Source organism: Aristolochia californica, unplaced genomic scaffold, assembly GCF_029961685.1.
Source record: "Aristolochia californica isolate CCGP_79_NKW_82.1479 unplaced genomic scaffold, dmAriCali1.0.hap1 SCAF_12, whole genome shotgun sequence".
Classification (NCBI taxonomy): domain Eukaryota; kingdom Viridiplantae; phylum Streptophyta; class Magnoliopsida; order Piperales; family Aristolochiaceae; genus Aristolochia; species Aristolochia californica.
In genome coordinates, this window is record NW_027181793.1 from 23,895,844 (window position 1) to 24,111,398 (window position 215,555).

Genomic DNA, 215,555 nt, shown 5'->3' on the forward strand with positions numbered 1-215,555 from the left:
CTAATATTTTATCAGGAAGCGATTTATACACTCAAAGTTAATAGCCTACTTGATTCAATCTCGTAATGGAGACGCTGCTGCTTAAGAAACTTTCCATCAAGATTTTCTTGGCATGCACCCGGTTGTAAAAAGTCTTAGCGAATCCACCACTGACCCACAAAATGATTCAGCTGGAACGTGATTAAAATCTTAAAGACAGAATTAGGTGACCAGATTTGCAGTGAAAATCGCCCTTCATCTACCACATATAATAGAAAAATCTTCTTCTTCTGATTCATCCGGTAAACTACGGCGACCAAAGTTACATACAGAGATACACAGTCGTTTACCGATTACGATCACACACCAAGCAACAGTGATCGGAAAAATGCCTCTCACAGAAAAAGTCTTAGGCGAGGAAACAAACCCAGAAACGGACTGAAGAAGAAGAAAAATCTCGTGAAACAGAGAAGCAGAGGTTGAGAATAGAGAATGGGTTGCATGGAAAAAACACGTCTCTGGGTTTTCTGTGACGTCGAGGCAGGAAAGTGGCCTTTCGATGAACGGAGAATTTAGAAAGAGAGGCAAGGGGATATAAGAACTAAGACGGATGAAGGTGGAGTGATTACTGAACTGGACGTGAGTGATGGATTACGTAATGTGTGCACCACACATCGGAGGAGGATGTGGATAGTATTCGCTTCTGAACAGAAAGTCTTGGAAGAGAGATGGCCGGTGTTGGAGGTTAATTCATGATGAAAAGGGGTCGTATCTCTCTTGATGACCCCCTTTTTTTCTTTGACCAAACAAGACGGACCTTTCGCTCTCCTCTCTCGCCTGCACAAGAGAACGGAGAGAAATCTGAACGAGCTAAGAATAGAAGAGAAAGCGGAAGCGTCAAGAAAGTGGGCGTTTGAAAATTATTTTGCGCCATGCGCAGTGCCCTTTTATTCTCGGATCTTCCTTCACCCTTTTTGTCCATTTCTTTACATAATTACAATTAGAAAAGAAAAAAGAAAAAAAAAGCTGTGATGTACAGCCTGAATCATACACAGTTACACAACAACATGCTCCCACCGTTGGATCGGATTCATCAACGGTCCTCGAGTATGAATTCGTCGGCAATCCGCATCAACGGCTCCAAGCACTTCGGCGCGAACTTCCTCGCGAACAGAAATGGGTCCCACCTCTTATCCACTCCGTCCCCCCAGACTAGATCTTCACCGTACCTGGGCCGAGCGGACCTTAATTCGCTCATCAATTCTGGGCCCACTTCTTCGGGGGAGTACATCCTCGGATGCCCTCCCACACTCCCAGCCCAGTCCACGTGCGTGAGTGTCGCTGGTACGCACCCCTGCGGGTCACGCATTCTGAGCAGCGTGCAGAAATAGTGCTCCTCCGGGAAGCAGGCCACGCCGTCCCTGCACGGCCGCCTGAACCTCGACCACAGCGCGGTGTCGTTCACCACCAGCCGGGCGTGCCGCCGGGCCATCGCGAAGAACTGGGACCCCACCCGGAAGCTCTCGAACGGCACCGCCGGCAGCATCGACCCCTCCCCCCGGGCGTTGTACCGCGCCTCGATCCCCGGTTCTCCCGCCAGTATCTCTATGAAGCTTTTCGCCGAACCGTCGGTGAGCGTGCGGTAGACGAAGGGGAAGGAGCGTAAAGGGATGCAGGAAGGGGAGAGGAGGACGAACATGGCGTTGGCAGGGTCGTCCAGGAGGGCATGGGCGAGTAGGCGGCGGGCGGCGGCAATCAGCGAATGGTGGCCCCGACGCGTGGGTTTGGACGAGGGTATCACCCGACTGGCGAAGACGCCATCGAACGGAGCGGGGTAGGGACGAGATGGGTCGGTGTGAATGTAGATGTTGAACAAACTGGTGTGGTTCCCCCTCGCGAAGAAGCGCTCCCAGAGTGGAGCGAAAGGGAGGGGCACCGTGGTGAGGAACATGAAAGCGACCTTCGTCGGCAAAATCGGGTCAGGATTCGAACGGGTGGCTCGACGGAGAAGTGCCCCATCCCCATTCAATCGAGGACGACGAATCGCCACTCTGGCCCTAGTCTCAACCGCTTTGACAGAAAAGGGGAGAATCGATGCGGAACCACCGTTCTTGATCTTGGGAAAGATGGGCTGCAGCTGCAGAGGGAATTTGATGCTTTTCGTGTTCACAGACACCCAAATCGAAAGAGGTAAGAAAACGAGCAAGAGGCAGCAGAGGAAAAAAGGTGGCGGGGAGAGCATACTGAAGCCCAAGAGAGTTGAGTTCTCCAGCAGAGGCAGAACGAAAGGTGTCCGAAGAGGCAGAAGAAAGGGGCTGTCACTTATATTTGGTGGGAGAAAGAAAAACGATTAGCCCCCTTCTTCATTCAGATTTTGCTCTTTGCGGAAAAGAGAGCTCTGGTTGAATCCTTGTGCGTGAATTACTCCCCCTCATCGTTACTTTCCCTTTATGTTCAATCAAACTGATCTAAAAAGCCAACTCTCTCCCACACCTCTCCACTGTAAATTCTGATCCTGCCATGGCCACTTTCTGTGACTACAATTGAGATAGTCGCGTAAAGATTGTGGTTCATATCTTAAAATAATCGTCATTTATTACGGACAAAGAAACAAGGGGGCCTTTTTCAGTTATACTTCTCTCATAAAAGTCAACACTTATCTAAAGCGGGGACGACGACGATCACCTGCTTTGCTTTCTCCAAGCGCTTTACTATCTTCGTATTTGTGAAGAATATGATTTCCGGGAAATAAGCCATTGAAATGGAGATCGATAACGTATTTATCAATTTAAAACTCCTGCGTATGAAATACTGTTTATCGCCACCCCGCCACAAAAGAAGCTTTTAAACATTAAAATGGGCATCGATGTTGCGTTCATCACCAGATGTTGAACTATTATAATATGAATATGATATTTAAGTAATCAGAGTCTTGAGATTGGGGGTGGCGCTTTGGGAAACCCGATCAAAGCAGGCATCTTGGTATCATAATTCATACTCTGTATTCATCTGTCTTAATTTTTATTTCTCGAGATTGGGGGTGACAACTTGAGATGCTTACGGTGTCAATAGGAGGTGAAGCCTCGTTTAGTAAGTTGGCTAGATTTGTGGGAAGATCAAATAAGGGATTGTCCCATCAAACTTTTCCTTTGACGCCATATGACAGCCTTCTATGTCAAATAGTGTTTTATATAAATATATGTTGTTTTTTTAGAAAAATGAAAAATATTAGAAAACTAATTTAATCATTAGAATCATAAATTATTTTGTAGCATATTAAAAACAATATAAATTGATATATTATAACAAAATTGTTAGAAGATGGGCTCAAGCCCACACGACCAATGAAAACCCACATATTTTGAGTGTTGGAAGATTGGCTCAAGCTCACATGACTAAGGGAGACCCACATATCTAAGAATGTTGGAAGATGGACCCAATCCCATAAGAGACCCACAAGAGAGTTTCAATTTTAGTTATGTTTATCTTTTATTTATATTGGGTTATTTAATTATGCTAGGATTTATTTTTAAATGTTAGAGTTTGGGTATAATCGAGACAAAGGTAGTTTAATTGTAGTTCAATTTTATTACCTTCCTGTATTATAAATTGAGGTTCATGTACTCTGATTACAATAAGTCAATGAAGTATATATCTTTTCCATAAATTCAACAAAAAACTATATAATTTATAATTATAATATTTATAATTATATACATTTAAAAAAATAATATCATATACATTTCTAAATAAGTAATTTTTTTTTATATTATTAAAAAACCTCATACAGGGTCTTCTTCCCCATTGAGAAGATGATAGCTGAGAAAGATTCATTCCTCCCTAACCTCTTCTCTCTCGTTGTTTACCCTTGTAGAGGAGTTCAACTGTTGACTAGAGGCTCTCCCTAGTTGTCTATTGTGGGGGACACTCTGTTATTTGCTTGAGTTAGGAATTGTCCCATGCTTGACCAAACAACAAACCCCCCCTGACTCTTCTTAGTTGTCTATTTCGAGAAGCCCCAATATTGTATCCTTCTCTTCCAGCTTGGGTAAGGAGTAAAAAGCATATGAGCTTCTTTGACTTTGTATAAATTCGTAATCACTTATAATAGCTAATTAGTTAAGTCTTCCATAACAATAAGATTCATGAAGTAAAAAGTAGATAAACTTCTTTGACTTTATATAAAATTAAGTTTTCCATAAGAATAAGACTCATCCGAATCACCCTTCTGTTTAGGTGATTCTTGTTGTAAATCTGTATGTATAATGCAAAATCATGGTTCAGTTCAACAAATATCAGTTTCTTAAATGGTTTCAGAGCTCTGCATTTTCTATTCCTTGTTTTGGAACTTTTCAAGTTCTCTATTATCTGCATCATCTCTCACTGCTTCTCTTCTCCTATCTTCCTTTGGAAAAAAAAAGTTGATATTGTGTTCATTGTTTTTTTTTGTTTCCATCGACTACACCGATGTGTAGTTTGTGGTGACATATCAGAGTCTTCGACGACACTAATACTGCTTCCTTGGCTTTGCAAAGGGTTGCCAAGACCATCAATGCCAGCCTAGCAGAGATCACCACCGACAACAACCTCAGTAGAAAGTTTCGACAATTGATTGTTTTCGAAGACTTAATTGTGGACTCTAGTAACAACAACATGCTGAAAACGATTGTTAAATACAATTTCCCTCCTAACGGAAGGGACTTCCTGCAGCAGCAATCAACTGGGAGGTTCAGTAATGGAAGGATTCCTTCAGCACTGGGAATCAAGGACCTCGTCCCGATTTACCTTGACCCTTATCTCATTCTCGAAGATTTTCTTACTTGTGTGACATTTGTTTCTGTTGGTTTTGACATTGGACGATGAATTGAAGTTTTTGAGAGAGTACCAAACAAAGTCAAAGTTGAAGGCGATTGTAGGAGAAGAGAGAGCGTCCAACATAATCTGCAATAGTATTTATCTAATGATTATAGGATTAGACGACTTGGAAAATACTTAACGGCTCTAACTACCAGAACCCACTTTATCAATTCAAATTGCGATGCCACCCATTTTCATTTCACCTCAAGATGGCTGGCCAGACAGCGTATGAATGAGAGGGAGGAGGCATCATTCTACATATGGTTGAGTATCAAACGCTAAGTATTGTTGAGAGTTGAGTACTTATTACCATATTGATCTCATCATTCCCACTAGCGAAGCCTCATTCTATGATTCAATACCGTATATCGAAGAGTTCCTTGATCTCTTTCCTCTTTCCCAAACAATCCCTATGAATACTACAAATGAAACTCAAAGTGCTCCAGTACACTCAATAGTACTCAACACCAACGAATTTCATCTTGTTACCATCAAGCTTTCTGCACAAACTCCTCTCAAACTCACCCTACCAACTATATGTCATAGAAGCTTTGGTTGAAACTCTTTTCATTGGGTATGATCTATTTGGGGTACATTGATGGCGCCAAGCCCTGTCCACCAAAGTCCCTCAATACAAACCTCTCTCCAAATCTAGCTTACAATGTATGGATTTGACAAGATCAATTGATCCTTAATGCGCTCATCGGTTCTCTAACTCCTAAAATTATCCCATTCAATACTTGAGCCACCACCTCTCCTGAAACATAGACTATTCTTGTCATTACATATGCCAAACCATCTCGTGGACGCTTCAAACAAGTCAAGAATCTTCTAAAAAATCCCACCAAAGGTACTATGAATATCATTGATTTTTTTTTCAATATACCATATTAGGAACACCAATGGATGAGGAAGATCTTATAGCGAAGATCATGGGTGGACTAGGAGATAATAACAAAGAGTTTGTTCATGTTGTTCAAACTCGAGACACATCCATCACCTTTGATGAGCTTCATGAGAAATTTCTATCTTAAGAAGCATCCACTCCGACAAACATAAAGGCTGACTCTCAGAACATGTTTATATGGTACAACCTCTGGGCTTTGTTGATTATGATCATCCAACTTATGTCTGCAAACTTCATAAAACTATTTATAGTCTCAAACAGGCTCTACAAGGTTGGTATCATAAACTGCGTCAATTTTTGGTGGATCAAGTTTCAAGAATTCTCACTCTCATACTTCCCTATTTATTCTCAACACTGGCAAACATGTTTTGTTTCTACTTGTGTATGTCGATGATATTATTCTTACTGGTAATAGTGATGACCTTATTTTACAATTTGTTGATTGCCTCGCTCAACATTTCTCTTTGAAAGATTTTGGCTTTTTTTCTTACTTCCTTGGAGTTGAGGTTGCAATGCATCGAAGATACTTCCAAGACATGCTCATATGGAAGATGTTAAACCTATTCTCACCCTATTTCCAACGACTCTTCATAACTCACCATGACCTCAAACACTCCTCTTTCTGATCTTTCTCAGTTTCGTGCAGTAGTTGGCAGTCTGTAATATCTCTCTCTCACTCGGCTTGATATTTCTTTTGCTGACAATAATATGTCCCACTTTATGCATCAACTGACTGACGAGCATTGGGTACCTTTTAAATGAATTTTACGGTATTTATGTAGCACATTGGATAAAGGGCTTCTTCTACATCTTGAGTCTGCTATATTTCTTCATGAGTTATTGGATGCCGATTGGGCCAACCATAAATATGATTACTCTTCCACTAGTGCCTACTTTACCTATCTTGGGCGTAATCTCATTTCCTGGAGTTCAAAGAAGCAACACACTATTGCTCGTTCTTCTACTAAGGCTGAGTATTGATTAATTGTTGTTACTGCTGTTGAACTTCGATGGATGTGATATTTGATTGCTAAACTTGGTGTGACTATAAAGTTTTCTCATGTTGTCTATTGTAATAATATTAGTGTCATTCAGTTAAACTCCAATCCACTGTTTCACTCTAGAATGAAACATGTAGCAATTGATTAGCACTTTATCCATGATCAAGTTCAATCTAGTCTACTTCGTGTGACTCATTTTTCATATTTAAGGAAATATTCATATTGGAAGAATCAAAGGTCATATTCATATATTGTTGCATGCGAATATCCGGATTTAAGTCGAAGTCTTTGCTTAAATTTTTGAGTTGCTGTTATTCTTTAACTATATCAGGAAAGTATCTCATGATCTACCCTTCGAAATTTTATGTTTGTTAACTAACAATATCTTGAAATAATCTTTAGAAGATCAGCTTGTTTTCAAAAACTTTCCTTGATCTATTTGTCAAAGATTGCCTTGCCTAAAGATTTCAATAAAAAAAGGCAAACAAAGGTGTCTTCTTTGATTGCTAAGTTGACGCCAATTGTAGGAGGAAGCTACCTTATTTAGAAGATTTTTCTAGCCACGAATTTTGTGAGATTTTGTTAGTGTTTTGAAAGATCGCAAAGAATTTGATAAAAATTTAGCCAAGAAAAGATTGAAATATTTGTTTTGCCTTGAGTTACTTGGTTTGCAATATTTTAGCTAGTGAAGTTGTTGATACTAGCCTTCTTTTACTTGATCATACAAGAGGTCACACTTGAGCTTGCAAAATATTTGTTGACTTCAAGCTAGGATCGTTGACATTATCTCCCTACTTGAGGGGGAGAATAGAAGAAAATGTATGAAGGATGAACACATTGGAGATTGTTTGATTTAGTGATTATCAAGCAACATTTGGTTAAACTTATTATTGGCAGTCTATTATTCGATTTGACTCACTCATAGTCAAAACTACTATCTGCTATCGGCTACCGGCTTGACTTCGACTTCATTATTACCCTGGATTATTACCGTGGATTATCTTCAGTTTATTACCTGGTGCATAGCTTCCTTATTCAAGGATGAACTTGTTGTAGATTATCTTATGTGTCCTTATTACTCTTAAAGATTGGGCCCATGCCCATTTCAACTGTTGTTATTATGTCTCTTTGATTGAGACATTATTATTGAATGACTTCTTAGTTGTTAATTGTTGTCAGTATTGGTTATTTTGATGAAAATGAAAACATATAGTGGCCTCAGAATATTATCTTTCGAGTGATTACTCGTTGCACTCCTTAATTGACATTTTTACTCCTACAATTTGAGAGTCACTACCCGGTGGAGGGACACTATGATGCAAGAGTTTATTACTACACTTCTGAGCAATGCCTAAGATCCACTACCTACAGAGGATAAGAGTGTGTCCAACATCTAGCATTGTCAAGTCTATCATTCACCCAAGAGGTATTTTTTTAGCTACCCTGAGAAAGTGGGTAGACTTTGTGCCCCACATTAGGGCTACTTTTCCGCTAGTGACATTGAGCGGAAAGTATTTTTGACTATGACCATTTAACTGGAGTATGGAGCGATGTCTTACGGCTAAGAGTAATTTTACTCTCTTTTATATTATGCCAGTTGGGTCTCTTGGTAAATGTTGAATTTATAGAAAAGAGAAAAACTTCATTGACTTATGTAATCAGAGTACATGAACCCCTATTTATAATAGAGGAAAGTAGTAAAGTCTAATTACAATTAAACTACCCTTGTCCTAATTACACCCAAACTCTAACACTTAAAGATAAGTCCTAGCATAATTAAATAACTCAATATAAATAGAAGACTAACATAATTAAAACACCTTTAAACTGAGACTCTCATGTGATACCACATTTTGTGAGATTTTTGTAAGACTCCACCATATTAATTCTAGCTCTAGGAGACTGCTTACTATGATAATCATGTAAGAAACTTTCATATCTTCTCTTCAACTGTAAATAACAAAAAGGCCACCACTTTGAGGGGGTGTGTTGGAAGATATGATAGACAACTATTTTATACGGAAAGATTCTATGCACCATTTATAGCTCGTTGGGCGTTCATGATGTTCTCTCACCCCCAGCTTGAGGGAGAGTATTGGAAGATGGGCCCTAGCCCTCACAACCAAGGAAGCCCCACATATCCAAGTGTGTGAAAGATGGGCTCAAACCCACATAACAAGGACCACAGACCCACACAGTGGTAACATGATGGTAAATAAAGAGTTATCTCATAAAGATGACACCGATATAATTAATTTATGATTTATGTCTCTTATTCACTCTTACTAGGGTGAAAATTATTCTTGTAATATTAGTACTTTTGATATCTATAAATACAACTTAAGGAGGAGGGTTTGGATAAGTCTATTACCCTAATCTTCCTCTTTTTTCTTCTCCTCTTAAAACCATCTCTGCGTAACTCTTCTTCTTCTTCTCACCCTTAATCCTCTACTATTGTGATTATACATCATAAAATCCTAAAGTTTCAACACCAACTATCATGTCAGAGCTCTTATGATGGTGAGAGTGCAACGGGCACATTGAAGTTGTTTTTTATAGATCGGAGGATGGGAGGGTTGGTTGGGGGTAAAGGGAATGAGAAGAGCCACTACTATCTTTTTATTTCTCCTCCCTGTAGAGGGTGGGAGGGAAGCTCAAGAAAGGGATATTTTATTTGAAGTTGTAATGGGAGAAGCCCACTCGTCCCTTTTGAGCATGAGCAACCACGTAAAACGAGTGTCTTCGCCTCTTCGGTACTCAGAGAAGGTACAGACTGGCCTGAGAAGTGAGAAGAAATAAGTGCAGCGACGTTTCGACGCTAAAGAAACATTAAACATCCATGTCATTGAGGGGTATAATTAGCCAGAGACACTTGGTCGCGTCAGGACTGATGCCAGGGCACCACCTGGTGGCTTTTAGTCCTCAAACAGTCCTCCTGCTGATACCATATGGGTGTTAAACACTTGTTTCTGTGCACTTCACTCGCCTCTTCCTCTGCTCACCGCCCCTACTGGTGCAAATTCATCATGACCTTCACAAACTTGGCCACACAGAAACCAATCTGGAATCTGCACGCTTGCCTTCTCTGCCACTTTGAACCTTTACCGTTCTTTCCCTTTTTTACTCCTTCCGGGGCCTGACCCCATTCCGCAATTTGGCTGTTTGGAGACTGAGCTACTTGCTTTCGGTTTCGGTCTTCGATGAAATGACTGGAGGCTCACAGCTCTCCTTACCGACTCCAATAAATATATATATTATCCCTCGCTTTAGTCTCTATCCATCTGATAACTACGCAGAAACTGTTAAAAAAAATGGGGTTGGATGGGAAGAGGATGGGACACTGACAAATGAGAGGGTTATTTAAAAGGGAAGAGCAGCCCTACAGAGATTGTAAGGGCCTTATATATGAAGTCCCCTCCCCGTCGGATCTGAAAGAGAAATGGAGAGAGAAGAAGAAAGCGAAATCTATGGTTGGGGAGAGAAAGAGGAAATGCCTAGGGAGGAGGCAACCATGTGGATGTGTGGGGGACACATTAACTCGACGAGAACTCTTTTTTAAAAATTATTGAGTGCACCAAAAGACACAGAAAAGGGTGGCGAGAGAGTCAGAGAGAAAGAGAGGGAGGAACGCGGCCTAAACTCAACCCGACCCCCCTTTTCCTTCCCTTCGTTCACTTCCCTCTCTGAAATATCACTGTTACTGGAATGAGAAATTAAGAACCCATTTCCATTTTTAGCGAAGGAAGGAGGAGAGCTTGCAAGCGAGGTGAAGAAGATGCCTCGGCCGGGGCCCAGACCGTACGAGTGCGTGCGGCGAGCATGGCATAGCGACAGGCATCAACCCATGAGAGGGTCTCTTATCCAGGAGATCTTCAGGTGGGTGCGTCCTTTTAGTTGTGTGTCTAGCTATTTCTTTCTGTCCGTTTTTTCTCATGCCCTCCGCCTGTTTGTTTAGAGTCGTGAACGAGATTCACAGTCCCACCACTAAGAAGAACAAAGAATGGCAAGAGAAGCTGCCAATTGTTGTGCTCAAAGCCGAAGAAATCATGTATTCTAAGGCGAACTCGGAGGTGGGTGCCTTTCCCTTTCCAGCTTTATATGTTTACGTTTTGGGATTACATCAGTTTCCATGTCTTTCCTTCTCTTGGTTTTGGTTTTCTTTTTCCCCTCACAGCATTTGGATCTTGTCTCTCCTTTGGCATATCTGTCTTTTCGCCTTCACCAGGCTGAGTACATGGACCTGAAAACGCTCTGGAACCGAATCAATGATGCCATTAACACGATTATTCGGAGAGACGAGAGCACGGAGACCGGGGATCTCTTACAACCATGTATTGAAGGTGCCCCCTTCATCTTCTTACCCTTGACAAGTTGCAGTCTTTCACCCATTTTTTTCTTTGCTTGTGCTCCCTGTCATGAGAATACAACTCTTGCTTTTTGCTGGGCTTTATCTGCTGCTAAGAGTGTTTGTCTATGCAAAAAGAAACGGGGCAAACCCCTGAAGGTGCAGTGATTTGGGGAAGAACCTGGTTTTCTGGTGGAACTTGGAAGAAGAGGGATACATTGGGCTTAAAATCTGTGTGGGCTGACGAGGCCCAAATAGACTTGAATCTGCGTTTTGTTTGACTTTTGGGTGTCTGGAAAAGGTGAGGTAGGCTCTAGTATTAAAGGACCCATCTCTGCGGATTATTTTATTATGACAAATTTAATGCTCAATTCTCACGTGCTTCATGCATGGTCAAGAATGTGAAGATTACCTGTCCTGGGCCTGCCTTTCTGATTATTCTAATAGTTGTTCCTTCCGGCATTTGTATTTCTCACTTCGATTTGTAAACATGGAGGAATCTACCTAGCTTCTAGCTTCTAGCTTCTATTAACTGGAACCAATAGGTTGATGGTTGATTGATACCTATTAGCCCTTTCCAGATGCCACTAAATTCCCGGACCACACATCATCCTGAAAATATTATTTACTGGAAAAGGTGGCTAAGAAGAGGAGTCTGTTGTCTTTTGTTTGGCTGTAATATGCTTAGCCTATGGACACACTCAGTGTCAAAGATGGTGGCTTCCTTCAATCATCCATGGCAAGTTGCAACTACAAGAAGGATGACAGCAGAACCTTGTTTGTTTGATATGATAATTTAAAATTCATTTAAAATAGTAGCAATTGTATTTTATCTTTTCTGTAATTTATTGCTAGGGCCTGCTGGTCTCATTTGAGATGGAAGTATTTCTGTCAAGAAGCTTCTCTTTTGAAAAATATTTGGTCAGTCGTTCTTGAAATTCATCTTTTTGTCTGTCCTTGTCGTTCAGCTGCACTCAATCTAGGTTGCATTCCCAGAAGAGCTTCCCGGAGTCAACGACATGATACTCCAAGGTACCTGACGCCACAGGATTCTGGCGAAACCACCAGCATTCAAAAGGCTCCTGAGCACACAACATATGGTGTACCCCATCCTTTACTCCCTATTCAGCCCACTAATCCAACTCCCAAGACATCAGCTCAATTCGCGCCATATTACTCAACCCTTATGACTCCTACTGTAAACTCAACATGTCCAGCTTCAGAACCCTGCCCTCTTGAGAAGATAGTTTCACCTAATGTTCCTTTTCGTGAATTACTTCCTCTATCTGAGAAGTTTGCTCATTGTAATTCAGGTCCCATGGAGATTTATATGGGAACAACACTTGGTCAGATATATCCTTTGTACTATGGATCCCATCAGATTGTTTCTGAGCGGAAAACCCGAATCCTGCACAAGGTTATTGATCACAATTATGCTCAGGATGCTTCAAACACCTCTCCAAATTTTGTTGGCACATGTGGAGACAGGGGGGGCAATCATTTTGACCTCTCACTTTGTTTGGGGCCTATGGCAGTTTCAAGTTCATCCCTGGAGCACCAATGGACTCGTGAAGTTGGAAACACAGGTTCCAGACTTCTTGATCGGTCCTGGTTATGCGATTTATCTCTGAGTACAACGAGGAGTAGGCAAATTGACCCTTCATTTGGATCTCACCGAAGTGAGAACCTGCTGTCTTTGTCCATGGATCATCACCTGTTAAAGTCAAACTCAAGCAGATGGGTTTCTGAGGGAGAAGATCTTAATCCTGAGGTGGCCGTCAGGAAGCAAAAAGCACCAATTTATAGTACAGGTGAGGACTTGCGATTCCAGTGGCAGGCGAAGCCTTCATCCAGCCAGTTTTTTTACAGGAAGTAAGGAGAAAAACCATAGTTTAACACCTTGCGATTATGTAAGCTTTGTTCTAATCTTGAGAACTGAGTCTTTGGGGGAGAAGTCTTGTACTTCAAAGCTGGTTTGGACTTCTTGTACTACTTGTTCTTAGTGCAAAATGTAAATAGTTGATGGGTTTTGAGTTTGAATGAGATCCTTTTTCTTGCCATGAGTTGTTTATATTTTCTTCAGTTGGTTTTGCTCTGTGACAGTCTGATGTGGTTTCTTAACTTTCATTTTGGGTTTGGTTTAGGCAAGATCCTCTCCAAGCCCCAAAATTTTATAGCTGTTGCACCAAGATGCTGATCTGATTGTTCTTTTCTGCTTCTCAGTATTGACGGGTGTTCTAATTGTTCTTGTATACCTGTGAAAAGGATTTAGTACTGCTGTCCATGTAAGATCCATGACAGCGGTAAGGATGGACCTGGTGTTCTTGCCCATCAGTTAAACATTTAACCTTATTACGTTAGCTCTGTGAAACATGTGGGATTATATCAATGAACTTGCATTTGTCGGTAGCGGAGCTTTTCTTCCTGCAACTGAAAGTTACTTTTTAAGGCTGGCTCTCTCAGGTACTCCAGAATGCTTCTCTGGGTTACGAAGACGGTTATGCTTTTGTTAGCGTTGCTTTGAATCTTTGTGAATTTGGTTGATGCACATCAATGCAGGCTTTGATTGAGAAAAATTTGACTGAAAGAAGTAGAGAAGGGCGTGGGCATTCTCAAAAGGAATAGAACCCAACCAAAGATCATTCTGGCAAAGCTCACGAACCAGCAAAGATTGCACTTGTTAAGCATATGGATTGTACAAAAAACATGGACTATGAAAAGTCCACAGCTAGAATAAAAAATTAGAACACTGTTTTCTGCCATCATGAGTAAGTTTTGATCTCGAAGGAGTTCTTCACATATTATGAGTGAGTTTTGTTATTGAAGGAGTTGCTCTGCATGTAGAATATAAGAATAAAAAATAATATTATCGTAATTATTATTGATTATGTCTATACTATTTATAGAGTTATAACAACGATAATAGATAATTAGAAGTTTATAATTTGAATCGGTTTCCAATTCCATATTTATCTCTATCTCTATCATGCGCTCACAAGATCTACATGTTCTCGGAAGTGGTTTAGAGAGAACAGTAGCATTGGAGGCGGATGGAATCGCATCATCCTAACGAAGAACAACGGCAACGGAAGTAGGTGGATGGGATCGCATCATCTTAACGAAGAACAACGGCAACGGAGGTGGCTGGGTAAGACGGAAACAAAGTTAGTTTTTTTTTTTAAATAATAAAAAATATTATTTGTCGCACGTGCGAGCTCGCACACTGTGCGGGACGGGGCGTCGACAAGGGATGAGGCCGAGCTGGACGTTTCACCGGGAGGTGGGGCGGCGGAGCCTACAACAATGGACAGCTTTTGACCTGCTTTAAGTAATCATAGAGGGGAACAGTAGGGGGCCCCGTTGGGTTTGATAGCAGTGCAGGAATCGAATTCTTCTTTAGATACTTTGGCTACATCGCGAGTATCAGTCTTGAAGTTGAAAAGTGCAGAAAAATGAAAGTGAGTTACAGCCTTTTTCGATTAAAGAGAACTCCATAGTCCACAGTAATCTTCGATAACAACAAGAAACAGTAGCAGAGAGGGAAAGAGGGAGTGTCACCGACTCTGAAATTCTGTGAGCTAACCCAAGAGTAGAATTAAGCAGCTCCGTTCAAACTCGTGCGAGACGCCATGGCCGTCCTGGTTGTGTTTCTCGGGTCGACCTTGTTCGACTCTGCAACTCCCAGATGTGATGCGTATCAACTATCAGGTAGTGGGTGAGGGAATCTTCTGCACGGGAAACGAAGTTGCTGTTTCGTGTCGAAGGTGGGGCGGGAGGTTGACGAGAAGGCTGACCTACCCGCCACCGCCGACAGAGACCGCGCGGGCAGGTGCCCGTTTGATTTTCAGTGGCATTCGAGAGAAGAACAGGCTCAGTCCTCACAAGAACTGTTTGGCCGAAGCCTTCAAATTGCTGGCAAGGAACCGGAGATCTAACCCTCTCAACTGAAACACTCGACCCGAAACTTTTCAAAGAAATCCATGAAAATAATATTTTTTTACAGAATCACGCAATAATCCCGGTAAATGATGTTGATGATGAAATTATTCATTTTACCTGATAGTTTTTCCCCTGGATCTCCTGAGGAAACTGAAGTGACCATTTCTTTTAATTTAAAGCTAAGATTGAAATGGTCACTTAGATATTGAAACGATCACTTTTCGTTTCATTCTCTAATGCACTTCACTATTCCAGTATTCCTTATAAATCCGACGATAGAGGATAGAGACTGGAGTTGTCTGGCTTTGAAAATTCTTCAGTAAATCAATTAATCACCAACTTTAAGCCTTCACTATTATAAAAGAAAGTTTTGAAGTACACAAATTTGTAAATGGGTGATGGTACAACGTTGCAAGTTGCCCTTTTATCTCAAGTGATTCGAGATGCAAAACTTACAAAGTAGACACAAGCCTTCGTTCAATCATGACACAAATGCCAGGAGTAGGACGGTTGCACAGCTAGTCAGAACCATGAAGTAAGGCATGAAACCTCCTCTTTCTCTTACACCCTGTGATAAAACTCCGGCAACAGATGAAGGCTTAGTTAAAATGACATCCAAGAGTTAAGAAATAACTGGGTAAAAAATCAAGAGGAATATTTAAGAAGAAGTACTAGAAGTAGTGGAGTAAATGACAAATGTAAAAGTTGCTCTATAATTGAAAAATGAAGCTCCCATGTTCAGATATCTCCTATGATTACTCTTTATGTATCAGAAATCATGATAAGCATTCTCCTTCATAGAAGGCATCTGGTTCCTAAAAATAGGCTCTGACACCTTAGAATGACAACAATTATAATGGCTACCCAAACAACAGCAATAGCAAAACGCATAGAAAAGTATAGGCAAACAAAAATGGTGACAGCAAAAGAAATTCTTACCTTCAAAGACAATAGAGTTGATGATGCAGAAGATGAATGCCTGAGACCAGTAAAACCAATGTCATATGCGATGCTCCCATCGGCCTTGAACAATCCAAAGTTCCTCTCTGAGGTTGGACCTGGCTTCTGATTCTCATTAAACAAAGCAAACACATATGCTTTCACAGCCGTTTTTGGTCTCCTGGGGGTTCCTTTCTTTTTGGCCAGCCGTTTTTTTAGATTATAATTGTAAGTTCTAGCATTCTGTGTAGTGGCCCCTACTTCATCTTCATCCCCCTTAGAAGCCCAACCTGTTTCTGAGACTCGAACCTCCATCTTCGCAAAACCAGCCACTTCCAAAGCAGCATAGGCTGCATCTATAGAGGCATCGAACATGTTATCATAATGTAGGTTGGTCTTTGCATCATGAATGCCTGGATTAGATTGGAAGAGTGCATAATTAAGATCAATATGCTCAGCGTCACTCTTGTAAGCCAGAAATGGGTATGCATTGATATAGAAGGGAGACCCTATTTGTGAGAAGAACTGCAGAATAGGCTTCATATACAGCATCAAATCCTCCTTGAAAGTACCTGCAGATGGAGGAAAAGAACTAGCAAATACAGCCTGCGAATGTGGACTGTTGATTTCTATGTCATCATTCAACTTGAGTTCCTCAAGGGCACTGTAAACATTTTTCAACGCACCCAACAGAGCTTCCTGCAGTTCCAGATCTTGACCACCCAAGACCTCATTTCCTACAGCTATTGCTCGAATGTGGGTTTTAGGCATAAAAGCCTGAACATTTTCCTTAATCCACTCCATGGCACGATTTTCATTCACGCTCATATCTTTCAGAAGTCCGTTTGGTATTCCAACTGTCAATTCAAGTCCAGACCCTTTGAATGCCTCAAGAACACTGTGATCAGCATCATATATTCGAACATTCTTTATCTTTGCCGCTTTAAGGAGGGTTACTACACTTTCTGGGTCAGGAATATTATCAGCAATTCGGCCATAGTTTATCCCATAAGTTCCAGTAAATGCCTGAACTGTCATAACATCTGCACATAAAAATAGAAGCCAGTAATATAGCAACTGCATGTTACATGTATAAACCCAAAGGACAAGAACTCTTGTACAAGGAACTCTGTGAAGATAAAAAGCTATAAGACTGAAGTTAAGGGAAATACTATGCAACAACCCAGTACATTACCATCAAGATCCTAATTGTAATGTTTTGGGACTTCCATTTAAGATAACATGACTAGGAGATTTTTTGGTTGAATCACTTCTTCAAGTTATTTATTTGCAAATATTTTGTTTGAAAGACTTCTAGCTATACATCTCTCAATGTTCTCATCATCTAAAATCAGCATATAATACTTTGGCTCACTGAAAAACTATACAACCACAAGGATGTTAACAGTTGGAAAAATGAGAATGAGAAAAACCACAAAACATATTCAGTTACAGATCAATGACAACAAACTAGAAATTTTATGGTTTAGAAAAGCAGCAGCTTGGATTAGCACTACAACCATTATAGTCAAACCAAGCACATGTTAGAAAATTTCAACAATATATGCTGGGCATAGCCCATAAGCTTGACAGGTCATGAGGTCAAGAAAATTTATGACTCCCCCATGCAGATGCTTGCATGGAAACCATGTCATAACACAACCTTTTCAGACATCTGCAAAAGAATATCTTACATGGAAAATGGAGAGACAAATGTAGCTAACTTAGTTGTTTTAGATATCTGAGATGTAATTTATTAGGAAATTTCAGTTTTTTTTCTTCTGTCTCCTTGCTTTCTCCTTCCTTTCTTTCAATGATATTCTCCTTATTTGTGGGAATTATGTCTGCAGTATCTTCTCTTTTTTCAATAAATTTTCCTCTTTCTTGAAACAGAAAAAAAAAAAGGTAAATAGAGTGGGTTTGATATGGCCCTTGTACTCTATCTCACTTGGTTCTTCACTTGTTTTCAACTTGAACTGTCCAATTACTTCAAGGATTTACACCATGGCAATCAACTTCTACAAATTTCTATCTACTCGAAAAAAGACATGCAACCAAGAAGCATCTGATGGGTACCATCCACAAATTCCTGATTCATTTCAGAAGTCCAGAAACCAGAAGTATAAAGTTCATTCTACAGTACGAAAGTTTAAGATGAAGTTGATAATCAAGCTATTAAAAAAATTCACTCCCTGGTTATGGCGTAATATTGGATAATAAGATTAACAAATGAAACTTCGTTTATTGAATGATGGCTCATGCAGCATATAACTTATATAATTGATTAAAATGGAGTTATATCAAAGCGCAGTGACCCACAAAAAAAGTGAATCGATCTATTGGAGTTGAGCAATCTAACAGGACCAGATATGCTCCAGAGATAATAGAACTTCCAACTTCGCTATTGAAAATTTGACAAGGAAAAACTTCATGACAAATACTCACCACGGAAACAGCTAGTGCTGATTAGCATCATGTTTTTAAAAGCGAAATATCCGGAGTATAGAATTACCTACATCTAATCACTCGTATGCTACAAAGAAGCAGGTTTCTACCTAACTCGATCACAGAAAACCACAAAAAAGCTCCTAACAATAACGATGGTAGGCAATGGTCAGAGGTTAATTTTATGACTGAATCATCGATTACAAACGAAATTGACGCTTATGCAGTTCTTTCTTTCTTCGGCGGGAACAAAGATCGAAGAAGCAGACAAAAGAGCAGAAAATTTTAAGGACGAAAAATGAAGGTAAAATTAACCACACAAGTTGTAGACTACGATCAGTCCAACAGGAATTGCGTCATCTATTGACAGCCAGAACTAGTCACCAAATGTCTGACATCATACCAGGAAAACAAACACAAAGAAATTCTCCGATCAAACACCGGATTCCCAAGCAACAATCACCATGTCAAAACAGAAACAGACACTAAATGCAACAAACAAGAGCAGACACGACGCAATGGAAAGGATGGGTACAAGAGTAGGACATACCACTGAACAAGAAGACATTGAAAAGCAAAAAGGCGAGGAAGAGATGCGGCATTTCCATCGATGAGTCACGGCGTCTAAAGCAGCGGAGAAGCTTGGAAATGAAAAGGGAGGATTCCATTTGTAGTAACGGGGATCCGGCGGCGCCGTGGAGCAACAGATTGTAGAAACCTTCCTCCCCTGGCATGCCATAGACAGATTCCAAACACCCAAAGAGAGAAAGAAGGGAGGGAGGGCGAGAGTTTTCGCAGCAGATGGATATGGAATCTATTCCCTCAGTCGTGGGAAAGTAAGGTGTTTAAACTTTTTTCTTGTCCATTTCCAGGAAGATCAGAGCCCTCCTCCTCCTCTGTACTCTATACCTTCCGTGCGATCACCGGCGGTGGCAAGATCTCTTCGCCGACGACGCAGCCACAATCGCCACCGCCACGGCCAACCGAGTGGCTGTGGGCCCAGAGTTGCTTTAGGGTTGTGCGGGGTTTATAGATGAGGTTTTTCAGTTGGGATGACTACAGCCGACTCTTACGTGTACACCGTATAAATCTGAATAATAATAATAATAATAAATGATATATTTTCATCAAATTGAAGAAATACCTTAAATTGATTAATATACTTTAAAATTGGTATTTACGTAATTTAAAAAATGAATTTTCTTGATCGTTTCACCGTATCTAAAACCCAATGACCACTGAAAATAGCTGCAGTTCAGAGTTGCTATTCGATCGAATGGGAAGAAAATCAAATCCTTTTTCCGGGTTTTCTGAGGTCCTCATGACTGTTCCGCAGAGTTTCCTGGTTGTTAACTTATCTGGATTATCTTATTTCTCAGTACTTAATTTATTGAGATTAAGATCCACTTGACGATTGTTAATGCTTTGCAAAGCTAATACTTTTGAGATTAAACTAGAGATTCATCTGTTTGGGCTGGCTTTAACTAATCAGGATAAGAGAAGAATCCTTTGCTTCCGTCTGGAGTCGAAGGGGAAGTGCTGGCAAAGGCTCCACACGGCTTTTAGATCGATAAGAAACAAGAAGACGGCTACGTTAAGCAAACCCTGGTGTATTATTCAATTAACTCAAAGTCATAAGAAATGGATGCAAGAAGAAGGAACAAGTCTGATGGAGGAATCATAATTCGCCATTTTTTTTTTTTGGGTCTGGTTGGTAAGTCATTTTTCTGATTCTCCAGTCCCTCTACCAACCACCATTTTTTGCTTTGTGATATAGATTCGAGCTGGATACGAATCTGCAGTTGCTTAACCTGTATGAGGCACTGTAGAGACTGAAGTGGAACTGCTGGAAAAAAGAAGAAGGTGAGGTTAGAAAGCCGACGAATGCAAAGACTCATCCTTTACTGCTTTCTGGTATTCTTTCGAGAGAAAAAGAAAAAGGGTCACGGGGTTTTGTAAAGAGACGCAGACGGTAGCGACGACGAAAATGAGAAAAAGATAAAAAGGGGTGTGGATGTGGAAGACATTGATAATCCTTGACAAGAAAGTATGTCCGATATGGTGAAGATAAACTGTGAAACAGACTGGTACAAAAGAAAAAGCAACTAGCACGCAGCTTTGGAAAAGATGAGCTTTGGATCATTTAACTGGTTCATCTTTAACCGATTTCTCTGTTTCGTATAGATGATAAAAAAAAACGGAGTCCAATTTCTTTCACATCTAAATGTAAGTCCCAAATATATATCCATCAATCAGTCATAAAAATTTATGTAATGTATTTTAAATAATTATAATAATTATTTACCATAAACTTTACACATCAAGGTGGTAATCATTTATCGTTCCAATTGTTGCTTTAGTATCAAACAACATCATTTATGTCTCATATCATTCTCACCGTCATAGCATGAGACGAATTAAGTAATTCATTCAAAAGAGAATATTGTGACCCACATCTGAGAGGGAATTGCAGAGAGGAGCAAGGATGCGATTGAAGTGAAGATGGAGGAAGAATATAAAGAGGGTCATCAAGCATTTCATGAGTGAAAATTTTTAAGGCCCTTGAAATGGGTTATGGGGAGATAGCAGCGAAACGTGAGGAACAAATCAGGATTCTGATGACAACTGAGAAAGGGGCAGTGGCGGACAATTCACAGTAGGAGTTTATGAATTAAGCTAGGCGGCGGAAATGACAAATTACGCCTCCATCCAGACAGATTTTCCATTCTTGCTGACATGGCAAGTCCTAGTTCTCATGATCTTTGTTATGGCTCTTATCTCTCACACTGCTTCACTCTCTCTTCCCAAGAGAGGAAGAGGGGAAAATGGCAGTGGCGCGATTTTCTCCAGCCCACAACTCCTCCGCTGCTTCTTCGGCGTTTCTTTGTTCCTTTACCTCTTCCTCGTCCGTAACAGCATTTTTGCCCCCTCTCACAGCCCACAGAAAGAGACCCAGGTCACCAATTGGCCTAATTTGCAAGGCTGCTGCACATGGCCCGACCAGACGGAGCCTCGCCGTCTCCTTCACAACTTTAACGCTCTCTGCAACTGGGGTGACCTTATTGAGGGAGCCCGATGCCAATGCGGCTATTTTAGAAGCTGATGATGATGAAGAACTTATGGAGAGGGTGAAGAAAGATAGAAAAAAGAGGCTACAGAGGCAAGAAGTCATCAACTCTTCCAAGAAGGAAACAGGTCTCTCTCCTCAACTATGGACTCCAAATGGAATCCGAAAATTTCACAGAAATCTACTGTGATTGGATGGTAGTATCTTCCCTCAGTGATTACTGGACTTCCCCAGTTGTGATCTCGACCCACTTTGGTGGTCATTTCTGATTAAAAACCGTTGGTTGGGTTAGTGGGGATTAACCGGTTAGTAGCTCAGATGGGTTCTGTGAAAAAAATTAAATTAAATTAAATAATTATTTTTTTATTTAAAAAAAAGAACTTTCTGAGCTCTGTTTCACCTCTTTTTTAGGTTGCTTAAACACGTCTATGGTTCTTTGGTAGGAAGTTCAATCTTTTTAAAGACTATTCTATCAGGGGGTAACATGTTGGAGTTTTTCATGGGAAAAATGAGCAAATTTATCTTACTGTTGTGTCTTATTGATATTGGAGTCTCCGTCGAACAAGGATAGCCCATGGTGATGGAGATTAAAAAACCCAGAAAGGCAATGAATCTCCTTCAATGCCTTTCAAATATTAGGCCTATTGAAGCAGAAGATATTTCCACTATATGCAAAAGAAGAACTTTCCCTTTAAGCAGAAGAAACTTTCCAAGTTCCCATAAGCAAGAGAAGAAGATAATGCCCCAGAGTATAAATACTCGTATGCCTATGCAGATACCGCTTAGTATGGAGCTGGATTAGAATGCTGGTGGACAACTGATGAAATTTTCCTTCTTACATTTACCAATTTGTGTACTTAACTGACAAAGTATTCCAAAAATGTTCGGTTTCCTTCCTTAGACATCCTTACTGATTTTCAGATACCAGCTGAAAGTTTATTGGCAGATTAAGGTGAAACACATAGGACTGACCTAAGCTCCACAAGAGTTGGTACTTAGCTGCCTTGACTGTTCCAAAGAACACGACAATTCGTCGGAAACATTTGAGACTTCTGAAGCATTGTGTGATTAGATTTTTACCTATAGTAGCTTAATAGTAAATGAGACATGCTCAAATCATGAGACACTTTGTAGATTGGACTTTAGTTTCAATGGCCACATGGAAGGGTCTTAGGTTACCCAGAATGACTGTTTTGTTATCATGTTCTTGAGCTGTATTCAAGTTTTTCTACTGTGCTTTCATCAAATGAACTACATGTATTAGGGGTAGACTAAAGAGGAACTGTTGCATCTACTCTTTTCAGCTGTTTGTTGACAAAACCTTTCTATGGTTTCTCAGCATATCTACAGGACCTCGTTTACAAACTGAGTAAGGTGGGCCAAGCCATTGACAGCAATGATCTTTCCACAGCAAGTTCTGTTCTTGGTTCCAACACTGATGCAGATTGGATTCAAAATGTCAACTCAGCATTCACAAAGGTTGTAGCAAAACTTTTCTTTTCTTGTTTTGTTTCTTTTTCTTTTTATGAATGATGTTGGGAATACCCTGTGAATGCTGGAAAATGACCTCTTAACTTGGTTAATCATTTCAATATGGAGCTACATTCAAGATTCACTAATGTAGCTACTGCTTTCTTGTGATGATTCAGTTGAGCTTCAGTCCTGAGGAGAAGTCTGAAGTGGATACATTCAATACCTCTTTAGCTTCATTAATCTCTGCGGGTACAAATGCATCTTTTTAATAATTCACTGACATTTTATATGCACCTCTTATTATCTCCCTCGGTTACTGACATACTGATGTTTGCAGTTCAAAAGAAGGATCTTCAGTCTTCCAAAATTGCATTTGTGGTATCAGCCACTGCATTGGAGAAGTGGACTGCTTTGAGTGGTCTGGTGAGTCTGCTCAAAGGCCTCTGATGATCTCTCTGGAGAAGACACGCATGGTGTTGATGTTGCCTTCATGGTAATGCAATGCAGGTTTGTTAGATAGCAACCTGCAGAATACTGATTGATTCTTTAATTTGCTTTGACCTAATATTGCCTGTTTTAGGTGACAAATTTGTGATGTTACTGCATTTATGTCATCAACACTTTTTTCAGAACAATGTTTGTATTTCCACAAAATCAGTAAGAAAATATCACTTGGTTCATAGGTTTCAGAAAGTCTCACCACACTTTTATGCTAAATTGTTGCAGCGCACCGCACCATAGAAGAGGCTGACACCGGAGTCAGATATGAAGCGTCGAATGTGCTCGAGATAACGATAGAAATGCCCCCAAGTATCTTATCATTGAGTTAGGTCTCTAAGTATATGAGCTCAGATAAAGGTATAAAATGCCCTTCTGAAAAATAATGCAGTCTAGTATATTAATTGATTCCAATCATATACTCATCCATGTCGCTAAGATAAATTACCTTTAGTACTCCAGTTTCCTCGTCGTCGCGATGAATCCCCACTGCAGACTCCTTAACCATCTGAACACTCGATGGAACTCAAAAGCAGTAAAATTAATTTTACATGATTAAAAGTAGGTCTCAAGATGTTGGGAAAATCAATAAAGACATTACAAAGTACACAGACAGCGTTCAGCAGTGTTGGCCATCATACGGTTACAGAGATCTACAAACTAAAACCTAGGTATGTTGATTACATATCTGCATGGACTCACATGTACCGGAAGTCCTATCAACAACAGTAAACATCCATTACCATCTAATAGTTACAGTCATCCAAAAGAACCCAGGACCAATAAAGGTTCTACTACAACAATGGACCACATCCAGCAGCTCACTTGAGAGGGTGCTGGGGGTGGTTCTGTATCAACACACCTGGGTCAATGAACTTCCTGTTCCTGAGATTTTGCTTCGCAGTTCTCACCATCTTGGCCCCCATTTACAATCACTTTATTCTCATTACTCGTCATATCCCCCACTTGCAGTGCTTGTTTCTCCTTCGACATGGGACCCTCTCCATTCTCTTTCTCTTTATTCCCATCAAGCTCCTGCTTCTTTTCCCCATCAACAACTTTTTCTGTTTGTTCCTCTTCCTTTTTCTGTGGTTCCTTCTCCGCTTCAATTTTTACCGGCTGTTTGACATCTTGTCCACCTTCACTTTCTTCAGGAATAGTTTCCTTGGTTTCCTCATCACCTTTCTTGAAGACTTCTCCATCATCATGCTTAACAGCTACATTCCTATCTGAATATTCTGAAGCAGCCTCAGTTTTATTATTGTCTGCCATCGAGGCTTCCATTTCATGGCCTTTATCCTTGGTGTCTTCAGAATTGGTTGTGTTTGTCACCTTGCCATCTATTTCAGTAAGCCCCTTCTCACCATCTTTATTATCTTCACTAGCTCCTTGTCCAGGTCCGTTACTTTCCTTTTCTTCCCCCAGCAAGTTTCCTTTCTCAACATCTTTATTATCTTCAACAGCAGCTTGTTCAGGTCTTTCATTTTCTTTTCCAGAAATCTCACTGTCTTTCATTTCAATTTCTTTCACACCTTGCTCCGTTTCCTCGATAGGAGAATCTTTGGCTTCCGTACTATCTTTCTGGGTCATCTCAGCATCCTGCACATGGTCTTCTTTCCCGTCTTGGTCATCCTTCTTCCTACCTGTTGATTTCCTACTTCGCTTCCTCTTGGTTCGACTTTCTTTGGGTGGTGTTGCTTTTACCTTTTCACTGATCCTTGCTGATCTCCTAGGAGTTTCACCCGTGCCCCAATCAAACTCAGAAATAAGAGGCCCACCGGGATGGGATTTGAGATACTGCTCCAATTGCCTTCTATTATTCATCTCTTCCCCATTGGGTGCAGTAAAGACAATTTCATTCTTCTTTGGTGTTCCTCCTTTCTTAGGCATAAACTGCAGGAAATATGATGACATAGCAATTATAATATTGGCTTAACAGCTTAATACCAACTTGACAAAACGGGAGACATGCTGGTAGCTCAGAAAAAAATTTCAGTAAATAAAATACATAAAAAACAAAAGAAGCTATGAGTTTAGACACGAAATCGAAAAATAAAGCAGAAGTAAAGAAGTAACTCAATTGCTCAAATGTAAGTCTTACTCAAAGAAGTAAAGATCATCACAAGGAAACATTAAACATGGAGTCAACTAGCACCTAATGCTGAGATAAGACATTATGTATAAACTACAGTTTGCCAAACTGTAATCTGAACAGAGGCCTAGCTTCAGGACCACAAAAAGGCCTATTCTGCTACCTGTTAGCAACTCACATATACAGCAGTTCCAATTGACACTATAATGGTTTATGGTGGTCTATCCAATTAGACAATGTTTATCCTCCGCACTAGCCACTTTAACCTTTTTGTTTCTAAATGTGCTATAAATTAGGATACTGAGGATTCATCTCCTCATAAATGGTCACCCAGAAAACATCAAGATGATGGATATAACAAACTCTGCCAAGCATATAATTTCTGTGAACCTTACTAAGGGGGCCTTTGCAGCTTTAATTTTTTTTTTTTTGCTTTCCTGTTAAAAGGTTCATAAAATTTCTGGAATAGAAACAGAATAACTAAGTAGAGCAATCCAATCTGAGGTTGCTTTTTCCTAAAAAACACTTTCAGAAATGATTTGCCTATCAAAACATATCACTTGAATGCCGAGAAATGAGAAATTTTAATTGGGAAAGGAAAGAAAAAACAGAGCAAGTGCTCAGACAGCAAAGAAAAGAAAACTACGAGGAAGTGAAAACCAGCCAGGTTATACTCTACACCCTCTTTAATGAAGGAGTCCGGAAAACTATTGATTGCACAAGGGATACGGGTACATGTGATTCGATATGAGTAAAGGTGACCCTAGTCCTGCAGAACGGATAATTAGGATGCCAGCCAAACCAGAAATCCAACATGGTTCCAACATTAAATTTTTGCCCTTCCTGACTGACTATTTGCATCTGTATTTTGCCAGCTCACTACAAAGCTAACCAAAGTGTAGCATTGTGTCTCAGATGTATTGCACAACTATAAAAGCACCAACCTCATTGATTACATTTAATGCTGCTCAAATAACCAGTCTCCTTGACGAGGTTCCTTCACGGAATGTTGGCAAATCTCTGGAAGCAGCGATCCATCCCACCTCAAATGTCTTTACAGTAATATATTTTACAAACATCACTGGCTACAGTTGCCAAGAACACATCACAGGCTGTTGGGGTCATCAGTCTTAAGATATCCCTAGCTCTGCATAGGAATAGCATGATTTACATTTTCCAGTAAATATCTAACAGGTTGATTTGCATGACAGCAATGTCTCTACTTGACATACAGATCCTGATTCATATTTGAATTAGGGATGGCATTAGAGCAGGATTTCCAAAACCCATGCCCTCTCTTTCGGAAAAAGCCCCAACCCATGCCCGCTCTAGTCAATGATAAGGATCAAGATAAAAGCCACCACAGAACAAAGAATGAATCCCCATCCGACCATACTCTAGAAAATGAAACAACCTATGTCAGACATTGTGCTTTGAAAGTATAGATATTTTTGGCCCCATGACTATTTTGGTAAGCCCCATATAAATCATTCAAAAGAATAACTATTTGAAAAGCAAACCTAAATAGACATAATTTATTTTATGCAGGCAGTTTTTTTCCCCCAAATCTTGTCCTGCTCTCAGCAAGGTGAGGCAAGGAAGTATTCCCATTTACTCTTGCCCTTCTTTTGTCCCTAATTTTTCACCCGAATATGCCTCCCAAATATTGTACCCCTGTTGCAACTTCAATTAAGCTTCCAACACATGTCTGGTATGATCTTGCTTGTAATGCAGAGCATCTCATTTCAAATGTCCTCATATTCTTTTTATGTCCACAGCTGGCTACATAAAAACCCGTGAATCAGCTTCCTAACTTGGTCATATTCCAAAAGTGACAACAATAATTGCCCCATAAAGTCATGCCTAGAATCCACAGAACCACTAGATACATTTTTGAAAATTCAGTGAAGCTCAACGGAATGCAAATTTCACCAAGTCAGGTAATTACTCCAAGTTACAGACAATAGGAAGACCATTCTGCAGCATTCAAGTATGCATTCCATGGGTAGATCTTCAATTTACAGCTGAATTAGATTTACATAACTATCCCTATATAACAGCCATTTATGCCTGGAAAGCTTAAAATGATCCTAAATGGAGATTAGTATTGCTCCAGAATGCATGGTCATAGTTCCAGCATAATCCTCTTGATTAGTACAAATTAAGCACTTCCCTCTCCCTTCATTCCCCTGCATCTTTAAAAAAAAAAAAAAAAAAATGTTCTAATGCATGTTCTTCTATTCATTTCTATTTTGAAAGTATTATGTATGGAAGGGACAACAAGTTCGAGCCTCGAACACTAGACTCTAGATGTGAGCAATAAAAGCACTGAATCATATTGAGAAATTACCAGTTCGTAGTAGCATCATGACTGGCCATTAGTAGACCAATCCAAATTTACTAATGACTAGTGATTAATGACTCAAATCTACAAGAAATTCTTTTCTTTTTGAGAATCTCGAGAAATTTATTAAGAAAAGAGAAAGCTCCAAAGGGCTAGTAAAAGGCTAAAATGAAAGAAAAAAATCAAGAAGATGAAGATGAACAAAAATGAAAGAAAGAAATCAAGAAGATGAAGATGAACAGATGAAGAAAAAAACAAGATAAGAATTTGAAATATAAGAATCCACAAAGAATCTGAAAAATGAAAATTAAAGTATAATTTAAGAAGGTACAAAAGCCATAAAGTCTTTCTAGACATTGTGGAAGAGCTCCATGTTGAGCAAATCAACGAAGTAACTGGACTGCAGATTTGCCCTTCACCGACAGTGGCTTGGAAAAAGAACTACTAGACTGCCCACAGTGATAACTCATATTATTGTTTCATGCCCTTGCTTTGGCTATGAATAGTAGGGACTGATCTTTGATTGGTTTTTCTGAATAGTTCAATTTTTTATTTACGAGGTCTCCTCTGAAGGATGGTATAACTTAGCATACTCTGATGGTTTCACAGCCAACTAGTAGATGGAGGTATTACAAAGGACAGTAAAGGTTTGCAAATGTGGAAGAATAAGGAAAACAACCTAGCCAAAGAAAACAAGATTGCAACTACAAAAGAAAAAAAAAAACAAAAGCCTTAGTAAAGAGATGCTTAGGTTGTTAGAAAAGAGATAACATGGGGTAGATCAAAGGATAAACTAACTCTCACAAATCTTCAAATCAAAAGGGAAAAGCAATTAGAACGCTTTGGTTTGTTTTAGATGCAAATATAAAACATTTGGGAACCAACAAAACTTTTTTTTAATGTTAAACTTCATATCCCATGAGACTCGAACCCAACCCCTCCCCCCCCCCTCCACACGGTGCCAATAATCATTGAACCAAAAAGCCCTTCCCACAAGATCCCCAAAACCCTGAAACACTTAAATATAAGAAACCTTCTTCAAGGATGGGATAAACAGTCAAAGGTTTGTTCAAGAAATCAAAACATACAATTGATGCATTGATGCAGTTCCCCGTGTTCTAGGAGGTCTATATATTACAAAAGATCGCAAGTCCAATCTTATTTTGGACTTGCCTAACTCAAGTTAGACATCAATACCTAAAACAAAAAAGTAAACGTTACTGAAACTTACTTTATTCTTAGCGCCACATTATTTGACACTAAATAAGTAAGCTAACTAACTTTCATTTGATTTGGAATTCTACTGACCAAGTTGTACCATTCTCTTTGAAACTTGTCGAAACTAAGAAACTCCCATGCGCTTTCGGGTATTTATTACTTCCAAAAACCTTTCTAATTTCCAACGCATGTGCTTCTTAATGGCATAGGAAGCTAAAGCTTGAAACGAAATAGAGTTGAATTTAAAAGCAAATCTGTCAAGTTAAAAGAAACTGATTCCTTGCTATTCATTTGCCTCTAAAACATTTGCTAATGAACATTAAAAATATTCCTTAAAGTGTGTTTGTGCCGATCTGAAAGTGTAGGAAAAAAAATGTTATAAGAAAAATTTCCAACATTTGTGCCATTTTTTGGGAAGAAAAATTTTCCTCTTGACTTTTCTTGATTCCTCCTCTTACCTTTAAGAAATACTAAGAAGGATCGGAAAATAAGTCTCCTATTGCTCCAATAGGAAACTATAGGCAAAAAAAAAACAAGAAGCATTAAAGTGATTCTTAATCACTTACCTCTTCTTTTAACCTTATTTTTTATTATTTATAAAAAAATAATTTACTTCAAGTGAAAATACAAACACCATAACTAATTCCAGATGTCTTCTATGGCAGCACAAACGCAAGAAAACTGGTCAAAGGGATTTTTTTCCAATAGGAAATTTTTCTCCAGAGAAAATTAGTCAAAGAGAAAATGATTTTCCCATCGTTTGGTTTTCCAATGGCAGCACAAATAGTCTCTCAAGAGTTTTTGAACTTTTTTTTTCAACAGTAACACTCTTGGAATAGGTATTTGAACTTTATTTAACCCAAAACAAGCTCATCAATCTCTCTGAATCCCTAATTAATTAATTATCCAGCTTCACCTTATTTGATCTTCTGAAACACTTTACACACTCTAAATTCATCATACAACTTCCATGTAATTCTTTCAAAACTTTTGAAGGTCTTGGTTGTTGCGACTCTGAGATGCAGCAAAGATTTAGGAATTTTCTTCAACACCCTTACCCAAGAAAACCCAAGAAAAATTTCATGGAAGCCCCTAACTGGATCAACTGTATACTTATTCCACAGGAATCTAGTTGGATATTGAAGTCATTTCAGGCTTCAACTCTAGCAAATGTGCATCTCTCCCATCATATCATAAGGACTCAACCACATCTTTCAACACAAGAAAAACAAAAGAGAACTATTGGAGGTCTTAATTTCTCAAATAAACTTCTCAATTTCCAAGACGGAGAGGCTCTCAAGTACACCATGGGGAAGTCAACTTCTTCACTCATATAGGTCAAGATCACAACAAATTTAGAAAAAGAGCTCAATGGGAGTAGAATAAAGCCACAGTGGGCCATACTCTGTTAACTGTTGTAGAACTATGCACTAATAAAATACATCAATGATCAGAATAAAGCCATGGTCAAACACAAACAGCTCAACAGGAGTAGCACCAGTGACTCAAGTGTCCAAAAAAAATTCTATCTTAAAAGCACAGGAAGCCTAAAAAATGAATCCAAATTCTGGCCTTCTCCTCCATCTACTTCATAGCAAAGAGGGAGCCTCTCCGCAGGAAATTTCACCAGGTGATGCACTTCCCTTGTAACCGAGGCCTGAGCTGTCCCCACCACTACCTTGAGGGCTAAGGCTCCTCCCCCTCCCATATCATAATTCTTTCATTCTTTCAATGTAAAGAAAGCACACCAACATATAACAAAAAAAATTTCAGGCCCTCGCACGTTATTACCATCATAAAGATAAATGATGATTAGCCCATATCAAAGGATTGGATGAGACTAAGACAAGTGCCGTCCCAGTAATATTTCAGCCCTTTAGTATCAGAAAGGTCCAAGGGTCATACTTGTAGGAAGTTGTTACCTTCAAGTCAAATACGATACACATTTATATCCAAAAGAAACGGCCTCCAGATCATGAAAAATCACTAAAAAAATGATTGCCACAGTGATAACAAGAAAGGGAAAGAACAATCACTCTTCTCAAATTGAAAAGGAGAAAAATTAATTCCACACCATCTCAAATCATGCCCTTCTCATGAAAAAGACGCCTTTAAAATCATACATCTGGCCGTGAATTCTCCACCAAAAAATCTGGCTGCAAAACCCTAAAAGTCCCTTTTCCATGCATGCCACCTGTATACCACAACCGGAGAGGAGAAGAGCTACCACCAGCTTTACATATCAAACAAGAAAGACTTCTTGGGGAAAGTCACAAGCAAAAAAATTGCACATTGTACTGTTACTACGATAAGAAAATAAGGAAATAAAACAGGGCATATATTATACATTCGCTATAAGAAAAAAAATAAGGGAACAAAACAGGGTATGCGTGCAAACAAGGAGAAAGATACAGGACGCTTGCTTCTGAACGATTAAATTAGAGAAATTCAACTTCACTACTAGCGCTTATTTCAGATGAAATTAATATTCAATGGCGAGCGGGTGAAGTAAAACAAGACACGGATTTAGAACAAACAGAAAAAAAGGGGAGTACTATTGAAAATTTTATGCAATAGAAAAAAAAAAAAAAAACCCTAGCAATCACGATTGCAGCACTAATCAATTTCACGAAGCCTAGCAACCCACCCATCACAAAGGAAGCTATTTCCTCAACCAAGCAACAACGTCACAAAGATATACAGTGCAGAAAGTCAGTTTATTTGAAGATACATTTAAAGAGGCAAAGCCAGAAAAACTAAAAAAAATGCACAGATAACGCAGTTAAAAATTAAAAAAAAAATTCACAAAGTGAAACAGAAGTAGAGATTTCAGAATTATACAAGCAGACTAGAGCAAAAGCATTAATTCCCACAAATACAGCCGTAGCACAACTAATTATACATAATTCGAACAAAATTAAACAGCGGAGAGAAAGCAAAAAGACCTTTTTCTTCCAGCCAGCAGGGGCAGGAAGCTCCACAGAGACGATTTCAGAATCGCTCGCCATTTTACTCTGTCAAACCAAAAATACCCAACCCCAGCAAAACAAAGAACCAAGCACCTCCGTGCACTCTTTGAGCTCTAAAGAACACAATTCCGGAACAGCAAAAGCAGAAGCTCCAACTGCGTCAATCCGGCGAAGCGTGTGCGTACCCCAGGTCGGAAGGTGAGAGAAAGCGTTGAGAAAGCAGGGAGTCGTCGGTGGTGACCGGTGAAGGAGCGTGAGTGTGAGTATGAGAGAAGCGCCAGAGGGACATGACCCGAGAGCGGGGAGAGCGCGACGGTTTGGATCACGTTCCTCAAGTCGGCGCCTTAACTGAATTGGGATTTCCGTTTCATGTCCGCTGAGCCGGGACACGGCTATTACCCCGATTCATGTCATCTGTCATCATTTTTATCAAATAAAACTTAATAATCACTGCCACTTTAACAAATAAAGCAAGACAAAATCGGAGCCGGAAAGGGATATTCCCTTCGCCACTTCGCTCCTGCAAAACCAATCCACCGCCGTATCTAATAAACCCGTCCCGACTCTTTTTTTATATTTTAATATTATTATACTATCCGCTTACATTAAGTGGGACCCGTTTCTACATCCGGGTCCACGTGGTGCTCGCCTCTGTTCAGCAAGGATAACGGTCCATCTCGGCGGTTATTAGAATCTCCCAGACTTCTCAAATAATATCATTTTTATAAATTACAAATATATTTAAAATATGATTTTTTTTAATTTTATAAACTTAGATGACATTTTAATGTAGTAAAAATGGGTAAATTGCTAAATAAAAGAATTAACGTCTGCAAACATTTTGTTTAGGTATTCATTAACTTAGACAAAGCCGAAGAATGTAAACTTTACAAGATTGTCACCTGACCGCTAATCACAACTGTTAGTATCTGAGGATGCCTCCTCCATCATCTGAGGAGAAAGACTCGGACGATGCGGATGAAGCAGGCTGTGTCAAATGGAACTCTATCTGTAACTTATGATGGGGAAAGCTGACGCTTGATGCTTTTCCCTTCTTCACCTCCTCCTCCAATTCCCTTACCGGAATGGCTGCTAGGAATCTCTTAATATATTCTTTACAACAGTCTTTACCCCTACAAATTAACCCTTCTTCATCTTCCTGCCTCCCATCACCATTCACGCCAGCCTTTGCCATCTCTCCTCCTGAACTATACATTCTTGTTGCATCATCGAATCTTACTATGTAAGCCAGCTGACACCCTTCAAATAGCCTCTCTCCTAGTGTGTCGATAATGTAAAACGCATCGGGATCTACTTTCAACAGAAAGAAGTGGTCATTCCAACTAACAATATAAACATGCTCCTCCCCGCTGTTTGTGTTAGCACTAATCTCATCCCATATTGAATCAAATGACATTGCACCTTCCAAGAAGTCGAAGCTATCTGGGTTAAAGAATCCGATGAAAGACTTCTCTGCTGCAATAGATATCGGCCTTATGCCTTCCTCTAGCACTGTTTCCAAGTCAAAGTGTTTGTCAGGAAAGCGTTCGAGAAAGGCTTTGTTCTCACAAAGTTTTTGCCACTCAAACGACCCTTCTTTTAGGAGAGCATCAAACTGCAATCTTGTGGGTAGCGAACCAAGGTTGTTATGCACCCAATCAGAGATAACAGCCACGAGAACTGCACAAGCGCTCTCACCAGAAGCACTTTCACTTCGTTGATCGATTGAAGCAAAAGAGACAAGGGATCTGATCTTGGTCAGCCCGTCTCTGCTGGCTATTTCTTTCTCTTCCCAAGAATCCACCTTGAAATCTTCATCTTTGAAATTGGGGTTTAGTGGTACTACACTGTTCACAGTTTCATCTCTCGTCTGCAAGGAAAAAACATAGAGTCAGGCTACCAGTAGAAAAGCAATAATGGAATATGATATGATGTAAAAAAATTTATTTAGCATCTTTTTGGTAAACAAGCAATGGCCAGCTAGAATGGAATATGATATGACGTAAAAAACTTTAGTTAGCATCTTTTTAGTAAACAAGCAATGGCCATGAAGTTCAGATCACCGTATGTAGATTATGTTACAAGAATGGAGCATACAATGCATAGTCCTTGCAATAGATATTAAGCATCATCTACAGTTTTTCACCTAAAGGGCGATGAGTACATTACCTTGCATAAAGACAAGGACTTGTTGGAGGAAGATTCAAGCTGTCGGCGTACAGAGTCTATGTCGTCTCCACCTTCTTCATCATTCCCTTTCTTAAGTAGAGGCTCATCCTTTCTCCTCCCTGCCCTGAAACTCAACTTCCTCTTCCTCCATGACAACAATCCACCCACCAGATTTGACTCCGAGACAGAGTTTGTGCCCTTGCCACTATCCATATTACCATGACCATAATAAACAGATGAGTTGTCTCCAGGAATATCGAGAACAAGGTTAACAGCAGAAGTGATGGAACCATAGCCCAGTTCATCAGGCCTGGCTCCCCCAGATTCTTCATCAGGCCAGTCCTCACTATCACAATTGCATGAGTCATCTGTTTCCCCAGAAAACCTTGGAGAGATCTTCTCATCAATTGGGTTTTCCGTTTCCTCCGTTGGGATCTTGTTCTTCTTCTTCACACGCCTAGATGATGATACATAGCTAGTCATCCTCTTCAAAAAGCCATCTTCTTGAACAGTTGCAGATGCTTCCTCGGAAGTTCTCATCTCAACAAAGCCCATAGAGATCTGCACATGGACGCAGAAGACTTCCAATTAACTACAGTTTTTATTGTAAGAAAGTGACCAGCCCAAGCCCTAACAGAAATTCTAGGTAATTCAATAGGTAATGCCAACAGGCAATCAAGTGATTAAAGAGAACCATAAAGACTGGCCCACATTTTTAACCAGGCATTTGATGTCTGAATCACCTCCCATAATATATTATCGAGGTTTCTTTCATCAAATAGGGTTTGCAACAAGCATTCAACACGGAAGTTGTAGTTTTGAGTTATCTTCTCGTCCCATCTATCTTTTCTTCCTTAAGTATGACATGGCCTTCATTACATATAGACCATCCTACAGGGATGGATCACTGAATGATACCTGTCTCCCCCAAAGAAGAATGACCAACTCAATATGACACAAGATTCCAATCCACAACGCAGAAGAAAACTTTGGATTATCCAAACAACAAAGGAATAATCTCATGTCTTCTCACTAGCTGTGTCCTTTTTCTTCATAAATTCTCTTTGAAACCTCTAAATATCACCAAACACCTGGATACTACAGTGCTAGATTGATTTTAGATATGTAGAAAAAGAGTAGAAATTCTATTACCTCCGAAGTCTCTGGGGTAACTTCTATTGAAGCCTAAACCCAGAGAGAGGATAATTAGACAGGACCAATCCAAGTCTACCGTGAATCAGAGGATAAAATTGTTCAAATTGGATTCAGAAGAGAGCTCTTTTTAACAGCCAGAGCGCCAATGAGCGACAAGAAGACCAGAACTCTGCAAAGGTTGATAAGATTTCGCATCCGACATGAAACAAGAAACCAAATGCTCCAAAAATATTTCCTTGTTTACGAGTTTCCTATGCGGTAATTTCCATTACTATTCCAACTTTATGTAAATATTTTCAGGGTCATTTACTTTCGTAATTCCCACATCTCTTTCCCTTCGCGTTAAACAAAATGAACAGAATCCAGCTAGAAAACGGTGATGACAGAAGCTGGAGACTTACGTGAAGCAAAGCATCGTTGGCAACGCCAGAAAGCTTTAGAGGAACAGGAAGCTTCCTTTCGAGCTGCGATAAGCTTTCCTTTTCCTTCTGCAATTCCCAAGCTACATCCGCAAGGTTCAGAGATACCGATCCGATCACCGACAGCCTGTTTCCTTCTTCGTCCGCTTCACCCTGAAACGCAATGTTTCCTTAATTACAACGGAAGTACTCGAATCAAAAAAAAAAAAAGCAGAAAAAAGGACGGAAAACATTATACAAGCTAATCTGGCGTGTATTGCAATTTTGCAACGGCTAATTCCTGGAAGAGGCCCAACGGTCAAATCAGGCCCGATAATTTCTAGGTCTTTCTAAATATGTTTTACGCCGTGCCCGTTTTGCACTGCGTAAACGGCAATGTATAAGGTGGTTGAAAAGGTCAAACAATTGGCTGAGTCAGCAACCCCATGCCACCTCGAACACGGGTGTAGGTGGGCCCCTTGACGGTCAACGGTCAGCTTCTGTGAGACTTAGACGAACCTTGACGGTTCAGATCTACCCATAAACACGAAAAAAAATATACCAACCCGAATTGTGTACCGATCATTTGGGTTCATCTCAGTTTCAAGCAGTGTTTTTTCTTTTTTTCAATATTTTGAGTCTTCGTCTTCTTTATTTTCTTTTTGATTCAGAATTTCAAAGAGGAATGCAGAAACTGAATCCATTTATCTCGATTTAAATTTTAATTGACAGAAAAAATTTACGCAAAAGGAAACAATATGATACAGAAGGATCTCAACAAGGAAGGCAGAAGAGAAAGATCGATTTCGTGACACAGAGAGATGGAGGAAGCTGAAACTCACATAAAGAAGCGAAATGGAGACGTCCCAGGCAATGAACGATTGATGCTTGTGCAGAACCTGAAACCTGCAAACATTTTCAAATTCATCCCCAAATTCCACCACCTCACCATCCACCCCTCTCGTTTCCGAAACGTTCCGCTTTCCCTTCCTGTCGTCCTTCCTCCTGAGATTAACCAGACCCCCTGTTTTCGCAGGGCCCTTCCACCTCATCTCCACCAACGCCACCTTCCCTCCCCCTCCGCCCCCTCCGAGCCCTTCCACTCTTAGCACCTTCACCTTCACCTGGAACCTCCTCGTCTCCGACGCCGGCGCCGGCCACGGCGACCATTTCATCATATTTCCGAAACCGCGAAAACTCCTCTCCCCTTTCCTCTCTTGCTTCTTGTGTGGAAACAGGAAACTGGAAACTGGAAACGGGTCTTTCTACCGTCAAAATGTCTACGTTTTAAAGGGGGGGGAGCAACGTTCACAAGTTGATCGAGACAAGTTTGGGGAAAATTACAAAAACGGGACAGAGGGAGGAAACCGCGGCTGGGCGAAAGCGTCTACGCCGTGTCGGGGAGAGTCTGGATTTATCGGAAGCCACGTAAGCGCTGTTTTCCGGAGACAAGGAGGTCGTGCGGCCGTCTGGCGAAGAAGTCTCGCTGGATTATGATAGGCGATAGATCCCACGTGCCATCTAAGAAGCGTGTGGGGAAGCCATGCCATGTGATTTCGGCTTCTGCGACCGTGGAAGCCGAAAAACAAACATTTTTTTACTTTTTTCTTTTTTATGCAGTGGCCACTGATAAGCCAATTATTGCTGTAAATATATTTTTTAAGAAAAATAAATAATAAAGGCTTTTTAATTTTTGATTATTAATAGGGGATGATAATTGCTTAGATACGGCGCCGCATTTGTGGAGAGAAAACGTCCAGGGCCCGCGCCGTTAGAGAACGTGACGTGTCATCGAAGATCTGCAGAGTGGATCAGCGGGAGGAGTGGAGGGGAGACGTTGGATGCGTACTAAATTTGGACAAAACAGCGTCGAATGCGCGAGACAGCTGGCTGAGGTACGCTTTTCGGCGATGGTCTCGTGCGGGGAGCGAGGTTTGCCGGGAAACAAATAAAAACTACGAAAGTACCCTCGTAGCGCGTATGAGATTCTTTTGATCGAGTCAAGATTGTTTTTTGTCGCCCTGAGCCACGTTCATCGCTTTCCTTGTGGGACCGGTCTCTTGTGCTGCTCACTAGGCAGTTTGATTGTTCCAGATTCGTTCTAAAGACATGGTCAGTATCAGTATTGTCTAAAGAATTGGAACCATGACCGAACGGATCAAATTAGGTCTATTGGTTCTAACGGTTGAAGCAATTGACTTTGACTCAATCAAATATATAGATGGGTTAGTTTTGTATCCAATTAATCGATTACCCGATTATATATAAAATTAATTTAATAATTTTTATTTAAGTGAATTTATATTTTTTTACATGAAACATCATTCTAATTTTTTTTATTTTAAGTATTATTTTAAGAATATCATTCTATATATTTGACTGACATTGTTCTTACGTGATATGATAATGTAATTTTTATCCTTTTCTGATTTTATAATTTTTAAAGATATTTTTTATTATTATTTCTAAATATACCTATAATATTAGATATTGATATACCATAAATAATTGTACAATGTTCAGGGAAAAAAATATTAAGTAAAGAATGGCATGTCTCAATTCATCAAGCGTCCGGTAAAGTCTACCATGACTCACGTAAGACTGGGTCAACCTAACGATATGTAGTTATGTACAATTATACTCGATCAAGTTATGATTGGTAAGCCTTCGTAAAATTGGGGAGTAGTTAAACCTTGATTGCACATGATTTTTCATTTTTATCTATTTTATAAGAGTGTTTTACTTGTATTTATAATAATATCCTTACTTCTATTTTATTATTTATAAAATAATAAATAAATATAATATAAGATAAAAAAAGAAAATACAAATAAATAATGTTTTAAGTTATTTAATTTTAAAATAATGGTTAAATAAAAAATTGCATCCACCTAAGTAAGTAACATGTAATGTCCTATTTTTTGACTGTCTTAACGCCTGACATGAAACAAGATTTTTGGTATCAAAAGGTTTAAACCCTAAACCCTGAATTCCATATTTTTACCCAAACCTTATTCAATTATGACTTGAGACTTGCTCGAGTCTAGTACAAATATTGCTTAAATAGCTCCAAAATAGCGATGAGCAAGTCAAATCAATTTTAGGGGGGTTAGTTCCCCAAATAGATTTTTCAAGTTCAAGTTTATGTCCAACATGAAGATCATGTCAGTCATGTACATGAAGATCATCTTCGCACTTGGTGTTAGTGTTGACGACCTCATATGCACTGGAAAACAATTTCCAGTGTTAATGGCCTAACATGAGAAAAATATAAAAAACAAGAGAATCTCTAAACCTTTACAGTACACTTAATTACAACATAATACTTAAACACCAAATTAGGTAAAACAACCATTATTACTACACGAATAAGTTATTTAATGTATAATTAAATATATTAATATATTATTAATTAAATTAGATATTTTATTGTGCATTAATATGGTAATTACATGAGCCAATGAAATATGTACATGATTAATTACAAATAATAAATAAATAACAAAAACGAAAGTAATACATTGAGTTATTAATTTATTAATAACATATGATATACTTTAACTTAAAAATGAATAATTTAAGAGAAAAAATTGATCTAATCATAACTTTAACACACTATATATTTGTACATAATATATTTTATGTATTATTAATTAATAATATATTATCACAAAATTTAAAACATTGGTTTAATTAACTATAGCAATCGGATAATTATGCCAAAATAATTTATCAAATATTTATTTTAACTATATTTAAATTATGACTATTAAATCACTATTTTAATATAGTAATTGTAAAATATATATATTAAATAAATAAAAATAATTATCTTATGAATAAAAATAATTATTTTATAGATAAAAATAATTATTTTATAAATAAAAATTATAAATTAATGATTTTTATGAAGATAATTTAATTTTTCCTAACTTAGGAAAAATTAAACCATCGTCGTCTTCCTCAACGGCGAGCCAGCAGGCAACGGCGACGGCAATGGGGATGGGCTAGTAGGCAACAGCGACGGTGGTGGCGATCCGACGATACGCTGAGAGGTAGAAGAGAGGGAGGCCGAGAAGCTCTGCAACAAATGCTCGACCTCCCGTGCTCTGCGACGGAGGTCGAGAGGGAGAGGAGAGAGAGGATGGTTGTTAAACCGAAGCTGATGGCTGAAATCAAAGCCGAATGGGGAAATTGATGACGAATCGAAGTAGAAATTAAAAAAATCGAAGCCCAAATGTCAAAATTGAGCAGGAGGTTCAGAGGGAGAGCGAGTCCGAGATGGAGAGAAGGACACCGAAAGGACGTTCGCAGCGAGATGGACGTCGTAGAGAGGGAGACCTGAGAGGGACGGTGGAGACGAGAGAGGGCTGCGGGAATGAAATGACAGAGAGGGTGTGCGGGAGAAAGAGCCCTGAGAGACAACCCCGTGCGTGAGTCATGTAGATAATTCTCAAAATCGGGCGGAAAACACTTTCCGCCGTTTACTCTTGGGACATGAACTCCCGAGTTATGGATGTTCATGTACATGACATGAATTTTGGTATTCCATAACGACCTTAGGACATGAACTACGTAATGTGTATGAAGATCATGTCCTGAGTCATGTGCACTAACCATCCCTTAGTGCATCTAGATCTCATCTAATTGGGTCAATCCAGTCAGGGATAGCTCAGCCGACCCAACTCAAACCCGACATTTTTGGGCCAAATATTTTAATGGCCCATTACCTGAAAATAAGGAGGCCAAAAGAAAATCAAGTAGGCAAACCATTAATGAGCTTTTCATCGGGCTTTTTATCTTTACCCATAGGCCCTTCGTCTCCCCTTCCGTATCTGTTTCCCAGTTTCTTCATCAGCTTTTGCAGTTCCTGTGTTTCTTTCCAAGCTTTGCTCAGTGACAATGGTTCATCTTCCTGTTGAGGGAGGAAATTGACAGAACGAAACCCTCCTTTTGTTTCTTCTGGAGAGATAAAGAGGCTGACGAGAACCACGTACGTTTCTTTCTGGACTAGTCTGATCCTTTCAGAAGCTTACGGGCGACGTCCTTCTTGTTTCCTTCAGAAGCTTGTCTCCTTCCACCCTTCGTAGATCATTTTCTAGCTATTCCTTTACACATCATGAATAGGAATTTCAGAATCAAGCATCATCTCAAGGCACCTGACTCATGGTCTTTCAGATCGAGAAGTTCTACCTGCACACTTTTACTTCCAAACAGCTACATGGCATCGTGAGTTGTCTTGTCCTACAAATATTCAATCTGGAATCAAACACAAATCTCAAACTATTCTGAAGGAATCAATTACTCTCCTATATTATTCTACAATCTGAAGAGAAATCGATTTCATGAAGCAGATTTGATCGATGATTTTCACGTCATGCTCAATCGGTCAGAGAACAAGCATGGCAAATTGGCAACTTATCAGATTCGAAAAACGAATCAAAAGCACGAGCACAGTTAGGGTTTACTACCCTTTGCCCTGTAAAGAAGAAAAACTACTGTAGTGTCCACAAGTAAATCGCCATGTAAGGTACAGGACAGAAAGCTGGAACCGAAAGCGATATAAGAGCCCTTGATCTTTTAATTCGGTTCTGTACTGAATTCGGAAGTAAATACGTTTCGGCCTGGCAAGAAGATGGCCAGATCTAATTTATTGTCTTCGTAGTTTGATTTTGATTTCTGGTTCTGGGTTTTGCATCCGTCGAGGTAAGAAGTGTCCGTTGGATGTACAAAAATGGCATAATTGTGTCTTTTTCTCTCTCTTATCGCCACCGAACATTTAAAGAGGCTCATCTTTATTCATCACGAACCAGACCCGTAAAAGAGATTTGCTCTTGGAACAAACACTTCGGAATCCAAACCAGTTTGGTCGATGCTGTGTTTGAATTTCCGGAGTTCCTCAAATTTTCACAAAAACAAGAAGCCTTATCACTTAAATTTGACGTAGTTTGATCTTAGACCAACATGATACTAAAAAACTTCCATTTTTACTTTTTTTCTAGCTGTGTCCTCATTCGACATAAACACAGCCTAGAACAAAGGAAAAAGCAAAATGGACGTCTATCTTAATTTGGAATTATGGAGTTGTTCTTCTCAAAAAGAGTAGGAGATCAAGCCCCTTTGTTTCTCCCATACACTGAATTCTTGTCACCTTTCAATGTCCTCCATGCATATGTCAGGCTCAGAGAGGACACTGCCCCTCAAACGAGTCCCAAAAGTGAAAAAGAAAATATTCTCCACCACCTAAAAACCAAAGAGAACGAAGGGCTCAAAATGAAATGACTAGCGTCGAACACCGGCAATCATTCCCTGAAAGACGAGAGAATGTGATGTGATCACAATGCGCCAAAGCTTTGTGGCCATGGAACTTGGGAGACACGGTGAGTCCCACCGCCGGGAAGATATTAAAAGCCAGGACATTTAATGATACGTTCACGGCTACCTGTATTTTTTAGTCGATCGGTCGTCCTCTTCTTCCTGAGCATGTAAATCAGAAAAATAAAACTCTTCTTTAATGGTGGGGGGCGCTAGACTTAAAGCCAAACGAGCGTATTGATCATCCCGCGGTCACTGAGTGCGAGGCTTCCCTGCTCTTTTCTGCCATTTTTTTAGTGGCCTGGAGACACGAGACCCGAAGAGAGATTAAAGGGGGTGCAGAAGATAAATGCACTAAATTGGAGGAAAAAATGAAAAGAAAGTTCACAGAGAGAATTCTCTCGGATCGAAAAAGCTACTCACCACATGAGTTAAATCGAGAAATCGTCTTGCTATTGTTTCCGTTTAACTTGCGCCTTGTACGGGGGCTTATCTCTACTTTATCCGAGATTGGAATGGGAAGGATATATACGGATATCCAAATTTTCTCCTTTACTTTCTGGATTGGCTTCTTCCCCGGTTCTTCCCCTTTTTCCCCCTCTATTCACGAAAGACCCAAGAAGAAGTTGATTCAGAACCATCAAATGGAAGTTAAAAGTTCTGTAAAATGGAAATGGGATCTTTCTTGTTCAACATAAGCTTTATAATAATAGCTTCAGCAATGGTCAAAGATCAAAGAAAGAAGACAGAACAGATCTACCTATCCAGGCAACTTTCTTCCATGGTATACTCTCTTAAAGAAGACTTTATAAACTGAAGCTGAGCACTTGGGACTGAATCTCAAGCCTAAACAAGCCTTCGAGATCATGCTTGAGATTATTACCTAATCAAACATGTAAACATATAACAGGAAAATGATTTTGGATTCATCATGCTGCAGTTATCTAAGCTTTTGTGTAGGTTTTACCTTATAGCAGTTCCAAACAGGGGCTGTATGTTCACACGAGAACTGGTTGATCCTTGTTACCATCTCAGCATGCTGAGAAGCATAAAAAAAAAAAAAAAATCTCAAAGGGGTTGGACCCAGTGCTACTCCCTTTGAGACAAGTTTTTGCTAGTTTAGAGCAGTACTAGCACATGGCATTGTTTCCTTCAGATAAAAAGGTGACAACAAAGCATGCCTTGTATAGTGAAGGCTAAACATAACAATTGAGACCCTAGGTAGAAAAACAGATGTCAACAAATCAACAGTTCTGTATCTCAATAATTCTCCTCCCATGTAATTTTCTTTTAGTTATTCATTGCCCTTAAAAAGGTAGCAAATCTAAAGTATAAATTTACTGTCATAAATATAGCATATCACTAAGATCACAAGAGATGGAGAGAATTCATAGGAAACATGGTTCATGAACAATATCCATGAACCCAAATATAAATAGTCAATGAAGGCAGGTCAGGTGTCAAGTTCTTAAGTAATTCAACAAAGCATGGCTTCATAGTCTACACACCCCATCGTTTGAGATAGGTCATCCCAAGGAAATAGTCTCATAGTTCAATACAAAGATCAACTACCAACACAAAGGACTTCTGATACCATGTAAGATTTGATTCAAATATTTGTAATCACGACGAATTGATAGTGAGAATTTACATTGAATTTATACATAAAATTTACATCGGTAATTGGGTTTTTCTGCCTTTTGGCTAAGTGGTCTTTTGTCTCTGATTCTGGTAATGGAAGCCTAGTCTTCGGATTTCTGTTATGGCGGGATATCCTTCACAAGAAATAGTCTCATATGTAAGACAGCTAGCCAATGCGACCCGAAAAGGTTAACCGATTAAGTGGGACCAAGGACCCACATTTACATCATAGTTCAATACAAAGATCAACAACCAACATAAAGGGATTTCATTCTTTTTTACTACTACTACTATTGTAACTTCAAAACTTAGTCCTTCCTTGTGGGTGCCCAAATGCTTTCTGCAGGTATTCTTACACATAACATGCATAAAGAGGGCTTGGGTCCTCCGGGAAACCAACCCTTCAGGAATAAAAAAGGATCAGGAAAGAACTGAACCAATCTTCTTGCATGTGCTCAGAAGGATTGGCGCCAATGAATAAAGAACAGTGTCAAGGACAAACATGATTTTCTGGAGATATCTTGGGGGGCTTACCAGCACTCGTTCCGATTTTTTTAATTCTCACGGGGGAGAGAACTTTTATACATATTTATTACGGGAAGTGGACAAGGGATGGAACTTGATGAAGCAGCTTTTATCCCTTCTATCCCGTCGGCCAAAGAGGACAAACAAGAGATCCGATACTGTTTTGCTCTTCTTCTTGTTTTTTTCCTGCTTCCAGTCAAACGCTTCTTCTTATCTCAACTCATGCAGTTTTTCTCTAAGCCTTGTGTACGTTTGAACTCTTTCCACTTTTTGATTTGTCTTGGCAAGAACGAATTGAATTAAAGCCATTTTATTCATCAGCTAGGCTTAAAGAAGAGACCATTTCTAATTATCATGCTTTGGAGAAGTGACTGTAACACATAAGATAATAGCATAAATTACATTTTAGGTAATTACATTCACCTAGGAGATCAAAGCATGACAAGTACATATACTGAAACTATATATCCTTTTTATTTGATATTAGATATTGGAAATGAATATGCCTACTGTGCGTCCTGACACACGAAGCTATGCAATTCACATGAAGTCAGATTTTAATTAGCACAAACAGGTTCATTTAAAGCAACTCCAGTGCTCATCAGAAACAAAAAAAAAAGGGTCTAAAACAGTTGCAGCTTGTAAGAGTCTAGTGTACCATTAAAAAGAAGAAAAGAAGAACTCAAAAAGGTCTTCCTTGCAACGAGTGAAAGCTTCTCCTTCATCGAAGGCCTTTGTTGAGAGTGAACGGATGGCAAAGTGGCTTTGATCCCATCGGGGTCCTACACATCAACATTTGTTTGTCCTAGAATGAAAATGATGGGGATCCAAGACTAACTTAGGGCAGGGTTTATAGGATAGATGAATGTCAAACAACTTATAACCAATAGATCGTTGCATTATTTCGAGAAAGGCCTTTCTTATTTGCGAACATTTTCAAAAGTTGTAGGAGACCATGGCCTCCTAGTGCATAATACATGAGCTAAGCTCATGCTTGGCCCTCAAACTAAAAAAATGAAAAGATTTTAAATTAATTGAGCGATGGGAAAATAGAGGAACCGTGTCAAAGTCGGAAGCATTGCACCAGTTGTACATAACTTGAAAATTAGTCATATTAATAAAAGAAAAACCAATTCCCTTTTCACCAACAAATTCCTAAATGAATAATAACTTAATTAAGGCCCCTGTTAGTGCAACTAGCTAGTGCCTTACTAGGAAATTACATGGAAAATTTTAAATTTTTCCAAGGAAAATTAAATAGACTTATTAGTGTCTTTTCTAGGGACATAAATATAAATTAATAATTAATCTCGTACATTACCATACCTATTTGTTAAATTTTCAGTAAAATAAATTTCAAATACAAAATTTAATATTTTTATCTAAAAAAAAATTGGTCTTGTTAAACTCAAACTGAATCATTGAAAAAAAATAGAGTCTAAGAAAACTATTTACAAATAAAAATAGGGAAAGACACATACAAAAAAATAAGAAAAATGACTCTCTCAAAGACCAGTTTGACTTAGTAGGCATTAACCCAAAACAATTTTGTTCCATACTCTTCTAAAATAAAAAAAATAAAAATTATCCTACTCATATAAACTAATAACTCAAAACATCATTTCTGCCCATGTAATCCAATCATACTCATATCAAACATTTATTGGAAGCCAATAAGAGAATAGTGTTATTGTAAATTTAGGGTTGGGTTAGGATAGTAAGTTGTTTTTATGTCAATGTTGGTTCATTTAAGGGTTCACTAAGTCATTATGGGTGTTTCTCCTTATCGTAGTTCATTAAGTGGTGAGGAATGACGCTTCTTCCTCACTTTTCATGAGTTCAGTCATCTCTTTCCAAGATACATTTCAGCTTTGTATACCTAACCTAATGAATCTACTCATGCATGTAAATGGCCATAAAAGAAGATATCCAAAAATTTACCCATTTTACCTAAAAAAAATTTTGATTTACCTCCCAAGATGTTTTAATTTCAATGAAATCTAATAAGATCAAGTTACTGACCCTTAGTTCCTTCATGTCAAACATGCAAATTTCTAAAAGGATCAGTGAACAACTTCCTAAACACCAGCCTGATCCTCAAACCAAAATAGCAATTCAGACTTCCATTAAAATCTATTAACAACCCTTTCACTTATCCTATGAAAGCCTCACTGATAGATAACAGAAGAATTATTAGACATCTCCTAACCAAATAAAAAGTTAAATTCATATTGGGGATGACAATAGCAAAAGATAATCAAATTCCTTGCTCACCTTCCGACTTTTTTTTTTTTTGGGCATTCCTTATGGTAGCAGTTCAAAAGAGAGTGAAAGGAAACCGCAACATGCTTTATTGTTTCATCTTAACAAGTTGTTCTCCTAATAGTAGCTGCTTCCCCCTCTTCCCCAGCAAACTATAGTACCGTTTCTTCGAGTAGCACAATTCCGATTTGCCTCTAATGCTAAACTAGTAAACTCAAAGGGCTCGCCTGAAGTTAAATTCAGCTGCTTAGAACTATTATTACCTTTAAAAATTAAAGACCAAAAAGCATCAACACTGCAAACATGAGAATCATCAACAACAAGAGTGGACATAGAGTTAGCATAGTCCACTTGCATCTATGTCGTAATGTGGCCACTTCCCCAGCAAGCAACCCAATTGTTATTCACCAAAATTTTGCAAGAAAACTGCTTCCCACTCGTGATAGACTTTAGCACCATGGGGTCAACCTGTCGCAACCCCAACCCCCAACATACACACACACACCTAAGAATCCCCGAAGTGTTCTCCACCGCTCAAACCTGATCATCTCCGACACCAAAGCTCGTCAAAGGCATAGAGCCATCATAGATCTGCCTTCATAAAAAATTGGAGTCCCAACAAATGAGGAAAACCCCACCGAACACCAACCCACATAACGAATTCCATTCTCTAGCAATGGACTCAAAGGAGATGTTAGGTGCAAGGGGAGAGACCACCCCTCCGAGGACACATGAGACAGACTGTGATGCTTTCCCAACGAGGATGCCACTAGTGCTAGAGACGATAACGAGGGTGGAACAGGAGATGAGAAGAGAGCTTCGAGGGTAAAGAGCATGTCCAAGAGAGGAAGACAACATCACTATAGGAGAAATTAGGTCAACCAAAGTCGGCCCAATGTTTTTCCAAGTGGTAGTTTTCTAGCATCTCGTGGCCGAAAATCCTTACCTAGAAAATCATTCAATTTTCTGGAAGATATGCATTTCCTAGAAAAGTGGGGCACTAATGAATCCAGGTAACACATTTCTACCATAAAAAGCTTTTCTTGCTTTTCTTGGAAAGGCATTGATAAATCCAGGAAACGCATTTCTACCTGGAAAGACTTTTCTTGTTTTTCCTGAAAAGGGAACTAATAGGGCGTCAAGGTTTTGTTAAACAGTTCCAAGACTTCAAATAAAAAAATAAAAGAGAGAGTTTGATCCAAATGACTTCTTCCCCAAGTAAGAATATTGTTTAATTTTCATGAATATTACTCTTAAACCCCAAAGTACATTGTTTAGAGAAATAAGCTTATCATGCCATTGTATACTTAATAATCCATTTTAACTTCCTTAAATAAGCTCTAATTTTCTCCATTCATATAAATGTAACAAAATTTTATCCTTTAGTTAGTAACTTTCCAAATCTGGATCCCTTATTTGACAAAAGAGGGGGAGGGGGGTGTTGTGGGGTTTCAACAAATGAACTTAAAGCTGCTTAAGTGAGGTCACTCTCAAAGGAAACCACTTCACAATTTGGTCATCAATGGAACCTGTAAGCATCACATGGCTGACAAATGAGGTAATTTCGACAGGAAATAGACATTAACCTAGAGATGTGGGAACCTAATGCTCTTGATAAATGTTTATCATACCTACAGCTTGGGAACACATGCTTTTGAATTCTATTGTGGAGACATAATTATCTCGCCTCTTTTTTTGTGCTATAAATTTTCAAAAGTTAAGGTGATCATAGATTTTTTTTTCACAAGAGGGGGAGGGTAGTGAGGAGTGATCATGAAATTCAAGGATGGGGAACCTGCAACTAATTCTAATTTTTAAGGGCTAATAGTTGTTTTCCATCTAAAAATACTTTATATTTTTGCCCTAATAGGCAAAATCAAACTCGATTTTTAGATCACTATTCATGCCCTTGTGAATCAAACCTTTTGATCTTAAAAAAAACACTTGAATTATTAGTTTTGGATAGCATTAGTAGAAAATATTTATAGTGCTAAGAACTCTTTCTTAGAAACTAACATGAGACTAATTATTTTAGCACTCAGTGCAAAAGGTACATAAGCATCCTCTTTGTACTTAACTATTAGCTAGGTTCTTGTAAGGGTGCCTAAATTAGGATTTTAAGGATCACAATGCTTGTCATCATGGAGCAAGGGGCTAAATGGGGTAAAATTGTAGTCTTTTTGGTCCACTTAAGAGTCAAGAAGATGCTCAAACAATGGCCCACATATTAATAGTTCATAAGGGTGTGAACATGTGGTCCATACATTGGTCAAGTTGACACTAGTGTTGGCTGGAATGCAAATAGACATTCACCATAATCATCACATGAGGCACAGATGGAGGTGCATCAAATTAAAGGACAAACCTTTAGAGATGCACTTGCAAGTATTGTTCCCTTCTCTTTTCAATGGGTTGCCTTTTGGGGGTCAAGAGAATATCATTCTAAATAAAGAGGATGAAGCATAGAGTTTACGTATTCCAAATAGTAACTAATCCTCAGAGACTGTTTGCGTCGTCATTGGAAAAGAAAATTATGAGAAAGACATTTTTATTTCCAGTTAAAAAGATTTTCTTGCATGTGAAACCTAATATCCTCTTGGTAAATCTTGTGGGACGAGAAGTTTTAGGTTGAAAACTTTCGGACAAGAAAGAAGTTTTGATCTGCTTTCACTTTTTTTCCAATGGTTTTTTTACAAGCAGGCACAGACAACCCTAATACAATTAAAAACAGATTAGCTTTCCCGATCAATTTGGTTTCCCCGTGTTCTTCAGAGAATTTGTTTGTGAATTGAGAATAAAATTAAGAAATAAGATTGGATAAAAAAAAAACCATTAATTCTGCGGCTAACTCGAACAGAACTGCCATGGCTGCTCCTCATAAGGGCTGAGAGCAGCCTCCGTACGTTGGCAAAAAACCATAATATAATTTTTCCTCGCCTGGTCGGATTTTGGATTTCCCGCTTTGGATCCCATCACTTTGTTTTTCCTCTTTTTCTGCTTTTCTCCAAACTTCCCCTTCTTACTCTCTCTCTCTCTCTCTCTCTCTCTCTCTCTCTCTTTACATTTATCCTTCTTTTACACTCGGTAGAAAGATAGCTTATAGAGGACGGGAGGCCATCAACAGGCGCTATCAAGCTCTAACCTTTTCTTCCTCTCTTATTTTCCTTTCCTTCGTCTCTCTTTCTTGCTAGGAGAAAACCTTCTGTTGATCAATTGAGTTTATAAGCCAGTGCCATGTCGGGTTCCGTTGATGTAGCTTCGGAGCAAGTCTGTTACATTCCCTGCAACTTCTGCAGCATCGTCCTGGCGGTATACCAACTTATTGAGCTCCCCGTTACATGAATTCTTGCGTTTTGATTCTTTCCGTCCACCCAAATCTTAATTTCTGGGTTTAGAATGGTGAAACACCAGTTTTCTCTTTCTTACCATGAGATAGCTAGCTCGACCTGGGTCTGTCTTCCTTAGACTTTTCTTCCATGTTTTTTCCTCTGTCGAGGTTTTGTTTTGTTTTTGGTCGCTTATTACTTTCAGAAAGATCCTGGTTCATCACCAGAAAAGGAGGGCTCCCTGCTAATTACGTTTTCTGTCGACGTTAAGAATCCAAGTCAAGAGAAATTGAAGGCGGTGGTTCCGTCAGCTCTGCTGTTCTCTACTAGTCATGAGTCTTCCTTTTCCGGCGAAGGAGAAGATTTCATCTAAAAATGCCTTGTGGTGCAGGCCGAAGAGAGAAGAGAGCTGAGATCTTTTTTTGTTTTTTTCCCCATCTTAGATCTCAGAAGAAGGAATCCTTTTACCGTGCATGATCGCATGAATATCGGGATTTTGATATTTTTTGCTGTAAATATTAGGAGTATCTAATGTCCCGTACATCAAAACCATTCTGCATTCGAGAATGGAGGAAAAATGCTTGATGTTTGCAAAGTATTTCTTTAGCATCATCTTCTCGCTTCCAAGTTTCAACTTGTAAAAGCTAGTTTCAGGGAAAAGGTATCTAGTCTTAAGTAAGGAAGAAACAGATTTGCACAAACAGCAAGAAATTATTTCTAAATAATTATTGTATTTTGTCTGTCGAGTGTCAAAAATTCAGCAAACTTTGGCTGAAATTTTGCAAACTCCATGGCGGAACAAAAATGGTGTTTCTATGTTTGTTTGTTTCCGCATGGAAGTAGTTCTTTCACTCTTTGCTGTGTTCTCGTTGAAGCGAGTTTCTGCAGAACAACGACGATCGTGCTAACATTAAAGAAAAGAAAAACAAAGCCCTTTTCTGCTCCCTCTTTTATTGCGCTTCTCTCTGATATGATTTCTGGTTTGCTTTTGCAGGTGAGCGTTCCATGCAGCAGCTTATTCGACATTGTGACCGTCCGATGCGGCCACTGCACTAACCTGTGGTCCGTTAACATGGCAGCCGCATTGCAGTCACTTTCGTGGCAAGAGATTCAGGTGAGCTAGGGTTTTCTGGGTTTTTATTTTTTACGAAAGAGACGAATCTCTCATGTATCCACCGATCTACCATTAGCTTTCAGAAATCTAGGCTCGCCGCTGTTTACTGCTTTTGAGGAGTGAGTAGAAAAGCGAAACTTCCGGCCGGAAAAAGATGGGGAGTTTTTCGAAGGCCGCGAAGCTCTAATAGCCGCCACGACGAAACCTATTTTTTACTGTTTAAGAGGGGAATTTTCATCCAGAGCTATGTAAAGGTTCAGGCCGTGTCCTCTGCCCTGCCCAAGATAGCGTTTTCTAGGGTTGATCGCCCCTTTTTTTATTTCTTTTTTGATTTGATTGACGAGCTCGGAAGCCTTGTTCATGCGTTCCTCTCTTATCAGTCATTGTCTTCTGCTGCGGGAACACGTCCCAGAAAGAGACTGAAGGAGAGAGATCTGCAAATAATGAAACCAATCACCGTTACTTTTTCTTCAAACACAAGAAAATATATGGCTGAAATCACTGAGAATATTGGTAAAGGTCTTGTTCTAGTTTCAATGGAACAACACCCAGACTTGACAGTGGAATCAAAAGCGGATGTGATTTCCTTTTACTTTCTTCGGAGCCATTACTGGGTTGGGATTTACAACTTCATTTGAGGTCCCTTGCATGTATCGGATGTGATTTCCTTTACTTTCTTCGGAGCCATTACTGGGTTGGGATTTACAACTTCATTCGAGGTCCCTTGCATGTATCCTGCTCAATTCCCAGTCTGAACACCTCCAAATTCCATTTCGAGTTCTTCAGCTGGACTTTCAGTTCTCAAACCTCTAGATGTCTGCTTGACGGCCATCTTGGTGCTTCCTGTTCTTCCATGGCTTTCTTCAATGAAGTACAACTTCTTGCAGCCCCTTCTGTTTCTCTGCTTTCATGTCATAGCCTATGTTAAGGTCTCAGCGCCTAATATACTCAGTAATTCTCTTTGCATTTGATGTTCATATTATCTAACGTAGAGACGTTTGTTCAAGACTTACCTCTTCACTTTGGTGCATCTGCAAGGCCCCAAACTTCACATCTCCAGACTACAGGATAGAGTTGGCTTCTTCTTCCAGATGCAACAGGGCCATGAGACCTCCGTTGGTTACTAACGAGGAAAGAACTCCTGTTAACAGGCGTAAGCTTTTCTTTTTCTTCTCCTCTTACTGCCAATTTCATGCTAACAGCTTTAGCTCTCAAAAACATTTTTTTAGTTTTTGTTTTCTTTTTAAGAATCTGACTTCATGTTCTTTTTTTTTTTTCTTTTTCTGTAATTTACTCGTACAGCCCCAGAGAAGAGGCAGCGAGTTCCATCTGCATACAACCAGTTTATAAAGTAATGAATCCAATTACCTTCAGCCTTTTTCTTATCGTAACCAAATTATCAAAACAGTCCTGCAGGAATTCTAACATGACCGAGTGCTGCAGAGAGGAGATTCAGAGGATCAAGGCCAACAACCCCGAGATAAGTCATAGAGAAGCATTCAGCACTGCTGCAAAGAATGTGAGTGGTTCAATCTTTACATCACCATGTTAGTTACAGCCTCTCTCACTTTTCCTGTAAACTTGTAAAGAATTTCTCACCAACTCCTTATGACTTTGCCCTTTGCAGTGGGCTCACTTCCCTCATATTCATTTTGGCCTAATGCTCGAGAGCAATAATAACAAACAGAAGCTCGATGAGGTGTGGTCTTCATTGGCTCATTTGATAAACTGTTCATCGATCCTTTAATTTGGTTCTTCTTGATTTCTTCAATTTTGCTTCCAAGGCGTCATCTTCTATCTCTTCTCTTTTACAAGTAACACATACTGCATTTACTTGATGAACTGATATCTTACTGGGTACAGAAGCAATCAACAACTCTGCTGAAACATTAATATTTTTCCTGCTGAAAGTGATGTTACATGCTTTAAAACCATTACGTGTAAACTCAAAACTTGGCGTATGCGTATGGGTACTCGCACTCGCCCAGGACTTTCTCAAGGTTCAAGTCTGATTAAACTGAAACACTGCCTTACACTAAAGTAAGACAAGATACTCATACGCAAAGATATCAAAACTTTTGATTACTTAATCTCTCTCTCCTCTCTCTCTCTCTCCAGCTGCTTTACTCAGAGAAGGATCCCAACTTCGATACTTAGATTACTTTCTTTTTAAGATGACTTTCTGATATCAGTGTTGCTTATTATATTCAGCAACAGGCCAACTGACGAAGGCAACATTTTTTTTTATTAAAATCATCTTTGTCTTTTTGGTTCAAGAAGCAAGCAACCATGAACAGATTGGCATTTTCTTTACAGGGAGCCAAGAAGCGTCTGATGACAAAGGCAGCAATATGCAAAAAATGACATATGAAACTCTCAGCATTTCGATCGGCATGTCTAAGTTGCTGAAAGAAATCAGAGCCTTGGTGTTTTCTGCAGAATGAGTTGAAGAATGAAACGTTTGTGTCTTTTAATTTATTTGTTATTAAAATGCAGTCTCTTAATGTTCTTTCATTTATACTGTATGCTCACTTGTGCTGAACTTTCCATTCTAGCTAAGAAAACTCTTGAATGGATTCATCGTTCTCTTTTCTCTCGCTCCTTCTTGTCCCGTTATCAGGGATTTGTGTGCTGTAAATGTATTCTTCTTCAACTGCTACTTTATATAAAAGTAAGTTTACCTGTGTAAGATGTAAGCTTATTCCTAACATATTTCATGTACAAGTTTCACACACCAGCACAAATCGAACTAGCCATATTTTATACTATCTCAGGAGACAAGGACGTATTTATTGTTATTAGGTGCATTTCCCAGTTCATGTAACTACATGTGTAGATGCAAATGCCAGTCCTTTTGTGCACTTATAGCAGTGGTGTAACAAAAAATACCATTATTGGAAATTTCACTAGATCACTAAAGCTCAACTTTTTGAATAGGTTTTCTATAATTTTTTGCTTCATATGGATCGGTTTTAGTGAATTTCATGTTCTAACAAAATCTGAAATTCACTTTAGAGTCCTAGAAGAAATTAGTGAACGAAAACATTTCGAATATGAACTATAGATAGGCGATAATTTCCTGGAAAGACTCTCATTCAAGATGCCTGCCACACCCCTTGCACCAAAAGTCATGATTCTAGGACTTGCAAAGCCCCTCTGAAGCAGGTTCAGGGACATCCCAATAGGTAACGGAGTCTGCTATAAGTTCATCTTTGTCAAAGCTTCTAAAGGATATTGGATATTGATTTCATGACGAAGTACTTGATAAAAAATGCTTCTCAGCTTCATTTATGCTGGAAACACTATCATGGTGCATAAGTTTAACATCCAAATATATCTGTTCATTCAAGCCAGGAATCGCTAGCACTGTCCTTCCTTTGACAAACTTACTATTTGGTAGCCATACACGAATTGATCAGTTTTAAATGTACAAAATATAGCACAATCAACTTTAGTCGATCAAAATGAATCGGACGAGTGCAAGTTGAAAATGGCGATAAGGGAGTGGCTATTGAAAGAAATCCTTGACCCAACTCTAGTAGTAAAAGGAATAATTAGGAGACATGTTTTAACTCATATGAACAAAGAATAATCCATTGCTATCAATAAATAGAAACTCACCAGGTCATCAAATGACCAACCAAAGAGAGAAGAACAAATATGAAAACACTATTGAGTGTTCCAAAGTAATTTTTATAACTTAAGCAGATAGAACAGTATGTAAGTTATGTGAATTGGATCATCTCTGCCTTCTCTAGAGAAAAAAAATAAAACACCACCAATATATGATATTCCCTGAAATATGTTTCTTCTTAAATCTTAATGGAATTTGACTCACCTTTTCAAGTAAATTCTCCAGTTACTATCATTTTCCTATTTCATACCAATGGGACATAACTTAAAATTTTCATTGTTTAAAGCAGTATCATATGAGAGGAAATTAATGGAAGTTTGCTACAGATAGGAAATGTGCACATTATGTAATAACTTTTGTACTTCCCCTGTAATACCTTCACCTTGCTTCCATTTAATCAAATGTTATTTGGACTCTTCTTCCTTTTCAGTATGAGGAAGAAGTTCAAAATTCCCCATTTTTAACTTCATCACACTAGAGAGAGAAACACAATGAGAGAGCAACAAATCCAGGCTGTGTTAGTAACTCAGTTTCCAGTTTTTGAGAGCTGATAAAAAAAAAGAAATTAATAAAGAAAGTTATATTTCTTTCTTCAAGATTCAACTCCCGAAAAGAGCAAAAGTAAAGCAAAGGGGGAAATTCGTTCTGTTCGTACTCTTTTCTTTTTCTTTTTTCAGATTTTCAGAAAGGCAAAATCTGTTCTCAAAAGAGATAGCACTCATGTATCTGAATTTTTTTTCTTCTCCACATCGGCCAGCACAAAGAGAAGATGACGATCAGATCTGAAGGAATCTTTAAAAGTTTGAGAAAGAAGATGTTCATTCCCCTATTGAGAAGGATTATCTAAGCCCCATTGTGTGAGATGTGTAATCCATTCGAGGTTTTTCTAAAGACGGCGAGCAATTTTTTAACTTGGTCTATGTGGAATAAACACAAATGATACAAAATTTTGTAACCTGATCTCTCTCAATCTTTTAAAAGTCTTCATGGGTGTTCTTCTGATGCTTTTCTGCAACTTTTTGCCGATTTAATTTCTAGGTGATACATGGTAAAGAACCCTTCTTCTCTTTGGCTGTACCCAGGACTGTTACACAGATTGACAGACGATTTTAACGGCTATAAACAATGGGTCGTCGTGGAGATACTCCACGAGTTGTTTGACCTTTCTGAGTGAGCTCTGTAAAGAGGGCGAGAAAGAGGAAAAGAAAGGAAAACTGAGGGTACTGTTGGATTGTAAAGGCATGCTCAGGCTGGCTTGCTGCCTGGATGACAGAGTGAATCTGAAACGTCATTTCATGCAGTTGGCATTCATTTCGTTTTACGTCGTTTCATGGGTCACCTCATTTCTGAAAGTCTGTTTAAGTCAGATCTCCAGCCAGTCACTTTTTGGACCTTCTCTCTCCGGGTCCATGGCTTTTCTGCACGAGACAACCTATCCTACAGAAAAAATCAGATTTAGAACCTCCCCCTCCTCCCAGTCCCCTCCCCATGCTCTGCTCTGGGTTTCTCTCTCTCCCTCACCCCCAGTCGGAGTTGCCATTCTTCAGTACTCCCCCTTGAGCCGGCGTAGCAGCAGAGGTGCTGCAGGTTCGTGCAACAGTACTAAAGAAGAGAGAAAATAAAGTTGCAGAAGAGATGCTGCAGGTCTCTTTTGCTTTAGTTCACGGCAGAAGAAGAAGAAATAGAGAGTGATGAATGCTTTTTACAGCTTTTTTTTCTTCTTCAAGTTTTCGCCTATCAATGATCATCAAGATGACCCTATAGAGAAGAGAATTACAAATATATTCTGGTTTACGTGGAATACACATTCAGAGGAAACGTAAGATAAAGCAATATTCCTGATTCCTCTCGCTTTCCCATGTAAAAATCGAGAATGGGTGTCTTCATCCCCTTCATTCGTTTAAGCATCTCAAAAAGATAATTGCTGGTGCTGGAATCCTTTTCTCTTTCACTTTCTGTCCTACTCTTTTTGTTTTTCCTTTGTATTTAGGTTGGCTTAAATGCATAGTTCAAATAGATGAATTGGACCAAAATCTAAGTTGTTCTGGCTGGATTTTCCAATTTAACGGTTGTTCTTTCATTGACAATTGTTGCTTATTGCTCATGCTAGATGTTGCACTGAATCGCATTAGAGTATGAACCGAATCACCCTTTTACAATTGATTAAGGGTAGTATTTATATAATTTAAAAAATAAAAAATAAATTTTACATAAAAAGATAATTACAACATAGGATAAATCCAATAAAATCTTAGCCGATGACGCTGAAGAGATTATACTTATCCCTTATCAGACCCACTACCTCACCATTTGTTGCCCTCTACTCTTCTATGGCCTCCCTTATCAATCCACTACCACACCATTTGTTGCCCTCTACTCTTCTATGGCCTCCACTTTGGTTCTCATTTTCAAATGTATATTTGACCTAATTGTAGGGAGAACTCTCCCCTTTTGTTGTGCAGTAAGGGCCCCTCTCCTGCCAACTAAAAAGATGGCGGGAAGAGTGTAGCTCTACCACCACCCCACTATGCTTCAAAACAATATCATCATTAAAGGGATCCGTCTCCCGTTATTCTAAGAGAAGAGGAGAAAGGATGAAGTTTCTCCCATGTGAAAATTTTGAAGACATGGATACCAGATTTTCTTGGAGAAAGAGACAAGGAAATTTCAGCACATTCGTAATTACACATTAAAATCTGTTTCTTAGTACCAATTCTCCAAGTCCTTTCAACAATATTCTCTGCATTTTAAGTTTTAAGCAAAAATTTAACGCACGACTTCACTATTACTAAGAGAGTCTCTGAAAAACAGGGTCTCATCTGATATGCAGATATATCTCGAAGAAATTACTGCAAATGAAGGAATAATACAAAGGGCACGAGTTTCACCATCAGTAGCTTTCACAATATGAGGGTGATGGTTTGGGCACGTCAAAGAGGAGAAAAAGGTGATCCAGAATGAGACGGAAGCAGAAATGCTGAGGAACACCCCCCCCCCAGGCACAAATCAAGCTAGATTAAACGGTAAAAAGGAAAACAGCACTTTCTTCCAAATACGTTGCATGACCTCATTAAACATTAATTTACATTCAAAATATACATAGGAATCCTGATTAAACATGCAGTTGAAAACACTAACCAATGGACTCTCAAATATATGTAAATTCTAAACAATCTCTTCATTTCAATCAGACAACAAATAAATTGATATGGTACCCAATAATAATATGCCAAAAGCAAAAGAGCCAACATAAACTTATCCGTGATAACAAGTATATGTGGGGTGTCTCATCCGGAGCTGAGGACCAAGAAAAATCAATGACGATAGTCACCAACAATAGTCAGAGGAGCAATAAACATTTTTTCTGCTGCAGACACTTTTGATCAATCAACTATGGACAAGAAGACGCTTTTAAGAATATAAGCACATATGCCAAAAATAAGAAAACTTTACAACTGACCTTTTGTGGTACACAAAGGTCTTGAAGCAATGGCGAGCTTGCACACAAACCACCCCCCACCAACAAAACCATTTGAATTTTGCTACCATGTATAATTTTCAAAAGAATTACCCAATTTTCCAGTCATCAGCATACCGTTTATTTGCTACCAAGTATAATTTTCAAAAGAATTAAACATAATTTTCCAGTCATCAGGATCACCTTAAGTGATGAATGTAACTCACTTTTTGTGTCAGAAGCCTTGCTTGCATTGATGACGACAATAATCTGTAAACGTGTCATATTAATCATCATGGAACTGAAGCAACAGGCTTACACGCTTATCCACATGAATCTGAAGAAGGCACACCTAATGTCCAGCAATGCTCATCAGTTTCCACAGCAATGTAGTGTCCACAGAACGGAACCAAATGATTCATTGAGGTGTTTGACCTTCTGCTTCTGGTATGAAAACAAGGAACTGAATCCTTCACGTCAGGCATGACCCAAATATTCATTCCTGGGAATGCCAGGTTTGAGACCAGCGTTGCTGGGAATTGAAGCATGTTACTGATGGAGATCACCTTAAGAGAACTTGGCATAAGGTTGTGCACTGCTAAAAGAATAATTGTGAGAAGTAAAAGTCTCCAATGATGGAGCAGTCTCGTAGACCATACTTTCTTAAGTCTGATCCTGCTTAGTTCTCAAGTATTGGGTTCGGCCAGAGTTTCGTTTGTTAGAGCAGCAAATGCAGCACCAGCAGCACTGATGATGTCACAAGCAATGACACATCTTGTCAAACAAGTAAAATATCAAATGAAATACAACTGAAAATAGTGCACAAGCTATCATAAATCCATGGACAACATACAAGAAAAGTGCTTCTCAAATTCAAGTAATAAGAGATAGAACAAGGCATACACAGTCAGAATGGAGGCACTCATTATTCAGATAGCCAAAGGGCATGAGAATGTTAATAACAGACAGCATCTTTCCCAACTAACCTGAAAGATATCTTGTCCTTGTTATTCTCTGAACCAAAACTAAATTTTGGGACTGACGTATCAAGAACACTAGAACTGAGATTGGAAGCCAAAGAGAAATTGAGGCCCTTTTTTGTGCTTGAAGAGGTGAAACTAAAGGATGGAATGGCACTTGCTTCTTTTGTTTGTGATGGTTTGCTGGCTGAGAAAGCTGGTACTATAGTAGGCGTTGGTGGTTCACAAACGGCTGCCCCACCAGAAGCCAGAGAAACAGGAAAAGTGAAACCAAATGCACTGTCAGAAGACACAGTTTGCATTCCATCTCGTTTCACAATAGAAATGGACTTCAAAGTTGGTCTTTTGCTGAAGGAAAGAGGCCTCTGCATTTGATGTGCATCACTCTGATTCTGACAAAATGACAACTGGTTCTTATCATCTAATCGATCATTTGTCAGCCTCTCAACATCCTACACAACAAAATGGCAAGATGCAATAATACATTAAACACGTGCAATATAATAAAAAAAAAAAGAAACTAGTGCACTTCATGGGGGCGATGCAAGAATCTTGATTTAGTGTTGTTCAGCTCCACAACTTAAGTTCATAAACTACAGCACAGACATTCCTCGAAAGTTCATAATCATGAAACCAACAAAGCTTTATAAAACAAACTGGTGGCCACTGAAAAGCTGACTTAGTAATCATCTCATTTGAAACATTAACTATTTTAATACTTATCAAGAACTTCAACTTGTCCTGGTAACTAATTCACTTCAAATCACACTTTTTAAATTGCCTTTTTTCATTTTTTATTTTAATTTTTAAAAGACTTTGCTTGTATTCCCTGTTGTTTCAGTTCTAAAAGAAACAAACACACTCATGTGAGTGAACAGTGTCTTGTCAAGATCACTACACTTTACGCTACTCAGTTCTCTTTTTATACCAGTAAAGAATCCCTGGCTTTTAACAAGTTTATTTTACCTTTCTCAAACTGCAATAACAGAAAATGCTGAATAGACATAGCATACCTCATGTGAACTGGTCTGCAAGCCATGCACCTCCTTAAAAGCTCCCGAGGGTTCCATGTCAAAACTGGTATTAAAGGATTCAGAACTAACTGCAGAGGTACCAACTTTAGAAGTAGAAATATCTGTAACCCCTAAACCAGAAGCTCGTTCTGAGTTCTGTCCTTCTGGGTTAAAAAAAAGGGGCCCTTTCTCTTGATATCCACCCTCATTAGGCTGATGTATTGGTATATCAGGTAAAGAATTAGTAGTGGCTTTCCTCCTCGCAAGCACCGAGTTGAGCTCTGCCAATTTTTCCTTAGGTGAGGGAACAGCTCTATCAAGGTGTTCCAGTATCTTCTGAGCCATCTTACTTGACTGCGGGTGAACACTTGCAGATTTAGTCGCTGCAGAGGGCTTCATAAAGCGACTTCTTTCTAGGGTACTGCATGGTTCATTCTCAAGGACATCTGATGAAGGGGAAAACGTATTGAGATTAGATCGAAGTGAGGTAGCAGACCTAATTGCATGAGAGAAACTGTCTCTTTTGGGTGTATAAGTATCAGTAGACAGTTGATTTGTCCGACGTACAGGTCCCACAGTAGCAAAGCCATCATCAACACGATAATTTCTCTTCTTTGTTACCTATTTGTAAAGGAGAGTTAAGAACATAAGCACAGTAAATGATGTTCAAGATACTAAATCATTAAATGGCACCTGACACATCTGAAAATACATCAATGGCAACTTTTACGACAAGCAGATACAAGAGCAGAACTTCAGAGATCAACTTTGTAGCCAACATATAGACCAACTCAACAAAGACACCTGATGATTAAATTGAACTACCTGAGTTGCATTGAATCCTTTGCTTACAATTTCATACGGGTGGTGAGTGGTTTGTGACAGCCATTGAAAGATGTGGCCAACCTAGAGTTAAATGTTCAAGAATTTAAGGTTTGTGGCACAACGCCTTTTAATTCTTGGATTTGGCTCGGTATTTTCTTTCTCAATCAGTTTATAACTAAAATCAGAAAGAGTACTCCATCTGCAGTCGGATCTCATGCCCAAGCCGTCACACATTTCCTAACTGTGACATAATAGTCTGAGATCTTCAAAGAGTACTTGATAATAGCATTATGCAAGACTGGCAAATGTGTCCCAAGAAAAACTGAACTTCAATTTCATTTTTAAGAGTAATCCTTGAGAAGGTAATTACTTTACCTGGTGACTACCAAAGATGGGAGTTTGTTGTTGCCTCAAGTGAATTGATGATAGGTTCAAAGGTTTCTCACCAACGCCCTGGAACTGCTCACATGGAAAAAAAAAAAAAGCAACTTTAAAAGTAACCAGGAAGGAGGAAAAACGTAGTTAAAAATAAAACAAAGCAAAACTGGAATGAAATTAACAGCAACAACAACAACAATAAATATTGGGCAAACCTGGGAAGGTCTTGAATAAGGAGTCCGTGGCAAATTATGTAGGCCAATCCTGCCTCGTTGAGCTTGAGGTGTGAGGTAGCCCGGAACATCTTGAATCACAGCACCTGGCCAGCAAACAGGTGACTCCAATGAAGGTGGTGGCAAAGGCAACCTTGACACAGAGTCGCCAGTTGGAGACTTTGATTCCTTGAACATAACATTCTGTGATGCAGAAGCAGGTTCAGACTTTCGGTTACCCATGAAGGCTTTTGCAATCTCCACGGGTGAAGAACCAGTATCATCATGTTCCTGTAAAAATGTATACGAGAATTAATAAAATCAACACAAACCACAAAAGTACATAGAGGTGTATGTTTCCTCACAGCTGATTGGAGAAGAGAACTTGAGGCCTTCTCAGCCCTATAATTCAATGGCTGTGCCAGCTTTTCTGGCAATGGCATTCTAAATTCTGCTTGATGAAGTGAATCTTTGGAACCATCTGCCACTAAAAATCCCACATCTAGATCTTTTCTTGTGTGTTCATGATCAGTGGAAAGATCAACTGTTCTTGAACGTAGAAGTTCTGTCAACTGAATGAATTCATCTCTGCACATCAGACAGGGAAACCATTTTCAACCACAAACAAGTGCAAACCTCAATTGGATCAAAAGAAGAAAAAAAAGAGACCAAATTGAATCAAAGCAAAAATGATTTTCTTATAGTTGCAAATAATGGAGCAAAATGGCAGAGGATTCATGTAGCTAACAACACATAGTGGGTACAAGGCTCTGATGATGATTACTACTCTATTTGAAAATATAGTTGAAATTTTGGATTACCCAGGTCCCAGACAAGAAAATAGACATATAAATGCCGCAAATGTAGAAAAGATTCTAATACTTAGCTCACCTAGAAAACATCTTTTGCTGCAAAAATTGCTCTATTTCAGATATGCTACCAACTACATTTTTTTTGTCAAGGTCAGTCCTGCTGGGACTGTCATTTGCTACATCGACTTGAGTCAAATTTCCTTTCTCCACTGATACCGATACGTTATTCTGCAAAATAGTCACACCAATATTATAAAGCTAAAATACAAAAAGAACAGAAGATATCGTTCAAACAAAACATAACCATCATTAATTAGCAAACTTCCACAAGATGTCATGGTTTATAAGAAAAAACTTGAACACAACTACCCACAGATCTGAGCGTAAATTTAATATAGAGGAAAAGAAGGGGGGAAATGAGAAAGAAGACAAGCAAAAGAATTACATCAGGGATGTATCTGCCATCTTCACGACTCGGCTCGTGTCCTGGATCTGTTTAACAAGAGATAGCACAGAAGTTGGTTAAGTTGAAAATAAAGAAAAGAATGAACTTTTTTTTTCTAGAATGATAAACCAAGGAGATCTTTTTTTCTTGAATAAAAAACAATTAGATCCTTTTTTATTGCATCTGGACTCCTTAGGACTGTACACCTGATGCCCTTGGAGAGACTTAAATCCAAAACCATGTAGAACCCCCACAATGTGACCAATGAGCCAAATGTCAAATCCACTAAAACAAGGAGATCATAGAAACACTGGTGACCAAGAAATAGGAAATGAGATATATTGAAGTGGTAAAACCATGATAATTTTCACCTTATGATATATTAGTTGCCATTACACTCCGTCAACTACTTCTCTTTTATGTATCTTCTGAATTGATCTTTGTCACTTTTGCTAAATAAGAATCTAACAAGGAAGAAAAAAAATAAAGAAGCTACCAGACCTTAAGCTTGTCAGCCCTATGACAGTGGAAGTTGGAAACTTCAAGGCTAGATCAATTTTTAAATTACAAGAATTACTAAATGTGAAACTCATAGTGAAAAATATGAATCTTTTTATAAATATTGAGGTATGAAAGTTTCTTCTTTTTGTTAATAGAAAGGTACTAAAAAATATTTTTTTAATAGTGAGGAATAAAGCTTCTCAGAAGTTGGATCAACTTGACAACCTCACAGACTTTTCCAACCCACTTCTATCTTCCAATCTTTTTAGGAACCATAAGGCTAGAAGCAGATATGATTGATACAGTATTTCCAGAATTTAAATTTGTTTCATTTTTTTTTAAATTGATCATAACCATATACCTAAGATACCCATCTCATGAGACTTAAACACAAGATCTCACATTAAGAAACCTCCCAATGGCAACCATTGTTCACACTTGATCCACATTCCAAGGCCCCAAAAGGATCGAGGAAAACTAAAATTAACAATACAAAATTACATCTCAGTCTGCACTCGGCAATCATATAAGTGTTATCTAATCTGTGCATGATTTAATATACAGGTATCAAACAAATAGGAGCTACACCAAACAATTACTGTTCCCTGTATTGGTGAACACGGCCTTGACTTATAAGCTTCTTTCCTTTTTTGCCAAAGGTTTCCCAAAATATGTCATAAAGTAAAAGGTAGTCTTGTGAAACCATCTTTGTCCCATTGTACCATGAAGATTTCATCAACGCCAGTACCAACCCGTCAAGCTACACTGTATGTGCCGCTATTGTTATCTTTCAGTCTAAGTACCAAACCAATGATGCTCGATAAGTAAACCTATAACTATTCTACCTGATTTAAGTAATGCCAGTGTAATGCAGTCCCACATTTAACCCTCATATCACTGTCCAGTAGGCGAGGTTTCATTACTATGACATACGAAGCGTTTGTCAAGAAAAGCTTTGCAAGTCATAAAAATCAAAACCTATTCGAAAGAACCCTAATGTACCGACCCACCTGTAAACAGCCATGACAAACCAAACTCTAAAACCCTAATTTCCAATATATGCCTTCAAAGGTTTTTCAAAGGAATAAACAATTAAAGAAATGAAAAAGGAAAGAACTTAATGCTATCGGTACCGTCGATGGGAAGGGAATCTTCCGGCTTGGAGAAAAGAGTCGGGAAAAAACGGGTGGCGAGGCGGGATGCCGGATCAACGAACTTGGAGAGCCAGCCATCCTTCCTACGAGCCGCCGGGCGGTCGTATGGAGTCGACGGAGCCCTTCGGTGCGATCGCAACTGCAACTTCCCGCCAACGCCGCGGCCTTGGTAGGACGCTCCGGCTTCCTCTCCTCCACCCACACTCGTCATTCTCTCTTCTCAGAAACTCCAGCAGGTTTGCTTCTTTACCTATTTCTCCCTCCCTTCTTCCTCTGCCAGAGAGCGCGTAGTAGAGTCCCAACTCCTGAAAGAGGAAGTGAAGCGGAAGGTAGCAAAGTAAGAGTGGCGGCTTTCACGACTCTGACAGACCGAGTTCCAGCGAGTCGGTGGGTTGTCGCCTTCCCGAGACGAAATTAGAGCTAATTTAGGCGCCATCAATTTGCGAGTTTGAGTAAACTGTCCGTGCTCGTATCACCTTCAACGCGTGCCGCACAGGAAATCATTTTATATTTACCCTTCGACCTTTATCAGGAAAATGGACTAAATTGGGCCCTGCCATTAGTAATGGTATTTTGGTAATTTAATCATAATTGAGATGAACCTAATGCTGTAATTTTTAAATTCATCCACATTTTTATATAACGAGCACTTTATAGGGATTAAATCATCTTCTCATAGGCCTTACCATAATTGAGGATATTTTGGTAATTCACTTATTACAAAAAAAAAGCATATTACAGTAATTTTTTATTCATGGCATTTTTATATTGTTAGACTTTATAATATAATTATATAAATAACCAACACTATTTTGTATCTTGTAGTTGAGTTCATCCTAATTTAGCCACTAGTGAAACCTAGTTGACCTGAGGTTAATTGATGGTCAAACATCGACACTTGGACTCACTCACCCTCTTATGCATCCCCCCACTTAGGGGTGGCTTCGAGCCAAGTCCAGTTGAGCCCAAACCTGCCTATGTTCGAGGCGAACTTCAAGCCGAACCTCGTCTCGAGTCTAAAATTGTTATCGAGCTCAAACCCAAAAAATTTAACCGAAGCTTCAACATACATTTAAATTTAAAAAAAATAAAAAATTATATATATATATATATATTAAAAAAAATTGTATATAAAATTATACATACATTTTACATAAAATTGGAAATGACCTCTATATAAAATTGGGCATAACCTATATATATAATACATATATACGATTAGGCTTGACCTCTATTTAAAATTGAGCATAATTTATGTATATAATACCTATATAAAATTCAGCATGACCTTTACTTAAAATTGGGCATAATTTATATACATAATACCTGCATAAACACTCCATAAAATTGCCTATACATTCCATAAACACTCCATAAAATAGTCTAAACACTCCATACATTGCATAACATTATGAATAATCTCCATACAATAATCAAACACAACAAATTAAATTAAATATCACTATCAATTTACAATCACCCAAATAAAAATCGTAAATCCTTTAAATAAAATCTTATTACTATTAGAGACTTACTAGAAAATTACAAGAAATATTTTAAATTTTGTTAGGAAAGTTAAATGGACCTCTTATTGGCTCTTCTAAGAAAATAAATAAAAATTAATAATTAATCTAATATATTATTATACTTATTGATGAATTTTTAATTAAATAAAATGTCAAACACAAAATTGCTATTAAAATTGCCTCATGCTAAAAGTATTATACCATCAACTGTCAAATACTTATTCAAAAATTTTCTATATGGTTTTCTAGCCCATCTTGGCAAAAAAATCTTACTTAGAAATTTATATGATTTTTTAACAAGAATTTATAATTAAATAAATATTTTCAAAAAACACGAGGCACTAAGGGTTCCTATATTTCTACTAAAAATGTTTTTTGTTTGGGTGTTAAGTGTAGACGAGTTCAAGTGGCTGGAAAACAGATTCCAGTGTTGGTGACCCCAAATGAAAAATATTATATAAAGAAGAGAATGAGTAACCTTTTATAATATACTTAAATATAACATATACCTAAACATATAATTAACAAAAATAAACGTGGTTACTATACTTATAAGTGATTTAACGTGTAGTATTAGAATATATTAATATCCTAATTAATGAAAATCTATATTATATTACTTAATGATTATAGTTTATTATAAATTAAAACAATAAATACGTATGACTAGAATAAATTATACAAAATTAATAAAAAATTAAAAAACAACACAAGAGAATATAATAAATAAACCTAATGGTTTAATTAATTATAGAAATTGGATAATTAAACCAATTAATTATTACAGTTTATTATAAATTAATATACTAATTACGTGTGACTAGAATAAATAAAAAGTTAAAAATAACATAAGTGAATATAATAAATAAATAAATTATTTTGTAATAACATAAGATATAGTTTAACATTAAAACTCACTATTTTAATAAAAATAAATAATACATAATAAATAAATAAATTAATTAATTTATCAATAACATAATATATATTTTACATATTATTAATTAATAATATTTTAACAAAAAATGAAAAACTAATGGTTTAATTAATTGGATAATTAAACAAATTATGACGATGGTTTAATTTTTCCTAAAGGAGAGTGAGGCCGAGAGAGAAGAAAAGTCTGGAGGCCAAGAGGCTCTGCGACAGAGGCTCAACCTACCATGTTTTACGATGGAGGTCGAGAGGGAGAGGAGAGGGAGGAAGGCTGACGGAGGTGGGGGAAGAGGGAGGAGAAAAAGAAAACACTTTGCTGAAGGATCGCGGAGGGAGCAAAGATCGTTAGGATACGAAGACCGAGGAGAGGGGAAGAAGCAACGTGTGTGGAAAGCTGATGATTCGCAAAATAGGTAGGAAACAACTTTCCCCTATTTTTTATAGTATCTAAAACGTATTTCTATTAAAATATCTTTTCAATTTCTTAAAGAGCCATTAGGAAGGGACAACAAGTTTTTTTTGTTTTTTCCTTGTTTATGATCTTGTACGTGTGAAATTCACACGTGCGGAATACTTCGGGGGGGGGGGGGGGGGGGGGGTATTCTCTCCATTTTTCCCCAGAGACGACGGTGAGCAAAAGTGCGGCGCCGAAAACAGAGGAGGCAAAGAAATAAGAGGAAGATGAAGAAATTGAAGGGGATGTAGCGGTTGACGGCGTCCCCCCGCTCTCACTCACGATCCCGCGACTCGCCCCATTAAAGAGCCGGCTCACGAGCTTTCCAGCGTAACCTTGATTCGATCGCTCACGATGTTCTAAGCCACCCCTACCCCCACCTATGGATCTCCATACGTGTTAAATTAACTAAAGGGTAGGCTTGTCTTTTCTCCATGAGTGTGAACGGTGGAAATGTCGTAAAAAACACTCTCGACGGAACGCCACACACAAAAGATGACGGGCTCGTTACTCACAGACGTCTCTCACTAAATAAACCCAGAGACACCCGATTATCGGTTCTTTCAGCTAGTCAACGGTTCTCATAGACGCCTCTCACCATAAGCTTGGGTTTCGGGGGACAGTTTCGCAGTGTAATGCTGCGCCGCCGGGTTTAGCCTCGAGACACTTCTTTGTAGGAAATATCGGCGCTGAAAGACCGGCCATTTCTAGTCGGATTCCGACGGCAAGTAGTCGGGTAATCTCTCGTCTGTTTGTTGTAGGGTTTCCTGTTATTACAAAGTGCGCCAGTCTTCGTGGTTACTAGCGAGTAATGTTTTCTATGTACTTCACAGCGAGAAGGTAATTTTACATCTCCTACTCATGGCACTGGAGCAGAAACATCAAGCGACGATCATTGACGGGAAAGCTGTAGCTAATACCATTCGCCGCGAAATCGCTGCTGAAGTTGCTCAGCTTTCTCAAAAATATGGCAAAGTACGGCGATCTTACTTTTTCTCAGACTGATTTCATTTTCGTTGATGAACTTGTTTATTTTAGGTGGTCTATTCGCTTCTGTTTATGTTATGGTGGAGTCGCATGCATAGATCTACCTAACCAAACTACTATCCTACGTTCTCAGTGTTTCATTGAATCCGTAAACTCAGAGTGAAGTACTTACATTTAATCAATTGCATTAAGATAACTGAAATGGTTGTTTTCTTGGTATACTTTAATAGCAAAGAGATGGCTGTTTTTCCTCCAAAACATATATCTAGAAGCTGCTCAGTACTGAGAAATGAAACCGATTTTGTGGAGTTATCTTTTCATGTATCCATCTATATATAAACTCTTTAAAATTTATTGTTTACAAGATTTCAATTCACTGATTGAAAATCAAAATCGGTGGACAGGCCATTTTCGTTAAGAAAAAAAAAAAAAAGAAACTCTAGAATCCACCGAGCTCTTACTTTCATAAAATGACCAGGGCCGGTGCCCTCAGAGAAACATACGGTTTAAAGTCAGAAATTGTTAAGTTGCTGCCTATTAACCCAGAATCCATTAAAACTGTCCGACTCTTGTCTTACTGGATTATACTGTTTAATTATAGCCTTTTCAAGTTTGATAATTAACTTGGTAAAACAAAGCAATTCCTTATTTCCAAATAAAAACTTTGATCCATAAACTCCATATAAGCACATTGGAGTTTTAAACTCTGCATCTGCAACTTGAGACAATTTTTTTCAAGAAACGAGTGAAATTTGAATTAAACAGGGAAAAGAGATAGCCCATCACTACGGCCAAAATACAACTAAAAATTGAAAAAATAAATACAGGAAAAGAAGCAAAAGAAATTTCAATTCTGGATTATAAGCAACTAAATCAGAGAGGCTGATGCCATTGCAAGCAAGCTTATCAGCTTCAGCATTTCTGGGAACATGCTGCCAAGTAATTTGAAGAGAAGAAGCAATGTCGTGAATTTCCTCCAGGATGGAAAGGAGATGCCAAGGAGGATCCAACTAATGACACTTTTAGAGTCTCCTTCAATCACCAAAGGGGTCTGGAAACGAGTTTTTGCAATTCTAACACCATTAAGGAGGGCTTGAGCTTCAGCAGTGAAGAGATCTTGATGCCCAAGAGGGCCAGCGTATGAAAAAAGCTTAGCACCAGTGTGGTCTCTAAAGGTACCACCAAACCCTGCTGGGCCAGGTTACCAAATGAGCTATTGCCAAAGTTAATTTTGATGACAAGAGGACTATGCGGGACCCATTCTTGATTCACTCGGACTTTACTGACTGATATGCCAGCGATCTCTGCCCAATTTTCTATAATGAGAACCATGGAACTCGGCAAATTATTTTCTTGTGGCTGCCCAGTAAAGCACATGGTCAGAATTTTCTCTTTGACACTTTCAGGGCCTTTAATTCGATGGTTGAAAATTCTGAGATGAAATGATCTTTCCTGACCTTTGAAGTCTCGCATGATCTGTTCTGAACTAATTATCTGTTCAGTGAGGATTTCATATCGTCGACTCTAAGTGAGATATTCTTTGTTGACATTAATTAGCTGAGATATTATGATTATACAAAAACTTTGAAATAGGGAAAAGAGATCCTTATTTCCTCATCTCTATGCAAATTGTCATGATTGGATAGTCGATTTCATTTCATGTGTTCAACTGATTAAAACTTTATACTGAAATGTTTTTTAAAAGTGCAATGCTTTTGAACATTTCAAAATATGGTGGCACGAGTTGGTGGCAAATTTCTGGGATCACCAAATATGGCCTGCAAGCTCGTGGCCGTATGCAAATGTCATTAAGGATTTCTCCTTGTGCAATTATCTGATGTAGCACCATATTTTATTTTTGTCACCTCACCTAGAGGCAATGAACAATTTATTGTGTACAGTTAGGCTCCTCTAACTTTATTGGTCCCTTATTCAAATTCACTTACATTTCTTATCTTGATTCTATTGCAGGTGCCTGGACTGGCTGTTGTGATTGTGGGGTGTCGGAAGGATTCTCAAAGTTATGTGAACATGAAGAGAAAGGCATGTGCTGAAGTGGGCATTTGGTCCTTTGACGTGGATTTACCGGAGGAAATATCCGAGGAAGAGGTGTTAAAAAAGGTTCATGAGTTAAATGACAACCCTGATGTCCATGGTTAGAGCCCTTTTCACATGTAACTCTTATAACCTCGAGGTTAAAGTTTAAGTGGTTAGAGTGATCATAGAATTTTAAGTTTGCTCTGAAAATTGTCATTAAAAAAAAAGAAAAGTTTTTAAATCTATTATTTTTATGAGGTCTGCTTCTCCAGTCGCTTTTTCATATATCCTATGTGCTTCAAAAGTCTGAGATCTGCTCTATTTACAGGTATCCTGGTTCAGCTTCCCTTACCAAAACATATTAATGAAGAGAAAGTATTAACTGAAATCAGCATAGAGAAAGATGTTGATGGATTCCATCCTCTCAATATTGGAAAATGTGCAATGAAAGGAAGAGATCCTTTATTTTTACCTTGTACTCCGAAGGTATTTGAGTGTGCTAATACCTGGCTTTGGTTATTTTGAGCATCTAGGGTGCCTGCTGTTTTAGCACTCCGATAATGTGGTCCGTTAACCTTGTCTCACTTGTTTCATAATACATAACAACTGTTGTTTATCAAAAAGAGAGAAAAAAGGAAACATCGGTAGTATCTTTACTAAATTATCAGTCTATTCTTCTCATTATTTGTAGTTTCTCTAGAAATTTTACTTGTGCCACTCAAACATAAGCTCCATAATGCACTCAAAAAAATGACAATTTCTGCATGCTTTGCATATAATCAGCTATATTTATTTTGTACAGGGATGTCTTGAACTTCTCACTAGGAGTGGAATAAGTATAAGGGGGAAAAGAGCAGTTGTAGTTGGACGGAGTAATATAGTTGGATTGCCTGTCGCGCTTCTGCTTCTAAAAGCTGATGCAACTGTAACTATTGTTCACTCACGTTCTAATGACTCAGAAAGCATCATTCGTCAGGCAGACATTGTTATTGCTGCTGCAGGACAACCATTGATGGTATGCATCTGTTCCATTTTATATAATAACTGAAACACTCTCCATTTTATAAAATTACTACTAGACTTAATACAAAATGTGATATTTGGATGTACTACTCCTGGAATCATTATAGTTTCAGGGCTGTGCTTGATTTGAGAAACCACACTAATTTGTTCTCACAGTGGTTTTCTCATTTAGAACTCAATAAATTTCTTTTCTTGCTTATCATTCTTTCTCTTCAGCCAGCTGTAGAAGTAAACTTTTCCTGGCAATCTTGTGTTCAGATTTTTTCTGCCAAGTATGTTTCCGGAGAAGGATTAGCTGGAATTCCAGTGGAAAACTAGGTTAATTTATCTTGTTGTTTATCTTTGCATTTTATGCAATCAATACTGCAATTTGTTTTGCTGGGCCAAGTTTGGCCTTCTCTTCATTTGTTTTCTAATATGAAAACATTTTTTTGGTCCTTCCTGACTAGATATAAGTGTAATCTCTTTGCAGCTTCGTTCAAGTATAATCTGGAATATGATGGAGTCTAAATTATGATATTATAGGATTCATCCTTACATATTGATAACCATTTCCAATCTAGTAAAACATGGTTACAAGCTCTGAAAAGATAGAAGCAACAAGTGTGCACTAGTGCTATCACAATTTTGTGACATTGAGAATATATGCTTATAAAATTCGTGGATGTTCTCTGTCTTTGACATCTTTCATACCTAGTAGGAATAGTTCGTGGATGTTCTCAGTCTTTGACATCTTTCATACCTAGTAGGAATAGTTCTTGCTTTTAGTGTAAGCAGCGGCACTAGATAAAAGTCTCTGGATCTTTTAGAAACCCAACTGACCCACCCAGCAAGTATCTGCTGTTTGTGCCCCTAGGACTTGGTCGTTAATCCGTGTTCTCAAAGCTTCTTCCATTTGTCTTTCTTTTTACAGATTAAGGGAGACTGGATTAAACCCGGTGCTGCTGTTATTGACGTGGGGACAAATGCTGTTGATGACCCAACAAGAAAATCAGGGTATAGACTTGTTGGAGATGTCGATTTTGAAGGAGCGAGTAAGGTGGCTGGATGGCTGACTCCTGTTCCTGGTGGTGTGGGTCCAATGACTGTCGCAATGCTGCTTAGTAACACCTTAGACGGCGCAAAGCGTAAGATTGGCCAGTAAATCCTTGTATTGTAGTCCATATCTGGACACATCAAAAGCTTGACTAATTCGCCATTTCCTCCTATTTTATCTTAGGTATATTGAAGGTCTCACCTCACTAAAGTGGGGTAGGTTATGGTGTAAACCCTTAACATTGTATATTTTATATCGCAGAGAATGTGGTCTCGGTGAGAGTGGAGTAAATAAAATGAGAAGGTGCTTACTCTGGAGGAGAAAAGCCACTACCAAGCACCAGACTCAAATAATTACAAGATAAAAAAAACCCACTTGACCTAATAATTCATATTAATTTACTAAGGCAAGTTGACATTATAATGACTTAAGGGAGATTATAACGACAACAAACCCATTTTTTATTTTTTATTTTCCAATATGGGTGATGTTTCATTTGGATCAAGGAGAAGGCTGCATGTGAGACCAGCTCATCCCTTGCTATCCCTCAAGAGTGACATTATTCACCCTCTTTGAAGATGGTGGAGAGATTTCGATTCCAGAAGGTACACAAATCAAGATGGGTATTTTGTTCTGGGGATTTGAGAGGCATTTTGAGTCGAAACACAAGAGTTGGGAGAGGCTGGAAATTAAGGGACACACCATGTGAATATATGATCATAGAGATCACTGGCCTGAGATTTAGATTTTATCTTTGATTCCCAATCTCTATTTCTTGTGTTTGATGGTAAGTTGAAGAAGTTGTTAAAAAGGGATTCATTGGGTAACATCTCTTCGGCTTAATGCTGGAAGTCAAGGTTAGGTTAGTTCTGGTTGATTGATAATCAACTTGCAAGTTTACAGTGGCTTTAGTTAAAAAATTGCAACTGGGCGTCTGCTATTTATTACCCTTTATCGAGAAGGACAAATAGTCCATGCTGAGACAGGTGAAAAACAGTAGTGGTTTCACATGAAAACGAAGAAGTCAATGAAATCGTTTGGAGCTTCCCATACTTCTCCTCTACCATGGGTTCATCAAATTTCATTCAGAAACCTATTACAAAGGTTCAAAATCACTAAGAACCCGTTGAAAGAAATAGTTAAAAGCTGTTCCTAGAGTTTCTGAAAGCCAAAGAAAAACTTAAGAACAGATGTGAATAATTAAACAGCTCTGAGAGATACTGTAGCAGTGTCTGAGGTGGGAGTGATCTCATGCTGCATTCACTCATCCCCTTCCAGCAATTCTGCAGCCTCTGCCATACGAGAGTCAACGGCGTCCTTACTGGACGGCAGTAAATAAATGGCTTAATATAGTAGTAATGAGAGTGATACACAAGAGAAAAACAAAGGAACCTTGATGATTAATTGTCAATACTATGACAAACAAGAGAGTCACTCTCCCTAGACCAACTACCCTTTTTTAAGGCCAAAAACCGATAAGTACTAAATTGCAGGGATTAAACAAAGAGGCCTCTTTCTCTTTCTATGATTGAAGAAGTTTCCAAATATTATAAAAAAAAAATTCCATGGGCAGATGTTTACTACTCTACCAGTGTTCACATGGGAAATTTGTTCTGATTCAGTCAACCTAGCTTATCTATTATCATATGGGTAATTTTCAAGATATTCCTCTTTATCAGGGGAATTACAGTTTCTTAAGTGGATCAAGTCTAAGTTTTGGTTATAATTAACAGAAGTTTTTTGTCGCCGGCTGTTAACCCAACCTGATGCAACTTCGTCTAAACACTGAGAAACTAAAATTTATTAATAGTTCTGAGATTTTCCAAGTCGCGTCTCAGCTTGAGATAATACGAAGCACACGGGTTTCACTGAATGGAAAAGCGTATCTGGGCTAGAACTTGGAAAAGCGTTTTAGGTAAAATGAATCAGAACGAGTACTAGATTGACTGGTTAATGAAAAAACAGAAAAAAAAAAAAAGTATAATTCCTGTGCTTAGCCATTAAGAAACGGGCAGTACGGGACCCACATTTTCAAAAGAGAGACCAGGAAACCAGCGACTGGTGCAGTTGGTAGGGAAGCTGGGCGTCTTCGTGCACTGTCTACAAAGTTGGCAATAAATGCAATTGCGTCTGCCACAGGATTGAATTAATCCATCTCGGGTTTAAACCTGAGGAAAAATCCAAACAAGCGAGAGAAACTGAGAAAAAGATCCGTTTCTTGCCAAACGCATAATGACAAGGCTGCTCGAAGGAGACTGCTGAAACTTCTTCAGATTTCTCGGCAGAGTTGGAGGAGAAGATGTAGTCTGTCTGGTGGCTGCTTTTGTCTGCATTGCAGGATACCCTTATATGAACTTTTAAGTCTTTCCTGGGCGGGTTGAGTCAAAGAGGTTAGTCTCAAGTGCGTTTTCCTTTGTTTGAAGCGTGACATTTTCATTACTTCTTGCTTCAAGTTGACGTTCCTTGTGGATAAATAATCCTGTGTCGATATGGGGTTTCTCTGAACCTTGTTGATGTTTTGGTTGATTGTATAACGTCTTTAAATTCATCGACGAATTTGGAGCAACGAGATTAGATTAAGAGAGAGCCCGCTACCTCGTGCTTTATTTTGAAATTTAGTTTTCTGTGATTTTGTGTTATTAATTGAGTAGATAAAGAAAACCCATCAATTCGGTTTGATGAGTTTGGCATTAAGACTATTGATGAAGAAACCAGTTAGACTTGACAAATGAATCTCAGCACTTTTTTCTTTTTTTTGGAGATGACTGTTACTGGTTTTTCTTGTGGATATTCTTCTCTGGGGTGCTTATGAATTTGATAAGTTTACACTATGTTTGCTTTTGTTGAAACCAGTTAGACTTGACAAATGAATCTCAGCACTTTTTTCTTTTTTTTGGAGATGACTGTTACTGGTTTTTCTTGTGGATATTCTTCTCTGGGGTGCTTATGAATTTGATAAGTTTACACTATGTTTGCTTTTGTTTTCGTTTCTCCAACTGTTCACAAAAAAATGATTTTGAGGATCTTACAGTAATATCAGATTACTGACATTAGTTGTAGCGCCGGAAGTAAATATTTGAAATTTCTAATTTCAAGCTACTGTGTCTTTTGTTTTTGGATTTTGTAATATTTGATTTTTAGTGACAAAAACATCAAAGTCACCCCTGAATTTTTCATGACTATTTTCTCACAGCAAGATAGATTAAAGAACAATTTAACTAACTGGTGAACGCATATACCTAATTATGCTTTAAGTGTATGATCTTCTGACAAAAAATGGTTGGGGTGAAGGAGCTCTTGTAGTAATGCTCTTTTTCACCCATTTTGTGTCCCATTGCTGTCTGCAGAAAATCTCTTTCTATAACTTTTCTATCTTCCAAAACTGCTAAGGTCATTACTCACAGGGCTCTAACCAGTTTTTCTTTTTCCTTAATTTTTGTGTTATTTAGCTGGCCTCTAAAGGCACACATCAGGTTCTTGTCGACAATGGGGGTTCAGGTTTTCTTACCTTTGGCATGTGCTTTAAATCTATTTCTTCTTCTTACTCTCTGCAAAACTTGCACGGCCAGCACTCAATCCATAGGAAGGATATCTCCATTCTTTGAGGGGGCTCAGATGAATTGGATCGACAACCAGGGCTTGTTTCTGTTAGCCAACAACAAGAATTTTGCTTTTGGTTTTACTACAACTCGTGCGGATGTCACGTTATTTATGCTAGTTGTGGTTCATACAGGTAGTTCAAGAATTGTTTGGACAGCCAATAGAGACTCTCCAATTGAAAATTCTGACAAGTTCGTGTTTGACAATGATGGGAACGTGTACTTGAGATCAGGCAGTGAGATTGTTTGGTCAACCAATACTTCTGGGAAAGGAGTGACAGCAATGGAACTGCAAGATTCAGGCAACTTGGTTTTGCTAAACAATGATTCCTTACCACTGTGGCAGAGCTTTGGCAACCCCACTGATACTCTTTTATCTGGTCAAAACTTCACTGCTGGAATGAAACTTGTGAGCAGCCCTAATGCTAATGGTTTGAGTTATCATCTTCAAATCACTTCTGGGGATTTTGTTTTCTATGCAAATTTTAAACCACCACAGCCCTATTGGTCCATGCAGAAAGATGGTAGGAGAATCACAAACAAGATTGGCGGTGAAATATACTCCACTGCATTAGATTCCAACACATTGAGAGCCTATGATAAGAGTCTGAATTTACTTTGGCAGTTCATTTTCTCAGACACATCAGACCCCAATGTCACTTGGGCTGCTGTTTTGGGTTCTGATGGAGTGTTCTCATTCTTCAATCTCCAAAATGGAAGGCCAGTTGGACCAGAATCAACAAGAATACCTCAAGATTCATGCCACACACCTGAGCCTTGTGATCCTTACTACATCTGCCATAGTGACAACAGATGCCAGTGTCCAGCTGTTCTTAGCTCTTTTAATTGCAAACCAAATATTGGTTCTCAGTGTAGCACAAAAGATGAGGTTGAGCTCGTAAGCGTTGGAGATGGGCTTGAGTACTTTGCCACTGGTTTTGTTCCACCTGTGGCTAAATCTAACCTATCGAGCTGCAAAAGTTTGTGCATGAATAACTGCTCATGCCATTCTTTGTTCTTTGAAGAGAAGTCAGGAAATTGCTTCTTGTTTAGTGAAATAGGAAGCTTGCAGCAATCTGAGAATGGCTCAACTGCCTATAAAGCATTTATTAAGGTATTGAGCAAAGGAAGTGGCTCAAGTCCGGATGAGGGAGGAACTGACAAGAAACATTTTCCTGTTGCTGTGATTATATCCATTGTTACGGTATTTGTAATCGCTGGTTTAATTTATTGTGGGGTTGTGTGTTACCGGAAGAGGTCAGCCCCAAAACCGGCCAAAAGTTCCTCTGAGGAAGAAGATAACTTCTTGGTGGAATTATCTGGAATGCCCATCCGTTTTAGGTATAAGGACCTTCAAACAGCTACTAATAACTTCACCGTGAAACTCGGCCATGGTGGTTTTGGCTCAGTGTATCATGGGGTACTTCCAGATGGGATGGAAATAGCCGTGAAGAAACTGGAAAGCATTGGTCAAGGCAAAAAAGAGTTTCGAGCAGAAGTTAGCATAATTGGAAGCATCCACCATGTCCATCTTGTGAGGCTTCGTGGCTTTTGTGCTGAAGGGACGCACCGGCTTCTTGCATATGAATACATGGCAAAAGGTTCTCTTGATAGGTGGATATTCCAGAAAAGTGGCAATGATCTATTAGACTGGGATAAAAGATTCAATATAGCTTTAGCAACAGCTAAAGGGTTGGCTTATCTCCATGAGGACTGCAGTGTGAAAATTGTCCACTGTGACATAAAGCCTGAGAATGTGCTATTGGATGAGAATTTTGTCGCAAGGGTATCGGATTTTGGGCTAGCAAAATTGATGACCCGTGAACAAAGCCATGTGTTCACAACACTTAGGGGCACAAGGGGTTACCTTGCACCTGAGTGGATCACAAATTATGCCATATCAGAGAAGAGTGATGTGTATAGTTTTGGCATGGTCTTGCTTGAAATAATTGGTGGAAGAAAGAATTATGACCCCTCAGAAATTTCAGAGAAGGCCCATTTTCCTACTTATGCTTTTAAGAAGGTGGAAGAACGGAAAATGAAGGACATTGTTGATTCAAAGTTGAAATTTGTTGACAAAGATGAGAGAATATCTACGGCAATTAAGGTGGCCTTGTGGTGTATTCAAGAAGATATGCATTTACGACCTTCAATGACTAAAGTGGTTCAAATGCTTGAGGGCCTCTGTGAAGTACCTCTACCACCGACTTCTTCTCAAATTGGGTTTCGACTGTATTCTGGTTTTCTCAAATCTGTTAGTGAAGAGGGCACTTCTTCCGGACCATCAGATCACAATAGCGATGCACATCTTTCAGCTGTAAGGCTATCAGGGCCAAGGTAACTTGGAGCTGCCTGTCCATATCAGTTGATTGTAGAGACTTCCTTTTTACATGACCTTTTCTTCTCTTATATTCTGTTTATACGAGTGTAGTTGTGAAAGTCGCTAGTAGTTTTTTGATAAATTCTAAGATACGAGCTTCCCGTGTAGATATGTTGTTTAATAGAAGCCCACCTGTTCAATACATTAAAAGCCGTCGAAACAAACAAAAGTAAAGATGCCCCAAAGTCATATATTATTTCTATTGCCACATCCTGTAGCATTTATCATGTTTGTACTATAATTATGGTTAGGCATATTTTTTACCAATCAACATGTCCATTTGATCTTGTTTACTTGTCTCAGAGGTAACCTGATTCACAGCAGCTCAAGAAAATCTGATCTTTGGAATAATTCCAACATTTTGATGTTTCAAAAAATGGATATGTTAAATATGCCACTAACTAGATTATTTCCCTTGATCATGGTGTTCACATGGGAAACGTCCAGCTCTGATAACAAAAGTCATTGCAGTACAGTCGCAAATAGGCTATCATTCACATGCACAGGTTGATTCTATGCAGTGGCATTTAATCATTTTGTACTATGTGTTTAGCTCCACTTGCAAAGGAGCCTTGCTCCAAACCTTCAGACCACAAACCATCCAATCTAAGCATACTTTCCCCCAGAAAAAAGACAAATTCTTAACAGCATAATTGTCAAGTTGAATCATTTGATATCATTTTCTCATCAGTACAAAGTGAATAACCTGGGAGAGAAGTACCTAACAATGAATCTTGCTATGAAATATTGAGACAATCTGGCACTCTAGACATGCCCCTCCTGAATTCAAGAGAACTTGAATGCTGGGAAGGATTAATTTGGAGTGTCTCAGACAAAGTGGTGTGTGTCTATTTTGCATGGGCTACTGGAAATAACTTATTTCTTGCATCTGAATTAGAACAGAAAGGTCCATAGGAAATTTTCTATATGAGAGAAAACAGAACACGAGTCAGTTTACAAGCTTTAAATAATCCAGAACCAACCAAGAACTGATCCTCCAACCAAGCCAATTCCCAAAAACAATGCCATCAAAATTCCAGCAGTTTCAGCCTCTTCAATGGATACAATTTTTGTAGCAAGGATCATAACTGAACTTGTCAGATACCCATTCGTTAGCCCAAGACCACTAGTGAGTAATATTATAGGAATTTCCATTCTGAAGAAGGGGGGACCGTGTAGACTTGCTGCAAAGAGAGGATAGAATAAAACTCGTGCCACACAGAACCACGTCACCTTTTTCGTGTTCTTTGGTATCGATGATGTAGTTAGGCACTTTCCCACCAAGTCAGACACATTGTAAGTTGTTATAAGCAAAATTGGATACCAGTCCCTAAGAAGCTTTGAATTGACATTCTCGGTTATGAAGCCTGGAAATATGGAGAGAGTCACTGTATAGATAACCACTAGTCCAAATGCTAACCATTGGATTCTTTTCCATACATCCCAAACTTTTGGCTGTAATTTGAGCTCGGCAGCATTGGTTTCTGTGTTTGTTGAGGTTGTTGACTGACAATGAGTTTCCTTTCTGTGGTACTTGATCACTGGTAACCTATCCAGAATGTTATAAAAGACAATGCATCCCTGCACTATTATGATGCTGACTATGAAGTAGACATGTGCACTTGTTCGTAGGCCTTGTGGAGTTTGAGGAACTGAACCTTTTGTTATTATTCTCAGAAACGCAAGCAGGACACCTGCACCCAGAAGGTGAACTGAAATTTTTCAATGCATTATCCAAGGTAACTTATAAATATGAAACCCATTAGACAATATTTTTTGAACAAGACTAGTACTGTATTTTACTATTAGTACTATTAGTCTTCTGCTAATCTAGTGGGGAAATATTTTACTATTAGTATATGACGACAAATTGTTTATGAATATGAGTTTGGCTGAAGTACAGCTGCTTATCTAGTCACTATCAACAGTCCTCTGCTCGTGTGAAAGTATTTTCCCACTAAATTTACCAACAAAACTAGAAGACAAGAACATTCATATCTGAAGTCCTTCTTCACTTAATCTCAGTCTTGATCCCCAAATGATTGGCCAGCTAATTTTGAAACCAGATCATGCAACATTTGTTCTGGTTTTATCAAGGTATTTTAAGGTGAAGACTGAAGCTCAGCTCCCTGTAAACAGATGGTCCTACACACATCTCACAGTTTCTAAAAACCAACATAAACTGAAGTAGATAACCAAATTTTGGATCGCTGGCTTTTTCGGTTAACTAGTCATGCTACCAAATAAGTATTCTTGTGCCTCAAAATTTTCCATGGTGGGCCCTAATCCATATATTTACAAAAAAAGAAAATTTTTCTAATGATTTTAGTTCAGGAAGAAAGAGAGAGAGATAAATGGGCTCATATGGATAGAATACCTGAACTTGCAGTCCCTGCAAATGTTGCTTGCATGTATCTTTTAGGCAGCTCCCCAACTGAACCGATCAAGGTTCCTCCAATCAATCCATCAGCCAAGCCACAAATTGTAACAACCATAATTGTAACCGTATAAGCTTTATTCCATCTTCTATCACCACTTTGGCATGCCCAATCCATAATAGGGATTGTCAGCAAAGCAACAACAAATAGAGAAAAACCCAGATTCATTCGCAGTTTTACCCCAGGTTTTCTGCTGCACTTACTCAAGCTGACCAGAACAACCAGAACTGGGAGTGAAGAACCCATATAGGCCACAGAGAAAACCTTGTTCACATGCTTCCCTGGATAAAGATTTCCAAAATAATCAACAGCAGTTATAAGAGCATTCCATGGAAGCAAATTACCTGCACCAAGAATGAAGTGGATAAGATATGCTAGGTTATAACTATCTTTTGGCTCCAAGGTCTTCTCACTAGGCTTCCCTGCTTCCATTTCAAATGGGTGAAACTGCCTCGTATTGGTCTTTCAGTGCTAAATATGCTGCATTAAAAAGGTCATTGAGAGCTTCTGGTCTGAGGGAATTTATATAGTAGTACAAGGAGTGTGGATCACGGTGAAGAACAGCTGGGGGAACTGTGGTTTTTATTCTGATACTGCTCTACAACACACGTTTTGGCTTCAATAATGCAGATACCTGACTGGGATATAGCTAGAGAATCAGTTCACTAGGAGTTCCAGTTATTCTAGTGCGAATGAGCGTCTCAGAAAATTCCACATAAGAAGAAAAGAGGTAGTTCTTTCTGATAATACAGGTCATGGTTTAGTGAAGCTCCTGATGCATTTGGCATTGTTTCATTTCCTCCTTTCCCTTTTAACAAGAGGTGATCGTCAATTTCCAAAGCAACCCTAGAGAATGCACCCGACAGTTTTGTTTCTAAGAACAACTAGTAGACAAATTACTTCGAAATTTGTATTTCCTTTCAAATCTTGTTCAAACACTCCAACGTAAAACAGACAAGTAAAGGTAGAAGCATGCGAAACCACGAAATTGCATATTGCACAGTCAGAAATATTTATTCAATTGAAAGCCTTAAAAGGTTGAGAGTTTTTAGCTTGTTTCTGGATCGCACTTTGGATACTTTCCAATGTGCCGTTTCGAATTAGAATGCAGTTAAACTTCAGTGTTCTCCTAAGGAAACGGAGGGGTGAGACTGGATGTACCCATTATCAGTCTCCGTGCCGTCTTTTCATGTCCTCAGTGTGGAACTGATTCTCGTTCTTGCGGCTAGAGAATCTTCAATCAACTCATGGTGCTACGGATGGAAGAGATTAAGACTCTATTAGGGGTGCGAACCTACCGCTTTGTACTCTTCTTGTTTGGTACTTTTTCGCTCGATTTGGGACCGCGCATTCCATGGTCGGCCGTCATATATACCTGCCAAAGCTGTATCCTTCCATAAAGACAAAGTATGAAAATCGATTCAATAGTCTTTGCAGAGTAAAATAATGAATGTGGGGATAAATCTTATCTGAAAAGATCAACCAAAGGTACTGTATCTTGGTGCTTGTGATCTCCGGTTAATGCGACTGCAATCGTCCTGGCCTCGCTTTTGGAAGTTGGACAACGAAATCTTTTACGTTTCGGAGCATTTGAAAATCTCCCGCCGTTGTAGTTGCCAGATCTTTTGTCGGATATATGTTCATTTTACCGTTTAAAAGTTTTAAACGAAGCAATACAAGAATTTTTTTTTTTTAAATTTAAGCTTATTAGATTTTGTATTTTCAGTTGTAACTTGTAATCAAGTTTATCCAATACGAAAAATCATTCGGTGCCAACGGCTATTTTAATCCGTAAAACGGATATCCCAACTATCATGCTGAGATAACCATTTCGCACCAAATAGTAAAAATATTTTTTTATATTTTTATTTTATTTTCTTCTTTTCTACTTGTATCTTTTATTTACACAAACAAGTTATACAAATTTGCCTTGTTTTATAAGATTTTGGGTGATTGTGATATCAACCCTTTTGCCCAAATGCTCAAACGGTAAATGAATAAAAGAAGGTTAGTGTAAGTTACAAGTGAAAGTGAATTACATAAGTAATTTATTTTCACTCGTTGTAGTCATAACCTGAGTGAAAGTGAATTCACTCTATGCGATGAGTGAATTCACTTTCAGTCGTTCATTTCACTCATGGAAAGAAAAAAGGAAGGTTGCTCTACCCTCACGAGACACTCCTCTTATTGCATAGATTTACAAAAACTATTTCAAGGATGATGTTGAGAAGCTCATCATCCCCAACTTTGGCTTGCATAAACGGAGCCATCCAGAACCCAATTCTTCCCAACACATCCCGCAACAATGTCTTCAACCCAATTCTTTCTTCTCTTAATTAATCCATTTTTCCACAAAAATACTGTTATAACGAAGACACTAATCCGAACATATAATCACGAGAATATCAAACCACGAAGCATATAATCAAGGAGAGAAAACGAATATGAGCAGAAAATGAGTAAAACAACCCAAACAGTACCAAAAGCAACGATCTTACATGGTTCAGCGACAGCCTACTCCACGGGAGGAAATGAGAATCCACTAATCGGAAAGGGGTGAAGTTTTGCGGCTTCTAGCATACAAAATTAAAACGGATTTCTCCCTCGACGAACCCCTCTTTCTCTGCGCAAAGAATCCCCCGAAAAACCCTCGTCGTCCTGACCTCTTCTCCTAAAAAAATTCCCAAATAGAGCTCCCGATTTTAACTTCTTAATCGGGTCCCGACAAGGATCCGAACCGGGTAATCGGATTCAAGACACCTGATTAACAAATCTCCACCTTGGTTTGAATTCGATTAATCCTCTCTGAAAGACTGAACCTGTCTATCGCCTTCTCCACCTTGCCCCATAGGGCATCCTCCTTAGGTACTACGAACACCAAACGAAAGTCCAAACCGTGCTTGAACATGAGTGTAGAACCTGAGAGTCTAAATTGAGCAGCATCACTACTCGTGACAACTTCACGGTAGTTAGAGGGCTCTGAAAACTGAATGGTCTCTCACAACAACGACTCCCTATTGCCTCTACTAGTAACACCTGGAAAACCTCACTGCAATCTCTACCTGCAACCACTGTTGCCTCTGTCTACAGCCAATGCTGCATCTGCCTACAGCCACTGGAAGACTTCCCTGCTGCAATGACTCCCTCTGGAATCAACGACTCTTAGCCCTTTGGCAATGGCGAGTCCATGACTCCAACCTCTGGCAACGACGAGTCTCCACAACTCCAGCCTCTAGCAACGGCAAGTCTCCACTACTCCAGCCTTTGGCAATGGTGAGTCTCCACGATTCCAGCCTCTGGCAACGACGAGTCTCCACGATTCCAGCCTCTGGCAACGACGAGTCTCCACGATGTTCCCAACAGACCGGTCTCTGCCACAGGTAATACATAAGCGACCATGTCGGCGTAGCCATATTTATCACCCTCAAACTCCACTTGCTCACTGATATGCCCTAACCGAATATTCCACAGACGAGTCGTGTCAGTATTTGAATTTGAAGATAAGGAACCTATTGCAGTACCTATGACTGTATTGCCCGGAAGCACATAAAGGTTACCAACCTTTTTCTCTTTCATCACAACCAGTGTACCCATACAGGCCTCCAAAAAAAACTCCACCTTCAGTTGTATATTTGCAGCCAAGGGAAACAAGAGAACCTAGAGAAAAAACAAAACTGGTACATGCTGAACTTCTTACAAAATTCTCACTATACCGCCATACATCTTGATCTGAACCGTTCCAATCCCAAATAGTTTTACAGAACGAAAATCCCTATCAAAATTGTACCACCATCTATCGACTGATACGTCGCAGAAAAAATCCTTGATATGACACATGTGGTAGGAGCGGCCCGAATCAAGTATCTACTCATCCTGTGAGTGTGCAACACTCAACTGTGAGAACATATTCTGAACCATCAGAATAATCTTCAGCAACCTCTCCCTTTTCTTTTCTTTTCTCCTTCTCTTTGAGTTTTGGACAATCTTTTGCAAAATGACCTGGTTGATAACAATAAAAGCACTTGCCCCATTTCCCCTTTGACTTCGGCCTCGAACGGCCACTGCCTCCAAAATCCTTCTCCTTCGTTCGCCCTCGAACAAGCAAACCATCTACTTGCTCCTCGCTCCCACTGGTAGACACCTTCTTCCTCAACTCGTTAGAGTATAACGATATCTTTACATCCTCCATAGAGATGGTATCGTGCCCATAGAGCATAGTCGTAACGAAGTGCTCATAGGATGGGGGTAAAAAGCACAACACAATCAGTACTTGATCCTTATCTTCAATGGTAACATCTATATTTCTCAAATCCATAATAATCTTATTGAACTCATTAAGATGTTCTTTGATAGATGTACCTTCCTTCATCCGAAGAGTATAAAGGCGTTGCTTCAAATATAGCTTGTTTGTGAGAGATTTAATCATATAAATACTCTCCATCTTCAGCCACAAACTAGTTGTTGTCATGTCATTTGTAACTTCCCGCAAAACCTCATCGGCCAAACACAACTGAATGGAACTGAGAGTTTTGATGTCAAGATCCTCTTTGGCTTCTTCCGACATCGTAGCTAGAAACTTATCATTTCCATTCAATACTCGTGGAATCCTTGTTGTACTAACAAGGCACGCATCTTCATGCGCCACAAACTGAAACTCATCTGCCAATCAAATTTCTCTAATGTATACTTCGTAGTCATAATTACCAAAATACCCTCGGTCACAAAAATGCTCAGATGTTTAAATCTTCTCTCTGACCTCTCTGATAAACAGAATTTCTTTTCTCTTGTCACTTCCAGAGTCCAACACCGAACAGTGCCCAAAAAACAAAAATTCTTCCTCCTTGGCACTGTCAAACACCACCAACCAGTGCCAAAAAAAAAATAAAAAATTCTTCCTCCTGGACACTGACAGACACCATGAATAGTGCCCAAAAAAAATAATTTCTCTTCTCCTTTCGGTACTTCTAAAAAAAAACACCAAATGGAAGCTCGGGACAGAGAGCTCTCTTCCCGTCAGCGGAAATAGAGAGGAACAAACGGATATCTGGCGCCGTCGTCGGAAAACCTCGCTTTGATACCACTTGTAATAACGAAGACACTAATCCGAGCATATAATCACGACAATATCAAACCATGAAGCATATAATCAAGGAGATAAAACGAATATGAGCAGAAAATGAGTAAAACAACCCAAACAACACAGAAAGCAACGATCTTACGTGGTTCGGCGACAGCCTACTCCATGGGAGGAAACGAGAATCCACTAATCGAAAAGGGGTGAAGCTTTGTGGCTTCTAGCATACATAATTGAAACCGATTTCTCCCTTGACGAACCCCTCTTTCTCTGCGCAGAGAATCCCCCAAAAAACCCTCGTCGTCCCAACCTCTTCTCCTAAAAAAATCCCCAAATCAGAGCTCCCGATTTTAACTTCTTAATCGGGTCCCGACACGGATCTGAACCGGGTAATCGGGTCAGGTCGGTTAATCGGATTCAATACACCCAATTAACAAATACCCACCTCACCAACACTATATCATCCCATTACTTGAACTCTACAATCCCACCTCAAGGAGCGTCACAGGCCGATTCTCCGATTAGATTCCGTTAGCTCGAACATGTATCAGAGGCTCCACAACCACCAATGCTAGTGAAAAAGGGCCAAAAAGAAGGCGACGCCAAAGCTCTGATGTTGATATCATTGAAGGAAAAGAAGTTACGGTGATAGGGTTGTTCGACCTATAGAACGAGGCAAATAAGTGTTCTTCCTCGAAACTACTTGTGTCACCTATGTACATGGACGCCGGGTTGGGGTTCATAAAGAAAAATGTAAATTGAGAAAAAAAAGACTTTCAAGCAAAGAAGAAACACAAAAAAAACAAAAACAAAAAGAATTTTGCAAAGGAGCAGAGAAGGGTTCTTCCCCAAAACCACTTGTGTCAGCTATGTACGTGGTCCTTGTGTTGGGGTTCATAAAGAAAAGTGTAGATTGAGAAAATCCATTTAATAGCAAACTTAATGAATAATTAATAAAATAATTAATTTATTTCTTAATTATTTATTAATTTATCGCAAGTTAAAATCTAACATAGTGCAATTAATAAAAATAGTTAAGTACAACTTGTCAAACGCCTAACCAATATAACCCAAAAGACCTGTCTGTTAAGTGTAGAAAGTCAAGTACCTAACCCATCAATAGTGGACGGAACCACCGCCAACTCTGACACCCACCGTTCCCGTTCCCGTTCCCTACCGTTTTCGTCGGGATTCAAACACGGAACGTGGTGCCCAACTTTGATACTATGTCAAACGCCTAGCCAATACAACCAAAAAAACCAGTTTGTTAAGAGCGAAAAAGCTAAATACCTGACCCATTAGTGGTGGAAGGAACCACGTAACTCTGACACAACTATCTTAAGAGATAATAGACTAACTTTATATAATAAAATATTTTTTTTTATAAATTCATGATGGTTAATATTATATTTAATTACCAGTTTATGAGTGAGAATTTAGATATTACAAAATTATAATTTGATTAACTATTTTAATATTATAAAAGTTAGTATTTGTTTAATTATGTTGTATATATTTAATTAATTAACTAATATATATATATTTTTTAAGTATTTCATAATTTATCACAAGTTAAAATCTATCTTTTAGTTTAACAATAAAAAAGTTAAGTAAAAGTTATAAACTATCAGAATATTTTATTAATAAAAATTCACAAATACTTTATACAGCACTTTCTGTTGCGCACAGGTTCGCTTGGTTCGGAAGTCCCTGTATCATGTAGTTACCGTCTACCAGAATTCAACAAAGGGAGATTGACGGCGAGAGTCGGACACTCTCTCGTTTCTGCAGCCTCTACCTGAAGATGTCGACGACGACCCTTGCACCATGCCCTCTCCGTTACTCTTAACCTTTTTTCCTCTTCGAGAGTATTTAAATTTCCGGCCAACTGGGGAACAAGGAGAACCTCTGACCACATGCTCAGGGGAAGAGAACCCTCGAAGTCATTCCCGCAAAAAGTGCCAACACTTGCCGCGCTAAAGTTTTCCGTAAGTTGAAAATTGCTTTTTCGCATGATAAAAATTGGTACTGCTAAAGGTTCAAGAATGTGATGGCGCGAAAATCGACATTTCCTGGTCTTTCCTTGGTAAATTTCGCAATTTTTACTATCTCTGAAAGGTTGAGTTGCTCGACCACCTTGTTACCATTCATTTTAATGATTTCTTTGTCTAATTTTTTTTGTCAATCCTTTGAATAACAGACGATAACAGCTTGCATACGAGAAGAGAGCTCATTTGTTTGTTGACCACTCCATTTTTGCTCCCTTTACGTTTGGCCGCTAATGGAATATAGTACTTCCTGCCACCGTGTTGCCTATTTGTTAAGCTGAAGTTATGACGATTTTCCTTGAACTCAAGTGCCATCTGTGCCTCAATGGATGTTTTGATGGCAATTTTGTGTTGCTTAAGTTGGCAATCTTGTGTTCCTTCAACTTATATGTTCTGATTCAAGTAGGTTCCTGATTCTTGGTGGTTTTGCTGTAAACATTTGCACAGCAATGTCTTTGATTATGCTACATTTATGTTATATTCATATAGTTATTCTCGGTGACAAGGAATTCTTGTATTATATGTTTTCCTGGTTGATACTGTAAGGGTAGATAGTGAAAACGAGGTTAAGAAAGTAGTTTCCAAGACCAAGGGTCCTGGAATGCTCCGCCCGGCTTTTCATGATACTGGGACATTTGAGAAGGAAGAGAATTCAGGTATTCTTTCTGCCTAATCAGTAAGAGAGTTTATTTCTACACTCAGATGCTATATGTAGTTTTTGGTCTATTGTTTTGAAGTTGCAAACTCTCTCAGTTAAATTACTCATGGAAGTTTTGAATATGAAGGATTGCTTCTACCAAGCTAATCCAATTTGACAAATCAAACTTTGTCTCACAACGATTTTCAAGGAAAAAATAACTATGTATCTTAAATTGAAAAACAATATATTATGTAAAGCTCTTAAAGTATCTTGACACAATGAAGATACTCGGTATGTTGAAGCGATTTTCTTTTCAAATTGGTGAACAAATGTCATACTTTATTGTTTCCCTACTATTTATCAAGTGCTTCTCCCCTTTTAGTTTTACTTGTCTGTTTGCTCGAGAAAAATGGTTGGGTTGAGCAATATCAACCACACAAATTCGCTCACTAATATCTTGCATAACTGCTAAATTTCTCTATAATTGCTCAAGTTTCATCATGTTTATGTCATTCAATAATTTAGGGAAATCATATTTTATTACTTACTCAGTTATCCTCTTGGATTTATTTGAACTTGTGTAATTGCTAGTATGCAGGTGGTATGAACGGTTCAATCATCCTTGAGCTTGATAGACCTGAAAATTCAGGACTCCTATCTGTAAAGGCAAGTGCATACTACATCTGCTTCATATGTCCTTCTTTAAGTACAAACTAGAAAACTTCCACTGAAATTCAAAGATAACAACTTAAATACATAGAAGGAAAAGGAGCAGTTGTTAGAAGTACTGCCATCTATAAAAATAAAAGTGTTTCACTTCTTCTCCATTTATTTCCTTTCTTTTGAGCCTCTGCTTGGGCCAAATCATCAATTTTTATAAGTGCCAAGGGTCGAAACATAAGGAATCAAAGTACCACTTTTATTTCTTGTAATATTATGCTTTGAATCTTCTTGTATCTGACTGTTGGTTGAAGCTGGAGTTTCAACAGTTATTGACAAGCACATTCATATAATTCTTTGTTTTTTTTTTCAAGAAAAAAAGACAAAGGAGATTTTGAACTTTCCTTTAAAATGTTTGGTAGATAATGGGATAGAAATGGTGAATGATGTCTAAGTTTAAAGGCACTCGATATTTTGTATGCTTTGTTTTATGCTAAATTGGAATATAATTGAAATCATTCTCTGCGTTTAATCCTTGTAAAAATTGTACTGATTAGGTTAAATCAACAATCAATGATTAAACTAGCTTTCATTTTGTAGCACCCAAGAACTTGGTTGTATTTTCGGGAGCACATACTATTGGTGGTAAAGGATTTGAAAATCCCACTGTTTTTGACAATTCATATTTCAAAGTCCTTTTGGAGAAACCATGGATGTTTTCAGGTATGTGATAAAACTAACTTTTGATTTTGTTCGGACAAACGAAGCTCTATCTAACATAATTTTTTTTTCCACACTACTATCAGTGGAAGCATTTACTTTCATTTATGTGTTTTTGTAGAAAGAATTGTAAAGATAGCTCTAAAGAACACATTCCAAGTTTCCTTGGGTCCAATTGTCTCTTATCTGTCAAGAAACTATCTTTAAAAGAATTGGGTGGCCCTTTATTTTGTTCCTTTCTAATTTTTCTTCTTTTATATGATCTGAAATTTTGTAACTAATTTCAGGTGGCATGTCAAGCATGGTGGGGCGTCCATCAGACCACGCTTTTGCCCAGGATGAGGAATGCATAAGGTCCTACTATTGCTTATTTTAGTACTAGATGCATTACTCTCTAGACTTTCCAGGTCATAACTATATTCTAGTATAGAGTTTCAGTTGTGTTTTTCTTGTCCTGTTTTATAGACCATGACAGTTTAGATATTATTTTACTTCCAATTGGTCATAAACCTTTTGGCATGAGCTCTCTACGTAAGACAGATTTTTTCTTTGCTGTAGGTGGATTACAGCTTGGGCTGGTGACCCGATGCAATTCTTTGAAGATTTTAAAAGAGCTTATATCAAACTTGTATATTCTGTAGCAAAGTGGAAAAATGCATAGTTTTGTTTTTCTTTATATCTTCTTGTATTGATTTAATGTATTCAACAGCAGCTATATAATCATGATTCTTACAACAATATTCTACTTCCGGCACAGGAGCTTGGTTCTTCCAAACTGATGATATCGGAAATCTACTACAGTTTTGTTTTGAGTTCTAATAACCTGGCTGATTCCTTGGTTCGAAGCTGCCAACATCTTGTTGTGAGAAGTACCGCCCCTGTTGACTAAGTTTCTGGTTGGGTGGTTTTGCTCTGCTGTTGTGCTTTTATGACTTGTATGTGTTATTGAATCTGAATTAATTGCGTTCTCCTTGCTCCTGTATTTTCCTTCAGAGGCTCATATTATGAAATCTCTTTCTCATTTTGAACAAAAAATACAATCTACAGCAGTTTAGACCAGCAAAATTTCTCATCAAATTCAAGAGGAAACGCCTGAGATCACAAAGTGATTGACTGACTCACTTTGCCAGGGGATGTAATGATATGTAAAGTCACACCCGAGAGGCTGAGATTTTAACTGGAATGAAGACACCCACCCGGCCACCCCTGCACTTGTGAGCCTTCTCCAGCTTTTTGTTTCTTGTTGGACAGGGATGACTTCTCTCCAATCGCCGGTACGCCCTTTGAATAATCTGATATATACTGTTGTCCTGTTCCATCCCTGCCATTTTCATGGTTCAATTGGCGGGTCCTTTTCCTGTTAACAGAAACAGGGACTATACAATGACTTGCAGTGGTTGGTCGGTGGCACATTCTTTTCCTCATCCGAAATCCCCTTATGAAAATGCCTCCTCCATCCTCTTTCCCCCTCTCTTGCTTTCGTCTCTTCTGCTCCAACCTTTCATTTAAGGATTTGACCAAAAAAACAAGCCTTTCAATGGAAAACTAGATCAAACCCACTCCAGGCAGAGCTGCAACCTGGATAGTTCTGTTCCTTTTTTCAAAAATTTCCATTTCTTAAATTATTTTACTTTGCCTCTTGCACCTGCACCAATTTCAATCCCAACCGTCTTTTGTGGGGTAACTCCCCTGGGGCCCACAAAATGCAGGTGATAAATCATGACGATGAGGAAACACGCCACATGTTCTGTAATACGTGTAACGGTGTAAGTCCTAAGGTGATGATTTAACCACACGAGTTACTTAAAGGGGGCCCGTCCAACACGTGCGATGACACAGAATGTTGCCTGCGTTGGCGGAGCAGCCCAGCATACGGTAGTCAGGGCCAACCCCTCTTGCCAGGAAATGTAGGTCTGGTTGCCCCTCTGCAAACCGGCACCTGACCACAATTTGACTCACCTTGTGGGCCCTTCCCTTGTGGTCCATGTCTGGTCAATACTCTTATTTATTTTCATATTAAATTATAAAAAAAAAAGTAATGGGTGAAATGGGATTATCATTTTTCGGAAATTATGATATGATTAGTGTGTTAGTTTAATGAATTTAAAGCTATAAATAAGGTTATTAATCAATCTGGCCTTCAACTTTTGAAGCACTTAAACTAATCACTAGCTTATGGAATTAATTATTAATCTTTGACTCCAAATAAATACCAATAAATAAGTGGTTAATTGATAATTTTCCAAAGCTTATTAGGCATTACTTAACTTATAAATATCCATATGTGTTTTAATAATAATTAAAATAAAGTTGAGAGTGGATTTTAAGTTAATTAATGAGATTAAAAGTTTATCCTTCTACGATTAAATAAAAGCAAAAGTTAAAATCACCAAGGCACATTTAATTGGAAAAATTAAGTACTATATTTAATAGTAATCATCACTTAATTTGTATTTTTATTTTTTAATATTTTTTAATTTTGATTTCCATAGTTGATGATAAGGCAAAATGTACACGCTAAGCCAAACGCCACCAAATCCGTCAATTGCTTTGCTTCCCCACTGGTGGCCCACCCCCTCATGAACGACATAACACCGACAACCGAGCCTTATCACAAGCCTTGTCGCCGCCTCATTATTGCCTCCCGGCTCGCTCAATCTCAAGTTCCCCCTTGGGGTATTTTGGTCATGTTATTATATTTTAGAAATTAAATATTATCACTAAATTAGTCCGATGTAATAAATCTGCCACCTCAGCATCTGGTTCCCGTATTTCTTTTTCCGTCTTATCCAGTTGTCTAATTTAATATTAGAGAATGGAAAAAAAAATCTACAGTTTACGCTTTGAGTGGGCCAGGTGCTGTGGAGGATGTCGGACTATAAGCACCCTCATAAATTTATTTCCAATCATACCCTTTTATGCTATGTGGGCCCTGTGATGAACGTCGAAACCCATATTAGTAGCAACTAATTATTGCAACCGTTGGTTAAAGCAGGGCTAGGCCTTAGGCATCCTTTTGATTTTGGGTGGCTTAAAAAAATTCGAAAATGGTCTTTGTAAAGTTACTGTCAAGATCAGCTTCCAAATTTGGTATCTTTTTACGACTCTGCCATCTTTGGTCGATTCGGGGTGGGTTTTAAGAAATAGTAATAACCCGGTCCGGCCTTCTCCATTTCGGAGGGTGTTTCAAATTTATCTTTACTTTTATACGGTTTTCGTAAATAAAATAAAATAAAATAAATATATGTGGTAAAACCCTAAGGGACATAAGATGAAAAAACCCATTCGATCCCAACTTGTGGCAGGGTGGAGGACGGATATTAGCCCATTGATGAGGGTAATGGAGTAATTTCATTAAATATTTGAGTTTTTTTAATTTATATGAGGATTTTTTTTTTTTCCATTTTTTAATGACGGGAGCGGGGTAAGCGGGGAGGGAAGAGAAACCGTATGTATTGAGGATGATTATACGCATTTATTAGCCGTCTAACCGTATTTCTCGTTCTCTTCCTCTGATTCGAAGTCGTTCCCTGCAGAAAAGGAGGTTCGTGGGATTTTCTGTTCCGGAGAAGAGAAAAGGAAAAGGGGTGAGAGAAAAAGGGGCCAGATTCCCCGCTTTCTAACACTCTTACGGATTCAGTACGATCATGGCGTCCGAGATCCGGCTCTGTAATGCTCCGCAGTAACGAAATGTTGAGCTTTTCATGTACAAATCCGGAGCTGCTTTCGTGTCCTGTTGATGATCGACTCGTTTGAACCAAGGTGCTTCGTTTTTTGTGGAAGTGGATCTTCTCTCCCGTGATTCCATTAGTTTTTATCTATTCTAAATCCGTTTTTTTTCTTAAAATCGGGTGGTCGTGAGATCGGTTGGTAGTGTCTTGTTCTATTGTTTTTTTTTTTTTTTTTTTTTTTAATTGAAGTTTGGAAATAGGGGGACGTTATGTATATGGCGGTAGTTTCTTATTGCAAATGCATTAATTTGTAATATGGTTGCTTTCGAGGATCAGCATTGTAAAATAACCATGGAATCGTTCCTTTCTTTGCGACCTAGAAAGAGATTGTTTACTTCGTTGATATGTATCGCGGTTATGCTGTTCTTTATGCTGTTGTTTCTTAGGATGGGGTTTTGAAATTTAGTGAAGGGAATGGCGGAAGGTGTTCAAAGGTACAGTCCGCATCGTATTGGTTCTTTGCTGAATCTCTCTAATGTTTTCACATTTAGGCAGATCGGGGGGATATTAGTTCTATTCATTTGGTTTAGTTTTTGGATTCTCGATCTTACTGCGCTGGTGTATTTTGGAACTCATGCGGAACTTTGCCACCTTTGGAACATCTGACTGCGGTATCTCGCATTTGTTTCGTTTGCGTATGCCGTGGGACCATCTAACATTGTGCATGGAAGAATGTTCATTTGCGAGCATCAATCGGAACTTTGGTGTCATATTGTGCTTCTTGAAATTGTGGTGTCCGCCCTGCATTCTCTGCGTGATGCCGCTTGTCTGCCTCGGCATTTGCTTTCTACATTTTACATGAAAAATTCGTATTTTTTTAAAAAATAAAAATAAATGTTTAGTATGGCCATTTTTATCTTTTATGCCTTTCAACTTCCTTTCTTTTTTATTTTTCATTTTATTTCCTATTAAGAATTTTATGTAGTTTTTGTGGATCTCCAACTGTGTTCTAGATTCTTAAACGCCCTTTCAAGTATTTATTCAATTATGCATTCCAATAGTTTTTGGACATGCAAATAGTAGCATGATTCTGCAGAGATCCTTGTGATATTGAATATTTTGGAATTGTTGGCTATATCCTTGTTCAGTTGTCTTATAGATGGGATAGTTGTTTTGCATGCTTTTATTTTCCCTCTTGTTTAAATTAAGATCTGTCTGGGTATGTATTTACAATATCCGCTGTTGTGTAGAGTTTGATCAAGCACAAGGAAAAATATTCCTACTTTTAGCAGTCCACTTTCTTGGAGTGCAATGGATGCTAATAATGTCATAGTGAACAATGGGAGTGTGTCTGGTCACACCAATGGTGTTCTTGAGGGTACAATTATGGATAAAGAGGATGGTCTTGTCAATGGTATGAAGAGCATCCATGTGGAGGAAAGATCAGAAGATACTCCACCGGAAGAAAGGAGTGAATCAGTTGAGTCTTCCACAGCAGAGATTGAAGGGAAAAGTTCCAACATTTCTGAGGTTCACCTTTTGTAGCGTCTCTTTTTTCCATATGTTAGCTTTGATCGTATGATTTTTCAGTGGTCTCAATTGTTTTTTGTCTCCTGAAACCTCTAGGAGCCTGGCATAAAAGATTCTCAGCAGGCAAGTCACAACAGAAAACAGAAGGATCAGGAGAAGAGCGAAAACCTTTCCTCCAGGAAAGAGAAGCCTTCAAGCACAAGAAATGCTGCAGGTACCTGGGTGAAAAAAAACAAAAGTGGTAAACAAGGGGAGGATAGTCTTGTCTCTGATGGTCCTGCCACGTCAACTTCCCGATCAAAGCAGGGCTTTGCTTCTGCAACCAACAGGCGCTCATTTAATGGCCGGCTGCAAGCTGAGAGGAAAGAATCTGCAGACTCAGGCAGCTCCACCACTCATCCTTCCGAGGTAAAAGTAGTTTTTGAACATAGAGAGCTTAGTAACTTAGTTAGGTCACGGTTATCTTTGCCTTTTCTTCTTGGCTCTTTGACTTCTAGTTGTGGTCATGTGGTATTTGTACTTCCTCACATTTTTAGCGATTACTGTTTTATGTTCTCTTTGAGCAGCATCGGAAATCTGTTTCTGCCACCTTTGATGGCTCACATTCAGAAGGCTCAAAGTAAGTTTTTCTCTATCACGACTCATCCATAAATAAGAAAATGGTATATATTCCTCTCTGAGGAATTTGAATATTGTTGCAGTGAGCAGGTGAAAGACTTCAAGCCTCTGAAAATGGGAGCACCTGATAAAGCCAAAGACCATTCTGCTTCTTTGTATCCCTTGCACTATAAGCTTCTTTGTGTTATTCTCTTAATCTTATCCTCTTTATTTTATATATATGTCAATCTGTCATTCATCACTTAAAAGTTATCCTTAAGTGCTTCTCAGAAGCCCTACTGAAGGAAGTTCCAAAGCCCTGAGAATTGGAAATACTCCATCCTACAGCTTCAATTTTAGATGTTATGAACGAGCTGAGAAAAGAAAAGAGGTTTGTTTCATCTATTCTTCTCTGGCAAACATCTGCCTCAAATGTCTTGACAGTTCAGGTAGAATGGGGTGGTTATAACTGAAGTCCAGGTGTGAAGGGTCGTTTTTGGATTGAGCTGCAGTTCTGGGCTGCAATTGCTACTAATCCACTTAACCCTTCAGGTCCAATGTGTTCTGTTTAGAGAACGCAACCTGGAAACCTGATTAGGTTGGAGGTTGATGTGTTTAGTCTGCTATTTCCACACTCTGAATTTACAGAAATATCCTATCTCACCACAAGCAATCAACTGAAAATGATTTCTGTTATGTTCTGTATCAGTTCTACTCTAAGCTTGAGGAAAAAATTCATGCAAAGGAATTAGAGAAAAGTGACTTGCAGGCCAAATCTAAGGTAGTACTCTCATATTGCATGTGCATGCGTTGCTAGATGGGGTCTAGCCATTTTATTTTTATTTTGCTCCATTCTTGTATAGGAAACTCAAGAAGCAGAGATTAAGCTTCTCAGAAAGAGCTTAACCTTTAAAGCAACACCTATGCCCAGTTTCTATCAGGAACCTGCTCCTCCCAAGGTGGAATTGAAGAAGGTAAGCTTGACCTTTTGTGCGTAAAATGTTTTCTCTGAATTTTATATACCCTTATAGCTTATTGAGCTCCTTTTTATGTTTTATGAAGCACTTTCTTGTTATGACTTATGACTCATTTTTACTTCCGTTCTAATTGTCAATGCATTCTTTATAGATTACGGCTGTTTAGTCTATTCCTTTTTTTTTAATATGTACTTCTATTTGTTTATACTCTGTGATTCGAGAAAGTTACATGCATACCAAACTCCATAGGAAGGGGCTCAAATGAGTGTCAAAAATTAATTTGATCTGGTTCATTAAACAGACTTAAAGTCTTACAATTTACCTGATTTTTTAAACTGTTCATAGAGCATGGTAGATAGATGGGTGTGACTTCCACTGGATAGAATAACACCTATGAAAAAGCAGTGATGTGCAAAGCCTTATTCTTGAAGACGATGAGAAGTTTATTAAGCAGAATAATAGGCATCCTGATGAGAAAAAAAAGCAAAATAGAAAAAAAAAAACAGCTTCCAAAGAAATGTAGAAGAAAAGCAAGCATGGGCAACAAAGGGATTCCTGTAGTATGTTAGGTTTTTTTTTTTTGCCCCTTTCAAATGGGAGCTCTAAATTTCTATAAATTTCAGTGAGTTCATTGTTTGTATGACTTGTTGTCAGTAAGGACTAACATTTAATTTTTCTTTGTCAAATAATGATCCCTTTGTAAAGTTGCCTTAATGATATATAGAAAAACTTACATGGGATATAAAAGGATGGTTTCACCCTTACTGTACGATTTTCATTTAAAAGTAACATGTGTACCATTTATGCATTTTACTTTTTACGTTGTTAAGCAATACCTGCTACTTTTAAATAAATAGATATTTTTTTTATTTTAATCTATTTTTATTGCTTGAATAAAAAGGAACCCCTAGTCTTGGATCATTCGCCCTAACCGAATCATGCATTCCATAGGAAGTAGTCTGTACAATATCTCTTGTGCTCAAATTCGTTGAAACATGAAAGCCTCATTTAAGTGAAATGCAAAGTTCAAAAATACATCAGAATGGAGCGAAAGGATTTATGCAGACAGTTACTAATTTGTTTGACTTTAAGTATTATAAGAAAAATGTTTGTTTCTATGTTTATGAATTTATTCTTTGATTCTGCAAAATAAACAAATTCACAAGCCTCAACAACAATTTGAACCAGTTTTCCTAATTATAAGCAATTAAGCACTTTCATTTGTAAATGGTGAAAATCGAGCTTATTGACAATCAAATTGTCGAAGTTGAGTATCATTCACTCTCTTTCCAAATGGATGCCAACTCTTTGATATGACTCTTTTCTATTGTATGTACCACCAGGATCTTAGGTTTATCGTCACTTTGGTTCTAAATAACAATCCAAAACAATGATGTGGTATTTATTTGAGTTTTCTTGTTGACCTTACCGGGATTATTTTGCAATTATTGTTCTTTGATGATGCATGCAGGTACCTCCAACAAGAGCAAAATCTCCAAAATTTGGTCGACAGAAGAACCCACCTGTAACTGCACCTGAAGCTACTGAGACAATCAGCAACAAAACCTCTCGACCAGGTAGGTTGAGCCTTGATGAAAAGGCTTCTCAAAATGGAACTGCCAAAATAACACCACCCTCTCACGTGAAGAAGCTGCAAAGAAAATCACTGCCTAGACTGCCCTCACAAAAGAATTCTTTATCAAGTTCAATGGAACAACCACCAGGTGAGCCGAATGAACAGAAAGATCAAAAGTTAGATGCTGAAGCTGCTACTCTGGAAGCTGAAAAAACCGATGATGATTCCAATCCAATCGGATCTCTGGAAATTGAAGAGCAGGAAAGCCCTGTGAAAGCTGATGCACCGATAGAAAGTGTCTAGTGAGCCTACATGGTGCTGTAAGAAGTTGTGGTGTGTGCCTTTACTGAAATAGAGATGGAAGCTGTTTTTCCTACAATATTAAAGAAAAAAGGTCTCATCAATGAGACTTCGTAGAATACCATCTGATGGACCGACCCAGGGAGTGAGAGAATTTTGTATTATGTTTGTGATGCTTGTGTCATAGTTTGCTGCAAGGTTGGGAGAGCTCTATGTGTTTCTACCTTTTAATTTTTATTTTTTTACCGTTAGAACTAACGCCCATGTTTGCAGTACTGTATTTTTTTTCCAATATTAATATTTCTTTTCTTTTTTGTAATCTGAGATGTCGCTCTGTATCTTTGAGATGATTATGGAGTAGGACGGGCAAGTGAGGCGAACCTTCAAGGGATCGATGGAAAAAGGTTTCTGAAAATTTTCTAATTCAGCACCGGCTTATTTATTGCAATTGTAGCTATTATTGCAGAGATCTAGAAGCCCGCTGAAAATGAAATTCAACAAGTAGCGAGTTTCAGACTGGTAAAAATGGACTGCTCATGGAGATCGATTTCCCTTTGGTTGCCATTAATGTTATCCAAGTTTGCAAATTATTTGACTAGCAAGAATGCAAGTGATGTATAGATGCAATTTTATGTAGATACAACTAAAATGTAATTTTTGTGCTTTCTTTTTCATGTATTGTATAAATTTTCTACTTGATAAAATGTTGGGCAGAAGGGTTTTTTCTTTACTCGGGGCATTTTTTGCTCTTGGAAACCTGCAGAGCTTATATGTGGGGGAGATGCACAGGCAGCTCAGTTCTAACGGGTTAATAAGCCCTTAATGCAAAGCAGATATTAGACGTTCATTTCAGTTTTTAGCAATAAATGACGAAAATAGAGTAGGTAAAAGTTTTATTCATATCATAATTTTCCAGACATTGAGGAATAAATAAAGATATATATAATACCAATATCTGCCTCAAAATATTCCTCTAGGATCCCTTTGCAAATTCTTTGACCAGAAAGGCTGAAACCATTTGATGCTTCACAACGAACTAAAACTGTTTACAGGCAAAAGCTGAGAGACTTCTCATTTCACGCCAAGAACAGGAAAACAAAAGCACGCTCGAGTTTATTCTAGCCTGCTCAACCCAGAGTAGTAGATTAATAAAAAAAAATTATACAGTCAGAAAATTCCCCCCCTCACCACTACTCCCTGCTTCCATCCAACCTGTTCTATTTACAGAAGGGTTACATCAACTTTTTACATATTTTTTATACGTCAAAGAACTCTCTCAAGTTGCAGCAGCTAGAGGATGGTGATGAGCAACTGCTCCTCTAAACAATGGTGCCGATTGTGTCGTCCCTTGTTCCTCTTCTTCTTCCTCCTCTGCATCCCACAGGAACCGAGCATACGAGGCCATCACATAGCTGCAAAGTACACATACATAAATAAGCAAATTATATAAGATACAAGGATGAATGTCTGCAAATACTTACCATTTTACAGAAAAAACCAAAATGGAAAACATAAAATCCATCTATTCAAGTCGGGTAATATATGAGAAGATGTAAAACCCAATATCATTTTGAAGGAAAAAAAACGAAATTTTTAGCCCACAAAACGATCACCAGTTATGCCATTAAGATCCATTACCAAAGAAAAAAGTAAATCTAAACTATCTAAATGAAAAAACAGAGAGAAATTATAACCAGCATACAGAGGAATATAGAGATCATTCTGTTGCTAATAGCTTGCCATCTCAACTAAATGGAAAGTTGATTCGTTAAACAAGGAGAAATTTACATTGAAGAAAAATAATCCCATAAAATTCAACGGTTCTTACCAATTATCAGGTTCGGCTTGGACAGCTTGATCAAAGTAACTCTCAGCTCGTTGAGCATCTCTCTGTGTCGTCCATATGAGATTGCCGTAAAGAGAAAGAACATCTCCATCACCAGGATTTGCCAAGATCGCCCTTGCACAATATTCTTCCGACTTAGCAAGATCCCCTCGAACCTATCATCACAAAGCTCACCAAATTTTACTCACTTCTTATCATCAAATTAGCAGAAACCACCAGTTTCACAAGTAATCTGCTGCAAAGGAGCGAACTAAAGAAAAGAAACAATAAGAGTAAAAGAATTCGTCAAGGAATTCATTTTTCTTCTTACCTCTTTCAGATATTTAGCATAATTGGTGAGAAAAAGCGCGTTCCCAGGATTTGCTTCGATCATCCTCTGATAATATGCATCCGTACATTCATGTCTATTATTTGAATCAGAAAAACCCCATCCACCTTCACCCTCTCCACCTCCATTTCCACTTCCACTCCCTCCACAGATCCACCCGTTACCCCCGTCGGAGCCACCACCCTCAAGCAGCGGTGACAACTCACCCTTCACCTCCACAGAACACTCCTCGTCGCTTTCCATCAACTCGTCCAAACCGAAACTAGAGAACAACCGCGCGAGCGAAGAAGGCGCGGAACCCAGAGCCTTCCCCTCCTCACATTCTTCAACATGCACCGACGGGAGACTTTTCTGTGTACGCAGGGCCCGTTTCACCCTCGGCATATGCGGAGGTAACGCAAGGTCATGAAGATCAGTGTCAGAAAGGGTCCTACTCATCTTAACAGACGAAATTCGAGACGAATCGTACCCAGGAGAAGAAGTGCTAAACGGAGAAGGCATTGAGATCGATCGAGCCTTCGTTACCGGCGGCGGAGCACTATCGGACTCCTGCAAGACATCCCGACAGACCGGAATCCACGAATTCAGGATCGGCGTTGACGAGCTTCGGAGAAGCATCTCGAAAGAACACTGAAAACCCTAATCCAGAAAAAATGGTCTCAGGCTATCAGCAATTTCCCAGCCAAGACGGCCTCCTCCAAATCTCACTCAAAACCCTAAAAAGGTGATTCGAAGAATCGGACGGAGATCGCATCAGTTGCCCAGAGATGGAGCGAAAAATAGTTCTTCTCTGTATCAGAAAAATCCCGCGGCTTTTATACTCCACCAGAGCGGCTTGGAGCCGCCGGTTCAGATTTTCTACCGTCACGTGCTAAACTGCTCGTGCTGAGGTACGATTGAACGTGGGTCACGCGGCTGACGTTTTATTCGTGCGTCGAGACCGTACTTTACTCGGATGGGGCCAAGAGGTCACGTGAGCTGGGGCCTTCGCTGCAGGCTGATTTGTCATGGTGTGATTCTGGACGGATGGAATTCGCTCAGTCGATTCCTCGAAAACCACCTCTTGGACGGAGCTTGGATTTTTCTGCTGCTTGGGGGGCTGGTTTCCGGAAACCTCTCTGGTAATGCCTTTTGAGATTTGGCGGCTACCGAGATTTTTTAACTTTCTGTAATGACCGGAAAAATAATCAAAAATAGTTCCTTTTCCAACTTCTATTCCATTGACGACTTTCATACATTTTATATTACAATATTGAGTATTTTAAATTAAAATTTTGTCCCATACCAATATAAAATTTCCATCTTATTAAATTAAATTATTTTGACCACTAATTTAAATAAAATATTTTAAATTAATATTATTAAAATCGAACAGAGCTTCAAACCGCAAGATGAATCAAAGTGGGATGTTGCTACTACATTTTTTATATTTTTCTTTTATTAATTATTAATTTATCAAATTACAATTTATTTTTTAAAAAAATTCTTTATAAAGTATAAAACTGGACATGATTCGACTGGTTCAATTAAAAAATTCTTATTTCGATTTAACATTATTAAACCATTTGATCCGATTTATGTCGGCAACACCTTACTGGGTAAATAAAAAACCATTTCAAGTTCCAGACTTTTTAGGATATTTTTTATACATGCTTACCAATTGTGTCCTCGGCAAATCACAATGCCCGAAACCTCCCATTCAGGGAACAAGCTCTCTGTGGTTTTAATGTATCGCTCACCTGAATAGGGGGTCTCTTCCCAGATCTGTAAACATGGTGATGGCCAAAACACAATTGCAGATGCTATTTATACGGTCATAGATCATACTTACAGTAATGTTTGTGAGGGGTCTTAATCTTTAAACACTCTGCATCACATAACTCCTTTCACCATGGCTCATCGCCTCCGAGCTCGTTCGAAGCAGGCGGTACAGATGGTCACCGGCAGAGGGGCTGAATAAGACCATTCCCATCTACAGACAAATACTTCAACATCAGAAAGGTGAAAATGAAAGATATGAGAAGACGGTTGAAATTGCTTGCTATTCCTCTCACCGTTCATATATAATATAGAATCAGCACCACTAGCGCTAGATTTTAAAGAAACATTATCTCTAGGATCTCTACTGCCTCACGTTCACATCAGACACCCACAGAATGCAATTAGATAACTACTTGATCTTCTTAAAATCAATACGTATTGGCAATAGGCTGAACCATGATTCAGAGGAAAGCAAATGAGACTTTTTCATAAGAAATTTCTCTTAAAAAACAACTGTAGAACTACTACAACATGGAGTGGTTCCATTCTTGGAGTTGATTGATTAATAGGTAAGTGTAGCATGTGAGGATGAAGATTTTGGGCCACATTTCTGTGATACAATAACAAACATGCCTCGGTAAACTTTACCTTAACTTTAAAGTCATCATTATCTTGGTAGAGAGTGAGGCAAACTTTGCATACCACCTTCACATGAAGCTGGCCCCACAGGCCGCCTTCTATGACTGCTCTCCTCCGTCCATTCATTCACCTGTGATGGGTCTTACAAACCCCAATTGAGGATTGGACTATATAGTCTTGATGCAAAGATGACAGTAGTGGCCGTGAACCCATCATGAAAGTACAAAGTATCTGGTCATTTCAGGTGAAAAAAACAAAGTTGTTGCAGTTGTGGCACTTTCAAACAAACAGTGCCCATTTGCTTCTCTTCTCATTCAAGGCTGCATCAAAGGAAACAAGTTGGTTGTCTTGGCTTTGCTTCTCATTCAAGGCAGCATCAAAGGAAACAAGTTGGCTGTCTTGGCTGTGGGTGGCTTCTACTTGTCAACCATAGTGAACAGACAAACAATTGAGAGCAAACCTACTTTAAAAAAAAAAAAAAAAAATTATCTATACTAGCTAGCTGCAAATCTAATATGTAGTACGTGAAATACAATAACACTTTATTTCAACCTAGTAACGCCTAGTCAACCACCCCATAGTTAGATTACCGAACAGAACAACACCGAAGCATACCAGCAGTAATATTACATTCCTTATTTGTTAGGAATGGAGTTTCAGAACCACTCTTTCTTTTGTTACAATTGGTTTCTTTATTGATGGATGTGGCTGAACTTGTGGTATCTGATCAGGACTGAATGGAAAAGGGATATCAATTTCCTGAAGTCGGTATCCTAAAGAAAACATGAAAAAGTTGCCGGTACAAGATAATATGTAGCTGCCAGCAATTGAGAGACGACTTTGTTGATAGTAGAAAGAGAAAATTCCACTATTTTTATACAGTATAGTTAAGTCAAAATGCCAGGCAATTGGAGAAATAAGTATTTGTTACCTTTTCTCTGCTCTGGTTTTCGACTTTTTCTGTATAAAGAAAGAGAGCACATGAAGTACCGGTTTGGCCCAAAATACGCAATATAGTTACCACCAGTCCTTTTCCATAGAGAAGACCGCAAAGTTAAAAGCACCATTGCTCCCTTCACAAGAAAGAAAAAGCCAAAAACCTATATAATGAGTGACATCAACTTGTCAACTCAAATCAAAGCAGAAAAGGAATATAAGGACCAACTTGCTACTAGGAGAGCCCAGGCGTGCCTTATAGTATGTCAAAGAAGGTAGAGAGCTTTGGCGAGTAAACAGTTTCCCGATTGCATCCATTTCTTCTTTTGAAGTTATTGAGCAAGTAAGAAATGCACCCGTGGTATCTGCTTGAGAGGCTTGAAGGAGAAATTCCTTTTTCCTATGAAATCAGATTTCGGCCATGGAACGCCTGCAAAGGATGCAGACAGACATCAACTGTTTTTTTTTAAGAGAGATTAACATATGCAACCCAGGAATGAATCTACTTCCTTCATCTCCTCCACGGTACAGAAAATCCTTTTGTTGAAAGGGCCCCGCACTTCATTGTCGCACTTCTGGACTATATGTCCTAATGCCGGGTTTGTCACAATCGACATCAATTTTTCTGAAGAATAATGCTGTCAAATGAAGAAGTTACGCGTCATCAGAAGAATATTGAAAACTGACAGCAGGTGAAAGAAAACCAGTTTTATATCTACAAAGTTACTGCTTTGAGTTTCTCGTGCTGCCACGGCCTAAGGATTTCTACATCAGAAGACAACCCCGAGACCTAATGGACATTGTCTCGTTTACAGCCCAGGCAAAATATCATCCACTTACATCGCCATTGATAATGACTCAGAGATAATCCATCCGGAGTTATTAATAGTTCAAAAATTAAATTAATCAAAAGGAAGATCGATCAAATATAATAATCAACCTTACGAGGAAAATCAAACAAATCCACATATGTCAATGGAAGAGATTCAGAGCAGGTCCATCTCACTCTGATCAAAATATGCTAATGTTTGTAATGATTTCAGCAGAGATGCCAATGAGTAATTGAGCTCTCCAGTACCAATCAACGAGAAACAGGCACTTGTAAAAGGACTGTCCTGTTGCGGGCGTATGAAGCAATTGGAAGTTACAAAGCCCAAATCAGAAAAGCTCATGAATGGATTAAAATTTATAAAATGTGGCATTTTTTAACATATATGAGACATCTTATTCTTTGATTCTACCTTGCAAATAGTGAAGGAATTGTAATGCTGTGACGCTCTTGAGCTGAAAACTCGGCCTTCAACTGGGATGGAGCAGTAACCTATTAGTGTTTTAGCAATTCCACTACGTCAAAAGCCCAAAACAGAGTAGCCAGCAAACGGGTGAAGTAGGCTTCACGTCTCTGAATTGGTACTCTAGTTCAGACCCACCTGGTTGAGCCTGCTTGACGGTGTGGAACCGAGTCACAAGGGCAGGTACGGTTTTAAAACACTTGCATGGAGATAACCTTCTTGCGCACATTTAACAAAATTTGTTGGGTCTTGTAAATCTTTCTTTCCTATTTTGGAGCTCCATTCTTAGTCATCTTAAGCCTTAAATTCTGACACAAACCAAGTCTAAAATTGAGTACTTCGGTCGTGTGTATTTACTGCCTACTATGGCTCATATTTACATAGAGATGCTCCCGGTCACCTTCGGAACCAAGATTTCTTCTTTGGTTTGATGCTGTCGCTTCCATCCCATGCACTGGCCCAGAAAAACAGAGACATCCAGAAAAGAACTGCAAAGAATATTTGTACTCCATCTCGAACCTTGCAAAAGTTCGTTTCAATATCTGATTTAAAGAAATATAAAAAAGAATGAGTAAGCCAATAATAAAAACAAAAGATACTAACTAGAGCAAATGGTTTTCCAATTGAGACACAAGGATCTGTATCTGCGTATTGATTGCCATAGGCAGTTTGACCGACTCAGATGAATCTTAGGACTATCTTACCTATTGATCAAGAGCTTGTGATAGAATGTATAGCAAAGATGGTGACAATTTTATAGTACAATTGCTCGGTTAAGTGAGGGATGCCATTACATTGACCAGCACCAAGCATTAGTTGCCCTTCCCATACGATAATAATCAGAACAACTGATTATTATTTCCTCATGTTATCCAATTCTCTTATTCTTCCTTTAGAATAAGGAGAATCCTGACCCCTTCTATTACCCCTTCTAAACTAAGAAAAAACATAATTATACCAACCTTGAAAGGAATAAATGCCCGTCTTTTCCACTTGACAGAAAATGGGAAAAGGGTGCAATACACCATTCACCCATAAATTAAACAAATGGTATCTAGGTGAATGCATAATCCTACCTAAATCCTCTAACTTTCTAGGAATTTGGGTTTTGCAGACAATTAAAATTAGAGGGATAATCAGGTAAGTTAAATAGCCATAGGAACCCATTAAATACTAACAACAGCAGTAAGCTACTGCCACTTTCCACTTCAGCTTTGCCTCCCCAGCCTTTTATTTTCAGCATCCATGACCCTCTCAAAAAAATGATAAAAAAGAAAGCCAGAACAATGACATCAGAGCCCACAACATGTAAAACTGCCACAAAAGAAAACAAGTCAAACCACTTTATGTAGAAAAATAGACCAGACACCCAACGCACCATGCTTGGTAAAGTGGTGATAAATGGTTTTAGTATATGACTCAAATCTGTTTTGACAAGATAATTTCTTGCCCAAGTGGACAGTTAAGGTTGCCCCTCTTTCATTATTTTCTTGTCCACCTTAACATGATTTGTTTTATTTACCTTAATATATTTGTCTTAACACATCAAGCAAAACCAACAAGCAGATCAACCACAAACAATTATATGGTCCTGGGCGATCTCATTTACTTCTAATTCTAGCATCACTTGGACAAGCATGAAGAACACTGATATTCATGGGAGTTTTTTCCTTTTCCTTTTTCTTTTTCTGAAAAGTATCCATGAGAGTTCAACACAAACTGGTGCTTTCTTCCTGAAATTCACTGCCTCCATTATCAGGGCCAACCAATGCACATTGACAAATCAACCACTAGCCCACAATAATCTAATCACCACATAGTTAAAAAATAACAACCACCAACTGATGATAGGCTCAATTGATTTTTATAATCATGCCGCACATGCATTTCCCGCAATTAAGGGAATTAATGGACCAACTCAAATGAACTGAATAGGGTCCTCAATTCCATCCCATTTAGTTGTTAACCAAAATCCAGGCTCTAGAAATTGATTAGTATGTGATTTTAAGGTCTCAGTCAACCTGACATTTATATTATATTCTTCCATCTTCAGCACTTATATCACAATGTAGGAACCACTAGACTTGCGAAGAAAATTTCGTCATCAGGTTTCAAGCATATTAACATCTCTCCATTTAAGGCCTGAACTGGCTAGAATTCAGATGCATAGTGGTGTCTACAGTAACCTCATTAGATTGGGTCTGAAAAGGTTACATGTAAGCTCCAATCTGACACTGAAACATGTACAGCCCGGCACAACAAGATCATTCCAGATAAAACAGAAGTTCCCTATCTACTTTAGATACCATGCACACTAGTCAATTGATCCGTTAGATATTAAGACTAATGATTCTCCGTTACCATGAAGAATAACAGAGGGAAAATACCAGTAAAACTGAAAAAAGTGCATGATGTACCACAAGGAAAGACCAAGAACCCTAACCTTTCAAAAAAGGTGTACTGGTGATAAGCTTGGTTTATACTGGTAACTATCTAAACTCTACATGAACACCATGTTCTCGCCAACTGTGTAGCACATCCATGAATGGACAACAGAACTTCCACTAGATATCTCTTTTTTGTTTAAAGTAAAACTCTAGCACATGATGTCCTCCAGGTGCAATATGGCTGTTCATTTCATGTGTCTTCTAATCAAGGTTGCAGAAAACTATCCAAATTTTACCCCTTGTATTCCCTAGGAAGGCAATTACCAGATTAGAACTATCTAGTCATACAGTACGGCAAAAACACACAATCTTAATTTGAATGGGGTTAAAAACAAACAAGAAGAATTATAAGAAACATCAAATATTTGGATGCCTATCCTACCTTGGACTACATTCTTTCCTACGAAGCTTTGATGTGTGGAGTCTCTCTTCATTGTTAGCTCACCATTTATCTTAGAAATTTCCTTCTTTTATTTGTGGAAGCTCCTCATTAGCTATGAATGTCTGAATTATTTGACATATGATTGCTTGCTTCATTAGCCAAAACCAGATACTAAACTTACTACAATAACAGCAAAAAGTTGTTACTTTAGCACAAAAAATCCCAATTCCTTCAATTGTATGCCTACAATTAATGTTACCAAGTAACTGCAGTGGCTTCTTAATACAAACAACTAGACTTCTTTTTTTTTTTTTCTTTATTTGCTAATTCGCTAACAAAAACAAGACTATTTCTTCCAGCTTCTTAATACAAACAACTAGACTTTTTATTTTTATTTTTTTGCTAATCTACTAACATCTAAATAACTATTTCTTCCAATCTACCCCCAAAGTCTAACTTTCCAAAAAAGTAGTATTTTCTCCTTACACTTGATTTCAAAATTACTTCCGGATAGAACAGAGCTCATAAACTCTCCTTGTCTTTCTAATGGATGGCAATAATTATATTACCCCTAAATGCAAATGAAAATAAAATAATAATGATTTTGTGTTGATGGCATTGCTTGTGCTTTCTGCATATTCAAAGTTCTTAAAAATACTTTTTGCTGTCTGTTGCTAATAAATTTTCTTCAAATAAAAAAAAAAAAAAAAAGGAAGAAGTGAACGGGTAATGGTCAATCACTCTTGCTTGCACTTGGATTTTTTTTCTTTTTTTAAGCTTGACAACTTTCAGGTTCAATTGATGCTTAGCAACTCCAAAGCTTCAACCACTGAGTAAATTAAATATATTTTAACACACGCCACTGAGATCTTGTCCTTCTGTTAACTGATGAACTTCAACTTATTACCAATCTGAAACAGGATATTTGCGTAACAAAATTGTGTAGCCTGCCGTAAGAGTAATTTATTCATCAACTGAAAATTTTTCAACAGGTTTAGTGGCTTCCATAAGTTTGGTACGAATTAGGCAGTTCTAAGAAGCCTCAAACTTTCAGAAATAAAAAGTTACCAGCTCCTTAATTAGGGCTTTTCCACAATTACATGCAACTACAGTACGACTTGTACGTCCCTACACAGTTTGCTAATTTGATGAATCAGATGCTTATCTGCTGCAAGAATAGCGTTCGAAATTACAAATGTGAAAAACAATCAAGGATTGTTTTCGGTCCACGTGTGGATATAATATAAAGCACAACATTTGTTTTTGTTTTTGTTTTTTTTTTCTAACATTACCAAGATAATTTATAAAAGAGAAGAAAAAGAATATTGCGACACTCATTGATTATAACCATCACAGAAAACGATCATTCGAAAAACAGCAACACTAGAAATGAAAGAGCAGTAGCATAAACTTTACCAACATCCAAAGCTACCGGAAATCGTACCTGTGGTAGGAACTGAGTCGTCCCCAGACGCATCTTCCGGGTCCGGAGACGGAAGGCCAGGGCTCGCCCCCTGAGCGCGACCGGACCATGTGAAAGAGCGATGTCTGGAATGAAACACAAGAAGAGATGGATGACGACAACGAAGACAGGCAGAAGAGGATCGAGAAGACGAAGAGACGAACTGAGAGGCGAGAAATGTGGGTAAGGGAGGGGAAAGACATGATCGAGAAAGAAATGGCGCGTTAGCCTTGCAGCATTTTTTGCCTCGTTGAAGGTGCTGAACGTGGAACTTTTAGCGAGGATCTTCTAAAAGCAATCTCGGGTTATCGTAGCCGTTCGTACTGATTTCATCTCGACTGATTTTATTTCAATCTGGACCGTCGATGCTTCAGAAGTACATATACGGCCACGTCGAGCTCGGATCTGCCGGTCCGGTTACATGAGTCGGTTGAGTTGGTAGATGCAGGCACGGGAGAAAGGGCGAAGTGTGCGAGAACGTGTTTGGAAGTTGATGGCAGACCCTTAGGTGATGTTTGACATGTATTTATGCGTTGGTACGTCAAACGGTCAGATTGATAGCTGTATTTTCATAGATTATTAAGTTGGTATGTCTCGTTTGGAACTCGTGCACATTTGAAGTCACTTTTATTCAATGGCATCATGCTGAGAATCAGATCACGTCCTTTTCTTGTCCACAAATTTTTATCCTGGTAACTTATAATTGGTTTTCTTTCCCTAGTTTGAAAACGAAACCCGAAATTTTTACTAAATTACCTATTTTTAAATAAATATAACTAATTTCAAAAATTAATGTAAAAATACCAACTCTGAGACATCAACTCACCAGGAAGGGAATAATGCCCCATCACTTACCACAGTCATCAAATCGCCATGTCATTAACCACGTGTATGACATGTCATAATAACATATCATAATGACATATCATTACCATGCTTCTTTGCATACATTTTTTTCTCCTTTTTTTCTTTTGTTATTGATTTAATTTCTTTTGTAATTTAAATTTTATTTTAAAAATATTAATTTCTTGTTTTAAAAATCTTACAAATTTCATTACCTTGTATTTAATATAATATAAAATATAATTTTTTATTAATTATTTTAAAAATACTACTTTTTAAATTATTTAAAAATAATAATGTAATTAATACTTTACATTATCTACCAACAAATATTTTTTAGTTTAAAACAATATTTAGTTTAAAAATATTTTTTATTACCTTTTTTAACGATAAAAATATAAAATTGTATATTAATTAATTAAAAAATCTTATTCTTACCTATTTAACATTTTTATTATTGACTTAAGATATTTTAAATTTAAAATATTTTTTAAAAATATTATTTTTTTAAAATCTTATTTATCGGTACATATTTAATTACCTTCTATTTATTGTAATAAAATATCAAAATTTTACATTAATTATTTTAAAATATTTTTCTTATGTAAGTAACACCTTTCATATCTATTTAAGATATTTTCAATTTCAAAAATATATTAGAAAAAATAATTTTAGTTCTCAAAAATTATATTATCTGTACAAGTTTTATTACCTTCTATTTATAATAATAAATAAAATAGGAATATATGAATTAATTAAAAATATTCTTCTAATTTGTTTAATACATTTCATAATCAATTTAAGACATTTTAGAATTAATTTTTTTTTAAAATCTTATTTGTTGGAGCATATTTAATAACATTCAATTTATTGAAATAATGTATAAACTTTTTATATTAATTATTAAAAAATCATCTTCAAATCTGTTTAACAAATGAAATTATCAATTCAAGATAATTTCAATTTGTAAATTATTTTTTAAATTATTTTAGTTTTTAAATATCATATTTATCGGTATATTTTTTATTACCTTATATTTATTATAATAAAATATAATTTTTGTATATTAACTAATTAAAAAATCACATTCTAATCTATTTAACACCTTTCATTATTGATTAAAATATTTTAAATTTTAAAAAATATTTAAAATTTTTATTTTAATTTTTAAAAAATATTTAAAATTTTTATTTTAATTTTTAAAAAACTTTTTAATCAGTACATGTTTTATTACCTTCTAATTATTTAATAAAATAAAATTTGTATATTAATTAATTAAAAATTGAATTTTATATTAAAATAAAAAACTTCAATAAGTCATCCATTAGAAAAAAATCATCATTTAATTATCATAAGTATAATAACACATTCAAAATCATCATTATTCAATAATCTGCTCAATTTACCGAAATAAAATACAATATTCAATGGCATATAAATTCATACACTAAAATACAAAGATCAATTCAATCAAGTTTCAATTAAACTTAATAATAACTTCAATTTAAATCACAATTCAATTTATATGTAATTGATACAGTAATTAAACTGTAAATCACACAAAAAATAATACAATAATTAAACTTTATTCACTATGAAAAATAAGTACAATAATTAAATACATAAATTAGATTCAATTTACAGAAACCCTAAAAAATTACAGTGGCCAATCAGCTTCTAAAACTTGGCTTTAGAGAGCGACAGGAGTTCAATCTGGCTTTGCTTTTAAAAAAAGAGCCGACGAGAGGAAGAAATGATAGGGTTTCGAGAGGATAAACAGAGGTGAACTGAGAAGAAGGGTGAGAGACATGGCTGAGACAAAAACTAGGTTGAAAGGAAGAGAGGATGAGACCAAGCAACAATTAAGCAAGAGGGAAGCAAGTACGACGAGAGGGCGAGAGGAAGGCATTGAAGCTCTATAGTGTTAAAATGGTTGTTGATGTGGTTCACTGATGTGTAGACTATGTAAGCAGTCAAAACTGACGTGTCCAGTTGGAATTTTTATATTATGTTAAAAAAATCGTTATTTTTTAATATTTATTAAAAAAATGAGTAATTTAGTAAAATTTACATACAATAAGCGTGAAGATGTAACACAAACAACAATAATAGAAATATGTTAAAGAAGGCACAAGCGCTTCCTCTCATTTCTAGGCTCATGACTGGAGTAGCAGCATGTCTCCCATGGAAACGACGGTGGACTCTCCTCGCAGGAGAAAGGAAAAGAGATGGTACCGAGTTCATTTCAAAATCAAATATGAACTAAGCTGCATTAGGACAGATAATATTACTTTTCTTTCCCATCACGTAAACGTTTGGAGCAGAAGCTGAGAAGATTGACATCATCAACAAATACAAACCCTAATTCCCAAATCCAACAGCAATAACACACTACATGATCGGCTACAGACTGTTCGACTGAAACAGCCCCAGATGCACATTACAACTCATTTACTGTCCTCAATAAAGAAGGGAATTTCTCAGAAACTCGGACATTTGATGCAGGGAGATGGATGACAGGACACGGTATTTTATGGGTAGTCGAGTCACTTGGAAGCTTGCTTCTGGAAGATTGATGCAGCTTTTCGGTCTTGAGTGTATTACATAAAGTAATATCGAGATATGAAATTTAGAGTCATCAAGGATCAAACAGCTTGTTTCCACATCTGCACTTCCATGATAAGAGATAATAGCCTCCATCTTCTTGTTCCGCTGCTCTCGTAAAGCGCTTTGTCTGATGCGGAGGGATTACCAGAGTTGCCATGCAGGGTCTGCAACTAAAGCACTTGTTCACGCAAATTGGAGGTCTGGAGCCCAAGACCATGCGTCTCTGCACAAAGCCTTCATCGTATTCCAAAATACTGGAACCAACTGGAGATGAAAAGCAACAAAACATAGTTCTAAGAAGAAGCCAGGAAACGGAAAAACTCGCAAATGGGTACTTCACGAACGACTTCTGCGTTGTGGAGAGAGTGGTGTTTACCTGGCTTGGTGGGTAGACAAGAGAGGCAGAAGATGAGCACAGCGACTGTGACTTTCCCCACATGCGAAGCCATCAATCTCTTCTCGGGTCTCCGTCCTGGCGCAGTTTCTTGTTGGTAGAAGAAGAGGGAATGAGGGGAAAAATGTGTTTCAGGAGAGAGATTGGCTGGAGTGTTTGAAAATGGTGGAATTTGACAGGAGGATTGGAGACAAGTTTGGAGGGAGTTGCAGTCTGTGAAGAGATAGCTTCTGGTAGAGTTGCCTGCTCTCGTATTTAATGAGGACGAAGAAAAGCAGCGAATATAAAAACTATATTTGTGGAAACTACGATTAATTTCTGACTGTGATTTTTCGTGATTGACTGAACTGAAATGACTTCTGGTTATCTGAAGATGACGGGAACACCCCAGACACTGTTCAGGAACCACAAGGACCGTGGCGTCTCCGCCGATGCTAGACAAGAATTAAATAAGAAAGCTGACGCTTCACAAATTCGTATATAAGATTAAGATATAAAGAGATAATACTATATGCTACAACGATACAAGGTTTTACATTATAATTATTATCGTTAAGATGAGTTTCCAGCAACAATTTGAGACAACGTCAAATTCTATGAGCTTTATCTTTATAATGCCCAAGCAAGATAGAGCTCCGAGAAGATAGTCCATTCTTGATTTTCAAGAAGAAGAAACGTGTTTGTCATAGCTGTTTGGTGAGAGTATCTGTTAACTGATCAACAAATTCAAATTCATTAGTACATATTTTAATATACCATATATACTAAAAAATTATTTTAAATCCTTAATGGCATATTTGAGTTGTTTCTTGATGTTTGATGTAACAATGTGAAAGTCGAACATAGGTACTTACTTAGAGTATTCAAGGCTTCAGGAGAAGTTAGGAGACGTAGGATAAGAACCATTAAAAAACTTGTAGAGATCATAACTAATAAAAATAACATCCATCTGAAGCTTCCAACAAAGATAATTGGTGGAGTTGAGTTTGACAAAATTATGGATGATGGGTGACGTTGAGAATAGTGGTTTGAATATCTATAGTATCTATGAGTACAAAATAAGCTGGAGTTTCCAATTTTTTTTTCTCTTTTTACTGCATGTGTGAGAATCACATGTGTCGCGCTCTTCTTCTTCCCGAACTCGATTTAAGTATACCTTGGTTTAAACCAAAGGTCGTATGAAAAAAAAAAGTGGAAGAAGAAGAGGGAAGAGGAATACTTGCGACAACGGGACAACACGCTGTGGCGCGACACTGACGACAGGATGACCCGCGATGGTAGTTGGGCGATGACACAACGCTGTCAATGGTGGTAGAGGCACGACACTATCGATGGTGGTAGTGACATGATTCTGTCGACAACCTTCATTGGCAGTGGGGCGACAACGACAATGGGAGAGTCGACGATGGTGGCTCGAAAAAGAGCGAAACAGAGGAGGTTCTAGGTTGGGGAGCCGAGCGGGATGGGCAAGAGAACTTCAGTTGAGTCTTTAGTTACGGGAAGAGGGATTGCCGATTGAAAACTCTAATAGCATATAGAAAATAAGAAAAATGAATAATTTTTTAATCTCTTACATTCATCAATACATGTATTTATAGGTTATAAAGAGATAAAAATTTATGTAATAAATATTATCATTAAGAGGAGTTTACATTATTTTAGAGTTAAAATTTGAGACAATCTCAATTTGTTTTGGTTTTGTCTTTGTCTCTATCACATGTAAGGTAGATACGTTAGAAATAAAATGAGAAGAGAAAATTCATAATAGAGACATAAGGCCAGAAATCTGAATACAGAGGAAGATTATGATTTCCTTGGAAATTTGCAGACAAGTAAACATTCAGGTCCGGGGGTACTTTGGTCTTGCGAATAGCTAAAGAACTTCCAGAGCACTTCCAGTACTCACTAGTCGTCAGTTCTGAACTGCCAAGTTTCTTCAGGATACTGCATGCATTAAATGAAAGAAGCAGAACAGAAGGTTTCTTCTGCATCTCATGAGCGTCTGTACGAAAAAGAAAGGTAAAAGGAATACTGTTCCATTACACTGCTCCAGATTGGCTTCCTTTCTGGATAAATGCTTCCATTTTGAACTCAGTTCATCGCCTTTTTGTTCTCGTCATTTGTCATAATAATCTTTGGGGATTGTCGTTATTCTCTTCGAATAAATCGAGCTCCATTAATGTCAGGGGATGCTGAACAGTTTTTTTTACTAAAATCGGGATAATTGGAACTCGGACTTTCCTTCTGATTGACATTTTAACAGCCGTTTGAAGAGTGAAGACATAAATCTCGCAAATTTGTTGCGTGTCTGTTTTTTACCAATACCAAAATGACAAAAGCTTGAGTGGTGACATGTCATCATGCTACATCAGCAATATAAAAAATTAATGCCATGTCATGGCATCACCACATCAAACATGTGTACACTATGTCGCCATGACACATCTCCGGCATATTCCTTCAAATATTGATTTAAGTTGTTTTGTAATTTTAAAAATATTAATTTTTGGTTTTAAAAATCTTAGACATTTCATTAACTTCTATTTAATATAATTTAAAATAAAAATTTATTAGTTATTTAAAAAATATTTTCCAATGTTATTGATTTAAGATATTAATTAATTTTAAAACAATATATTTTTTAAAAAAATTAGTTTTCAAAAATCTTATTTGTTGGTACATATTTTATTATTTGTTTATAATAAAAAATATTAAATATTTTTTTTTTAAAAAAACTTAAATCGATAACAAAAGAAAAAAATTTCGATTGGTGATGTAGTACGCTGACAAGCCACCGAATAAGTGGTCAAAGCTTATGTGTTATTTTGGACTGTAAATGTGTCATTTTGGACCGTAAATGTGTACAATTGGCCGGTCAAAGTTAAATATTTTAATATTAAATTTTAAAATTATTTATTTTTATTAATATTTGTTAACCGGATAAATCAAAATGATAAGAAATACTATATTGTGCATGAACTCTTCAAACTTCTTGTTTTTGTCCTTGTAGGTAAGGCCCATTCCTTCCCTTTCATGGCCTGACTTTTAACATTCCACAAACTCTCGAAAGAGCCCGAAGCCCATAAACCCTGGAACTGACAAGTAATTCCCGACGTGTCCCGCCGCCGCCGCCCTTCCCAATTTGCACCTTTTCTTTATGCCCGAATAATCTTCCCGACAAGTTTCGGAACTCGGAAGCTTTTGCATTTTTGGTTTTTTCTATAGAAAGAAACGCGAGAGGATTCAAGCGAACCGGAAAAGTGAACACGCGCGAAGGGCTACAACTCTGGTCGATTTTTTTGGTCAGGTCGGTTGGTGCAGTGGCTACTAAGGGAGAGGTCGATTTTATAAAGGGGAATATTTATTTCTATAGTTTATCTCTCAATAAATAAACTAATTTTTTATAAATATTTTGATAATTATATTATAAAACTTGTACAAATATTAAATATAAAAAATTAACAAAAAAATATTCATGATTAATCCATTGAAGAGATGTTTATTATGGAAATATTTTTTATATAAATAGACACCAATATTCCCCTTTATTTCCTTTTGAGAATATAAACTTAATTAATTATATTTAATTAAATATTGTTTACACGTACGTGCCAGTCTTTCTTTTAATTATGGGGGCTTGGGTGGCATTAAGAGATTTGACAAGGACTTAACCGGAAACGCCGAAATAGATATCTGGGCTTGGACAAGAGATGCGTGTATCGTCGTCCACATCCTTCTACCACCGCTTCAATCTCACCTTTAAAATCCCTACTTTCTTCCTCTCTCCTTCCCAAGCTCAAGGAGGGGTGCTTCCACCCCTTGTTTGCATTCTTTCTCAAGCTTATTCTCCCGTTGTTACACTTTTTGTTCGTTCTTAGGGTTCATTCCGACTTTACCTGTTCGACGCCACTGGTTCTGGTAAGAATATTAATCTGCTTTGCAGGGTTTCACCCCTTTTTTTTGTCTGTTTCCGGACAGATGTTGTTAGCCTTCTGTTAGTTCAGCTGGAACTGTCTTTTGAAGTCTGGGACTAATGTACCCTACTCCTACCGGATTTTGTTCCAAACTATTTATGTTATTTCTATTGTTTTTATTACTTTTTTTTTTTTTTTTAACTTTTATGTTTTTTAAATTTCTGTACCTTTGGAGTTCAAGCTGTTAACCTGAAGAAAGAGTATCATTATTTGAGTCGGAAGTATGGCTGTGTCTATGGGAGAGGTGGCAAGAATGTCCTTTCGTTTAGTATTGGCAGTAGCTTGATCTCATATTATATTTTTGCTATATAGCTATCTCAACTTTTACTTATTATAATCACTCGACTTTGCCGTTGATCAAGTTACTAATTGATTAAATCGAGCTCTGCTTTGCTTTTTTAAACATTTATGCTGTCGGATTTATTTGGGCTTATTCTGTTAAGAAACTTATGGAATGCAGATTGCATACTCGTTAAAAGTGGCTTTCAGATTCATTATATAGGTGTTTCTTTTAGGCTTACTCTCTTGAGCAAGTTTGTGGTTTTGACCTGTTATTTCCTTCCCTTTTTAAGAGTTTCTGGAACTTATGGAATGCAGATTGCAATTTATTTTTTCAAAGTAATTTTCAGATGACTTTTATATAGTTCAGGTCAAAATTGGGACGCATAGCATCATTGTCGAATGATAAATTACCATGTTATTTTAAAGGCAAAAACTTTGATAACAATGTAATTCGTTGAATATAAAAATATTTTGAATTGTATCGCATCATACTTCTCCTAAGCTTCCTTTTAGTTAGTAAAATGAGCCTTTAATTAAATGGTTCCCATGGGAAGGTTTGTAGCGAGGTCTTAAACCCAAGTCTTTAAGGTGCTTGGTTTGTAAAATAGAAGTGTAATAGATGTTCAGAGAAAAAAAGTTTGTGGGTTGGTAAATAGGTTGGTCTGATAAGGTATTAACCAATCTGACATATCCTTAGTCCTTTCAGTGTGTTAGTTAAGCAAACTGAAGGCTACTTATGTGGGATAGATTGTTGGACTGATTATAAGTATGGCACTATCAGTGTCATGCTTAACATTTTTTTTTTTTTTCCTTTTTTCTGTGTATCCACCTTTATCTGAGCTATAACACAATCTGAAATGTAAATTTATTGTTCTGTCAGTATAATTTTTTTCTTTACATCTTCAAACCATTTCTTTTATTGGGCTTCTATGTATTGTTTTGTTTTGTTTGTGTTTTTCATAATTGAGCTTATGAAGGGGAGTGTTTTTCAAGGTTTACAGATTGAATTACTCCTTTCGTTGGTTCTTTTTACGTGTTTCTTTCTGTCTTAGCTTCACTATACCAAATCATTGTTGGCTTTCTGTGCTAGTACTTGCTCCTTGTCCACCTTGTTCTTCACTTTGGTATTATAGTTAATTCTCACTGGTTTGCTTTCCTGTCATGGGGAGTTGATGTAGGATAGCATTTATAAATCCTTAGCTTTTGCAAGGGATGTTCATTTTATAACATGAAGGGTTGCCTGCTAAGCTTATAGTTTGTGTTACTTTCTTTTTATTAAGTGAATTTAATTAGTTTTAGTTAATTTCCCTTGGGATTTGGAGTAAAAGATTTTTTTTTCTGTGCAATCATATAATTAATACCATTATCATGTCTATTTGGGAAGTACGTTTTCTTTGTCTTTTTTTACGGTTGTACTCTGACCTTTGGATTATAGCATTATAAAAATATTTGGCAGTTGATGTTTTACTTTTCTGACTGTAAATAATGCTTTCTGAAATGGTTTTTTAGAATAACTGTATCTCTGTGTGCCCCTTCTTTTTAGTTTCTCATAGTAATATCTCTTTCAGTCTTCGATCCCTGCAGGTTGGTGTTTGTACTGGTGTTTCTCTTTTTATCACAAATCATGGTTGGTGCTCTGATTCAGTCCGCTATTCTGCCTGCTGCTGTCAGCGGCAGCCGTACCCGATTCAGAAGCTCTGGAAAATCTCATAGGATGACCAAGATGATGTGTAATATCCAGAGCACGTCTCCTGGATTGCGTGGATTTATGGGTTTGCGAGGATCCAATTCTTTGGATATGATGTTAAAGCCTCGGTGTGACTTCTGTTCTGTGGTTGCGTCCTACATCTCTGCTCCTCGAGGAAAGGCCAGTCGAGGAGTTCCAGTTGCCATGTTTGAGCGCTTCACGGAGAAGGCCATCAAGGTTATTATGTTAGCACAAGAGGAAGCAAGGCGATTGGGGCACAATTTTGTTGGTACTGAACAGATTCTTTTGGGTCTCATAGGAGAAGGGACTGGTATTGCTGCAAAGGTTCTAAAATCCATGGGAATTAATTTAAAAGATGCCCGAATTGAAGTAGAAAAGATTATTGGTAGGGGAAGTGGGTTCGTTGCTGTAGAGATCCCATTTACTCCGCGTGCAAAGCGTGTCTTGGAACTCTCTCTAGAAGAAGCACGGCAACTTGGTAATTTGTGTTCTCTCCTTTGTCAAAAGAATTCCTCTATTTTTTCAAAAGAGGAGTGTTTGGCACTTCTGTTTGCTTACAGCATAGTGATAGTAACTTTTTATTTGTCAACATTTCTCTTAGGCTATGTGATCATAAGTTATCTTTCTTGAATAAACATCATTTGGACTAACTTGTAAATCTTGCCTGTGTTAGGTCATAACTACATTGGGTCTGAGCATTTGCTTCTTGGATTGCTTCGTGAGGGTGAAGGTGTGGCAGCACGTGTACTTGAGAACCTTGGAGCAGAGCCGAGTAACATCCGTACACAGGTAAGTTTGTTGGAAAATATTTCTCATAATATGTTTAAGCAATTAAGGCGTGTTGCTCTCCATGTCCGCAGTGAACAATTCTAACTCTTTTTTTCTTCTTCTGGGTCACATGCAATCAGGTTATTCGTATGGTGGGTGAAAGTACTGAAGCTGTGGGAGCTGGGGTTGGAGGAGGTACCAGTGGAAACAAGATGCCTACACTTGAGGAATATGGAACTAATCTTACAAAGCTTGCAGAGGAGGTATTTTGTCCTTTCTTTTAATTCTTCTAGTTTTAACAGTGATGGGTCTCCTTTTCAAAGTACATTTTCTTCTTTTCTAGGGTAAACTTGATCCTGTTGTTGGAAGGCAGCAGCAGATAGAGCGTGTGACTCAAATTTTGGGGAGGAGGACTAAGAACAACCCTTGTTTAATTGGGGAACCTGGTGTGGGGAAGACTGCAATTGCAGAGGGCCTTGCTCAACGTATTGCCAATGGGGATGTCCCAGAGACAATAGAGGGAAAGAAGGTAAGTCTACTGTGGTAATGTAGTTGTAACCTAGAAATAGTTTTTGCTACGTATTGGGAGTTAGTTCTTAAGTAATATGTAATTATTTCAATTATTTCAATTTTTTAATTTCAAAATTTTAATTTCATAGTGGACTCAGTTGTAATCTAAACTTATCTTTTACCTCTATAGTTTCATAAATTAGTTATAGTTCTAACCTTAAACATTAATTTCTTGGCAATGCTATTTTAAGGTGAAGTCCGACCTCATAAATGTGGCAGTTGAAATTTACATCTATGATTTTACCATTGGCTCTTTGCACGTGTCTCTTGTGTCATCAATGTTTCATTATTCGGCATTTTTTTGGATACATATGAAATGGAGCATATTTTAGAAGCACTGGAACACGTAGTTAATCTGAAGTATGAGTTAAACCAATCTGGTGGGGGAAATTTGTAACCTCAGTTTCAGTCCTACTGCAGTTGGTGTCTTTTGGTTTCTCTGTTCTCTTTGTCTTTGTGGTGCTTCTCCGATGTTAAGGGTTAATATGTCTCTATTGTGAAGTTAGGTCCAAGGTCCATCCCAAAATGACTAACCAAGTTTCCAACTAATAAACCTAAGATCTTTGTACACATTAATCCATATGGGACTATTCTTCAATACTCTCCCTCACGTGTATGCCTTCTTTTGTTGCTCTACATGTGGACAATTTTGGGTGGAGGCCCATGTATGAGTACTCATTGTGATACCATATGAAGTTGGGTCCATCCCAAAATGACTAGCCAAGTTAGGAAGCCTCTTTCCCAACTAATAAATCTAAGATCTTTGTACTTTCTATGTGGACCTATTCTTACTAGTAGCTTCACTAATGCTCTTCCTTGAGCTTTCTTAATGGATTCTTATATCTCATTGTCTTCTAAAAAAATTTCAGGTGATAACGCTCGACATGGGTCTTCTTGTTGCTGGAACTAAATATCGCGGAGAGTTTGAGGAAAGATTGAAGAAGCTGATGGAGGAAATCAAACAAAGTGATGAGATAATACTTTTCATTGATGAGGTACACACCCTTATAGGAGCCGGAGCTGCAGAGGGTGCAATAGATGCGGCTAATATATTGAAACCAGCGCTTGCAAGAGGTGAACTGCAGGTATATGTCATATGCCTGACTTGTAAATCTTTTTCTCAATTATATTTCAGAGTTTCATGCTGCTGAAGAATGATATTGTGTGTCTAGCAATGCTGGTTATCATATGCCATGGGCTTCATGTTGATCCCTTCTTGTTTTTTTCTTGTTATATTTTCTCCAGAAGAACACTTAGTGCTAAAGTTCTTGCTTTTAATGTAATGGCAGTGTATTGGTGCTACAACACTTGATGAGTACAGGAAGCACATTGAGAAAGACCCTGCTTTGGAGAGACGATTTCAACCTGTGAAAGTACCAGAACCATCTGTAGATGAGACAATACAAATTTTGAAAGGGTTGCGTGAGAGATATGAATTGCACCACAAGCTCAGATACACTGATGATGCTTTGCTTGCTGCTGCACGGTTGTCATATCAGTACATCAGGTCATTTTGCTCCTAGTAACAATTAGAATTAGAATTGTCTTTTATTATTTCACTAGGATTCAACTTTACTTAGGAAGGAAACAAATTTCATCGCTCAGATGCACTTTTACCATAATATTCAACCTAAACTGGTGTATTTGGGCCTACATAAATTGTTTAAACAATTGTTGGTAGACTGCCTCTACTTTTTGAATTTTTGCTGGAAAATGGAAGCCTTCTGTCTTGTGTAATAGTAGCCTTGTTGGTGTTAGCAAATTTTCCTATACAAGTTCACTTTTCTGATATCTTTTTGGTTATTGTGGCTTTAGTGACCGTTTCCTGCCAGACAAAGCTATTGACTTGATTGATGAGGCTGGTTCTCGTGTTCGACTTCGCCATGCACAGGCATGCTTGAGCTCTCTTTCTTGAATAGTTTATCTTGAACATTTGTTCAGTTCTCTGTTTCCTTTTAATTGACTTGATAGGCTTTGTTGTTGCCAGCTCCCTGAAGAGGCAAAAGAGCTTGACAAGGAGCTGAGGCAGATTACAAAGGAAAAAAATGAAGCTGTTCGGGGCCAAGATTTTGAGAAGGTACTAGCTGCATTTTGATTTCTTTTCTGTTCTGTTTATCTACTTTCTTCTCATGCATTATCTGCTGAGTCTCGTTGCATAGGACAAAGAGTCATTTTTCCCCTTAAAAAATTCTTCCTGCTCTCTGACATGATTCTTGACAGGCTGGTGAGCTTCGTGACCGAGAAATGGAGTTGAAGGCTCAGATTTCGGCCCTTATAGACAAAGGCAAAGAAATGAGCAAGGCTGAGAGTGTGGCAGGTGAGGAAGGCCCAATTGTGACTGAGGTGGACATTCAGCACATTGTCTCTTCGTGGACTGGAATTCCTGTTGATAAAGTGTCGAGGGACGAGTCCGATCGACTTCTTAAGATGGAGGAGACTTTGCACAAACGTGTCATTGGGCAGGATGAAGCTGTCAAGGCCATCAGCCGTGCAATCCGCCGTGCTCGTGTGGGACTTAAGAACCCCAACCGCCCAATAGCCAGCTTTATATTTTCTGGGCCTACTGGTGTAGGGAAGTCTGAACTAGCCAAGGCTCTGGCTGCTTACTATTTTGGCTCTGAAGAAGCTATGATCCGGCTGGACATGAGTGAGTTCATGGAGAGGCATACGGTTTCCAAGCTCATTGGTTCACCCCCTGGCTATGTTGGCTATACTGAGGGTGGCCAACTGACTGAAGCTGTTCGCCGCCGCCCATACACTGTAGTCCTGTTTGATGAAATAGAGAAAGCCCATCCAGATGTTTTCAATATGATGCTCCAAATTCTTGAAGATGGCAGATTGACTGATAGCAAAGGTCGAACTGTGGACTTCAAGAACACCCTCCTTATCATGACATCCAATGTCGGAAGCAGTGTGATTGAGAAAGGTGGTCGTAGAATTGGTTTTGATCTCGACTATGATGAGAAAGACAGCAGCTACAACCGGATTAAGAGCCTAGTGACGGAGGAGCTGAAGCAGTACTTCCGACCAGAGTTCTTGAACAGATTGGATGAGATGATTGTTTTCCGGCAATTGACAAAGCTGGAAGTGAAAGAGATTGCAGTCATTATGTTGAATGAAGTTTTTGAGAGGCTCAAGGCCAAGGACATTGAACTGCAAGTTACTGAGAGGTTTAGGGAGCGAGTGGTGGATGAAGGGTACAGCCCAAGCTATGGTGCTAGGCCACTCAGGAGGGCTATAATGAGACTCTTGGAGGACAGTCTAGCAGAGAAGATGCTTGCAGGAGAGGTCAAGGAGGGCGACTCTGCTATTGTGGACGTGGATTCGGATGGAAATGTAACAGTGCTGAATGGCAGCAGTGGCATCCCAGAACCCTTGCCTCTGTAGACGTTCCCAGTTGAAAACTGTGTAATGTTGCATTCAAGCAGGGTTTACCGACCACTGAAGAAAGCCAATACACCGAAGAAGCAGGTTAAGTCTGGAGCTTTCTTTTCCAGAGCCGAACAAAGTTAATTAAAGAAACTGGGAAAAGAAGAAAAGGATTGTAACCTGCATTATCTGGTCGTGATTAGAATACGGATGAGAAGCTTCCATTACAGTTTCGAATTGTTTAATTTATTTTCTTGACTGCTAAAAGAACAAGCGTTTCTGTTTCTTGATTAGTGCCTCAAAGTTGATTACAGATTGGTGCTCCAAATTTTCAGTTACATACGGAAGCCCCACAGAAGCTCCAACTAGAGAATGATTCCTTACAAAAAGAAAAGAGCGATGAGCCCCAAAACAGCAAATGCTGCATCAGTCGCAATACATGGGATATAGCCTGTGAATGGTATTCTTTTGCAACGTGAAAGTGTTTCATTTGTGGGACTAATCACGGGTATCATTTAAGAACTTAATTCCGCGAATTGATTTGTACAATACTAGCTTTCATGTGAGCGATCATTTGTAGTGGGAAATAACTCTTCGTAAATTGATCTTTTACACTCAAATGATATTTAATTCTTCACACTTATAAACCCAAATTTAGTAATATTACCGAAATCTGGATTTTTAAAGAGTTGAAATGTTAAAAGTGTGCTTGTATCAGTATCAGGAAACAAAAAATATAGGTTTTTCTTTGTTTTGTGTGATTGTGCCAGTTAAAATTCAGTCACCTCCATCAATTTGATTCCCTCTCTATTTGATCATTTCTTTCGTCCAGCTCAGTAGTTTGTGATGAATGATTCAATTATCTCATAAAACCCAACTTTAAGAAAAATAGTTTGTGTAAGAAATAGTCACTAGTTTGTTGATCGATTTTGAACGCACTTTTTGTTGTTGCCAAGGAAAATTTTCTTATAAACAAACATAAAACTTACTCTATAGATCAAACAAAAGATGCTTCTAACTCTTTTCCTCAAATTGCTGGTTTTAGATTACCATAAAACTTCACTGGACTTCAAATTTTGTTTGTAAGATAGCAGCAGTACAGCAATAATTATTCTCCCGCCTCCGTTATGGAAGAATGTCCTAAAGCAAACGTATGATGCAGACTGGTGAATTGAGAATTGATAATCTTGTAAAAGAAAGAGAAGAAGCATAACAGACACAACGTTAAAATATATTCATATATGAAGTTGCAGAGTACAGTTACAAATTGGAGAAAGCCTGTAAAACTAGGGCTTGGAAAAGGTCAAAAACAGCCACCCCCCCAAAACAAGGAGATGCTGTAATGGCCGACAGTCGTCAAGCTGCTGCCATTGCCAAAGCCCACGGATTCTCTCAGGTCTCCCAACCCAACTGCCAAAAGCAACCAAACAACAGGAACCCCCACAATAAACATCGACTCTCAGCTTCTTAAGACAAACCATCCACTAAGACGAACGCCCAGTGGAAGAACAGAAGTGACTCCATGAAAGACTTTTTAAAGCTTCGACCTACCCACACTGGCATGGCTTGGCTAAAACACAAAAAAACATGGCATCAAAAGGGACAGTGGCCCCAAACAAGACCTAAATCCCAAGACTTGGTAGCTGTATTCGCAGAGACAGTGGCCCCCAAAAGAAAGCTTCAACAATGGAAGCCAAAAGGGTAAACAGACCTCCCTGGTAATCAGGGAAGCCTGCAAAAAAGGAGGCCAAGGTCCCTGGAAAACAACCAAGCCCAAGAGAAAAGACCGGCAAAAGAAAGCCCTCACCACTCATGATGAGGTCTAAAAAACCTAAAATTCTACCCAAGTAAACAAAGTATACTACTGCTTCCAGTGCTTCCCAAGGCTCCTTCTCGACTGAGTTTCCTTATTCCTGATTCTCGATCCTTCGATCTGGTTAGTAGAGGATGTCGCACCTCCACAACTGCTCTCTGAGCAACTCAACTGCCCTGCTGCTAATAGAACTGCAAAGCTGAAGATTCAGCCCCACCAAAAAGCAGGCCAGATTGCGCAAAAACGAGATGCTCTTGTCTGAGACATTAGAGCAACCAGATAGGGAGAGAATCTGCAGATCGAGCTGCTTTGCACTAGCCAGAGTGGCTACACCAAAATCAGATACTCCAGACTTCGAAACATCAAGATCAACAAGGAGAGAACAATTCTTGGCAATAGCCACCAAGCTCTCGTCCGTGATCTTCCTGCAACCATCAAGATTAAGAACCTCAAGTGTCTCCCCATGCAACTTTGTCAAGGCAGAAACAACTGCATCGGAGACATTGATGCAGCCAGCTAAGTTGACCTTAACAAGCCCAGCTTCACAGCTCTCAAGCAACATCAAAAGTCCACCATCAGTGGCTCCACAAATTCCCTCAAGATCCAAATGCTGCAGCTTGGGACAAAGCTTTCCCACCATGGCTAACCCAGCACTGCCAAAACCTGGGCAGTTGCGGATTGCAAGATACCTCAAAGATTTGCAAGGAGACAGCTGAGTCAATCCTGAGAGAGTTTCCCTGATTCCCATGCACTTCACAAGCGAAAGAGCCTTCAGCTTATCACTGCAGTAGGAGAGAGCACCAAGTACACCAGCCTGGGTGATTCTGTTGCATTCTTCTAGTAGCAGGCTCTCAAGAGAGGCAGCAGATCCTGTAAACGCCTTGAGCCCTTCATCAGATAAGGTGAAACACCGGCAAAGGTTGAGTTGCTTCAGGTTGGGGCAACCCTTTCCAACAGCCTCAAGACCCAGATCAGTGACACCCTGGCAAGAGGCGATTGTGAATGTTTTCAGCTTCTGCAGACCAACTGCATTGCCAAGGACCCAGAAACCCCTCTCAGTAACATTGTGGAGAGCAGTGAGGGAGAGATCAGTAATTGCCTTGCCATAGTGCCCAATAACCGCCAGAGAAACGTCTGTAACATTCAGAGCTTGAAGCTTTATCTTTCTAATGACAGAAGAAGCTGAAGACACGAGACTGGCAATCCCCTGGTCTCCCACAAGAGGGCAATCTTTAATTGAAACAGCAGTTAGATTAGGGCAGAAGCGACCAAAGGCTTCAAGACTCTCATTTCCAATATTGGCGCAACCTTCAATGGTAACAGTGATCAATTTTGGGCACTTCTTGGCAATTGAAACTAGACCTTTGTCAGAGATCAAAGGGCACTGGCAAAGGTCTAGCTTCTCCAACATGGGACACCCATCTGCAATCTCAGATAGACCCTCATCCCCAGCAGAGGAGACATTCCACATAGAGAGAACTCTAAGAGAGGGACACCCACGAGCAACTGCAGAAAGACCCAGGTTTGTAACTCTACGGGTGGAATTGCATCCTCGGATGCTCAGCTTTCCCAAACCTCCACGGCTAGAAGTACCAACAGCAATAGCTGCAAGTCTGAGATCTGTTGCTTTTTTCCCTTCCAAACACCTGGACAGATGTCCATCGCTCTCCTCATCGATCTCTTCAACAGGAGCATCCTTCGATTTTGATGATTCGACGGCTTTAGCCCCAGTCAAAACGGGTTTGTCAGAAGAGAGATCAGCCCTGCGGATGCTGCTCTGAAGCGAAAGCCAGCGTTTGGAAACGCAGGCACAGGCACTTCTCTCTGGGCCCCCTGGCAGCCTTCGGAAGATCTCAAAAAGGCACTCGTCGGGAAGAACATCGATAGATGCCTGCTTCTCTTGCTCAACCTCTCCGCAGAAAACGAAAGGTGCACTGATGCGGGATCTTTTCCGGGGAGGGCAGTAAACATCCACGTAAGGACCGAGAGATAGGATGAGACTAGAATCCATGAGGTTGGAGTACATGGATCCTGCTGAGCAGAAGTCCTCATCACCTGAAGGTCAGAACGAAACCAGTTAAGCCCAAGCTCATGCGATCCAGCAAAACTCCTTTAAAACTTCCCCACAAAAAGGAACAAATCCACAAAAGCCACGGCTTGATATCACAAAATATAGCTCAACGCATAAACGTAGATCATCTGGACTGCAAATAAAAAGCATCGCAGGAAAAACTCAAGGTAAAAGACAAAGAACCAGCCAAGGTATAAATAACAGAAATCTTTTATAGAACAAAGCTTTCTATTGGAAGATCAAAAGCAAGATTTCGAACCCATCAACAAATACAGTGTCATAATCCAAATTCCAGAGGAAATACAGAGAGAGAACGGTACAAGGAACAGAACTACGATCAGATACAGATCTAACAACAAAACGTTGTAGATAAAGGAATCTAGAAGCAAAAAAGCCAGAATAGAAGCGCTAAAAACCCATGACCGACCAAAACTCACATCAAAAGAAACCCACCCTTGGACAAACATCGGAATTCCCAGTAAAATCCCCTCCAAAACTACCATGAAACACCATACTTCAACTACCGACACACCAACTAAATGATCCAATCAACAGATTCAAGCAGACCAGAAGCCTTAAAACCCTATGTCATCCACATAAAAAAAAAACCCAGAGATACCGAAGCTTACCGCTGTAATTGACGAGCATCGGCATGGCAACAGCCTCAGAGATCCTACCCGGTAGCGTCTCCCACCGAAAAACCCTCTAACGAGAGCCAAAAAAGCGAGAAGCAGCACGAGTACGATCAGATCCAGACCCACAAAAGCCGTATGCATCACAAAGCTCCAATCCCAGTTCTCATCAGCCCCCAAACCAACAAAAGACGATCGCAGAGAAGAAAGAAGAAGAGAAAGAAGAAAAAGGGAACGAGAGGAATCTGTTGTTTGTTGAAGGAGTGGTGGAGGTTTTGCTTTAAAGGATGTCGTTTTTGTGACAACATTATTCATCAAATTTCCTTTCTCTCTCCTCCTAAATGCAACATGCAATGAATCCGTCCTGAAACCGCTTCCTCTCTGCGATTCCTCACCTAATGTCACAATTCCAGAAACCGGAAACCGGAATCCGCCGTCCTGGGTTCTTCCCCCTTGACGCCACTGGCAGATTGGTTTTTACCCTTCGACCGGGGAACTCAAGTGGGGCCTCTGTAATCAACTTTTCTTAGCCTTAAAATATGGCAGGTTTGCAAATAGATTTGGGTCATCAACAGGTTGCATGTTCTCATGTGACTAAGTGCCTATTGTGATTCCATGAAATCTAATGAGTAATGGGTGTTAATCGTTTTCATTCTAAGTAGCCTTGGAATGGGGATTAAGCCAATATTCAGAGTTACCCCTACTGATTCGGGGGAAATCTATCTAGGGTTTCGAGATAATCTGCAGGCATCTAATTTACTTTTCAAGCTTCAAGGAAATGAAATCTTCTTGCTTTGAAATGAGCATCAGGTTCATAGTTTAATTATCAAAAATTGGGAAAACCAGAAGTGGTAGAGGACCTGGTTTTTGTGTTCGGCCAAGTGCTTTTTTGTCCTTTAGGGGAGAGCTCCAAGGAAATCACCGGTAAGGACCCTCCACCAAAAGTGCACTCAGAAATGGACGCGTCTCTTATTACGTACACATCAGCCTCTCCTTCTACACCCATGTTCATGCATCTTTGCTGATGAGGCGACCGGTTAGGAAGATCGAGTTTTTGATGGGAAGCAGCAGGAAGCAGGAAGCGTCTCCTTTCTCTCCCTCATCTCTTTCGTTCATGCACTGTAGAATCAGCTAGGCTGTAAATGGAAAAAGCAGCCCAGACCAGAGATGTTGAAAAAAAAAAAAAAAACAGTTCACCACACTTGAGATCAATCGATTCCCTTTATTGTTTTTATATGGTAAGAAAGGGTACTGTAAGATCTCCATGCTTTCTGGCTTCTGCAGTTTCAGGTTCTCCAACTTGCCAATTTGGTATATATTTCTCTCTTTCCTGGCACCGGCATGAACTGTGAAAAGATAGCGATTGCTTTCCCTTGAATCGATTATTAAATGGTGGATATTGTGTGTGAGAGCCAGAAAGAAAGATTAGGATATGAAAATGCCATGTGTATATCATTTCTTCAACTTGGTTTATTATAATCCGTGGCTTGTGAATGCAAGCACACAAGACGTTTGTCAATATTCGTCACTGGGGATTTTTAATAACGGGAGACCGGCGGGGGCCTCTCCGCCTCTTGCTCTTTTTCTTGGAAAGGATCCAAGCCTGCCGGAGCTTGGGCGCAATTGGCAACAGGTGAGCCATGAATGTCATCACTTGTCATACAGGATGAACTTTTCTTCGGTCAGGAATTTCCGCAGTAGCCAAGCTCAACAGATGCGAAGTCCATCTTCTGGAACGTCTCCTTCCAGGAAGAAAGCCAGACCGCCCAGTCTTCTGGGCTCTGATCATTGAATATGGAGTATGTGACGTCAACAGAGACACTGCTGCTTCGTTCATGTAACCAAACTGACTTGTGGCCTGGCTTTAGTCAAATACAGAATTGAGAAATACAGTGTACGCACCATTTCTGGTCTTCTGTGTCGAGAAATAAAAAAAAAAAAAAAAAGGAGGCAAACGAGTGGTCAAAAGCCCCCAACTGTGTGACCAGAAAACGAAAAGGTGACCTCTTGCGCGTGGATTGCACATGCGGTGTTCTGGTTTACTTGGGCGGCTACTACAAGATAACACTGGACATGGACGATTAACAACTTGATAGCCCCCTTCCAGGAGATGATCATACAGAGACTACAGTGATGGGGCTTCACTCAAAAAACGGAGTAATCAAGGGACAGTTGGAACGAAGCGACGTGTGTGGAGTTTGTGTGAGCCACGTTTGTCAAGGCAAAAACACCAAGCAGACCCTTTTTGGGTAACCCACCCTACGTTCATGAACATCGAAGGACATTTGTCTCATTCCACATGGGAGATGGACCCTTGACTTCGTCAGCTTTACATGTGGATTGATCACAAATTAGACAATTGATTTCATTGATTAAAACTTTTGATCTCGAATTGATTGATTATTTGATAGTGATTTCTAACGTTAATTAATCGTCAATCAAAAATTTGTAATCTCCATTGTTCTTGTTTCATTCGGTTAGTCCCAGGCGGGAGGCGGGAATTGCTGGACTAAACGATCCAAGAGATCCATTGCTGATTCTTAATTAACAGTTGCGATTTGATCTACTGATTGATCCAACGAATTCTTGTACGCAACTGAGATGAAATTGGATAAACGAAGTCTTCGTCGATTCATGCTTCTGCAATTAATCGATCAGCTCTTCAATTGTTCATCCAAATTCTAACCCACTTCGAAGAACAAAGAATCTCCCCCCAAAGGCTCAAAGGAACAAACGCTTTTTTACTTGATTCAACATTTATTCCTCATCGAGAAGGTTCCGTACTGTTACAATTTACTAATTTACATAGATAGAGCGGTTAACCCAGGCGCACTTCCTGTTTGCATTTCACTGAATCGTCACCTCCGTCACATCTTTTGCTTGGTTTTCCTTTCTGGGAATGGTGAGATGGAGCACGCCGTTCTTCAACTCCGCCTTGATGTCTTCCGGTTTGGCATCTGGTGGGAGAAGGAGACTAGAGTTATAATAGCCATAGCTTCGGTATCCCCATTGTTCGTCGTCCGAGCCTTCTTCTTCTTCTTCCTTGTGCTCTCCTTTGATGTTCAGGAATCCACCCTCTAGTGTGATTTTCAGATCCTCCTTGCTCAGTCCCGGGACTTCCAGTCGGAGCTTGTAGCACTTGTCATCTTCTTTCAGTCTGCCGAACAACTGCGATGGCGCGAGGTTGTCCAGCATCCTGCTCAGATTATCTGTCAGATTGAACAGTGACCTGGGAACAATGTCTTCAAATCACGGAAAGATTTTAGAAATTTTCAGACATAATGCTCCGAAACCCGAAGTTTGCATTTTAAAACCAATTCAGCTAGCTGAAGAATCACAGAAGCTACAAAAGAAACCAGAGACTCAGAGAAAGGGGCTGAGAAGTCGACTCACCACCTAGATTAGAAGGGGCTAGCCCCCTTCCACTTCTCCACAAACCTCTCCTTTTCCTCGGAGCCAACTTTGATTTCTGCCGACCCTCGGAGACCGTAATCTCATGCTCCCCCTCGCTTGCTTTCGCCTCCTCCGACGCCGTTGAGAACCTTCGGAGAGCCTCCCCCCAACGTTGTTTCGGAGCACCCACCGTCCTACTCGCTATAGGACTGTTGTTCTCACACAAAGAGGAGACGACCCGTTGTTGCAAATTCTTCGTGAACAGGCGAGCCATAGCCATTTCGGATCACAGAGAAAATCCACTTCTTTCTTCGAATTCAACTATTTCTCGTGCCAAGTATAAGAACCAAGACGTGAAACACCATTATAAAGAGAGTTTAGAGAAGCGTCTGAGAGCTTCTGGTGGCTTAAAGGCTTGTGAAGGTTGAAGAGTGTTCTCGAGGGTAACGCATCCGATGCCACGTCGATTCTCTACTTGCCTTGATTTGAATTAAGAGATTATTATAGGAAAAAAATGGCGTTCTGGTAGATTTTCCAAAGATTGTCCATTTTATGGACCCATACACTCTTGACACGTCAAACAGACTCTCGGAGGTTCCACAATCTCGTGGGCGTGTTGAACAAATCGACTTCGTTTGCTATTGTTTTTCTGTTCCCCCCCCCCCGGAACAGGATAGAGAGTCCAGTGTAAATCGTGGTGGATAGCAGAACCGATCAATCTACTCAGAACTCTGTCAAGAATGATTTAGAAAAAAATAATCAAATTTGAGCTTAAGAATCTCTCCCTCTTTTTGACAGACGCACCGATCTCCCCACTTGTATATCAATTTTGAGTTTTGATACCAAATCTAAGATAGCAAAAAAGATTAAAAAAAAGAGAGTACAGCTTTAGTACATCATCTGAATAATGAACGAGAAGTAATCAGTTCTTCTGGTGGGCAAAGAAGTATTTCATAAGTTTCAAATACATCGGACCACTCAAAAAACCAATCCTAACTGTAAAACGCACAGTGATTTAAAAGCCAACAAAAAAAAAAAAAAAAAAGACTGCAACAACTTATGTTCCTCCACATAGAACACACTTTTCAATGTTAAACAGAGAAAAACACTAGCTGAGAGTTAAGCGCCTCCATATAGTTACAACGGCCTTGGTGCCTTCGGCAATGGCAATGGCAATGGCATGGTCTCCGCTCTCTTTCCCTCTCCTGCTCCTCCTGCTCCTCCTGCTCCTTCAAGTTTTCTCATTAACTCTCAAACCCTTGGTCTTCTTCTCCGAGGGAGCTTCTTCGGCCACCTCTTTCTCGGAGTCAGCCTTTTGGGGAACTTCATCCGCTTTCTCCTTCTCAGCGTCCGGCTTCCGTAGAACTTCGTCAACTTCCTCTCCTTGATCTTCTTCTTCGTCAGCAGCTGCCTTCGACATATCGCTGGCTTCCTCTCTTTTTCTTTGCTCGAGGTGACCGCTGCTTCATCCTTGAAGGTGGCCAACGTCGACCGTCTCCTTGGCGTCAGTTGTCTCTGGTTCTTTCTCCACGTAGATCGTCTTCACTGTGGCATCTAACTGCTCCTGCATAGCAACTGTTCGTCTTCCTCACTACGGCGATCACAACCTTTGGGGGTGGGGAAGGATTTTTGCTTCTCTCTTCGCTCACATGGATGATGGAGGGAGGGAAAACGAAGGATTTCGAATTTGAAGCGGGGCCATTTGCACAGATAACTGAACTAATTAAGAGCATCGACAGGGTCTCAAAACAGAACCTCTAGAGTACCGAACTTTCAACTTTATTACAGATAAACGCGGGACTACTATTTTTAGAGAACACGTTACTTTTTGACGAGTTGCCTTTCTTGCCCTTCTGGCTACTGTCTATCATCCCATGGTCTCACATTGCCTTCCAGTAGTTCGAACGCTGATCCTCGCACCGCTCCAGATCCATTCTACACATAAAAATGAGCTCATACAAGGCCGACAGTGGGGAACCCTTTTTAAGGATGTTCTTTCACCGAATTCAGTTGCAATATCACTTTAACATTACGGTTTAAGTAAATCTCGTGCCCAAAGCCAACCCTTGACATTATCAGTACGTAATAGGAACCACCCGGCGTAATCGACTGCATCAGTTACCTCCCACAGATTTTTAATGGAAGCAAGTGTACAACGTCGTTGGATGTACCAGGAGAGTGTACAAGAGTTTTGAGAGAGCAACAAACATTTCGTACAATGGAGCTGCCATTCCTATATAAATGATGATAAAAATGCAGTAAATGTTCGGGGGCTGATCATGAGAGTTTTCCATGTGCACATTACAGTTGACAAGAGAGAGTAGTCAGCCCCTTCAAATCTCTTTTAATACCAAAATCCTTCGACGGATTCCCGAGCAAATTTACAGATGTTGAAGAGAATACCTTTCAGCAGTTTCCAGTGGTTATTCAGCTAATCGTACATCCCCTCCTGCTCCCATATATCAACAAGAAAGTCGACCATTTCCTGCACGGGAAACCCATCAAACATATCAGTCTGCGATATATCTATAGACAAACCGCTACATGGGGTAGATATATGCTCTTACAGAGAGAAGGATTGGCTGCGGGAATGGCTTGTTTGTCCCAAGCAAACTGTCATAAGTTGCATTCCAGCTGCAACCAAATCATGTCAGCAACAAAGGAACAAACAACAATTAATGGAAGTACATAGAGAGCAATGAGTTTTCAACAAATTCACATCCATAAGCAGGAACACAGTTTACTCGACCATGCTAATGGCCGTCATGTAACATACCCTGAACGAAGAAAATATTAAACATATCCCGCCACTGATAGAAGCATCATTGCCTTTAGTAAAAATTATTTGCATGCAATTTGTCAAACAACAGCATAATTGTAGATGGCAAAACATGACCACTGCATTATAGTTTTACTTCAGCAGCAGTAACAGTATTCAGGTTCAGGCCTTGATGATGAAATCAATCATATCTTACACAACTCATATGAAAAATTTACATGGCTCAGAAACCATTTTTTAGGGTTTTACTATGTTTTGCAGATTTTGCTCAGAAGATGTAATTCCTCTCTCTAAAGCTCAGAAAAAGCAAGGTTCATTCTAACAGAAAAAATATTGAATAATCGAAGGCCCAAGATGCCACATGTTCACAAACCAAACATCAAAAGTTCTGTAGCCAACTTAAAATGTAATCAGGTAAACTTCATAAGTTTACCTGACCCTTGGCTCTTGAACCTGCTGGGGGCGATTGTCTGCCTTCTTATTCCCAAGCCACTGCTGCCTGGTTTGGGTCCAGAGTAGAAAACCTGCAAAATCAGATATTCTAAGCATAACACAATCTGAAAACACACCTCAAACACCAACAGCTCATCAGCAACAAACTTATACTTGCCATGATTCACAAATTCTTGGGGATTGCTAGTACTTCCAGCTCCACCATGGGGATCAAGGTTTTGGTTTGAGGTGCTAATCGATGAAATGCTTCTCTGAGACTGAACACCACTATTGTCCATTTCATATGTGCTGGTGCTCCAAAAGTCCTCTGATGCAATATTTGACTGCTTTTTCACACTTCGGCCTTGAATTCTTAGACCCTTTGATGGCTCATCCACAGCAATAATTGGAGTGGGCTTAGTACAGCATCCAAGACAACCTCTGCTCTGTTGCAAATCAGGATTAACCACAAACATGATTAGCACGAAACTTCACATGAAACAGATACAAATTGATCTCCTGCAATTAGTGTCTGAAATCTGTTTCCAATAAGAATCTAGTTCTGACTAAAAAAAAAAAAAAAAAAACAGTTACTTCCACCCACCACATGCAACCATCAATCCAAACCCCAACCCTCATGCTTTTAGACTGTATATGTAAGTATTTTCCCTGTATTAAAATGTAAGCTGCAAATATATTGACCTACCCACACCAGTTAATTCATTTTTGAATTTACCAAGAAAATGTGGGATGAAGTAATAAAGTGTATAATAAGAGATACTCTAGCAGATTCATCACCTGAAAAGACCAAAATCTGGCAAGATCCTGCTACAGATTATCACAGTAGCATTTTAAATTTTCGTTTAGAAGTAAGATAAAGGAAGAAAGTAGATAGATAGATAGATTGATAAATAAATAGATAAATAGATAGAAAAAAACAAGTGAGAGAGAGGGGGGGAGTGTCTCTGTGTTTCATTTGAGTGGGAAACTGTAACTTGCAAGCTACACACAGTCTGAAAAGTATTTAAGGTCAGTGCTCTTGCAACAAGTGAAATAGAATATGAATCCACTTAATCATTCCCTTTAGATTCAAGATTGTATTTGCAATCATATTCTGCAACTTACGTCCACACAAATTTCTCCAGCAAAATAAAGCATGCCTTTGATGGGAGTAATGTAATCTCCTTTTTTAGCCTGAAGGAGGAGAGTCCATTCTCTGGGTGAAGTTAAGTGAATGTCATGAATTCAAATAAAAAATAAAAATGTCAACCCACTTTTCAAAAAGTGGCTTTTCACTCTATTTTTAGAGAAAAAACATTTTTCTAGGAATTTTCCTTGGGCACTGATGGAAAACCGGCATTTGAAAGTGACGTTCTTACATTAGTATGAGTCTAAAATTTGAATCAACAAGAAACTGACACTAATGCACTTTAATAATAACCAACCAGAAGACAAACATAGATGGGACACAATGAACTCCAGAGATGAAAATGGACCCTTCAATAACCATCACATCTCTAAGGCCAATTGGCAGTAGCAGATGACTCTGATGCATTTTTGCATTTTCAGGGACATAGTGAAATGCATGCATCAGAGAAAGCTCCCTGGACCTAAAGGCTAACCCTTGACATTAAGAGCACACTGTACATAATAGATGAATCCAACAATACTTGTATGCAGTTAATGCCTATCAAGCGTGCTGGTTGAATAACTTTGAAAAGATCATAATGTAAAATTACTGAACAAAAACAAAATAGTCTTTGTGATAGTCCCAAAAACCATAGTTACTTTCCAAGAGGTACTAGATGAAAATTGAAATTGTGATCAAACCGTATTACACCTTTCCATAGTGTACGAAAAAACCTATGTAATCACAAGACTGATACAGATATTATCTTTAAATCAATGATACTAAGTCATCAAAAGCATGAACTGTGTAGAAAAAAAACAAAGAAAAGGAAAATGTACATTAACAAATAGTAATATATCTGTCAATGATGATCAACAATAATTTAATAAAAGAAAGAAAACAAAACTGCAAAATAAAATGCTCCAGAGAAGAAAATATGAAGACCATGTGATTGGTAGACGCAAATCAATTACAAAGTTGAATAGGTCCACACAGCAGCTGTTAACAGACAGCCTGCCCTAAAGAAACTTGATCAACCCTGAACTAAGCATTGGGAAATTTGGTCTTCCATTATTATCTCTCTTAAAAAGGAAATTCTCTAGTAATCTTACAATATCAATGTGAAATCAGCTTCAGATTTCACTGAGAGCTAGAACATACACAAAATTCAAAACTTAACATCATGTTCTATGATAGCTTGAGTGTTAAGAATAATAATATCCACCATAAGGTCATAAGTTTCTAGGTAGAACCTTCGTAATACTACAAGAGAGGCCCTCCATAAAGAAACCAATTGCAAATAAGATAGATAAGTTTTAGAAATATGCAATTCAATGACTAGTATTTCTCACATATGAACACAATTAGTACCCATTTTCCTCCAAGTGAAATTAAATAATTAAGTCGAAATCAGGAATTAAGACAGACAATACCATAAGTACAGAAAACTGACCCTACCACTCTGTTCCTGCAAAAAGATGAGTCACTGAGATTTCTCACACGAAAGGTACCATGTCACAACAGTCGGGCTAGTTACATTACAATTTAGAAGTTCAAAGTAAGAACCAAAAACAAGAACACGAGAAGACCTCCGTAAGTCAGCTCGTCTAGATCTGGTAAGCTACATCTAAGGTTAAAGATTCTTCTATTGAAAAATTGCCAAACTACAAGATAAATGTTACATGCAATACAGGTTTTATCTTTTCCTCTTACAATAGCTACAGACCTCCATTTTGCCCTGAATTTCTCCATCGAGCAGTTTTGCATCGCTCGAAAATAAAGTACAACAAATTTAAAATACCCTAGACCACTGATTCCCCGTTCACGCCAATCTGGCCCCAAGAACTAGTATCTAGATCGGTTTCTAAGTTTCGACAAACCAATCATCGTAAAAACCTTATCTTCAAGAAAGGTACTAAACCAAGTAAGAGACGCTAATCGCTTAACAGTCAAGCAAAAGAAAGAAGATACTGATTCGCGCAAACTTCATCAAACCCTAGATCGCGCAAACTTTTATCATTCCAACAATAAACCGATGACTTACCCCATACATGCAAGAATTTGACCGAGCCAAGCATAAAGCGATCTGCTTAGAAGCATTTATTCGAGACACCACCGTCAAACAAGAGGCCTCTCCATCGAGACGGCGAAGTCATCGACGCACGATCTTTGCATCCTGTGAAAGAAAATTTATAACATTTTTGAGAGCGAAAAATCCAAACAACCATTGTCAAAAAACCCTACAAAAGCAGGGTTCCCAAACTGACCTCAGCAACGCCATTTGCCAAGTGTAAATGATCTTTTCTCCCAGGTTTCCCCTAAATTTCCGAATGAATTCTCCAATTCTCTCAGTGTTTAGCTCGCTATTTTCCAGCGGGAACAGACGAAAACGGAAAGAAGAGCGAAGGGAGGAGAGTTGGCAGCAGTGGGGGAAAAGGGCAAGGGCGTAGGAGAGAGAGAGAGGCTATTAATTGGAAGCAGGGAACAACGTTGTTCTCGTTTTTATCGATAGGAAAAATGTAATTAGCGAAGTTACACAGACGTGTGGAAATTACAAGAACGCCACCGCCTTATCCAGGTAGGTTGTCTTAGGACCACGCGGAATGGAGGACCACCTTGCATGTCAATTTTTGCCGCAAAAGTTGGAAACCACGCTAATGGTTGCGTCTTCGGCTCCCTCGGAACAGGATGTGTGTGTGATTTAAAATTTTTGTAATGATTAAGAAAAATAGTGTCTAAGTCGACCACCTATGGTTAGTGTTTAAATTTTTCTTAAACTAATAAGCAATTAATTACCTCATTAAGTGGGCCGAACCGGTTCACCAGTTAGTGACAGTGAGAACCGGAGAGCCGCAAGGCCTAGTGCGGACTGCAGACTTTGGGGCAGATCTTTATTCTATTCGATCCAAACTGGCTCAAAGTCCAACCGGGACCCACGTCGGTTGCCTAACCGAGGTATCCAGTCGTCGCATGAGACCACAAGTCAGAGAACCAGGCCATTCTTTATTAATGATGATTAAACCTTTTCCGACCCCACCACCATCCACAATTCGCCACGTTACCATGATCTGATCATCCCACGTCGATGAGTTGAATTTAATCAAAATTTACAGCTACCCCCTTCTTCTCTGCCGGTGGTAAGAGCGGGAAAAAGGTAACTGCGTCAGCTACGAGTCAAGCCAAGCCTCCATTACACGAAAGCTAGGTCTCGCATTTCCACGCTCTGGTCGGTCTCCTTTTGTCTCCGTCCCACGCTTCACGTGAATCCATTACAAAAATACAAATTCCTTCCACCCTTTCAGTTTCAGTTTCACTTCTTTCTCCCTCTCCGCTTTTCTGGCACTGTTGATACTGATATAATTTCAGAAATTTCTCTCTGGTTCGTCTGATAGGAAGAAGGGTCTATGCCTCCGGCTCCGGTCCTTCTGTTTCTTGTATTTGTCTTTTCTTTTTTCCGCTTTCTGGTTGGATTGGAAGGGGTTGGAGTGTGCTCGGCGGTCCTTGGTGACTTCACTTCCCTGGCGTTGAGCAGATGCGGTGACGAATGTAGCTGCCAGACGCCTCCTCCGGAAATTACTGATTTCTCGTTTTCGATTCTCCCGCAGAGGCAGGGTTCAGATGCGGCTTCCAATTGCAGTTTTTTCCAGCATAATTTCTTCAGAACCAGCAGCGGGGCTCGTTCTTTTCCCGCTGTCAAATTTCATCTCTCTCGTCGATTTCCCGGCCATAATTCATCTGTTCGTTTCTCGGGGACCACTTGTCGTAATCTATATCGGCTTCAAACGTGTCTGGATCGGACTCCACGCAAATGCAGTGTCACGAATCGGCGATCTTGGCTTCTTCAGGAGCTTGGGCGGCTTCTGTGTGGTTCCGGAGATGAGAGTGTTGGTGCGGAGAGGTGTAGTTCTAACATCACTGCGGCGGTGAGTGATTTCCTTGAAACCGGAATTGTGCTTGAATGGAGGCAAGATGAGGAACTGTGTGCTTCTGGGAGTAACAGCTGCGAAACGATTGAAAAGAGCTGTAGTTTCAACGCGTCGTCCAGTGGTGCTACGTTTCTGTGCTTCAGGTCGAAGAACCTGACTGTGTCTAATTATCCGAGCAAGGCAGGTGATTCCGCTCGTTCCGCACTTCTTACTTCCCTGTTTGTTTTGGCGTCGTTCCTCCTCATCGCGGTGATCGCCGTAGCAATTTTCAGATGCAAGGGACTGCGACTGAGATCAGCCGCGGCGGAGCAGGACCCGGCCGCGCTCTTCCTGAATCGGCACCGCCCGTCGACTCTCCTCCCACCCGTGTTGAGCTACGAAGAGCTCGAGTGCGCGACCAACAGGTTTGATTCTAAGCGGAAGATCGGTGCCGGAGGATTCGGATCCGTCTACTTAGCTCAGCTATTCGACGGCCGCATCGTTGCCGTGAAGAAACTCCACCGCCGTCACACTACGAAGCCCTTCTCCAACGAAGTCCTGATCCTCTCATCCATCGACCACCCAAACCTCGTGAAGCTCCACGGCTACTGCTGCGACCGCCGCGGGCTCCTCCTCGTCTACGATTACGTCCCCAATGGGACTCTCGCCGACCACCTTCACGGCCCCGACAACCGGTACCGTAAAAGCTCCCTCACCTGGGCAATTCGCCTGGAGATGGCGCTGCAGATCGCGACGGCGCTCGAGTACTTACACTTCGCGCTCTCCCCAGCGGTGGTCCACCGGGACATCACCGCCTCCAACATCTTCATCGAGAAGGACATGAAAGTCCGAGTGGGAGACTTCGGCCTGTCGAGGCTGCTAGTGTTCTCCGATTCGTCGCCGACGTGCGTATGGACGGGGCCGCAGGGGACGCCAGGGTACCTGGACCCGGACTACCACCGGTCCTTCCAGCTCACGGAGAAGAGCGACGTGTACAGCTTGGGCGTGGTTCTGTTCGAGCTGATATCTGGAATGAGGGCAGTGGATTTGAGGAGGGAGAAGAGGGAGGTGGCACTGGCGGAACTGATGGTGGCAAAGATTCTGTGTGGGGGGCTGCAGGAGATGCTGGACCCGGTCTTGGTGGCGGAGGGAGAAAGCATCGTAGCAACGGTGCACGCGGTGGCGGAGCTGGGGTTTAGGTGCGTCGCAGCCGACAAGGACGACCGGCCCGACGCCAGGGAGGTTGTGGCGGAGTTGAAGAGGATCCGGACGCGCTTGCGTGGGTGTCCGGGCGTAGCCGACGCTGGGAAATCTTGACTGGTGACCGGAGAGCGCCTCGCACGAAGGAACGATACGCGACCGTCAGTTGTATGTTTTTGTTTTTCAAAATTTACCCCGATATTTGAGAGTTCTGGCTTTCCTATCCACGCCGTAAATTTATTGCCTTTATATGAAAGAAACAAATTTGGTCGGACTTTGTTATGTCTAGGGGGAACTTAAAGACAATTTCACCAACCATTCATGTATCAAAGATTTTTAGAAATTTTATGTTATTTTAAATATTATTTTTTATTTATTATACCTATCCACAATATATTCATTATTATTTTTTAATATAAATATACAAATTAAAAAAAATCTCAAATGGGTGTCACCACGAAAGAAGTATTATTTAAATATTAGAATATGTGAATAATTATTGTATATTTATACAAAAGAAATTTGGTATTGTACGTAACGTGTACACTGACATGCACGCCCTATTAAATGGGGGTATATAAGTAATTGCGCTAGCATTTAAAATTAACTTGTTTAACGGGTCATACTGTGTTTATCGGATCGAGTCATTTGACTCTATCGGCATCAGACGTGGATCCCGCTTTTCAACCGCGTTTTTTTTTTTTTTTTTTTTTTAATTTAGATTCACTGGTTGGCGAAATTTCGTTCGGTGTTCACAAAAGACACGAGGCGTCTGCGGACCCTGAAGGGGTGCACAGGTCGTCGGCTCGTCGGGCCGGGGGTTTGGATGGTATAAGAGGACACCGAAATTCGGAATCAGAGCTCGATAGATTTGTCCAGACTCGCCAGTCTTACGACGAAGAGTGACGAAATTTCCCTCCTCTTGCGTGTACTCCGACGCATTTACGGTTATTTGCTTTCTACATCCGCTAAATAAATCCAATAACGGGGAAGGGAAAAAGAGTATACAATCTCAATTTCTGCTATCTGCGCTACGGCAAGGTTCTGTTTGTTCCGGTAAGGGAAGAGAGTTTGTTCCTGCTGCTTCCTAGTTTATTTTGCTTGCTTTCGATATGGGGTTCATTTTGTATATTTTTCGCTTTTTCTTTTTTCTATTTACTGATTGTTTTGGGTTGTGTTTGGAGTGATGTTTTGTTATGTTTGAGGATGTTTAATTTGTGTTTATCAGATAAATTTTGAACTTGTTCTATAAGCGCAACCTTGGTTATGACTGCTACGAGGAGCTTTCCTGTTCATTAATTTTTGCCTGTGTTCGCCTTGAGACTTGAGAGACGTTTTGGAGGAAGTCCTGTGCGTTTCTTAGGTTTTTCGTGACTGTTTGTTTCTTGAATTTGATAACTGTTCTTTTCGTTGGGTAATATTGAGTTCCTTCTTATCACTTCCTGTTTGTTATTCAAATTGCTCTGCTGTGTACCTTCTTTCTTGTTCTTTTCTCATTTTGTTTCTAAAGCATAGTTTATTTTTTCTTGATGGAGGACTTATGTTATTTTTATTCCATGTAGTTCCCTTTTGGATGTGTAACTGATTCTTTTTCTTGTTCATTTAGCTTTCCTTTTTTTTTTTTTTTTAATACTGTGTGCATCATTCTTCTTCCATTTAGTTCAGCGCCTCTCAATGCTGCTGTCCTGACACTCTCCGTGCCGAGATACTCCCTATTCATTTTCTACTTGATTTCTTTTAGTTCTCTTTGTTCTCGTTTGGCTAACAAATTTGATTTCGTTCGCCAACTTTGATTTTATTATCGTGTGTGATCTGATTTCGAATTTTGTGCAAGATCCGATTTGAATTACGCTTCCACTTTTCTTAGTCTGTTATTTTGGTCCTTCTCTTCAGCTGAAGTACTTAGATGGAACTTTTTCATAAAGCCAAAGCTGTCCGGCTCCGAAGCCACCACGATAAGTATCTTCTTGCGGAGGAAAACGAAGAAACGGTTTGTCAAGATCGTAATGGCTCATCCAGAAAAACTCGGTGGACTGTAGAGTTTTTGGAAGGAGGACAACTTTTGCGCCTGAAGAGCTCTTATGGCCGTTATCTGACTGCTTCAAATGTGCCCTTCCTACTTGGGATGACTGGTCGCAAGGTCCTCCAAACCATTCCCCCAAGATTGGATTCATCTCTTGAATGGGAACCTGTAAGAGAAGGGTTTCATGTGAAACTGAAAACCAGATATGGTTATTTTCTCCGTGCCAATGGAGGCTTACCACCTTGGAGGAATTCTGTTACTCATGACATCCCTCATAGAAGCTCAACCCAGGATTGGGTTCTGTGGGAGGTTGACATTGTTGAAATACAAGTTGATTCACCCAAGCCTATGCTTCATGGACGCGCTACATCTAACCTTGTGGCTAATGAAGCCTCTTCAAGTTCTTCAGCTGGAACCTCACCAAATTTATCGAAACTTGAGGTCTGTTTCTTTTATTCTTTCTTTGCCTGTCACGTGACATCTTTGGTAAAGTCTATTCACTTTACCATCTTTAATTTTGTTTCTGCAGTCTTTTGATTCTTCACCACATTCACCACCCAAGTATGACGGTCGGAACATTTACTTCTCCATTGCTGAGGATAATGGTGCAGTTGAGGAATCCTCTGATACAACATTCTTTTCATTCAAAGGGACCAGTGTTGCTGACCTCACTGAGAAATTGAAGGAGGAAACCGAGCTTGATGACATAATCGTGTGTTCCCGTAGTCCATTAACTGGAAAGATCAATCCCCTTCGCTTGCAACTTCCCCCCAACAATTTCGATATGCATGTCATTGTGGTGAAGAGTTCGTCAAAGTGTGAGTGTTTTAACCTTTATTAATCCAGCTATGTTTTGCATGTTTTAGTGAATTAGTTGTTAATTTTATGGAAATAAGTACTCAATCAATAATATGTCGGAATTGAAACTGTACTCCCATTTCATTTTTGTTTTTAATATTTAAACATCTTATTTACTTTATGTTTTACTTTTTTTATATTGTCATCTTGTTTGGTATCTTATCCTAATGCTCTGAGGTAGTATCTTGAATGTATCTGGTTTTCTGGCATGTTTAAGTCTTTTTTTGTCAAAGTGTAGTCATCTTTAAAATTTCTTTCTAGCTCAATGACAAATATCAAAGTTTAGTGAATTAGTTGCCAAATGTCTTGTGTGATACTCTTTCATCATTGTAAAATTTTCCCACTGAATCAGTAAGTACTCAATCAATAATATGTCGGAATTGAAATTGATGCGTGATTTATTGTCTTTTTTCTTGTACTCCCATTTCATTTTTGTTTTTAATATTTAAACATCTTATTCACTTTATGTTTTACTGTTTTTATAATATCATCTTGTTTGTTATCTTATCCTAATCCTCTGAGTTAGTATCTTGAATGTATCTGGTTTTCTGGCATGTTTTAGTATTTTTTTGTCAAAGTGTAGTTATCTTCAAATTTTCTTTCTTGCTCAATGACAAATATCAAAGTCTAGTGAATTAGTTGCCAAATGTCTTGTGTGATACTCATTCATCATTGTAAATTTTTCCCACTGAACTTCTTCCCAGAGAGTGAGAGTTCTCTAACAGAATGGAAGAAAAAGAAAATCATTACCTTAGTACAAGAGCACTGAACACAGTCATGTGCATACATCAAGAAAAGCTTCTTGTGGCTAGATATGCATCTTCTTACTAGCATCCCTATGAACAAAACTGTAATGAATTTAGGATTTCTATGAAGTCATGTGCATCATCCATGAATAAGCTGTCCAATTCACTAGTTCGCCTTCCCCTTTAAGCGAGTGCAATTCATTTTTGACACAGACTGCTGCCAATTCCTTGTGTTGTAGTACAAGACTTTCTCCCTATTGATGTTGAAATTTTTTATAATATCAACCAATATGTCCAATGTATCACAAAGTTTCACAGAAATTGGAAACCAAAATGAAACGTTTTTGTTATTAATATCTTTACCACTGAGTTAATTTGCTTGGTTATATATTAATGTGCGTTGCTGTTTCCATTTTTTTGCTGCAATGATAACTACGTGATAATTAAGCAGTAGGTATGAGTTCATTAACTCTTTTTCAATTTTGTTCTTGTAACAGTGGCAAAGAGTTTTCAAAGTATATAAGGATCCTGGCAAGTACTTCAACTTACTGAACAAGTACTTGAAATTCTGAAGTAGGAAAGACTACACTCATACTCTGTATATTCCTTGCCATTCCCTTGTCATTTTACTTTTCCACACAGATAGTGAACTTTCTATTGTGCGATAAATTGTGATGATTGTGTGGGTTTCATGGTATACTTGGAATTTTTTGCTGCAAATTTCTTGTATGAGCCAGCAGCACTCTTTCTTCCCTTGATTGATTTAGTTACGTTACCCAACTTACGTAGTTGATTTTTCTCTTGTAAATTCATCGTGGGTGAGCCAAAACAGAACTGTATCTTTGCCTGTTATTTCATTTATTTTGTGAAGGTTCTTGTGCCCCTGCTGCTATAGCGCCAGCCAACGGAGCTGTATTTTGGTTTGTCGTTTCATTCTTGTGTGGAGGTTCTGATACTGCAATTTGTTTGAGAATTGAAATTTGATGGGAGGATTTTTTCTAGTTCTTGTGGTGGAAGTATTGGCGATCTAGAACGTGTTGTTGTTCACCTTCTCTTCGAGCCTTTTTTTTCTTATTTTTAAATAAGAAATATAATTAATCAACTTCAGCTTTAGAATGTATAAAAAAGTTAAATACTTCTACAATAATAATATAGGGGGGGGGGGGGGGGGGGGGGGGGAGATGCCCTTCTGTCGTTGCTATGGGCCTAATCCGAATGAGCCTGTAGATCCCGACTTCCGTCGTGACTTGAAAATCTCAGATCTCAGCCATATATATTTAGTATATTTCAATGAATGTTGCCAGCGTAGGATCATCAAGAGTGGGCCAGGCACACGCAATAAAGAACCAACATCTATCATAAAATTTACGTTAATTGCCAGCGCCCAAATGCCCCGTAGCGAGCGTTGCTCCTGCCTAATTCATTCCCACGCTCTCACTTGTCACATCGGGAGAAGCAGAGAACAACCACGACCAGCGAAGTGCCAAGAAGAATGAATCATTGTTAATTCGTATATTATTGATAAATTAAAGGAGGGGGAGGATACAGATTTGCAGCGGAGAAGAGATCCATCCTAAATAATAATAAAAAAAAAAAACAGCAAAAAAACTAAACAAGGAGAGAGAGAGAGAGAGAGAAGAGAGACGGATTACTGCAGATTGATCTTTTTTTGGTAGGTGAGTCCTGTGACATAGTAGTAGGAGTGTGCGGAGGTCTTTTCTCTTTCTTTTCTTCTTCTGGACTCTTTGTTTTTTTTTTTTCTCTTCCTTTTTCTTTCTTTTCATTTTAATCGTGTCTCTCGCCGCTCTTCCGAGGATCATTCAGTTCCGTCTGTCGATCGTCCATGGGAAGGTGAACCCGCAATTGGGTGGTAGGTGGAAGCGTGCGCCTCTACGATCTGCCTACAATCTGTTTGTTTAAATCCTCGAGTAAGTCTTCTACGGGATTGTTGTATATATTCCTGTCATCGTCTTCCGTTGTTATGCATGCACGGTGTGTCGAGGTAGACGAGAATGGGGCATAAGAAACGAATCCCGGCCCCTCGACCATCACGCCCGTCGCCTCCTCCGGCTGTCGGTTCCCCCGATGAACCCACATCGCTATTTGCCGATGTCGACCAACAAAATAATGTGCCGGAACCGGGGCCTGCCCCTGGTTCCGATCACAGCTCCGTCAAGGTCGACTGCGAGCGGGCCCTCAGCGCGCTGCGCCGTGGGAACCATACCAAAGCCCTCCGCCTCATGAAGGAGTCAACTCTCCGCCACGAGAGCTCGGCCCTCCTCCACCGCGTCCACGGCACAATCTGCGTAAAAGTCGCTTCCCTCATCGAGGACCCGACAGCCAAACAACGCCACTCGAGGAACGCGATCGAGTCTGCTAAAAGGGCTGTTCTTTTGTCTCCCAATTCCATTGAGTTCGCCCATTTTTACGCCAATCTTCTCTACGAGGCTGCTAATGATACGAAAGGTTACGAGGAAGTTGTACAAGAGTGTGAGCGGGCCCTTGGGATTCAGGACCCGGTGGACCCTGCGAAAGAGAGTCTGCAAGATGAGAGCCAGCAGAAACTTACCACAGCAGAAGCCAGGATCTCTCATATGCAGCAGGAGCTGCGTTCGCTCATCCATAAGTCCAACATCGCTTCGATCTCAACTTGGATGAAAAATCTGGGAAATGGGACCGGTGAAGAGAAATTTCGATTTATCCCAATGAGGAAGCTCTCCGAAGATCCCATGGAGGTTAGATTAGTTCAAACGCGGCGGCCTAATGAGATCAAGAAAGCCACCAAAACACCTGAAGAGAGGCGCAAAGAGATTGAAGTCCGTGTGGCTGCTGCTAGACTCATCCAACAGAAATCTGATTCTTCGCAACACAATCATGAAGAGGATAAGGCAGCTGAATCAAATCCTGGGTCTCACCGTGGAGGGGAGAGGAGAAAATTGGCTAACCTTCGGAAGGTTTCTTCTTCAGTAGACAGGATGGAACAGGTGCGGAGCTATTGGAATTCAATGAGCTTAGAGAAAAGGCAGGGTTTACTTGAAGTGAGTCTTAAGGATCTTCGTACCCATTTTGCATCTGGAAAAGAGGGTTCAGCTCTGGAGCTTCTATCAGAAGCTTTGACTTTCGCTGAAGCAAACAAGACATGGAAGTTTTGGGTGTGTTGCAGGTGTAATGAGAAGTTCTCGGAGTGGAAATCACATATGCAGCATGTAGTGAGGGAGCACATGGGGGATCTTTCACCAAAACTACAACTAGTTATGCCCCAAGAAGTGGATAGTGAGTGGGTGGACATGCTCACTAATGGTCCTTGGAAGCCGATAGATGCATTTGCTGCACTAAAGATGCTCGAATGCAGCTCACATTCCCAGTCTATCATCGAGTCCAATAAAGGAAGGGAGTTAGATAGGGATAGTGCAAAGGATCCAGATTGGTGCTCAAAAGAAGGATTGGATGTTAAATTGGAGGCGAATGTAGAGCAGGATCGGGCTGGAGATTCCAAGGCAAGAGAAGCTTGCAATGGGATTCTTGTAGAAAGCCAAAATGATGATTTTTCAAACTTTGATTTGAGGGAATATGGTGGATGGCTCAAGGTAGGTTGTTCATCACAAAGATGGCCATTATCTGATGATTCTGAACGTGTGAAGCTTCTCGAGAGAATCCATAACTTGCTTCAGTTGCTTGTAAAACATAAATATTTGGCAGTTAGTCATCTTAACAAGATCATACAATATGCGATGGATGAGCTCCAAGGTATTGCATCAGGCTCACAGCTACTAATGCAGGGGCTGGACCGGTCACCCATCTGTATTTGTTTTTTGGGTGCCCCACAACTCCGGAAGGTACTCAAGTTCTTGCAGGAGCTTTTGCATTCTTGTGGATTGGGAAGGTACTCTGAGAAGAATGCTCCTGTGCATGAAATGCAGAATTCAGCGTTAGAAAGTGATATTTTGGAGAAAGTCACTCTTAGTGGTGATTCTTCGTGTCTCCTATTGGATGAACGATTACTAAGGGGCAAAATTAATTCCAGTCAAGCAGACAATGGTAGTGCTTTTGATAGCATGGTGTCTAATGTTTTTGGTGATTGTGAAGATGGAGTTATGGACAATGACTATCTTCTCTCTTGGATATTTGGTGGGCTCTCTAGTTGTGAACAACTGGCTTCATGGACCCGCCTTAGGGAAGAAAAAAATCATCAGGGTATGGAAGTTCTTCAGATGCTTGAGAAGGAATTTTACCTCCTGCAGAGCTTGTGTGAAAGGAAAACTGAGCACTTGAGCTATGAGGAAGCCTTGCAGGCAGTGGAAGGGCTTTGTCTCGAAGAACTCAAGAAAAGGGATCAAAGTGTGAAATTTGTTTCTAGCAGTTATGAGAATATTCTTAGGAAACGGCAGGAAGTGCTTGTTGAAAGGGATAATGATTTAGTATATATCAACAACAGATTTGAGCTTGATGCATTATCGAATGTTCTTAAGGAGGCACAATCTTTAAATGTCACCCAAATTGCTTATGACGATACATTAGGTGTCACATCTCGATTGAGTGACTTGGAGAGTGGTGATGATGAAGATTGGAGGATGCAGGACTATTTACATCAATCTGATACTTGCATAGAAGTGGCACTTCAGAGGCAGAAGGAACAATTGTCTGTGGAGGTTTGTTTATCCCTTAGTTGCTTCCAATCATCTATTACAATGCTAGTGAACTTTGGCACAGCTGGTATGGCTCTGGCTATCATTTTGTTCCTACTGAAGTTTACTAGCATTATTTGGAAATACACCTTCTCAAAAATAAGAGCTGAAAAAAGACATATCTGTTCCTGTCTTTATTTTCATCGACTTCTTGCTTATAAGATGAATGATGTGCAGCTTAGTAAAATTGATGCAAGGATCATGAGGACTGTCAGTGGCATGCAACTCCTGGAGCATAAGCTGGGTCCTGTTTCTGCCTTTGATTACCGGACTATGATTTTGTGCCTTGTAAAGTCATTTATGCAGGTCTGTGTTCAATTTGTTGAAAGGTCTTATGTAGACGTACCCATCTTTAGGGTAGTACTACATCATGATTAACATTCTTGGTGATAATGTTTTTGGCAGGCACGCTTGGAGGATCTAGTGGAAAAGGATGCCAGAGAAAAGTCAGATGCTGCAAGAGAAGCCTTTTTAGCAGAACTTGCACTTGATGCCAAGAAGAATGCCCATAGAGGTGGTGACCAGCCAAAGCAGATACAAGAGAAGTCAAAAGATAAGAAAAAGAGCAAGGACTACCGAAAACCGAAGGATTCAAAGGTTTTAACTGTATTGGGTCTGGGTCAATTTTCATTTTCTTAGGGTCATGATTCTTTGACACCTTCTAGAGGTGTATTACTAATCTCTCGTCTGTCACAGGTTGTCAGTTCCGGTGAACAACATTTCACTGCTCAAGAAATATCGGAACAAGAGTATGTCTTTCACTCCATCTCTTTTTATAAATTACTGAACATTGAGTGGTCAACAATCATGGGTGAAATGCTTCTAGCACAGGAACATCATTACCATCTCAGAATGTGTTTAGAGTAACTACCTGTGTCGTTTTTCTTTTCAAATGAAAACATTTTGGGGTCATTTCTGATGCTTTAAGAAATTCATGAAAAAGTGTGAAGAACATAATACTAACCAACTTTTTTTAGAAAATACTGAACAAAACTAAATACTACATATAAAAGTACAATGGATTAACATTTCGTTTTAGCTCTTTCTCCATTCTAGGTCCTAAAAAAATTAATTTCAAAGTTCCAGGGCATAAATGATGACCTTAAACAGGGTTGTTAATTGGATCTGTAGTCCTTTGTTATTTTCAGTGGTGGTGGTTTTTTAAGTATGTTTATTTTACACTTTATATTGGGCTTTTGACATGCTAAATCTGCTTATATGTGGAGGACCCGGAAGAAGTATTTATTTGTAATTAGCAGTTTTAAATATTAAGTGAGAACCAGATGTTCTCTTCGTAACTTCCTTTGTCCTATACTTATTATGTGTCCTCTGTTCTTCCATGGCAGTGGTTTTTTTGCAACTGATGACAACCAAACAGAATTCTACAGTGTTTTCTCTGCAAGTATGGACAATTTGAAGCAACAAGAAGAAGAATGCCGGCGTAAAATTGAGCTTGAAGCAGAGGAACGGAAGCTTGAGGAAACCCTGGAGTATCAAAGGAGGATAGAAGATGATGCTAAGCGGAAGCACCTTGCGGAGCAGCATCATAAGAAGGCTGGCCGAATAGTCTTAGAGAATAATAAAGAAGGATCATATCTCATTGATTCAAAAAAAAATGTTGATTATGTGGAGCAGCATGAGCAGGTGGCTGTATCTGGTGATGACCCTCTAAATAACCAGAAAGAGGGATCCCACTCTCCTCAAGGTTCCCTGAAAGTGGGACATATTATCGAAGGCTTTGATTTGTCCCAAAAATATTCAGGTATGCATGCTATAGATGCATTAAATGAGGTGTTTTGATTTTGTTACCATGGGAAGTTTCATGAGCCCTATACTAAAAGGGACATATGTCTTGTTTGTGGTGAGTTGCCAAAAGATCCAGGTGACTCACATGTGAAACTTGCAGAGCGGATTCCTGGCCCTGGTAAATCATCTCCTACTTCTGGCATCCAAAGGGGTAGAAGAACAAATAGTCACTCTAATACCAAGCCAAGACCAGGTTTTATTTTTTTAATATTTTTTAACTCTTCTATGGATTGTTTGTTTTGTTTTTCTTCTTTCTGAATTGGGCAAATGAAATATTAATTGCATGAATTGCTGAGGCACTCAATTTTCTTTTGTTAGGTGTTTCAAACCGAGGAAATTTTGAAAATGGTTTTTTGTCTTCCGAACAAAAGACAGGGAGGCAATCCAATAAGCAAACCTCCACTAAGGACGAATCATTTGGCAAAGAAAACCATGAAATTATGCATTTGCAAGTCAAGTCTCCTGTCAAAGAGCCAAATAACACGTGGGGTCAGGAGTATGTGTATGGTGGCCATAGTGAGTATGAGTACCATCTCTCTACTCTGTTTCTCTAGTTCTTCTGGATGAGCCATTCATAGTGATTAAACTAGTGATTTTTTTGCTCCTTCAGTGCCTGCTCAGTATAATTCTTCTGTGGTCACCAAGGAGGCTGATTTTGCAAACAGAGGCGTCAACACAGTTTCAGGTAATCACTTAAACCTTGAGGTTTATGTACCCTTTTTGTGATGATGGACCATTCTTGTTAAATCTCATGAAGCTAACCTTTTGAATCATATTCTCTGTTTTTTTAGATTTTTAAAATGATTTTAATATATACTTTTCTAGTGTTTCTAGTCAAACTTGAAGACTTCCTGAAATTAAATGCGTTTACCAAATGTAATAAATAATACCTCTAAAAATGGTTTCTGAGGTTTTGCTTTTTGAATCATATTCTCTGATTGTTGAGATTTTTAAAATGATTTTAAGATATACTGTTCTAGTATTTCTAGTCCAACTTGAAGACTTCCTGAAATTAAATGCATTTACGAAATGTAATAAATAATACCTATATCAACGGTTTCTGCCTTTACAGCAATAATTTATTATTTATTTTTAATAACAAGAAGATAAAGTTGGGCCAACTTACTCATAAATCACGCGTATGGTGAGTTGTTATATATTAATGTCTGGAATACCTTATCTAGATGAAGGATTTGTGTGAATTTTAACTTCTATAACTCTTTTTCTTTTTTTCTTATTTCAGCCATATTCTATCCCTATGTAAATTTAGTGTTATTTTTTTCAGGCATCTGTTGCATTTCTTATAAATGCCACTAATGTCAGCAACTTGGTATATGAACAAGTCGATCAGTATGACCCATTCTTTAAAAATACCTCTGATTTCAGTCTGTGTTTGAATGGGAAAACCATGCTTCATTGAAGAACAAGATATTCTGTCCAGAGAATGTATTATATTAAAACTTATTTTTTCACTGCAATAGGTTTTAAGTGTCTAAATAGTTACCCTTAAACTACTATTGGTTTGTCCATTTGTCACTGTGAAAGGGTTTGTTGCCTTTTATTGTGCAGTTTTTAGAACCTGTGTCCATTGATACAATATGCAGCTTCTTAAACAACTGTGGTGCTTGCACTCTCTAACGTGAAAAGTGGAAATTTTCATTGTTTGATTCGTATCCAGTGGAAAATGGAACAAAGACACTTAGACAGCTCCGTGCTGAGGAGGATGATGAGGAAAGATTTCAGGCTGACCTTAAGAAAGCTGTACGTCAGAGCCTAGGTATGTTCCAAAGATGTCATGGTTTGGCATTATTTATGTGGCAGTTGTGCTTTTCGCTGAGTATTTTTGTGGAACTGCTGTCTGCACATATATGATCCAAGTTGCACTTACATGTCATGAGTGGTATTTGTTAGTGTGCAACATCAACAAAGATCCTCGAACCTTTTTTCTCTTCCTCTTGTTTTTCTTGTTTTTCTTCTTTGCTCCTCGTCACTGACTATTGTTGTTTTTCCCAACTCCTCTTTGTTCCCTTTTTTAGTTCCCTCTTTCCATCTTCACTCTCCTTCAGCTTCTTTTCTTACTGCTCCCTCTATGACAAGCTACTACAGCACAGCCTCCTATGACCTGCCCATGGCAGCCCTTCCCTGCAAGAGGAAAAGGGTGTAGGAGAAGTACAGAATAAGAAAGAGGGAGAAGACAAGAGAAGGAAGAAAGTAACTCAAAAGAAAAATGAGAAACAGGGAAAAAGTTGCTGGCTGCAGGGAAGGAAGGGGGAAAAGAAAGTGGGAGGATGGGAAATTTATTTTTTTGAATTATTTATGCTAAACATTCCAAAAGGAAAATAAGAAAGAAAAAAAGAAGAAAAAAAAAAGAAGAAGAGGGGCTCAGTTGCCGGAGAAGGAATTGGAAGAAGATATGGTATAATGGAGAAAATTCTTATTTTTTAAAAGTGTTTTTAGATGTCTGGATGCCACATTTGGTGCTCAACTTCATGCCTTTTTTGCAGTTAGCATTTCCCATTATGGCTTTTGCATTACGAAACCAATTTCTGTATTTGACTCATGTCAGCAATTATTAGCTTGTATACTAATTTTGCACTGAAGTCTTGCCTATCCTAGCACCTGTCATGTCTTGGGAAGCGGTAATGGTTTGTCTGTAATCATTGCCTTTGGCAGATTATTGGTTGGACCGATCCATCATCCCAACAATGTCCCTTTTCAACATATTGAACTTATCTAAATAACATGACGATATAAAGCTGGAGACAGCTTACCCACCCTAAAGCATGTTCCAAAATGACCTAATTACCTTCTTGAGTGAAACATAACTTCTTGTTCTTAATTAATTTCTAATTAATCTTATATCTAACTCTTTCTAATTAAGGTTGTATGTAACTCTTGGTTTCTCTGGAGTACTTTATTTCATGTAGCCATCTCCTCTGTCCAGCAATGGGAGCTTCCAGGCTGCTTTTTTTGAGAGTTAGCAGTGTAAATTTCCTCTCATACATTTTGCTGCAAATATTTCGTTTTAGGTCTTTTTTTTTTTTTTTAACGAAAGCTGAAAACAATTTGTTCAAATGTTGTGTAATTGTATTAACAGAAAAGCAAAAGTACAAAGGAGGCCAGGGATTGGGCTGGCAGCCCAGCTTTTGAAAAGTTAAACATAACACACTAAAATCCATTGAAATAACAAGCTCTTGCTGATTGATTCCCTCCTAAGCTAGATTATCTGCAACTGAATTTGCTGATCGGTGTACATGTTTCCAAGAAATTGGAAATGAAACGGCTATATTAATAATTGAAGTACATGTTTATCAAATCTCCATGAACTATCAACCAAACCCTTTCTCTAAGTAACCGCAACAGATAAATCTCCTTCAACAATTAATGGCTTTGAAAAGTGATCCCTACAAAGAATGAGTTCTTGCAATGCAGCATTAACTTCAGCCATTGTAGAGTCTTCCTTGCTGAAGGGACCTGAATAGGAAAGTAGAGAGTGCCCTTAGTGATTTCTGATTACATTACCAATACCTGCCAATCCTTCATTGCTTCTACTACTCTCATGGTTTAAATTGAGATGTCCAAAAGCAGGAGACCAACTTTCCATAAGAGTTTTTCCTTCATGGGCTACAAATTACCAAATTCCTCCAGTTTTCTTGCAAAGTGACCTTGTATAATCGTTGAAGTCTTCTGTAAGTTGGGCCCACAATAAAAAAACTCAAGAGCCCTACAAGGAAATATATGGAGAAAAAACAAAGATAACATAAAAACGAAAGATCAAACAAAATGAAGACTAAATGGCCAGCGAAGCAGAGTAGAACAGCGATCAATCTGGTGGGGATAGGATCACCCCGACAACAAGTTGCAAAAGTACGCCACTTCGTGCGAGTGAGTCAGCCTATTAATTGGCTTCCTGAGGAATTTATTTCCAAGCAATCTCCTGCCTTGAAGTGATGTCATGGATATTATAATGATCTCTAATAAATACATAATAGTGTCTGAGTACGACCAAAGGCCCAACTAATTACTACACCCAAGATACCCTCAACCACAAGGGAGCTGGAGAAAGAGTCCCAATAAGCTCTTAGCCCATGGAGGGCTTGCAGCTTAGCCTCTAACGAGCATGTGATTCCAAAGGGGACTAAGTATATTTGGATTTGCATTTGTTCCCTTAATTAATGGTTTTGGAAAATGATCCCTAACTCAGTCACACCTTCTTGAATCTTCACCATTCAGGCTGGCGTATGTTTCAGATGTTAGACACTTTTATTTCTTTATCTAGGTCTATGTCTGCATTAGTCTACCCATCTTGAGGAGAACTTGAAATCTCTAGTGTGGGATGTCAATAACATCATCCTCCCCATTATACCAGTTTAACATAAGAGATGTCCAAAATTTGCATATGAACAGTGTGAAGTTGGGTCCATGGCCCATCCCAAAATGACTAGCCAACTTAGGAACCCTCTTTTCCAACTAATAAACTCAAGACCTTTGTACTCACTAATCCATGTGGGACTATTCCTTAACACTCCCTCTCACGTGTAGGCCTTCTTTTGTGGCTCTACATGTGGATAATTTTGGGTGGAGGCCCACATATGAGTACCTGTTCTAATACCATGTGAAGTTGGGTCCATGACCCATCCCAAAATGACTCACCAACTTAGGAAACCTCTTTTCCAACTAATAAATTCAAGACCTTTGTACTCACTAATCCATGTGGGACTATTCCTTAACAAACAGAAAAACACACATAGTAGGCATTAATCTTCTCAATGATTTCTCAAGGGCCAATTCCTGCTCTGTAGTTGGTGTGGATGGATCTGGCTCCAATGCTGAGGCCACCATCAATGTGTTGGATTGAATAGTACTGATTATCGTTTTATCTTTTTTATTACAAAATCTTAAGCACGGGCAACAACCTGCTTTGATGCTTACTCTCTAGTGTCTCTGTTCCTTTCAGACACATTTCAAGGAAGACAGAGTTTCCCTGTGGTTCAAACTCCAAGATTGCCAGAAAATACATCTCTGGAAACTGATGATTGTGAATGTTCGCTTGATCCAGTTCCTGTCAATACTGACAGTGTAAACAGTGTTCTTGGGACAGGCCTTCTAAATGAAGTTGGGGAGTACAATTGCTTCTTAAATGTAATTATACAGGTTGGAGTTTTCAATACTCAGATAATTAGCAACTTGTAATTACTATAAACATAATTAAGTTGAAGTCGTTATTCTTATACTTTTTTTGGTTGCTCTGTGAATATTCAAGTCTTTGTGGCATTTAAGACGGTTTCGGGAAGAGTTCCTGGGAGCACCAAGATCAGTTCATCAGCATGTTGGGTATCCTTGTGTGGTCTGTGCTTTATATGACATTTTTACAGCCCTGAGCTTGGCATCATCAGACGCACCAAGGGAAGCAGTTGCTCCAACTCGTCTGAGAATTGCTTTGAGTAACTTGTACCCAGATAGCAATTTCTTTCAACAGGTATGCTCCTGGTGCACAATAAGCTTAGTCAGAATGGTAATTTGCTGTAATTGTTTCTTACTTTTGTCTCTGGGAAGTAATCAGATTTAGTTCTCTCAAGTGGCAGCTTCACTGAGGCTTTTATTATGCATGTGACTCAATCTGTTTGAAGCATACCATCAATCTGTTTGATTCTGCTTGAAGCATACCATCAAACTTTTATTCTGCTCCCATATTTTCTTTAACCAGAGTTTGAGTTGTATGTCCTAAGGTGGATACTTTATGCATATTCTTCAAACTGAGATCAGAACCGAGAGAGTTTTGAGGCACGTTAGCAAAGATGGACAGACTGAGGTTTTTGGAGTTTCCCCTCATAATTACCACCGGAACTTATATTTTTTGTATTTATCCATGGATTGGGCCTTGTAATGTTGCCTTCAAGTCTCATCAGGGTATAGGATTCAACATTCAAAAAATAAATAAAATTGTTCTACCAACTGATTATCTAGTCCATAGGAAAATTCTTTGGTGGTCTACTACTCCCTGGCTACCTAGGCATTTATTCTTTTTTGTTTACATATAGTCAGCTAATAACCCATTATTTTCAAAAAATAACATAAAATAATAGTCAGCTAATATGAAATTAATGTTTTCTTCTAAACAAATGGCATCGTTTGGTAGATTAGGTAGTTGTTAGTTTACAGGGGTGTGAAAGCATCATGTGAGGTGTTTGCCTTTTTTAGCCTTAGGGTTTTGATGTGTAAGCCTCACAAATCAAAAATATTACACATCATTTGAATACATATAGTTTTGAATGCAAGCATATTAAAGTTATTAAGTTGAGGAAAAAAAGGACTAAGTTGGAAAAGCCAATCATTGAAGAACAGAATTTAAAACTAAGTAATTATCTAAGTATGATTTTTTCTTGCCAATAAGTCAAGTAATATTTTCCATTTTTACCACACCAGATAGCCCAAATTAAGAATCTTTACCTTCTAATAGTTGGCATATTAGATTGTAGAATCAGATCCTTGGTGGCCATGTGAACTTTGTGGGTTTTATTTTTGTTAATCTTTAGTTACAAGATGGGTCTTGTGTTCACTAAACGCTTGCATAGCTCTTTGATGATCTGCTTAAATTCTGACACTTATGCTTGTATAGATAGATGAATTGTTACTGAGCCAGTTTTCACAAGATTTTTGGCCTTGATCCATATATACCTTAAAAAAGTGCCGTGACTGTTCCAAGATCATCAATGCTTTACTAAAATAGAATGCTGGTTATCATTTCATCTGAGTAATCTGTTGTCAATTGCAGGCGCAGATGAATGATGCTTCAGAAGTTCTGGCAGTAATATTTGACTGTTTACACCGGTCATTTGCTTCTGAATGTGCTTCTGATACTGACTCAGAAGAAAGCAACTATATTGGCTCTTGGGATTGCACAAACAATGCCTGCATGGCACATACCATTTTTGGAATGGACATATATGAACAGATGAATTGTTCCAGCTGTTGCTTGGAATCCAGACAACTGAAGTACACTTCATTTTTTCATAACATCAATGCCAATGCACTTCGGACTATGAAGGCATGTCTTAGGATTAGGGTTGTTTATGTTGAGAGAGAGAGAGAGAGAGTACAATAATATGTTGGGATTTTTGTGCGTATTGTTGTTGACTTTTCCTTTCCATTCTTTCAGATTACATGTCCAGAAGGCTCCCTTGATGAGCTTATGAAGCAAGTGGAGATGAACCATCAGCTAGCTTGTGACAAAGAGAGTGGCGGCTGTGGAAGACAGAACTACATCCATCACTTTCTTTCTACTACCCCACATGTTTTCACGATAGGTTTGAAGCTGGGGCCTGAAATCTAGATATATACATATGTTCATTCTTGTATGTATGTGTATTTGTGTGGTTTATTATATTCATATAATATTTTATATCCTTCTATATTTTGCAGTCCTTGGTTGGCAGAATTCTTGTGAAAGTGCAGAAGATATATCAGCAACCTTGGCTGCCATGTCTACTGAGATAGATATTGGTGTTCTATATCGTGGTCTTGATCGAGGAAATAGACATAACCTGGTTTCAGTGGTATGTAAACCATTTAGTATTACTAGCAATGAATCGTACTGTATATTTATCTGTTACTTATCTTGGCTAAGCTATCCTAGGTTTGTTTCATGTTCATTAACAATAATTGAATAGCGGAAGCCAAATTTATGAAAATTTTGGTTAATAACTTTATATATCAAGTCTGGAATAACAAAACTTCAATTGCTTTTCTGCTGATTTCAATTGGATCATTTAGTCAACTGTGAAGTCCCGTTTTGCTCTTGCAAATGTATTGTTTAGATTGTGCCAATTCCATCCTAAAATTACTAGCCACATAGGAGGCCTATTGTTCAATATTTTAAACCAACAACTTTTCTTAACACTTGTTTATGTGGAACTATTCCCACTAACGCTCTCCCTTATGTCTAGGCTTAGACATGGGTCTGAGACATGGACAACATAGTTGGGGTATAAACTTAACAGAGTGCAAACTGAGCCCAGCAGGCAGACTTTCTGCTGTGATAACATGTTTAGATTGAGCCTGGTTCTACCCAAAAGGACCAGCCACTTAGGAGGCTTATTGTTGAACCTCATAAACCAACAATTTTTCCTAACACTTACCTATATGAGACTATTCCGACTAACATGTACCTTATCTATTTAGTATATTTAAGTTTTCTTGTTTTATTGGCTAGCATGTTTTGCCTGGTTTCATGTCATTAGCAGTCCTGGTATTGTTTTAAACTATTTTAATCTTTCATCCAGTGAAAGGGAAACTATTTTATATGGAGATACTATGTTCCCTGTAGTTGCATACTGAATGTAATCCATTGCAAGCCTAAACTCATCTTCATGAATTTGTAGGTCTGTTATTATGGGCAACATTATCACTGTTTTGCTTACAGTCATGAACGTCAATGCTGGGTCATGTATGATGATAAAATTGTGAAGGTGAGGAAAACTCAATACCCTCCTCCATTAACGTTTTGCCTTGTACTCTGCCTGATCCAATATTGTGGGTGCAGGTTATTGGTGCTTGGAATGAAGTTCTTACCATGTGTGAAAAGGGACATCTGCAACCTCAGGTCCTTTTCTTTGAGTCCGTAAACTAGCTACAGTTGAGAAAGCTCGTCGTTGCTAGCCTGCTATCCATCTGATCTTATGCTAGTCGCATGGGAGTCCTGACAAACTATTCTGAGTCTGGACTGGACATAACGATTCTAATACCTGCGCCATGATTGTGATGAAGCGTCAAACTACCAAGACCAGAATCATGCTGATTTTCTCCTGGAAGCAAGTTCTGAAGGAAATTTCACTTACTTGAGCGGGGTTTGATGCTTCCTGAAGTTGATATATTGCATCGACAACACAGTCCGGTCCAGGGGTTTTGTTCCCATTATACAGAAAATGAAAATAGAAGAAGGCAACTATAGGTAAAGATACCATCTCCAGCTCCGCTAACAGCTAAGGCAGAGGATTGTAATGTCCAATAAAGTGGTGGAAGTTGCTGCACTCAGTTGTTACTCGGGTGCAGAGATTTTTCGTTTCTTGTTCTGTTTTTTTTTGGTAGGAGTACATGATGGGATAACTGTTTGGAGTGTATCAGGTCTTGATCTTATTGCAAAGCAGGTGTACCGAGTTTTTGATAGTGAGCTAAAGGCATATTATGTAAAAATCATATGGCCATAGGTCTGTAGAGTAGTCTCTAATTTTTTGTATGCCTCTGAAATGATAATGTCGATGAGTGATGTCTCATTTGTGCTTTTATCTTTCACCTGAGACACTGGATATAAAAAATGCATACCCATATCTTTTTGGATTCTGAGCAACTATTGTTTAAAAGCTTTCCATTTACATGTCAGAAGAAACTGGTCAAGAAAAATAGTCATGAAAGGTGCAAATTCTCTCCTCCTGGTCGAGAATGCCATTACTAGTGTTACTTTTTGAAGACCAAAACATTATGATAACTCAAAAGATGATTTTCAATAAAATTTAAAATAACAAACAAGACATAGTTCCGGAGGAAAATGGAGTATCCAACAAAAGAAAAAGGTGAATGGAACCCATAAAATGTATGACATCGTTCCACGTGATCCAGGTCCTCCCTTTACCAGACTGGGGGGCCACAAAAAAATGCCTGCTTACTGTTTGGTTACAGCGGCTACTTCCCTGAATCCAGTAATTGGCAAACACCAAGTAATAACAGCCGAGCACTCAGCCTGTTTCCTTCAAATTTCGATTTACATAATCAAGGTATCCCTGACCAAATGCAAAAAATACAAGCTGTAAATCAAAATGTAAATCCAGCATATGAAAGGTAAAAAATAAAAAAACCAGATAAATGCAACAGAACTCTTGATTTCCTGACTACTTTCAGTAATTTATCGAATAAAAAAAATACCAAATTTTCTACAAGTTCTACCATTTTCAAATTATACCCTGATTCCCAACATTAACGGATTGAACAACAGCAGAAACCCATCCAGGGTATTGTGTAAGCGAAGGTCCAGTCTTTTTATTAAAAAAAGATGAAGCAACCAAGAGTTTCCCTGCTAATTCTCTTTTTTCTCATAGAATAAAAAAACACATTATATCTTTTTATCATTCAAAAAAATAATTATTTTCCTCTTACAAGTCATGAAGTTTGCCACCCAACTCTCAAAATGCAAATCCAAATAACAGACACTGCAGATTCTTCAGACTACCTTGCACTACAAAACTCACCTAAAATTACAGAAGATTATTCCAAATAAATTTCGACCTGAATGGCAATAAAAAAAGTGCTACCTGTAGTATACCCACTGCAGCAAATTTGTCCACAATGGCTTTGGAAAGTGCATGCTGCAGGTTTAAGGGCCGCAAGAATGCTTCCACACACTAAAGAGCATCAGGCACAAGAAAGTCACCAGACAGTATTATCATTAGAAGCAGAAAGACAATTAAATGTGGATTATCTCATTATTAGAAATTACTGAATGCTCTAGAAACACATTATCCAGCCATTTCAGCAGCAGTATTACATCAAAATTAACAAACAATAAAGTTGTGCCACGGTTACTGTCACTGTTAGCAAGCTCACCCACGATCAACACTTTTGCAGCCACTCTCAGTATATTTCCCTTGCAGGATTCCATGCAGCTGTACCATTAGAAGATCATATAGTGGAAAGGGACATTGACAAGTAGTGACTGCTATTATGTTCACTAGTGGATGAGGCCCTAACAGTAAATGACAATAGCAGCACAATAATACTTTTGGTGACAGTGCAGGCAGCTGGAAGTTAAGGAAGCACTCATAGTTCCATGTTGACCATCATTTGTTCATTTTTCAAGAATATTACACTTTTCATTAACATAGATTCTGGATGTTGACCTTTGAAGTAAAGCGCTCGTCCCAATAAGTGTAAGGTAAACCTTCGAATTTTCCTGTATTCCGGAGCTCTTCCATAAAAAGTTTTACTGGCACTGCCTAATGGTCAGCACTAAAGGGTCATTATAATAAAATAAAATAAAAATAAAGTTAAAACTTTTTCCAGTTTTAAACAAACCTCCACGCTTCTGGAACCCTGAGAATCAAATGGGTAACCCACAATAAATCCTGCCAAAGAAAACTCTGAAATCTGTCCATGCATTATGTAACATGAGACTTGATTGTCAACCACATAAAATAAGATATGCATCTCCTATTCATGATTCCACAAGCAGCCAGCATTAGTGGCAAATCTTTCTACAAAAAATAATTAAAACAATTGAACTACAAAAAGAAATATATCCATCATTGAAAAACAACGACTTTCAGAGTTGGCAATAGTAGAAATTAAACTTATGGTGCGTTGCTCAGGTGCTGTGGTAGTCCAACTCTGCTTTCTTCTTCTAGCTTCCGTAGCAGGAGCTGTTCGTAGGTTAGCCCAATAGTAATGCAAAGAAATCCTACTGGTGCCAAAATTGAGATGTGTATATATATATATATTTTTCTTTTTTGGAATGGCATAGAGGAGGGAGTATAACAAAAAGAGGAACATTTGAGACAGGAAATTACATGTGCAATAGAAGGAACCCTTTTTTTAATTGAATTAAAAATGCAGAAAGGCCCAAGTTTAGATTGCTGAAAAAATTGAACAAAGTAAATAGTACTAAATGAAAACGGAAGTGTTAAGGAAAATATTGAGAAAAGGGAGAAATCATAATAGCTAAGAAAAAGTTGATTATTTAAAAAGTTTTGTTTAATTCTGTGGTTCAAATTAATCTTCAATATACAAGGAAAATTTGCAATAAGCATATCATGCTCACTTTGTTACTTTTCATAACAGATGCCATGCTAGCGTTAAAGATTGTCCAAAGAATAATTTTTTTTTTCTGTTCACTTATTTTCTGTTCTACCCTTATTTATGTCTATTTAACTACCATGTGTAATCAAGTCTATTGTACTTCTATTATTTAATAAAATAAACATACAAACAAATGACAGGGCAAAATCAACCTTAATCTTATTATTTTTGCAGTGGCTCAAACTTAGAGTAGTAGCACTAAGTGTGGTCAACCTATTATATCATAGGTTTAAGGGGCCTAGCTTTCACATTCCATTGATATTGAAGATGTAAAAAAGGTGAGATTGAGAGAAAAGAGAGGAATTAAGAGAGAGGGGAAGAAGGAGAAGAAAGAGACCAGAATTTGAGTCTCATTGGTGGTCGAGCTCGACCCCTTCTACTATTTACTAAGTCAGATTTAGCAAAGTACAAAAACGCACCTACATTCTTAAAATCACTTAAACCACTGACACCCTTATATCTCCCAATTTACATATCTAAATTACATAAAATTAAGTCTAATGACATAATCAAACATGTAGTATAAGATAATGTAGATCTCAGAAACATCTGCTGATGTAAAAAGACCAAAATACCCCCCAGTAGCTTTTCTAACAGAAGCTAAAAGAAGTATGAGGCGGAAAGGTGTCATAAGGTGGAGAAGGGCCACAATTGGGGTATAGGCCAATATGCTTATGAGCCTAAATTTCCGAGTTTTGTGTTTTAGACTTTTGACATACTGACAGACATTTATGATCGAAAGCCAGCACGTAAGTGAATAAGGCCACTTAAGAGTGGGCAACCATGGACATTGATTAACACATTGAAGTGTGCTGTTTTACATGATTATAAAGATTCCTTCTATGATGAAGTTGCAAATCTAGTGCAGATAGCCTTGTAAAATTTTATATTCTTCCCACAATTAAACCATTACTTGTTTTAGAGCTAAGGATTAAACCTGCAATAGTAGGAGAAGCCAAGAAGAATGTGTCAACCAGCTTGGAAGAGAGAATCTAAATGTGCAAATTATATGAAAACTGCAACATGGTATTGGTTCGGAAAAAGGTGTCCTAAGGTGAACATGCAAGGGGAAATCCTAATTGAAGGGCACCGGCTGTTTCAATGTAAGAAATGAAAGCTAAAAATAAGGTGGTCATGATAAAAAAAACTTTCACAAGGAAAGGGGTGGAATACATATCCCAGGCTCAATGAGGAAGAGGATACATCGAGTAAACATGGAGACAACCATCACCAAAAATTGGGCTAGAGTTATGAAATCTGAATTGTTCAATAATTCAAATATGATATTAATCCTGGAAATTTTGTTCATTGCTACTGCCACAGAAAAAGGTTTTTTAAGTAACGAATATATGGGAAGATGAGCAGTGTTATTACCAGCTCTTAGATTAAGAGAGAATGGCATTTGCTTGATAGTATGTATTGTTAAAAGTTTGAAAATCTTGGATGGTATAAATTGATTGCAAAGAAGAAAATTTGATGCGGGACGCTGGTGGTGGTGCTGCTACTATGAGGAAGAAGAGGAAGAAAGGAGGAAGAGAGGAAGAAGAGTGGAAATAGGGAGCCGAGAGCAGGGAGGGAAGAAGGAAGAGAAGAGTATGGGGAGGAAAATTTTCAAATTCATTCAATGATTCTGATTTCCAAACATCATGGGTTTAAATAGAGACCCAAAACCCTAGGGATATTTCAAAATGACCAAAACACCCCTGATGACAAAATGTCCCTAAAGACCAATATGCTCCTGAACAAATAAAAAAATTATTTCTACGGACAACACAAAATATAAATAAATAAAATAACAACTAATTTGTCCTAAATACCTCACTCCCCAACCACAATGTGGTGGGTCTTGTCGTAGTTCAGTGTCTTCGAGTATAGACTCGTGTAATTGGCGGCACACGAGGGGTTTCCTCACCAAAATTAGAATATGGCCTAACTGATAAAAATTTCTAAGAAGAACTTGGAGCCTCAGGATTATGCTCTCACCATATTTTTCCAACTGAAAGATTTGAAACAGGGGTAATATGAGCATTCAAGAACACGCATAAGAATCTTAGAGTGTCACTAGTCAAAGTGATATCCAAGAAGTTAACAATTTTACACCTGCTAGATAAGAACAACTTAAGAACTGCTTGGCATGATGTGATGGCAACTATTCCTATGATTTTCCTTTTGTCACCAAGATTAAAAATATTAAGATGTGAACAAGTCCATGACAAAAAGTTGAGATAGGCTTACTCGAGATAATTCACAGCCTTTCACCAGCCCAAGTAGTGGACTTAAGACCAAGCTACTCAAGAATAGCAAGGGGAGTAGTTGTTTGACAATGAAGAGGATTCAGAGTTTGGATGAAATTTCAAGTGCCATCACTAGAGAAAATTATGCAACTACTGCTTGCTGTTCACAGACCTCTGAGAGCATTACCCATGCACTGATAGTGGGCGTCTAAAACTGAACTCTGAGAATAGTTGAGAGATAGCCTAAGATCTGCAGGTGTGGGTGGTGTGATTTGTGATCATGCTGATCACAGTTTTATAGCTTTCTCCATACCAAGAGGGAAACAGACTCTTCAAAAATTGAAATGTGCACAATGGCTTTTTCATGCCTTTCATGTCAAGGGTGACTCCTATGTGGCAATTTCACACCTAAAAGAAGCCTTCTCACCTAGGCAATTTAATAGCTCGCATTTGGAAATGTAAGATCTTTCTAGGATGCTCAACCTCTCTTGAGTTCATAACTGATGTCCACAAACTCCATTACAGATTTGCTTGCAAAGGAACATTCAATTACTACCTTGTGAGAATACTCTTGTGAGGGGTCCCTTTTCATTATTTTCTTTGCTTAATAAATTCCATTTGCTATTTCCCAGAAAAAAGGATGTATATAAAAATTTTCTTATGAAGATTGGGAAATATGTCTGTAGTTTATGGGAGTTCTTAATATCTCACGAGTAAGATTGGCTAAGAAAGGAGAGCACGCATGGCCAACAAACACCTGCTTTGTGGTCATAAATGGTGAAAGTTGCAATTGCAAAGGTCATCTAAAAGGACATGGTGCAGAATAAAAGCTTTTAACAACACTCATCATCCTTATTCCTTGCAATGGTTTAAAAGAGGACTAAGACTAATTAAGAGAAATGTTATAACTTCTCTATCACTGAAAAGTACATTGAGAAGTCTAAACATGATCTAACATAGATGTATAGTTATCACATTTGAAGAGTAAATATGATGTGCTATAGATGTATAGTGGACACATTATTCCTGGTTGACCCTGGGAATCTGATTGACGCTACATGAAAGACACAATACTCAAAGACTATCAAATGACAGCAAAGGCAGCTGAAACCTACAAATCTCCAAGAGCCCTTCAGGTCTACAAGCGGATTAGCTCAATGTCCTTTAGCACAAATAGTCTTCAGGCAGATTTTACAAGGGCGATTCTCAGATATGCTTTATGGCTTCTAAAGAGAGACACTAAGGAAGCACATAAAGATGAAGACTCTCTTTAGGAAATCTAAAGATATATTTCCTGATGAATTACCTTTTGCGTCACCACCTATATATTTAGCACAAAATCTACTTAGAGCATGGTGCTAGCTTGCTAAACCGTGCTACCAATAGGATGTGGCCAAACGAACACAGTCAAAGACAAGTCATTGACCATTAAGAGAAATGATATATCTGTCCAACCTTTAGTCTATAGGTATTATCGCCTTGCTTGAGATAAATAGCAAACATGAAGAACATTATTGAGTAGATAAACATCAAATCCCACATAAAGTGGGAAGTGAAATGGGTCGTTGGTCCCTCCCTCTATAGAAAGAGGAATCTTGATTGCACTTTTCGAAGTGAATATGGAATTCCAACGATCTAGGTGGTGTATATATTCAATACTTTTGCTTCTATTAGTAAGCATACTCTTAAACAGTGACATCAGAGTTTCACACAGAGTTTCACAGTCCAGAGGTCTCTCTGATGTGTGCAAGTAGGTTCACAAGTTGATCCTCAAGGTAGTTACAGGAACCAGTTTGTTTCTTAGAGGCTTCTCCTTTTTTTTATAAAGAATGGCTTCTTAAAGGAATTTGTGGTTCATATATCCCAATTTGCAACTGCAATGGTTTCATAGAGGTATTTGTGGTTCAGCACTTTTATGATATCCACATTAATAGTACCAAACTCAAAAGTCAAGCTGACCTACTACAAGTTGCTTGTTGCTTGACCCATTGCCTTAAGACAGTACTGGCTTAGAAGCTTAGGAACCCAGGAGTTCAACAATGCCAAGGCAAGTCCTCACCAATGGTTGGCAACAATGATTTAAGTGTGCCCCAACATTTTAGTCCACATAGACCTAGAATGCAGTGCTAGTACTATTAATCTTTTCTCACAGTTAGACAACAAGAGTACACCTCTTTCATTAAAAAAAAATATGTTGCAACTAAAATATGCATGGAACTCTTAAATGTGACCCTACTGCACTAATACAAGTTTTATAGAATCCAGCTTTGGGAACAAGTACTTACCAAAACACTGAAGTCTTTTGCCATCAAATTGATCTTCGTCTTTTTCCGTACTAGAACACTGCTCAAGTGAATGTGGAAATTAAATGGTTAGCACAAACATCTCTCACAAGTCTAACAAGAACAGGGAGCAAACAAGTAAATTAGAGAAGAACAAAAAAAGCTACCATGGCCTGTTTTCTTTTTTTCTTTTTCTCTAATTGCAATACAGATTCTTTTTATTTTCAATTAAAAATAGAAAAAGGAGCAGATTGAGTTTGAGACTTGATTAGCAGATACTGACCAGATTATTAAATGTGATCACTGCAAATGGCTCAGCAGAAAAGAACAATATCTTTCTCTTTAAATTAAGAACAACATAGTTTACCACAGAAGTAGGATGTACAACCTATGGCCGCAGAAGTGGGTAAGGCCAAAGAATTAACAGAAAAATATAGTAACATCAAAGGCACTATGACCCAAATATGAGAAATAGTTTCTGGTTGCTGCCACCAGGTCTCTTGCTCCTATTCAGCCCAGCCCTAGTAGAAGTAGGTAACGGCACCAGGTGGACGGTCTATCCATCCTTAAGTGGTATTACAAGTCATTCTGGAGGAGCAGTTGATTGAGCAAGTTGTAGTCCTCATCTATCAGGTGTTTCATCAATATTAGGTTCTGTCAATTTTATAACAACTATTTCCAACATTTGTGGACCTGGAATCTTAGGAAAGATAAAACAGTTGACAGAGATAATCATCCAAGAGGCATATCTTTATTCCATAACAAACACCCTTTTGTTAAATAACTGATGTACAACAGATAAAACAATGCATGGGCAGGTAAAAGTTTAATTTGTTCCAGGCATTCAGAAATTCTAAAAGAAAAGCTGGCATCATCAAAAGTCACCAACTTACATTATGACATCACCACCTGATCACTGTGCTAAACTACAAAACAGTAAATTGCAGTAAAATGCCTAAAACCACAACCTAGCACGACATTCAGAAATATATATGTCGTGCAGCCCATTTACATATAGCAACTCCATTTAGTACAGCCCAAAATCTTATAAATGTTTTTTACTTTTTGAGAATGATGAAAATATTAAAGGAGAAAATAAACAGCATGATACAAGAAAAGGCAAAAAAAAAAAAAAAACAAAATTATATCAAGAAAGAGAAAAATAAAAGAACAAAATCAACCCACTATATCTCCAATGGATGGGGTCTCCAACAACAAGAGAGTGAAATAAGACAACGATACAAACTATATTGCCTGCTATTGAATTTGCACTCTGCACCACATGAACTCAAGAAAACAGATAGGAACCAGATAAAGCACACAAATGTCATCATAATAGATAAGTAAGCCCCACAGAGGAGATTCCGCAGATTTAACCAGCTAATAACCAAAAGGAATCTTCCTTCATGATCAAAGGAATGCAGCAAATGCAGAAGTGAAATTCTAATCCCACGCAGGAGAGCAGGAGATCTACCTCATCATTCGTGGCTTATATTTGTTTTTGTCATTATCCTCTAGTATTTGAGTGATAATTTTGCACTAGTACTAAATCAATTCCCAAAAAATTATTCCATGGACCATAAGCATTTTTTTATTACAAAATTTTCATGCACTTTTATGTGCATGAAGTTTAAATAACAATACCTCAACTTAGTATTTTATATGCACATGCTTACCTATTTGGAATTCTCCAATGAAATCTCTCTGCAATGCAATTTCTAGAGTCTTCTTCACACCGAAAGAATTTAGTGGAAGCAAATGGCCCGCTTCAAGTGGTTAGCTGAGGGCGATGCTAACACAAAGTTCTTCCACGCAATCGCCTCGGCCTAGCGCAGGACTAACCGGGTTACTTCCTTGTCTATTGACAATGAAGTAACCTCGGATAGGACCTCTATTACTGACGCTCTTCTCAGTTTTTTTTGCAGATCATTACAGAGAGAAGCACACCATCGCCCCGTCTGACTAGACTCCATTTCTCTTCGATTTCTCCTCGATTTCTCCCACCTTGGTGGCCTTCATTGAGCTTCCCTTCTCAGATTTGGAGATCGAAGATGCGGTATTAGGTCTTCCTCGAGATAAGGCCTCGGGGCCTGATGGGTACAACGGGGAATTTTACAGAATCTGCTGAACTACCCTGAGATCGGACATTATTTCCATAGTCCGCAGTTTTTATATTCGTGGAATCACTTTCAATAGTGCTGGTCCCTCTCTTATTGCCCTGGTACCTAAGAAAGCTATTCGTGGAATCACCTTCAAGAGTGTCGATGGCGCTTTTGGGAACCCGGGTTTGGCTGGCTTTGGGGGGGTGATTTTTGGTCCTGGAGGAACTGCTATTATGTCATACTCTGGTCCTCTCGATGTTGCAGACTCAACCACTGTTGAGCTCTCTGGCCTCCTCCACGGGCTTCACATCTACCAGGATGGCTTTAGTGGTCCACTGATAGTGGAGGGTGACTCCAAAGTCATCATTGGCTGGTGCTCCACTGCCTCCTTACCCCCATGGCGTCACTGACAGTTTTTTCTTGATATTATGGATATTGTTTTCACTACATCTTGTACTTGCTCCCATGTTCTTAGATCAGCCAATTCAGCTGTTGATTTATGTGCCAAATTGGGTCTCTCCCTGCAATCTCTTGTTGTTAGGGGAGGCCTCCCTTGATGTACTCTTTTGTTTTCCTTCGTAATAAAATCATCATCATCTAAAAAAAAAAAGGTGAACACACTTTTATTTCAAAGTTATCCTCGAAGAATAACTATGAAATTTATATTCATTGAATGAAAAGGATTTGATGACTCATAATAACTATTATGTATTGAATAAAGAATAACATTTTCAATGTTCATTGAGTTTTTTTTTTTTTTGAGGGGGGGGGAGGAGTTGTTCACTGTGATTTAAGTTCGATCTACACTGAAAACTATCTAAGCCAGGCTCATGTCTATCTACTTCATATCAACCCATAAAAGATGTTGTAAGATCTGATTAACTGTACTAGCCTGTGGTAATATCTGTATAATTGATCAAGAAAGAAATAATTTTATTCTTAATTGTCATTATTAACTGCTTATTGAGGAACTCAGCGCTGGTAAAACTGATGGATTAACCAGTTGAATCAAATCTAGTTGGTTGACCATGTCAATCCCCGATCTTGTTCAAACTTCAGTCAAAACTAAGTGTGTATTTATATTTGGATGATACTATGCGCATATATTATTTGCTTTTGTATTTGTCAAGGTGATGCAATGTTTAACATCTATAATATTTTGTGAATTGATCAACGTCCATAATTATGTACTAATAGCATAAAAATTATAATTACTAAATGTCAATAAGAATCAACTGGGAAAGAACTGCCAGAATGGCAGAGAAATAATTGGTATAGAAAACATTGTCCTTTTTATATTTTTATTTTAGAAAATTGTAAATTAACTCTTTTTAGTTATTGAAGTTCTAATCCCTAATAATAAACTCTCAAAAAAATCACTACATAAAAAGTAAAATAACAGAGGCACTTTAAGCCAGGTCATCCGCAGTCCAATTCTTAGTTTTACCTTAGAGGGGATGCAATTTTGTTATGAGGATCTGAGATTGCCAGACCCACATACTTCACTCCAACATCTAATCCAAGAAACCGTCCTCGCTCCAGTCTATTGTTCTTTAATGCTTGTTGAAACAAAACCATTGGCTGCATGAACTTCATCTATTTACAAATTAATCAAGTTAAACCATTGCCATCATATAAAAAACTATTTCAAAAAAAAAAAAAAAAAAAAAACAGAGTCAAACCATTATCCTTCTGTGAAAACCATCAAAACTAACATTATCATCTACTTGGTAAAGTTTTGAACCTTAACCAGTCACAAAGACTTTAACCATCATCAAGAAGTTCCTAACGAATATCTGCATTATCTGACTACTAATTTTTGAGACTCTCTGAAGAAAATATGATGCTGAAAGAAGAGCTCAAAACCAAAGTGCTCACAGGTTTCCAACACTTCAATGATCAAATGATTCTCATTTAGTGTTATATTATCATGAATATATCCCAATTTAAACCTACATTTTGAAGTTATCTATAGTATGAAATTCAATAGAGAAAATGTGCTCTAAGACTTTGGCTTGATCACCTAATTGAGGGGTTTCCAAATCTGAGGTTTTGGATTCAAGTCTCACTGTTAGTGCACTCGGTGGTTTGTGTATGCGCAACCAATACATCCCCCACTGAAAACCCAAACATGCAAAGAATGCACAACAATAAAGTCATTTCAGAAAAGATACTTTAGATTTTCTCAAGTTTTAGAATGCAGTAACATCATCTTTGCATTATTTTCTGTGTTGATGATTCTGCAGGGATAAGAAAAGCTCAGTAAAGATTCTGCATCTAATTTATGTGCCCTATTTTTTAGCGTCCCCCTCTACATGCACATATCAAGCATCCTAAAAAAGCTGATCAGTGAGTACATGGAGGCAATCTATAACTCTACTGAAGCTCCAACATGCATGGTTGAATCCCAGATAAACATCTCAAGCACCTGCTAAAGCTCTTCAAGTCAGATGCTAAGTGAAGAATCTTAAACAACTACAAGCCGAAGCCAAGCCTCACTAAGAAACTACTGCAACAATCAACTCCAGTCTAGAGCTGAAACTTACTAATTCTCTTATTCAGTGATTATGCACTCTATCATGCATAGATTAACCATAAGATGACTGTGGAATTTTGTCATTCCAATAGTTTGACACCAAAAATTACTAAGTGACTCAAAAATGATTCCCTAAACAAAATAGACAAAGTACAACTGCCAAAACCACTTCCACATGTTTCACAGGTAATATTCACTACGTTACAAGTATCTTAAGAGAAACGCCAACATAGGTGCCAGATACTTCAAGAAACAAAATAATGGTCAGGAAGAGTGCATCTAACAATTCCTCTTCCTGAATGATAAACTGTAAAGTGTACTCCTAATAGAGATATTCTTCTTACATAGTGTTAAAAGAATGAACTACTGGTATAGGTACAACGCCCACCTCCCCAATATTATTACCTATCTTGCACACTGGATAATGTCACAAGGGGGACATGGTTGGAATATGAAGGCAAGACCAGGCTTCACTACAATAGGTCAGGGAATGGGTGTCAAGGGAGCCCCTGGTTGGGACATAGGGGCAACACCCCAAGTTGCAGGGTCCGGGGGCTGCCATAGACCCTACCTAACCCATGATATGTACCCTATGTACAGTTGGGAACCCTACATATCACAAGAAGTCTAACCACAGAAGTGAAAGAAGGCCACCATCCATAGTTCTAGAAGGACAACCACTGTCCATTGTAAGTGAGGATGGCTACTGTCCATAATTGGTGTCCACCATCCATAGTAGGTAAAGTAGGTGAGCCACCTCATTTGAGAATGGTCCACAAAGGTGGCAAGGAGAAGCATATAAAATAAGGCATCCTCTCACCGACCTTCTACTGTTTTCTTCTTATGTGTATCCTAACACTATTGAAACCAAAAAGAGAGTACACAGTTGGACAGTCATCACTGGAAATTTTGGCAAAACCATTTTAGAAAAAACCTCTTTATTTCATTTGTAGTCTCTTCCTTGTGCATCTTCTTAGTCGTTCTTTAGCTGTTGTTCACTTCCCTGCACATGAACATTTCATGTGCAGTCTGGGCATTATGCATTCTTATTTTTAGACAACAATATATTGCAAAACATTTTATTATCATGTAATTTCGCAACAAATAGTAGTATATTTGCAGCCAAACAGAAGTCCAACCAATACTTCGATAAACAGCTCCACAACGTATCATGCATATGCTAGATTGAACTTCAAATGAAGATAAACCGCAGCATACAATCTACAAGTTATTACAAGCCCGTACCTCCTATGTTCTGAATTTTATGATTTCAGATTTTGGAAAGCAGTTCAGCAAGGATCTCGTCAGTCACCTTCACTTCTACACAAGCCCCGACTGCTGATGCAAGTCGCGCAGCTAATTGATGCTTGCACTGAAAAAAGTAAACGAGACCACAATTTTTCCCTCCAGCATTTCTGAATCAATTTTGATATGAGAGCAAAAGAATTTTGATATAAACAAAAGAAGGTTACCGTCAGTTGTTCCCCGCGGTTAATGGTTTCATAAAAGAAAGAGTAGCATGAACAATAGTGAAACGGGAAGCAAGTGTACTCTTCCTTCTTTCGTGATTCTCCCACCACCTGAACTCATGTTTCCGGTAAATATAAAACAAAAAAGAAAAAAGAAAGGAAGTTAGTGAAAAGGGAGGACAGACGAGAACCTGGAAAACAGAACGACCGCTCGGTTCCCCAATAACCCTTTTGACACCACGCTGGTCGACTATCCTAGTTGCACGCTCCAAGTTCTTCCCAAAGAGAAAATGGAGGCTGAAATTACTCCTCTTTCAGGCACTTTGACCAGCATGAACTCGAAGAGAAGAAATTAATAACGACGAGGTAACTCACATTGAGAGCTGATCGTCGGTCACTGCTGCATATTTCGTTGCAAAGAATGAGCGGGTGAATACACTAGAATTTTTGCAGGCTTTTCCTACAATAGAAGGAAGAGTGAAAGAGAGAAACCTGATGCGGATGATCTGATTTCACTCCAGATGGCTTCTGCTACTGAATTGGTTGCAGCCATAGTGTTTAGCCTTTGATTTTTGAGGTTTGATTTATTAAGATTCATATTAAACATTTGATAATAAAGACACTAAACTCAGAAAGAAAAATCAAGGCTTGCATAAACTGATCTGTACTCTACCAACACAAGAAAATATGCAATTTTTTTATTTTAAAATTAAAAATATTGAAGGATGGTAATGAAGCACATTAGTGATATCATGTAATCACGAATATAAAATACTTTGTATTACATTGGTTGATTAAATCCAACTCAATCTTTCAGTGAAAGCGAATTAAGTGAATTCACTTTCACCGGGGAAAATAGCCCCAAAAATGTTAGTGCTCGAGTAATTCACACTCGTTCAAGCTAAAACACGAGTAAAGCATCGAAATATTTCGATTGTGAACCCGTATCCAGTGCAGAGAGCTGTAGAGGAAGAACCAATTGAAATAGTAGAGAAGATAAATTGTTCGAATTCATGTTCGAATTCTGAACGTCTCTTTTACTTGATAAATTTACTAGGTTAAAAAGTTCCCTTTACATTTCTTCTCGAAAAGTCGGGTGAAGACAGTAGCGGACGAGAAAGAATCAGACAAAAAGATACAATCCATGCTTCAATCCATTCTCGCGCGGATTTGTTTCAGTCAGTTTAACGCGGATTGGCGAATTGATTCTGGCCATTCTTTCCCCATTTCCGACCCCAAAATGCATATTCGACCACTTCACGGGAGAGGCAAGCAGTCCTTCTCTACTAATGGGAACTACAGCAATGCCTCCGCTACCATCTCATTGCCTGTCATCTCCACACCACCAACTCCGCTTAGTACTCCAACATTGCAATTCAGTGCCTCACCTGAAACAAATCCACGCCCGCATTCTGAGGTCTTCACCTTCCATCCAACCCTACGATATTCTCTACTTAAACAGTCGTCTGGTCCATTTCTCTGCGATTTCCGATCTAAGTTACGCTACCCGCCTTCTCGATGCTATACAAGACCCCAACTCCTTCATTTTTAACACCCTAATCCGTGCATACGCTTGCACTTCTAACCTCAAGCACCACGCTATCCTCCTGTACATTCGCATGCTCGCTGATGCTTACGTTGTTCCAGACAAATTTACGTTCCCGTTTGTTCTCAAGGCGTGTGCCTACTTGTTTGCAGCTTCGGAAGGAAAGCAAATCCATTCCCACATCCTGAAACTTGGCTTTAGTTCTGATACGCATGTGAACAACAGCTTGATTCATTTTTATGCGACGTGTGGGTTTTTGGAGCTTGCAAGGAACTTGTTCGATGAAATGCCTGATAGAACGGTTGTGTCGTGGAATATTATGATTGATGGGTATGTGCGGTGTGGTCAGTTTGCGACAGCGTTGGAACTGTTTAGGGAAGTGCAGAAGGGAGGGTTTGGTGCCGATGGGTTTACTATGCAGAGTGTCGTGTGCGCTTGTGGTGGACTTGGTTCTATTTCCTTGGGAATTTGGTCTCATCTATATGTGATGAGGAAGTGCGAAAATGGTGTCGCTGGCGACGTTTTGATGAACAACTCGCTCATAGATATGTATGCCAAATGTGGGTCCGTCAGGATGGCGTGGCAACTGTTTGAAGAAATGCCAGAGCGGGACGTAGCTTCCTGGAACGCCATGATTTTTGGGTTCGCAATGCATGGATATGTCAAAGAGGCATTAGACGCCTTCTCTCGTATGTGCATAACAGGAAAGGTAAAGCCTAACTCGATCTCATTCGTTGGTGTTCTAACTGCATGTAGCCACGGAGGTTTGGTTGGTGAGGGTCGTAGATACTTCCATTTAATGGTATCAGAATACAAAATTGCACCCCAAATTGAGCACTACGGATGTGTTGTTAATCTTCTTGCTCGTGCTGGCTTAGTGGAAGAAGCCATGGATGTTGTGTCTGCTATGCCCATTAGACCAGATGTGGTGATTTGGAGAAGCCTTCTTGATGCTTGTTGTAAGAGAAATGCTGGAGTTGAGATCAGCGAATTAATGGCTCAGCAAATTCTAGAGTTGGATGGCGGATTTTCTAGTGGAGTCTATGTGCTTCTGTCCAGGGTCTATGCATCAGCAAACCAATGGAATGATGTTGGAATAATTAGGAGATTAATGTTTGAGAAGGGGGTGACGAAGGAACCCGGTTGTAGTTCAATTGAGTTGGATGGTATAGTTCATGAGTTTCTTGCTGGTGATTCTTCACATCCAAGAGCAAAAGAGATATACGACATGTTAAGAAAAATTGAAGAGAAACTGGTAGAAGTTGGATATGAACCCGATACGTCTCAAGCTCCAATGATTTCTGGAGTAGAAGAAGGCAAAGAGCGCTCACTTTGGTTGCACAGTGAGAGGCTTGCAATTGCTTTTGGCTTGCTCAATCTGCAACCAAGTGTGCCAATCCGTGTCCTGAAGAACCTGCGGGTGTGTAGTGATTGTCACACAGTGACAAAGCTGATTTCAAAAGTTTTTGATGTGGAAATTATTGTAAGAGATAGAACAAGGTTTCACAGGTTTAAAGGTGGGGCATGCTCATGCATGGATTATTGGTGATACTGGGTATAACATGTTCGTTCGTTGGTAATTGTTGATGTTGGGGATGGCTTTTGATGCAATCTTCCCCTCTTGATGTCTTTGTACAACATGTGAAGTTGGTTATATGCCTATCTCAAAATAACTAGTTTGAACTTCTTTCCAAATCAACATATTTGTTCTCATTAGTCTATGAGATTATTTTTTAATAACTCTGGGTTCTTATGTGGATAATTTGGGTGAAGGTTTACATGTAAAATTGGGTCATAAGTTTATCTCAAAATTACAAACCATCTTAGAAAACTTCTTTCTTTAACTAACTAATAAATTCAACATCGCTGGACTCTGACGCGAATAATTAAAATGCGTGTTCATGATCACTCCTGGTGCTGCCGGCGGCAGCAGCCTCCAAGGATGGAGATGGTGTATGTCTCTGGTCCAGCGCTGCTCCAACATGCGACAGCTCAAATCTATCCACGCAGTATTCGTAGTACACGGCTTCCACCATAACAATTACGCTCTCAGCAAGCTTATCGTCTTTTGCGCTCTCTCCACCTCCGGCAGCCTCCCGTACGCCTCAATCCTCTTCCAGCACTCCCCTCAAGCCCCCAACGCCTTCATCTACAATACCCTCATTCGGGCCCACTCTCGCGGTCCCCAGCCGGAGCACGCTCTTTCCTTTTTCCGTCTCATGCTCGCGGAACCTAACATCACCGCCGATCACCACACTTTTGCTTTCGCTCTGGCCGCATGTGCTAACATACCGTCCTTGATATTCGGTCGTCAACTTCATTCCTTGGTTTCAAAGAATGGATTGGACACCTGCGACAATTTTGTCCAGACGGGTCTTGTAAGAGTCTATGCGGGGTGTCATCTACTGGAGGAAGCGCATCAGATGTTCGACGAAATAGACAAACGAGATGCTGTCATGTGGAATGTTCTTATGAACGGGTATCTGCGATCTGGTTTTGCTTCTAAGGCGTTGACTCTCTTTCGGAATATGTTGCTTTCGGAGGTGGGCCCTGATAAATTTTGCGTTGCTACAGGGATAACAGTTTGTGCGCATCTCGGTGCGCTCCGGCAGGGGCAATGGATTCATGACTATATAAGAGAGAATGGTTTGGTTACAGATGTTTTTATTGGTACTTCGCTCGTCGATATGTACGCGAAATGTGGATACATTGATAAAGCTATTGAATCGTTTGAAGAAATGGCTGAACGGAATGTCTTCTCTTGGGCTGCCATAATTGGTGCATTTGCAATGCATGGGTTTGCAAAAGAGGCATTACATTGTTTGGGTAGGATGCAGGAAGAGGATGTGCTCCAGCCTGACGGGGTTGTTCTTCTCGCCGTTTTGACTGCATGTAGCCATGCTGGCCTCCGGAAAGAGGGTTACCATTTACTGCACAGTATGGAGAAGCAATATGGCATCAGACCAAAACATGAGCACTATAGTTGCATGATAGATCTCCTCTGTAGAGCTGGTCACTTGGAGGAGGCTTTTATGCTTATACAAGAAATGCCCATGAAGCCTCTTGCATCTGTGTGGGGTACATTACTGAGCGGTGCTAGAATTTGTGGGAATATTGAGCTTGCTGAGATCGCAGCAGAGGAGCTTGTACATCTCGAAGAGGCCGGTGAAGCAGAAGAAGAAGATGGCATTTATGTTCAGTTGTCAAATGTTTATTTAGGTGCGAGCAGGCGAGAAGAAGCAAGAAGGGCGCGAATGATGATGGGGAGTCGTGGAGTTAAAAAGGCGCCAGGCTGCAGTGCAATCGAGGTGGATGAGAAGGTGAACGAATTTGTTGCAGGGGATGAAGCTCACCCTCGAAGAGCTCAAATTCTAGCAATGCTGACTCTTTTACACTACCATATCATTGAAAACCAAAAGTTATGTGCGTGTAATTCAATTGATTAACACAGTGCAATAATGTTGCATCGGAAGCTTAGATTTCCATGGTAATATCTGTATCCGTTTTCAGTCATCCGGAGGCCTGTAAACTAGCATGTTTCGGTCTACTATCTCTTCTTTTCTCTTTCATGGCAGTTATTTCCAACGAGGTTGAGTTCACAACTGTGAACAAATGCATATAGAGCAGTTGTTTGGTTTTTTTGTATTCAGGGTGTATTGTATAGTTTAAAGCTGGTTCAGAGTAGTAGCATTGTGACCACTCCTTGCAAGAATGGTGAATGAAACTTATTTAAATGGGAGTTGAAGATTCATTCCAATTTTTGTATGACTGAAAGAGATTATTAGCCCAAATATTAATTCATGAACCATATAAATTTGAATCCACACAAAACAATCAGAGCCAGGTTCAGCAAAATCTCAATGAAACACGGAGCACGCATTCCATAGAGTCCCCACTGCCTCATCGACTCACAGACCATTGACTACCGAGCAAGCTACGTGATCCAGTAAACGAAAATCAACAAATGCAGTTTTCCTCTTACGCCTCCCTGCACACAATGCTGAGTGACATTAAGCTCCCGTTGCGGCTCTTTCTCCACACCGGAGGCTCCTTTGGAAGAGAGACCCGAAGCTTTCTCTGCCTCTGCAATCGGAGAGTTTGCACGACGCCTATCCGTAGTTCTCAGCAGGTTCTCTCTCTCAGAGCAAGTGAGCAAGCACATTTTTACATCTGCGTTTTGGTTTGTCTTTTCATGTTCTTCTGTCATGTAGGCCGGTGAGCAACTTCTGTTGGTGGTTGGCGGTGGCGCAGCTGGAGTTTATGGAGCAATTAGAGCTAAAGAAGTAGCGCCTCATTTGGGAGTGCTGGTTGTTGAGAAGGGCAAATTCTTATCCAAGGTCAAACTTACTCTGATTTCACGAGTTCTGACTACAGCTAATTGGTGGCGTTATGCCATTCTTGGACTGCCTTCTTCTTTCCTTCCTTTAAAAATACAGTATTTTTACTCCATGACCGTTATAAAATGCTCTTTGTTCTCTTTGTATTTTTTTCTTTCTGGGTTTGTATGAGATTTTGTTTAATCTTCAGGTCAGAATTTCTGGGGGTGGACGTTGCAATGTTACAAATGGTCATTATGTGGATAAAATGGTACTATCTCGCAATCTGCTCTGAAATTTAGAGTAACTGAATGTTTGTATGCAAATATTCTTACCCATATTCGGTTCATCTTGTTTTCGTTGATGTAGGTTTTGGCCGAACATTACCCTAGGGGTCATAAAGAACTACGAGGATCATTTTTCAGCATGCATGGTCCATTAGATACAATGTCTTGGTTTTCTGACCACGGCATCGAGCTTAAGGTCGTTTCTGGAACTTACATATCTCAGAAATTTCCTTTCTGAATTGAAAAAGAATTAGTTGGGGAATAGGGTCAGACATTTTTGTGAGCAACCTGGACTCACCAGTTGTGGGACCCAAGCAAGGCTAAGGTGCAGTCCAAGAAAATGCTATCTAACTAGCTGCCTGATGAATATATTGTTGATAATGTACAACCAGAGGCAATTGATAAGATTGCTAACTGTTCACTCTACGCAAATATTCAGATATTAGCTCTATAGTAACTATTCGATTCTTCATTTGAGTCATTGGTTACTGATGGTATTGTTTCACAAGAGTTTTCTTTGTCATCTTTCTCCATAGGTTGAAGATGATGGAAGGGTTTTTCCGGTCACCAACAACTCTGCTTCTATAATCGATTGCCTTCTTCATGAAGCAAAAAAAATTGGCGGTAAATTCTATGTATTAAACACGTCTTTGATGCTTCTCACTTTATATACTTGCTTTCTGTAATATGTTTCCTGTTGTTGTGCTTGGTACTTTATTAGGATGTTTGTGGGAATCATTTACATAAAGCACAAGTCTAAGTTTATTTGAGTAGCAGTTTAGAAGTTTCAGGGTTGAAATCATAACTCATGGTTGTGGTCGGGGAAAAGGTGTTCACTTTATTGGTAAATGTTATGGGGGTGACTTCCCTTGGTATTTCATGGGTCCAACACATCTTTGTCCCATGGCTTTTAATTCTGCAAGGGTATGTTTGAAACAATTTCTTTATCAGTCTTGTTGCAGGCGGGGAAAACTGTGACCAATGCATCAACTACTGTCAGTGGGAAATTCATTCTCAAGATTGAGAAACGCTCGGTTGACTTGGTGGAAAACATAGGAGCTGACTATTTGTTAGTTGCTAGTGGGAGTAGCCAGCAGGTGACCTATGAATGGAAGTTTGTTCTACAGCGTCTAGTTTTGTTTTTAAATTTGTACATTGCCTGTTGTGAAATAAACCTAGATTCAGTTTCTGGAGTCCATTGTAGCTCTACACGCATGAAGCTGCCCTATGAACCAGCTTCAGTTTGTTGGCAGGGTTATGCTATTGCACGTCAACTTGGTCATTCAATTGTTGATCCAATTCCAAGTCTATTTACTTTTAAAGTTGATGATGCTCAATTAGCAGAATTGGCTGGGGTAAGTATGTTTGGCATTTATAAGAACCTTCATCCCAAAATCATATTTGAGGTTGCTGGTAAACACCTTGAGGAGGTCTGGGCAATTCTTTATCTTCTAATTTAATTATACTCTACTTATCAGGTCACATTTCCAAAAGTTAAGGCAAAGCTGGAAGTGGAAGATACCTATCGCCATATCCCTCAGATGACACAGGCATGTGTATTTGTCAACATGACTCTGATAATTTTTTTTTTTAATGTATTTCTTTTTTGTTCATTTTTAATTGAGGACTTTGAACATTTAGGTGGGGCCCATGTTAGTGACACATTGGGGACTCAGTGGACCTGTGGTTCTCCGTTTATCTGCTTGGGGTGCTCGTGATCTATGTGGAATGAACTACAGAGGTATAACCACTTCAGTTATGATTCTGTGCACATATCTGCATTCAAAATGATGCAAACAACACGCAGTGGGGATGATATTCGTTACTGCTGCTGATAAACCAGATATTTTAATGGTTTTGAGGGCTGAGTATGAGGATGCAAAACCTAGTTGTATTATATTATTTCTTCTCTTAAAAGTGCCAATCAATTATTGTCACGTGCAGGAACTTTGTTGGTTGATTTTGTGCCAGATTTTCATATAGATGATGTGAAGCAGTTTTTTTTCCATCACAAGGATCAGTTTGGGGTTTGTTTCAGCATAAAGTATTTCAATTATCTAACTTGCTTTTCTTTTAGAACAAATTGTTTAAACTCTGATTTGGATAAGGATTTGACAAATTATTTCAATGTGTTCTGGTTGGGAACTTAATTTCATGCTCCACTGGTCTGTTCTGCTATTAGAGGAATTCAAGTTGAAAATTTCTCATGCCTCTTTTCCATTTCATGAATTGCTATGGAAGTAACAAAATTGGGTTTATTACAGAAGCAGAAGTTGCTCAGCTCGTTTCCTCCACTGCTTGGCTTGGTGAAAAGATTTTGGAAGTATCTTCTGGAACATGAGGTTTGGACCCCTCCATATATTATCAAGCCATTTTTTTGTCTTAATCTTCAACTTTCATCAAATGAAGCATTCCTTCTCATGTTTCAACTATCAGGGATTAGATCATGGTGTTGCATGGGCTTCAATCTCAAGTAATGCCATAAGTTCTCTAGCTACTTTGTTGAAAAAATGTCCCTTTGAGGTGACAGGAAAGGTAAAAGTATTTGGTCAGATTTTTTGGATTAAAAGATAAAATCTCGAACTTAAAATTACTGAAATTCAAATGTCACTTATACTACGTTCCTTTTCTTGTTGTCAAATGAAGGGAAAATTCAAGGATGAATTTGTAACAGCAGGCGGGGTTCCACTCTCAGAGGTTTTTTTTTTTTTCACATTTGCATCGAGTCTCTCTGTTTTTTCTGTTTCTTCTTTTGTCTTTTCTTCTTTCCACCTGTCCTTGAGTCTAACATAATTCCTTGTATTTCATGTGAAGGTCACACTAAAATCCATGGAAAGCAAGATAAAACCTCGATTGTTCTTTGCGGGAGAGGTAGGATCTTTCTTGACTTTTTTGGAAAAGTTCTACCTTAACTTGGCAGATTAACATGTGCTGAGACCTAAATTTAAATGTATAGGTTTTAAATATTGATGGGGTAACTGGAGGATTCAACCTTCAGGTACGTCTTATGTTGGAAGTACTGTATATATGAGCCTTTTCTTATGAAAAGTTTCTATGCATGGAGATAAGTGGGCAAAAATGTGAACGAGAATCAGCTTCCAACTGCCCAAAAAAAACAATAGTGTATTCTTTGCAGCCAGGATGAAAACATTATATCACATCCAACCTCCAAAATTCATGTCTAGACATCTGATCATCCAGAGTGTTTGGTTGTGAAAAATTGCTTCTAACATTCAGAGAAAATGCTCATTTAGTCAGTAGGTCAGTTCAGACTATAACGTATAATTGAGTTCTCTTAGGTGGAACACTATCTGGTACTGGCACAATTTGTGTCAAAGTTTGAGTAGAAAGCACGGGGACAGGGAACAGAGGAATGAGAGAGGGTTCTCCTTGTGTTCTCCTAAAATTCATAATACTAGTTCTTCTAACCATAATGACTAGTGGTAGCTACCCAAACCTTGAAGGCAGGACAGTGTAAAACTCAGCATGTGCTCACTAATTAACATAACATTGCCTATATTAAACTTCTGGCTTGGTGGGTGGACCTAAGCACATGATGCTTTTAGTTAAAACAATACCAGCTTCAAATTTTGACAACCATTTATCTTTGTCACAATGTGGTGACCTGACAACATTATTCAAGGGGCAAGTGGCTGCAAAACTATCTTTGGAAAGAGTCTCGTGGAGGGATCACCTCAAGTTTTCTATTAGGTACCAAACGGGTCAAATGTAGAGTCAACTGGATTTATACTTTGAAACCCTGCATGTTTTTGTGATTCATTTTATAACCTTACATTCTCGGAGTGAAATTCAAAAACTCTCAATTTTTTAAACTAAGCAACTCTTTATATAAGTTCTAATTGCAAATACAGAGGAGGGAAGCCATAAAAGGTTATATAGCATCACCAATGCCCCTCAGGTCCTCCCCCTGGACTCATTCTGTGGCTTGATACATTTCACCATATAGCATATGTACAGGCATTTTTTAACCGCCCATCAAAGGGTTCTATCATAATTCTTATTAGTTCACTCCAAAATATAGTTATGCAATCATTTCATATGTCTCATTGTAATGTCTCCAGAATCTCCTTAAATTACCCATTATTCTTATGATAACAGTTACCGTGGTACTTTTTAAAAGAAAAAAGCACTTCTTTGGACCAAGTCTTTTTTTTTTTTTTTCCTTTCAGAATGCCTGGACTGGTGGTTACATTGCTGGGACAAGTATTGGGAAACTTGCAGCTGATGTATGCCAGAGAGAGGAAGAGAAATTTTGAGGTATGAGACCAATGACTTTGCTGGCGAATGGAAAGAATTTTACTTGAAGTTTAATGGGCTCTGCAGTCATATGACATGTTGAATTTATATTTGGATTTGGACAGCTAGCATGTAGTGAAAATCGGTCTTCTCAGTTTCACTAAGCAGGAACTTGCTCTTTGGCCACTATTTCAGAAGTGTGGTCAGATTCAATGGCAGTTAGTCAACCTCCTAATTTAAGAAACATTGCCTAGTACCTGATAACCATGACCTTGGACGGTGGATGCTACTCTTTCAGTTTTGCCTTTTGAATTTCGAAAGTTCTTTCATATTTTTTCTTATTTAGAACATGAAAACAGTTAAGAGTAGCCAGAATTTAGTGGCAGTATGCCTGAATAAAATGTACACATCAATTTCCTCTTTTATGCTGTATAGAGACCTGGTAGGCTTACTGCCATGGCATTTCAGCTACATTAATCTATCCGATGGTCCATATTCTTAGCATATGTAAGTCTTTATTGTTTCCATTTCCGATCACGAGAAGCTGTAGAGGTGTAATTTTTCTCTGTAAAGCTTTGGTTGGAAGTCCAAAATTATGAAAGTTTTCAAATGCCAGAACTCAGGTAACTTCCAACCATTATCCAGACTCCTTAAATTTGACTAACGAAAATTGTTGCTCCAATCATTAATCATTTGTGTTTGGAACACATAAAGTGGAGAGAAAAGTAAAGGAAGAGAAAAGAAAAAGAAAGAGAAAAGAAAAGAAAAGTGGTTTCTTTTCTCTTGTTTGGATGCCCATAGAAAATGAGAGAAAATGGAAGAGAAATACAGTTTCTCTTGTTTAAATACATGTGGAAAAAAGAAAAGAAATGAAAGTTAGGAAATTTTAAAATTTTGATGATTAAAATTTTCTCTCAATTTTCTGTTTCTTTTCTTTTTTCCCCAAATTCCATCATTTTGTGAGAGAAAATTTATTAACTAAGAGAGAAAGTGATTTTCTTTCTCTTATTTTCTTTTCTCTCAATGATTCTCTGCTGCCAAATGATCTCTCCTTTTGCTTTCTTTTCCGTGGGTTCCAAACAGGCCTTAGAGTAGTAAAGCAGTTAGTTATCCCAAGAAAAATGTTAAAGAACTAAGTGAAGTGCCTTATTGTTCGTCCCCATCGTATAAATGCTCTATTACCTGAGATAAAAGGAGGACAATTCAAAGTGCTTTAGTGGATAGCCAGGCCTTAAATCTCTAAAATACCATTTCATTTTTGCAATCTAGGAACTTATTATTGTTGGTGTAAAGCTAATTCCTTAAGAGTTTTGACCATTCATGAATGTTTGAGATGGTAAAAAAAACCAGTGCTACAAGTAAAGTAAGATCAAATTTGATGGGTTCACATCGTCTTTGAGTTTTCCTGTATCTAACATGCTGCAACTTGTGCTGTCATTATTCATGGAGGTCCTGCCATCTTTTTTGAGCTTAAGCTTTCGCGTTCCAGGTGAAGCAGTTATTGAAGAGTCTCAAGCATCCATGATTGCCCATTTTAGTATAGGCACCACAGGGAGAGCAGGAGATGTTTTAGTAAGCACTCTGTTTAACATCTGCTTATGCCATGTGTCCTGGCGTGTGGAGCAAATCAAATCTTCTGGACATTAATCAAATTCAGCAAGCAGGTCATTGAAGGCTGTATTGTCCAAGTTAAAAAGCTTTCACATGGATAAAGGCACTAAATATCCGGAGTCAACAAAATGTGACATTAAAGTGCTGCATGTATCATTACAAGAAAACGAAATCATTGAAAAGGTATATAGCTTTCTTTCCCTAAAAGGATTTCAATTTTCAGTAACATTCTTCAAGATCGAATGCCCCACTTTGGACAGAATACAAATCAAACTACTGAAACGGTGGTTTAGGAGTTTAGAATGAGTTCATTCAATCATTAGAGTGGGTAGACAATTTTAGAAAGGTGACGAGGCCAACTTGGCATTGACTCAATGATCCAAAGGAGTCCTGTTCAATTCGAAATATTAAGTCTCTAAACTCTAATAATTTGAGGCTGCAACCCCGGTTCCATTCCACTGGTTTTATATTGCAGTTATTGGTGAAGGGCGACTAAGATGTGAGATGGTGAAGATTTACATTGAATTTATATTGATTTTATAACAGAGTATTTACAGCGGAAAATCAGGTTTTTCTGCCTCTTGGCGAATTGGTTTTCTGCCTCAGAACGGGATCGTCTTGTCCAAGCATATAAAGCACATCAAGTCATTTGTCACATTACACTAGTCATCACCTGGAGGAACACGGCATACAGTTTGGCGTCGTTGGACACTGAATGTCTCAACCCATCATTGCCTGCAACTCATCTCATCACTCTTTATTCTCTGTTTCAACTGGATTGTTTATTGCAATTCTACAATATATAATACGGGAGTGTGATTCGTACTGGTTTTCGACCTGTGCTTTAGTCAAATCCGGGTTTAATCCGCAAACTAAGATCTGATGAGTTATCGAGTTTTCCAATCAGGACTACAAATATAAGAATCAAATTGTGTCGTCCACCTCAATATCCAACACGTATATAAGTGATGCAAGCAAGGGAGATTAAGATTGGAGAAGAGAGTTGATGTTTCTGGTTCATGGTCAATTAGCTGAGGTGAGGGATTCTAGAAATATATTGAGAGATATGGTTAGAGGTCAATTTTATTACGTTGGCAATTGGAACTTCGATACTGGGAAGAAAGAAAAAGAAGACAGACGAACCTAAAAACTACCCACTCCATCATGTCTAGTCTCCCATGAAAATAAACATGGGTTGACAACCAGAAGGAAATTTGAGCACTATAACAGGGGAGAGAATCAGATGCTTCAGCCTGGAATTGCCAAGTGTGGAAATCTTGATAGTTACCCCGATTGATTTCATCTCTTCCCCTAAAGACCTTTTTGACTTTAAAAGTGTCTCTAAATTCTTCTTTATTTTGTCGTAAGAGACCATGCACCTGCAACCACTGGATCAAACTCATCACTATCTTTTTCCTCTTTTTAATCATTCAATTTCCTTTTGCCTTCTCTCTTCCCACCCTCTTTTTTTTTTTTTTTTTTTCCTTTAGCATTTTAATCCCCAATTCTCCTCTGTACCTCTAAGCAGGTGATCTAATCCATTAAAGAGGTAGGATTTTGTTTTTGTTTTTCTTTGTTTGGAGAAGAGAAGACACCAGAATGAGAAAAGCAAAGACACAGTCGAGCAACGCGTGGTTGAATGTCTGGAACCCTAGAATACGCGTAGAATAATCAAATCTATCAATAAAGTAGGAAAAGAGAAACGTAAAAGCAGGTCTGCAGAAGACCTGACGAATGAGGTTTTTGAGTTTTTCTTCTCTTTCTTCTCTATTTCTGCTTCTCCGGAATTCAGTCTTCGAGTAACAATGGAGTCAAGAGCGCCACGTTGACGCCGTCTGCTTCGTCTGCCTCGTAGAGACTCACCTAATCTGCCGTCGGCACGGAGAAATTCTCTTGTCTTGAACAAACAGACGAATTATCTTTCTCCACGAATGACCGTATTAATAATAATCATAAACTATTTATTTATTTTTAAAATTATGCAATAAAATGACCCAAAAATAATTAAAAATAAATCAAGGCCTTAGTTAAAATTACAAAACTAAAAAGGCAAACACAAAGAAATTAAATTTCGAGGAACCAAATTGTGGCTGAAGCAATGCCGACACGCATAACCGTTTTGCGCCTTATTAATGATATTTAAATCACGTCCTTATTTCAAAATAATTACATTTCCTTACTTTTAGTACAGCCCCCTAATAAACCCAGTATTTACGAGAATGATATCATGAAGGCCGACGTCGCAGACAACAGAAACACGACACGTGGCAAGTGTAGACAGGGAGTGGATCAACCAGTTTCTGCTTCGCTGTCAGAAGCTTTTTCGACGACTTGACCAACAGAGACGAATTTACCTCGGTACCGGTTTAGAAAGTCCTCCAGTGCTGGGTGAATCAAAAGGGACAGTGTTATCTCTTAAATAACAATAATGCCATTGGATAAGATTCCGTGGCACTGATTAATTAATTTTAATTAATGTAATGCCAGTATAAAATATTGTAAAAAATTAAATGTTCCAAAATGGTAATAATATTTTAAATTTTTATTATGAAAAAATGGCTATTTCGTATTCGATTACAGTTTATTCTTATGAAAATAATGTAACCATTGATTGAGTGAACTACAAAGATTGCAATAAAAGGGAACTATGAGGGCAAGTTCGTAACTTCGGGTGAAACTGACGTCCGTCTCCGGTCACCGAACGGACAAAATTTGTGCGATTAAATTATAGTTAACAAAGTAGACTGGCGTTGTTTGTCAGAAAAAAAACAGAAAAAGACATAATTAAAGGCCTTTGACCGTTCTTGTTGCCCTTCTCCCCGTCATTAATCACAATTGATCAATCGACGGCTGATATAGCTCGAACTGGATACGACTTCGGAAAACACAAAAATCGGTTAGAGCCGGACCGGAACAATGGACCCAACCAGAGCTACAAATGAGTAGGCGGTTGAATGGGTCTAAAGATTTGTAAGATCGAAAGGTCCGATTGATCCCATTTGTCACTTTCTCGTGATTTGGATTTGTTGAGTCACAATCTCAGCGGTCAATAGATTAAGACCATTAATTTAGTTTGGTCTGGAAGTCTATCAATATTATTGGGTATTTTTGTCAATTCAGAAGAACAGTTCGTGAGAAGTATACAGTTGTAGTGGCCTGTAGCGCGTGTGCTCCCCAGGATGGAATATGGATAGTTGAAAATCGAAAAGACTATCTTCATCTTCTTCCTCTTGGCTACAGACCATGTCACCGGCCAAGCTTCGGCATCTTTGTGAGCACAGAAAGAAGGGTAAGAGTTTTTAGTTTGAATAGGAAGCATTAGCGGCAGCGGCAGCGACAGCGACAGCGGCTGTGATTCATGGGGAATTGCTGTGTGAGACCATCGTCCGGCAACGATGGCCAGTCGCAGCAGCGAGGGAAGAAGAAGCGCCGCCGCAGGCACCACCGCAAGGAGCGCCGGCCAAACCCTTTTTCCGAGGATCCTGTACGCTTTCCGGCTCCAATCCGGGTCCTCAAAGACGTCGTTCCTTTCTCTCACCGGAGCCGAATTGGCGACAAGTACATCCTCGGGCGGGAACTTGGCCGCGGGGAGTTTGGAGTTACGTATTTGTGTACCGACAGGGAGACGAAGGAAGCCTTGGCTTGTAAATCTATTTCGAAGAAGAAGCTGCGTACGGCTGTTGACATAGAGGACGTCCGCAGGGAGGTGGCAATCATGTCGTCTTTGCCGGATCACCCGAACATCGTGCGTCTAAGGGCCACGTACGAGGACGTCGAGGCCGTGCACCTTGTTATGGAGTTGTGTGAGGGAGGGGAGCTTTTCGACCGGATTGTGGCTCGGGGGCACTACAGTGAGCGCGCCGCCGCCGCGGTGGCCCGTACTGTGGCGGAGGTCGTACGGATGTGTCATGACCATGGAGTCATGCATAGAGATTTGAAGCCGGAGAACTTTTTGTTCGCGAATAAGCGCGAAAATGCATCCCTCAAGGCCATTGATTTCGGGCTCTCTGTGTTTTTCCGGCTAGGTCTCGGTTTCATCTCGTGGCCTGGATTTGATATTTTAGCGTCGATTTTCTTTTTCCCTTTTACCTCTCTTGGATTTTGCGAACTCCTTTTATGAAATTAGATATAAATTTTTCGGCAGGGGAGCGGTTTTCGGAGATAGTGGGGAGTCCTTACTACATGGCGCCGGAAGTTCTGAAGAGGAACTATGGGCCGGAGGTCGATATCTGGAGTGCTGGGGTGATTCTATACATCCTACTATGCGGGGTCCCGCCATTCTGGGCTGGTATAGATTCTCGGATGACTGAATTGTTCCCCATCTGTTTCCAGTGTTTGGCTGCTGAATTCATCCCCCTACTGATTTTCTTGTTTGTTCTCGTTGATATAGAGACCGAGCAGGGGGTCGCTCAGGCAATTCTTCGCGGTGTGATAGATTTTAAAAGGGATCCATGGCCGAAGGTGTCAGAGAGTGCAAAGTGTCTTGTTCGGCAGATGCTGGAGCCAGACCCGCGGCGCAGACTGACTGCTCAGCAGGTGCTTGGTAAGTAGGGTTCTTTATTACTCTTTCATGCCCTCGAGTTCCAATGGGTGTTCGTGTTCTTAGTCACAGTGGCAGGCATGGTGTCATGACCCGTGACTCTTCTGCGGCAGATAATGGATGTTACTTACTGCTGTTAGATGTTGCATTTAGAATTTCTGTCAGAGTCCTCTTTAATGGTGATACCTGTCTCCCAGTGTGGACGAACATGTCTGCTCTCCTTCCTGTTCTGTCTGATGTGATCTGGCTTGGAATATACGTTCACTTTGAATTTAATTCTGTCTAGGTAGGAATATTCGTGCACTTCGACGAAATGTATTCTCATGGATGGATACTTGCACTTTGAACTTCCCACTAATGAAAAGTGTATTGAAGTGCCACTGCTTGAAATTGTTTGAGAATTACCATCATGGGTAGCGGTTAAGAGTGAAGTATACAGGTAGTCAATTCAAAGGGCTTGACTTGCCAGTGAGTTTTAAAACTTTGACCTAGAGCCCTGAACACTTTCTGTTTGCAATTTGTGTGAAGACATGATGAATCGCAGTCACATAGCTGTCACATATTGGTAGTCTGATGGCTGTGAGTTTGATGGCTACAGCAATAGGAAGAAAAGGAATTTTCAAATTTGTGAAGTTGCTGAAACAAGTACTAAATTTCAAGAAATGTTGTCATCTTCTCCCTGATCTATGTTCTTCTTACTGCTTAATATGTTTAGAGTGTTAAATAATGTGAGTGGGTACATAAGCCTTTCAAGTCTTTTTCAGTAAATATCACAGTAGATATCATTCTAACATCCTCCCCTCTCTTTGTCTGTAGAGCATTCCTGGATCCAAAATGCAAAGAAAGCTTCAAATGTCCCATTGGGTGATATTGTGCGTGCAAGGCTCAAACAATTCTCTGTGATGAACAGATTCAAGAAAAAGGCAGTTCGAGTAAGCATCTGACAGCATCATTCCTAAATTTGTTTCCCTATTCTTTTCCAATTCTACCAGCAGCTGAAGGACTTGTCTTAAATTTCGTCGATGAGTATTTCAGGTGATTGCAGAGCACTTGTCTGTTGAAGAAGTAGAGGTCATAAGAGACATGTTTAAACTGATGGACACTGACAACAATGGAAAGATAACATTCGAAGAACTGAAAGCTGGTCTTCAGAAGGTTGGGTCCCAGCTAGGTGAACCTGAGATGCAAATGCTCATGGAAGTAGTAAGTATTCCAGCCCTATTCTTCTTTATCTTTCCTCCTAACAGTTACCTGTTCAACTGGGATTTAATTTTTAAGGTCTTTGAGATGTGATGTCTCTGTCTGTCCACTTGATCAAATGCTACAAATGTTTTGGAAACTTCTGGAACTATGCAAAGGAATCTAGTCCCACTTTGAGAGATCATTTGTCCTTACTTCAACAAAGGAAGCATGGACTTCTTCAAGTAGAACCGTTTCCTCCTTGGTGCCAATTCAATACTAAACAACCATGTCTTTGCTCACTTATTGTTGAAATTTGGGGTCACAGTTTTCTTTTGCAATCTTGCTCTACTCCAAGACATTTCAGTTGGAATCACCCGGCTAATATATCTAATTTGTTGCATTTTAGGGTGATGTAGATGGCAATGGCACATTGGACTACGGGGAGTTTATTGCGGTCACAATTCATTTGCAGAGAATGGAAAATGATGAACATTTCCACCGTGCATTTAAATACTTTGACATAGATGGTAACGGATACATCGAAATGGATGAACTTCGAGAAGCCTTGATGGATGACAATGGTGAAACTGATAATGAAGTATTGAATGATATTATGCATGAAGTTGACACAGATAAGGTGCGTGTTATTACTCTCTGCAGTCCACCTTAGCTATCACAAAATTTTTAATCCGTTATCCTTGCCATATACTTGTCAGGATGGCCGTATAAGCTATGAGGAGTTTGTTGCTATGATGAAAGCTGGGACGGATTGGAGAAAGGCGTCTCGTCATTATTCAAGAGAGAGGTTCAAAAGCCTAAGCATTAACCTCATGAAAGATGGCTCCCTGAAGCTGGACACTGAGGTTGAGAGTTAAGCTGCATATAGTAGGACTAGCTCGTGCTTTTGGTCGGTTGTTCTTTGTTAATCAATGTGAATGGGGGAGAGAATGAGAACTTTGACCTGGCCGTCAGAACCTGGATGGTGGTACCTGAAATGAAGTTTGCTTCTCAAATTTGGCTTCTGAAGAAGAGAATTATTTGGAGCTGTTGTCTCGCATTGGCATGGTGAAAGTATGGTAAGTGTGGTGATTATTCTTTGTTTCCCATTTTTGTATCAATTTTACTGTAAAGTGTATCACTAGTTTCAACGAAAATTACAACCTGCTTGTAGATTTGTAGCTTGAGCATATTGCGGTCTGCATTTGACAAGAATGAGAATTGAGATGTATTTTTTTCAAGCGTCGGACTGGTAGGCTTTCTACTTGGCCCGTGTTCTTTAGTTTTTGGAATCATGTTTACTATTTATCAGTAGCTTTTTTAGCTTAAGGCAATTCATTATAGTAAAATTTATGTTATGTATCAATTTAATTAAATAAATATAAATTTTAATGGTCTTAATATGTTACTAAAAATCGAAACACTCCCCAATCCCCAAAGTTGTATTTTTGAACATAAAAAATGAAAAAAAATTAAAGAAAAGAAAAGAAAAGAAATTTTTTTTCCTCTTGTTTGGATAATTATGAAAAATAAGAGAGAAAACAAAAAAGAAACATGTTTTCTATTATTTAAATGCATAAGAAAATGAAAAAAAATACTAATATTTAAATTTTTAAGCAAACCTAAGAAATAAAATATCTATAAGTATTAAATTATTGTCGATGGCCTTTATTTTATCTCCAATAGTTTTTTATCTATAACTTTTTCTGATTTCTCTTTCTTTTTTCTCTCCAAATTCTATTTTTTTTTAGAGAAAGTCCATTAACTAAGAGAGAAATTAAGTTTCCCTTATATTTTCTTATCTCTTGAAGAATATGTGTTGGGCATACCAAGTAGATTATTTAATTAACACTAGAAACCCACTTATGAATACATATACATGTTGTGAAATTTGAACCATATGATATGTTTTTAACATGTCAACCTTCTAGGGTTTCAACGAAGTTTGAAGTTCTTTGATCTTAATATCCCTATGCCTTAAGCTTCTATTAACATCATTCTCCAATGTAAACACTCTATTTTGTGATATAGAAACAAAAAATAAAGTGTGCCACAAAGTTATGTTGCTTTTTAGTGAATCCAAAAGTTTGTTAGCATTTTAAGTAGATTATTTAATTAACACCACAAACCGACTTATAAATACATATATTTGTTGTGAAATTTGAGCTGCATGATATACTTTTAACATGTCAATCTTTTAAGGTTTCAACTAAAGTTTGAAGTTTTTTTATCTTTAATATCCCCATGCCTCATACTTCCATTTGCACTATTCCCCAATGTAAACACTTCATTTCATGATACTGGAACAAAACATAGAGTCCTTAACAAAGTTTTATTGTTTTTAAGTGAATTCAAAAGCTTGTTGGCATTTAAGTAGATTATTAGATTAGCACCAAAAATCCACTTATGAATACACATACTTGTTGTGAAATTTGACCCACATGATATACTTTTAACAAGTCAATCTTTTAAGGTTTCAACAAGAGTTTGATCCCCATGCCTTAGACTTCCATGTGCACTATTCCTTATTTTAAACACTTCATTTTGTAATGTTAGAACAAAATATAGAGTGCTCCACAAAGTTATGTTGCTTAGTGACTCCACAAGCTTGTTGACATCCTAAGTAGATTATTTAGGTAACACCAGAAACTCATTTATGAATACAGATACTTACTGTGAAATTTGACCCACATGATATACTTTTAACATGTAAATCTTTTAGGGTTTTAACAAGAGTGTGGAGTTTTTTTTTATATTTAATATTCCCATGTCTCAGACTTCCATGTGCACCATTCCCCAATGTAAACACTTCATTTCGTGATGTTGGAACAAAACATAGAGTGTTCCACAAAGTTATGTTATTTTTGAGTGAATCCAAAAGCTTGTTAGCATCTTAAGTAGATTTTTTAATTAACACCTTAAATTGACTTAGGAATATATATAATTGTTGTGAATTTTGAACCACATGATAAACTCTTTTAACATGTAAATATTTTTGGGTTTCAATAAAAAATTGAATTTTTTTTATATTTAATATCCCCATGCCGTAGATTTCCATTAGCACCAATCCCCAATGTAAACACTTTATTTTGTGATATTGAAACAAAACATAAAGTGCTCCACAAAGTTATGTTGTTTTTAAGTGAATCCACAAGTTTGTCATCATCATAAGTAGATTATTTAAATAACACGAGAAACCCACTTATTAATACATATACTTATTGTGAAATTTGAGCTACATGATATACTTTTAATATGTCAATCTTTTAGGGTTTCAACATGAGTTTCAAGTTTTTCAATTTTTAAAACCCCAAGCCTCGGTCTTCCATTTGCACCATTCCGCTATGTAAGCACTTCATTTCGTGATATTGGAACAAAACATAGTGTTCCACCAAAACCTCTTTTATCAATTTGTCAATCAACTTGACTTGTACCAACAATGAACCTTACCATTAGATTGCAGATTGTGTAATCGACTAATTACATGATTTTCCATGACGTGTTCAAAAGTTGGTAGATTAGTATTACAAAGCCTAAATGCCAATTGGTGGAAATTATAATCAATTAGATAGGACACACAAATGGACACTATTAAAGATTGCCTATTTAAACAACTTTTTTGGTATAATATTATAGTCATGGACCAAATGATATTTATCATAATCTCCCATTTGAAAAACTTTCTGAGTATAATATTGTCACCAACTTGTCACTTGACTCTAATTACAACAATAATACGACATACTCCACATGCAACCTTGGTTGTCTTCAATCCACTCACATTCTCAACTTCCTTAGGGTTTGCAACACTTACCTGATCACCATCACCACGTCCCAATCCACTAAAAGTCTCATCACCAAATATGAATATTTTTCCACTAGAAGTTGCCCATGTTGAATGCTAAGTCCCACCTAAAATAGGTAACACCCAAAATCCTTCTAAATATAAAAAAAACCTATTTAATTATCTATTTAAAGCACTAAAAGTCTCATCATCAAATATGAATAGCTTTCCACTTGAAGTTACCCATGTTGAATGTCAAGTTCCACATAAAAAGGCAACACCCAAAATCCTTTTAAGCATTCAAAAATCTATTAAGTTATCTATTAAGAAGTTGAAAACATAATTAAAGGTGATCATGTCTAAGAAGTTCATAATTAAAGGTGATATTTTCCCAAGAAAATATATCAATACCTATTACTATTGCACATATATGACATCGCCACAAACAATAAACTCCATACTATGTACTAATAAAACTTAGCAACTTGAAAAAAACTAATATCTACAATAGCTCTATGGCTAAGCCTCCCTCTGGATTCTTCACCCCAAGTGGACACCTCACTTTGTCTTGTAATAAGAGATGTATGTCTAAGACCACAAATAATTTGGCAAACATCCAAGATTACATTTAACTCATAAATTTTAAGAATTATACCATTGGTGTTGGAACTAAAATATGTTACAGATCTATCAAGCAAAGTATGTCACTTCAAATAGCATCCCAAGCATAAACATTACTTAGAGATAGGGGTGGCATCAAACCGAACTAGTTCGTGAATAATTCGAGCTCGGCTCATAGCCAGCTCTGTTCGATTCAAATAAACCCTATCTCGAATTCGAGCATAAACATCACTTAGAGATAGGGGTGGCATTGAAACCGATTCCTGAATAGCTCGAGGTCGGCTCGGTTCGATTCGAACAAATCCGATCTTGAATCGAATTCGTGATCGGTTTTAGATTCATTTAAGTAAACGAATCGAACTCGAACAAGCGGCAATTCAATTTGTGAGATGGCAAGCTGGCTCATTTACTTAATCAATCTGAAGTATTTCTTCTTAAATATGGGCCGGGAGTCAGAACTAGAGGACAAAACATCTCCAATCTCCAGTTTCTAGGATATGCGGATCTTCGAGCATATCCTGGAGAACCATTTCATCAAGATGAGAGAGTAGGTGATTCTAGATTTGGCATGCTATCTTCTCTCAACAACAACTATAAATTTTAATGTGTTTCTTATTTCTGCCTTTCCCCTTCTATTTCCGCTATGTTGATCTTCATCTTTTTCAATTTCTTCCTCGCTCTACCGGATTTGGGCGTTGCCAAAATAAACCATTGAATAGACCACAACCACATGTAAATCATCTTTCTCTGGTTGATTTCTTTCATCTTTATTCTCTGCCCGTTTCTTCTAAAAATTTTGTTGTTCGTGTTCATAATTTATGCCCTAATGTTATATGCAAATTGCAAAAAATTTAGAAGTTCTATGAGTTGTTCAAAAACACAATTTCTCCATGATTAGCAAAGGGGAGAAATGGAGAAATAGCCCTTTGTTAAAAAAAATTCCATTCGCCATATCTCCCTTTCTGTGAGTTGTGAAGAAATTTCCAATCTCGTTCTTTACTCTTTAATACGATAAATCATTATCATATTGGAGATCGAATTGCTTTAAACACTCTCCCCCTTGGTGTGTCATTTTAATGCCAATTCGGAAAGGTCCTCATCACATTTACCATTCAAGGTATAGAATACATTTTTCTTATTTTAGGCAAGATGGATTTGTTATCAAATGCTCAAATATTTTTTGGTTTTTTATTTTTGATATTATGTAATAAATCGTATCAATTTTCTGTAGCACCCACCATTATTGGTAAAACTATTAGTATCTCTGAGGTGACTGATAAATACATTCAAATTTTAGTTAATATATGCATCTTCTATTTGTCTTTCACTCAAATGTTTTAAAACAAGATGGGGGTTTCTCTACCTTTTGGTTGTTTCTAGTACCATGCTTGTGGCTCTATCTTGTAGGATATTTTTTGTTTTTTTCCTTTCTTTATTTCTTTCTCTTTTTTTCTGGTAATTAGGTGAATAGGTTCTATGGGCTTGTGCTAACCTATATATATCAAACTATCTCTATCCCTATTTTTGAAATAGTCAATGTCAATGCATATTTTTTGTCATTTCTTTGTTACAATATTTAAAAATTATTCATAGTTTGTAATGATTTTTTTACTTTTCTTTTGTTCCTCAATAATAATTATAATCATGAAGTTAATAATTAGAATCAATAGTGAGATTGATATTGACCATGGAAGGGTAATCTTCAAACATTTGAATTTTTGTTGGTTGATTGTTATTTTTGTCTTTAATGTTTGTTCTTCTTCCAATTAGTATGGATATTGTTATTATTTTGAACATAATTTTTTTTAGTTATCCAGAGCTTAAAACATGGATCTTTCTTTGGGTATTTTTGAAGGGTTTAGGGTTTAGGGTTGAGGAGGATCTTTCTCTTTGCTTCTTGTCTATAATCATTTCTAATAGTAAAAGAAAATTTTAAACTGTTTGTCTTTGCAATTTTGTGTTTCCATCTCTGGCCTCTTCTTTCATTTTCTATTTGTGGTTTTATGTAGTATTTATGGCACAAACTCTTGTGGCTATATAAATTCAAGCCTTTCTCTTCATGCTCCATTCCCCAATCCTGTAAAATTTATATGTTTGTTTTTTTCTTTTTCCTCTTCATTTTGTTTGCTATGTGTTGAGAGGAGAAGGGGAGTAGGGTTTTGTTGTGATTTATCCTTGCGTATGCTAGAGGTAAGATCTCTATGTAGTCTATGGTTAAGATCCCCTATGCCAATAGTGTCTACTAAAGTTTGAATTAATTTAGGGTGCATTCATTTCAGTTTGTGGGCGATGATTTGTTTCCTTTGTTTCCTCTCACATCTATGTGTCTATATTTATTTTTTAATCTTTATTTTTTTGAATTTATCTTTGTTGTTTGGATTTTATATTTTATGTTTGTAATTAGTAATATTTTTTGTAGAAGTAAGAATGTCAACACCTCATACTCAATTGATATCAATAGTTAACACTAATTCTAGTGTGGCCATAAATAATGACTCAACTCCACCAGAGTCATGTCCCCTTAAAACTACTAATGCAACAAAAGTGAGCATAGATAAAGATACCCGAAATGAGGAAGAGTGTGACTCTATCTAGATATCAAAAAGCCAAAAAGGTATGTGTGGTTGGAATTCAAAGAAATCTTACTTGTATATAGTACAAAAAAGGTTCAACGTGTTCATTGTAAAACCAATTTGAGTATTATTAGTAGTGGTGTGACCTCACATATGAGCCAACATTTTAAATATTGTCCTAGTAGAAAAGTGGTAATGTGAAAACAAAAAACCATAAATTTTAAGTGTTATCAGAGTCTATTTGGCCTTCTTTTTATGGATTTTGGAGACAAATATAAGTTAGAATAAGAGTACTCGTTGCTCATTAGATTCTTATGCATGAACGTCCATTCATGATAGTAGAAAATGAGAGATTTAATTTTTTTTAATGAAGATGGCAATAGTGAATTATGAAAAAATATCACTTAAAACCATTAGGAAAGAGTGTATGGAAATGTACGAGGCAGAGAAAAAGAAATAAAAAAATTTATAAAAAAGATATTAACAAGATTAGTTTTACCATATATATTTGGAACTCCCAAAATCAAAAGATCGAATATATGGTTATTACTGTGCATTTTATTGATAATAATTAGAAGCTACAAAAATGTGTCTTGAGTTTTGTGCATATTCCTCCTCATCGTGGTGTTGACATAGCAGATGCTAAAGATTAGGAAATTAAAAATAAAGTATTTATCACCTCAGTTGATAATGATGCATATAATAATATTTGTTTGAGATTTTTGAAAGATTATTTTTCAAACAATAGGAAAGTGGTTTGTTGTGGGAAGTTATTTCATGTGTGTTGTTGTGTTCATATTCTAAATTTATTAGTCCAAGATGGTCTTGTTGAAATTAAGGATATAATTGAGAAAGTACGTGAAGGTGTGAAATTCATTAATTAGTCTGAAACACTTTTTTTGAAATTATGCAACAACTACAACTACGTGCAAAAAGGTTGGTTATTGATTGTCCAACTAGTTAGAACTCCACTTATGACATGTTGTCTTCTGCATTTCCTAGATTTAAAGATAGAGACTCAACTTATTATCGTTTACCAAGTCTTGATGAATAAGAAAATATTGAAATGGTGTGAGATTATAGAAGTTTTTAATGCAGTCACTAATATCATTTCTGAGAGTGACTACCTTACTTATAATTTGTACCATAGTAAGGTACATAGAGTTAAAACAACTTGAAAAAATATATATTTCAATTACAATAAACACGGTACTTAGGAATCTTAAACTATAAGAATATATTCAGACTGCATCCCTTTATTGGTCAATTTCGCTTCAACATATTTGTCTGGTTATTTATTTGGAGATAAAAAAATATTGATAGGTTTAATAAGACATTGTTCTTTATTTCAGTAGGATAATACACACCCAATTTTGTAGCAGGTTTTGCATAATTTCTCCTTTTTTTGTGTGAACAATATCATGTAGGGTGCTATCTCCGAACTTGGTTCTTTGATTCGATCTCTATGAATGATTTTTACTGGTGTAATTGAATGAACACTTGAATTTGAGCTTCTTTGATCAACTAGCCATTTGAATTTGTTAATAATCTCTATATGACGAGTGATGAAGAAACTATGATCATGTGCAAGGAGGTAAGGTGGAGTTGCGACAAAAAATGGCTATTTGGCAGAGTTTTCAATCTTTTTTTGGATGTGAAGTTTATGTAATTATAGCATAATTTTTTTTTCTTCTAGATTTTCCAACATCTATGGGGTTTCTTAGGAGTTTGAATCATTATGACTCTCAAAGCTTAAGGTTTCTCAAAACATGTACGACAATGGACTAACCCATAGTTATAAAAGTTATGTTGTTGTTAAGTGGAAACCAAAAATTTGTTAGCATCTTAAGTAGATTATTGAATGAATACCAAAAACCCACTTATGAATACATGTACTTGCTGTAAAATTTGAGTCACATGATATACTTTTAACATGTCAAACTATAAGGGTTTCAATAAGAGTTTGAATTTTTTTAATCTTTAATATCTTCATGCCTCAAACTTCCACGTACACCATTTCCTAATGTAAACACTTCATTTCATGATGTTGGAACAAAACATAGAGTATTTCACAAAGTTATATTGTTTTTGAGTGAATCCAAAAATTTGTTGACATCGTAAGTAGATTATTTAATTAGCACAAAAAACCCACTTATTAATACATATACTTGTTGTGAAATTTGAACCACATGATATACTTTTAACATGTCAATCTTTTAAAGTTCCGATAAGAGTTTGAATTGTTTTCAATCTTTAATATCCTCATGCCTCAGACTTTTTTTTGCACCATGCCCCCAATGTAAAAACTTCATTTCCTAATGTTGGAACAAAACATAGAGTACTACATCAAGTTATGCAACTTTTGGCGTCATAAGTAGATTATTTAATTAACATCAGAAACCCACTTATGAATACATATACTTGTGAAATTTGGGCCACAAGATATACTTTTAACTTGTAAATCTTTTTCAGGTTTCAAAAGAGTTTAAGGTTTTTCGATCTTTGATATCCTCATGCCTCAAACTTCCATTTTCACCATTCGCTAATGTAAAAACTTCACTTCGTGGTGTTGGAACAAAACGTAAAGTGTTCCACAAAGTTATGTTGCATTTAAGTGAATCTAAAATCTAGTGAGCATCCTAAATCGATTATTAAATTAACACCCGAAATCCACTTTTGAATTCATATACTTATTGTGAGATATGAGTCACATGATATACTTTTAACGTGTCAATCTATTAGACTTTTAACAATAGTTTGATATTTTTCGATTTTTAATACCCAAACATCAGTCTTCTATTTGTACCATTCCACAATGTAAGCACTTCATTTCGTGATGTTGGAACAAAACATAAAGTGCTCCACAAAGACATCTTTTATCAATTTGTCAATCAAAACCAATGAACCTCACCATTAGATTATGAATTGTGTAATTGACCATTAATAAGATTTTCCATGACGTGTTCAAAAGTTGGTAGAGATATAGTACTACAAAGCCTAAATGCCAATTGGTGGAAATTATAGACAATTATATAAGACACAAATAGGCACTATTAAAGATTGCTCATTTGAATAACTTTCTTAGTATAATATTATAGCATTTGACCAAATGGTATTTATCATTATCGGTCATTTGAACAACTTTCTTGGGGTAATATTAACACGTACTTCTCACTTGACCTCAATTATAGCTACAATATGGTATACTACACATACAACTTTGGTTGTCTTCAAACCACTCATATACTAAACTTCCTTAGGGTATGCAACACTTACATAATCACCATATCCTAACACATTAAAAGTCTTATCCCCAAATGTGAATATTTTTCCTCTAGAAGTTGCCATGTTGAACGCTAAGTCCCACTTAAAAAAGGTAACACCCAAAATCCTTCTAATCATCCAAAAATCTATTTAGTTATCTATATAAAGCACTAAAGTCTCATCATCAAATGTGAATAATTTTCCACTAGAAGTTACCCATGTTGAATGTCAAGTTCTACATAAAAAGGTTACACCCAAAATCCTTTTAAGCATCCAAAAATCTATTTGGTTATCTATTAACTTATGTTTGATCATTTCTAAGAGGTTTATTATTAAAGGTGATATTTTTCCAAGAAAATATACCAATACCTATCACTATTGCACATATATGACATCACCACAAGCAATAAATTCCATATTATGTACTTATAAAAGTCAACAAATTGAAAAAACTAATATCTACATCTACTTTATAGCCAAGCCTCCCTTTGGATTCTTCACCCCAAGAACACCTCATCTTGTCTTGTAAAAAGAGATGCATGTCTATGACCACAAATAATTTGGTGAACATTTAAGATGACGTTGAACTCTATTCTAAGAAGTAGCATATTAGTCTTGGAACTAAAATATGTTATAGATCTATCAAGCAAAGCATATCACATAAAATTGTATCCTATGCATAAACATCACTTAGCGACTCCACGTCATCTGTTCCAAAATCGTGATTTGGATAGCTAGGTGCACTTGAAACACTAAGTTACATATCATCATTATTACTTTCTTTTAATTACATATTTGTTCCAACTCTACATCTAACCTTATCCCACCCGAAGAAGAATCTATAAAAAAAGAAAATCAAAAAAAGTTGACGTACTAGAACTATGAGGGACGCTTGAATTATGCTATTAAAGTTGCACCAAATGGTCAACTAATTGAATTGAAATCTCTTTCATATTGCAATAAAAAAGACATAATAAGTTATAATTAATAAAAATACCTATAAATAATGTCTCATAAAAATAGTTAGCTACATTAGCTATCCTACTTTGAAAAAATAAAATTAGTATCTACCAATTTTTTTTATTATTTTATTTTCGAATTCTTTTTCTCCTCATTTGTTTTGCCTAAGTCAAAGCACGCACTGCCTCAACCCTTCAATTAAGTTGAATGATTCATTCAGAAATATAAAATCACATTAAAACTACCAAGTTTAAAATATATATGTTGGTGTTTTTTAAACTCATATGCATGATACTAAATTTCTCAATGAATTGGGTAAATGTTTTTTGGTTTCGTATTATGTTATTTCAAAGTTTTCTTACACTAATGTGATATAATATTTTTAATTTTTAAGTACTTAATTTTTTTTTTATCAATAACCTTTTTTTATTTTTACCATTTTAAACCAAACAATAAATGAGTAAATAAATAGAAATAGAATAGTCACACATGTAAAAGGGCAAAAAATGAGTAGAATAAGCAACTAGTGACACATAATCATACAAAATAAGCAACTAAAAATAAGAACAACAAAATAAATAGCTTATTTTAATTTTTCAATATATTGTTTATACCCCTAGTTATTTCTTTAAGATTAATACTATACTCTTTTAGTCCCAATCTATTAGTCACAAATGTTTGAAATCAATATTGTTTTTGGATAACTTTGGATTCAACAACTTGTGAAAAAACGATGCAACATTTAAGGAATGCTACATTTTGAGGGGAAAACCCTAAAATTGTGCAAAATGATACTCTTATTTTAAAGTTCTTTATGTCCATACTTGTAGAACTACGTTTTATAACTTCTATATTTATTCTCCAAGCATAATAAGCCTTTGAAACTTCCAACATTAAGATAATATAAAAAATAATATTATAATTAAAATATGACAATAAAAAAAGTTGAATGAACTATCTGTTTATTCTACTTATAAATTTGGTTAACAGTTTCCACTCAAGACCAAACAGATAGATATGCACAAGACCAAACAGATAGATATGCACAAGTTAATTAATTGGATGTTCCAGTAATACATTAATTATTTTTTTAACAAACTAGCAATACATACATACTCATGTTAATAATCATGCAAATATTCATGTAAAACCTATAATTTTCACTTTTTCTACATAGCAAATAAGGGAGAAAAAAAATGAATAAAAAAATATAAAAAATTGTGAATAATTCGCTAGTGTTTGACTATTTGAATGTCAATTAACAAATCAAATGGAAGAATAATAAGCAAAGACAAACATATTAATAGATAAATTTAATACAAAAAGTTGATCATTGTGAAAAAGGAAGCAACCTTTGACAACATTTTGTGACAGAGAAACTAACTGAAAAAATAAAAGATAAAGAAAGAATAGCAAGACTCTTATAAATTGTTAACAACCTATTTAATGTATTGTCTAATACATTAGATACAAAAGTGAAAACATCTCAATGTAATTGATCTCACTTATTTTTCTTTAAATTGATCTTCTATTTGACAAAAAAAAAAAAAAAGGAAGAGAAACATACATGGAAAAATAAAAGATAAAAAAGTTAGACGTTGAATCATAACTCTTTGTTATGTATTGTTCAATATGCATGAATTTTGTAATAATGTATATCATTTCACAAACCATATGGGCTAGAACTTGAAGATCATTGATAGATATCTCTATTGTATGATGATGTTGTATTTTACAAATATTTTAATCAAATATACTAGCAAGCATGATTCCCATAATACGTTCACATGTAGAATACTTTTGATAAATAATCTACTTTTGATTAAAATATTATAAGAAATATAAACTATAAAAAAATTATGTAAAAGAATCCAATTAGAAAAATAAGTTATTTTAAAAAGTTTCCCTCCATCTTATGCACTTTACAATAATAAGAAATAAAATAAAATAAATATTGACTTTTCACAATGGCTTTTCATATTGTGGTAGAAGACCAACATTTGAACTATTGTTTTTTTAATCACAAGTTTCATAAGAGGAAGAACATTCATTCATAGTATTTTTTGGGTAAGATAGCACCAAAAGAGGATTCTATCAAGAATTATAAAAAAAAAAAAAATTGAATTAGTAATTCAATGTCACGTCAAGATTGCCATAATTACCAAGATCTGTCATTTTATCTAAAATAATTTTTAAAAAACACAAAAGGAATAATGTCTAAAATAATTACATTATTTATGGTGACTTTAGTCCTTCAGTCTTCACAAATGTTATTGTTAATTAAAAGTCTTCCAATGGTTCCAAACACAAAACTAGGGGGCAACTAGTAGCGAGATGGAAAAAAATAAAAATAAAAATGTTAAACATAGTTTAAAAAAAGAGGTAATATTCCAATTTGGTTGTACTAATGTGTATTTTTTACTTTTTAATTTTGTAAATAAAATTTTTTAATTAACTAAATGTATAAATATGTTATTAAATAAAAATATTATAAAATATTATTATATACATAATCTAATTATACTTCTTATAAGAACTTTCTTAAGAGCTCTAAATGTACTTCTTATAAGAATTTTTAATGAAATATAAAAAGTTTAAAGAAAATACTAATCACAAAATATATTAGTTTTCTCCTTCTTTTATGTGCATGATTGTAAACAATATGTGCCCAAATAATATGTAGATGTGATCCACTATTTCCAGAGTTAATCAAGTATCTACATTTCATCTATTCCGTACAAAAATTGATATGTTATGGTTGTTAACTCTCAACAAGAGTTGCATTTTTCATTTTAGGTGTTAAATATTTCTACCTAAAGTATTTTGAAACTTCTTTTATAAATTTGAAGTGTTTATAACTCAAAGTGACTGTATTGATGTATTTATAATAATGAATATATAAAAAATTTGTACACCAAGAAAACCAACAATTGTTTAATGAATAAAATCTATTGAATTACAGTAAAAATAAAGTAGTTACGAGTTATTCTTCAAAAAGAAGATTGTTTTGCTCTTAGGAATAGAAATATACATATATTTCTCTCTGGTAATCTAGTTATTTATGACTAGGATCATTTGAAGAGTGCTCCACAATTTTTGAATTTAGCTTATGTTGTTCCTTTTCCATGTAAAAGAGCAAACAAAATACTTTTATAAAAGGTTAAAGGCATTGAATCCATTTTTTTATGGTGAGAGTAAAATAATGAGAAACAAGTAAGTGAATACATTTATAATGGAGTATTAGCATTGATTTCAAGTTTCAAAGTTAATAACAAATTATTAAATAATAAAATTTCTTATGGAAAGGGAAATTTTTTATAGAAAATATTTAAAATTCAAAGAAATCAAAACCCATTCAAAGCAAAGAATCATATCTTTATCGAGTCCAAGCTTGTTAAGTTAAAAAATAAACTTAAATCTTTTCTGTCACATTTTTACTTATTTTATTAATTTAAAAAATGATACTAAAATAAAGAGGATAGAAAATAATTTGACATAAAAAAGAATATAGTATCTAAGATAAATGATTATTCTTGTGAGAAAAATGAATCATCCATACTAATTATATTGAAACTTTTGCTTTTCTCTTTTATAAAAAAAAAGATTTTATAATTAGTTTATAGAGGCTGAATAAGCAAAGGCTAGTAAGCTACATCCTACTTATACCCTAATATACAAAACTAAAATATACGTATTGGGTAATACACTATTCAACATTCTTCCTTCTTAATATCTGCTACTAATAAATCAAAAAGAAATTTTCTTATAAGATAATATAATAATCATTTTAATTTACCAAAGACAATTATTGCAAAAGGAGGAAAAGAAATATGACCTCAAGGTAAATGTCAAGTTCCTATAATGTTGTCAATATTTTTACGTATAATATCTAATAACACAAACTAAAAATACAACATTAGGATAAAATAAAATAATATATATATTTTTTAAATAAGATAAAAATTATAATTATTCCACATATGTTAATGTAAATTATCAACAAGAAAATAATGTAATTCTCTATGGGGTCCATCTGGGGTTATTAAGCAATTTTTTAAATAATATTTACTAATTTTCTCTTTAGAAAATTACTGAACACACTTTTGACGAGCGGTGTGAATGGATTTAAACCAACTTTAACAACTGGGGTCTTCATTAGGATTATCTTACTTTTTTGCTTTAACGTGATTATCTTGATGTCAATCATAAAACCCAACAACTAGTCATGTGACACACACATTTTCCCTTTTCTTCTTCCCTTTAATCATCACTGGAAAAGTAATTTATTAGACAACTTACGTCTAACTAATCCACTAGATTATAAAATATTAGATTAAGTGGACTTGGTCTTGATTCTTTTTAAGACCCTTTATCGGGTTTTATCTGCAATGATGAAGTGGGTCCATTACGATAATGGGCCAAAGAACAAGGAGAGCCCAAAGCTATGGACTTTTCATCCCATATGCGTTAGTCTACGAATTCATGTCACGACGTAAATTATGGCCAAATGAGAAACTCACGATTCCGATTTCGGTTCTGCAGTCGTTACCAAGGTGGGCCCATTTTAGTGGTTGGTATGTCGATCAGATCCGTCGTGATTCTTTTGGGGACGCGCATATATTTTCTGGTTCATCAGATGAGAGGAAAGATACTGCGTGCGTGTCATTCACACGCATTTTCATGTCTCGTTGGTACCAGCAATTCTGCATTGCGTGCGTCACCCTTGCCCCTCTCGATTCCAATTACTATATCCACCACTGTTGATCTGATTAAATATGTAAGCTTCATTCTCGAATAAAGCCAATCCTTTCGGTAGTGTTCGTCGGCATCTGTATGTGCATTGCGTGAGACTTTAAAATCTTGCAATGGGGAGTCCGAGCTCTGTTTCCTGTTTTCCGCCATCGAGAAGGTGAGAGAAAGAAAGGGAAATCCTTCTCTTGATCCGAGGGGCAAGGATCTGGGGTAAGAGCTCTTGAGGGCTAATATAATAACGGAATCAACAGTCTGGAATTTCGATAAACACTTTTGTCGCTAGGTTATCGGACGACGTGATGTAGAGTAAATTGGAGGAGATGGGTTACTTTTTATATGGGATTTTAACCGGGAAGCTAGAAGAGGAAGGAAAAGAAGATTCAAAGGTGCGAGAGTTGAATTTGAAGCTTTTTTTCTTTATTAATTTGAAGCAATTAATAAAGTTCATTACTGATCTGGCTGGATTGTAGAAATCGAACAGGGCGTCTTCTTTTAACGGAAAAATTAAGAGTCGGACTTTGTGGAGGGAAATGAGGAAGGCAGGTTTCCATGAAAAGCGCGTCTTTAATTTTGTTTTTTTTCCAGCTCTAAGTCATCGGCAGTAAATGAAAAACGCAACAGGGGCCCGTGATATTCCTTCCATATTGGGCCATATCGAGGGAACCGAGGGCTCTGATGTGATCTGTCGTCGGATGCCGAACCTTCTGGACTTTCGAAGTTGTCGTGCGCAAAGATCACAGTCGATCCCGACCTCACGATAACAAACAAAGAGCATACCAGCAAGCAGCGCAGACTTTCGAATGATGAGGACTCCAATAATTCGCATATCATGGGCTTAGGAATTCTCTACTCTTCTGTCTGATTCGATTTCCCAATTTCCCAAGACGCAGAGAAAACGAGAGGGGGAAATGGGGGTGGATTACTACAATATCTTGAAAGTGGGGCGAACTGCTACGGACGATGACCTGAAGAAAGCTTACAGGCGGCTGGCCATGAAATGGCACCCGGATAAGAACCCTAAGAACAAGAAGGAAGCGGAGGCCAGATTCAAGCAAATCTCCGAAGCTTATGACGTACTCAGTGACCCGCAGAAGCGGCAGATCTACGACCAGTACGGCGAGGAAGGGCTCAAGGTCGGTGTTCCGCCCCCTTCTTCCGCTCCAGGAGGGCCCCATTTCAATGGGTTTCGATCTGCAGAGGATATATTTGCAGAATTGTTTGGCGCCGGTCGTGGCGGGAACGGAAATTTCCCTGCGGAGGCTTTCTTCAGGACGTCTAATGGCGATGCTGGTCCGAGAAAGGCACCACCGGTTGAGAACAAGTTGCCTTGCTCATTGGAGGAGTTGTACTCTGGATCCAAGAGGAGGATGAAGATATCCAGAATTGTTACCGATGCATACGGGTAAATAGAGTTGTTTTCTGGGTCTTTTGCTTTGTTGATTAGTTCAAATTTATCCAGTCTATGTAAGTAATGTTTTTTTTTCAAGTATAAAGAGAATAGCGTAGATGATTAGTGAACAGTTCTTTGCAAATTGATAGAAAATTGAACTATGAATATGTCGTTGTGTCCCAAATTTGATATTCATTCTTTCCAAACTCTTTCATTTTTATTTTTTTCACCATATATGATTCTGCAAAACATGCTAGTTTGGGTCATAGGCCTACTATCAAATTTAACAAATGACATTTATGTTGTATGATTTGGAACGGGCAATGGAATTTTTTGGGTTTCTTCTCTTGAAAAATCTTTGTATTTTGCATTCCATAAAGTCATTGAAGTCTTCCTCTGGAAGTTTAGTTCAGTGGAGAATTATGTGTCAATTACATTATTTTGAAGCTTAAAAAAAAATGTCAACCAATCTTTTTACTAAGAAATTCATCTTTTAGATTTTTAGCTGTTGACCTAAAAACTAGTGTTGCATCTGTTATCAGTATTAATCAAGGTCATTTAAACTGGAGTTTATTTCTTTTCATTTCTTTTTATTTATTTTTTCAATCAGACTGCTCATAGATGCATGATCCTTGGCTATGATGTACTTCATAAGTCTTCTTTGTTGTGTCATGGATGGCTGGTACAAATGATCTGTGCTTTAGTATATCCTCTTTTCAAAAGTCTAGTGTTCTTGTTTGAAATTGCTTTCTTTCAGGAATCAGAATGTGGCATATGTTTTTCACTTGTCTTTGACAGGTCTTTGATTAAAAGCTTCAGAGTTTTCTTTTCCCACAGTTGAATATTACTTGGATTCTGAATCAGTGCATACTTTCTTCACATATAGCCATCTGTTTCTAGGATCCACATTAGTTTCAATTGATCAAAGTGGTTTTTAAGACTAGAGTTGCAAATGAATCACTTGCATCAAACTATTTGGACCACTGATCTTGGGCAAAAACAACCCTAAGTTGGCATAATTTGAGTAATTTATTAGTGTTCATTGTGCATCTTTTGATCTGATGAACAACTAGATCCGAAATGCGAGCAATATCACCTTACCAAATCATTGATAGCTGATGGACCAAAGGCTCTAGTCATGGAGGGACCAGTCAACCTATCAAATCATTTGAACCAACTTGGTCAGCCAGGCTTTTGCTTCCCCCCTGAATTTTTTTCCTTTTGAACTTGCAAAAGGAGCAGCTCAGTTGAACCTGGTTCAGCTGGCTGGTTTGGTTTGACTCTGATGGCACTGATGTGAACCTTTCACCAAAAACTAGATGTGAGATACTTCTAGTATTTGCTATTTGGATTAGCAATTAATGATATGACCAATAATTCTTTTTGCTGATATAGTTTTTTACCAATAGCCAAACTAAGTTGTTCTTATTTGAGCCAACCTTTGTTATTGACTGATTAGAAAAGAGTAACTTGTCCAAAATTTGGTAATATCATTAACTAATACAATTGGTCATTAATGGGTAATGTGGTCATGCTAGTTACATATGGATCTTCTAAAAATCAAATTACTTGTACATAGTTCTTAGACCTGTTGATGCAAATTTGTCTCTTGTTAACTGTTCAATGAAAACAGTTCAAACCTAAAATAAGTGGACAAAATTTGTGCCATCCATTCATGGGTAAACTTCTCTTTAAACCTGTTGAGTGGATGAAAAACTGTATTTGAACAATATGGGTCGACTTATCTAGAGTTGAATGATGGTTTGAATTATTTCAATTTTGTTTAATTATTTTCTACCAGTGAATTGTGACATAATGTCAACTTGATTTAGGTCATTCATTTGCATCTGCAGTTTTGGTTGAGCTGTTCAAATATTGTGAATTCATGAATTTGATGTGAGCCTTCAATCTCAAAGTGTTGTTTGAGTAATGTGTAGTTATGAGAGCCAAAATTGGAGGTAACTTTTATGTATTGGTTTTGATAATACTTTGTCTTTATGATGATGCATGTGCATGTGCTAGACATGTGGCTGTCATTGTAACAGATGATGATTATTGAGCTTTTTGTGCTTATATCTTTCAGTTGTGTAGATTTTTGAACTGGTTATTATTTCATGATATCAGTTCTTTGTTACTACCACAATCTTAGGAATAACAACTTTAATATATTATTTGTTACTTATTTGTTCTTGATTTGATCAAAGTATAATCTTGGGTGTAGGTGCAAATCAGGTGTGTGGCATTATTGTTTCCTAAAGAGATACCCTATCATAATTCAAAAAATAATATATCATGTCTGTTTAGAGAGGAATAAGCTCTCAAATAGATATTCAGAGAACCTTATAGGGGTACCTTCATCTTGGAAACTCAGAGCAGCTTATAAAGTGTTTAACTAATTATAGGTCCCTGTTGTCTGGTTGAAACTTTCTGTTCTCTTGTCATTAAAAGCTGCCATTGCTCTGTAAGCCACTGCCATTGAATTATTGTACTTCTGAAATTTAGTTGTAAAGTATTACAGTTTTGGTGCAGAAACAGTTTTCGGAGGGTGACATATTATGGTGACAAATAGGAGGTTGGCTTTTTGAAATCAGCTGGATTACATAGTTTTCCTGCTATGCAGATATCTAGTTACATGTACATGCTTTGTGACGGTCACAAGTCTAATTGCTTGGATTTTCCTATGTCCACCTAGAGTTCAAATGTATTAAACAAGTGAACATTTGATGTGCTAAGCATCATGCCTTTGTTTATAAGGCAATTCTATTGTCTATTGATTCGCCATGTGCTATTAGAAATCTGATAGCCTCAAATTTTCTTTAGCAATTTTTCAGTTGTGTAGTGTGTTTGCCCGGAAATACATTGGGGGATTATCAAGCAAATCAGTGGTTCTGAAACTATGTCATAGGGAAAACAAGAGTAATGGGAGCATTTGTTATTTGCTTGCTTTTGATGTGGTTTGTGGACAATGGTAAATAGGACAACATCAACTGGACCAGTTAGTTGCTCTCCAATGCATACCTCCCATTGGTTAGCTTGAAGAGCAGTAATAATGCATCTATGCAAAGTACTGTGGAGGAAATCTACCCTTGATTCCAGCACTTGAGAGGCTCTAACTTTCTATCTCATGGGTGCTGGGCTGCGTTTTCTGTTCATTTTTCAGGCAGTGGTGTTTTCGGATGATGAAACAAAACTCTTCCTTGTATACTCTGATGTGATAACATATATTGCTGCATCTTTGCATTCACAATTCTATTATCATATCTCCTTGATACTGTCCAATTGTTTCTTGTGTGTATCTCTTTTATTCTGTCTTGGCAGAGTTTGTCTCTATTTGGAGCTGTTAATTAATGAATGTGCATAATTGTGTTCTGTGTTGAGAAGTATTGTTGTCCTGGTAGTGGTAAAATTCTGTTATTTGAACCTATTCCATTGTGTATAAAGTAAAGTTTATGTGGTTTATTTTGTTGTAATTTGTTTGCAGTAGAACCACCTCTGTGGAGGAGATCTTGACTATAGACATCAAACCTGGATGGAAGAAGGGCACAAAAATCACATTTCCTGAGAAGGGTCATGAGCAGCCCAATATCATTCCTGCTGACCTCATATTTGTCATAGATGAGAAGCCTCACGCTATTTACAAGAGAGATGGTAATGACCTGGTGGTGCACCGCAGGATATCATTGGTGGATGCACTTACAGGGATGACAATTGAACTGACGAGTCTCGATGGGAGAAACCTAGCCATACCAATCACAGATGTAATCAAGCCAGGCTATGAACTAGTCGTCTCAAAGGAGGGAATGCCCATAGCAAAGGAACCAGGTAAGAAGGGGAATTTAAGAATAAAGTTTGATGTGAAGTTCCCATCAAGACTCACCACCGAGCAGAAGTTGGGTTTGAAGAGGATTTTAGGACCTTGAAATTGCAGAACGAAGTTATGACTAATATGAATGGATAGGTTTAGTTGCAGAGCCTTGATTTCAGAGGGTGTGGATGTACATAGTATTAATACGGATAACTACATTAACTTTTGTCGTTGAAGGTGTTGGAACCAGGTATGGAGGGATCATATGAGCTTTTTTTAATGGAGGGTGTGACTCAGATATGCGCTTGACGGTTTCTCTGTATATTTCAAGCTGAAATTGTGGTTGATTGACATGAAGATGTTGGTAGATGCAGTGATGGATTTTGAGGTGTCACGGAGGGGCGGCCGCAGCAGTTACAATATGGGCCTCTACCTGTATACTAGTTTCTTCCACTATTGACTGCCGGGAAATCATGTTGAGATATTCAAAATGAAACATGGTGGAGAAAGGCTTTTGTGTAATCCATTTCATTTGCAGTGTCAATGCTTTTAAGCTCTTTTTACCTTGGACGTTTAACCAGCTCTTGCTTTTCCCTATACAACACGTACAGAAGTAGCCGATCGCCTCTTAGCTCAAAGAATTTTTGGTTTTTGCTATTCTATTGTTATTGTTGCGATGATAACAAAATAAGCTGCCGTGTGGTGTACCATTTTTCCTCTCTGGATTCTTCTTTGGACCGGCAAAGAAAATTTTGAAATTGCTTTCCGTTTTCATTGATAAGAGGAGAGCTTTCGTGCGCTAGCGCTACTGAGGAACTTTTCCGTTGCCGTCCCTTGCGACTTTGATTTTGAGCGTCGCGATTCCGTGAAGGAACGTCGAACTGGTTGCGCAGAACATGTTACGTTCTAAATCCATGAACAATAGTTAACCTGGATTGCTTTATCATAAGTTCCTTCTCAGAAGCTGGTAATCTTTCTTTTCGAAACAGAGCGAAGGTTATTGAGCAAGATTCTACGACTACCTCCAAAGGTGAAGATCCATTAAAGACGGAGAAGAAACCATGGTTTTCTTTGTTCGCCTGTTGCCCAGAGTGGAATGCTGTTGATTCACATGTCGGGCCTGAAATAATACAGAAAGCCCAAGAGATTAGTGGTCCAGATAGCGCTCACGCCCAGTCCTTCATGGACTCAAGCCCACCAGAAGGCTTACGGCCATCAAAGCAGTCAAACCGGTGTAGCTTTTAAGAATACTCGTATTTACCGAGTTCAATTCTTAAAATTCTTTCTTTATCATAGAAATGGAATTATATTTGTTGCATTTACATTTAGAGCACATAAACAATTATAGAGTTGGAAGACCCAAGAAACAAAAGTTATTAACTTTCAGGATATAGATGAATGAAATGAATTTGAAGCAGGAGATGAAGATGAAGTTCAAATTTTAAGTCTATTGACTTAACCTTCAAGTCTTTCTCACAATGTTTTTCCCCTCGTGTGAAGGGCTCTTATTCACTTTGATATTTATGACCTATTAGTACTCAAAATTGCCATATTCTCTACAATAGAGGTGGGAAAATAGTGTTCTAAATTATTCTAAAAATTTTGTAAGACAAAAGTGATCTTTTATATATTCAATATGCTTCACACTCCTAAATAAAGTGTAGCTCAAAGATGAGATAAAACCTCATTAGAGGTGGTGAGTATACGATGACACTTACAAATTTGTTAACATTACATATATTGGGGAAAAACACTTTGGGTGCCAACCCATATTTCAAATCGAATTGAAAATACCTCATATGAGCCATTTGAAGGTTAGTCTAAGCCATTTGAAAGCGTGGGAATGCATTGCTCATATACCGATTCCTAATCCCAAAAGACAAATTGAAGCCCAAGACATGAAGTTGCTTATTTGTTGGGTATCTTAAATGTTCATAGGGATATAGATTATATTACCCAATTGAGAAGGTCATTATTAAAAGTAGACGTAATATTCATAGAAGATAAATTTGATTACCAAATAAAGTTAAACAACAATTCATCAATAGGGAGGAAAGTTAGATCTTTAAAAATGTTCAAGTTTATGGAACCGATGGGGTGTAGTTTTCTTAGTCGCGAATATATAAACGGCTAAAGAGTTTCACCTTTGGCTCCTAGGCTATGAGTATGCTATGAATTGTCGACTGTTTAATTTGACTTATTCAAGTTTCCCCAACCTTAATTATGGAAATGTATATTGTGTATGCTCGAGTTAACTACACGTGTAAAAGAACATTAATAGATTAAAAATCCAGACCCATCAATAGATTAAAAATCCAGACAACAACCTCATCATTTAATATTAAATTCCCACAAAAATATTAAATAAAGTAATCAGATGAGAGTCTCTAAAAATTTTATTAGGGGGAGCAAACCACTTAAACTAAGGTTCTATTTAGAATATAGTGGAAAAGAAAAAGAAAAGAAAATAAGAATTTAATAATTATTATTTCCAAAAATTATTCGTAATTTTTTTATTATCTTAT

The 215,555-nt window shown here is 38.2% G+C and overlaps 28 protein-coding genes and 1 long non-coding RNA gene across 35 annotated transcripts; 16 read left to right on the forward strand and 13 right to left on the reverse strand.

Annotated features, from left to right (window-relative positions):
- Window positions 1–939: 939 nt before the first annotated feature.
- Window positions 940–2,405, reverse strand: LOC137946519 (glycosyltransferase BC10-like). The gene has a single exon (XM_068792853.1). The coding sequence runs from the start codon at window positions 2,219–2,221 to the stop codon at window positions 1,073–1,075; it is 1,149 nt and encodes a 382-aa protein (XP_068648954.1). The 5' UTR covers window positions 2,222–2,405; the 3' UTR covers window positions 940–1,072.
- Window positions 2,406–10,095: 7,690 nt separating this feature from the next.
- On the forward strand, window positions 10,096–13,136 carry LOC137946317 (uncharacterized). The gene is made up of 4 exons (XM_068792559.1): window positions 10,096–10,620; window positions 10,700–10,814; window positions 10,970–11,084; window positions 12,058–13,136. Exons 1-4 carry the CDS (start codon window positions 10,520–10,522, stop codon window positions 12,963–12,965), a joined length of 1,239 nt encoding a protein of 412 aa, XP_068648660.1. The 5' UTR covers window positions 10,096–10,519; the 3' UTR covers window positions 12,966–13,136.
- A 2,203-nt stretch (window positions 13,137–15,339) lies between these two features.
- On the reverse strand, window positions 15,340–19,422 carry LOC137945845 (glucan endo-1,3-beta-glucosidase 14-like). The gene is made up of 3 exons (XM_068791901.1): window positions 18,963–19,422; window positions 15,968–17,010; window positions 15,340–15,596 (listed from the first exon to the last, which is right to left on the reverse strand). Exons 1-3 carry the CDS (start codon window positions 19,144–19,146, stop codon window positions 15,510–15,512), a joined length of 1,314 nt encoding a protein of 437 aa, XP_068648002.1. The 5' UTR covers window positions 19,147–19,422; the 3' UTR covers window positions 15,340–15,509.
- Window positions 19,423–21,214: 1,792 nt separating this feature from the next.
- On the forward strand, window positions 21,215–23,896 carry LOC137945848 (thylakoid lumenal 16.5 kDa protein, chloroplastic-like). Of its 3 annotated transcripts, none has more exons than XR_011111025.1 (5): window positions 21,215–21,607; window positions 22,819–22,958; window positions 23,129–23,201; window positions 23,290–23,459; window positions 23,679–23,896. XR_011111025.1 is itself a non-coding variant. In XM_068791906.1 (5 exons), the coding sequence occupies exons 1-4, from the start codon at window positions 21,238–21,240 to the stop codon at window positions 23,397–23,399; spliced, it is 693 nt and encodes a 230-aa protein (XP_068648007.1). In that variant the 5' UTR covers window positions 21,215–21,237; the 3' UTR covers window positions 23,400–23,445; window positions 23,679–23,896. The 3 variants fall into 3 exon arrangements, 2 of the variants coding, with proteins under 2 accessions (XP_068648007.1, XP_068648006.1); XM_068791906.1 differs by having other exon boundaries at window positions 23,290–23,445; XM_068791905.1 differs by lacking the exon at window positions 23,679–23,896 and having other exon boundaries at window positions 23,290–23,626.
- Window positions 23,897–24,026: 130 nt separating this feature from the next.
- On the reverse strand, window positions 24,027–32,460 carry LOC137945847 (methyl-CpG-binding domain-containing protein 11-like). Its single transcript, XM_068791903.1, has 2 exons — window positions 32,050–32,460; window positions 24,027–25,343 (listed from the first exon to the last, which is right to left on the reverse strand). The coding sequence occupies exons 1-2, from the start codon at window positions 32,110–32,112 to the stop codon at window positions 24,318–24,320; spliced, it is 1,089 nt and encodes a 362-aa protein (XP_068648004.1). The 5' UTR covers window positions 32,113–32,460; the 3' UTR covers window positions 24,027–24,317.
- Window positions 32,461–32,881: 421 nt separating this feature from the next.
- On the reverse strand, window positions 32,882–37,039 carry LOC137946206 (uncharacterized). The gene is made up of 4 exons (XM_068792420.1): window positions 36,638–37,039; window positions 35,799–35,969; window positions 34,243–34,803; window positions 32,882–33,943 (listed from the first exon to the last, which is right to left on the reverse strand). The coding sequence occupies exons 1-4, from the start codon at window positions 36,971–36,973 to the stop codon at window positions 32,996–32,998; spliced, it is 2,016 nt and encodes a 671-aa protein (XP_068648521.1). The 5' UTR covers window positions 36,974–37,039; the 3' UTR covers window positions 32,882–32,995.
- A 12,556-nt stretch (window positions 37,040–49,595) lies between these two features.
- Window positions 49,596–53,688, forward strand: LOC137946145 (axial regulator YABBY 5-like). The gene is made up of 7 exons (XM_068792345.1): window positions 49,596–49,847; window positions 50,859–50,978; window positions 52,017–52,131; window positions 52,281–52,329; window positions 52,422–52,497; window positions 52,606–52,677; window positions 53,295–53,688. Exons 1-7 carry the CDS (start codon window positions 49,773–49,775, stop codon window positions 53,340–53,342), a joined length of 555 nt encoding a protein of 184 aa, XP_068648446.1. The 5' UTR covers window positions 49,596–49,772; the 3' UTR covers window positions 53,343–53,688.
- Window positions 53,689–57,657: 3,969 nt separating this feature from the next.
- Window positions 57,658–64,764, reverse strand: LOC137946967 (nuclear pore complex protein NUP1-like). Of its 2 annotated transcripts, XR_011111094.1 has the most exons (10): window positions 64,369–64,764; window positions 62,735–62,781; window positions 62,369–62,517; window positions 61,843–62,065; window positions 61,481–61,768; window positions 61,263–61,346; window positions 60,063–60,683; window positions 59,056–59,501; window positions 58,422–58,816; window positions 57,658–58,339 (listed from the first exon to the last, which is right to left on the reverse strand). XR_011111094.1 is itself a non-coding variant. In XM_068793255.1 (9 exons), the coding sequence occupies exons 1-9, from the start codon at window positions 64,598–64,600 to the stop codon at window positions 58,756–58,758; spliced, it is 2,151 nt and encodes a 716-aa protein (XP_068649356.1). In that variant the 5' UTR covers window positions 64,601–64,764; the 3' UTR covers window positions 57,658–58,755. The 2 variants fall into 2 exon arrangements, 1 of the variants encoding a protein (XP_068649356.1); XM_068793255.1 differs by having other exon boundaries at window positions 57,658–58,816.
- A 3,112-nt stretch (window positions 64,765–67,876) lies between these two features.
- Window positions 67,877–72,705, forward strand: LOC137945740 (bifunctional protein FolD 2). Its single transcript, XM_068791737.1, has 6 exons — window positions 67,877–68,041; window positions 68,139–68,280; window positions 70,264–70,447; window positions 70,658–70,815; window positions 71,132–71,344; window positions 72,266–72,705. Exons 2-6 carry the CDS (start codon window positions 68,167–68,169, stop codon window positions 72,494–72,496), a joined length of 900 nt encoding a protein of 299 aa, XP_068647838.1. The 5' UTR covers window positions 67,877–68,041; window positions 68,139–68,166; the 3' UTR covers window positions 72,497–72,705.
- Window positions 72,706–74,651: 1,946 nt separating this feature from the next.
- Window positions 74,652–78,577, forward strand: LOC137945843 (G-type lectin S-receptor-like serine/threonine-protein kinase SD2-5). Its single transcript, XM_068791900.1, has 2 exons — window positions 74,652–74,778; window positions 75,838–78,577. Exon 2 carries the CDS (start codon window positions 75,875–75,877, stop codon window positions 78,326–78,328), a length of 2,454 nt encoding a protein of 817 aa, XP_068648001.1. The 5' UTR covers window positions 74,652–74,778; window positions 75,838–75,874; the 3' UTR covers window positions 78,329–78,577.
- Window positions 78,578–79,200: 623 nt separating this feature from the next.
- LOC137947031 (equilibrative nucleotide transporter 8-like) lies at window positions 79,201–82,229 on the reverse strand. The gene is made up of 3 exons (XM_068793322.1): window positions 82,104–82,229; window positions 80,745–81,149; window positions 79,201–80,061 (listed from the first exon to the last, which is right to left on the reverse strand). The coding sequence occupies exons 1-3, from the start codon at window positions 82,159–82,161 to the stop codon at window positions 79,331–79,333; spliced, it is 1,194 nt and encodes a 397-aa protein (XP_068649423.1). The 5' UTR covers window positions 82,162–82,229; the 3' UTR covers window positions 79,201–79,330.
- Window positions 82,230–88,314: 6,085 nt separating this feature from the next.
- LOC137946939 (uncharacterized) lies at window positions 88,315–90,958 on the forward strand. Its single transcript, XM_068793228.1, has 6 exons — window positions 88,315–88,329; window positions 88,479–88,583; window positions 89,166–89,233; window positions 89,828–89,950; window positions 90,235–90,301; window positions 90,506–90,958. The coding sequence occupies exons 2-5, from the start codon at window positions 88,529–88,531 to the stop codon at window positions 90,298–90,300; spliced, it is 312 nt and encodes a 103-aa protein (XP_068649329.1). The 5' UTR covers window positions 88,315–88,329; window positions 88,479–88,528; the 3' UTR covers window position 90,301; window positions 90,506–90,958.
- A 2,513-nt stretch (window positions 90,959–93,471) lies between these two features.
- Window positions 93,472–98,917, forward strand: LOC137945922 (protein WVD2-like 5). Its single transcript, XM_068792023.1, has 9 exons — window positions 93,472–93,709; window positions 94,869–95,148; window positions 95,245–95,556; window positions 95,715–95,767; window positions 95,850–95,921; window positions 96,037–96,136; window positions 96,455–96,526; window positions 96,609–96,719; window positions 98,194–98,917. The coding sequence occupies exons 2-9, from the start codon at window positions 94,930–94,932 to the stop codon at window positions 98,599–98,601; spliced, it is 1,347 nt and encodes a 448-aa protein (XP_068648124.1). The 5' UTR covers window positions 93,472–93,709; window positions 94,869–94,929; the 3' UTR covers window positions 98,602–98,917.
- Window positions 98,918–99,643: 726 nt separating this feature from the next.
- LOC137946042 (uncharacterized) lies at window positions 99,644–101,563 on the reverse strand. Its single transcript, XM_068792207.1, has 3 exons — window positions 100,755–101,563; window positions 100,427–100,599; window positions 99,644–100,010 (listed from the first exon to the last, which is right to left on the reverse strand). The coding sequence occupies exons 1-3, from the start codon at window positions 101,388–101,390 to the stop codon at window positions 99,875–99,877; spliced, it is 945 nt and encodes a 314-aa protein (XP_068648308.1). The 5' UTR covers window positions 101,391–101,563; the 3' UTR covers window positions 99,644–99,874.
- Window positions 101,564–105,266: 3,703 nt separating this feature from the next.
- Window positions 105,267–109,932, reverse strand: LOC137946988 (uncharacterized). Its single transcript, XR_011111099.1, has 2 exons — window positions 109,674–109,932; window positions 105,267–105,942 (listed from the first exon to the last, which is right to left on the reverse strand). It is a non-coding gene; the product is annotated as an uncharacterized lncRNA (long non-coding RNA).
- Window positions 109,933–117,270: 7,338 nt separating this feature from the next.
- Window positions 117,271–124,519, forward strand: LOC137945254 (ATP-dependent Clp protease ATP-binding subunit ClpA homolog CD4B, chloroplastic-like). 2 transcript variants are annotated; one of them, XM_068791042.1, is made up of 10 exons: window positions 117,271–117,453; window positions 119,360–119,977; window positions 120,173–120,288; window positions 120,408–120,530; window positions 120,611–120,796; window positions 121,707–121,922; window positions 122,127–122,344; window positions 122,653–122,728; window positions 122,825–122,914; window positions 123,058–124,519. In XM_068791042.1, exons 2-10 carry the CDS (start codon window positions 119,416–119,418, stop codon window positions 124,222–124,224), a joined length of 2,754 nt encoding a protein of 917 aa, XP_068647143.1. In that variant the 5' UTR covers window positions 117,271–117,453; window positions 119,360–119,415; the 3' UTR covers window positions 124,225–124,519. The 2 variants fall into 2 exon arrangements, with proteins under 2 accessions (XP_068647143.1, XP_068647144.1); XM_068791043.1 differs by having other exon boundaries at window positions 119,376–119,977.
- An 897-nt stretch (window positions 124,520–125,416) lies between these two features.
- On the reverse strand, window positions 125,417–129,121 carry LOC137945829 (EIN3-binding F-box protein 1-like). Its single transcript, XM_068791875.1, has 2 exons — window positions 128,720–129,121; window positions 125,417–128,074 (listed from the first exon to the last, which is right to left on the reverse strand). The coding sequence occupies exons 1-2, from the start codon at window positions 128,742–128,744 to the stop codon at window positions 126,144–126,146; spliced, it is 1,956 nt and encodes a 651-aa protein (XP_068647976.1). The 5' UTR covers window positions 128,745–129,121; the 3' UTR covers window positions 125,417–126,143.
- A 2,338-nt stretch (window positions 129,122–131,459) lies between these two features.
- On the reverse strand, window positions 131,460–132,536 carry LOC137946290 (26.5 kDa heat shock protein, mitochondrial). The gene is made up of 2 exons (XM_068792525.1): window positions 132,116–132,536; window positions 131,460–131,964 (listed from the first exon to the last, which is right to left on the reverse strand). The coding sequence occupies exons 1-2, from the start codon at window positions 132,393–132,395 to the stop codon at window positions 131,570–131,572; spliced, it is 675 nt and encodes a 224-aa protein (XP_068648626.1). The 5' UTR covers window positions 132,396–132,536; the 3' UTR covers window positions 131,460–131,569.
- A 1,788-nt stretch (window positions 132,537–134,324) lies between these two features.
- LOC137945901 (uncharacterized) lies at window positions 134,325–138,607 on the reverse strand. The gene is made up of 5 exons (XM_068791977.1): window positions 138,500–138,607; window positions 135,505–135,772; window positions 135,328–135,418; window positions 134,683–134,749; window positions 134,325–134,600 (listed from the first exon to the last, which is right to left on the reverse strand). The coding sequence occupies exons 1-5, from the start codon at window positions 138,506–138,508 to the stop codon at window positions 134,547–134,549; spliced, it is 489 nt and encodes a 162-aa protein (XP_068648078.1). The 5' UTR covers window positions 138,509–138,607; the 3' UTR covers window positions 134,325–134,546.
- A 1,059-nt stretch (window positions 138,608–139,666) lies between these two features.
- Window positions 139,667–141,920, forward strand: LOC137946230 (LEAF RUST 10 DISEASE-RESISTANCE LOCUS RECEPTOR-LIKE PROTEIN KINASE-like 1.5). The gene has a single exon (XM_068792447.1). It carries the CDS (start codon window positions 139,860–139,862, stop codon window positions 141,675–141,677), a length of 1,818 nt encoding a protein of 605 aa, XP_068648548.1. The 5' UTR covers window positions 139,667–139,859; the 3' UTR covers window positions 141,678–141,920.
- Window positions 141,921–142,335: 415 nt separating this feature from the next.
- LOC137946131 (uncharacterized) lies at window positions 142,336–146,057 on the forward strand. The gene is made up of 4 exons (XM_068792330.1): window positions 142,336–142,616; window positions 143,454–144,024; window positions 144,113–144,401; window positions 145,685–146,057. Exons 2-4 carry the CDS (start codon window positions 143,467–143,469, stop codon window positions 145,708–145,710), a joined length of 873 nt encoding a protein of 290 aa, XP_068648431.1. The 5' UTR covers window positions 142,336–142,616; window positions 143,454–143,466; the 3' UTR covers window positions 145,711–146,057.
- A 591-nt stretch (window positions 146,058–146,648) lies between these two features.
- Window positions 146,649–161,020, forward strand: LOC137945172 (uncharacterized). Of its 3 annotated transcripts, none has more exons than XM_068790945.1 (16): window positions 146,649–149,836; window positions 150,050–150,178; window positions 150,278–150,469; window positions 150,569–150,621; window positions 151,219–151,634; window positions 151,749–151,871; window positions 151,997–152,198; window positions 152,269–152,363; window positions 153,357–153,455; window positions 156,636–156,832; window positions 156,942–157,157; window positions 158,454–158,726; window positions 158,838–158,985; window positions 159,101–159,234; window positions 160,060–160,146; window positions 160,221–161,020. In XM_068790945.1, exons 1-16 carry the CDS (start codon window positions 147,200–147,202, stop codon window positions 160,305–160,307), a joined length of 5,088 nt encoding a protein of 1,695 aa, XP_068647046.1. In that variant the 5' UTR covers window positions 146,649–147,199; the 3' UTR covers window positions 160,308–161,020. The 3 variants fall into 3 exon arrangements, with proteins under 3 accessions (XP_068647046.1, XP_068647047.1, XP_068647048.1); XM_068790946.1 differs by having other exon boundaries at window positions 151,997–152,194; window positions 152,289–152,363; XM_068790947.1 differs by having other exon boundaries at window positions 151,779–151,871.
- Window positions 161,021–161,083: 63 nt separating this feature from the next.
- Window positions 161,084–171,736, reverse strand: LOC137945174 (uncharacterized). The gene is made up of 6 exons (XM_068790948.1): window positions 171,588–171,736; window positions 168,042–168,099; window positions 162,743–162,814; window positions 162,568–162,663; window positions 161,983–162,072; window positions 161,084–161,454 (listed from the first exon to the last, which is right to left on the reverse strand). Exons 1-6 carry the CDS (start codon window positions 171,734–171,736, stop codon window positions 161,410–161,412), a joined length of 510 nt encoding a protein of 169 aa, XP_068647049.1. The 3' UTR covers window positions 161,084–161,409.
- Window positions 171,737–173,946: 2,210 nt separating this feature from the next.
- Window positions 173,947–174,733, reverse strand: LOC137945175 (uncharacterized). Its single transcript, XM_068790949.1, has 5 exons — window positions 174,638–174,733; window positions 174,521–174,542; window positions 174,337–174,442; window positions 174,149–174,256; window positions 173,947–174,048 (listed from the first exon to the last, which is right to left on the reverse strand). The coding sequence occupies exons 1-5, from the start codon at window positions 174,696–174,698 to the stop codon at window positions 173,947–173,949; spliced, it is 399 nt and encodes a 132-aa protein (XP_068647050.1). The 5' UTR covers window positions 174,699–174,733.
- Window positions 174,734–175,204: 471 nt separating this feature from the next.
- On the forward strand, window positions 175,205–177,396 carry LOC137946191 (pentatricopeptide repeat-containing protein At1g59720, chloroplastic/mitochondrial). The gene has a single exon (XM_068792402.1). It carries the CDS (start codon window positions 175,435–175,437, stop codon window positions 177,238–177,240), a length of 1,806 nt encoding a protein of 601 aa, XP_068648503.1. The 5' UTR covers window positions 175,205–175,434; the 3' UTR covers window positions 177,241–177,396.
- A 196-nt stretch (window positions 177,397–177,592) lies between these two features.
- On the forward strand, window positions 177,593–179,436 carry LOC137946253 (putative pentatricopeptide repeat-containing protein At3g28640). Its single transcript, XM_068792477.1, has one exon. It carries the CDS (start codon window positions 177,593–177,595, stop codon window positions 179,135–179,137), a length of 1,545 nt encoding a protein of 514 aa, XP_068648578.1. The 3' UTR covers window positions 179,138–179,436.
- A 219-nt stretch (window positions 179,437–179,655) lies between these two features.
- Window positions 179,656–186,894, forward strand: LOC137946746 (uncharacterized). The gene is made up of 18 exons (XM_068793056.1): window positions 179,656–179,820; window positions 179,903–180,028; window positions 180,219–180,278; window positions 180,377–180,490; window positions 180,831–180,918; window positions 181,246–181,391; window positions 181,548–181,649; window positions 181,773–181,844; window positions 181,936–182,035; window positions 182,239–182,321; window positions 182,559–182,636; window positions 182,731–182,829; window positions 182,941–182,991; window positions 183,109–183,165; window positions 183,251–183,292; window positions 184,485–184,572; window positions 186,041–186,345; window positions 186,731–186,894. The coding sequence occupies exons 1-16, from the start codon at window positions 179,656–179,658 to the stop codon at window positions 184,569–184,571; spliced, it is 1,470 nt and encodes a 489-aa protein (XP_068649157.1). The 3' UTR covers window position 184,572; window positions 186,041–186,345; window positions 186,731–186,894.
- A 2,462-nt stretch (window positions 186,895–189,356) lies between these two features.
- On the forward strand, window positions 189,357–193,122 carry LOC137945214 (calcium-dependent protein kinase 10-like). The gene is made up of 7 exons (XM_068790991.1): window positions 189,357–190,187; window positions 190,307–190,450; window positions 190,553–190,705; window positions 191,519–191,634; window positions 191,738–191,905; window positions 192,291–192,521; window positions 192,601–193,122. Exons 1-7 carry the CDS (start codon window positions 189,521–189,523, stop codon window positions 192,757–192,759), a joined length of 1,638 nt encoding a protein of 545 aa, XP_068647092.1. The 5' UTR covers window positions 189,357–189,520; the 3' UTR covers window positions 192,760–193,122.
- Window positions 193,123–208,517: 15,395 nt separating this feature from the next.
- LOC137945859 (uncharacterized) lies at window positions 208,518–213,574 on the forward strand. Its single transcript, XM_068791923.1, has 2 exons — window positions 208,518–209,237; window positions 212,707–213,574. The coding sequence occupies exons 1-2, from the start codon at window positions 208,744–208,746 to the stop codon at window positions 213,143–213,145; spliced, it is 933 nt and encodes a 310-aa protein (XP_068648024.1). The 5' UTR covers window positions 208,518–208,743; the 3' UTR covers window positions 213,146–213,574.
- Window positions 213,575–215,555: the final 1,981 nt, after the last annotated feature.

Excerpts from the sequence above, each read along its gene's own strand:
- LOC137945847 (XM_068791903.1), bottom strand. The coding sequence starts at position 32,112 with ATGGCGAGCGATTCTGAAATCGTCTCTGTGGAGCTTCCTGCCCCTGCT. Across the intron at positions 25,344-32,049 it reads CTGCTGGCTGGAAGAAAAAG|TTTATGCCTAAGAAAGGAGG; the intron begins GTCTTTTTGCTT and ends TATTTCCTGCAG.
- LOC137945843 (XM_068791900.1), top strand. The coding sequence starts at position 75,875 with ATGGGGGTTCAGGTTTTCTTACCTTTGGCATGTGCTTTAAATCTATTT.
- LOC137946145 (XM_068792345.1), top strand. The coding sequence starts at position 49,773 with ATGTCGGGTTCCGTTGATGTAGCTTCGGAGCAAGTCTGTTACATTCCC. Across the intron at positions 52,330-52,421 it reads GCATACAACCAGTTTATAAA|AGAGGAGATTCAGAGGATCA; the intron begins GTAATGAATCCA and ends CGAGTGCTGCAG. Across the intron at positions 52,498-52,605 it reads TCAGCACTGCTGCAAAGAAT|TGGGCTCACTTCCCTCATAT; the intron begins GTGAGTGGTTCA and ends TGCCCTTTGCAG.
- LOC137946317 (XM_068792559.1), top strand. The coding sequence starts at position 10,520 with ATGCCTCGGCCGGGGCCCAGACCGTACGAGTGCGTGCGGCGAGCATGG. Across the intron at positions 10,621-10,699 it reads CTTATCCAGGAGATCTTCAG|AGTCGTGAACGAGATTCACA; the intron begins GTGGGTGCGTCC and ends CTGTTTGTTTAG. Across the intron at positions 10,815-10,969 it reads ATTCTAAGGCGAACTCGGAG|GCTGAGTACATGGACCTGAA; the intron begins GTGGGTGCCTTT and ends CGCCTTCACCAG.
- LOC137945848 (XM_068791906.1), top strand. The coding sequence starts at position 21,238 with ATGGCAGTGGCGCGATTTTCTCCAGCCCACAACTCCTCCGCTGCTTCT. Across the intron at positions 21,608-22,818 it reads CTCTTCCAAGAAGGAAACAG|CATATCTACAGGACCTCGTT; the intron begins GTCTCTCTCCTC and ends ATGGTTTCTCAG. Across the intron at positions 23,202-23,289 it reads AGCTTCATTAATCTCTGCGG|TTCAAAAGAAGGATCTTCAG; the intron begins GTACAAATGCAT and ends TGATGTTTGCAG.
- LOC137946131 (XM_068792330.1), top strand. The coding sequence starts at position 143,467 with ATGGAACTTTTTCATAAAGCCAAAGCTGTCCGGCTCCGAAGCCACCAC. Across the intron at positions 144,025-144,112 it reads CAAATTTATCGAAACTTGAG|TCTTTTGATTCTTCACCACA; the intron begins GTCTGTTTCTTT and ends TTGTTTCTGCAG. Across the intron at positions 144,402-145,684 it reads GGTGAAGAGTTCGTCAAAGT|TGGCAAAGAGTTTTCAAAGT; the intron begins GTGAGTGTTTTA and ends TTCTTGTAACAG.
- LOC137946253 (XM_068792477.1), top strand. The coding sequence starts at position 177,593 with ATGATCACTCCTGGTGCTGCCGGCGGCAGCAGCCTCCAAGGATGGAGA.
- LOC137946746 (XM_068793056.1), top strand. The coding sequence starts at position 179,656 with ATGCAGTTTTCCTCTTACGCCTCCCTGCACACAATGCTGAGTGACATT. Across the intron at positions 181,392-181,547 it reads CTAGTGGGAGTAGCCAGCAG|GGTTATGCTATTGCACGTCA; the intron begins GTGACCTATGAA and ends GTTTGTTGGCAG. Across the intron at positions 183,166-183,250 it reads GATTGTTCTTTGCGGGAGAG|GTTTTAAATATTGATGGGGT; the intron begins GTAGGATCTTTC and ends TTAAATGTATAG.
- LOC137946290 (XM_068792525.1), bottom strand. The coding sequence starts at position 132,395 with ATGGCTATGGCTCGCCTGTTCACGAAGAATTTGCAACAACGGGTCGTC. Across the intron at positions 131,965-132,115 it reads AGCCCCTTCTAATCTAGGTG|ACATTGTTCCCAGGTCACTG; the intron begins GTGAGTCGACTT and ends CGTGATTTGAAG.
- LOC137946206 (XM_068792420.1), bottom strand. The coding sequence starts at position 36,973 with ATGATGAAATGGTCGCCGTGGCCGGCGCCGGCGTCGGAGACGAGGAGG. Across the intron at positions 35,970-36,637 it reads TCTCCATTTCGCTTCTTTAT|GGTGAAGCGGACGAAGAAGG; the intron begins GTGAGTTTCAGC and ends ATTGCGTTTCAG. Across the intron at positions 33,944-34,242 it reads AGTCCTTGTCTTTATGCAAG|ACGAGAGATGAAACTGTGAA; the intron begins GTAATGTACTCA and ends TTTTCCTTGCAG.
- LOC137946191 (XM_068792402.1), top strand. The coding sequence starts at position 175,435 with ATGGGAACTACAGCAATGCCTCCGCTACCATCTCATTGCCTGTCATCT.
- LOC137945845 (XM_068791901.1), bottom strand. The coding sequence starts at position 19,146 with ATGCCAGGGGAGGAAGGTTTCTACAATCTGTTGCTCCACGGCGCCGCC. Across the intron at positions 17,011-18,962 it reads CAATGTCTTCTTGTTCAGTG|ATGTTATGACAGTTCAGGCA; the intron begins GTATGTCCTACT and ends TTTTATGTGCAG. Across the intron at positions 15,597-15,967 it reads CAACTCTATTGTCTTTGAAG|GGTGTAAGAGAAAGAGGAGG; the intron begins GTAAGAATTTCT and ends GTTTTATCACAG.
- LOC137947031 (XM_068793322.1), bottom strand. The coding sequence starts at position 82,161 with ATGGAATGCGCGGTCCCAAATCGAGCGAAAAAGTACCAAACAAGAAGA. Across the intron at positions 81,150-82,103 it reads AACAAGAAGAGTACAAAGCG|GTAATTTGCTTCCATGGAAT; the intron begins GTAGGTTCGCAC and ends TTCTTGGTGCAG. Across the intron at positions 80,062-80,744 it reads TGCAGGGACTGCAAGTTCAG|GTGTCCTGCTTGCGTTTCTG; the intron begins GTATTCTATCCA and ends TTCTGGGTGCAG.
- LOC137945172 (XM_068790945.1), top strand. The coding sequence starts at position 147,200 with ATGGGGCATAAGAAACGAATCCCGGCCCCTCGACCATCACGCCCGTCG. Across the intron at positions 150,179-150,277 it reads TTGTAAAGTCATTTATGCAG|GCACGCTTGGAGGATCTAGT; the intron begins GTCTGTGTTCAA and ends TGTTTTTGGCAG. Across the intron at positions 157,158-158,453 it reads ATAGCAATTTCTTTCAACAG|GCGCAGATGAATGATGCTTC; the intron begins GTATGCTCCTGG and ends TGTCAATTGCAG.
- LOC137946939 (XM_068793228.1), top strand. The coding sequence starts at position 88,529 with ATGCTCCGCCCGGCTTTTCATGATACTGGGACATTTGAGAAGGAAGAG. Across the intron at positions 88,584-89,165 it reads TGAGAAGGAAGAGAATTCAG|GTGGTATGAACGGTTCAATC; the intron begins GTATTCTTTCTG and ends GCTAGTATGCAG. Across the intron at positions 89,951-90,234 it reads GAAACCATGGATGTTTTCAG|GTGGCATGTCAAGCATGGTG; the intron begins GTATGTGATAAA and ends AACTAATTTCAG.
- LOC137945214 (XM_068790991.1), top strand. The coding sequence starts at position 189,521 with ATGGGGAATTGCTGTGTGAGACCATCGTCCGGCAACGATGGCCAGTCG. Across the intron at positions 191,635-191,737 it reads TCAAGAAAAAGGCAGTTCGA|GTGATTGCAGAGCACTTGTC; the intron begins GTAAGCATCTGA and ends TGAGTATTTCAG. Across the intron at positions 191,906-192,290 it reads TGCAAATGCTCATGGAAGTA|GGTGATGTAGATGGCAATGG; the intron begins GTAAGTATTCCA and ends GTTGCATTTTAG.
- LOC137946519 (XM_068792853.1), bottom strand. The coding sequence starts at position 2,221 with ATGCTCTCCCCGCCACCTTTTTTCCTCTGCTGCCTCTTGCTCGTTTTC.
- LOC137946042 (XM_068792207.1), bottom strand. The coding sequence starts at position 101,390 with ATGCTTCTCCGAAGCTCGTCAACGCCGATCCTGAATTCGTGGATTCCG. Across the intron at positions 100,600-100,754 it reads ATGCTAAATATCTGAAAGAG|GTTCGAGGGGATCTTGCTAA; the intron begins GTAAGAAGAAAA and ends TTGTGATGATAG. Across the intron at positions 100,011-100,426 it reads CAAGCCGAACCTGATAATTG|CTATGTGATGGCCTCGTATG; the intron begins GTAAGAACCGTT and ends TGTACTTTGCAG.
- LOC137945922 (XM_068792023.1), top strand. The coding sequence starts at position 94,930 with ATGGATGCTAATAATGTCATAGTGAACAATGGGAGTGTGTCTGGTCAC. Across the intron at positions 95,768-95,849 it reads TCACATTCAGAAGGCTCAAA|TGAGCAGGTGAAAGACTTCA; the intron begins GTAAGTTTTTCT and ends ATATTGTTGCAG. Across the intron at positions 96,137-96,454 it reads GAGCTGAGAAAAGAAAAGAG|TTCTACTCTAAGCTTGAGGA; the intron begins GTTTGTTTCATC and ends GTTCTGTATCAG.
- LOC137945740 (XM_068791737.1), top strand. The coding sequence starts at position 68,167 with ATGGCACTGGAGCAGAAACATCAAGCGACGATCATTGACGGGAAAGCT. Across the intron at positions 70,448-70,657 it reads TGACAACCCTGATGTCCATG|GTATCCTGGTTCAGCTTCCC; the intron begins GTTAGAGCCCTT and ends CTCTATTTACAG. Across the intron at positions 71,345-72,265 it reads CTGCAGGACAACCATTGATG|ATTAAGGGAGACTGGATTAA; the intron begins GTATGCATCTGT and ends TTCTTTTTACAG.
- LOC137945901 (XM_068791977.1), bottom strand. Across the intron at positions 135,419-135,504 it reads CCAAGAATTTGTGAATCATG|GTTTTCTACTCTGGACCCAA; the intron begins GCAAGTATAAGT and ends CTGATTTTGCAG. Across the intron at positions 134,750-135,327 it reads GTTCAAGAGCCAAGGGTCAG|CTGGAATGCAACTTATGACA; the intron begins GTAAACTTATGA and ends ATTTGGTTGCAG.
- LOC137946967 (XM_068793255.1), bottom strand. The coding sequence starts at position 64,600 with ATGACGAGTGTGGGTGGAGGAGAGGAAGCCGGAGCGTCCTACCAAGGC. Across the intron at positions 59,502-60,062 it reads TGCAGACCAGTTCACATGAG|GATGTTGAGAGGCTGACAAA; the intron begins GTATGCTATGTC and ends TTTGTTGTGTAG. Across the intron at positions 58,817-59,055 it reads AAGGACAAGATATCTTTCAG|TGCTGCTGGTGCTGCATTTG; the intron begins GTTAGTTGGGAA and ends TGACATCATCAG.
- LOC137946230 (XM_068792447.1), top strand. The coding sequence starts at position 139,860 with ATGCCTCCGGCTCCGGTCCTTCTGTTTCTTGTATTTGTCTTTTCTTTT.
- LOC137945829 (XM_068791875.1), bottom strand. The coding sequence starts at position 128,744 with ATGCCGATGCTCGTCAATTACAGCG. Across the intron at positions 128,075-128,719 it reads GATGCTCGTCAATTACAGCG|GTGATGAGGACTTCTGCTCA; the intron begins GTAAGCTTCGGT and ends TCTGACCTTCAG.
- LOC137945859 (XM_068791923.1), top strand. The coding sequence starts at position 208,744 with ATGGGGGTGGATTACTACAATATCTTGAAAGTGGGGCGAACTGCTACG. Across the intron at positions 209,238-212,706 it reads ATTGTTACCGATGCATACGG|TAGAACCACCTCTGTGGAGG; the intron begins GTAAATAGAGTT and ends ATTTGTTTGCAG.
- LOC137945174 (XM_068790948.1), bottom strand. The coding sequence starts at position 171,736 with ATGAAGTTCATGCAGCCAATGGTTTTGTTTCAACAAGCATTAAAGAAC. Across the intron at positions 168,100-171,587 it reads AAAATTGCATCCCCTCTAAG|TGTTCTAGTACGGAAAAAGA; the intron begins GTAAAACTAAGA and ends TCACTTGAGCAG. Across the intron at positions 162,815-168,041 it reads CAAAAGACTTCAGTGTTTTG|ATTTCAGAGTTTTCTTTGGC; the intron begins GTAAGTACTTGT and ends ATGCATGGACAG.
- LOC137945175 (XM_068790949.1), bottom strand. The coding sequence starts at position 174,698 with ATGGCTGCAACCAATTCAGTAGCAGAAGCCATCTGGAGTGAAATCAGA. Across the intron at positions 174,443-174,520 it reads ACCGACGATCAGCTCTCAAT|CCTCCATTTTCTCTTTGGGA; the intron begins GTGAGTTACCTC and ends GAGTAATTTCAG. Across the intron at positions 174,257-174,336 it reads GCGGTCGTTCTGTTTTCCAG|GTGGTGGGAGAATCACGAAA; the intron begins GTTCTCGTCTGT and ends ACATGAGTTCAG.
- LOC137945254 (XM_068791042.1), top strand. The coding sequence starts at position 119,416 with ATGGTTGGTGCTCTGATTCAGTCCGCTATTCTGCCTGCTGCTGTCAGC. Across the intron at positions 120,289-120,407 it reads CGAGTAACATCCGTACACAG|GTTATTCGTATGGTGGGTGA; the intron begins GTAAGTTTGTTG and ends ACATGCAATCAG. Across the intron at positions 120,797-121,706 it reads AGACAATAGAGGGAAAGAAG|GTGATAACGCTCGACATGGG; the intron begins GTAAGTCTACTG and ends AAAAAATTTCAG.